We start from the raw sequence: 254,135 nt of genomic DNA, 5'->3' as shown, positions 1-254,135 counted from the left end.
GCTCCTTGTCCCTTGGTACAGACATCACAGCATAGAACGCCAAACTGGGGCACAAGCAGATGGAGCAGACTGTAAATCAGTCTCAGTAATACTGCAAATCGGTGTCAGTAATGCCTTACCCCTATACACCCCCCCCCCAAAACCTCCCACAGCCCCCTACATTTCCCCAGACCAGTGGTTCCCAACTCTTGGTCCTTTAGTCCCCTTGTCCTGCACATTTTAGTGTTTTTTCTGCTGAACATCAACTTCAACTCAGGATGAACTTCTTAGCTCTTGCCACCAGCGATAAGTAACTATATATAAATTTCTCACTCATAGCTTAATGCAACAAGTGAAATAGTTGGAAGTAATTCTAAACCTTCAATTGATACCACATTTGTGCTTGCAAGTAGTAAATCTAATAAAATAATAAATCTAATTCATTATGTTGCTAATACTAGAATTAATTATTTAGTAATTCTGTTATGTAATCATATAACACATAGTATAGTTTAACAAAACAGCAGTAATAACTCTAGACTTCTAAGGGTGGATCAGTTGTGCAAGAGCAGGGAAACCCCCCCCCAAAAAAAACAAAAAACACACATACGCCCCAGTTCATCTCTGGAGCAGCTGGCCAAAGAGAAAAGGGAGCCGTCACCTGGCTGGGGCTGAAATTAATTAGCACCTCCTCAACTCGACCTGCCCTTCTCCTCAGCCCTGTCCATCAGTGAGGGGGCATGAAAGGAGGCCTGCTCCAGCCAGACCGGGAAAGTTCCAATTCATCAACTACTTCTGCTGCTGCTTCTTCCTCTGCTGCAGGGTCAGAGAGCTGGAGGAGCTGCAGGAGGATGAGTGAAGCTATCTCAGCTGTCCTGTGATGATGGCAGATTTAATGACATGGGTAAGCTTTGCTCAACAAAACAACAAAAAGGAGTTTATGGTGTTCCAGTGCTCCCAACAAGAGACAAACCCAGCTGCCAAGCTACCTTAAAAGGAAATTTTTCTTTGACTTTTTCAAAATTTCTGCATAATTCAGTGGTTGAGGTAAACAAAGTCATTCAGAGTGGATTGATGTGAAATGGTTCGTTGTAGGGAAACTTACAGATTCAGATTTCTTTACAGTGGTGGTGTAGAAACCAAAGTTTGCAATGTCTGTGCAAATACTAACACAAATATAACCATTTTATTGGCTATACATAACGACTAGTGAACCTACACAAGTTTCTATATGTAATGTAGATAATGGCAAAATAGTGGAAAATATCAAAAAACATGTTTTTGGGGGAATATTTAGCCTCATAACGCCCAACATATACATCTCCACTGTGAATGTATATGAAGAATATGTTTTAGGCCAGAAGCTTGTTATAAAACTATCATAAAAAATGTCTCAGGCGTCAGGTAGTCTATTAATCAACACTTAATGTAATAACTTTCTTTGAGTTTGATTTTAGAGGCATTAAATGCTTCAGGCATCTGGTTCCTATCACCACCACTGTGAACAATTCTGACTCGGTAAGTTTCTCTAGAATAGTGCATTTCACATCAAGCCACTGTGTGTGAAACTGCCTTTTAATAATGCAAACATTTGCTGTAATTTGGTTCAGGGGACAAATTCAGCACATTGTCACTGTCCAAAAGATGTATCTCCATTTTTGTTGATTTTTACTTTTCGACATCATTAGGAAACAGCAGCCGTCCTTCATATCATGTGAAAATTTCATGATGAATAGATCAATAGAAATGTTCCAAAATCACTTTGAATTTAATGTTTTATATTAACTTACATTAAAAGGTAAGGAAGTTTTTGCCTTCTCCTAAAGCTTAATGTTTTTACATACTTTTTTTTGAACAGCAACAATATAACAGTATATGGTTGCTTGTACATTAATGTGCAAAATTTTTTTCCAAATCATTTTGTTCTGTTGTTTTTTTCTAATAAGCAAGGCCTTCATGAGTTGACACTACAGCACACATAACAGCTATTCAAAGTTGTTCAAGTGCTAATTGCCCAGGTGCAGAGTCAGTTTTGCATTGGTTTTAGTTGATTTGATTGAACTTGAACTACTAGTTGTATGCAAAATTTTACCAAATTACATATTTTGTTGATTTTTGACGTGAAATGAAGTAAATAAGATAACTCTCAGTCAAAACTGTTTGTATGCTGGCCAAAAAGGCAAAGCAAACCCCCTTATGACAGCAAAGGACCTCCAGGAAGATTTAACTGACAGAAGAGTATTAATACACTGTGATGCAGTGTTACTTGTACAAACATGATCTGCATGGAAAATTCATCAGAAGAAAACCTTACCTGTGACCTCATCACAAAAATTGTAGAAACAAATGGTGTGGACTGATGAAGCAAAAATTAAAGTCTTTTGCCACAATCACGAAAGATATGTTTAGAGAAAAAATGAGCAGCATTTGATGAAAAGAACTCCTTGCCAACTGTTAAGCATAAAGGTGGATCTATTATGCTTTGGTGTTGTGTGGCGGCCTGTGGCTCAGGAAACATTGCACAGGTAGATAGAAGACTGGATTCCAATATATATCAGAAAATTCAGAAAACATTGCGTGGGTAGATGGAAGACTGGATTCTACTAAATATCAAAAAAATCTGGAAGCAAATGTGACACAGTCAGACAAGGATCTGAATCTGAAAAGAGTTTGGCCTTACAACAGGACAATGATCCAAAACATACCTCAAAATCCACCATGAACCACTTAAAGAAATGCAAGCTTAAGCTTTTGGAATGCAAGCCAGCCCAAGAATATCACAGAACTAAAAACATGAGTGCAAGAAAGAGTGGGTGAAAATTCCTAAGACAAGAATAGAAACTCCTTTTGCAAGCTGTGATTTCTGCCAAAGATTTCTGATACTATGGAGTCCAAACTTTTGCACATGCCACAGTTACTATTTAATTTTTTTTTCTTCTTTTAGTTAGTCCAATATAAAGTAATTGTGCATTAGCGTTCATAGGAAAATGTTATTTTTTAAAATTATGTAATCTTTATGATTGGATATTTTATAGCTACAGGTTACATGATGAAGCAATACAGATTTACAAACAGTAAACTTTCACAGCCTGTGGGTACAAACATGCACTTATTTATACAAACACAGTTGCTGGGTCTAATAGTTTTCCAAACCTACTATTTTAGTATGTAAAGCTTAAGTGAAAGAAACAGAATAAAGCAGGCTTTCTTTGCTCTAACCAGTGTAGGAACATTATATTGGGTTTGGAAACTTGATATAATGATATGAATTTAACTTTTCAAAACGGTATTTAAAATTCGGCTACAATCACATGCAGTTGTCATGAATGCCCATTTTCTATGCCCACAGCCTATGTACTGAGAAAAATTGCACCTCATCTTTCTACTGACAAAAGGAAAGAAAGCCAAAATGACTGCGTCTGCAGGCCTGTAAGTTAGTGCGAGAGAGGTGCTTCACAGAATTGGCTGCACTACCTTAGCGCCTGTGCCTGTTGGCGTCTCATCTTCCAAACGACGGTCCACAATTCAAAGGTGCTGCTTTCTTTTTAAGCAACTGGATATCTTTGCGAATGCTTTCAAAAGGGAGATGGCTGACTTGGTGGCAGTAGGCAGGCGATGACTCCTTCTCTTTACTTTTACTTAGCTTCAAAGTCTAACGATTGGTGTTTTTCGGGAGAGCTTGTCTAAATCAGTTGTGAAGCTGGAGTGCTGCTAGTTCCCTTGCTTTGCTCAAAAGACCACTCAAAATGTAGCTGGGCAGCATCTTCAGTGACCCCACTATTCAACTGACATTCGTCTGGGGCTGAGGAGGCAAGAGAACATAAAAGAAAGATAGCACAGTAGAGCTTTTGGGCAGGCTGGGCCAAGTTTGGTAGTTAGCATTTAGCTTTTATTGCTAATAGAGTATGCTTTTAGGGAATTTGGGGGTTACTTATCTGTCCAACTGGTAAATGAGGCTCAATAATAATTGCTGTAATTTGAGCGGATCACTGAGGCTGCTTTTAAGCATGATTAGCTTTAACTTTAATAAGGAGCACAGCTCTGTTATTCCTTTCACATGGGCAACAACGTTAGCCGTATCATTAGCTGAGTCATTCCACAGAACTGCAAGTGGAAATACTAACAAGATCTGCTTTGAGATCAGAAAGTGAGAATCTTGTCCAGCCATGGACCACAAAACATACTTTTGATAGGTGGGCCGATAGTGATGCAGCACCCTTTTAAAAAACAACCCACTCCCTAAACAGTCTTTCAGTGGACGGCTCTTCATAGAAATGGAACCTTTAGTGCAAGTTGTAGGAGGACTCTAATATTACATGATTCATTTATTCATCATTCCTGACCAATTGCTGACCTACACCTGTCTTTAAAATGACTCACATACCTGTTCTGCTGTATTCAGGTGACATTTCGACGTTCCCTTCCTTCCTCCTCACCATCACCAGTTTGGTCCATCCTGTTGTTCAGGGGTTGGGCTCCACCCCTCCTGTCCTGATCCAGCAGGATTTGTGAGGGTCTCAACTCTCCAAGACCTGGACCAAGGACAGGGCCTACACCAAAGACTCTTTCATTTCAAAAGAACTGGAAAATCATTGAGGATTAAAAAAATCGTCTTCCTTCATTTCTGCCTCCTGAGTCTTACTGGTACAACTATTTTTCAGGGCTGCCAACTCTCACGGCTTTGGCGTCAGACTCTTGTCTTTCAGGAGTGAGAAAATGTAGGTTTGATCTTTTTTGGATATTTATTTGAGAAACTGAGGAAAGACAGATGAAAAAATCCAGCAAATATTCAATACAAACCCAATGTTACCACATTATCCCTAACACAAATGGATGCAACTTTTTTTGGCACAAAGATTTAAGAATTGGCCATATTGAAGCACATTTTAATATTTGAGGCTTCTTTGCTTTACTTGTTTTGAAGAACTGCTGTATAAAATCAATAGAACACTCAACATTGTGTGTTATCACAAATAACAAAAGGCCTCATTCACCAACCAATCCTAAGAAAAACTCTCTTCTTAAAACCCACCTTTGCAGTTTTTATGAAGATTCTGAAGTTCATCAATGTTTTCTATTTTTTATTTGGGATTCGTTCTTTGGTAAGAACAGAATTTACACTCAAGAGCACAAAAGTGCAAACAATTTTGCAGTTTAAGAACATCATGAATCTGACATAGACTTTTTCTTAAGACCTTTCTCAAGAACAAGCGTAGGAAGATATTGGTGAATGAGATCCAATTTTATTTATGATAGACTCTCTCTCATGTTCTGTTTCTTAAAGATAACACAAATGTAGACTGATGAAGCAGTATTCACATTATTGTGGGAAAAAAGGTTTTTGAACTTCTTGCCTGTACATTTTTTTTTCGAATTGCTATATAAAAATGTTGAATATATAAAAAAAGCAAATAGTATAAGTTATATTTGGTTAATCAGTCATAAATATTCTTTTTTAGAATATTGTTTCTTAATTCCTCTTAATTTGCTGCTTTGAGTGCTAAAGTAGTAGATGGCAGAATCCTACTACTGTACAAAATGGCTCACAATGCACATTTATAATGAGAATGCTGGTTTATGCTCTTCTACTGGTTTAAAACTGCTTTCAAAGCTAGCTATGTTTAAAGACTATGAGCTGGGGTTTCGAATGAATGACTCAAGCAGTGTAATATTTGATACGCATGTGTGCTTGCAAAATTTAAAATCTCCCTCTAGTCTCACTTCACCCTCTTGAAAATCTCACTCATCACCTCACTACAGTTGGCAACCCTGCATTTTTGGAAGAGAGATGTATGAGATGTACTGTACATGTAATCCTTCAAAAATGTAACTCTTACTGCACTCCTAAGGCTTATTATTCAGTGACTACATGGAAAGCAATGCAAGGCATTAGTGGAAGCATGGGTGTGTGTAATGAAAGCCTGGACCCCAGCAAATCCTGGGAATTCAAGAGGTTTGAAGAACCTTTATATAAGCTAAAGGTTCTATGTCAATTAAAGTTTTTCGTAGAACCATGTGGCCAAGCCAAGAATTATTCAGGAACCCTTATTTGTAAGCTTGGTAGGCCTTATGTTATGTTTAGTATCTCTGTTTTCATGCGACAGAATGGGTAGGACGATAAATTCATACCAAAAGTATATACAGCTGTTTGCAAAAATTTTTACACCCTGGTCAAATTACATTTTGCTGATTTACTAACTGAAAATAAGTGAACACATCCTTTACAGAGAACACACTTCTGCACATTTTAATGCTTTAATTACTGTTTATTTGCTGAATTTAACATACTGGGAAAAAAAACACAAAGGCCCAATCACATTCTTATTTTCACCCCTACGCTTTGTTTTTGAGTGTCACCTTGCCTCTTAGAACTGAGTTCCAGGGGGTAGAGGTTGAAATCTTCCCCTACGAAATGGGACCCACAAATAAAAAAGAACATTACTTCATTAACAGGCTACTAGCGCTGCTCTGTAGGTGACCCTGCCAGTCTGAGGTGATAGCAGAGGAGGGTAAAGTTTAGCAACCTCACTACTGGGCTTTAGTTACATTTAGGGCATCATGTTCCTGGGGGGGGTTATTTATTATCGCCCACCTCAATTCTTCAGTGACATGAAGCTGAAATCAGCTATTCGCCAGCTTCTTGTTCAAATTCGTAAGGCGTGAAATGGGACTGGGCCATAATGTGGCCTGTGCAAACATCATGGCATAAAATCGTCCAATAAACTGAGTAAATAACAAATTATTACATAAAAGTTTTGCACTAAAATCAAGTGCACAATTAAAGAGTTAAGCCGTTGCATAGAAGGTCCCCCGGGCTTCACGGTCCATGGTTACTCCTCATCTTCTTGAAGAGGCCAAGACTAAGGTGAATCTGCCCTAAAGTGATTAGGTGTCACTCATACAGTTAGCTGCTCTGAAAGGTTGAGGCTGTCATTAGGCAGGCCTGGAAGCTGACAGCCGCGCGATGGGCTATTGATTTTCCTGAAATCCACGGTCAGGGGCTTAAACCTCACGTCTGACGGATAATGTCAAATGCCAGAGTTCTTCAGGCTGATCGCGCTCAGCAATCAGCACAGAGGGGGACGCTTTAGCAGTCAGCGTGCATGCATCCAGAACAATAGCAATGAAGACCTTGTGCTTGGAGACAGGCTTTTTACAAAAATAGAGGATGTAGTGTGGGTAGAAGGGCTCAGGTGTGGAGGACATAAAAAATAGAGGTGGACAACAAGGTCAGTATTCTATCCACCTTTAGAGGACAAGATGTACAGAGACGTCCTTCTAAATGTGACAAACCAGATATATTACTTTTCCTGAATCAGCACTGTGTGTGTGTGTGTGTGTGTGTGTGTGTGTGTAGGGTCTACAGAAGCGTGCTTACGTTTCAGAATGTGAATCTGATTTACTGTGTAACAAAAAAAGATTTTTTAAATATAATAAAGGGCCCATATTTCATGTATTTCTCTTGTATTATTTCTCTCCCTGCAGCCCATGTATAATGCTTGAGTAGTTTTGTATACAGGGTTGCAAATTGGTTTGATGAGTCGGGGGAGGGTGTGTGTGCTGGGGGGGGAATGCACCTGCAGGTAGATTTGCTGTATAGTCATATATTAAATGGCTTAAATATCAATCTTAAAAACAAGGAAAATGTCATGTATCTTCTGAAACATATTCAGTATATCAGTTTACTGTCCTTGACAGTGGCAGGTTTTGTTCTATTGTTTGTCACTGAAACAAACTGAAATATGCTGTTTGTCTGATCTACATGTTGCAATACATCAGGGTTCCCAATCTCAGTCCTGGCAACTCCACACTCTGCACATTTAGGCTTTTTAACCCCTATGATACTCGGATTTGGAACCCCTGCGATTGACTCTGCTGAACAACATTATGCACTGCAGCTTCCAAACACACAGAAGAAAACAACATTGCTGACTATAATGAAACAACACTACAACTATCTTGCTTGGCCTTGTTTTAAACCCTTAAATGGCCCACCGGTGGGCACAAAGATTTATTACACACTTCTATAACCTAAGAATAGCTTAATGTGTTTGCATTGAAGTCCCTGTAATTACTGAATAATACGCTTAAATATTATTTATATATAATATATAAATTATTAAATAAATTATTATTAAAAATAATTGAGATAAACAAGTATTCCACCAATGTAATTTCTTTAAAGCAGGGTTGGGAACATGCAGCTCCAGAGCAGCATGCAGCTCTTTTACTACCCTGTTGTGGCTCCACATCAGAATTAGATTTTTAAGTAAAAAATAAAATAATCCTCCTTTGTAGGAAAATACAGCTCTGCTAATCATTTAAACACAGTTTGAACAAGGTCTTAAATGCTGAAATAGAAAACAATAAGACAATAATCTCACCTGCTGCACCATTTAAGGTGGAATGGAAAACTGTAAAGGGAAGCAAGTGAGTAAGAACTAAACCTCTAGCACAGGGGTGTCCAAACTATTTTTAAAGAGGACCAAATTGTACCATGTCAAAATACCCGAGGGCTGGAATATTATTTACAAATGATGCAAAACATAAGTTTTCAAATATGGAAAACTTGGTGGCGATCCATCCTGAGAATTTGGTGATGACCCCTTAAACACATATATATCTGCTGCCAGAGGAGTTACAGTATGCAAGTTCATGTTGGTCAAAGTCAAACATGTCAGCACATAGAATCTGAGCATTCTGTGAGTTACTGTGTTTTCTATCACTGTATAAACGATTCGTAAGGTTTTCTTTACTGTTGGATTGCGCATTTAAAGCAACTTGGATTGGTAAGCAATTACAACAAACTAGTGAACTGTTTAAGAGTAAACAATAAATTATAACTAATGTATCAAGTATTTTCCTGTTCAAGTGTTCACTTTTTCAAGAATAGAATTTGTGAGATCAACTAAACAAAAATGCGGTGCATTACACTGTAATTTTGTGGTGCTGCTGCCACTATCAGCTGAAAGCAAAACCTGCAAAGTATACTGGCTGGCTGGCCACTTATAGCACCCTCTGAAACAAAACAGCCGCCAGGGGCCAATTAAAATCTGCCATGGGGCTGCATTTGACCCTGAGTCCGAACTTTGGACACCCTTGGACTACCAGTACTGATAAAAAAACCCTAATGTTTTACCTTTCAAAATATACTGTTCCAGCTAAAATCTATGGAGTACAAGGTGAAGTAAATTAAGCTCTGACTGGGCTATCAATATTAGGTGTCTGATAAAAATCGAGTGAAACGCATCAGTAACTGAGGTAAATCAAAGATTGTTTGAATCCTTAGTGCCAGTGGCTGAGTGAAAAATGTTAAGTTCGCAGTGGCTGAGTGAAATACAGCAGTAACTGAGATAAATCTGCCAGTGGCTGTATGAAATCTGAGTGAGTAAGCTGAGTTAAATCTGCCAAAGGCTAAGGGAAAGAACCATTTATATTAATCATTTATAAACTGTACATGGGCTTCAAGTGACTGAAAAATGTTGACCTGCTTAAAGGAACAGGCACCTAAGCCTCACACCAGCTAGGAAAAAGTTTGTGAATGGAAGCGGAGGTGATGTTAGCATGTTCAGATTGTGACTCCACTGATTGATTGGAAGTTTGTGTTGATCCAGACCCTCAATAAGGCTAATTTTATCATTATAAAGTTGTTTGGACACTCCCATTCCATCTAATTCAATATGAAGCATGACAAGACTGAAAAACAATGAAACAGCTTTGTGCATGTAGTGTAGTGCATTTGCAGCATGTAAACAAAGAACGAACCCTGCCAATATGGTGGAACGATCCTATAACGCAGTCTGATGTGACGTACAATCCCAAGACCTCTGTTGCTGTTTTACAGTGAATCATACCGTAAGTTCTTTAATTGCAGCCCGTGACATTAATGGTGGAGATGTTTAGCGTTTTTGCTGTCTTTTAGCCTGTTAGCAAGCTGACAAGCCTATATTCTAATGAAGAAAATAAGTTGCCAGCCCCTCATTTTGAACAAAAGGGGATTCTTACTTCATCTGCACACTCAGTGGTCCATGCAAGCATTAGAATCAAAGACTATGCCATTAACAGCACAAGGCTTTTTCATGACATGGTGCAGTAATACAGAATTCAGTTGTTGTGAGGCGGTCATAGGTGTGTGTATATTGAGTGTTAACAAACTCAACTCAGCCAATCAGATTTTAGGACTGGAACTGTCTATTGCACAATATGCATTCTATTTGGGAGCATTTTTCTTTAAACCTCACCGCTGTTTCACATTGCCATACTTGAGGAAGCTGTGTGTTTGCTTTATGAACTGAGTAAAGGCAATAACAGGCAAAATACATTCCCATATAAAGTGGCAGACTTTTTTAGACAAAATAACATTCAGATATGGCCATAATCAGTAATCACGCTGACAGAAGTAAAATGTGGGTTTGGCTGGCAGCCATTGGTCACACATCCAGTGTTTGCACCGTAGAGCAACACAACAAGCAATTTCTACAGACATCCTTTCACTAAATGGATAAACAAGTGGAAATCAGTTACATTGTTCAGATCTACCGGAACATGTGCACGTAGCATAAAACATTTAACTAGTGCTTAAGTTTCCATTCAGTGTTCTGTTTCAGTTTCATTGATTTTGCAGTTTATTTCACTGTATTCTGCTACGTGTGAAACATTAAACTCCTCGCCTATTCTCTAGTTACGACGCCAAGCAGCCTGTGTGAAAGGTCTGGCCTGTTAACCCCTTTAAATAGCCAGGGCCCACCAGTTGGCCCAAAGCTTTGTTACACACTTCTATTACCTAAGAAGAGCTCAGTTAGTTTGCATCGAAGTCCCTGTAGTTACTAAATAATAAGCCTTAGTGTGTAATGATGGGATTTTAAGAGCTTAATTAGCGTCAAAATAAAATAGCAAATGTTCTAAGCTGCTCACACCATGAACACTCTGCCAGAGCCTTTTTCTACAGATCAGTGTGCATAATTTTTCATTCACACAGTCACTCTGTTCCAGCTTACAATGACAACACAGTGTCACTCGTGTCGAGACTTTATGGAAATGTCACTGTCAAAAACCCACTCTCTGGCTCCTTATTTTGTGCCAGTGTTAATATACCACAAATAATTATGTATTACAGTACTGTGTGAAATTCTGTGCAAAATCCATTTGCTTGAATTCCAGTCAAAACAGCCATCAAGGACAAGTTTTATTTTTCAGTATTAAGAAAAGCAGAAAACACAATAATTTACACAAAAGCCTCAACAATTAAATGTAATGTAACTTTTTTTAGTATTTAGTGTGTCTATCTTTTGCCTTTATTACAGCATTCATTCTTTTCAGGAGACTTGCTTTCAGTTTTTCAAAGAAACCTGCTGGGATATTTTTCCACACCTCCAAAGTTCAGTCTTAGGAGTTGGTTGCATTTTCTACTTCACATAATCCAAGTAATGCCAATTACAGTTTTTGACTCATTAGTTCATAGAACCTTACTATACATCTCAAATTTACCGTTTCAGTGTTCTAGTACAAAGTGTCTTCTTTATTGTCTATTTCCTTTTTTCCACGTCTTTCTCAGACTCATAGTGCTGAGTTGTCTTCTCACAGTGGAAGGATGGACAGAAACTCCTGTGGATTTTTCAGATCTGAAGGAAGAGTGGAGCTTGATTTTCTCTCAAAGATGAAAGCTTTAAGTGCTGTTTATCTGATGGGGACAGTGTTGAACTCTCTTTTGGAAACTCCTGTTTTTACACTTCTTTTCCTTTGACTTTTCTCTTCATTATATGGATTGTCTTCAGAAATATCTCCTTTATTCGTTTAAGATGCATACGAAAAGGAAATTGTGAGGCAGCTAAGGTGAGTTTGGGTAGCTGTTTGTGTGAACGTTAGTGTCTGTTTGAAGGGGAGCACATTGGGCCTCATTCACCAGTATCTTCCAACATTTGTTCTTAAATTCGTTCTTGAGAGGTCCTAAGAAAAAGTCAAATTCATGATGTGCTCTTAAACTGCAGAATTGTGCTCTCGAGTGTGTGTAGATTCTGTTCTTACCTAAGAACAAATCCCAAATAAGAAAACATTGGTGAATGTCTGAATCTTTGTGAAAACTGGGTTAGTGTGTTTTAAGAAGAAATCTCTTCTTAAGAACTGCTGGGGAACGTGGTCCAAAATCAGTGAGAGCTTTGGTTAGGAGGGCACAGCTGTAACTGGTTGAGTTTAAGATTAAAAGGATGGAAGAGTTGAAGTGGGAACAGAGTGCACAAAAGTAAAGTGTAGACAAACTAAATACTGATAGATCAGATACTGCATGATTTTTGCTTTTTTTGGTTAAATATATGTTTCTTGCTTTTTTCTGACACTGAAAAATGAACAATCTTTACTTAATGGCTGTTTCAACAGGAAATTAAAGAAATGAAAGTGTGGTTTCTGACTTCTCCACAGTAGTGAATGTACCAGTCATAATTCATTTTGACATGACCATTTTCCAACATTTATTTATCCCTTTGAATTAGTGTTTTAGTTACTGTATCTTTGGCTATGTGCATATTACCAGATTGTAGCACAAATCTGATTTCTTGCCTTAATGTGACATAGATCTGATTTTTTCTGAGTTGTGTGGGCACACAAATCTGATCTTTTCAAATCAGATCTGAACTACTTTCATATGAGGTCCTAAATCAGACACATATCTGATTCACGGCCATGTGACCACAATAAGTCATGTCACTGCATCATCATTCAACATTAAAATGGCGGCAGCTCCTGCCGTTAAGGCCACATTCACATTACCAGGCACAAATCTAAAGTTAGTGCCAGTAATTGATGCAGAGGCATCTGACCATTTTTGCCTTTGTCTTGCTCTAATAATGAACAGCTGAGAGCTGTTCAGAGCAAATTATGTTCACAATGAAGGCTTGTTCTGCTGATTTCTTTGTTTGTTGTTAATGATACACGTGGTTCATTCGTGTAATGTTATTAATTAGAATTTGCGCATGTGGATCATTTCAGGACACTCACCTACACAAATGTGAACTATCAAGTTAGAAAGATTGGACCTGACCATTGCGGCTTGTATTGTCAACGTGTCCTGTAAGACTGTTATATGTAAATGACCTCTGTTCTGATTGGCTGCCATATTGTGCCTTGTTCAAACAGCAGTCTTGATGAAAATACTTCAGCATGATTGGACGGGATAAACTGTTGCAGTCTGACTAGGCACTTTTTACAAGAAACTGAAGTATGTAAACATAGGGTAAAACATATTTCTAAGTGCCTCACAGACGATTATTGACCTCAGAAATATCGGCGCTTTTATCACTTTGGCTCACCATTGAAAGGTATGCCACTTTATCTTTGTCATTATTGCCAAGGATCTGTCCAGGATGGTTGAAGAACACCAAACACAGAACAATGTGGTGGAATAAAGATATACATTCCTCATCTAAGAATTCATTCACAGCTATCAGAGTACAATAATAACAGCTAACATCAGAATGATAGTGATAACATGATAACAATGAATATGTGAAAAGAGCTATGACCAAAAATCTGCATTAGCCATGTTAGCAGATGCTGAAACAGCTTGGTAACAAGAAAGTAGTTGGCAAAAAGATAAACACACACACTCATACCAGCAGTGGGGTGTGCCTCGATGTCATCGTCTGTAGCGCCACTCTAGACAGGTTGCTTTTGCTTCAAGCTCAAACACCTGGGTAAGATGTACAAGCAAGGCGGACCCCCTGAATGTCTCAAAATCAAAATTCTGGGTGAGGGGGGTGGGGGGGTCCCTGAAAATAAACTTATGAAGTTATGCTGTACGTTAAGGAAAAATAGACTCTCAAATTCAAATTCAGGGAAAGGTCATTATTTATTCTACTTCACAATTGATGAGCTTCTGTCTTTAATATTCTTAACTAACTATGCAGCACTGATCTGCCTCAGGGTGGCGCTGTAGCAAATAAGTTTTGTATTTTTGTATTTAATTTTTTTTTTTAACGGATGTTAAAACCTTCTTTGTTCATTTTGCTGTAGCATATTTGTAAATCTGAAAACATGTCTAATTTTGCAAGAGTTTGGTGAATTATTACTTATTTCCCAAGCCAAGGACAAAAGAGGAGATGTGTAAGATCTCAGTTATTGTGTGGAAGAGCTCATTACCAAACTAGAAAACCTTTCCAAAAGAAAAATTGTTAAACCAAAATTTTATGGTGCCATTGAAGCAAGCACAGCTAAGGAGAGTAAGTTAGCAATTAGCCAACAGTGGAGTAGCCAGCCAACATGGGACCCCCTAAATACCAAATACCAATTTCACACACTGTGAATGATGAACTTGAAACGCAATGTCTTGCAGCTTAGTTTCCGTGTGTGGACTATATCGACTGGGGTGTGAACAGGACCCTTTGAGACTGATCATCCGATCTTAAGTTGACAGTGCTAAGTTTCAGAGATATATTCCAGATCCATGGAAACGCCAAGCGTAAACAGCTAAATGTCTCACTTATGACCAGATGATTCGAGATGGATGTCATTTCCAGGTTTGCATAGGCCGGAGTACTTTAAACTAGTTATTTAAAAAGCAAGAAAATTCTGTTTCCATTTTAAGGGCCTTTTAAATGGTCTGACACAAATCCAGCTGAGTGAGGTTGACGTACACTTTGCACTTTTTGTGAGATGAAAACATTGGTGAAAAGCCACAAGCTGCAAAACATGCACTTCTAAGATGCTGTCATTTCCTTTATGCTTGCAGGAAACTCACTCCATCTCTCCAGCTACAAATCTCTGCCAGCGCTGGTGCCAGAAGTGAGCGCTAGAGCGCCATAAGCGCTGAGCTTTTTTGAAGCAGAGCCGCTCTGCAAACCTGCTGACACATTATAAAAGCTGCCCTAAATCACAGCCCAGCAGCAATCCATCAGAAACCTCAACCCCCGACCTGCACTACTAACCCAGCCCACTCTGCTCCTGGTGAATACTCCAGGCCTGCTAGGGCAGATCCGTCAGCTTAATGCCTGGCCAGCCTCCCCGCCAGAGCCCACGGGCGTCCAGCCGAAGGTTCTGGACCATTGATTTTCCAGCAAGATTTTCCTCTGCTTCTCTCCGTCAGCTAATAAGGGGGTCATGTCTCTTGGCTTTGGAGGACTATCAGCAAAGGCAGAGAGTCAACAGAGCACCACTGGAGATTGATGCCTGGAGGAGGCTTTAGATTCTCCCAGAGATAGCAACTCCTTTTTTTTTTTTTGTAAAAGTAGATGGAAGGCCTCACCACAAGACAGGCTCTTCTTTGCTAAGGCAGCCCATCAAGGCAGAGAACTCCTCAGGAACCGAAATGTGGCTCAGAAGAAAAAACTGTAAACCGCATTCATGAATTACTGCACTTTTTTTTTATGGCTCGTCATTTTCATGTCACAAGTATGACGCAGTGGAAAGACCCCGGACAGCTTAATTGAATGTTCCAAACTGTAATCATCTGTAATCAGCCTCAACCCTTGTCCCCATGGCGCTTGAACACATTTGCATTTATGCCAAAGAACAAAAGCATCTTTCATGAGCTGTTTGCCACACGCCAAATAAATACATAAACCACATTTGCATTTCCTGAAGGAGATACAGCGCTTGCAAAAACATTATCATAAAATAATGTTTCTGAGCAATGAGCTACAGAATTCAGACATAATAAAAAGTGCAAAGAAAGAAAGAATGAAAGAAAGAAGAGAAAAGTGGAAGGAGAGAGAAAGAAAGAAGGAAAAGAGAGACATGGACAGAGAGAGGGAGTGAGAGATAGGGAACAAAGAAAGAGAGAAAGAGATAAGAAAACATAAAAAGAGGGAGACAGATAGAAAGTGTGAGAGAAAAAGAAAGAACGAGAGACAGCAAGAAAAAGAGAAAGATAAAGAAGGAGATAGGAGGACAAAAAGAGAAAGAGAGATTAAAGAGTGTGTGGGAGAGAGAGATTTAGAGGGATATAGAGTTAGTGTGGTGGGGTGCTTTCAGGGTTGACATGGTCCAGCTTAAATTTCCCCTTACCTCTTATTTTATACTCTTGGCACTGAGGGTCCTCATGAGGGTCTGGTAATTGAGTGCTGGTAATTGAAAAAAGAAGGAAGGAAGATTGGAAGGAAGAAATGTAGGATGAAAAGAAGAAAGAGAGAAAGAAAGGAAGCAAGGTAGTAAGGAAAGAAGAGGAAAACAGAGAAGATGAAAGGAAGAACAATGAATGTGGGAAGTAAGGAATGATGGAAACAAGTAAGTAATGAAGAAACATACAGAAAAAAAGATGGCAGAAAAAGAAGGAAAAGAAAAAGGGAAGGAACAGAAAGAAAGGACAAAAAAGAAGAAAAAGAATGAGAAGAAAGAAAAAGAAAGAAAGTAAGTAGAAAAAAAACAGAAAAGAATCTTGAAACTTCAGAACTGCTTTAAGTGCAAAGATGGAGGAGGAAATATGTGGGATGGAAAAGTCAAAGTGAGCTTATCAGCAACGAGTGCATGATGACATCATCACTAGCAGCTGAAATTCAAACTGTGTCGAGATTGTTTGGTTAAAATTTTAAACTTTAAAATATTCAAAAAGAAAGAAGGAAAGAAGGAGAAAGGGTGAAGAAAGAAAAACAAAAAAGAAAAGAAAAATGAACAAACAAAGGACATTTCTAGAAAAGAAAGAAATTAGATAAAAAGAAATAGAAATAGCTTTTAGAGCAGGTGGGAAAAGGTTTAAATGTTTTAAAAAGTTAAAAGGTGGAAGTGTCTGAAAAAAAAGAAATAAAGGAGTGCTGAATGTGAAAAAGAAAAGAGAGGGGAAAAGAAAGAAAAAACAAAAGGAGGGATGATGTTTGAAAAAAGAAAAGAAGAGAAAAGAAAGAAAGGATTAAGGAGTTCTGAATGTGAAAAAGAAAGGAGGAGAAGAGAAAAAAGGTCACAAAAGGAGTGATGAAGTTTGCAAAAAAGAAAAAAGAAGAGGAGAAAAGATAGAAGAAATAAAGGACTTGAATGTGAAAAAGAGAAGAGAGAGGAGAAAAGTAAGAAGAAATAAAGGAGTATTGAACATGAAAAAGAGAAGAGAGGAGAAAAGAAAGAAGAAATAAAGGACTGTTGAACATGAAAAACAGAAGAGAGAGGAGAAAAGAAAGAAATAAAGGAGGGATGAAGTATGAAGAAACAGAAGAGAGATTCAAAGGCAGAGCAGTGTGCAGTAAAACTCACTTTAAATGATCTACAAAAAACTGAAATTATCTACAAACGGAGAGTCTGCAGTTTAAACAGTTCACGCTGTGTTATTTGCATTTGTAGAAGAAGAAAAAGACGAAGAAGGAGAAAAATACAAAAAGTGATAACAACACAGTGCTGGCCTTTTGAGCTCTGCAGTAACAATAATCCCAACACACATGATAAACATAAACATCAGCAAATGAAGGGCGGGGTCAGCTCATTGTGAAATGGTCACATTTAATGAACAACCTCTCGTTTTATATACATCTATAAAAAGAACCCAGATACAGGTTACAAGAATCTAAAGCTAATACATACATTATTAAATAATAAAGTATTTTTTTTTCCATGTTAAAGATACATATCGTAGTTTACAAAATATGATCGTGGAGAATTAAGCAATTGTGAATGTTTGAGAAAAAAGAAACTAAGATGCTATATGGATACGGTTTAATAAACAAATAAACAAAAAAGCGTAAAATCACAATATTCCTTGAATAAAGCAAAATTACTGTAACATTGGCTATTAAAGTCTGATAAACAGAAAAATAAAGCAGGTGCTGAAAGGCAAATGGATGTGGAGAGTGAGAAAAGTGGTTCTAGATAGAACTTAGAAACTTAGGTGTAAGAAACGGTCAAATACAATTCATGGTTTTTCGCTTGTTTTCCCATTTAAAAAGGCAGTCCAGTACATTACCATGGAGCAAAACCCTCTGTTTATGTGTATGTATGTGGGCGAGTGTCTGTATATGTCTTTTTGCCTCTCGATATCAAGGGTCAAATAGGAGAAAGAATAAAAAGAAAGATAAATGATGGGGGGAAAAAGCCCATAATTCAAAAGATGACCTTCATTCTAAGTTTGTTAGTCCTCAGTCTATGAAGCTCCTGTTTGCTGGATGGAGATTTCACACTTGCAGCTTCCAGTCGCCGTGCACAGACAACAGGCTGGGGGAAGCGAGGGATGGTGAGAAGAAAGAGTATTCTCCAAGTCTTTGGCATGATGAGTTAGCTGTATGTTGCTGAAATTAATGACACGCTCGTATGACCGTCTCCAGAGCATGTGTTTGTGTGAAACATCAAAAAAAAAAGGCTCCGATTTGTTCGTTAAAAAATTCAGACGGGGGGTAAGAAGGACGGATGCTTGGTGTGGGTGTTGTGCTGCTGTGAGACAGATGCTTGTTTTGAGTCTTTTGTCCCCATATCTTTTGCTTCCCTGGGGTTCACTGTCCCGTGCCTGTGCTCACTCCACCTTCAGCCACGCTGCCTCAGATGTTGATGCGCTGATTTTTGTTGATTTTTTTTTTCCCCCAAACTTTTCTTCCTTTCGCAAAACGTCATCATTTATTACTCTTCCTCTTTTTTTTCTTTTTGTGAGAAAAAAACTTGAATTAAATTATCAATGCACGATATCCATTAACATGTGCAAAATAGAACTAGAAGACTTTTCCACAGGAATGAATCATAAACATCTGCAAAAGAGAAAGCAAGAGGAGATAGACTTCAGAGGCAGTGCTGGAATTAGGAGCGAGACATCATTTATGAAAGAGTGCAGCTCAGTCTGAGGCTTCATTAGCAGCGTTAAGGCTCTCGCCTCTTTCAGAACAAGTCAGTGTGTCTGACTGAGTTTGACAAGCACATTTCATATTAAAAAACTGATTTAAAATGGCAAGACTACAACTAGTTTCTACAAAATATCTGTCTGGCTCTACTCTGCACTTCAAACTGTGCTGTGTCTAATCACCATTTGCTTGTGCATTTGTTGCTGCTCTTTTTTTATGCTAATCTGTGAAGTATCTACCTAACATTTTGCTGCTGTCGGTACAAAACCTCGTATCTCCATTTTATCATTTTTCAGTTTTTGGCATAATTTGAAAATGTCTGTTGCTCTTTACATTGTGTGTAAATTTCATGATGAATGAACCAAAATGACTTGGAAAAGTCTGGTTCCATTGACTTACATTCAAAATAAAGTAGTTTTTTTCCTTCTCCTGTAAAGTTCCCATTTTGGAGATATGAGGTTTTGATCTGACAGCAGCGATTTGTTGCTCTGGAACTCTTTTTGCAACTATGTGTTTAATTGTAACCACTTTCAAAGGGATAATTTTGCCTAAAATTGACATGTAATATGTTATTTGTCATGTTATCTAGTATTCTCTAGAGCAGCATTGCATCTCTCAGCGTCATCAGTTTCACAGAATTCATGATTTTGTAAACCTTTTGCATTTTCATCCATTAGTACAATACCCAGCATGCATTACATAAAAATGTCAAACCACTGTTGGGTATGTCTCCCTCAGCGATAAAGAAACATTAGCATCTGGCCCCAGGATTAGCCAGCTAGCAGGAAAAAAAACAACCTGCTCTCATGTATCCACCCCAAAGCACTTTGTAGTTCCTCCCACCTTCAAGACGCATCATCAGAGGGGGTTTTCCTAATCTTTGAACCTGATAATTTCACTCTCAGTCTATTGTAGTACCACTAGGAGGTGAGTAGGCAGGTTTACGATACATGTAGCAATGGTTCATTTTTTTGGCCAGAGTTCACCTTTAAGCATTTTATTTACACTCAAAAAAATAATGGTTCTTCAAGGGTTCTTTACTAAAGAAAATATAGAGCCATGAACACTCAAAGAACCCTTTTGCATCATGAAAGTGTTCTTCAAATTGTGCTGTAGATGGTTCTATATAGAACCTTTTTAAAAAGGGTTCTATATAGCACCAGAAAGGTTCTTCTATTGTTTCGATGTCAAGATTGTAACAATAAAAGAATCCTTTTCAAAAGGTTTGTATATAGAACCATCTACAGCACACTTTCCATCAATCGGAAGAACTTAATCATGAAAAGGGTTCTTTGAGTGTTCATGGTTCTATTTAGAACCATTTTCTTTACTAAAGAACCATCATTTTAAGTGTGTATGTTTAATTTAATGATCTCAACCACAAACTAGCCTTAAAGTCATGTGTAAAGCTAGCTTTGATTTCAAGATGATAGCAATAATTGCCACCTGATATCAAAGCTAACTGTACAATAGACCAATGCTATTGAATAAGCTTCGCTGTCTAGAGAAGTGAAACAAGCTCCAGGTACATTGGATTTTTCTGCTAGTGAATCAAACTGACAAAACAGGATTTACGTGGTGGGCACAACCAGTCAAGCTGCTCCTCAATATTTCCACTGGGAACTTGGGGAACTCAGTAAATCCAAGACTTGTGGAGATTGTAATAACATCAACAAATAGAATCCTCTCCATCTAACCTTAACATGAACCATGTGCTATATTACATCGTTTGAGTTTCACAATAGCTTTGCAATATACCAATGATGTGGAATCAGCCCTGCCATCTAGGGAAGGGAACCAGCTCCAAATGCACAGTTTTTCTTCTTGAAAATCAAACTTTCACCAAGAAGTGGTGAGGCAGGATTTACTTGGTGTACACAACAAGTCACTCTCCCAACATTTCTATAGAGAGTGAGTTGTGGAGAGTATAAACAAGGCAACAACTCAGAGATGAAATCATCTCCTTCTAACCTTAACATGAACCAAGAGTTGTATTATGAAATTTTATTCAGGCAGTTGGCAAAGTGTGAAAAGTAAATGTATAGTAGGCTTAACTCTGCTAAAGGCCCAATTTGGACAAAGTATTTTATAGAATGAACACTAAATTTGGGGAATAGATATGTTGGCAAAATTCTAAAAACTGGTGAACTTTAAAAGGGATTTCCACCATTTATTTAGCATAATTCAACGATTGAGATGTGAATGAAGTCACTCAGAGTGGTTTGATGTGAAATGTTTGTGAAGCTCACCAGCTCAGATTTCAGAATTTAGATTACTGTGGTAGTGATAGGAACCAGAGGTCCTGATATCTACAATGTAAATATATCCATTTTATTTACTATGCAAAATGACCAGTGAAGTTACATGTATCTATTGAGTTATAATAGGTAATGCTGATAATGGTGAAAAAGTGAAACATCTGCAAAAAATTTGCTTTTTTGGGTATCTTTTTGCCTTACAATGGCATGCATGTACCTCTCCACTTTATAAAATAATACATTTTACGTCAAGATTTTATCTCCAAACTATTTTAAAACCAAGATGGAAGCATCAGGCAAAGTATTCATGATCATTTCATGTAATAACTTTCTGTGAGGCAGCTTTTAGAGGCATTAAATGCTTCAGACGTCTGGTTCCTATCACCTCTATGAAAAAAGCTGGCTCAAACTTTCCCAAATAGTTCTCAATTCACATCAAACCACTCTGAATAACTTTGTTTATATCCTCACAATTTTATTATGCAGAAAGTCCCCCTTAAGCTGGCACATGGCAAGGGTCAGAAGGCCTGTTAGTTCTCAGTAGGAATACCTTAAATCTTAGACAAAGGTTTGACCCTGCACGACTTGATGACCCATATGCTAACACTGCTTTCACAGTCCAACACTTCCACAAAGGCGGTAATGCAGTGAACACAGCAGGAGTTACCTTGGCAAACTATGAGATGGAAACTAATAGATCCAGATCAAAATTCTATCTGACCGGCTCCCACTTTCTAGCAACAGGGAGCAGGAACCTGTGATGCAAACTCAGGCCTCCCCTCAGACCATTACTCATCGGCCAATTAAATTTCCCTCTTGCAGCTCAGTAAGAAAGTGTGAGACTGAGGTGTCTCTGCGTGTATGTGGTCTCCGGAGGGGGAAGACACTGTTTGCCCTGAAATACCACTGTGTACTGGCTCTGAGCCTGAAGAGAGCTAAGGGCCATTCCAGTCAATCAAGCTAGCGGTGTATCCTAGCTGTGCGGATGGTGCCACGTTTCTGAGCTAAGGGTCATCCCATTCAACCAAGCTCGCAGGTGTATGCTAGCTGCGAGTGTGCTGCCATGTTTGCTTCTTTCTGCAGACCTGCAGACTCCACACGAGCTAGCCTTAATTAGCGTTTGGCTCATTATGCCACTGTGCCGAGTTTCCAGGGGATCAGGCATGCTGCCCACATAATGAATCTTCTGCTCGTTACTTGGTTTGCCCTGTCGGCCAGCTGCTATTGAGGATCGATCAGGTTTGCTGGTCTTAAGGTTTGTGAGTTAGACCTCCCCCAGTGAATCTTGGACTCAGTGACTTGTAAAATGCTAATGAGGACTTGTAAAAAGTATCTAGTGAGGGGTAGTCTTAGTCTCTGATACCTTCTCTTTATGATCTTGGCAGTGTTTTCAGTTGGGAGACAAATCTACCTTAAGACAAGCTGTCTTACACTTAGTGTGGCAATTGTAAATGGCAAAAGAAATTGAATGGTACATTGGGTACAGCAAGGGTGATCTATTCTGGTCCAGCACAGTTTGGAGATTTCTCTGCTTCAACTCAGGAGTTAATTACCAAGTTTGTTAGGCATGTTTGACCAAGAAAATCATGAGACTGTGCTGGCCATCCTGAGTCTAGAATTGAGTACCCTTACGGTACAGGCTGCCTCAAGGTCTGTAGGTCATTTATGACTTGGAGATGCTCCATATTTTTGCTGTATCCAAGTTCCCAGCACATTTCTAACAGATGTTCCCCTCTTAATAGCTCAGTTCAGGTGTTGGAAGCTGATGCAAAACTGTGGACCTTCCTCTTATCCCCAAGGACTGGGCTGACCTAGGTAATGAAGTGCTGAAGTAGGACTTGCTACGTACCACATGATGGACAGCAGGATGCACACCAGAAGCAGATGGGACGAGCAGAGGAGGGCGGAGCAACCACTGCTGGCAACGCCAACCCTTGGCTTTGCTGAGGGCGGGGCAGAAGAGGGGGTAGTCTCTGCTGAAAAGAAAATATTTTTGAAAAGATTAATATTTTCATTACACTTGCGCAAACAGACTCTGGAGTTCAGTCCAAATAGTGTCAACTCTACGACTAATTAGTGTGTATTAAATGCAAGTATGCAATTAAAGAGAAAAGTAAACAGACTCCACGCGGATAATTGAAGTCAATAAAACTGCAGTCGGTCCTGAAAACAAGCAGAACGAAAAACAGAAAGCACAAAATTTGCTACGCCACATCGCATCAACTTTCCAGCTGGGAGATAATGCACAGCCGCATTATGAAAATAACAATAAAAACAAAATGGAAAATATTCATGGAGGTTATTTCAACAGTCCCTTCTTACATGTGACCAGGGTGCCAAACTGCTATAACAGGAAAATCCACTATCACTGGCGAACACAGTCCCTTCTGACTGTCATCCATCTCGAATACGAGCAGTGAGAATGAAGAAGCATGGAAACTTTGTTGATTATGGATTCAGGCGAGGCTCTAATGAAAACAAAGCCAAGCCAAAAAGCAACAGTGATTTTAGAAGATGCGTTTCCAAATGCCAGCAGAATGAAGACTGCTCTGCTGATGTTGCTAAGCTTATTTACGTTGCACGGCTGCAACACGGATTAATCGTTGCAGGTGCAAGCAGGAATTAGTTATTCTTTCAATTAATATCACTTGTTTATTGTGTTATTTGCGCAGGGTGGCGATGTGTGAAATGACTCGGGGGGGGGAATAACATTTCCTCTGATCAAATGCAAGACCCTCCCGCACACTGCAGCAAAGTCAAGTTCTTCATTAACCAAATTAAAATGTGCACAAACACAAACAGCATTGCATTGCGAGAGGCAGAACGCAGACGAAGCCCAGGAGAGAACAGCTGTGGTGCTTAGAGAGGGAGGATTTTGTCCAGGGATCTTAGCAAACCAGCGGCAAGCGAAAACCTCCGCGTTCTGCTGACTTTCTGATTCTCTCCCACGTTCTCTCCAAGTATAGCTTGAATTAAATACGCCGTCTGCTCGGAGGGGGGAGAAATCCAATACTGTCTAGTGGATCAAAATGAGCGGGGTAGTAGCCACCAGATATTACTTTTAATAACAGTCATCAAGTTGTCAATGCTATTTATAAAACGTGTGTAGTGGAGTCACCGAGGCTTTCAAGTCTTATAGAATTCTCCTGTCTGCTGGAAAAGGACACGTCCATCAATGCTCTGAACACTCGGGAGTGGGGTTTATGACCCAGATTTGAGCGTATCTGGATCCATTATTACAATTAATTTCCCAGAACAAATATTCTTAACAAGTGTACTGTCTAAAAATACATGCACCGAATGTCTTCACACTGTAGATGTTTTTAACAGACCTCTAGTCCACAGGACTAATCATTCTGTCAAGCTCTTAAACAGACAGCAGTTCACGGCTCAAACTACTGTTTACCTTAACAGAACCTTGAAGATTATGGCAGTGAAGGGCCCCATTTTCAGAAGCTGTATACACTGCATGGTTCTAGTATGTGAGTGTCAATTCCACACATACCACAGAAACAGATATAAATAGCTCAAAGGTTTTCGACACAGAGAGATTAGAGTACAGTTGGTGATGCACATATCATATCACTCATGATTAAAAGATTCTGTTAATGCTTAGACGTTGTAGTTATTCCTGGCGATAACAAAAGCATGGTGTAATTTGGGTGACACTTTATTTTGAGTGGTCCTTCTTAAATGAAACAAACATTCAACAGACTCTCAGTAACATGTCAAAAACATACGAGGGTTAGGATTAAGTTTTGGGTTGAGGTTAAGGTTAGGGTTAGAATTAAGACCAGGGTTAGGGTTAGGTTTTGGGTAAGGTTGGATAAGATTAGGTTTTGCATAATGTTAGCAACATATTAACTATACATCTACTTAATGTAAGTAATGTATCAACAGAACATCTGTTGACATCTCTAAGATATTTACTTCACTGTATTCAGATGCTTCTCTACTGCTACTTCACTGATATGTTGTTGATATGTTACAGATAATTTGTTAAGAGTTTATTAAGAGTTTATTAATCAACTATATGGAATACATGTTTTGGATGATATGTTTAATGATTGAGCACATTCCAAGACTTACCAGGTTTTTCATTTTTTCTCTATCTTCACCTTCGCTTCCCCATGAGGGCATGTGGTGTTCTTTGGGGTTACACTTTACACCCATTAAATAAACTATTTTTTGTTAGCACAGAAACTACAGGATCTGTATCCAAGATTTACCTTACTATACTATGTGCTATAAACCTTTAGGTCTACAAACTGTCTGGGAAAGAGAGCTAAAAAGTGCTCAGGATCAGATCGATTGGCAAACTATATGGAAGAACATCACATCAGCCTCTAAAACCCCAACCACCAGCTTCTTCACTGATACTTTATTCACAGATGCTTTAACTCCATATTTCTTTTACATTATCAGATATTCCAAATGAAACTATTCCAAATACAGCCCAAATTTTGCTTTCTAAACGATGACTGAATGTGCTGAGAAGTGAATCTGGTTGGCTAAAAAAATGTAGGTTTGCGCTAGTAACCTCCACACTGTCTATGCTGGTGGCAGTGGACCTTTAAGGGCCCAAGGTTCTAGATGGGGGACTTTGCACACTTTGGAAAGTGCAGCTAAGAGAATTGGTGACTTATTGTGAAGAACTGCTTTATCTGTAGCTCCATTATTGTATTATTACAGCTGGTATTAGATTCTTTTTGTGCACTGTACTAGTTTGTTTTGTATTACTTTACGTGTTTATCTGAGTTTTTTTTTCTTTCCTTGATCAATGGTAAGTTGATGGGTGCTATATGTATGGGGGATGGTGGGGGGTTGGTTGGTCCAAGGAGCTTCACTCCAATTACCTTTTGCATTGTGTTTCAAGATAGTTCTATTAACTTTCATTACAAGAAAAATGCTTTTCCTTCTCCTGTAATCTTGCCAATTTGAAGATCCGAGGTTTTGTTCCATCAGCCACGATAAGCATTTCTAAACACTTATTCTGAGGCATCATTTGTCTAAAAGGTTGCATTTGCCAAGTTGACATAACGTCTATTTCAAGTGAGATTGATTTTTTCTGACACTCTGACACTTTCTTGGGTGAAATAACATAAGACTTTTTAGCTCTGTGAATGTCACAGTGACATAATGCTGATAATATAATAGAACTTGTCAAGTTAGGCTGGTGATTTCTATGGCTTTTAAGTAAGCTTCATTTTACCATTTATAAGATTTAAGCGTTGTCACGTCTTCAGAATCATGTCACTGTGATATACATTACAAGCTACAAAGTCAGTTCTTATGATGTGTTGAGTCATTTTAGCCCAAAATGTGTCATAAACAACTCAGTGTCAGAAAAAAATCAGTGAGCTGTTTTGTCAAGTTGACATCAGAGTCAACAAAAGCATCCTTTATGACAAAGAGTGACTATTGAATCAAGCCATTATAAATGTCCATGTCAGGTTTATGTCAATTGTCAACCATCATGATGAGCTTATGTAGGTGTCATGTAATCTTATGAACACTGCTCTTCAGTAAAATGTTACCTATATTTAATTATAGTTTGAAACTGAAGAAAACGCATTTTGTTGTCTTGTTTTGCAGCAAGAAAAACCATCCTTTACATTTCTCTCATTTCTTGACATTGATACAAAGAGGTTAGAAGTGCAGGCTCAAATCTGGCAGTGTTCTTTGAGTGTTCATGTTTCTCTATAGAGCCATTGACTTTACTAAAGAACCCTTGAAGAACCACTGTTTTTAAGAGTGTACAGTTCATTCGGTGGGTTGACTCCCAACCCAGCACCATCAGCCTCACCATACATCAACTTTTGAGGTGTATTGACCCTGCTGTCCAGCAGGAGGCAGTCTGACTTTGCAATGCAACACCTCTCATTCTCTTCAGTGCAAGTGTTATCATTCTTTGATGAAGATGAGAAGGGGCATTGGATAGTTAGGGGCATTCTGAGGCCCTGTGATGGTGAAGTGGGGATAAAGGGAGGGGTCACCTATCAATATGGCTCTAATGATTAGTCAACAAAGTTGATTAGTTGTTGACGACATTGATTACTGAAAAAAACGTTGATAAGCTGTGAACTGTGTAAGTAGCAATATAAGGGAGAGGAAAGCATTGATTAACAGAATAAAAGCTGATGGACTCATGGACTATAGAGATAATCATTATTGGGATCATTACCTATTGGGTCATTTGAGTCAGTGGTGGAAGTGATGGGCTTGGGCTCCTCTGTCCAGGGGGTGGCGTGCACAGCCACGCTCCAGTCGCTCCACGTGCCGATCTCCATGTCCTTGGCAGCCAGCTGGATGATGTACTCCTTGCCCACATAAGCATCTGTGATGGTGTGGGAGGTGCTGTCCGAAAGCTCCACCTGTCAATCAAGAGGATAGAGCCAATCAGGGCTCAGTCTGTGGACTAGGCAGTGTGTAATGATGACCTAGTGCTCATTAGGAAATTGGAAGTGAGTTGGGCGACTGGACACCTGAATAACAGATGCATGAATGAGGGAGTGTAGATTTGCATGCAATAACAGCTCAAAACCTCAGTAACCTGTATTACATATTTGTCCACTCATTGGCCATTTTATTAGAAACCCTACTTTGTACTTCCACTGTATTGCACTCACTAGCCACATTTACATGCAGCCTAGTAATCCATTAGTAATCTGATTTATAGCTCAATCAGAATAGAATACCTCCATTTACACACCTTAATAGGAATAGACCAGTCCAATTCCGATTGAGGCCATTCAGAATACAACTCCTATCCAATTGACCGAGGTGGATTACTTGTAGTGTGCCTATAAACTGAGATTTTCCATCAGATTGTTGAGTAGAGTGAGATAAAAACGCCTCAGTCTTAATCTATAATCGGAATGTATTCAATTGAATTGACAAGAATCTTTGCATGTAAACAGTCAGTGACCACTTTATGAGCTCCACCTATTTTATATAGGTGTACAATTACAAACAGTAGTCCATCTGCTGTCATGCATATTTGTCATTTTGTTGCGCTGGAGTGTTTACCATCACCCAAAAATAGCCAGTCATGAGCAGCTGTGTGGTCAGACCCTGATGAAGACCAAAAGGATGGTTAACACAAATTGTGCATCAGCAGATGGGCTACAGTCTCTAACTGTCAGTTTTGGGTGTGCTTTGAACTGTGTTACAGTATTGTGACCACTTTTTCCTGTAATGAAGTAATGTAACACATTACAGTTTCATTTCTTGTAATCACATTACAGTTACTGACTTAATAAGTATTCTGTTACTTACGTTGCTTTATATCTTTACAGAGTAATATATTAGTTATGCACAATGTACTTAAAACATACATTTCCTCTATATAGATCATCCGTGCCTTATTTGCACTTAATCTGACCAATCAGAGCACACTGGGCTCACCAGGAGGGAGGGCTTCAAGACACAGAAGCTCTAATAGAGTGTTTCAGACAGAGGGTGAACAGAGATTTACAGTATGAGAAAAACAATGAAGACCTCAGAAATAAATTGTGGGTGATGAACAGAGCTGTAGATGACTGTATAATAACTGAGAAAGCTGTTCAGTGTTGAGAATAAACTTAAAATTAAGTTCCAGCATGCCTCATATCAGGAAACTGCACTGAAAAAAGGTTTTGTGCAGGTTCATCAAGATACAAACTTTGAAAATATAATTTTAATGAATTACGGTACAATTATGTTCCCTGACTAAAGGTACTGAGATGCACCCTTGAGGTACCACCCCAGTGCCAGTTTAGAACCTTTATTTCTGAGAAGGTGGTGAGCAAATAACCTGAAAAGTTTTTCTTATAAAATGACTTGAAGGGAAATAACTATAAATACATAATTACTTACTAACATTTACTATTTTAAAAAAAGTCTTAACTTGTAGTTGTTCCCAAAATACTCTACATTGTAAATAAATCATTGGTTTACATTGTAATATCTAATTTCTAACATTTCAATCTACACTATATCACTACGAATTACAAAAGTGATTTCAAACTTTTGGACTTGTATATGTAGTTGCATGCAAAAGTTTAGGCATCCCTGGCCTTTAAAGCTTATTCGCTGACTTTAACATATTGGAAAAATAAATAAAACAGAAAGTCAGGTGCGAAAGTTATAGCACAATTTTATTTGTTTTTCCCTGCTAATTTTTCATATTGAACTCAGCAAATTAATAGAAATTGTTTGCTAATATTTGCAAACCAAACTTATTTTCACTTTAAAAGGCAACACAATGAGTAATTTGCCCTGGGGTGTTCAAAGTTTTGCATATGACTGTATATACGAGGGGTCAGCAACACATGGCCTTGTTGTGGCACAACAGCAGAACTAGATTTTTAGGTAAAACCAAAATAATCCTCCTTTGTAGTAAAGTAAAGCTCTGCTAACTGTTCTAACACAGGTTTAACAATAAATGGTCTAAAACGCTGGAGTTAATGTATAACTGCTAGTTCACCCTGCTGGTCACCATAGCACTGCAGACAACAATCTTGCCTAGCTAGTTGCTAACGAAATGGCAAAAAGAAAGATTTAAGATGAACATTGATAATTCTGAGATGAATGGACTTATTTGCATTTATAAGCACTCAGCTCGTTTCCTGATAAATTTAATCTGCAATGAGAAACTGTCAAACACTAAAAAGTCACAAAGCTGAAGTCAGATTCTTGTTCGCCAGTGTCTTGTTCAATTTTCATGTTCCATCTTAAATGGTGCAACAGTTAGCTACATAGTTAGCTCCATTCTGGTGCCTCAGACACCATTTAAGGTGGAACGTGGAAATTTAAACAAGAAGCTGGCAAATAAGGAGCCGATTTCAGCTCATTGAGAACATTGAGAGACATTTTACAAGACACTATTCTAGCTAAAGCTTAAAGCAGAGCAAAGTAAGTCTATGTTTTCTGTTATTTTTTAGCCTGTACTACTTCATTAGCACATACTGAGACATATTTACAGCCAATATGGGGAAAACTTACTTCAATAAAATAGACATAAAATGTTGTGGGTCCCAAGGTGGTTAGATTTTTGTTGAAACTTGACAAAATGGTACTTCTTAACATTTGAGTTGCCGACTACTGGTATATACAAACAGACACAGGATGTGGTCTGTGTGGGTGAGTGTATGTACTGTGTTATTAATTGCTGATACGGTCACTCTCTCTCTCTCTCTCCCTCCCTCTTTCTCTCCTGCACATACAGAACCACAAACATAACGCAGCTGAAACTGCTGCTATAGGTAAGCAGTCAGCAGAAATAATTGGTGCCACAGAGCCAGATGCCAGCGCAGCTTCCAAAGGGCAGAAGACAAGGAGACCGCTCTACCTGCCCAGATCCACACGACAACCAGAGCCGAGCGAGGCTGTGTTTGTTTTATTCTGAGGGAACGCACACGTCTGTGTGGCACCTGAGCGCTTCACAACAACGAAAGAGCGAAAGCAGCCGTGCTCCTGATGTGAATTGGTGATAGCGTTTTCTGAATGGCTTTCCGTCACAGGCACACAGGAAAACAGCCACAAAACCCAGCGACGGTATCGTTTAGACTTCACATTTACATTTTAATTGAACATTTTTCTTTCATAATTGGAAGAGACTGTTGCTCATTTCCCTTGCGCTTCCTCAAAAACCCACTGAACAATGGCCAAATCCTCTTCATTTAGATTAAGCGGTGTTCAGAACTCTCGCTCGGCCTGGGTGAGCGCGAGCGCGTTGGCCGCTGAGTGCCGTTTCGATGATAATGCGACGCAGCGTCCATCTGTAACAGCATTTCACAGCAAGAATATGACACCGGGGCCCATAATGTCATCAAACTCGCAGCGTATGCTTTTGTCCTCCCCTTGACATTTAAACCCTTTACTCACGAGGACGCTATGAAACTATAAGCAGGCGGTGAACTTTGCCAGCTGAGAGTTGGCACTGTGCGCAGGCTGCAGCAGAGCAGAGGGCTGATAGAAGCCCAGAGTCACACCGGCGGCTCTGGAGCTGGAGCGGATGTTTCTCCTCCACGCTCTGTTCCCCTGCCTTAGCCACAAACCAGCGCCCAATTACCAGACCCTTATGAGGACCCTCAGTGCCAAGAGTGCAAAACAGGAGTTAAGGGGGAACTGAAGTTGAACCATGGCAACCCTGAGATGGGCACACCCACCCACACACACACACACACACACACACACACACACATAAAAACACCACACTATACTCTCACTCTCTCTCTCACCCTCACTTTCCCGCTCTCTCTCTCTCTCTCTTTCCCTCTCTTTTTCTCTATCTCTTTTTTACTCTCTCTGTCTCTCACTCTCCTTCTCTCTCACCCCTTTTTCTCTCTTCCTATCTTTTTTACTCTCTCTCTCTCCTTCTCTCTCTCCTTCTCTCTCTCTCTTTTCTCTCTCTTTTTCTTTCTTTCTTTTTTACTCTCTCTCTCTGTCTCTTACCCTTTTTTCTCTCTTCCTATCTTTTTTGCTCTCTCTCTCTCTCCCCCTCTCTTTCCCTATCTCTTTCTTTTGCTCACTCTCTCCCTCCCCTTATTTATCTGTCTTCCTATCTTTCTTTTACTCTCTCTCTCTCTCTCTCCTTTTCTGTCTTCCTATCTTTGTCTCCCTATCTCACTCTCCCTCTCTCTTTCCCTCTCCTTCTACTTTTCTTTTTCTTTCTCTCTCTCTCTCTCTCTCTCTCTCTCAGACTCAGACAGTAATTTATAATCACACTGTTGGTACTGAGGCCAGCAAACACTGGAAAACCTCAGTCAAGGTCACATCTGTCAGTCTACTGGACGGCATGTGGTCAGTCTGTGAGGATGTGGACATGGCGGTGAGGCTGGTACATAGCTGGGCAGGATCGATACGCGAGGAGGAAATGACTGGGTACGATTATGTAAACAGTGACAGCGTTCCTCTGTTTTTGCCCAGCGCAGCACAAATACAAATCTCTGACACGCCGTGTTCAGCCTTACTCAGTGTTACAGAAGTCATGGCATCACGATCTGAGTCACAGGCTCCAGGGTACATGTACAAACTAATGAATAGCTTGGATCACTTCTGAGCCTCTGAGTCAAAAGACTGAATTCATACAGAATCTGATAAAGAATCTATATATAGAGAGGCAGAGAGAGAGAAACAGAGAGAACATCCATCTCATTCCAAAGACAGGGCTATTTATATGGTCATATCATTACGGACTGCACTCACTTTGACCCTCACAAACAGCCGCACCCAACCCGTCCCAAACAGCTCCCATTGATGACACTAACCATACCACTGGCCAGTAAAGCAAAGCTCTCATAAAAAGTGATCTGATGAGCTTTAGAAATGAACCTGATAACATCTGTGTTTTAAAGATGGTTTCACATGTTAAAAGAACACCAAGCAAACCTCTGTCTGCTGCATCTGTACTTACTGAAATTATGTATGATCCTATGTACTTAATAAACTGATATGGCTTACATCACAATAGAAGCCAACGGGCAGCTGAGAAATTTAGGGGACTGTGCTGACTAAAGTGCTTTTTCCAATTGCTTTCAAAGGGAGAAATGCATTTAACTCACTGTTTTTGCCTCATGTATGCGGTGCACTCCAGAAAAATGAAAAATTAAATAATGCACAAAATTTGAAAAATTGGTGGAATATTGGTGGAATATTGGTGGAATATTACCCTTTAATACTGTGCTAGGATTCTTCAAGATTAGATTAGTATGGCATCAAAAATGAGCTCCTAGCAACTAATCTACACTCTTAAAAAAACATGAACACTCAAAGAACCATTTGCATGATTAAAAGGTTCTTTGAATCATGAACGGGTTCTTCAAAAAGTGCTGTAGATGGTTCTATATAGATAGAAACTTTTTGAAAAGGGTTCTATATAGCACCCAAAAATGTTGTTCTATTATTGAGCTTGTAACAATAGAAGAACCCTTCTGGATGCTGTATAGAACACTTTTTTTAAAAAAAAAAAGGTTCTATATAGAACCATCCACAGCACATTCTTCACCGATCTGAAGAACGCTTTCATGATGCAAAGAACCCTTTAGTCATTCAAAGCCTTCTTTGAGTGTTCATGATTCTTTATACATTTATTTTCTTTACTAAAGAACCCTTGAAGAACCATCTTTTTGAGTGTAGTGCAGCTTAGCACTTTGACCTTTAGTTACCCCAGTAGGGTCCGCCACATTCATACAAAATCAGCCCACACTCTTAAAAAAAGATGGTTCTTCAAGGGTTCTTTAGTCTTTAGGCAATGGCTCTACATAGAAACATGAACATTTAAACCATTTGCATGATTGAATCGTTCTTTGCATGGTGAAATAGTTCTTCAGATTGATGGAGAAAGTGCTGTATATGGTTCTATATCCCACCAAAAAGGGCTCTTCTATTGGTAAATAGAATAGTGTTCATGGTTTTATATAGAAGTTCCAAAGAACCCTTTAAGAGTGATGTAGTACAATGCGAGTGACCTGAAGAGTATTACAGATACTACTGTTTGTAATGGTGTTCTACTCCACAGCCCTAGAACACTAGATATGATAAAAATGTCAAGACAAGGCCAAGTGTATGTGCAAAACCAAGCTGTCAGACACTCATGCAGCAAACTGGAAGACTCGGCAGTCACTGTTGGCTGATTTCCACAGCGAGCCCACCTCCTATCTGTTGCGTCTCTAACCCAGCTGCGCTCACACCCGTCGGGACGGCGCTGCATGACCCTGTGCCAACAAGAGAGGGCACTACGCCTCGTTGAAGCTCGCAGCAAGAACAACTTGGACTTACAGAGCCGCTCGGTCCTGGCCGTGCTTGTGATAGTCCTGTGAATAATGTATAAGACACGCTACATTAGCTGAATGCCGCTGCTGCTCACATATGCATTTCTATGTAGTGAGTGGTCTTGACTCACACATGCTGTTGGCTGCCTTTTAAACAGGCTGCACTATGAGTGCCATTCCCTATGATAAGTGTGCAGTTTCGTGTAGCACCTGATGCACCATGTCAGGCTGTCATAGGGTGTTTCTCAACATCAGGAATGTGATGAACAGACATGTATTCATGAGAAGAATGAACTCACAAGAATGCAAGAATGGAAAAGTACCTAAGAATTTGACATGTGCTGTACTTATTGTTGCTGTATAGACTGGGCTCAATTCAATTCACCAGTGATAAGCTAATATTTCAGTAAGACAACCGGGTTACTGACTCAGTAAGACATAGCATATGCAGCTGTGGGCTGTAACAGAATACAAGCATTTGGGATATGTGTTCAGAATATAGAAATTAAGTAACTGTATTCAGTCCAAATAAAGGCATTATTCAGAAAACAGTTACTTTCTAACATTTTGAGGAGAATACTCTAAAGAGGATCTTAACGGCTTCTTTGCATACAAGTTCCTACTAGAGCCTGAGCAGACTGATAAATCAATGTGATGATTTCAGAATACAGTTACTTGTATACATTTTTATAAGAATACTCACTCATTAAATAAAAATAAATCTTCATAAGAAACACATTCAATGCTTGTGAATGAACTATTTTAAAATCAGCACATGGCTTATAGCAAACATGCTAGGACCTCAATTAACGGATTCTTTGCAAACAAGTTCCTACTAGAGCCTGAGCAGACTGATAAATCAATGTAATGATCAGTTATTAATCTCAGTGTTAATATACTCCTTTGAGGAATAATGAGACTAATAATCTCCTTGACAAGTTTGGACAAGTTTGTGAGTGAAGTTTTGCATCAATGTTGTATGGGACTCCTGCTTGGGGGATTGTGGGGGCAGCAGTGGACTGAAGCAGGTGATGAAAGAGAAAAAAGTGAGGAGTTTAATAATAATAATAATAATAATAATAATAATAACTGGTAACACTTTCTATGAATGTCACGTTTGTAAGCATCTATAAACACATTCATAACATGTTATAATGCATTCATAAGGCATCATAACCATGGCTATACATATTTATAAAAATGCATTACACGTTATGGCCATGCTTATTATGCATTATGAATTGTTAATGCGTTATAAGTACTGTTCATAACAAATTATAAGAGTTCATAAGTTGTATTTGTCCACTCTAAGTAAAGTGAGGCGACTGTACTAAAGCCTCCTCCAGTGTTAAGAGTGAGGCTTCAACTTGAAGTATTTACTGAAGAATTTACTGAAACACTAAAATATACACAATAAAGTACATTACATGCTTCAAATGTCAGATTTTAAACTAGTTTTGCCATCGGTATTGTTTTTGTACTTGGTTTACTGTGATGTAATGTAACATATAAGTGAGAGCACTGGTTAAGAAAGGTACATTGTAGCAATAATTCTAGGCTGGGCAGCCTGTTTGGAGTATCTGAATATTCAGGACTGAAGCCCCAAAGATGCAGCTCTAACAGCACCAGCCCTTAGAAATAAAATACTGGAAATCCCAGGTCGTAAAAAAACTTTGTATTTGTCTTTACTTTACTCTCCCCAAGTTGGGACTGACTTCTTTGGCACTGACAGTATAACATGTTATTAACACTATTTATAATACATTATATTAACAATTCATAATGTATAATAAACATGGCTAGAAAGTGTAATGCAGTGTAATTCATTTTTATAAAGATTTATAACCATGTTTATAATGCCTTATGAATGCATTATAACATGTTATAAATGTGTTTATAGATGCTTACAAATGTGACATTCATAGGAAGTGTTACCTAATAACTTTATGTAGCATAGCAACTTTCATATAAAACTGCAGCTCACAACATAATCTAATAAAAAAGAAGAAACAAAATGAACTAAAAGGAACATAATTAACATAACTATGAAATAAAATAGCATTAAAAAGCAGAAAATAAATAATACTAAAAAACTTTTTTTAAATAATAAAAATTAAATAGTTATTATAAACTATTACTATTACTATGTATTATTAATATAACAATATTTATCAGATGAAGTAGACATTTCTAATAAAATATATTTTAAGTTTTTGCTCACTCACTATAATAAAGAATACAATTTAGTTGCTCACTATAATAAAGTCAATGGCTAGAACACTATCTATTAAAAGCGTTCCTATTGCCTTTTCAACATAGCACAAGGCATGACAACGATGGTGCTGCAATGAATCATGCAACGTTCAAGACGTTTTTGTTGGCCAGTCACCAACCACTGCATCCTCGGTATTTGAGGCGGCTCATATCAAGCAAATTCATAAGTATGCAAGAACACCCAAGACTGCATATTGAGAAACACTCACGCAATCATCGTCCTGGATCAATCCTTGACTTCTTTTAATTAGTCTAACCTGGTTTTCATTCAGTCTTTGCATATATACTCAAGAGAGTTTCCAAATTCCTTTCTTAGTTCCCTGTTGTCCTTGTCAGTTTTCCTCATGCAATGGTTTCTCCGGGTGCCTGAATATATCTACTTGTATACAGTACAGATTTGCCTGGGTGGACAGTGCGAGGGGCATACGCTATACCTTTTGTGGCTATTAATGACTTTGAGTTTCGGAAAGATGCAAGTGGCAGGACAGCCATGACCCCCTCTGACCCTACCGACCACTGCTCAGCAGATCTAGTGAGGAGTTTCTTTGCTGCCCTCTGTAATTCAGTTCCTAATCTTCAAAGGAATGCATCCAACTCTAAGAGGAAACGCATGGCTTTATCTGTACACTCAAGCATTGTGTCTGCAGGGCTCATTTCAATAGTAGCTGCTGTGAGCCAACTGTTTATGTCTGGCTTCATAGACCATTGATGAATGACCCTCAGTTTTCCTGTCTTTTAGATATTTTTGGGTCTGTGACAAACATCCTCTGAAATTATTAGCGTAAGACGAGTAATAATTGCGAGTAATAAAGAGTTCGGATGGTCCCACTAAAATTTTACGAGTTTCTAAAGGAAGTTGCACTGGTTGGCAATGTCATAAAAACAGGTAGTAAACTCCAGCAAGTTCCATGTTTACAAGTTGGGGCCTATTACCAGCCAGGACATTCAGTACATACCATATGAACACAACCCGCCCCCCCACACACACACACACACACACACACAGATGAATGTATCTGCTGTGATAAATTTACTGCTTGCCAATAAACACCCAAACGTCAACAGTTAGTAGTCATGATGTAGTGACATGTCATGACGGACAGTCTGAATGTGCCATAAGAACCAGTGGGAGAGGAAGCTCTCAGAGGGTGAGGTGGAAACAACTACAGTAAGAACAATAGGAATCCCTGCTACATAACATTGACATGAACATGTCGTGTATGCGGACATGAGTTGTTATGTTACCATTACTGGTAATTGTCATGCCATATGTCATAATGTTTGATGTTACGATGGCTAACCAGAGTACATTTTGCAAAGTTAGTGTGTGATGTGTGCTGTCACGCCTTCAAACAGTTACCAGTAATGGTAACATGAATCTGTCATGACTTCTCATGACAGCAAATGTTTGTTGACACCTGCTGAACCAACGTTTCTTCTGAAATCAATGTTATTAATAGGAAGTTTGTCTCTCATTTGTTGTAGTAACAGCCTCTACTCTTCTGAGAAGGCTATACCCCATAAGTTGGAACACCACTCGTCCCAAAAGTATTGGATTGAGCTCCATCACTCCAGAGAATGCCGTTCCATTGCTTCACTGCCCTGTAGCCAACCCCCTAGCCAATGCCTAGTATTGGACATGGTGACCTTAGGTTCATGTGTGGCTGCTCCAGAGAGTCCCCCTCTATTGACAATGCTTTTTTATGGAGGTTGTTCAAGCTTCATGCCTCTATTAGCAACGTTACTCTTGGACATTTAGTGTAGCAGAGGTCATGGTCCCAGTTTTGGTCCAAAAATTCTAACACTGGTAGAATCCAAAAGCACTAAATCATTAAATCAGCTGCTAGTTAGCGCTCCCCATTAAGTGTTCTACTGCTCATGACCAAAGAAATCATTCACGATTCACAAATTTTTCTGCAACTGCATTATCCTGGCAAAAATCACAGAGCATACGTGACTACCTAATTCCAGCAGATCATGGCACAGTTGCCGTGCTCAACTCCTGCCATGGGCTGAACAAACAAACAACAAGCAAGCAACACAAAACCACAAAGAAACAGATTCCGAAGCAGAGGCTTGCCAAGCATGTGCATTAACCTGGACGACTTGGATGGCTCGTTGGGAATAAGTATCGAGGGAAGCATCTTCACTGCCAAAAATGCAAGCAGACGCATCTGAAAGCTAACAAGGACAGATGGGGGAGAGATGATCCAAATCATTCCACACAATACCGTAAAATAGCGCTCTGTTCAAAGCCCTTCGCTCAGCATGTAAAGTTTGGAAACAGGTTGCGAGGCGGCGTTCTGTTGATGAGGATGAAGAGAAAGAAAAGAAAAACAAGCTGGCCATGTTGCCCACTGACAAAATGTAGAGAAGCAGAGCAGAACAGAATGAGAAAAAGGCAAAAGCAAAAGCAGGCGGCCTCGACGGTTAAGACGAGCTCCACAATGGAGCAGCTAATGTGGGCAGGGTGTAAAGACCAATACTGTCTAATCCCTAAGCAAACACACGCTCTTCCCTGGAGGACCTTGTTCAGTGTTCTGAATGGCCCGGTCCCAGGCTATTCTCCCACTAACATCAGACGCTCACTGTACCTCTTTGCTTTCATTCACTAAGCTTGAGAGTGCTCATAAAATATGCACAATATCTGAATAGTGTCTCGATAAATAAATAATTCATACTCTGAATGGGCAGACGGAGAAAGAGAGCATCTAAATAGAAGCATGATTTCATTTAATAGCTTCTAATGCCAGTTTACTTTTTACTGTGTCCAGCGTTAGATTTTGTGCAGCCAAGGCCTTCATTAAGAGTTCAGTTAATGCAATTTCCTCTGAAATCAGGACATACACTGTGCAATGGGGAAATTACAAAGGAAAAAAACTGGATCGCTCTGTCAAATCTAAAATCCGTACAGTTGGCATAAAGGCAAGGAACGTTTACAGTCCGCAGCCAGTTTTGTCTGGACGTACATCCTGTGCAATAGCTCCAAAGAATCTGGCTGCGATTTGACAATGCTTGATTTTTTTTTTCATCTTTGAGCATAAAATCGGTCCCATCAATTGCGTGCAATGCCTTCGGCTTTAGAGAAACCCTTTAGAATTGAAAAAACTACACTAGAGCACCTTCTTCATCCATTCAGCAACATCAATAGGCCCATTATAAATTCATCCCATTTCTCTAAAGTGCAAGAGAGGGCTCGGAGCACACGGCTGTGTGATCAGCATCTCATTGTGTATTATCCACAGGCTGTATTTTAATCTGTATATCTGAGATGGCTGCTAAAAAAGAGGCTTAGCCCATACAGTGAGGGGATGGGGTGGGGGTTTCTACATTCTTTGGAGATTACATAAGGGAAAGGCCGGTGACCCCCCTCTCCCATCACTATCCTGTCCAATTTAACTCTAACACCCTGTCCTGACTCCAGGCTTTTGGTATGGAAATCAAGGCTTTGAGGGATCCGAATTCTTTTATCCGGGCCTGAAATTCTTGAGCGCCTTGCTTGCTATCGTGTATCCGGGCTGGCTCAATACGAGCCTCTATGCGGCAAATGCTGTTAGTGGCTTCTGTGGGACATATTTCGGCTTTTATCTCCTTCACTGGGCAAGCACACTGCACCCTGCAAAACCCTCGGATGGGCAAACACAGGCAGGAACTTGAAGGCTTTACCAGTTCTTGGAGAACCCAACTGATGGAGTTAACCTCAGCCTGCCCCCTTCACTTCCTGGGAAATAATTTTTGACACGCTGGCCATGCATGACAGTATTTAATTGGCTCAATTCCCCAAAAAAGGCATTGTAATATCTCATTCGAGAGCGCTGAGCTTTCTATAGCCCCCTCCCAGCCCCGCCCTCACACCAAAGAATGTAAATACGATTGGCGGCCGAGCCAGGAGAGGGTGTCTGTTGTCATGGAAATAAAAAGCAATTATGTGCCACTTCCAACACTCGCATCTGACTTTCCAGTGATGGGATGAAAGTGGTCAGGCAAAGCGGGGCCTGTCACTCAAGCTAATGAGAGCAATTCCCTCAGCCCCCATCCACTGGCTTACTGCAGCACGCCAACAGGTTTAATGGATAATTGTCCATCCTGCTTGCCTCCCTTTGATGCCAAGCTGGCCACTGCACAATTAATATCAAAGGAAAGTGGAAACACCTTTCCAATTATCACACAGGAATGACCACGCCACTTCCTGGAACTCCTTTATCAATGCCTGTTTGAGTTCGTTAAGCATTTTCTGCTATTTTAAGAGGACATCATGCAAAGTAAGCACTTGCTAATGAGACACATCTCGCCGTTAAACTGGAAGCAAACAAAGGAAGTGAGCCAGACTTAACTGTTTGCATGTTTAACTTCTACTGTTTGCACACTTTTGTAAGTCACTCTGGATAAGAGCAGCTGCCAAAATGGTGAAATGTAAATGTTAAACCCTAAACACGCATACAAACACACATACAAACACACATGCAAATACACATACATACATACATTAATGGCCATCAAAAGTTTGTAGACACCCAGATTTTCAATGTTTTTAATGCAAATGCTCATGTTTGCGATAGTTTAGCATGTTGATGGTATATTCAATTGTTTTTCAATCTTTTTCAGTCTTTACCAGCTGCATGTGTAGCACACCGTCATCTACTATGGATAACAATTCCTCATTCCTTTTGTTTTTACTCCTGTAAGGGAGGCATTAAAGTCATTTGTGACACATTTTCAAGAAGAAATGGATGAAATGCAATGCAAGAACATGGCTGCATGCAGATAAAAAGAAGGACAATCCTGACGGCTCTTCCTTTCTTTCTGTCAATCTGATGGAGCGCAAAGGTAGAGAGGACAACCACAGCCTTTTAAACAGCACAGACCGTCTCCATTTAACATCAGCTACAGCACAGCCCCAATTAACCCGTGTGCAAAAGACTGCTTTCCACAGAGATGAACACATCAGCCAGCAGATCAAAGGGCCAGCACAAATCCCACAGATATATGGATATTACAAGCTTAACAGAGGGTGTAAGAAGGTGATTTGGGAGCAAAAAATTAACGAAAGAAGAAATTCAATCAAAGAAAATTTCAGGTAACACATTCTGTAGCACGTTGCCAAGTACCATGGTCAGTAATTTAACTGTGCTTAAAGGAGCAGAAAACTCACTGACTTAAATTGCATAGTGCTTGTCAATATTTGAGTCATTACATGTGATAGTCCTACACACATCAGCATTCAAACATTTCAGGTGTTTGAACCACTTTAGACCAAAAGATTTTCTATATGTTTGGAAAGGTTTGGAAAACATCTGCAGGTATATTTTCTGTATTATTTGAAAAATTGCTGTACAATGTTAGAAATAAAGGTGCAGTGCAGGTACATTTTTTTGTTTATCAAGGTACAAACAATACAAATGTACCCTCAAATGTACAACAATGGGTTTAAGGTCCAATTGTGTACCTTACATAAGTTTTTCCCAGTAGAAAAGTACATACTAACCTAATGTTTTAGAACAGAACAGTACAATAAAAAGCCTAGAGATGAGACGGGGTGTGTGGAGTCAATACAACTTATAGCACAATTATGTTCCCTGACTAAAGATACTGAGTTGAACCCTTGATGGTACCACCCTAGTGACAAGAGGGGTACTGAGCCAGTGACAGTTTGTACCTTTTTTTCTGAAACAGCAGAGGCAGTACACCAAACATCAGATTCAGGTCCAAACTGAGTGTATTCTGCCTACGTGTTATGTACAGAACTGGTGTGCAAGCGTAAATGCGCAGTTTATGGGCTGTGTGTATGATAAAATGCAAAATGAGCTTCATGCATATGCATTTGAGGGAGGGCCGTGCAGAAAGTGAGTAGAGATATTACACAAGCAGTGTGTAACATATTCTCAAAGGACCACCAACCAAATACACCAAAATATCCAGCCCACAGCAGGGACATGAGAAGATGTTTTAAGTCCTGAAATTTTAAGGAGTATATACATGACGTGAACGGTGACGTCATGGCTTTTTTACATTCGAAATAACCAAAACATGCAATAATGGAGCGAGAAACTACAACATGTGTACATAACTGACAAATTAAACCACTGATGCACACCTGGATTTTGCTCTCAATCCTTCTGGACAAACTTGATGCAAATGAGTTGAGTGACAACTAATCAGATTGTTGATGTGTTGATGGCAACCCACAGTCACACACACACTGAGCAGGCAATATAACAGTTAATAAAAAAGGAATGTATTCAATGAGCAGGACTTTTTTTTTAATTCTTCAAACAATATTAGGCAGCTTTGGGGCTCAGAAATGGCCTACCGCTCTGTGCATGCTTTCCCTCTTTGCACCTCAACTTGTGTGTGTTATAGTGACACACCCCGAAAGTGACCAGCAGGGGGTAAAAGAAGTGATTCGACTCACTGTAATGAAAATACAATGTAACAGTGCAAGACTACTGCAGACTTTGAAAATACATGATTAAAACATAAAAACTCTACCCTGAAACACAGGGGCCGGGGGGGTAGGGGGGGGTGGGGGTTAGGTGCTGGAGCCTATCCCAGCAGTCATCAGGTTATGTTTAATTTATTTTATTTTCAACAGTAGCAGGCAATCAACCCTGAAATCTGGGACCCCAATTCCCGCATCCCTGGCCAACAGCTTCCTGTGGCCAGAAACTGACTAAAGGATGATTAAAACAAACTATGCAGCAACAGATGAGCTATCATTATCAACATTCACAGCACTGTGCAAACGTCAGAGACCACCCTTCATTTATTTAATTTCCAGTCAAAACAGCCATTAAGTGTAATTTATTTACATTTCAAGAGATAATCCTGAGGAGATTAAATATAGAACAATTCACTTGCATAATGAAGGGGAAGGTCAAAGGAAAATAAGTACAAAAACAAGAGTTTCCAAACCTGAAGTTCAAAAATGATTAAAGCTTTCGGGATTATTTGGATTGTGAGAAGCAGAAAATGCAACCGGCTTCTACGACTGAACTCAAGAGGTGTGTAAAACCATCCCTGCAGATTTCTTTGAAAAACTGAAAGTGAGTCTCCTGAATAAGAATGGAAGCTGTAATAAAGACAAAAAGTGGACACAGTAAATGCAAAATTCTGTTAGATTTTCTGTTAAATATATTTTAAATAAATATATCTTCAGCTTTTTTTCTGATGCTAAAAATGAATACCTTGTACTTAATAGCCATTTTGAAAATTATGATACATAAATAAAGGGTGACCTTTGGGCGAGTACTGCAGTACTGTACAACAGGGTAGGTGTGTCTAATAGAGCGGACCCTAAATGGACGCAGTGTCTAAAAACTTCAGCAGTGCTTCTGTGTAACAGTGCAACACATGCTAACATACCACTGTTGGGACAGACTCCCCGCAGTGCTGAGATTGATCCATCACCTATATAATATCTGCTCAGTGGCTGTCCTGTGGGGGTCCTGACCATTGACACACAGGGTAAAGACAGGCTTTAGCAGAGAGATGGAATAAATGTAATTGTAGAACTAAATAATGTACCGATTTATTAAGCAGACATAATAACATGGATATGAGTATAGATGAGTACAGATACGGCCTGTTGCCAGTGAGTGTATAACACAACATAAACCCTGATAGATGTGTAATGTCCAGTCTGAGTCTGCTGTGTGCTCAGCCACTGAATGACTACACAAAACTTTTATCTCAAAGATTTCCCATCTGCTGGAGACAACAGGCACCAAATTGTATTTTTCAGCCGCTCTATCAGGCCATCAGAAGCCTCTCACCAAGCACAGCCTGCAAAGTATCTATTCAGGCAAGCTGCTTAATCACACTGCAGGTGCGTGCTGTGTTAAATATTAATGCCCAGAGGAGTGAAGAACAAAAGCAACATTAAAGAGGTACAACTGTGCCACTTCCCCCGGATGCTCCTGTTGATTGGAAGTGTAAACACCATGAACATTTTGCTGGAGTCAAGTTCCAGTGCAGGTGAAGTTTCGAGAACCATACCTTTCATTTAGTGGTGTAAAGGATTTGCGCTAAGCTAAAAGATCGATCATCAAAGCTCCGATAAAACAAAAACAGATCACTGCTGTTTCATGCAAACCCTCACTGTGATCTTCAGCTGGTGTAATCTCTTGGTCCAAAGGGTGATAGATTATCTAAGACTCCACTAAGGAGTCTAATGTGTGCTGCATAGAAGACAGAATGATATCGGAATCTAAGGTGAGAGGGCGGAGCTTGAGGTCTGAGAATAAAACGGAGAAGTATAGTCATGTGCAAAAGTGTTGGCGCTCCGGGTCAATTAACATGTTTTTATTGATTTTCGAAGTAAAAAATAAGAACTTAGAACTTAGAACTTCATACGACTGTATGTCTTTTCATTTTATTTTCATAAGGATTCATAAAAGCTTTACCTTGGCGGCCTGGTCTTGAACTCCCTTATAACATTTTGTTTAACTATTTCTTACTCGTGGTTCATTGAAGCAAATATAGAAATTCTGTCAAATGTTTCAACTGATATCAGATTTTTTATCTTAGGTTTTATTATGATTTAAATTCATGAAAAGTTATTACTGTGTGTCTAGTCTTATTTTACAAACAGGAAAAACAGTAACACTTTATTTTAAAGATTTTAAAGGCTTTTTGGCAGCCAAAAGCAAACAAGCTGGGAATATTGTAAGGCAGTTTCAACAAATTTTAACAATATCTGTATGGAAGAGTTTTCAACATGTTTTACAATTAAAAAAAATATATTACATATAGTTACTGAATTTCTGATGCAAACTGACCTTTTAAAAACTTCTTTAGTACTTTTTAATTTCTTATTAGCTTTAAAAACCTCCAGAAGTAACTAGACTCCAACCAGAACTTATAGGAACAAAATGTTGCCAATTCCACACTAATAAGTGAACTTAGGTGATTTTTTTATGCTTAATAACTTGCAACTAATAATGCAATACATGTCTAAATGAATAAGATTTAATGAATAGTGAATAAATCAATGAGAAGTGTCTAATTTAGCCTTTACTGAACAAAGAAGAAGTATAATAACCTTCTTATTAACCTCTAATATGTGTTCCTTAACGTGTTTTCTGGAAAGAATTGGTCATGTTGTAATTTTTTGACACCAAAACAAACAAAAAGACACTAAAACACACTCAAATTTGTCCATACAGAATGTAATCTGAATGTAAAGTCCAGAGCACAGCTACTGGACAAGCATGAACAAATATGGACATTCTAATGTCCGCAGCTGTCCTTAAAATGTCCAGAAAAAAGAAAAAAAAACTGAAAAGTAAAATGAAGTAGAGTGAAGGGCAAGAGAACAATCTACATTCTTTTAACAATCAAACACAGGTACGACACACCAACCAAACATTTGTGTTCATGGTCGGTTGTGTTTTCTCGTCATGAATTCTGGCCTTAAATGTAATTTATGACATAACTAACTATATAACTTCAAATCTTTTACTTGCTATTATATATTACAGTGTATGGTTTAAATCAGGGTAGGTTTCCTTACAGGAGAATAAAGGTGCAAAATTTGCATTTTAAGTAGTCTTGGACAGGCATGAGTAAGAGAGAGAGAGAGAGAGACAGAAAGAAAGACAGAGGCAGAGAGCAGCCTTTAGTGTCTTGTAGCCATCTGCAGGCTGGACTGATCAGCCTGATGATGGATAATGACAATAATATCCACTTTCCTCGGCCAGTATTCAAAAGTGTAGCCCTGCTGATGGCAGCTGCACCACAGAGCAATTATATCTGTTAGAATGAACATCTAGAGGACAAAACAGTCAGTGTGAGTGTTTGAAAAATAGAGAGAGGAGGGGAGGGGTTGGGGTGAGCAAAGTTAGAGAGAGAAAAAGGTAGAGACAAGAGAGAGAAGCTAGAGAGAGAGAGCGAGAGAGAAAGAGAGAGAGAGAGAGAGAGAGAGAGAGAGAGAGAGAGAGTATATGTATGAATAGATAATAAATGCAGTTCAGGACAAACCAAACACCATTTTCACTCCTCATGTAGCAAATATGAAGATCTCAGATTAATTCAATGTAATTAAAACTTATATCCCATAATTTAAGGAGATAATGACTAAAACTGAAGATATAGTCTGCATGTGTTTAGGTGAGATACCAGAATATGTTAAACTATATGTACATATATTACATCTCTCTCTCTCTCTCTCTCTCTCTCTATATATATATATATATATATATATATATATATATATATATATATATATATATATACACATAAATATATATTTGGTCCACTTGTACCAGCGCAACACACTAACACGCCACCACACCAGTGGAGTGTATCTACACTCATTGTCCATTCTAACAGCTTCATGTACCATATAAGTGCACGTTGTAGTTTCAGAATAATCCACCACCCAAATAATATCTGCTCTGTGGTGGTCCTGTGGGGGTCCTGGCCATTGAAGAACAGGGTAAAAGGGGGCTAACTACAGTAGGGGGATGGACTACAGTATGAAGTTGTAGAACTACAAAGTGCACCAACATAGTAAGTGTAAGTGGACCTGATAAACTGGACAATAGACAATGAGTGTTGATACAAGGAGATGTATTATATATATATGAAGATGAAACATTGTGCTTTAAAGGCGGATGCTCTTTTATTGAACAGGCAGCAAGGGGGCATCACCAGCACTACCTGACACAGCTGGGAAGCAGGCAGGTCACTTCTAATCTAACCATACAGCTCTCCTTCATGGTAGACACTTACAGCTAGACTCTAACCCCATAGACCAGCACAGAGTAATACAACCAACACTGCTGCATGTGTTAAGCTAAAAACAGCAATTAATCTAGAATAAATGTGTCTTCTACTGCAGGCGGGGCTTCCCGAGAGCTTCTTCCCACAGTCGCTTTGCATGGTAATGCCTCCCGCTATATTTATATATACAAAGAGAGAGAGAGTGAGAGAACAGTGAGACAGAAAACAAAATCGAGGCAGAGTGATGGAGAGCTACACATCAGTAAGACCACATGGTAGAGAGGCCTAATGTTTTGTTTGTGTTTGCATTTGGGCGAGGGGGACATTCATGATCTTGATGTCAGAGTAGACAGGCCCCCCTTCCTTGCCTCTAATTTCCTTTGCCATGCTAATGGCACTGCAATGCTGGGGACTATTGATTAATCTAAGTGCTGGTTGGAGGATGAGAGTGACTTCTGGCAGGAGCACAAAAGCCCATTAAAGCCAGGGCAGCCGAGGCAGAAGAGGAGGCAACAGCAATGCAGCACGACTGGGCAGAAATAAATGCTGGGGAATAAAATCAGAGTGTGAATTATACAGTGGCGTTCAGGGAGGGGTCAACTTTTTTCGCAAGCTTTTTACAATTTTTATTTCATTTTATTTTCTTCAGTGAAGTTCTAGCCAGCTAGCACACAAATGGCGAAGTCAATGTCATTTTTAAGGACCACCAACTTTTTGTCTTTACTGACTTTAGGATTGTTGAAGTTCTAATTAGGGCAGCCAGATCGTCATTTTCGGCTCCCTGAATAAAATGAGTTGAGTTGAGAGTTGAGAAGAAGTACATGAAATGAAATGCAAGAAAACGGCCACCTGCAGATAAAAAGAAGCAGAGTCAGAGAGTTTCTTTCTTTCTGTCAAACTGATGAAGTGTAAAGGTAGAGAGGACAACCACAGTGTTTAAACAGCACACAGAGTCTTCACGTTACATCAGTCACTGTCCAGCTACAACACAGCCCCAATTAAACTGCACTTTCCACAGAGGTAGACACACCAGCCAGCAGATCAAATGGCCAGCTGATATCCCACTGGACATCATGAGTGTAAGAAGGTGGTTTGGTATCAAACCATACAACAAAGTGCAGAGCCCTGCTGGTGACATCCAGCATAAATAAAAATAATGCATGGCCCTGACTTATTAATACGTAGGAATATGATCCTAATGCATGGCCACAACTTAGTAAGGTGTGGGAATGACATAATTAAGTTGTGGCCACAACTTAGTAAGGCGTGGGAATGAGATCATGCCTTATAAAGCTGTGGTCAAAGCTTATCTATCTCTTTCCCACCCTTACTAAGTTTTGGTCATGCTTAAGGATCTTGTCCTCACACCTTATTAAGTTGTGGCCATGACTTAATTATCTAGTTCCCTCGGCTTATTAACTCGCGGCCCTGACTTAATTATCTCGTTCCCATGGCTTACTAAGTCGTGGCCATGACTTAACTATCTCATTCCCACAGCATACTAAGTCATGGCCATGGCTTAATTATCATGTTCCCACAGCTTACTAAGTTGTAGTCATGACTTAATTATCTTGCTCCCACATCTTACTTAGTCATGGCCATGATTTAATTATCTCGTCCCCATGGCTTACTAAGTCGTGGCCATGACTTAACTATCTCATTCCCACACCATACTAAGTCATGGCCATGGCTTACTTATCATGTTCCCACAGCTTACTAAGTTGTAGCCATGATTTAATTATCTTGTTCCCACATCTTACTAAGTCATGGCAATGATTTAATTATCTTGTCCCCATGGCTTACTCAGTTGTGGCCGTGACTTAATTATCTAGTTCCCACAGCTTACTAACTTGTGGCCAGGCCTTAATTATCATGTTCCCAAGGCTTACTAAGTTGTGGCCATGACTTAATTATCTTGTTCCCACGCCTTACTAAGTTGTGGCCATGACTTAATTATCACATTCCCAACGCTTACTTAGTTGTGGCCATGATTTAATTATCTCGTTCCCATGTCTTACTAAGTTGTGGCCATGACTTAATTATCTTGTTCCCACGCCTTACTAAGTTGTCGCCATGACTTAATTATCACATTCCCAACGCTTACTTAGTTGTGGCCATGACTTAATTATCTCGTTCCCACGTCTTACTAAGTTGTGGCCATGGCTTAATTATCTAGTTTCCACAGGTTACTAAGTCAGGGCCAGACATTAATTTTATTTATACAGGATTTATTTATCTTTAGCAAAGAGGAAATTTAGTCAAAGGACATTTCATATATCAGAATTCCATGAGCTCAGAGGAGCCCAAGAAAACTCTCTGTGTCTGAATATGAGAGTGAATGTGTGTGGAAGGGTCTACATGAAATACAACAGAGTTCAAAAATGATTCAAAGATATAGAGAAAATGGCTCTCCTAACAACAGTTCCCATCAGATAAACAGCACTTAAACTTTCATCTTTGAGAGAAAGGAGAAAATCAAGCTGCTTCAGATCTGAAAACACCCACAGGTGTTTCAGTCCATCCTTCCACTGTGAGAGGACAGCTCAGCACTATGAGTCTGAAAGGATGTGTAGCTGCCTAGAAGACATTACTGAGAAAAGGAAATCAATAAATCAAGCAAAGAAGCTGCTGATGTCCTCAGAACAATGGACTGTCAACCCCAGAGTCCAGACCTCAGCATCACTAAAGGTGTTTAGGATTAATTGGATGGTGAGAGGCAGTAAATGTAACCAACTTCTAAGACTGAACTTTGGAGGTATAGAAAAATATCCCTGCAGATTTCTTTAAAAAACTGAAAGTGAGTTTCCTGATAGGAGTAGGAGCTGTAATAAAGGAAAAGAGTGAAAACAATAAATACTAATAAATATTTTATACTATTTTTAATAGTTGTATTTTCTGTCTAATTTTCTGTGAAACATGCCTTCTGCTTTTTCCTGATGCTGAAAAATAAACTACTTTAACTTAATGGCTGTTTTGACAGGAAATGAAATAAATGAAGGGTGGTCTCTGACTTTTGAACATCACCGTTTGCATGTGTGCACTGTGTGTGTGTCAGGGCAGTGTAAACACTCTGCACTCCCAGTGCTGTACTGTGATTAGATCAGTAAGTAAGGTGGAGTGTACTGCAGTCTGTGCACTGAGGGACAGAGTTCAGTATCCCACCTGCTGTCTCTCTACACACACATACACACACATACACACACACACACACACAGCCTCTGGGCCTGGCTACTGCGTGACTGAGCATAGAATCAACACACTAACACCATCACTCCCTTCCTCCTCCACAGACACACACTCAGGAACATACCTATGCAATCTGCTTCCACAAACCCAGCAGAGGAAACACAAAGGAACACATGCACACATAATCAACCCTTATAGTATATTAAAATGTAATATAGTACAGAGAATTGATAACGTGTTAAATATGCAACCAGCTACTTAGAAGGTGATTAGAACAGATTTACTGTTGCTAAAAATGTAATCTTTTGCTTAATACAAAGAAACAGTGTAGTTTAATTATATGACATTAAAAAGGCAAGAAACCGAAAAAATAACTGAATGTAATCAGATCACATCATTTAAAATAATAATCCTTTGGATTATGTTACAGATTATGGATTACCTGTTAAAACATGAATTTAATTCAAAGCATTACTGTATTAAAATAATGTAATTTAATTACATGACTTTAAGAAGACAAGTACACAATATATATATATATATAATATATATATATATTTATATATATATATATATATATATATATATATATAATATATATATATATATATATATATGAGCACACACACACACAGAACAGAAGTGTGATTCTCAGTACTCATTGTATCATGACTCATTGACAGAATCCGTGCCAGAGATGGACGGTGAGTGTAAAGTGATATCACAGCTGCGCCAGGCTGACATCACACTCTAATGGCTAATGCTGCTCATGACACATGGTCAGATAGTCAATACATTTGTGTGTGCGCTGATATCTGACCCTGTGCATTCATATACTCCACACAAGAAAGGTAACTAGTGAGAGTAGGCACTGACATCACTATTTTTTTTTTATTTTGTGTGCACACACACACACACACAAACTCTCACACACACATACAAATGAACACACACAAACACTCTCACTCACACACACACACACACACACACACGTTCCTGCACCACAATATCTACCAAAGAAGGCATTTGTGGGTGAAGCATAGATAGAGTCAACTGGAGGATGCGGTGCTTGTTTTGTTGTCATCTTAAAGAATTATTTTGCTCATCCCATAGTTTGGGGGGTGGGGGCGAGTTTGTGCAGAGAGCTCAAGCAGCATCAAGCTAAGGAAAATATATGGCATGAAATCGAAGGCATTCTGTAAAAAACAGTATTTTCACCATCAAAGTACTGTAGAATGTAGTGATCAATTCCCGCTTTTTAAAAAGAAAGGTTAAATGCATATCAAATAACCACACGCATTGCATTTTTAACACTGCTGTTGTTAATGTACTGAAACAGAATATGAATTCACAAAAACAAAAGATCACCTTCATTTCATAGACATTAGCATTTATTTTAATGGTTATTACTGTTATCATTGTGCTAAAAAACTGTATGTCAGAATAAGTAGTTGAACTACTTAAACTGTTGAATTACAGTTAACTGCAATATTTTTAAGAAATCAGTTTTTTTGAAAATCAATGAAATCATCAATCTTAAAATCCCAGGCTTGTTACGTACTAAGACTATTGTGCAGTAACAAGAGGGACTTCAGCGCTATTCTTAGATAATATAAGTGTGTAATAAAACTTTGGGCCTCCTGGTGGCCTCCATGGCCATTTACGCCATTTAAGTGGTTAAAAAAATATGTTTTAGGCCAAACTTCTATTGCAAAACAATGTCTCAGGAAACATATTTGTAACTATTTTATGTAGTAGCTTTCTGTGAGGGAACTTTAAACTCTTTAGATGTCTGGTTCCTTTCACTACTACTGTGAACAATTCTGACTTGAAAGGTTTCTCCAGCACAAAGCATTTTACATTAAACATTTTTGAACAGTCACTGTAATTCCCTGTTAACACTGCTTTATCAGTATAAGGGAGAACCTCTAAAAAACTCCCACCTCCAAACAGATTGAGCTTGTTGAGCTGCAGGGACCGTAGACTATAAAGGTGAAACCAAACAGGTGCTGGAACTTCAAATCCACAAAAACACAACAATCCAATTGATTCAATGCTGTCATGTATTACATTACATAAAACCAAAAGCTGCTCATTTTCTTGCTAGCGTTTTGTTTGCAATGCTGGAAACACCACAATGATCAGGCTGAGCCTGGTTTAGACGGCTCCTCTGGATTCTTATTGCTTCATTTTCACAAATAAAATCCTACCATCTCATTCTGTTGTCCCTCCGTTCCATACAGAGCTCCTGTTTCTTTGCACCAACACTAGCAGCTCTGTGAGGAAAAAGCCTTGCACACCCGCATAGAGAGGGCTCATTATACACTACCATTCAAAATCACTGTTTTCAATATATATTAATGTAGTTACAAATGTATACAATGATCTTAATAGAATGCCAGTACCCTGCAGCTTCACTGCTGTAGAGCTGTGAAAGAATTTATTGACATAAGCTCATGCATGCTTCATGCAAAAAAGGTTGGGTGAACTGAAATATAAACTGACAGCACATTTGAGAAATTATATCGAAACCCGACCAAACCTGACCAAACCTGCGTAAGCAGTCATGTAAAGTTGAGTTTGGACAAATATTTCAATCTCTAGTTTGTAAGATTTCAATCTAAACTATAAAACTGGTGTTATTATTGATTAAAACAGCAAAAAATTAGTATGAGAAGTGATTCCAGTGAATTCAGTGAACTGCATGTGCACAAGCACATGTTAACTTTGGTGCAGTATAAAAAGTTAAAAGTGACTAAAAAATAGGTGCCAAGCACACTGCATGAAAGATGGCCACTGTGGAAAAACTGAGAAATCTCCGCTGTAAAAAGCATAGAAAAAAGCCTAAAAACATGAATATCCTAATATGTGCTGGCTGCAGCTTTAGCTGGAGGCATGCTAGAACCCAGAGAGAACCCGTGTTGATTATTATGGACAACCATGAAATATTCAAAATCCATGTGAATTCTCCGGCTCTCCTTGTGCTGTATCTCGCTACATTCTGGCATCGAGACTCATCCTTTGTGAACCATGGCTGTAATTTGTTTAAATAAAAAAGGAAAAACAGCGGAATAAATACTGATTAGTCACAAAACTCTGACCACCTGAAACAGGAGAGGCCCTTGAGAAAGCAGCTAAAGAATTTCAAGTTCATGTAGGCCAGATTTGCTTCGCTATCTGCATCCAATCCCAGGATCCTTTGCTGGCCTGGTCATTTCTCATTTGGGGCGATCAGCACTGTTGATGCTCGCTAAGAGCAGAGTTTGAGTGCATTATGTCTGAAAAGAAGGGAGAAAAATGGTGTGCTGCCCCAGTGCTCTGTCCATCCTCCGGCCTACTGCTTTTATTGGGCAAAAGCAAAGCATGAAACACATGCGCTCATTTCACAGCTGTCGCAGAGTTTTTTTTTAAAGGAAGAATAACTAATTCTTGGCTTGTTCCCCAAAAGAATTGGTGCAAATTTTACATTTCATTTGTCAGTGCTGCAGTGCACTCTTTGATAGCATTCATTTGTTGGTTTTGTACAAAGAAAAGCCAAAAAATGATCATTTGTCCACCTGAATTGCTAACAATACAAAAATACGAACCTAAACTGGTGCATGCCCTTTCTGAGAGGGCCAGTTATCCTTTAAAGGCCTCTGTAACATGCCAGAGCTTGTCAAGGCTCTCCCGTAGCTGATTTCTCCTCATTCCTGCCTCCAGACAATCAATGGCAATTGAGGCAGAACATGGATCTATTGAGCTTTTCACTCCAGTCATTCATCTGAACAATACTGCAAAAATAACATGTCTTCTCAATGATTATATGAATGCCAATGCAACAGAACGCATGAGGCAGTTATCCAGTACTGTGCAATATCTCACTGACGTTTGGAGTACTACAGTGGAGCCAACAGCAGCTCAGAGATGTGGAGCAAAACAGAGCACGTTCTCTCTGGAAGTAATGCATGACACATTTGCTTTGACATTTTAAAATTGGAGTTTAAATGCCATTTCACTGCATTATCCAGTATATTATATGCACAGCATTTTCTTTCATTTTTTCACTATAAGGTTCCAATGGACACCAAACTTGAGCTAGTGTTAAATATACAGTACCATTGAAAATACTATCAATAATAACATACCAATTTAGTTAGATAAATGGATAAAGTGATTCCAATATGCTGGTTTGGGCAAATTCAAAGGTTTCAAATAAATAGTAACGAACTTGAGAAAGAAATTTTAGATGTGTCCAGAATGTTGAACACAGCTGTTGATGGTCTGAAAATGACTATATTGAGAATAAAAGTACAATAAAAAACATTTAGTGTATTATTTATCATTTAAAAACTGTATTATATCTATATCTATCTATATATACAGTGCTTTGAAAAAGTATTCATACCCCTTGAACTTTTCCACATTTTTTCATGTTACACCCACAAACTTAAATGTATTTTATTGGGATTTTATGTGATAGACCAACACAAAGTAGGAAGTAATTGAGAAGTGAAAAGAAAATTATACATGGGTTTCAAAATTTTTTACAAACAAAAATCTTGAAAGTGTGGCGTGCATTTGTATTCAGCCCTCCTGAGTCAATACTTTGTAGGACCACCTTTTGCTGCAATTACAGCTGCAAGTCTTTTGGGATATGTCTCTACCAGCTTTGCACATCTAGAGGCTGAAATTTTTGCCCATTCTTCTTTGCAAAATAGCTCAAGCTCAGTCAGATTGGATGGAGAGCGTCTGTGAACAGCAATTTTCAAGTCTTGCCACAGATTCTCATGGGATTTAGGTCTGGACTTTGACTGGGCCATTCTAATACATGAATATGCTTTGATCTAAACCATTCCATTGTAGCTCTGGCTGTATGTTTAGGGTCGTTGTCCTGCTGGAAGGTGAACCTCCGTCCCAGTCTCAAGTCTTTTGCAGCCTCTAACAGGTTTTCCTCCAGGACTGCCCTGTATTTAGCTCCATTCATCTTCCCATCAACTCTGACCAGCTTCCCTGTCCCTGCTGAAGAGAAGCATCCCCATAGCATGATGCTGCCACCACCATGTTTCACAGTGGGGATGGTGTGTTCAGGGTGATGGCGGCGTTAGTTTTCCACCACACGTTTTGCATTTAGGCTAAAAAGTTCAACTTTGGTCTCATCTGACCAGAACACCTTCTTCCACATGTTTTTTGTGTCCCATACATGGCTTGTGGCAAACTGCAAACAGGACTTCTTATGGCTTGCTTTCAAAAATGGCTTTCTTCTTTCCACTCTTCCATAAAGGCCAGATTTGTGGAGTACACGACTAATAGTTGTCCTGTGGACAGATTCTCCCACCTGAGCTGTGGATCTCTGCAGCTCCTCCAGAGAGTTCCTCCTCTTGGCTGCTTCTCTAATTAGTGCTCTCCTTGCCTGGGTTGTCAGTTTAGGTGGATGGCCATGTCTTGGCAGGTTTGGCGTTGTGCCATACTCCTTCCATTTTCGGATGATGGATTGAACAATGCTCTGTGAGATGTTCATAGCTTGGGATAATTTTTTATAACCTAACCCTGCTTTACACTTCTCCACAACTTCATCCCTGACCTGTCTGGTGTGTTTCTTGGTTTTCATGATGCTGTTTGATCACTAATGTTCTCTAACAAACCTTTGAGGCCTTCACAGAACAGCTCTAGTTATACTGAGAATAAATTACACACAGGTGGACTCTATTTACTAATTAGGTGACTTCTGAAGGCAATTGGTCACACTGGATTTTATTCAGGGGTATCAGAGTACAGGGGGCTGAATACAAATGCACGCCACACTTTTCAGATTTTTATTTATTAAAAAATGTGAAAATTATGTATAATTCAAGGCACTGTACGTATATATATATATATATATATATATATATATATATATATATATATATATATATATATATATAAAACAAAACAATTAATGATTCAGACCTTAGATGTTTACAACAATTAAGAGATACTATTTAAATACAAGGTTACAAGGCACTAATTGAGATTAATAAGGAATTGTCTCCCAAACCCTAAGCCCTAAATTTCAACTTGTAAAAATTGTACTTAAAATACATTTTTTGCATTTTCAAAATGCGTTATTCAAGATCTTTTGATTTCTTTAAAGGGGAAATTAAATCATGAATTTAATGTTTAGATCCAAAAATCACTGTTCTATGTTTTCATGTCACTACCGAAACAGAGTCGAGCCTTATTTTAGCCACACATCTGCATTTTAGAGCAGGAAGTGAGACTGCATCCTTGTCCCTGATGACCACATGGTGAGCATTCAGATCCCATTGTTTTGAAATAAATGTCCAAATGTCTAAAAATCATTGTGGAACATTAAGAACTGTCACTTCCGAAACACATATTTTATATTAGATTAAACTGTTTTGTGTTTAAATGAAAAATTGTATGATTTTATGTGTGTACAACTTTTCAAGGCTGTGTTTGTAGCTTTTCACCTCACACCACCAATGATTCTCTTTCTTTCTTAATGATACTATTTTGAAGAAATTTTGAAAAAGTTGGTGGAATTCCCCTCTAAGCAGGTCAGCATGTTTAGCTCCTACATATTGCAATTCAGTCAATATATCAATGCATCCAAAACAGTAGACACAGCAGCAGACACTGTCGCACATGCTAACCATACACAGTCAACCAATCATTTACAGTGAAGTGTTCTCTACAGCATACATTCGCCTTTGAAACTGCACGCAAGCTCCAGCTGTCCATCCATCAGCGATGTCTGTGTCATTCCCTCATTCCTCAGCAGAATGGATGGCTTCCTACACTCCAGCCTGGCTCTTTCATCTCTCAAAAGCCCTCTTACAATGATACAGTGAGTGTTAGCACATGTGAGGCACGACTGAAACGAGGGCCCATGCAAAAGGGGTGAGATGCCCACTTTAAAGCCAAAGCAGCTGAACATCCTTCAGAAAGCTTCCTGATAGTTAATAAGCTCTTACGTGAGCTCTTTAGACTCTATGGCCCACAGTTCAATTCCTCACCTACATAACTGACATATTTTCACAGTACTTACTGAATAATTGATAGTAGTTAATAAGCATTAAGAAGTCTTGAGCTTCTTAAAGGGGAATTCCAAAATGATTTTTCAAAATGTATGCATAATTAAATGGTTGATGTATGATGTAAACAAAGTCATTCAGTGGGATTTGATGTGAAATGCTCCATTCTAGAGACGCTTACCAAGTACATAGTGGTGAATTGTGGTGGTGATAGGAATCAGATGTCTGAAGAGTTAATGCCTCTAAAAGCTCCCTCACAGAAAGTTATTACATGAAATGAATATGAATACATTGTCTGATGACCTATACATTGTTTTGTGATAGCTTAGAGATAAGATTATGGCTTAAAATGTATTTTTAAAGCCAGTCATGGTATGATGTACAGGCATGGAGTTGTACAGCAAAATAGTACTCAAAGAAAATATACTACAATTTTACCACCATAAACATTACATATAAAATGGTTATAAGACACATGTAGGTTCACTAGTGGTTTTGCATAGTAACTGACTTTGTTTACAATGATTGAATTGTGAAAAAATTAGTGGAATTCCCCTTTAAAAGCTGAATAATACACTTGCAGTTTAAAAGGTCAGGCTCAGAGCTGTAGGGGTGAATGTACACTTGAATAGGCCTTAGCTTTAGTATCATAAATCATTCCTTTTAAAATGAACTTGTGTCAAGAATGCTAGTGGCATCCCTACTCCACCAGCACTGTGCATTTACTTCAATGTCTCTGTGGCAGTGGTCGATTTTTGCGAATCGTTTTTGTTTAACTGATGCTAACGAATCTTTCCTCTCAGTAGGTTCCCATATTGATCCTAGCTGGTGGGGAAATCACTTGTTTTTGTGCACTGTATAGAATGCCTCGAGGCAATGCAGGCCTCACAGAAACAATCTGTCAAACAAAGTCAGCCAGTGTTTCATTTGTCAGATTAGGAGACGTCAAGAAAGCAATTACCAGTTAGTCGCACAGAGGAAACCTCAGAGATTATTGTGGAAGCAGGTGCAAGATCAAGATTGTATAACCCCTCATCACCCACGGGTGGTGGTGCATTTTCAAAAATCTCCACCGTAATCCTACCAATTTCAGTTTTGTTTACTGTCGAGTCCTAAACGCCACCTGTGTGATTTGCTGGGTGGAATAAAATTTGCAGAAAAGTCCAGATCTGCTATCTAACATACTTTTCCTACCATAAAAACCGATCAGATCTCATCAGAAACATCCTGCTCGCAGTGCTTTTGCTTCACTTTGGAAGCACACTGCACCAGCTGAGATTTCTACTGTAAATCCTTCAGGCTCTGATTGGTCTAAGGCCTTTGACTAACTTCTGGATGGGCCAACCGGATCTTAAAAGCTTTTGAAGGCCTCTTAAAGGAGGGATTATGGACTCAAGAAGTTTTCTCAAGGCATTTGGGAGGCGCATCTGCAGCAGTGACTGGAAAATGAGACCATGTGACCACTGTTTTCTGACCACTCTGTGAACCCGGCATGAATACTTAAGCAAAGATGACATCAAATTTGAGGGGAATGGTTGCAGAGATGTGTGAAAACAAGGAGTGATTGGAACTGTTCCCTTTAAACTCTCCTTCTTGCACTAGCTATGTTATTACATTACTGCTTCTTCTGGACTGTTTTATGAGTTACTCCAAAAAAGGAATAATTTACAAAGAACTTATTACTTCTTTCAAATTGTAATGGGATCACCTTGTTTATACCTTCTTGGAAAAATCACATAACCAAGATTACATACACACTAAAATGATGGTACTTCAAAGGTTCTTTAGTAAGAAAACAGTTCCATATAGAACCATAAACACTCAAAGAACCCTTTGCATGATTAAATGGATCTTTGCATGGTGAAAGCGTTCTTCAGATTGATGAAAAATGGGCTGTAAATGGTTCTATATAGAACATTTTGAAAGTGGTTCTATATAGCACCAAAAAGGGGTCGTCTATTATTACAAGCTTGACATCGTAACAATAGAAGAACCCTTTTCAGCTTGAAGAACCCTTTCACAGTGCAATCATGCTTTTTGAGTGTTCATGGCTCTTTACAGAACAATTTTCTTATTAAAGCACCTTTGAAGAACCATTTTTAAGAGTGTAGCAAAGTATAAATGCATCTGTTTCTTCAAGCTGCATATTGTTGTTTGGTTCAAATCCTTCATTTTTGTTGTTTTTTTTTTAATGTTTTTACATATTTTGAAAAAATACCAACTGCTCTTTACATTGCATGAAAACTTCATGATAAATGTACCTACAGAAATGGTCCAAAACAACTTGGAATAAAATCTTTTTATATTAAAAGTTATGAGCATATTTTTCTTCTCATGTAAAGTTGTCATTTTCCAGATAAAAGATTTTGTACCTCCAGTGACAACATGCAGCTCAAAGAAATAGAAACATTACTACTTGGCTCAGCTGTATTTCAAGTGCATCTCAATCCTCTTCCTGAAGTGTTTGAGCAATCACATAGCCATCCCAAGACGCATGAATTGGCTTAGTGTAGATATGCTTTTGGACACTCGTACTGTGTGGTCCAGTAAACACTGGCCTTTTCTTGTGTTTTGCAGTAAGGCCCTAGAGGAACGTTATTTGGTTCTGCTGTATGCTTGTATATGGATGGGATGACAGTAAAAGGCTTTGTGACTTCATTTTACAGTGTGTATACAATGAGACTCCAGTAATGACAGAACAGTGAAGGCATGGTAAACGCAGAGAAAACACAGAACACAGTTGCACTCACATGTTGCCACTGGTCTCTGATGAGCGGCCTGTAACGGAGGAAGTACTTCAGGGGGAAGGAGTCAATGTCCGGCCATGTGGACGGGCTGCTCCAGGTCACCTCCAGCCGCCGGATGTTGTTGGGTATGGGTCTGGCCACCACCTTCTCAGGGGGGTCTGGTTTCACTGTGAAAGGATCAGGATCATAATGAGTATCTTGGGCTACATAATGAGTATCTTCACATTACAGGGTTGAAGTAGCACTAACTGCGAAGCAGATGTGATTTTGTCAGGATTGCATAAACACAAATATGAGATTTTTTAAAATCTGATTTGATCTGTTCTCCTAGATCAGATACATATGCAATACATGGCCATGTGCATGTACTGATCACAGTCAGATTGGAACTGATATATATCTCTATTTACATCACATTTCACTTCTATGCACAGGCGTGAAAATGAAGCCTGAACCTGTGACTGGACAACAAAGCGTGACTGCCCTGAACCTGCTCACACCACGGCAGACTGGCTGAGAACTGGTGACTTACTGTGCTTTGTTTCTAGCGGCATTATTGTAATATTACATCTGATATTATATGTGTGTACTTGTGTACTGGACTTGTTTTGTATTACTTCATGTATTTATCTGAAGTTTTTTTTCTTCTTTTCCTTGATCAATGTTAAACTGACGGGTGCCATGTGGGTGGGGGATGGTGGGGGCTTGGTGCTCCATTTCGCTACTTGTTCTTTGCCCACCGTATGTGATAGTAATATTTTGGAGAGTCATCTTGAAAATAAAAACATTTGATCACAAAAATTACAAACAAATCTACTATATTAACTATATCAATCTACTATATCACTCATTAGAAAACTGCCTGCTAATAAAATTAACCCAAAATTGACCCAGAACTCATTTTTCGGTACTTGTGGGGCTCAGCTCAGTTAACAGACATCTAGAGCATACCTCAATGTGGTCATCATCCTGTATTACAGCACAAACTAACTTAAAAAAAAATAATAAATCAAGGACGATGGAATGACAGTGAGGTGAGGCTTGTGATGATTGTGAAACTGGCCGATGATTAATAACTACATAAATTATTGTGATTAACTGTTTAATTGCCTTTTATGTTTGCATCTATTCAAGTACAAGTGTAAAGTGGCCAAATTGAATATATGATATAAAAAAAAAGAGCAATAATGTTAAACATCCCATATCAACTGAAAAATAAATTTCCCTTTTTTTAATAAAAGACGTAGTATGTAAACACAAGCAGCGTTCCAAAGCCAACACTGCAGCCGAGGTATTTCTCGCCCGCTACGTCGTAGCAGGCCATTACAAAGTGAAGGATCCTTTGAATACAGCTTAGAAATACAGCCTACGTTCTAAGTGATTTCATAGACACATCTGATGTATCCTTCTAGTTCCCTCACAAGTTTTGCGCCGCTCATGGTGACGTCACCATGCACCCTCGTTAGGACTGTTCCATTTGTGTGACCAATAGACTACTAAGTAGGAGTCTTCATAGGACAGTCTACCGAGGATCCGCACTGATAACGAATATAACAATAATGTAGGATATGAAGGATCAAACAGGTGAAAGGCTCCGTAATGTAGTGTCAGCAGTCGCTCACAAAGACTTTCATGTCACGGCTCATTAACGTGATGTTCTTTCATGACTAAGGTCTGTTCTGTTAACGCTAATGACAGACAGGGGGCGCATACTAACATGAATGTGAAGCGTCAAGGCAGAAAGATCGCATCTGGGCAAAACATTGGATCTGAATGTAGCCTTGATGTTGCAGTGCTGATTGAAACGCTGTTACAGAATGGGCTACCACAGGGGATTAGCGCAAACAAATAGCAGTAGAAAGGCGCTCTATTAGAAAAAGGGGAAATATGCACGAGACAATGGTGACTAACGTCCCTCTTCCCCGCTGAGGGGAAAATGTGTTTGACATAATACGCACATCTTTGTGGGAAACCACATCGCGACACGTCTCGAGAAAGTCTTTAGAGAAAAAAAACATCTCTTGAATGTGGGGGGAGTCTTTCTGGGCCGCCCTGTTGAGCCGAGGGTTTATGGGAAATGGGCAGAGTGCAACAGAGTGGTCTTTCTCTTTCTCCCTCCCAGTGGTGGCTGAGGATCAGAGTGTTTGCTCTGTGGTTTAGCTTCACACATGCACCCACACACACGCACACACACACAAACACACACAAGGACAAAGAGATGCCCTGAGCTCTGGGGTGAGTTCCATCACTCCCTCCTCCCTCTCCTGCATCTTAACTATTCATAGTAGACACACAGTTGGCTTAGATTTATATGCCGAGTCCTGACCTGGCATGGCTCAAGCGCTCTTTACGACTCCAAAACACTACGCGGATGTTGTTTAAACCCACTCCGGGACAAATACATGACTAGCCTTCTCTCAGCCTCCTTTAAGCTTTAATGGAAAAGAGGGGAGGCACGGCTTGCCCCGCACACAAAAAAACTCAATGAATGCATCACTGACCGAAAGAGTAAATGACCTAACAGGGCAAACATGGCCGGGCAGGGCTGTGTAAAAGAATGCAACAAGTCAAAATAGCCTCTTTTTATACTCGCTAAAAGGGAGACTATATAGAAAGTGCTTGTTACGTTAACTGTGTGATCTTTACTTACTTAAAGCTACACTGTGTAGGTTTTGGGGATTCGGAGACCTCTCTGGTGGATATGTGTGATTGCACTCAATGTGCAGAAGAACATTTTATGAAGTCGTTTGTGCTTCAGACCCCTTCCCCAAGTGAACGAATCTAATGATTGCGAGTGCATTGACAGAGAATTCAAAGAGAACTCAGTCAAAACTTGGTGATGGACGTGTCGTCAGAGGATGCGAGTGAATTATCTACTACTGTCATCATATCAGTATAATGTAGATTTTGCATTTGAGACCTTAACATCGAGCCAGACCTTCTTTTTGAGCTTGTGTGTGTGACGTTAATTCATAAAGACATATGACGTATGACCTGCAAAATCTGACCCAATACTTTTAATTTTTAGATGATTATTTGAGGCTTTACAGGGTGACTTGCAGCAATGCAAGCACATCATATTTTAGAGTTTTCTTTTTTTTCCTCATGACTCAATAAAACTTCTTTTTTTAATTTTAACATAAAAATCTTCAAAAAGCTTTGAAACTGTCCCTCCAATATGCCCTTTGGTCTCTCCTAAGGGTCCTTCATTTCCATTTTTTTTGTGGAAATCACCGTCAAAACTTACATTCATCAGAGTGAAGTAGACGGGGAGGGGTGGAGCTTATGCTATGCATAAGCACAGATTTATAGTGCTAGACTGCCAGTGGCGGGTATTGAAAATTTATTAATTTATTTATTTTCTAGCTTATATTTGTCTAAGCCAAACAAATTTGTGTAGTATGCAGTGGTGAACTATGACTATCAGAGCTAGGCCTTCAGTTTTGGCCATGAAAGACAAAACTCAGCCAAAAAAATGGGGAAAAACTCATCTTTAAGACAATGCTAATTTCTGTTAGCGCCCCTATGGGATCCTAGTAATATATTAGCACTAAGCTAACAGGTCTTCATGTTCTTTGGCCATTCTAGATTAAACAGAGACATCTTATAAAAGGTACTCAATGTTTGATTTAAAGCATGTAACATGTATTAACATATATCTTACCTTGTATGTTGCAGTTTTACAGTAAAGTCATTCAGTGAAGAGCCCTGCCATAGAGCCGTGACTGTTTTCCATTTCTAACAACTGGCTGAAATGCATCTGTCAAGCTAACCCTCATATTTACAGTCAGTGATCTAGAGCTTCCAGAGTTAAATTTTTTTCTCATGAAATTAATCAGACCAATTGTAAATCAAAATGTGTTTGATTAATTCCGCTGTCACTTCCTAATTATGTTAGTGGCTGATCTGATTTGTTAGGCCTTCTGTTGAGCTCCTGAAGTCCTAGGCAGTGAGAGAGCTTACTTGGCTGTATCTACCTTGATAGCATGGAGAAAAAAATCCTGATTGGACAATTTTCTGTTATAAGAATTGTTTCTAATCAAGACTGAATAATGAAATAAGAGTACTAATACAATACTTACACAGTTTTAAGACAACAAGCACGATAATCCTATTAAGTGAATAAATGCTCTGTAGAATCAATACATTTTAACAATATATTTAACAAAAACTTAATTAGATCTTTCTCATAACCAAAAATCTCAAGTCTGTAAATATTTATTATTCCACTCCGGTTTACAAACATTAAATGTAAAATTTTTTTCCTCTATTATCATATTACCAGAGATTATGCTACAGCAGCAGTAACCTGTTGTATGTGGCAGTAGCTACTGTAGGAATATTTTATTCCATTGCACTCACTTTCTATTGCCAGACCATTTCAGTGCATGAGGACCGCACACGGTTTCATCAATATGTTACCTAATTGTCTCTGAAACGTACACTAATCATAACTCACTTTTGGAATCAAATCAAATTTGACTCCCAAAGCCGTGGCCCATTTAAAAAGGGAGCCTCCTTTCCCCCATAAATCATCCCTATCACTAGGAGGCAAATATTTCTACAGTTAATCCAGTAATCCAGATGGCATTAGCATTTTTATTACTATCAAGCATGCATGTAGCCATGCATGTAAACACTTCATTTAGTTGCCGGGAGCCTCGTTATTTTTCTCCCTTATTGGATTTTTTTCTTCTTCTTCGCCTCACAAAGAGCACACATTCACTTCCTTCTCACTGCAAAGGGTCTGGGTGGTGTCTCTCAGCTCGACAAGGAGAAAAATTCGGCCATTCACAGATGTCTGTGCAACTGACAATATGAGCCAGATGTTTCGGCCACTTCCATTCTCTCACTCCCCTCCAGTAAATGATTACAGGGCTATTCTCAGGCTGAGCATGAAATGCAGCCCGAGATGCCAAACATGATTTGAGTAATTCTCATGGCCTGCTGTAGATAGCGGCACTCTCTCGCCAGCTGCCCGGCCTGGGCGGGTTGTGTTTAAACATGAACTGTTTGTGTTGATGTTTACAGAAAGACTGCGTTCATTTGGTCAAACGCACACATCACTTCATACATCAAAACAGTTTTACAGTCAATAAAATATACTTTTAGCTATTTTGGTACTTCGCAAATCCTTTCCTTTGTGTTGTATATGTGAATGCAGGCTTAAGGGCTTTCTATTTTAGGGGTGCCCTTGCGAAGTGGGTGAATTTGAACTGTGTGAACTGTGGGACTGTAGGTCTGAAATAAATACATATGATAAAAAGGAAAGCAACTGAAATTTGTGTATAGGGCTCACATTTATAGGAATACTGTAATAACCTGGGTAGTTCACAATCCCAAAAAACCTACAAAGCAGAAGAGCAAATATCAGCACAATGACATCTATAGCTCCTCTTTGATGAATGTGTATATAAAACAAACAGTCAGAAAATTGACTATTTTGGGGTAAAATGATGGACTTAGGGTTCTGTCATTGCTTATATGATGAGGCTTAGTTGTAATACTGCCTTTAAACTAACCCTGTCATGTGGAGGCTATATTTTAGCCCGGCTTGCTCTTACTGGGAGTTATTTATATGTTTGAAAAGGTGCTAAATTCCACTGAGAGAAAGATTAAAATAATATCGGTGGGAATTCTGCATCTTATATACACATATGATGAAGAATATGAGGATATGAGAACATTACTAAAAGCACATTCTATTTGAACCTGTTTAACTACATCAAATATTCATGTTATGTTTTACCATGTGTTAGTTTATACCTCACTCTCCCCTAGACATGACTTTGAAGTGGAAGAAAACTGTTTTCCTTTTTAATAACACACGCCGTTGTGGTGTCTGCTCGTTTTCCATTGTTATTTTTCCTACATTGTGTTGTGTCTATGTTGTTGCTGGGAATGGGCCGTGGATTGCCTTCAGCAAAGCATAAGAAACAGTATTTCGTCATTGGTTTATGCTGGTCTGGTGCTGGTTTAGCTGGCCACCCAGTATGGTCATAGTAGTTGCCCAGCAAAACCAGCATATGTTGTGCTTTGGACGCTGGTTTGCTGGTCACCTACCATGACCTGGTCTCTGTTTTTTTTCTAGCAAGGGTAAATCACAGTATTTTAACTTTTGATACTTTCTGATACTTTTGCAACATGCTTAACAAGTTCAACGTGCTCAGAGAAGAATGCTAACTGCCAATTTTGTTACATCAGCTAACAGATGCCCATGCTGGCTAGCATTGCGCTAAGTGATGGGGAGAGGAACAGGACAAATCCTACCCACCTAGAGAAAGTGAAGCCAATCATGCAGTCCCTGGTCATGGATGGCTTTTGCTTTGCCAGGGATCAATCTCTTGACAATAGAGCCAAATGCATTGAAAGTTGATCTACATTACATACTTTTAAAACAGTACTTTTAAAAATGGCTAATTTTGTACTTTATATAAATTAATGAGTAAAAGTCTTCTAAGTTTACCTGATTCCTACTATACCAAGAGTATCTCTACATTCACTCAAGTACAAGAGTTTTGTGCTGTGTCCACCACTGGATAAAGTACACCTAATCCAACTAATCATCTCTTTACAAAGCCTTTCCTTGAGTTGAAGTGGGTGTGTTACAGCAGGAAAACACTAAAATGTGCAGGACAGTGAACACTACAGGAACATGGCTGGGAATTAACAACCTAACAAAGGAAAATGACATGGAGAGACAGAAACTCTCCAGAGAAAACATGAATAACGTTAGTACCCATGGATGACTCCTCGAAACTGGTGGCTGTGGACGCTTTTCCCAGTGCATTGACTGCTGTGACATTGACCCTGTAAGGAACACTTGAGAACAGTTCTGGAAACTTCACATGGCACCGGTTCTTATGGACTTCATCCCTCTTCACTTCTAGAGACCTCTGGTTGTGTCTGGACAGAGAACAGATGAAAAGGAAGAGCAAAGGTGATTTGGTCATCTTAACCATAGAAAATAGAGGTCAATGGTAAGTTGGTTATATTAACAGTTTAAAATAAATTCAAAGGACCTGTATGACCTGGTCATATTAACCAGTTTTAAAAAATATCAAGGGTGATTTGATCATCATCACTGTTGAGACAAAACATTTTATCTCCATTATTTGTTGTTTTTCACTTTTTTTTACATTCTTTGAAAACACCAACTGACCTGTACATTGGATCAAAATTTCATGCCAAATGGATCAATAGAAATGCTCCAAAATCACTTAAAATACTTAGATAACTATTAACTTACATTAACTTTCATTAAAAAATTTAAGTTTGCAAATTTTTGACTGCTTAAAATAGAGATCAAAGGTGATTTGGTCATATTGACCACATAAAATAAAGATCAAATATAATGTGGATCTATTAATCATTTATAGCCTGCATTTAGAGTTTTAGCTTCATAGTAGCTCATGAGTCATTCATAGTAATTACTAGACAATAAGTTTAAAGCTTAACAACTGTATAACAAGCCTAGAGTTTAAGTGGGTAAAGATATCAATTTCTAAAGTTAGATGATTGTAAAGTATGGCAACAACAAAAGCTTTCAATTTTTAACACCTCTATTAAAATGTACAACATACACACTCACCATACTATCTGATATAAAACTCTAATAGAAGTGTTGATTCTGCAGTGGCTGAGATGCTGTTTGGTCAGTTTTTGTTAAACATTCTATAATAAACTATTTTCAAATCATTTTGCGGGCGATCCCTTAACATTTTTCCACACTGTGGGGTGTTCAATTAAATCTCAGCTCATTTTGCACCAATGGGATGTTTTGCTGCAGCGCTGGAGACAGGAATAGATTTGCTGAGCTGGAGAGTGCCAGGAGCTCGCCCCCAGGGTGCCATCTGGCCACACGTCTGGGCGCCCAGAGTATCTTTACACTTCTTCTGATATCAGTTCCTAGCCCTACAGCAAGATGACTGGCAAAATGTTCAGTTCCCAAGAGTGAAGGATGATCCGGGCGTCAGAAGTTCTGACGGTGCAAACGTTCAGTTTCATACCATCGTTTATCTCAGCGTAAGGGGAACTGAGCTTCATCACATATACAGTATAATCTTTTAAAGATCCTTAATGAGCAAAACTATGTCCCACACCATAATACCTTAGTAATTACTTACTTATTTGTTAATATTAAAGGTTAATAAAGGCCATTTTTATCTAATTAACCATTTTTACACCGTGAGTTTAAAGTCACACCAGGAAATCTGTAAGGGAGCATAAGTAGGGAAATGATTATTCAAATGTGACATATTGGCCGTAGAAAATTAATGAGGAGCCGTCTGCTGCGAAATTGCCTACTGACATTTGTGATCTGGTTCAGCTTTTAAAAAATGATCCGAAAAGAGCTCCGGGCACGACGTGATTCCGTGACATCTAGGCCGTCTCTGTAAAGCCCTGTGTGAGCCCTGTGTGATGCACCAAATTTGAGTAATTAAGCACAAGTTATTTCTGTTGTGCACCTAGCACTTTCTCTGAGCTACATGGGCACAGAAAGAAAGTGAGCTAGAAAGAGTAAGTAAAAGAGAAAGAAAGTGCTCTTGTCCTTGTCTTTGAGAATTCTTTGGGGACTTTCGGTTGAGAGTCCATTCTCACTGCCCACACTTACTGCACAGCTAGACAGACCTAATCAGCTTTGGCCAGAGAAAGCCTGACTGCATAGATCATTGATTCAAGCAAGCTTTCCTTACAGGAGAGAGAGAGATGGAGGGAGAGTAAAATAGGAAGATGGAGATGGAGAGGGCAATAAGATAGGCAACAGGAAATAGAGACAGTAGAGAGAGAGAGAAATAAGGAAAGAAAAGGGAAGTTGAAGGTGGAGAGATAGGGACTCTATGCAGAGAGAGAAAGGGAGAGAAAGAGAGAAAGGAAGAGAGATGTAAGAAAAGAGAAAGAAAGGAGGAAAAGAGCAAGCATGAGGAGAGAGAAGTACTAAAAAGAAAGAAAGAAAGAAAGAAAGAAAGAAAGAAAGAAAAAGAAAGGTGAGAGAGGAAAAAGAGAGGGAGAACGAAAGAAAGAGATGGAAACAGATAGCAGAGAGACAAGAGCAAAAGATAAAGACAAATAGAGAGAAATGGAGAGTGAGAGAAAGATGGGGGAGATTAGGAGACAGATGTACATAGACAAATGACGAAACATCTTACTGGACGTTGACTTCGAACTCCGTGGGGATGTACGTGGGATGCTGAAGATGCCAACTGCAGTAGAAGCCCTTGGGGTAGGTGTTTGATCGGCACGTCACCTGCGGTTCCCTCGGAGGAACTACCAAAGAGAGATAGGGAGGGAGAGAGAGTGGAGTAAACAGAAAGAGAGAAAAGAAAATAAGCACTTTGTCAACCCCACTGCATGCCATCAAATAACCACCTATGATCCTAAACATCAGTCCCAGAGGCCTTGTAGCCTCTGGCTGAAGGCACTTTAGCAGCCATTTCACTGACAGAATAGAAATAGACTAAGACATTTTACTAAAAATGGAATCAAATATTTTCCCTGTAAACCTGTTATCACATTAACTAGGACACTGTTGACTCTCTGTGTGAAATATTGAACTCCGCGTTGAGCTGCTGGTGAGCAATTAGGGTTGAAAGCAGAGTTACCCAAGTTGTAGTTGATCAATCAAGACATGTCTGGCATCAGATGTTTTGCTTTGCTTTGAATTGCACTCTTATTTCAAATAAACTTGCTTCTGTGGTTTCTTACACTATATGACATATAACATGTTTTAGTCCATTTATTGCATACATTGACCTTTTATTTACACAGCCGTTACTGAGCCATAATATCAATAACTGAATATCAAGCCCCCTCCCATTGGCTTGCACGTAAACCCGCTTGTCCCCTTCCCCCAACCACAGTCGGAGAAAGATGATGTAGAAGAAGAGTGGAAAGAGTAGAGGAACGGAGGAGAGGAGGGTAAAGGGGGGATGTAATAACCGCCCCATTCCTCCTTCCAGATTAGGGCCTTTTCTTGCGCCACCACTGGACCGTGCCCTCCAACCGCCAAAATTGAAAGTGATGACTCGGACCAGTTGCCCTGGTGATGCATAATATTAGCCCTCAGTTTTCTTTCCACCCCAGACACGGGGCTGAAATGCAAGAGGGTGGCTTAAGCCGGGACGGCTGGCAGGTTCTTCCCTTCTCCTTCCCTTTAACACTGCCCCCCCCGCAGGGCCCCCACCAAAGCAGCGGCCGTAAGAAACAAAGCCGCTTTTAAAGCTCACCTCTCAGCTCCCCCTTTGAGCTTTGATTACACTAAACACAGCACTGAGCGGCCAGCCTCCATGGCCCTGCCCCGCCGTTTGATAACAGAACGGCTGCCTTTAAATGCGAGGCCAAAAGGAGAGGAAGTGAAGCCGGGCTTTGCCACAGCGCTTCCAAATGTTTGATGTGAATGTGTGCTTATCACGTCCGCCTGACCAAATAGGGCAGGTTCGTATTTGGATAATCCTGAAGGATATTTGGAAGATATTCGTGTGAGCCAATTGTTTATTACAACACATTATTTGGTGCCATTTGTCAATGTCAGATAAATCATTCATAACGATGATAGCCTAGAACCATGTCAGCTTTTCATAAAAAGGGCCTTCAACTGATTTTGGGTTTGTCGATGTTTGTTATTCAGTGAAAAAAAAGACCAATTGGATGGAAATCGGGGCGGCACGGTGGCGCAGTGGGTAGCGCTGTCGCCTCACAGCAAGAAGGGCCTGGGTTCGATGGGTGACCGGGGTCATTTCTGTGTGGATTTTGCATGTTCTCCCTGTGTCTGCGTGGGTTTCCTCCCACAGTCCAAAAACATGCAGTCAGGCCAATTGGACGTGCTACAATTGCCCCTAGGTGGGTGTGTGTGTGTGAATGTGTATGTATGTCTGTCTTTCTGCCCTGCGATGGACTGGCGACCTGTCCAGGGTGTATCCAGAAGGATAAGCGGTTTAGATGATGGATGGATGGATGGATGGAAATTGTTTGAGGTTAAATACGTTAATATATTTACTGATGTAAATACAGCAAAAGACAAACATATATTAATAAAAAGTATGATGACGAATATACTAACATGATGTATGGCGTACAGATGTAAATATGTATATACAGTATGTACTGGTGTAAACAGGCTAAAATACTAATAAAAAGTATGATGTACTGATGTGTGCTGCACCTACAGTAATATACAGCATGATGTTCTGATGTAAACAGGCAAATATACTAATATTCAATATGAAATTCTAATGTAAAAAGAATGAAATACTAATATTCAGTATGATGCAATTGTTTAAACAGATTAAAATACCAATGGACAGTATGACCTACTGATGTAAACAGACTAAGATACCAACATACAGTGTGATGTACTGATGCTAATAGACTTATAAGCTAATATACAGTGTGATATAATGCTGTAATTAGACATTTATTAATATACATTATGACATTCATGTAAATTGATCAGTGTACTAAAATATACTATAGATAATGTATGTATTATACTACATATAGAACATTATACAGTATGATATACTGGTGTAAACAGACCAATATACTAATTTAAAGTATGATGTACTGTTGCATACTATTCATATAAATATACATCACGATGTACTGATGCAAACAGACTTATATAGTAATGCACAATATAATGTACATATGTAAATATACTATTACACAGCATTATGTCCTGATGTAAGTAAACTAATATACTAATATACAGTAAAATGCACTGATATAAATAGATTATTATATGAAAATAAATAGAATAATATACTAATATGCAGTATGACATTCTGATGTGAATAGAATAAAATACTTATATACAGTATGCTGTACTGTGCAAACAGACTAATATACTAATGCACAATGTGATGTATTGATGTAAATAGACTAATATACTAATATATAGTGTGACATTCTGATAGAAATTGAATACAATACTAATATACAGTATGATGTATTGATGTAAATAGACTAATATGCAGTATGATTTACTGATGTAAATAGTCTAATATATCCTTTAAAAGATACTAATATGCAATATGTACTGATATATTGATTTTAACCAGACTTAACTTACTAGACTTTAAATAGACTAATTTACTTGTATATAGCATGATGCACTGATGTCAGTAGAATGATATACTCTTTGACCCCCATGCATCTGCCATAATAACAATAAACAATTTTGGTAACACTTTATTTGGATGGTCCACTATAGATGCTTTGTAAATGCTCAGTCTGTCTTTAAGTAACATTCAACTAAAGATCTATTAAATTCAACTGAACTTCAAGTTCAGTGTGAAAGAGTTTATTCAATCTATCCCTAACCCTAACACTAACTCTCACCTCAAGGCAAAATCTACACCTACTCCTAAACCTAACCCTAACCCTAACCGTTATGTTGTCGATGATCAACTGGGTATCACCAGAAAGTTTGTTAATGATTTAAGTATCTGTAGACCATCTATACGGGACCAACCAAATAAAGTGCGACCACAATTTTAGAAGTGCAACACAGCAAAAAATGAAAAGTAACCCTAATGCAGAACCCAAAGCAAAACACAAACAATTCTGTGAATCTCTGTGCTTTTGTTATGCCTTCCAGATGACCCCAACGGCTCAGTTCAATAGGCACTATTGGCGAAATCGATCATCAAATGAATTACAGGCTTTTGATGAGCCAACCGGGAATATCTGAACCGAAACCCAGAATGACATAATCTCAGTCCATGCAGCAAGGGACTGCAACTATATTGCAATATTTTCACACAGTAACAGTCAGTTAGTAGTAGTTTGGTGTCGCAGTGTGAGCATCCCTGGTGTGCAACCCCTTGTGCATATGTTCAAGAAGGGAATGATGGAGAAACAAACCATTTGGTGGGAGAAAGGGAGGGTGAAGGAGTGTGGAAGATGGCAGAACGGGAAGGGAGTCTTTCTGAGATGAGTCTGACCCCAGCATTCCTGCCGTGAGCTTGTCACTCTGTGGCTTTGGAGTTTCTCCTCAGGAGACGCATTCCGCTATAGAGTCCAAACCACAGGGGGCCTTCCTCACCCTGGGGGCAAACAGGCACACTGACAGCTCACGGACCCCAAGTCCCCAGCCGCTACACACACCGGAACACCCCAACCCCCCCCGCCCCCTACAACACTCACACACCCCGCTCCACCTCAAAAGAAAGCAGACAGACGTCCACACAGAGGAGCATCTCAAAGACACATTCTCTAAAGAGGCGAAAGCCGCAAAACAAAACAAGATTGCTTTTCTGGGAGCGTTTGCAGCCTAGCAACGCCACTATTGTTCCCTTTATGTTTCTTTTTTCACCCTCTTTTTTGGAGGGCAGAACGTTCTTGAAGTGACAACAAAGAAATATATTAGCATTCTTCCTTTTTGAGGTTGTGGCGATTTTATCTAAGGTTCTTCTGCTACAGCAGCAACATTAGCTAAACTAACTAGACAAAATTGTTATATATGCTAATTTTATTATGTTGGAAACTGCTGAGAAAGTTAAAATGCCAACAAGTTTGTGTTATAAAAGAATACATGCATTTAGCTTTTTGCTTTGTAGCAAGAATTGTAAACAATGTACGTATCTTAATCAATCCCTGATCACACCATCAAATGCATGAAGTGTTCTCAGGCAAAAATGACCTGCGGGAATAGTTCAAAAAGGAAAATTCCCTAATCACCATAGTGAAATACAAAAAGAAAAATTCAGCTGCTATTGTTCAGATGTGAATGTGGATGGATTGGCCAATTTGAATGAGAAGGTTAACTCTGTGCATGTCTACCCAGACTTTTGTCTGGCATTTCTCAGGCCTCGCCTTTGTGCTCTTTTCAATGCAGGAATGTGGATGAAGAAATCAGGGTAGGGCTTCTCGAGAGCTTTCCCATCCCCGGTGACCAAAGGAAAATCAGAGCAACTCTCGTTTGTGCTTTCATAAGACTCCAAAAATGGTGTCACGTCATATGCAGAGGAGGTAAAGGATACCCTCTGGTTGGAATCCACCAGAGAAAGCCCAAAAAGAGTTAAGTACTATTTGTAATAAAAGATGATAATTGCATGAGTCAACAGAGAGCGCCGATTTAGCTGTCAGGGAAAGTAATCATACCTATGAGAAAGTTCTTTGCAGCCTTTTCGCGAACATTGACTCAATTTAAATTAAACATGTGAAACCGTTTGTCTGTGACCCCGGCGGAATACTCCATAACCCCACTTTACCTTCAAACTCCAGCTGTCTCTCAAAGTGCTGACAACATCATTTCAGATTCAGCCCAGGTCCATGCCCTCTGGCACATCAGATAAGCTCGTCTACACTTTATGTATTATAGATTCCACTCGAACACCTAAACACAGCAGCAAACTCTTGAAATTTGAAGGTGGAACAAAGTGCTTGGCCCCCTGCATTGCCACTTGTCCACTCCCTAATCTGAGGTCATTAAAGAGTCAGCTCATTGAAAGACACAGTTTCAGGGGTCAGCTGACAAATGTCAAGCTGCCGGCCCACATGAAAGGCGTGCGAGTGGATCCCAGGCGACTCCCCCTATCATCGCTGACCGTGGATATGTCAGAGCCAGCAGTGAACCCCCTCCCTTCTGACAGGTTTGGAATGCTGGCTATGCACCCGGCAATTGGAAGCAGAGGCTGCAGGCTGGCGGGGAGAGGGGGGTCAAATGTTATAGAAGGCCAGTACCTGTGGTGGAGACGTGGGGGGCACACTGAGAAGTCGACTTAACCCAACAGCAAGCCCCTGTGGTCAACCGCAGGAGCAGCACCTGACTATTAACTGCAGTTGTAACCCTCACCATGCACTGACACAAACAGCTTGATATGGAGTCTATGTAATTTAAATTCACTTGTTGAGAGGTTCTTTTGACAGCTTATTGGTCTACCTCCATATGTGCACAGCCCAGTATTAATATGTTTTAGTACAAACAAACATGTTTCCTGTAACAGTTTACAATGACATACTTGAAAAAGCAAGGAGTAACAGTGTAAATTCAACTTTTAAAAGAAAGCAAGCTTTTGATAGGTAAAGTACTACATCACAGTGAATAACAACTTAAGATGAATGTACAAATTCAAGATCTTACAACAAAATGCCTGTGGAACACCAACATAGGACAATGCATACCAGGACAGTTAATGTATACTGGATAACACTAACATAAAGAGAACAGTATGCTAAAATCTATGGTTTACAGATGTCTTCACAGTGGTTTTACAAGCACATTATCAACCTAATGATATGTTTTGGCTTATTTGATTTACGGACATAAGCTCTCCACTAGTTTTACACGCCAATTTCCCACAACATTTACACTGAATGCATTCAGTCAATATGTTTAAACGTAAACGGCTCCCTCCTGGGTATATCTATGTAAAGATTCACAGCGGGAGAAAAGAGGACCAGTGAATTCAAATGGGAAAAACCATCATCATAAATTACTGACAGCACATGTCTATGGTGAAAGTGCCTGGCCGGCATCTCTCTTCGGGGAATGATCTGGCTCCGTTGACGCATGCATGTGAATTCATCTCATGCCTCAGATTCTAATCGAAAGTCCAATATAAAGAGAGCCTCATAAATCCTGGGCTGAGGTACCTACCCAGAGTGCGTACGGTCCTGGCCTATAGGAGAGTGCAGCTACACACCAAGCTAAATGAAATGTTCCCTCACAAGTGCCAATAAATCATCAATCCCCACTGAGTGGGTACTGAGTCAAGGGATTTAGAGAGAGAACCTCCAGTCTTTGATTATCCAGCCATGGTTCACTCCACACTTCTGCTTGTGTGGGGTTCCTAGTTTATTAGGTAGTGTTGAGTCTGAAATTTTCTGGAAAGTTTTCTGCCCAAGCCTGACCTGGCACTCATCATCATGTTTTGAGCACAAACCCAAGCTGAGCCCAGTAAAATTTTGTTCAAACTCAACCTGACTTGAACCACTTCATCATGTGCCCAAAACTGACATGAGCACAAAATTCTGTCACCCAAAATGTAAAATTAAACCTGACAGGGCAGCACCACAATTGTAGTGACATTAAAAGCAGTCATGGGGCCTCTTTCAAGTGAATCTCTTTGTATAATTAACATTATACTGATGAGGATATGATGACAATAGTAGAAAATTAATTTACATCCTTGGAAGACACGCCTTCACAGAGTTTTGGCTTAGTTCTCTTTGAATACTCTTTCAGTGCGCTCACAAACATCAGATTCATCCCCTCAGGGAAGGGGTCTGAAGTACAATCCATGCTACACATTGTTCTTCTGTACGTTGCATGCCATTACACATTTCCACCAGAGAGGTCTCCAAATCCCCACAATTTACATAGTCTAGCTTTAATAAATAATACTTTGAATGCTTTTTTCAAATGTTTTAGTCTGGAAAAACTTTCCATAATGCACACTGTGCGGTGGTGAGATGTTAGCTTTAGGGCCCACCAGTGGGCTCAAAGCTTTATTACACACATTCTTAACCTAAGAATAGCTCAGCCAGTTTGCATTGCAAGTCCCTGTAGTTACTAAATAATAAACCTTAGCATGTAATAAGCCTGGGATTTCAAAAGGCTAATCCTCAAACTCTAGATCTTTACATAGAATACATTACATAAACCATGAAAATAGTTTTGGGCAAATAAATATTCTTTTGGCTGCACTTAACTGATTTCTCTTGGATTTGCTGCTTACGTGCCTATTGCCTCAGGAGCATGGGCCTTGTGGACCTCAGTGCTGATTGGGTGACTCCAGCATGCCAGACTGAAAAATTATTTAAGGTAGTGAAAGTAGAGAGTAAGAAAAAAGTAAATAAAAAAAATAAAAAAAGGAGGGAAATAGGAGAGTTCTAGACAGCTTCTGCTTTCAGCTAAGACCCCCTTTTGATGAATAAAGATATAACTGGGAAATACGACTGAGAAGCTAGAGACAGACATTTGTAGGACGTTTTATTAGGAGGAGGAGCTTCAGGCATGGTCCTCCTCCCAAATTTCAGTTATGTCTTTATATATGTATTGTGAGCTGATTAGAAGAGGACAGGTTTGGTTCTTGGACCCCAGCCAAAGGGGTGATGTTACGAAAGCATTTTTGCTGCTAAAACATTTCCCCCTCTTTGCCATTTGTCTTTACGTAAAGGACAGACAGACAGAGCGAAAAGACAAAAGCAGGAGAAAAGAAAAAGGAGTCAGCAAGTCCCACTGAAAACAATGCCAGAGTGCCCTGTGGGCGAAAATCCACCGCACTACAGGTGCGATAAATCACCAGGCAATATACTGTGTGGTGTTAACAATCCATTTAACAGCAAATGCCCAAGCAAAAACACGATCAGCCTGGTATAAATAGCTTTGAAATAGTATGAGGGGCTATTGTTTTCACTCAATCTGCCTTTGGGTGGGGTGGTCTGGTTATACAAACCAGCTTTCAACAGCTTCGTCCATAAATCATTGGAAGCTGTGTCAGAGCCTCAGCCTATTTTCTGAACGTAGAAAGTAAAAGCTATTACAGCTTCAAATAGTTCAAATACCAAGTGTTATAGTAAAGCCTCTTTCCTAGTAATAGAGATGCCACAGTGTAATTGCATGAAATGAGAAAAAAGTGAATCTATAGCACTTCCTTCTGCATCCACATCCAGACACCCATCGTTAAGCCCTCTTGTTAAAAGCTTAGGACTTGACATTGTGGCAGCTAGTGTTTGATTGACACTGCTGAGACTGAAAAAAGACCAGCTTCCCCAGACCAATCAGCAGATTCACAGCAAGCCCTCAGACCTGTATAAGGCCTTTGTCCACATCACTGCTCGTCGGGCCTTTCAATCTGTCATGACCAAAGCTACGAGGCCGGAATCATGTTCCAGAGCAAGAAAAAACCCTCAAACCTCCGAGGAGCAATGTAAAGCTAGCTAAGCGCTACTATGATGCAGCAGCTCTGGCAAAGCCCATCTGCACAGGGACGGACTGCACAAATAAAACCTACAGATTTTTAATCTCCAGGCTGTAATCTTATGTCAAAGCCATTAGCAAGCTGTAGAAAAATAGCAGTTTTGTTCCTGCTGACCTCTCCTGTACTGTCCCTTCACCATCTCCCCATCACCATTAGCATAGAAACAAAGGGATGTTTCAGACGGTTTGAGGATGCAAAGAGTTCCTAGTGCTCTGCAGGGAATTTCCCTGGATAGGTTCTGGTTCCATGACCCAGCAAAGTGGTTCCTGTCTTGTTTTGGGAGCTCTTCAAAAGTCTCTGGATTTATTTAACGTAACCAAATACCCAGCAAGCCTCTTTCAAACTGTATACTTTATCAGATAATTATAAACGCAGTCAATTTTATGAGCCATAATTACAGAGCAAAAGGGAGACGTTCATAATTACAGTATTCACGTATTACCATATGTTCGGCAGGCTCTACCTTTTAAGTCGAATTCTATGAGTTGTTTAAGAGTAAACAGTGAGGAAATTTCCTTATTAGTCATTAGTCTGCAGGTGCTATATTTATCCACATACCAACAGTCTTCAGATTCAACAGAAGGACACAGTTTTCTGGAGAATTAGTGAAGTGGAGTTCAGATATCACCAAAATATAATCACTCATAAGCCTATTAAATTTGAATGGACAGAATGCGTGTTACAAACCTAGTAATCTGGTGCGCGCTGCTGATGCATGAAGCATCGTCACTGAGTTCATTCTTAATAGAGTCTAGGCTCATATTTATTCCCACAGCTTTGCAGAACAAAAAAAATTCTGAATGGCATCTTTGAGGCCATGTGACAGGCCTAATGCGCTATGTCAAAGCTCATGGCAAAAATCATCCAGGCAGCTCCTTCAATCAAGTCAACTTCAGCCACTCACTGTCTGGAGCACTGCTGGCCAGTAAAGCGGCCTGGCCTTCATTTCCCTCTGTGTTTCATTCATTCTCCATTGTGCACATTTTCGACCTATTCATGCTTGATGCTAAAGGACCAAACAACATCGGCTGACAAATATCTGATGGGGAGGGAGTGGGTGGGGAAAAATCCCCTCTGAAGCAAGGACATCACGAGGGACTAATTTGACAGAAATGCAGGAAAGAGATCGATGGTCTTGGGGCAAGCAGTGAAAAAAACAAAAGAAGAAGAGAGGGAGGGGCTGATGGATGAAAGAGAAGCGGGATGGCCTAGGCAGAGGATAAGGTGGCCTCAGGAGCTTCCTGGCCCGATTGACTCTGGGTGGTCCTAGTCCCAGAGTCACTGCCCTGCTTTCTCGAGATAAGCTTTTTTCTCTGAGAGCTTTGCTCCTCTCTCCACCATTGATAACGATGCTCTTAATTCTTAATGGCATGAAAATTGTCTCAGAATAGTCGCTGGAAGTTGAAGCAGGAGGAGGAGGAGTGGGCAAGAGACAACCTGAAAGGAAAAACCCATAAGCTGGTGAAATAACAGGAAATCCGCAGCTGAATTGGACGTGTAGTGTATGCAATACGCATGTTGTATCCTGACTTGAAAAGATCTAGGATTTGCATATGAACTATTAATGTAAAAATAAAGATTGCTATATTAAAGATTTAAGAATTAGCCCATGACTATGATTGTATGTGAAATTTTGATGAAGGAAGAAATGACAAATTAACACAGAACAGGAACTGAACTAAAACACTCATTCACTCATAATTTGATGTAAAAATGCTCTTTTCCTCTTTGCAGAAACAGAAAGAAAGTTAACCTCACCATTTTAACTGGCCTTAAACTGCCACATAATTAACAGTAATGGAAGGTTAAATAAAAGTACAGTGCTATGCAAAAGTCAGAGACCATCTTTCATTTATTTAATTTCCAGTAAGACTTTAAGTACAAGTTATTCATTTTTGGGAGAAATTAAATGAACAAGTGTCAAAAGCTTGAGTTTAAAAAAAAATATTAGAAGAGAAAATGCAACTCTTAGCAACCTGTCACCATCAGATAAACAGTATTTAAAACAACACTATGTCATTTTTTTGTTAAACCTAAAGAAGTAGTATGGATAAAACGAACACATAAATTATTGTGAGCGTGCACTGCTGTGAGTCTCCCAGTAAAGTCTGAAGTAATCATTTAACAGTCAGAGGTACTGGGACAGATTTAGCGGGAGTTGAATATGTCTTTACCTTTTAATATCACACAAGCACACTAAAAAAGAATATCTGACTTGATGTTTAGGTCTCAAATGCAAAATCAACATTATACTGATAAAGATGTGATGATAATAGTAAATAATTAACTCACATCCTCAAGAGACACGTCCTTCACCAAGTTTTGACTGAGTACTCTTTGAATACTCATTCAATGCACTCGCAAAAGTCAGATTCATCCGTTTGTGGGGTCTGAAGCACAACCGATGATAGAAAATGTCTACTCAGACCTGCATATGTATAGATCATCATATCTGCATATGTAAAGATATTCACAGTTCTTATTAGCTCCTCTTCACGGCTCTTTACGATCCTTTATTCTTTATTCTATTTACAGTATTTTTATTGTAACTTTGCCTTAGTTAAATACCTGTTAATTGTCTGTGTGCTTGTCTGGGCTGTTCAGTATGTTACATGTCATACATGTGTGCACCCACCAAGACAAATTCTTTGTATGTGTAACAAACTTGTCACACATAGAAGGAAGTGATTCTGATGCTAATCCTGAAAAACCTCCACTTTGTTTGCAGTTGCATAAGAAAAATCTTCCAATCCTGAAATCCTAGTGTTGCTATTAGGCTTGAAAAATCAAGAAATCAAGCTTCAGTTCTGAAAAAAAAACGGGTGTTTCTGTCCATCCTTCGACTGTGAGAAGACAATTTAACACCACGAGTCTGAAAGGATGTGTAGCTGTTAAGAAGCCCTCACTGAGAAAAGGACATATTCACAAATAAAGAAGCCGCTGGTGTTTTCAGAACAATCAACCTCAATATTATTGAATGTGTTTGGGATTACTTGGATCGTGAGAAGCAGAAAATGCAACCAGCTTCTGTGACTGAACTTTGGAAGTGTTGAAAATATCCCTGCAGATTTCTGCAAAACTGAAAGCAGTTGTCCCGAAAAGAAAAGAAGCTGTAATAAAACCAATGTGTGCACACACTCACTACTAAAGGACTGTTGTTACATTTAGTTGTTGAGGCTTCTCTGTAATTTCCTGTTAAATGTTTTCTGTTTTTTCCTTGATGCTGAAAAATACTTACTTTACTTCACAGCTGTTCTGACTGGAAATTAAATAAATGAAGGGTAGTCTCTGACTTTTGCACAGTACTGTACTTAACATTAGAGTCAAACTTAACGAAAAACATTGAGGATTATTAGTATGCATGTGCTAGCTAGGCTAGTTTGCTATCTCTGATTAGGTCAGCTAGTTATAACAAAGTTTCTTTCAGACTCCACTTCACCACTGCATGACACTGAACAACAAAAGCTGAAGTCCTTGGTAAATGTATCTTTCAGTGCATACAGCAAAAGTACTTGGTGATATTAATGCACAAGTGCTTTAAAATATTTCACCAGTGCGTTTTTTCCATGTTGGACCTCTTCTGAATGATTTCTTTGAACTGAAGCAACCACAGGATGGGAAGTGTCAGTCAGCCACAGCATCAGCAGTTTGGAGATTTATTAAGTCAGCCTGAGCAACAGAAGCAGATGTGTATGTAAGGGTCCATGTGTAAGGGTGTTTTGGAGTTCAAGCGGTCATTAAAATGCAAGCTTTAAACATGGAAACAAAAGTGCCTGTGTGTGGAGTGCTTGTGTCTGGACAGAGGTGTCATTAATCGAGGACACCAGACCAAGTGTCAGTACTTTTTATTGGGTTTTGTTTGAGTTGAGTCAAATGCCAGACTTTGATCCCTGCATGTCAGCATATAGCATATCATTCCATTTCCCAGAAATAAGTGTATCATTAGAAGGTATGAAAAAGAAAACCAACATCAATTGCACCTCTAATATTTTCCACCAGTGGAGCTTAGGGCCCCTTCAAATTAGTGTCAAGGTACAGTCGTAAAAAAAAAAAATATACCAGATGGGTTTAATAAATTCCCACTCAGCTCTTGAGGAAGGGCACACACACAAAATCGCAAGCATCAAATTGCAGCTCTCAGACCATGTCAGTTGCGACATCTCATAGCTTTTCGATTAATGTAAGATTACTGAGATGTAAGCAGGGAATTTTAAAGCATTAAGGAAAAACCAAAAAAGGTTTACTTTGCTTTTGATGCCTTAAACTCTTAAAAATACTAGCTGTGTCCCAATTCAGGGGCTACATCCTTCGGAGGCTGCATTTGCAGGCCGATTGTGTCACAGCAGCGTGACGGAATGTCGTTCATATGTAGCCGAGAAATGTGTTCTTCTTTACCATGGCAATGAAGGATCCAACGGGTGAATCCTTCGCCAGCCAACATATTCCTGGGTTCATTGGGTGCCAGCAAGGATTCGAGAACATGGCGGTGTCAGCAAAGGAGTGAATGGCAGCTGAGGATTGCACTTTAAATTCAAACATTGGTCGAATAGCTGATGATCCAAATGTTACAAAAATCCAATCTGGTCTGAAGCAAAACTCACGCTAACGTTTTGTTTTGTTTTAGGGAGCAGGGAGCAGACAGAGAGAAGCATCTCCAGCTCTAGCAAATGAAAAAATAAAAAAACTAACATCAAAGTTTTTGACTCCATCTTTAAAGAACTTTAAAGGAACTTGAAAAGAGCGGTGCTTCGTGACGCAGCAGTAAGGACGGGAACAGCAATGCTGTGGCACAAACAGGAAATCTGCCATAGAGCAGACCATCTCATTTCAGTTCAGCCTTCGCGGGTCTACACAGCCTTGGAAGGACACGTCTTTGTAGACCGTGTCCTTCGAAGGATGCAGCCCCTGAATTGGGACCCAGCTACTAATGCCAAAAAAGGATCTTTGTATGCCATAGAAGAATTACTTCAGGTTCCGTGAAGAACTTCAAAAGAAGATTCTACTGAACCACAGAAACTTCTAGGCCTTCAGAGAAGATCTACTGACTTCTAAGAAAAAAAATGTATTTTTTGAATTATTTTTATTTAAAACTATAATCATCCAAGTTGTGTTAAGTTTGGTTGGAAACATGAAATGCCCAGCGGATAATTGTCCAGTCAGATTTTTTTTAACATAATTAGAAACTGCCCAAAAAATGTTCATGTGAATTGCTGTTAGCTTAGTGCCAGCATACCAGAATTCCATAGGGAAGCTAGCAGAAATTAGCATTATTATAGAGTTTTGACAGGCTTCAACTGAAGGCCTAGCTCTAATAGTCACGGTTCTTCATTGGTGAGGAAACTTTTTAAAGTTGAAACTGCCTCCACATAATGTAAAGGTTCCATACATTTTTTGAGCCTAATATTCAAGCCCAGAACCATTTAGGAGCCTTTTTTCAGAGTGTAGTCCTCCAAAAGGTGCACAATAAAATCCAGATTTGTGCTCTGGTGTGTTAGTAGATCACACACCCTTTACCAGCAGTGTGAGCACTGGGAGGATTCCTTATCCAGTCTCCAGTGTTGTGGTGCTGGCGGTTCAGGCTCTAATATCACACAGAGTGGCAGGGGATAAATGGTGGCCATTGTGTTCAGCGGAGCTCCCTGTCATTCCACAGTCATGCTAATGGCTCTAATCTGACAGTGGACTCTGGCTGCCAGCTCTTTGCTCCTTGCACCCCCCCTTACCCCCCTTCTGCATTCCGGTCCCTCGTGTCATCCACAAGGAACGGCGGCATTACATGCCTGTTTGTTCCCTTTGTCATGTAGCCTTCCCAGCTATTAGAGCCCAAGAGAGAAGGGGTGGTGAAGAAGGGGGAGACCAAAAGACCAAGCAGGGAGCGTATTGTGGGGGGGTTCTGCTTTTGCTGACCGCTGAGCTTGAGCGTTGGTTCTCCCCCTGCTGACCAGCCCCCATTGTTTCCGATCAGCCTTCGCAAAGCCATGGCCACCTCGAAAAAAGCTAAAAGCTTGTGACTGACTGTGGCAGGCAGCACCAGCGGCGAACTCGGCTGGAGTTTTGGTCCAGAAAGTGACAGCAGAGAGCTAGGCTGCAGGTGGACCGATGGGGGTCCTGACTCTGCAGGTACGGGGCTCCGTAGATGATGTGTACAGTGGCGCTGCCACAGGCTTATTATGCTAGCGGCAGGAGTAATTGAGCTGAAAATTGAAAGGCCACTGCAGTCCCAAGCCATGCTGGTCCATCAGGGATGAAAGTGTGAAACAGTTTAAAATTCCAAGGTAATCCAGTCTGGCAGGCCTAAATGCAACTGCAATTAAATGCCACATGGGCGCTTCCAAGAGACGCTAAAATCCGAGATTGTTTCCGTCCTGATGCAACCCATCAGTGGAAGAGATAATGGAGGATGCTAGCAAGTGCTCTGAACCTGCCATTACCCAGGTGAATATGTAATAACGGCCTCTAATAAGCACGTCAGAAAAGATTTTGTGAAAGACGATCTCAAAGACGACAATTTGATATTCGCTCCTAATTCGAATTGCTGTCTGGGTAATGCATGCATGACGCTGAAACTAGACCATACCAGACAGCATTTAATTAGTGGCTGTTTAAAGTTTAGAGTTAAAACCGAGGATTAGAAGTTCTAGCGAAAGGATTAGTCCAAAATACCAGTCTGGATTTTGGCATTGAAGCAAAGGCATTAAATACATAGTGAAATTCCTTTAAAAGTAGAAACAGTAATGCAGGAAGATGTTGTTTTGGCAAATCAGCCATGGTTGATCAATTCTACCAAGTGAGCTCGCCAGAGAATCTCATGCTTACCGTGTGAACGGGGAGCTAAGCAAGTGGATTCCTGACCCATAATGCTTGACAGCTTCATTTATCATTCAGACTGATGGACATTTCTCCTTTGGGATGGAATGCTTCTATTTCAACCAGAATTTCAATTGGTCCGAGTGTGTTAGGTTATTTGACCTGTGGGATCCTGCCTCTGTTACTTCAGTAGGTTCCCATAGGCAGCCTCAAAGTTGAGGGCTGTCTAAAATGTCAGACTACTTCTCCCTCTCAAATGGAGTTACTAGATGGAAACTGATACAAGGGTGACTGAAGTGTGTGAATGGCAAATCAGAACACATTTGAAGCAAATGGGGGGAAATAGTTCTATTGCAGAAGAAGGGAGTACAAAGTGCTCTCTAATTTCAGCCTAATTTTCGCTGAGAGGAAAATGACAGGTTAAGTTGAGTGGTTCCCCCCGCAGTACGTACCATTTCACCAACATTTTCCTCCACAGCGTTCTTGTGAAAATATCAAGCAGATTAACATTTCTGATTGGTAAGCCAAGAATCCCGGCAGGAGACACACTCTGGCCTTGATTTCAAGCCTGCAGTGACTGCACAAATGATCCCACAGCACACATTTAGATATCATGGCTTTCCCCGAAGTTTGGAAGCCATTCAGACTGAGTGAAAATTAGTCACAGTTCAACAAATCTCTGTAATTTCTGCAGGAAGGACATTATGTTAAGCAAAGGTTTAAAAGCCCAAGTCATCCTGAACACAAACATCCCATTCATTAAAATCCCAGAAGGTGCAGATACTTAGCTGAGCCCAGTCGTCAGCACTGGGACAGTTTAGGGGCATTGTCCCAAATAACAAAACGCACTTAGCTGAGGGATGTAAGGCATTTGAGAGTGTGTCCTAGAGTCTCTCCCAGTGCCCCAGCTGAAATGATGAAGAAATTCTACTGATGCAGTTGCTCAAAAACAAGGGTTTTTCCCCAAATGACCTCTATCCAACTGCTTTCAGAGCACCCTGCATATCCTGCAGCTTCAAACACCTGAGCTAGAGAAGGCAAGAAACAGAATCTCATCCAAAGAACTCAATGCCTGGTTAATTTTGTGGGGATTATGGAGATGTTGGTTGATTCCATGGTGAGGTTTTTAACTTCACAGGTATCATCAACCATAACAATATACAACAAGGAGGCTGTGTAGTTTGGAAACCCGGATGGTTTATCCGATGATCCACTGTTGACCTAATATCAATGACCTCCATTTTCTGATAAAATAAACAAGAACTAGAAGATTTTTAGGGTAAAGAATAGGAACTACTAATTAAGGTCTGTATGGAATCCCTAATTAGGCATTGTCAATGAGTAGTTATGTCTGGCACAAAATTGGCCTGACTTTAATGATCTTAAGCACTGATTCTCTCTTTCAGTGCATGATTCGAACCAGCGAACGTCTCTCTGAATGTCGCTCCATGTGGGAGTGTTGTTACATAAATGTGATTACTTTCTCTTGCAATGAATGGTGTAACACATTACAGTTTAAATTCTTTAATCCCATTACAGTTATTGATGTAATATTTCATTTCTTGCCTAACGTATATGTCTCTCAGAGAACAACATTAATTACGTGTGATCAGGGGCATCTCTGGCACAGAAAGGCTGGTGGAGCACAAAAATAAAAACTGTAGGGGCAGCAGCCGACTCCTAAATGAAACTACACATACACCTGATCCAAACACAAACGCACTCTAATCTCTAAATCACAAATTCACAAATTAACGTAACGTGGTGCAGGAGATAATAGATGTGGAGAGAGGAATACGAGTGATATGATAATGACATTAGATCTTACAAAACCTTGTTATACAGCATTGCATTACAAATCCAAAGTGATCTATCAGTGTAAGATCACTGTGGTCTTCAAATACACAAAAAAGCAACATATCAGAGCAGGGAAACACACTGATTTCCAGGCATTAGGTATAACATGCTTTGTAATAATGCAAAATGACTCCCACTGCTTGATAAGAAAAGATGCACAACAATCTTTCATCTGGGCAAACTTGTCAAAAACTCTTACAGTCAACTAATCCATGAATGAATTCAAGTGATAGCAGAGCAAAGGCTGGTGAGGAAGGCAGAAGAGTGTCTTTAGCTACACTCAAAGTTAGCCATGTTTTTCTCTTGAACCTCTCTGGATTGAAGAAGCAGTTTTTGACCTTTCCAGACTGAATGATGTTGAAATCCTCTGGCTGGTGTGATGCCTAATGTTTAATCTTTAATTTCTGCTCTAATGACAGGGTACCAAATTTCACTTTTATTACATTTTTGACTTGACTCATTATATTGCCTTGCTATTATGAGTGGCTACCACAACTGAAGAGGAACAATGGCTAGCTGCGTAGCAATGCCCATACCGTAAATGACACTACTAAACGTCTGGGCGTATGTAAATGTATTCTTTCTTTTTGGCTGCTCTCAGCATGGGACCAACGTAATCGGGCCCCACAGCAGGTTATCGAAAGTGTGTTGAACATGCACAGAGTGTTTTTTAACTGCTCACTTGATTAGACGAACACTGACGGGCCCCACGCTCACCAAACGAAGACAGCTAGGAAAAACAGGTTGGCTACTGGCATTTACACAACAGGTACAGGAAGATATTTGGAATGTATCGGACAGCCCTACCACTGTCATATAAAATGAATGTGCAACAAATGTTAGTTATGAAGAAAAAAAATGTTATACTGAAAAGAATAAGAAAAACTTATGTTGAATTATTGATCATGTCGGCCCCTAATGTAGAGTCGCACCTGCATGCAATGAATTTAAGAAGTACGTATCCTCTGTGTAGATTATCCATGCTTATATGTGAGCTAACTAGGTCTGACTTTGTGAATATGAGCAGTGCAGCGTGAGCACAGAAAACTAGGCAAGGAGCCTTTGTTGACTTCTAATCGTGCTATTATGAAACTGAAGAATAAAGATCCCTGTGCTGAGCAGGAGAGATCCCCAACCTCAACTAAACAAACTAGACTTCATTTTCATTCAGAAACAGCTGGGGAAGCTTTATATTTTATTCGTAATGATTTTACTTCAGTGTTTATTTTAAAGGGGGTTCTTTCAGTTTCAGTTGGTACAGATGTGGATGTATTGGTGGATTTTAGGAAGTAATAAGTGAAGTAATCCCATTACAGTTTAAAAGAAGTAATTTGTTACAAATGACTTTTTTTGAGTAATTAGCCCAACACTGATGATGCAGCATATTATCTGAAATGTTGAGATGCTATCTTGCTGCATAACACAAGGATTCAGAAGTTCTCCATGGTAAGACCAGCTCTGGTGGCTGAGATAGACTCTCATTTATAAAAATGAGACATTATTTTCATGTATCATTTGATAAGAAATCATCTTATAGGCTATTGAGTATAACATACAAGTGAAGAGAGCAATTTGCTTCAAAACTCAAATGGATGCTTTACACTTTTCCCACAAACAACGGCAAACTGTCAGCGGAAATCAAATAAAAAAAAGCGAATCCTGAAGGGGCTGAATAAAAGTCAATTTGGACGCTAGAAGAGGGTGAAATGAGACAGCCTGCCTCCAGCACTATGACATCCAGCAGCTGTCACTGAATATTGAATTTAGGAAGTAGGGGAGTGCTAAGGAGGGGAGTGAGGAATTGATTATGGCACCTTGCAGCTGCGTTTGGGACATGTTCTCTCCACAAATACAGCAGTTCCGCGAGGACAAGATCGATGGCCTGGTCACATCCAGGACCATTTTGCCTCCATCTTTCAGGCCCACAGATTGGAGAAAAAGGAAGTTCTACACATGGCATACCAGCAGTCCTTCAAATTGATGCAATGTGGTGCAAGGAAACAGACAAATACATCCTTTGTGGTTAGAAAAGGCCTAGTCGTAGAGTTCTCAGTCACGCACAGTGTAGACTATCAAACCTCCCCAACATTCCTCGTAAACCACAATATCAATCAAGACCGCAATGGTGACACTATAAGTATATATGATAAGTTGTAATCCATCAAAAAGCCGCATGAGGTGTAATGCTGAATGTTTTTCAATGGGAAATCCTCTCGTTTGGTTTCGAACAAGCCATGGAAAAGTTTGCACACAGCATGGAATTTCAAGGACTAACCACGGCGCTCCAGATCGGCAGAGACAAACAGACGGACACAAGCACTGACCTCAGCGAACGTTTTGACCAGGGCACTTATTATCTCCACACATTCTCCGTGCCACTCTTCACCGCCCAAGCTGCGCCCTGCCACGCCTTGCACTCATACTCAGCAGTGACCAGGGCCTGCAGAGTGGCCAGCGATTTGGGCGAAATATGCAATTTCGCATTAGGCTCTGAGTTATGGGCTGGCCAGACACACAGCCCTCTGTCTCGATTAGTGCCAGTGACGTCCACAATGAGGACAAATCACCTGGCCCCCTCAGACAGTTCGCTTCCATCTCTGGAGAACCGGACAGATTCACTCCCAGACATCTGGTCCATTTACAAATTGGAAAATGCAATTTAAGGAAAAAAAAAGAGAGCGAGAGAGAGCGAGATAGAGAGAGAAAGAGAGCGAGAGAGAGAGAAATAAATAAATACATAGGGGGAACTCTGCACAGATGCAAGTTTCTGCAAAAATGAAACCAGATTCCCTCTCCAGCCTCTAATTAATATTGTTTACAAGCAGAGAAAGAGATTGAGAGAAAATCTGCGGTTTTAATACTGAGCTAGCTTGTTATTGTTTTTTTCTTCTACAGTAATTTCATTTTGATTGAATGTGGTACTTTTATTTAAATTACTTTCTCTCCATGTGCAGCTCCACTAAAAAATGCACCACAAAGAGCATCTGAAAAACAGTCTGCATGACGCAGGCAGTTCTAGCATTTGGTGCTGATTTTTATTTGTACAAGACTAAAAAATAAATAAATAAATAAACTCAATAAAATAAAATAAAATAAAGTGAGCAGTAGCTCATCGCCCATGTTTCCCTGATCTCCCCTCCGGTCGTCTTCCTAAAAGGATTGAGTCTTTCGGGAGGATTACGTCTCCCTCCATAATGACTGTATGTAATAATTAATGGGATTAGGAGATTACACAGTGGCTGTTCCAATCTGCGCCCAAGGCCAGACCTCCCCGCGCCATCTCCACACTTATCTGATGGCATGAGCTTTTCTCTACACGCTGCCAATGTATTAGCAGGACCTTCTGCAGAGTGGCCCAGCACAAACAGAATTGTGTATGCAGACAGAAAGGGCTGGGAACTGAACGGGAGAGTAGAAATCGTTATTTTTCCGTCACTTTGGACTGCGGTTGCTTGACCTGTCGACACCCACCAAGGCATGGCTTCTACTGACAAGCAGCGGCAATTAACATTCTTCACAGCAACGCCGGTTGTGCTAAGACAAATACTGGTATCTGACAAGGTTCTGGTAAACAAAAAAATCAGTCTCTTCAGTTGCTGATGCGAACCTTTCCTGAGTTATCTGATGAATCGATGAGTGTTTGAGTGACCTGACTGATTAATGGTTATGTTGCCAAGGCAACATAATAATTAATTGATTAGCTGACTGAACTTGGCCTTCACTGCTTTAAAGATGGCTGGATTTTGTCAAATCAGTAAACACGCACACACTCATACAGTCGTTTGAGTGCCACTGGTCAAATTTTATGTTTTGATCATTTGTGAAAATAAATTAATACATCCTCTACAAAGAACACCATTCTGAACACTTTAATGCACAAATACTGTTTATTTGCAGAATTTAATATATTGGGGGAAAAAAGAACATAAATTATGGCCTGTGCAACACTTTTGGCATATTCTCCAATACGTTAAACTGAGCAGAAATAAATAAATAGAAATTGTGCACTAAAACTTGCACAAAAATGACATATGTAAGTTCCCTGTAGAGGATGTGTCCTTCTTTTCACTTTAAACAACAACAAACTGGGGATGCTCAAAGTTTCGAATACAACTGCATGGGATGCAGGTCCCCTCTATGGCTTTGTGTCTTAGCAAAAATACTACTTTTTGGCTGTAATCTATGACATGAAAACACTTTTTAGTGTAGTGGGTGGCAATAAATTTACAATTATTCAGTTACATGTACAATATGTTTTTTTTATTTTATCTTTGTAAAATAAAAAATGTGAATAAAACTGTATTTGTAAAATTAGAAATATAAACTGTTGATAGATTTGTACTTTCCTGGGCTTTTTTTTTTAACTTATAATAATTCCACCAAGTACATTTTTGAAGAATCTACTTTTTTATTTATCAACATTTAATTACTAATTCCTTTTTTCGATGCAAAGCATGGACCTAACACACTCACTTAGTCACTCACTCACTCACTCACTCATTCATGTGTAGCAGGCTGAAGATATTCCACAAGGGGGCACCACCAGCACCATTTACAGTGTCATTACAGCAACTTAAAAAACAGTTGAAGCCAAAATGATGCAAAGTACTTGGAGACATTACATGAATCAAGATAAGAGCCACTATAGCTTGATCTAGTTAAATAAATAACTACAAGTGTAGACATTGAGGAGAATGAGTTAAGTGCAGTTTTTTTAAATGAAGTAATAAAACACAGAGGTAAAATACAGGGGACTGAAATGACAGAGCGATTCCAAAATTAAGTGCGTGAAATGAGTGAAGTGAAATTCACCTACATATTCCCTAAAGAAATGAGTCTTCAGACCACAAGTGTGGAGTTCAGGGGAAAGTTGATTCCACTAGTGAGGGGCAAGCAGTGAAATCTAGCCTCATGGGTATGATTAGCTTTTGGGGAAGGACACGTCAAGAGCCAAAAAGTAGTGGAACTTTTGTATGTCTCAAGTTGTTAATTTCAGAAAGGTACTTGTACTTGAGTCATTATTTCACCAACGTTACTACTTCTACTTAGTATGGGTTAAGGCTACTCTAGCTGCCTCTACTTTTTAGCATCTTGCAGCCTCTGCTGAGCCGAGAAACATGTTAAATCCCTAAACCTCGTGTTAAATATTCAATTTCTACCACCACCAAACCACCGTTACAGTGACTGACAACAGAGGCACTGCTTACAAGTGGTGCAGACAGAATAGCACAGTATATGCTACATGACGGCTTGGCGTGAGCAGAGTTTAAATGAGATTAAGCCCCCGTGTCCACAGAGAATGCTGCAGAGGTGCTTAGAATGGGCGGTCTGTACTTGTTTACTGTGACGGGTCTTAGGCCTATTAATCCAACCATTACTACCTTAGTCCCAATTGATATTTTTTTCAGAATTCAATGTAAAAAAAATCAATTTCTTAAGTTTAGTAATGATAGCCTCCAGTTCAGATCCTCTCCTGCTTCTGATTCCTTCCCTGCAGGAAAGGCAGATTATACACTGAACTAGTTTCAACTTTGAGTGACCCAGAAAAGTAAAAGATCAGTAAAAAGTAACAGATAAAAGACACTAACTGAAAAACAAGCCAGACATGGAGGCTAAACCAAGTTATGAAGATGTTCTTGCATCAGCTAAAGCCCTTCGATATAATACATTGGTGGCTCCTTTAACATGGTTCACATTAAAAGAGTATAATGGACTACCTGCTTCTATTGTGATCCTTTTCTTTCAATAAATGGTGAAAACAACCACCAAAACTGTGATGAAAAGAGTTAAAAAACAAAGAGGCATGAAAAATGTAAGCTAATAGAGATAAAAGTTTGTCTTAAACACAGAAAAATCTGGATATCCTTTAAAAGATGAAGCCAGAAATGGGATTAGCGCCCTCAAGGAGTGCAATTCTACACACATAGCAGCGAGTCCTCAGTGAATATAACCAGGCTATTCTAATTTGGCGGGCAGTGGGGGCAGGAGGACGGAGGGACATATCAAAGGAAGCTACGCTGGTTGGAGAACAGGCATGGAATGTGACAACACTAATTACTGCGTGCAAAGCTCCGCAACACAGAATTCCTCCTGATAATGGGATACTTTGTCCTTTCAAACATCTCCCACTCCCGCTTCTGAAATAAAAATAACTCTCACGCTCTTTTCACATATTAATGATATGGATATTTTGCCTCCCAGTGAGAAAATGTTCTGAAAGGACTGTCAGGACCCAACTGTGAGAGAAAAAATCACAGATGCAAAAGTGGGTTTTTTGCATACCACTGATACAGGAACTGTAAAATTCTGTTTATGTGAGAAGAGTGAAAACTATAAAAGGGGTCAATGTTGCATATCACTGCTTTCGTTTTTTCAGTTTTTGGCATAATCTGAGATGAAGAATGGACCAAATAAATGACCCAAAATAACTTGGAAAAAAGTCTGGTTCCATTGACTTACATTAAAAGTAATGCTTTTTTTCCTTCTCCAGTTACCATTTTGGAGATACAAGGTTTTCTTCCGACAACAGCAATATACATAATAAATGTTTTTGCTGATGTGTATATATATATATATATATATATATATATATATATATATACACGGACAACATTTCTTAATTTTTATTCATGGCTTTCTTGTGACCTACTAATCATTTAAAACCTGTGAAGCAGCACAGAACTAACATATTACATCATTTCATACATTTGTCTGCAATCGAATACGTCCAAACATTTGATCAGCAATTCCAAAATTTTGAACGATAGCGTTTTACAAATTAAAAGTGCTAAATTGGTTCTTCTTGGAAAAACCATTAATTGGTATAGAACCTTTACATCATGGGGATTAAGCCCCAGTCTGGTTATATGCCAGGTATTGTAGGTGTGCAAGGAAAACAACAACCTTTGCTGGACTCCAGCCATCTCCATCAGGGGTCAAATTAATGACCCCTTCTTTCCATTATGTGCTCTTTAACCCATTGAACTAAGCTTCTCGCCAGCAATCCAGTCTGAGAATTTGGCAACGGCCTCTTAAACCCATTTAAAGTTGATGCCGGTGCTTCTGTATTTTCTACAACTGTATAAAAGATTTCCAGTGCTTCATTTATTGTTAGATACACAGATTTTTTCCAAGGCAGCATGCAATCTTATTCAGAGCTCGGTTTGGATCAGAAAGCAATATTATCAGATTAAACAGCAGAAGTAGCCACTGTTTTGTGTCGCCTTTAAATGGTTGAACATTCAAAAGGTTCTTCACACTCATCCGTCTCTGTTGCTAAAATGGCACTGAAAAGTTCTTTAGGGAAGCAAAAGGACCCTTTTTCGCATTAAAAGTTGTAGAAGTTGATATTTTGTAGAAGTACAATCATTTGTCAAAGTTTGAACTTTGAAATTTACATGTTCTTTTTTTAGGTAAAGATAAGTTAACAATTCTTCTACAGGGAACTTTTTTTTTGCATTTTTCTGCAATTTCTTTGCATTTTTCTTCAAATTTTAGTGCACAATTACTATGTATTTGCTTAGCTTAACATATTGGAAAAAATAAAACATAAATGTGCAGAAGTTTCTTCTATGTACAGGACATGTTCTCTTATTTCCACCTAGAACATTAACAAAACATGTAATTTGACCAGGGGCATATGTGACCAGGGACAAGTGATCTGGAGACAAATTGAAACACTCTAAAGAGCCAGAGAAAGAGTGCTAACAGAGAAGCATATATCTGAAGACCCCATTAACCATGACCAGAGAGAGAGAGATGGAGAAGGGTAGAATAGTGCAAGGTGTATGTTTAGAGTGAACAGATTTCTTGTGCTGGGGTCATTAATGCCCCCCAGCTGAGGTGGATGTATTCACACATTGCTCCTCCATGCTGAGACCTCTGCGCTCGCCTGACAGCCAGTGATTTAGGCCTTTCATCCTGCAGCTCCAGGCCTTTACTGGGTGCCATTAAGGCCTCTGTATGTGTGTATAGTCACCATTCATGGTTTGTTTGACTATGATCTATAGTATGATCTATAGGACAGCAGGTCTCACCTAATGCATACATACAGTGACTCATGTTGTCACCAGAAAAAGACTGGAGACTTATGAAAAGACTACGTCTTCTCCTACACTTTGCAAAACCAATAAAACAAAAACTCTGCATCATTCTACAGAAAAACTGATCACGTCTCCCACATAATTGAACTTGTTCTTGCTCAGGAGAGAAAAGGCAAATTGTACAGGCTTACATAATTCATAAGGAAGATCTCCTCAAACGACTAACCGACACAATTCAAAAGTTAAACTCGCAATGCAAAAACCATCGGCTTCTCTCACATATGTTAAATAAACCAAATCCCATTGCCTGGTGCTTATTATGCCATTCTGGTTTCAAAGGCTCAGTTTAATCTTCAGTAAAGTGCGGTATAAGCCTTGAGGAACCGTCTTCTTGCTTCATGTTCTCCATATTTCTTATGGTGGCCATACATTCTTTATGAATGATAATCTTGCAGTGGGAAGCAGGCAACTTCTGCCTTTAGGAGCTATTAATGTGAGTGTGGGAGTGCGAGGAGCGAGATATAAATATACACTGCAACTGTCCTCTTGCATGAAATATGCATAGCTCTCTTTATTTCTGTGTGGGTTTTACATTCATACTATACTGTCCACAACAAAATGGGGTTCCACCGTATGCGTATATAGCTAGGCACAATGTCTTGACCCCTGGATAGGTGCAGAATGAGCACATAATGAAGTTAAAGTGATCAAGGCCTTATTGATATCAAATATTTATGGGTCAAAGCACCAGTGCTGAAACCCTACTGTTTTTACTAGAGGTTTTAAGATATATCACTATGAGTATTGAAGTGTAAAGAGGTAAAACTATGCACAGGAGGCTTCCGGTTGCATGAAATATGTATAAGTCTGATATTTTTGTGTGATTTCACATATACTGTACTGTCCACAAAAAAAACAGGTTCTACAGTATGTGTATATAGGTAGGTGCAATGCATTGACCCTTGGATGGAAATACTGTATGCGCAGAGTAAGTAATTAATGAAGCTGTAGGGGTCCAAGCACTAGTGCAGGAACCCTGCTGTTTTCAGCTTTTTTTTTATATAAATGTAAAGTGAAGGTAGAAAATATACACAGGTGGCATCTTGTTGCATGAAATGTATTTTAATAAGTTTGTTATATTTGTGATTTTATGTACATATTGTACTGCTCACAAAAAATGGGTTCTAGTATGTGCACATACCAAGGAAGAAGGCATTGACCCCTGGATTGATATCTGCAGATTGAGCAATTAATGGAGTTAAAGTGACCCTAAGTATATCAGATATATGGGAGTCCAAGCACTAGGGCTGGAAGCCTATTTTTGCTAGAGATTTTAGGGTAAATTACTCTGAGTACGGTAGTGTAAGGAGGTAAACACTGTCCTTTTACAAAAACGAGTTCGACCATATGTCTATATAGCCAGGTGCAATGCTTTGACCCATGAATGGAAATACTTTGTTTTAAGAGTGAATTATTAATGGAGCTGAAGTGGTCAAGGCTTTATATCAGATATTTAGGGGTCCAAGCACTAATTCTGAAACCCTGCTGTTCTTGCTAGAGTTTTTATTACTTGCCAGGGTTTTAAGATATACATTACTGTGAGTATTAAATGACAATAAGATAAGAAATATATACAAAAATCTTCTTCTTGCATGAAATATGCAAATGTCTGCTATTTCTGTAGAATTTTAGATCCATACTGTACTATACGGTTCTGCAGTGTGTGTATGTGCAGACTGAGTAAACAATGGAATTCAAATGAACAAGCCATTCACTACCATTCAAAAGTTTGGATAACTTGTATTAATTTTTGTTATTTTATATGCAAGAATAAATCTAAATGTGCAATACAATGGGAGTTTAAATTTTATAAACTAGCCATCAAAATGTATTTTTGGATGTTCATCTCTCTGAGATTTTATAAGATATTCATCTATCTGAAATTTTGAATCCAAGGCATTCTGGATATTCATTTTATTAACTAAATCTAAATTGTTCTTTCTAATTTTTCCTACTAATTATTTGAAATCTGAGAAGCAAAGTAGGATCAGTTCATACATTTATCTGTAATTCTCCTGGCTTCATATTATTGAAAAATATTGATTCCAATTTTGAACAATTTTGTTTCCAAACTTTTGTTTGGAAACAAGCGTATATTAAATATTTAGGGGTCCAAGCACAAGAGTGTGTTTGTCTTTAGAATTTGTAGGAGCTATTATAGTGAGTGTTGGAGCATGAGGAGATAAAATATATTTGGCAGCTAGGTGAAGTCCACTGACCTCTCAGCTGAAATACTGCAGGTATAGGGTAAATACTAGAATTATTACACCAGCTATCTGAATACAACTTGGAGGGCCATGAGTAAAGTGGACTGATAGGCTGGTAGTTTCACCTAGGGAGATTGACATGGCCTGTGGCCATGTTGAGGGGGTGTGTAAATAAACCTTACTCAAAATTCGATTTTGAAAGTTTCAGGATAGGGAAAGACACAAGGGAAAAGCTGATTACACTGCAGACAGCTGGGTATCTCAACACATTTTAATACCAGGTGTGAACATCAGAGAGATATCTGGGCAGCTGTTGGATAACGACTGCTCAGATATGGGTTTAATTTTTCATTTTTAACACCAGTCGTAAATGCCGCACAAGTGATTTCTACTAGATAAATGTAGAGCAGCCAACAGTCATCTTGTTTCGGGTATGCACTATGATTACTCGGCAAATGCCACTTCATGTCAATATTTGACAGGATTTAATACATTTTTCATGGATGTATGTGTATTTATTACCCTATCTCATGCGTAATGTACATATTGTCACTGTTTTTGTTCTCCTGTAAAGTTACTTTTTCAAAGATACAAGGATGGTTCAAAAATGCAACAATATGTAATCCATTTTAAGTATATTCCACAGACTGGGTAGCTCCTCCTCTTTACGCACTACACTGTGAGTTGGATGGTCATTGTCCTAATTGCTGGCAGCATGAGAGAAAACTTTCTGACCACAGTCTTCATCTTTAAAAGCACACGTTTGCCAAATAGCTAACTGGAAACTATATATTCCTAATAAAGAAATCAATTTAGATGAACATTAGGCATACTAATTAGCTGTGTAATTGGGTTAGAAATAAAAGATAATCAAATATGTAATAGACATTTGTTTTTCTATAAACTGGACTTCTGCAACTGGCAGCCCCCTTAGAGCATCCTAGCCTGGGAAACCATGACCAAGACACAAACTGTGTTTGTATCTCCAGCCTTCTTAATGACAATGAAGTATGCAGCGTCCACTAAAGCCTCTCCTAAACACAAACAGATGAGATCCAGAGTTAGCCAGTGGTGAAAAGAGCTCTCAGAGAAACACATGACTTCCTTCGGATTTCCTGTTTTTACACGCCGCATAGCCAATTAGCTCAAAGGCTCAGTGCTGCTTCGAGTCTTATGTAAGTCGCACCTCGCAACTTAAACCTTTACAAGTCTGACAAACTCACGCAATGCTATTTCAGAACGTACCATTTACGTAGTTAAAACCTCTGTTTAGACGTCCATGCTTGAACTTGTAAAGAGAGGCACAAGCCACAAACGCATCGCACCAACTTGCCAACATCAAATTGTCAGTTTATCAGCATACTTTGAAAAAAAAAAAGATCAGCTTCCCTATTTCCCAAAAGCATTGTAGTATTAAAGGGGCCTTAGCACGGAAACTGATATTTTCCTGTTATTTATTTATTTAATGCAGTACATAAATCTTGGTAAAGTACCATTTACTCCACAGTCCATATATGGAAACCAAGCTATAAAAACAGTTTTAATTCATTGTTTTTGCACTGCATCACAAAAACAATATATTTAAGTATATTCACTGGTTCAGCCTACAGCAATTTAGCCCTGCCCATTCACATTAAAATGAGTTTTTTTGGTCTGGACAGCTTTGTAAATGAGGCACAATTACATGGTAGCCAATCAGAACCAAGCTCATTGACAGTAAAGTGCAAGTCAGAGACCACCATTCGTTTATTTAATTTTCAGTTAAGATAGTCATTAAGATTCACCATAAACAGCACTTAAAGCTTTCTTTTTTGAGAGAGAGAAGAAAATCAAGCTGCTTCAGATCTGAAAACATCCACAGGTGTTTCTGTCCATCCTTCCACTGTCAGAAGACAATTCAGCACTATAAGTCTGAAAGCATGTGTAACTGTCAGGAAGCTCTTACTGAGAAAAGAAATAGACAAAAAAGAAGAAAATTTAGAAATCAAACAAAGAAGCTGCTGGCATTCCCAGAACAATAGACTGTCCACCCCAGAGTCCAGACCTCAACATCACTGAATGTGTTTGGGATTACTTGGATCGTGAGCAGCAGAAACCGCAACCAACTTCTAAGACTGAACTTTGGAGGTGTGGAAAAATATTCCAGCAGATTTCTTTTAAAAGTCTCCTGAAAAGAATGGAAGCTATAATAAAAGCAAATGTTGGACTAATTACTAAATAATATTAGATTTAGTTTGATTTACTTGTTACTAATATTTGTTAAATATTTTTTTTCCTGATGTTGAAAACTGAACAGGTTGTACACGATGGCTGACTGGATGTGAACGAATGAAGGGTGGTCTCTGACTTCTACACAGTACTGTACCTGTTTCAGTTGTAAAGACACAGTAACAAAGACAGCCTTTTTAATACTAATGAATAAAAATAAAAAAAAGTGGCTGGAAAATGGCCATAAAAAGAAATGAAATAAAAATTAATCAGGTGTTGGTAAACCCATGCAAATGTCATAGGGAAATTTTGACAGGTAAACAAAGCTAACATGTGGGAAATGGACTTTTTAAGAGCACACAGCTCTTTAAAAAGTGCCTTTAGTGTTAATATTTTGCAATTGGGTTTGTACCACAGTAGGGAAACTCAATCTAGGTATGTGCCAGTTCAACATGTTGAAACAGACAGGACATCTGGTGCCAAAGCTACCCTTAGGTCTTAGCGTCAAAGTTCAAATACAAGCCAGTACGTTCCTATTCCTGTGCCAAAAAAGAAATCACCATCATTATTAAGCAACAATCTGCATTAATAGATAAACAATGATCAACTAAATGACGAGTAAACCAACAGGTGCTTCTGGAGGCTGTGTTGAAAGCTTCCGAACAGTTACAGTCCAACTGAAGTCTTGGTCAACTCAGCAATGCTTAAATGTCTGGCTCCAATTGCAAAACATACCCCTTTCAAAAGTAAAAGAACGAAAGAATCCAGGACTAAAAACTACTGTGAGGTACACTGTAAAATACCCTTATCTGGAAGACACAAAAAGTTGAATAGCTCCAACATGATTCAGGGCTGTTGCTTTGAAGGATTCTACTAATTTTCTCACAGCAGACATATTGAATACTGAAGAATTTCCTCAGTATTTCTGCATTTTATAATAGACAGGCCAGTAATTGGCATCAGCCATCATTTGCTGACTGGCAAACTAATAAATGACAGCCACTTACCACTGTAAGCAATGGAGGCCCAATCTAAAGTGACAATTCTTTTATTTGACTGTGCACTACTAAGCCATGTTGAAGTGAATCCAGTCACTTCAGAAAAAAACGCATATTTTGAGGACTACAAGTAAACAAAGACTCTATTTGAGGGCCTGTGCTTCTTAATTATATTCATAACGAACTTTCACAGCATGAATATTCATTAAGTGTGACACTGTAGTCTTTGTCTGGCAGCTCCTGGGTCACTAATTGAATTGCTTGCGTGCATTAGTGCTGCAGTTTCCAGGAGACTGTAAGAGTCTGTATGAACGTACAGCGGTGAGGGGATAGTTCACAGAAAGGGCTGTACTTGGATGGAACTAGTAGGTGTCCATTACACACACATTCATATTTCACAAAAGCACACTTAGATGCACTCACACATTGGTAGAATGTCAGCCTTCACTGGTCAGATGATCTGAACTTTTACACTCATGCATATATTGATGAGTTTAATGACACTCATTAATCACAATCACTTAGCTCTGAACATTAGAACAGGGGGTAGGAAATCAATAGAGGCCTCGCAATGACCAAATGCACGAGAGAACGTGAGATGGCCTATTGGTTTCTCAAAGCATTCATCACCAAATATGGTACAAAAGCCTCCCATCACATGTTGTCCGAAGTCCTGAAATCACACTGACACTAAAGTGATTTGAATCAAAGGGCCCAAACTAACAGAGGATAAAAAGTAGCATGGATACTTGATTTCAGTCACGTTCTTGTGTTCCCATAGCAACAACATCTGTGAATTCTGATAGCAGTTGGACAGATATTGCTTAAGACTCACCTTGAAGATAAAAGTAACTATAGAAGTAACTATTTTCATCATAAGTTATTTGGTTACCGAGTTGTGTGTATAATTCACAGAATACACTTCTATATAATTTTAATCACCATGTTGGTGGCTGTAACATTTTATATTTTGAAGCATGTAAATAACTCACAGTGAGAGTCAGCCAGGCTGAAGTCCAGTCTCCACATGGTGGGATCAGCTTTAACGCAGTAAAACTAAAATATCCTAAAGTAAACAATTAGAGAAGTCCATATCCCCTCATGTAAGTTCAACAAAGAAACATTTTTGGAAGTTTTTCATATACAGATTCATCATTTTTATAAATGTTATGTATATCAAATATATTTATTATTACTTTGTGGTCAGAAATAAATCCCTGATTGCGAAGGAAAAATATTTCCATATACATTTCAAAATATGTGTTAAGTTTGTAATAGATTTTATCTACATATATGCATATATTTCAGTATTTTGACAAATATGTGCAAATATTGACAAGTATTTAAATATTCAAAATGACACAGTTAAACATTTGTAGAGCATATATTTTAAAACATCAGGTATATTGCACATACACTATATGGCCAAAAGTATGTAGACAAACTCTCAAGCATGCAATTTCTACAGAAAAACAGCAGTAGAATAAATCATACTGAAGAGCTCAGTGACTTTGAATGTGGCACTGTTACAGGATGCCACCTTGACCAAAAGCTCTGGTTATTATCGTGCAATGGAAGAATCTAGGAGCAACAACAGCTCATTCTAGAAGCTGTAGACACTGAGTGGGGCGCCAAATGCTAAACTGTGTAGCACGTAAAAATTACCTATCCTTTGTTGCATCACTCAATGCAGAGTTCCAAACTCTGGAAGCAACAAAAACTGTGCCTTGGGAACATCATGAAACAGATTTCCATGGCCGAGCAGCTGCACAGGAGCCTAAGATCACTTTGCACAATGCCAAGCATCAGCCGGAGTGGTGTAAATTACACCGCCACTGAACCCTGGAGCAGTGGAAATGTACCCTAGAGTGATGAATCATGCTTCACTATCTGGCGGTCTGATGGATGAATCTGGGTTTGGTGAAATGCCAGGAGAACATTACCTACCTGAATACATAGTGTCAACAGTAAAGTTTGGTGGAGGAGGGATAGTGATGTGGGGCTGTTTTTTCAGGATCTGGGCTCAGTTGCTTAGTTTCAGTGAAGGTTAATGTTAATGTTACAGCATACAAAGACATTTTAGACAACTTTGTGGCAACTGTTTTAGGAAGCCCCATTCCTGTTCCAGCATGATTGCGCCTCTGTACACAAAATACATAAAGTTTGGTGTGGAGGAACTTCAGTAGCCTGTACAGAGCCCTGACCACTCCTCTGAAAACGTTTGGGATAAACCATCGAGTGCGAGCCAGGCCTTCTCGTCCAACACCAGTGCCTGACCTCACAAAGGCTTTTTTGACTGAATGACCACAAATTCCTAGCAGCAAACACAGGGCCAATTCCATATGAATGCCCATGGTGGATGTCCAACAAGGTCATATAGGTATGACAGTCAGTTGTCCACATACTTTTGGCCATATAGTGTGTATCAAACACATTACATGTATATATTTTTCTTCCACATAGTAATATAGGATGTTTGCCACATTTGACATATATATTTTGATGCATATTTTTATGTAGTTATGGTTGGAAAGCTTGTCTGATTTTCCACTCAAAATCATATATTTAGGCAGAAGTAAAGAAACTAAAATTGATTTAACCAAATAATAAATGTTGGTTTTTAAAGTTTTGCTTTTTTCATTCAGTAACTACATGCTGTGCTGACTATTTCTACACTATTCTGATCAAAATCATCTCCCTGGGCAGATGCAGAGTATACTAATATTGATACATATAATATTAATATAATATTATGTAACAATATACATATAATATTGACAATAGAATTTTAATATAATATTGACAATACAATTCATGTTAAATTGTGTAATTTATGTAGTACTTTAGTTAGTTAGAAAAAAGTAATAATAACAGACTCAGACTACATGCTGAGCTCTGGGGTCTTAACATCAAAATGTCAAATCAAAATCAAGTATGTGGGCCAGATGCAGAGAAACTAACATAGATTTCACTACAGAATTAATATTATCATATATACAGTACTGTGCAAGATTGTCTGTTTATCTGTGCAGTAAGAGTGTATTTGCCAGTGAAAATTGTCACTGGCAAATACTTCATTGTCAGTCACTCTGGAAAAGATTAAGCCAAATGCATAACTGTATTGGATGATAACTCTAAATACTGGGCCTCTGCAAGGAGAGTGGTTTGGGAATTGTTAAGGTAACATAAAAAGTTAGCAAGCAAACAGTAAATAAAATATGCAGAATCACGTTTTGTAGATGAAGTGTTTACTTATTTTCAGTAAAACATGTCATTTGACCACAGGAGCCCAAACTTTTGCATTTGACAGTATAATTTTTTTTTTTAATTATAATGAAAAACTAAATAATGACAGTAATAGACTACCTAGTATACTCTTCATTCCTAAGATTTTGCGGTCACAGTGCCCTCCTTGGGCAGACACAGAGAGACTAAAATTGATTTAACCATGTTTTTGTCAAAAGTTTATAAAAACTTGTTTGATTGACAGAAGCATCTCCGCTGTCCACTGGTGCATGAGTTCAAACAGTGGCCTCACCATGGCCGCACACCGGGGATTTCCGAGTGGGCGCGATGAGATCTCAGAGAGATCGCTTACATATCGGCTTATTCATGCATCTTTCATCTCGTCTTTCAGCGAGCGCCGCGGATTTCACCTCCACGCTGGGCAAAAGATTGAGACAGTGGGACAGAATGATTTATTTTTCTGCATGATTAAGTCATATCATTTATCCACTTCAGGAAACTTCAGGTTTGTTAATGTGGATGATTGTTGTTTGTTTGCTCTGTACTGTTGCCTACACTCTTAGAAATGAAGGTGCAAAAAAGAGTGAGGAACCTGTTTTAAAGAACGTCCACACAATGCAAGGGTTCTATATCAGGGGTTGGCATTTTGTCCTTTTAACAAAAAATCAAACCACCATGGGAACCACATTTTATGTCCTTTTTAACATCTTGGCTGTAAATATGTCTCAGTATGTGCTGATGTACTAGTATAGGCTAAAATATAATATAAACAAAAATGCAGATTTACTTTGCCCTGCTTTAAGCTTTAGCTCAGCTATAGCTGCTTTTCTCGCATCTCCGACAGGAAACGTTTCCTCAAAAGTAGAATAGTTTCTCGACGTTTGACTTCTTACAAGGCTGAAGTCAGCTTCTCATTCACCAGCTTCTTGTTCAAATTCAAACAAGACGCTGCCCAACATGAAGCTGACTTCATCAGCGCGACCTTTTAGTGTTTCTTGTTGCAGATTAAATGTATCAGGAAACCAGCTGGAGTGATTATGAATGCAAATAAGTCCATTTGTCTCCACATTATCAATGTTACACTTAATGTTTCTCTTTGTCTTTTCCTTAGCCATAGCAATGCTGACAACAGTCGGCGTGCCAATCTTCAGGGTTAAAGGTTGATGAATTAGCAGTTACACATTAATTCCAGTATTTAAGACCATTTATTGTTAAAACTGTGTTCAAACAATCAGCAGAGCTTTATTTTACTGCAAAGGAGGATTATTTTATTTTTACCTAAAAGCCTAATTTTGCTGTGGAGCTGGAACAGGGCAGTAAAAGAGCTGCATGCAGCCGAGCCCTGTTCTTAACCAATGCCCGTTATTATTTTTAACCTTTATTTTTTCATTGGTTGAATCTCAGTTTTAAAAAATGTCAATGAAATATATAAAAATATTAAGAAAGAAAAACAAAAACAAATAAAGAAAGTTATAGTTAACCATGTCTGGATAATACAAAAAGTATTAAATGGCCTGTGTCACACAATATTGAATTTTCCTCACTATTGTGCAAATTAAAATAATTTTATTTACATTTTTTGTAAATGTACCTCTCCACAGTCCATACTGTTTATATACTGAAGGCAAGCTACAAAGCCAGTCTGTTTTGAATTCCCTGTTTTTGTGATGTCACAAAAACAATGCCTTTACATATATCTGCCCATTAAGCCTACAGCAGTTAAGTTTTCACACAGTCAGTTTTAAAGGCACAGTAACAAAATTAGCCTGTTTGATTCTAAAGGAATCAAGAAGTCATGTAATAATGAATTATGACATGAATAATGTGCACGTGATGTATTTTCACAGAAATGATTTGGGCTATGAGGACTGTTTTGGATATATGAACTAACATAAGCATTATAAAAGGACCTCAGAGGGAAAACTATAATACAATGGGCCCTTTAAAAAAAAAGAACTTGCATGAGAATCATTCGCTCACACTCCCAAAAACATATTACACAGGTCAAAGGTTTGGGATCAAAAGCATAAGCTTATTTACAACATCCAAATGTTTTTAAATGGGACAGATGAAAGGCTGTGAACTCTTTATTGAGGAGAAGGGACCTTGAAAGGGGTTTACTTAATAGCTGACGAAGGTGACTGTACTTTGATGAGTCTGGAGGGGACGCCTTGACTTTGATGGCTCATCCCAATCTCCTCCCTATACAAAATCAATAATGCCCTGTTAAAGTAATTGCCTCGTTCAGATCATGAAACACAGTGATGTAGTCATTCATTATGACCACTCTTACCATCCTATTGAAGTCCTATTCGTCAGTCCCTGGGTGTGTGTGTGTGTGTGTGCGCGTGTGTGTATGTGCGCATACATATGAGCACTTGTTCAGTAAAGCAAACATAATTTCCTTGGATACCTCTGTGTTATAGTGTAATAAGAGTCTCCAGACATTTCCATCTCTTATACTGTAACCGTCTTCTCCTGATGCTTCTCTGAGTTAAAGCAGCAATTGCTGCATCTCTAATGGATTTTTGACTACTCTTTCCACACCTGCTTAGCAGCGGCTGATTATGTGAAAAAAAAATGTAAAAAAGTCAGGTTTCCTCAAGAGCCAAACCTCGGTGAGCAGGGCAATGAAGTGATCTGAGCTAAATGGAAATATAGATATGAAAACTAGAGTAGTCTTTAGCATAGAACAGGTTCCACATTAAATCTGCAATATACTTTTAAAAAAATATTATTTTATTATACTTTTTTCACCAGCATTGCACCCGGAGGTAAATGGCAATGTTCCAAACCCAAAATGTTTCACCTTCTGTACATTTTCCTCAAATATTACTAGATCATCTAATTAGAGAACATCAAAGGGTTGAAATATTAATACAGCGCATTGCACTGACAGCTTAAGACTGGCAACTTCACTAAAATACAGCAATTCTTGTTCACTGTGGTGGTTAGTTGCGTTGGTATGAGTAGCCTACAGAGAGTACACTCTTAGAAAAGATGGTTCTTCAAGGGTTATTCAGTAAAGAAAATTGTTCTATACAGAACAATGAACGCTCAAAGAACCATTTGTCTGCTTAAAGGGTTCTTTGTATCATGAAAGAGTTCTTCAGATTGATGGAGAATGTGTTGCACTGCAAAAAATGGTATCTGGTCAAGTAAAATGATCTTAAATATAGTCAATAAATTTAATATTTCTCCTGTTGGTATTGTTGTAAGTTGAATATAAGATTATCTAGCTTATTTCTAGACATTTGTCACTTGTTTTAGGTAATTTTGCTAAGTAAAATTATCTCACTATACTGGTAGATGATTTTGCTTGTTATAAAAATTGTAGTTGAAACCAGCAAAATTATCTGCCAGTATAGTGAGATAATTTTACTTAACAAATATACCAAAAAACAGTAAAAAATGTCCAGAAATATACAGGACATTTTTAGGACACAATAGGACATTTTTGAAAATGGGTTCTGTATAGCACCAAAAAGCGCTCTTCTATTGCTACAGGCTTGAAATTGTAACAAAAGAAGAAAGCTTGTGGTGCTGTATAGAACCATTTTCAAAATGTTTCTACATAGAACCATCTGCAACATATTCTCCATCAATCTGAAGAATGCTTTCATGATGCAAAGAACCCATTAATCATGCAAAGTGTTCTTTGACTGTTCATGGTTCTATATAGAACCATTTTCTTTACTAAAGAACTCTTGAAAAAGCAACTTTTCATAAGAATATAGCTGGTGTTGAAATGTAATAGTGTTAAACAGTACACTTACTTCTGTGCAACATAATTTCAGTGCTACCTTGTTTGTAGCAGGTGCGTAGCATTTGCATTTCCACTTATGCCAGATGTAGTTGATCAGCCAAGACTTCTTTAGTTTGGCTTCTTTGGTTTAGAACTGGAGCAGTGAGGTTAAAATTGCTAACAAACACTACAACTCAACTGTCACCCAAATAGTCCACATTCTGTAAAAATGTTTCACCAAAACTTCCATAAACCTGTTCAGACTGCCTCCAGGTCTTCATTAAGGTCATGCAGACTTGTCGATGTGGTTTACGGAACAGTATGATTTACTGTGAGCTATAAAAAAGACCAGAACTGCGGGTAGCCACTTTAGACAGCAGGGTCTGTATTCACAAACCACATCAGGAGCAGAGTGCTGATCCAGAATAAGTATTTCTGACAATGGAATCTGATCCAAGATCAGTCCTGCTTTGTGATTTTTATAGCACACAGTAAGATATACTGTGCTCTAAACCACATATGCAAGTCTCGCGGCCTTAATGAAGACCTGAATGTGGTTCGAAGTGGTTGAGGGATGTTTTAATGATGTATTATTGCAGAAATTATTTGGGCTTTTTGGGTGACTATTGAGTTCTAGTGTTTGTTAGCAATGTTTGCCTCAACTCCAAACATGTTTTGGCTGCTCATCTACATCTGGGATAAGTGGAACATTGGATGAATTAGATTTTTTGCCAAATTATTCTTTAAAGCACATTTCACAGGATCCAGAGACATTTTGGGGGAAAATGTATGCAGGACAAAACACTTTGGGACTGGAACATTTTTGTTTCTCACATTGCAGGGTATTGCCGATGACACTGACTACAGAATGACGCAAGACTTCAGAGGCCATTAATCCTTGTGAATGGGCCAGGCTAATCTGTTGTATTAAGTTTGGGGGATATATGTAAATACTTTGGCTTTTATGACATCAAAAAAAAAAAAGTTTGGTTAGACTGTATGTAAGGACTGGACAGTGAACAGTATGCTATAAAACTGTTTACACTGTACATCAAACTTATATTTTTAAAAAATGTGAGGAAAATTAAGGGCCCTTTAAGCATTTCAGACTCCATTGGACCAGGCGGGCACTAATGCAACTTGTGTTAATAGCCTTTTCCGCTGCATGTAGTGTAATTTTTGTAATTGCGCTGCTTTTTAATAATTCACAGCGTGGACCCAACCTTGCCCTCATTACAGCTGAGGTGAAGGAACCCCCCTGGGGAAGGAGAGATAGGCTCTTCTAACATTAATTCTACATTATTTATACACTTGGCAGAGATCCTAATCATAATGAATGCCTCGTTTATTTTTCATCTCCAACCAAAGGCTCTCGCATTCAGTGGCTACCCAGGCAATATGGCCCACCCATCATCTTCTTTTGAAGGTGAATAATCGTGGGTTAATCCTGCCATGAACTTCATTAAGAATAAGTGGAATCCATGTGTTTGGTTTTCAAGTTTAGAGCTTCTAAGCATTCAGCTCCATCTTTAATTTCTTGCATGTGTATTTAAGGTGTCGAAAGGAAAAGCAGTGAAGCATGAGACCGGGCCCATTATTTTATTTCACCTATCTGTGATGAGCCAGCGAGGTGAAACCTGCTAGATTCTGAACAGGAGCTGGGCTGAAATTGTTTTTCCTTTTGAAAAAAGGTGATAACAGTAATCTCCACTCAGCCACACCTGTTAGCAATGGAGCTGAAGTTTCTTCTTCTTTTTTTTTCTTTTTTTGGCAGGTGTCAGCATTAGCTCCGGTAATTGAATTATTTATCGTTTAACCCAGCTGTTCTCCATATTCACTGGCAGGAAAAAAACAATTTCAGCGCTTCCTAGCAAACAGAGGGCCCATGACATAAACTTTAAACAAAAAAAGGGGGTAGAGAGTGCAGAGCGAATATAGGAATATAGCTTGTTATTTTATCACTGAGAACTTTCAAAAGATTTTTAGACACTTTTACAGGCTGGCTTTGGTCTGGGGCTCACTTAATATTCCATCCTACCAGCTTCATACAACTTTTTCTGAAGACTACACATGCTTAATTGCCAGTACAAAGAGAGAGCAGGACTGTTGGGAGCAGGAAGTGCTGCCACTCGCTTCTGCTCCATGAGGGCTTCCTCTGCAAAGAACCAACTCCACTGTCAGTTCACATAGAGGCAAGCCGGCACTTTGTTAAGATTTTAATTAGGACGACGAGTAATGGTGGCAGAGGCACAAGTGAAACAATGGCAGCTGTAAAATTCAGTAACTAGACGCATTCATGGGTGGTGTCAGCAATTTGCAGTCAAGTAATATGCGCCTATAAAACTACACAGATATAATATGACCTAATTGATCGAGCTATATAGTTTAGTTACTCAGATTAAAGACTGAAAAACATTTCAATTTATTGTCTGTTCACTCACCCACTTCATTAGAAATACCACTCATTGGCTACCCACCTTATAGGTCCACGATATGTGCAATTAGAGGCTGTAGCACATTCTGTCAGCCACCCTCTACACCATTCATAATTGGCCAATTTCTGACTGTCGACTATTTTTTTTTTTGGCTGGCCATTTTCAGGAAAGCAGTGACAATGACATGGTACTCTCACGGGGCTAAGCTTGTAATAAGAGCACACATCTGGAGATAACTTAAACTTTTAGTGCTTGATTGCATGCTAACTTACATTACATCCAACAAGCTTGTGGTCCATCAAACAGTATTGACAAGCACACCACTGCCTCCTACGTTAGGCTTCATGAGGTGTTGAATTGGATTCGAAATTTCATAATCAGTTTGTCTCCACACCAATAAGTCTTTGTTGCCGCCCACATTTAGCCCCAAAGTTCTCATGCATGTCCCCAGATGTTCTTGTTATGAGATCACAACAGGCCCCAGTAGACAATTTTCACACACTTTGGTGTAACTGTTTAGGTTGCGAGTGAACTACCACCCAAAAATATACAGCCAAGAGAGGCTCTGTGGCCAGAAACTGACCACTGATGAAGAGCATTGGTCCTGGAGCACCCCTCCCCTTCAAATTAGCTAAAGAACTCATTAACAAGCCAAGAAAAAGACTAAAATGTGCAGGGTCTCTAATGGTACAGAAAGATACAAGATCATGGCTTCAGAAGTGCATTTTCTACACTAAAATAACAGTCATGAACTGGTATTAACTAATAACTAAATAACTAATAATTCACTTTGGAAACCAATGGAAAGATCCACTGATTCTATTCTAGAAATGCCTTGACAGTATTCTGAGACCAGTGAGGAACCCCCAGAGCCTTTGAGGCCTTCAGACATTTCTGTGAAATTAAGAAGTCTGTCATTTTTAGTTATTTTTATTTAATAAAATAATCAAGCTTACTGTATTTAAACTCTGCAAGTACTGTAGCAATGCTCCTAGCTCGCTTTTAGGTTTTGATTGGGTTAAATCCTTGAAACAATCAACAGAAAATGATCCAATCAGGATTTTGTCCTCTGGGGTGTCTTGGTAGATACAGCCAAGCAAACTCTCCCACTAGTTAGGACAGGAGCTGGACTGAAGGCCTTGCACTTTAGATTAACTATCAGTATAGTTAGGAAATAAGAGTGGAAACAACCAATCATGTTATCATTTACAATGGGTGGGACCAATCATGTTAGAAAAAGATCACTCTAAGCCTTCTGGATGTCCTGAAACGTTCCTAAGTCTGTGATTATGAGGAGTAGCCTGACCAATGCATTTCGGTCAATTGTTAGTAGTTAGTAGTAGTTTTATTATTATTAGTGCTTCACAGTCAGACTAAATTCACTCACTAATTTACAAATTTAAAGGATCAATAAAACAGATTGTCATACATCTATACATCTAAAAGAATAATAACATTAACACCATAGCTGTATATAAATCACAAATCACAAACACATCACCTATACAAAACATGTCTAGCCAACTTTAAGAAGAAATATATATAATTATGAAATATCAAAATCTGTCTATAATGCATGCTTATTAATAAGTCTTGTAAGAATTATAATAACGGTCAGTCCTCACCAGTGGAAGATTAAGATAACTACTGCTGCGAGTTGTCTGATATCTCTTTTCTAGAGGGTGAAAGCCAGTCTGAAAATGTGGAAAGTTGCATAGATTGAGCAAACTACAGGCAAATCTGTTCTCACTTTTCCTCCAAGGAGATGATGCCCAGGGTGTTGAGGGCATGCTGGTTGTTGACATAAGCTGTTCCAAGAATGATGCGACATGCCCTCTTTTGCACACGTTCCAACTGTGTGGATAAGGATCGGGTAAGCCCAGCATGCCACACAGGGACTGCATACTATGACACCAGTCTAATCTAACCAGTATATATGGCTAATAAATCAGTTTGCACAACTAAGAAGCGCTTGATGAGCTTAAAAAGAAATCACGTTCTGCTGGCGTTTGCTGTCATAGCGTTTACTTGCTCATTCCACTGAAGATTGTGCTGGATGATGAACTCCAGTATTTTGACTTTAGGTATCACAGAAAGAGGAATCTTATTGATATGAAGAGGTGGTACAGGTGGTGGATTTTTTTGAAAGTTATGTGCATGGCCACACATTTCTTTGCATTAAGAAGCATTGAGTTGTTGGTGGGCCAAGTGTTTAGCTCATCAAGCACATTTTGTCTAGACTCCAGTACGCTAATATCAGAAATGGAAATGGAAAACGGCAGCTCTGTGCCTCTTTACTGAGTCATTGTAAAACTACTACAGGGTAAATAATAAGTTAATATGTCTATTACAAGTATCAAATATCTGTGCTTAATCTAAGCACCATTAGTTTAGCTCTAACATACTACTAGAATCTTATAAGGCCCATGTGTTAAACACAAGGCCCACAAGCCAAGTCAGGCCCATTGCACAATAATATTCGGCCTGCAAAATTATTTAAGTTTTCTATTAATATTAGCTCATTTCACCATGAGCTGCACTACAGTTCCCTGCATGTACTGCAACATAATGTGTGCTCCAATCCCCTACAATGATCTATGGGACAGCGCCACAAAAACAAAACAAAACAAACAAAAAAAAAGATGCCAGGTGTCTAGTTTAAACGAATGGGCAGTTTTTTTAAAAAACGTATTGTACATTGGGGACATTTAAAGAGGTTTAACAGTTATCTGCAGCTAATGTAGTCTATTGTTTTATATGTAAAACAATTTGTTTTTATTTAAAATATTTTTTTGAATCATTGAAGTATTCAGTATCTATTTTTTGCCATTGTAGCTTTGGCATATTTTGAACAAACAATGGCCAGCTGTGGTCATGGTAAAACGGCAAGTGAAAATAAAATAAAAACACAGCTGGCCCACATATTTGTTGAGATTTTTTAATATGGCCCTTTTAGTGGTTGAGTTTGACATCCCTGTCATAGGGCTAGCAGAAATTAGCATTATTATAGAGGTGATTTTCTTCCTCATTTTTTCACCATGTTTTGACATTAATGCTCCGAACCAAAGGCCTAGCACTAATGGTCATGGTTAGCCACTCAATAAGACCTATAACAAGTAGAGCCATTGTGAAAAGGCTCCTAGCATGTTTGACAGTGCTGGGGCTATGCAGAATTAATGTGCTGGTCCATCACACTAGTGAGGGTCAAGCACCAGGGAACTGATAGATGTATATGTGTGTGGGCTGTCTATCTTTTGAAGTTCTCCTCTGATAAACAGTTTCTTCAGGTTTTTTGAACTCTTGCATGTACGAAGGGACACACTTCATGTAGAAAGTGAGAAGAAGAGGAAAAAAAAAAAATAAGCCCACCACACAGAATTCCAATCAAGCCAAGATCAATAGCCGTGTGTTATTCCGTAATAAAACCGGCTCATCCCGAAGAACCTGCCCTTGTGTGTTTGTCATGTTTTGCTTCTTTTCATCTGCTCCAAGCACTTACATGTGGGATCTAGAGTCGGAATTCAACATTTTCCATTCTCATCCCACCCTTCGCATGTTTGTTTTCCCTGAAAATGCACCCTGTCGGGCCCTTCCGAATGGCCCTCGCTGCTTTTTGGTTAACGTTGCTCTAGAGATCAAGCGGACACTCGGAAAGCATTTGTTAATCTGGTACAGTTCATTTCGATGGCACACAACGAGCAAGTTACATAATATTTGAAGCTACTGTTTCCCCGCTGTACAGCTGAAACATTCAGATGGTCTGAGTTAATGCAGATGGTTTTGTGAGAGGAGGTGATGGCTGCAGATGTTTTGCTCGTTCCTTAAGTCGCATTACGGGCACAAGTGAGCAGCGTTGGTGTTTTCTCATTGTTCTCTGCAGTCACTGCAATTATCCACCACTGCTGTTCCAACGCAGAGTTCAACACGATGTCACCTGGAATCTAAATCCATTCCCCAGCCCTATCTCCCTTGTTAACATTTCATCGATCAAAAGTCTTATTTTGGATTGCTGATGTTGTTCTCATTTTCAGACAGGCATGTTTAGTCTAGTATCGCATTGTTGCCATCATCATCTATCCACAAATAACAATGCTGTTATGGCACGGTGGGAAAAGAACAGGTTACGCCTAGGGAAACCAGCCACACAAAATGTAAATTACTTATCGATCCCTTTGCCTTTCGGTATGACATCTATCTTAAAGATGGGGACACGTTTGACAATAACCATATTCATTTTGATTAGGATGTCAACACTTCATTTGAATTTACAGACACTGAGCCTGGTGGGTTTTAGAGAAATAAGCTACCCCCCCCCTTCATTTTCTCTCTTTCCTTTCTTTGCTCAACCCTTTGCTTCTGTCTGTCTCTTTCCCTCTTCTCGAGACCTCGCACACAGGATAGATGGAACGGGGAAAAATTTGATTAGAGAGAAAATCCTGAAGGAACAGACTTGTAAATTACAGCTAAAGTTCAGCATCGCCTCTTCCCAAAGGATGAGGCAAAGCAGCAAACCGCTATAAATCTGCAGCTGAAAAAAAAAAACACCAGTGCCACATCTCTATATCTCTCTTTCTTCGCTCCCAACAGGCCAAAAAAAAAAAGATAGAAAGAAAAAAAAGAAAAAGAAAAAATGATCACTGGAGGGGAAAAGTTGCCATATTGCTCCACATTCTGAATAAAATTTCCAGCTAAGCTGCATTCTATTCACCCATATTAGTGCATTGAGCAGTTAAACCATTTTTCTCCTAAAAAAGGACTTCATGATTTAATAGCATCAGTACAAAAGGTACATTTCTCTTAATTGCTGCAAGAGGAAGAGAGGCATTGTACACCATTATAGTCAATTTGGTACCTGTTTTTTTCTTTACACAGTTATGTTTGAGGCTATAGTTTCAAAAGTAGAAGAGTACGTACATTTACTTTCATTTTATTTAGCCTTCTTTGGAGCGAAATCATAGAAATTAGGGGTGCAGGAAAAACTCGATTCTTAGATGCATCGCGATGCGGACGTGAACGATTCTGAATCGATTCATTCAACGTCAAAAATCGATTTTCTAAATATTTAATTTATAACGTAATGTTGACGGAACGCAAAAGGCTGAACTGGAAGTGCGGAAGTGCAGCGCCCGGACAGTCTGTGGCGGCACATAACAAAAACACTGCTGGATGAGCGAGAAATCCGACCGGACCCACTGCATTAAAAGCCAGGTTAGGTCAGGAGTCACAACACAAATGATAAGAAGAGCCATTTTGCCTTTCAACGAAGTCAAACCACCTTGGGAGCCACAACATTTAACGCCCAGTATGTCTCAGTATGGGATAATGTCCTAGTATGGGCTAAAAATATAAATGAGAGCGCAGATTTACTTCGCTCTGCTTTAAGCTTTAGCTTTAGCCGCTTTCCTCCCATCTCCGCCAGAAAACCTTTCTTCAAAACTAGAAGAGTTTCTTGTAAAATGTCTCAGCGTCCGGCTGTTTTACGAGGCTGAAGTCGCTTCTCATTCGCCAGTTTCTCATTGTAATTTTCCTGTTCCACCTTAAATTCTGCCTTAGGCGCCGAATGTAACTGCTGCACCATTTAAGGTGGAACGGGAAAATACGAAAGAGAAGCGAGTTCATTTTCGCAACTTTTTAGAGAAAGACAGTCTCTCAGCAGATTTAACCAACCGCGCTGCTTATAAATGCGAATAAGTCCTCCAAATGTTCGTCTTAATCTGTTTTTTCGTTCGCTACTCGCGAGGCCAGACTTCGGGGCTATGTGACCTGCTGTCTGCTGTCTGTTCTCAGTCGTTGAGAACCAGGGCTTTCGCGCTATGCGGCACACTTTGGAGCCGAGATTCAGCGTCCAGTCTCGAAAACACCCCCCCCCCTCTACAACGAGACCAAAAGGGTGGCTGTAACGTGCTGCGTGGACACCCATTACCACTGGATCTTATTTCAGGGTAACAGCGCATTTTATCGCAGATGAGTGGCAGCAGCGTCTCTGAATGAGAGCCTTCTAGTTCACTTGCCACATCACTTCCATTTGATTGATTAATAAAAGATATTTTAGATAATTAAAGCAAAGTATTTGTAATGATCCGTAATGCATTTACATTATGGATCATTACAAATACTTTGCTTTAAAACTACCAAGTCCTCAGACAGTGGGAAGATAGAAATCATGCATAGAGAAAAAAGATGCATCGAGATGCATCGATAATCGTTTCATAATCGCATCGCAGCCCTCTGAATCGTAATCGAATCGTGAGGTGCCTAAAGATTCCCACCCCTAATAGAAATCAAGAATCACCTTTGGTTCCCCTTTCAAGCTTTCAGTGGATGGTTCCTTAAAGTAAGAGTTCTCAAACTGGTCCTCAGGGCCCCCCAGAAGGTCCATGTTTTTGCTCATTTTCAACTCACAACACATAGAGCAGCCTGGTTTGAGAACCTTGAGAATCTTGATACATCACAATTTTGATTTCTACATTAATTTGATTTTAGCTATATTAATATTGTTCTTGTGTTTTAATATTTCTTATGAAGTTTTACTTTTCTTTGTTAATGTATGTACCAAAAATGGCCATAATTCATTTTTACATGTCCATTTTCAACCTATGTTAGAGGTAAACAAGCTGTTTCTGTTATTATGCCTTAAAGATGGATGCTCTGTTTTGAGTGACTGCCCTGTATTTTGCCTCCCTCAAAGGGCACTGAAACACTCATTAGATATCCAGTATTAATGGGCGAATGAACTGCTGTAGGCTGAAGAGGTGAATATATGCAATATATAAAGTGTATTGGCTCTTCAAGCGTTCTTTAGTAAAGAAAATGCTTCTGTATAGAACCATAAACACTTCAAGAGCCCTTCGTATGATTAAAAGGTTTGTGGCAATGTGAATTTGTTCTTCAGATTGATGGAGAATGTGTTGGAGATGGTTCTATACAGAACCTTTTTGAAAAGGGTTCTAAAAAGCATACAAAGGGCTATAATATCAACCTTGTTACAATAGGTAACATTTTTGGTGCTATATAGAACCACCTTTAAAAAAGGTTCTATATAGAACCATCTACAACACATTCTTCATCAGTCTGAAGAACGATTTCACAATGCAAAGAACCCTTTAATTATGAAAAGGGTTCTGAGTGTTCATGGTGAGTTTAGAACCATTTACTAATAAACCCTTAAAAAACAACTTTTTTTGTGTAGACTTGGTTCTTGTGACATCACAGAAACAATGAATTCAAAACAAACAAACAAAACAAAACAAAAAAAGTCATCAGTAATAGTTATCTGGCTGTTTTCAATAATTAACCAGCACTGAAAAGCAAAGCAGACAGTCAAAACAAAACGTGTAGAAAGAGAGCAATATCAACGCTGCTCTTCCTTGAGGGGTGACTTTACCCTCTAGTCTCTGTGGGTTTTTATCCAGAGCTGATATAATTAGTGTATGCTACATTTGGCTGACCCATTCTCCACACTCCCACCAGACCCAAACAGTAAACAAAATATCAATCACGTTCAATGAAGATGGCCGTGCAGGGAGCCATGCCTTAACGAAATACAAACAAGAACCCAGCTCTTCCCTGAAAGTAATACAACACCAACCATATTTGGTGTAAAAAATAAACAAAAAGTCACTACAAAAACTCGACCCATAGGCCAGTTTGAACATATAAGGTAATAGTGGTTCACTGCAGTTGTTGTTTTCTGTCCTTTAGGGCAGTGTGGCAATGAACAACATTTTGTTTTCCTATCATAAGCAATGAGCTGCAGAGCAGGCTGGAATGTCTCTTAGAGTTTTGGAGGGAAGCAATTCCCAGTAGTGAAGAAGTTTCAAATGGACTTGAATCAAGCAGGCATTGAAGGGTTTTCAGCAATATTAGTCCAACATGATGCCTGCATTTCATGTTTTTGGGTCATGAGGGGAAGCAGAGAACAGAGAATGAAGGACTGCTATTTCAGTCATCATTTCAAAAATGCACTCATAGATTGACAAAACGAACAAACAAGACAAACAAAAGAGAAAACAATCCCCTTACAACCCCATACACCCCAACACCAAACTAACATGCTAACTCTAACTAGTTAATTCTAATGTACTGTTGTCATGCAGATGTACTATGTACATTTAGTGTAACAGTGTAGTGTGTTGTAGTCATTGTATGTAGATATACATGTAGCATAACGCTATAATGTATAGTAATGCTTTCTTTTACAGTCCTTTAAGGTATTAACCAGGTAAGTGCAGTGGGTAGCGCTGGCAAGAAAGAAGCTGACTTCAGCTTCATAGTGAGAGTTGAAAAGGGATGAGGAGGTTACTCAGTTTCTGCTTGATAGATGGGTTAACATTAACTTATTTTTGCTGTTTCACAGAGCCAGCAGGTCAGTAGCATTTTGTTCTGTTTGCTAATGTTTACGAGAGCAACTGGTTAGCTTTGCAGCAGCAGTTGTAATGACAGGTTGCTAACCCACAACCTAGCTAACTACAGCATCATTTACCTTGGCAATGCGCATCCATGAATTTGTGGGTCAGAGATTCTAAAGGAGCACTTAAGGGAGGGGTGTATTTGTATTGCTGTTGCTGTTGAGTTCAAATATCAACAATCTTGCTCCAGAATCATATACTGTGACTTTAAGAAGGAAATATGGCATAAAATAACAACACAAAACATAAAGTAAAATAAAAAATAAGCAAACTCATCACAATTTACAGCCCTTCAAAACATAAAATTGTTGTTTGATGGACTTTTTGGTCTGTACATTTTCTCCATCTTCCCATAATATAAGGTAATTAATACCCAAATAGTAAATTTCGTTTTTTAAATATTGGCACCTTGAACAGTTAAATAAGTATTCGAGTACCTGTATAATTCCCCAGTATAAAGATATACATGTAGTATCTCTAGACTGCCAGTCTTTGTCCTTTATATAGTTTTCATATATTTGTTCAAGGTAGTTCAACATTGCTGTTTTTTCTCGAGGAAAGCAACAACAGCAATAAAAGTTTGATGGTTCAGAACATTTACAAGCATTCCAGAGCGTAGCGGTGACGACCTCAACGTGTGTCCCCCTTCTGCCTCTTCCCGAGCCTCCTCCCTGACAACCACCACAGAAAAACCCAACACTAACACACACGCTAGCTCTGACAATGACACAACCAGCTTCCCCAGGCCTGTTCTGTGGTCCTCAGACCTCAGCTCTAACCGCAACGATGACTCTAGCCGTCCAGCCCGTCTGCTCGGAAAGCAGCTCTCTCCAGGGACAGCCAAAACATGCCATTTTAATGGGTTTCTCTTGTTCCTCATAGCTGAATGGAGATAGGCCGCAAGTAGAAAAAGCAAACAGGATGCAGCGAGACCGGTACTTTACAAGAGTAAACTTGCCTCTTTTTTTCTCTCTTTTCATGACCTTATCAACTTTTCAGAAAAGCTTTGCGTCCAGCCTAGGTACGTGCTATATGAAGGTTAGCTTGATACCTTACCTTGGTAACTGAATGAGAATTCAGCCCTGGTAACCGAATCTCTCTTTCAATCACACCTCTCAAAGTTAAGCTGCGGATAGAGCATTCTGGGTATGAAAAAGGCATAATAGAACCAGAGGATTATAGCTACCAGTGGGCAGAACAAAATTGCAATTTACAGAGAATATTGAGTTTTGTGAGATGTTTTGTGCTGTGGAGCTTGCACGGATGGATTGTCATTGAAAGGGTGAATGGCAAATTCAGAGTCCAAATGGAATGATCGCTGGGCCAAAGTAAAAAGAACAAGGGAATAAAGAGTAATAGAAAGAGCACAAGAAACCTCAAAGACGTTAGAAAACTTACATCTGAATCTCTAAGTTTGAAACGCTACCTTCACAGTCAGGCCTGCATTTGATAGCACACCAATTTAACAATACTTGTATGGACTTTTTGGCCTTTAACTCAACAGAAAACATATATATATATAAAAGTATGAGTTCAGTTGTTTCAGCCACACTCATTGCATCTGTACAGCTGTATTAAATCAAGCACACAGCCATGCAATCTCCCTAGACAAACACTGAAACATTGCCAGTTAAATGGGTTGTACCAAAGAGCTCAGAAACTTTACATGTGAAACTATCATAAAATGCCACAGGTCAATTTGTGAAATTTCAGCCCTGCTAGATCTGCCCCGGACAACTGTAAGTGCTATTATTGTAAAATGGAAGCTCTGCTGTGGAGTGGCAGACCACACAAACACACAGAGTGGGGAAGCCTGAACACATAAAATCTGCCTATCCTCTGCTGCATTACTCACTACACAGTTCCAACCAACCTATGGAAGCAACATCAGCACAAGAAGAGTGCGTTTGGTGCTAGATGAAATGGGATTCCAAGGCTGAGCAGCTGCACACAAGTTGAGATCACTATTTGCAGTGGTGTCATGCGTGCCGCCACTGCACTCTGAAACAGTGGAAATTGTGTTTTCTGCCATAATAAATCCCACTTTACAATCTGGCAGTCTAATAGACAAATCAGGGTTTGGCAGTTGCCAGAAGAATGCTAGCTACCAGAAGACATAATGTCAAAAGTAAAGTTTGGTAGAGGAGGGATAATGGTCTTGGGGTATTTGGCTCAGCCCCTTAGTTCCAGTGAAGGGTAATGTTAATGCTACAGCACACAAAGATATTTATGACAATTATAGACTTCCAAATTTGTGGCAACAGCTTGTGGCAACACTTTCCTGCTCCAGCATGACTATGCCGCTGTATCTGTCATAGATGCAAAGGGGGGCCAACTCCAATTAAGGCCCATCATGTTGGAATAGGATGTCCAACAAGCTCAAATAGGTGTGATGGCCAGATGTCCACATACTTTTGGCCACATAGTGTATATATAGAGCTCATTCAAATCTCGTGACATGTACTAGAGACATGATACCCACCCCAGTTCTCCCTTACTGCCAGCCCTGTCCTGGTGTACCCCTTCCCTGCAAATTCTGGTGAGGCAAAGTCTGTGTGTTACAGTGAGAAAATCTGTTAAATTTGCAGAGCATGGGTACTCCAAGACCAGGGTTTGGAACCATTGACCCAAAGCATCAGTGTCCTTAGCTGTCTTCAGTCTTAGGCAACATAATTACAGGATGACAAAGACGTCCTCTCTCCAGCCTTGCAGTGAAAGCTGAATTATGAGCTGTTGTGTTTATCACAAGCCACTGAAGAGGGCTATGGTTTTGAGGAGATGACATGTGAAACATGGGAATCCTGCTGGCCAGCCCACACTCGTTCATCTCCTTATGTCCCTGGCAGGCGTTCCTATGACAGGCCGAGCGTTTGACGCACATGTGGAGGGGCCTCTCCCCGGCTGCGGGATTGGGAACATGCCACTTTCATTCAAGCACTTAGCTCTAGCACTTATCTCGTTAGCTAGTCTGCGACCCAGGCAAAGCACGGGTAGCTGTTCGCCCTGTTATTCCACGTACAGGGCAGAGCTCTTTCGACCAACCAAGCATTAAAAAATGCAGCAGACTCTCACTGTCTCTCGATTGCAGTGGTTTTTGGGACAAGCTGAGGTTTGCTGGCAACTGTTGACTGGAAAATGTTTCTTAGCGAAAGTTGTAGACAAGAACCCTGACAGAGCAAAGGAAAAGGCTTGAGATGCTCAATGTGTAAATCTTTGCTGGCACAGCAGGAAAAAGTAAATAAACCATGCTCTCACATTATTAATGCATGTCCCATTCCAAAAAAGAAGCATGTCTTTAAAGGAATTAGTACCCATTAATCATGTGATTCCACCGATATTCCACACTGGCATTCCCAAAGGCCTGGTAAACACATAGCTACACAGCTGATGAAGCACATTCCTCATCGTGCAGTCATAAGCAGGGCTCATCTCCTCTTTTGGTTTTCTAATTTCTCTAATTTAATTAGCGAACTTAATTGCTGTCAGAGAGTGTTATGGGTAGCATCTAGTCACCATTATTGATTAGAGAGCTTGGCACAGCATAGCAGTCCATAATAATTTGCTTCTGGTTGTTCAAGGGTGAAGAAAAGCTTCTTCCTGTGAGACACACCAAACTTTTCCTTCAACCACCTGCATTCATGCCATTTGCAAGCCACGAGGCGTAAATGACCCTGGGTTGAGCGGTCATTAAACTGTGTACACATTCCAACATAGATCACTCCGTGTTTGCAATTTGGGATGGAGATGGCCGCTCCTCGTCTGTCAGGCTGGGGGAAATGGAGCGCAGAAACATCCTGCGGACTCCAGCACCGTCAGATGTCCCGCGGCCTGCCGATGACCCCTCTTTACGCTGCTAATCAAAGAAACAGCACATCTGGCCCCGGCTTAATGTCCAGTATGACATCACACCCTGTAGCCACTTAGAGAAGGCCTAAACACAGACCATAAATCGCCTGGGTTAACAGGCACTCGCATCCACTGTGACTCCCACACAGAGAGAGACGGCTGGACATGGAGGGGGGCTTACAGGTTTGGGAAAGGAGGGGTTTAGACGATGATGCTTTGGTAATTAAAGAGACTCTTTTAACTTGCAGCAAGTGTATCCAAACTAGTGCTTCTTGGCCTTTGTAACAGGACAGGCTGGCAGAAGGCGTAAGCAAGCTTGGGCTTGTTTAGAGGGGAAAGTACTGCAGTAAGTAGTGCACTGGGTCAAACTAAGGGCCAGGAATGGGACAAAAACGTAAAAATGGAGATTGTTAAATGATTGTTAAAGTGGCATTATGGCCTAAAACTACTTTCTAATGTTCTTTGTGGTGTTTTATAGCAAAGTGTTGCGATCCTCAGCCTTGTTGTGACAGAATTCAGTTTTATTTTGTGTTCATGTGTTCAGTCACTACAAAACCTGTAAATACGTAATACAACCATTGGGAACCCATGTGGTGTCAACCAGTCCTGACTGCTAGCCTAGCCACAGGTCCATTGTGTAATAAATACAACCAAGCTAACTCTTACCTCAGTCACTAAACAAAACAGAAAAAAATCTCACTCTAAACTTTACAAAAGCATGACTGTACATGACCTGACATACTGATAAGTATAGAAATTTATAAAAGCAAGTTGCATAACTAAAAACTGAGGCAGCCATCTTGAATTCTGACTTTCATCTGTACTTATTTTTACACTTCTGTTACTTGTCACAGCTACATTTGCCTCATAGCTCCAACGCAAAGCAGAAGAATCAAACTTTGGACACTAAACTATGTCTTGGCTGATCAACTACATTTGGGAAAAGCATGTAAATATTTGCTTTAAAAAGGTAAAAGGGTACAGAGCCTTAAGAAAACGACTGCACTCACGGCCAATGCGGAGCGTGATCTGGTCTCGGCGCTGGTCGTCAGAGTTCTGGAAGCAGCTGTACAGGCCGTTGCTGCTCATGTCCACCTCCATGAGGGTGAGCCACGGCCCCTCCTCCCGCCACCGTGCCTTCACGTCCGTCCCGTTCACCTTCCACGTAACGGAGGTGTCATTGTCCAGAGATCCGCACAGCATGGTCACGTCGCTGCCAATCCGTGCATACTGGATCCTGGCCCCTGTGGAGAGAGAAGACCACAGTCAGGACCGTATCTTCTTCATCATTCACCGCACTCACACCGTAGCACACTTGGACAGGGCCTGCAGAGTTCAGACCCAGATGCCTTGCTAGATGAGAAAGGCTGATTATTTGCAGCCTTTGTGGGTTGTATTAAACAGTCTGAGTAAAAAATATACTCTGCCCTGGTGCCTGACTGTGAACACTGAAAACAAGTCCTGTCCTTTTCTTTAATCTCATAATGCATTTGAATACCTCATTTGTTTTACAGTATTCATTATCATACTCTGTTTAGTCATTTCTCTCTCCAAATGAAGAGTCATGGTTGTTTTCCCTGAAGTCTAGGAATCTCATTTCATCTGCACCTCATACATAAAGTTATGAGACGTAGCACTGAACAGTGCAAACGTAGGACATTTGTTCGTGTCAGAAGTTAAAGAGAGTCATATACACCACAAGAGAGATTTTACATTATAATGTAAAATGTATGATGCAGAAGCAAAATAAGCCAAGGCTGTAGGAAAAAATTAAGACAACAACTTTATGTGACTTTGAGTATCAGAATCAGAAATAGAATCACTTCGTTGGCCAAGTACGCTTGCCAGGACAAAGAATTTATGTTGGTGAAATTGGTTCTTACGTAAATGGACAATACAAAAAACAAACAAATATTTACATTTTTTAAAAATTGCGATGCCAAAGTAACACAATGATCCTTTAATGCAACAAATTAATGATGACACTTTTGCATCAGGCATCACTGCTGCCTGAGCAAAACTCCATATGAAACCATATGAAACTTTACAAGAGAAAGAAAAAAATGATCAGCTTTTAATGTAAGTTAATCTTTTTTCTAAGTCATTTTGGACCATTTCTATTGGTCTGTTTGTCATGACATTTTGTCACCACAACATCATGGCAAAATAAATGGCAGCTGGCATTGTCAAATTATAAAAAAGAAGAAGAGACAAAAATTAAGAAAAAAGTTTTGTAGTACTTGAGTTGAGTAACAGCAGGTTAACCGCTTCTCCCTCCACACCTGACTGACCTGGCCTTATCCTCTGGGCAAACCACAGCTATGAATTTTACATTCACGCCCATTGCTTTGGAGTTTTACGATTCAATATTGTAGTACAAGATCAGAAGTGAAGGCACTGCACAAGGGAGACAGCGAACGCCTGTTATCTGCTACCAACCAAATTCTTCCATATGGATTCATCCAGTCAGGTTAGAAAGATATGCTTCTATGCAAATATGATAACTTTCCTAGTCTTGCTTGCTGTCTTCATGTCCAGCGAGAAAGAAAATGAACAACTGAAGCAACCCATGCCTTAAAGAGCAATATCTATAATTAAACTGTCAAAGATTCTTTCTTGATACTTCTCCTTCTTCTTGCTGGAATTAAACCTAATTCCCTCTTAACTGATGAAGCTGTGTTTGTATTCTGGGATGTGTGTCCATAGCGGCATGTCCTGCTAGTTCAAATGTGTTTTGGCTATAAAAGGGACAAGCATATGTGGCTGAGGGCCCAGTGCATGTCCTGCCAGTCCTTATCTCTGTCTGCCTTCTTTTCAGCAAATCTCCAAGCCTCTAAAGCTTCAATTACTTTCTAAAATAAAATGGTGGTGGAGGGTTTTCTTTCTTGGCTGTGTTGTGGAATCTAACAAACTGGTATTTGTTACTGATAAGAGAGAGCACAAAGTGGTGTCTCTTGTCAGTAACAACTTAATCTATTACATTTATTTACATGAGCCAAAACTGTTGATCCTCATATATTTACAAGAGCTGTAATGGTATTGACATTTTTATTAGTTACATTACAGAGTCATGTATTGTTTATGTTTAACTACCACTACACACTATAAAATGACACCGTTACACCTCATACATGTATGTCTTCTATTTTGGTTTTTTTTTTGTGCCATTGCTGATATCAGCAGCCAACAATTACAGCTAGACCTTCAGTTCAGTCTATAAATGTCATAAAATGAACAATAAAACCAAAATACCTACATGATAAAGCAACAATCTGCAGTATATACTACATTCTAGTAGTATGTGTGCTGTAGAAGTTAACACTAAGCTAAGCTAGCACCTACATATTTTGTAGCCATTCTAGATTAAACCTGGACATTTAAAGACATTTCATTTGTTTTGTCTGAGGCTTGTGTCCGATATTATCATACATTTTACCTTGTTTGTTGTAATTTTACAGTGATTCTTTTAGCAAAGTCCTTTGGAATAGAGGTGCCACTGCAGGTTCCATTTCTAATAACTGACTGAAACCTGCTAAGCCTACCATTTAAATTAGCATTCACTGACATGTGTAGGACTTCCAGACAAGCTAGAGTGGCATTTTTTTCTGACAAAATTGGTTTTAGCCATTGAAATTCAAAACCTGACCAGCTGGTTCCACTGTCACTTCCAAATTATGCTAGTTGTAACATTTAAAGCCTTCATTTCAGCTCCTTACTAATCAATAGGATAGCCTGCTTGACTGCATGTATTGCTAGTGGGGTTCTAATACAAAAAACATGATAAATCTGTTAAATAAAAATGACAAAAAATTACAACACATTTATTTTTAGTTTCCAGAAATCATTAGGCCCTCTTTGAAGACCTAGAAGGCCCTGAGCATTTCCTGCATGTTTAAAGCCATTTTAAAAATGATCTTGTATTCTACTGAATATATCTTATTATGCTTGTTTCCATGCAATGGTAGCTCCAGTACAACAGAACTACACTATATTACTCACACAAACTTCCCAGTTATACAAAGCTAATGATAATCCCCAAAAATATTTACCAGCCAAAACACATATCACCCAGAGGATAAAAGACTGCCTAAGAGCCCGAAGCTCTCTGAAGCCCATTTAATGGAGCTGATTTAATAGTACACCCTCAGACCCGTGCTCTCTAAGAGAATGGTTGAGTAAAACATGCCAGTGAAATGTCTCCTCTCCAAACATCTTCACCATGGGAGCCATTGCTTTGCCCTCTGTCTCGTTTCCTTTGAAGATTCTCATTAAGAGCTTGTCTTTCGTTTGCTCTCATTTGTCGGGCCGCTTTTGGCACCCTGCACGCTTGGCGGGGTGCGAATAAACCCATTTCCTGTTTCCTGCCCACTTATCTGCAGACACCCCCGAACAGGCAGAGATAGGGCACCTAATCGCTGGCCCCACGGCATGAGAAAACAAAGCCCAGGCACAATAAGTCATGTCTGCTGCTTTTCGATAGCCCAGAATGCTTAATTCTCATTATGCAGTTTAGCAGGTGCGTCTGTCACGGCCTTATCTGATGATGGGCCTGTTTTCCACATGTAGCCTCTGTAGGCATTTCCAGCCTGCTCCCCCTCCCCTCTGCCACCCCACCTCATGCATTTGTCACTGGAGTAATGCATATTATCTTCAAACACACAGAAGCACCCTCATACAAGCCAAAAAAACCCCCCACAGACTTCCTCTGAGGTTAGCCACTCCATGCTAATGTACTGTGAAACTAACACGTAGCGTCAAGGACAATGGCTGTGTGCCTTTTCTGAAGATGGAGGAAAAAAGACACGCACACACACACACACAAAATTGAGATTCAAAGCAGCAGCTAAATTGACACTTCACATTGCAGACATAAACCGGTCACTGAGCTTAGCAGAGGCTCCAGGGAGAGATGAGACAGAGGGGGACTCCACACCCACATGGAGGAGCTCTGACTTTTACGAGCCATGGATGTGCAGGCTGGGCCAGGAAGCTGCAGAAGGGATTCTGCCCCGCCTGGCCAAGGGGCCAACAGCTGGATCTCCTGTCGAGATGAGGAACAGCTGTGTCTGTGCTCGTGAAACATCGGCCAAGAAAACAAAGCAGCTAAGTGGCCATGCAAACAGGGCACTGTTGACAAGAAGCTATCTCTATAAATGGAATGCATTCTGTTGATGTTTTCATAACACAAGTCTTAACAGGTTGGATTCATTTCTAGCTAATCAGTTTTCGTTTCTGGGAAAAAGGAGCTCAATAAGACTAACATTGGGAGAAAAACAGAGAAAAAGAAGGAAACATTTGACTCACTGTAAGAATAAGGAGCCATTGCAAGATGTCACTTATGAGGTCACAAGACCCAACCACATGGTCTGCAGAGCTGCATTATCTTCTGTTGTGCTCCAAACTGCCATGATGCCTAAGGACCCCCTTGCACAATAGCTGTGACTGCGAGCTTAAGGATTCCTCTGTGGAATTTTTCCCTGCTCTATGATATTGCATTGTTACACGACTGGATTTTCGCACAAATGAAGGTCATGCAAAGCTACATGCTGCAGAAAGGTCAACAGGATTAGAAAGCATCAGATTGATACTGCATGGATCAGACGCCTCTGTCCTGCCCTCCCAGCTCCTGCGGCTTAACCGCTCTAGCCAGGGAATGTGGGCTTGGCTGCGTCATTTATTTTCTCACTCTGGCCCTCCGGGGGAAATGCTTGCTAACTCCTTGCCCCTGGCACTGTTCTGCACTCTCTCTTTCCTCCCAGACCTCCCATGATGCACCACATGCTTCTCTGGGATGGGATGGGATAGTTGGGGTTTTGCTTTCGGACCTCCCGCTCCACCCCACTCTTTTGTCTCTGAACTAGTAAAACAACTGAAAGCAAGTGCACTAAGCAGATGCAAGCCACCCAGGTTGGATACATCCTAAAGCTCCGCTGTGGTCTAAAGAGGGTTAGGACACATATATTACTGTGGGTGACATGGTTATGCTTTACCTGGCTCAACAGGGTCATGTACTACTTTGTGACGTTCCTCGCTTTGGACAGGAGCAGACTGGAATGCCATCATTAATATTATGCCAATTAGTTGACATGTTTGCCTAAAGCAAGTTACACTGGCCAGGTGCAGGGATCCTATCCCCAGAACAGATTGGGGTTAAGTACCTTGCTCAAGGCTACAAGTGCCGCAGCATGGTACTATCAGGTAGGATCACATCCATGACCTTTCAGTTTATGGATCATAACCAAGTTAAGCAATTATTTTGACATAATGAACCACATACTTTGTGTGTGGATTTGTGATCAGGTTTATATATACTCGCTTACACATTGTCTTGACAGAAACATGAGTGGAGTCAAAGCAGGATGTACAAATTCAACTAGTTTGGCTAATGGAAGGAAGCACGAAGGCACACACCAATGCAAATCAGCAGCAGAGCAGATTAAAGCATCTATCACATGCAAAACAAATGCTGTAATATGGAGACACAGCTCTTACTACACTGGGTCACAGCACCAGAACTGTGTTGCCAGCAAGATTAGCTTAACAACCTTCCCTATCTCTGCTAATTCACAGTACATGAGTCCTAGCTGCACTCCAGGGCCAACTAATGCTTGAGTACTAAGAATTGAAGGGGGCTGAGGGGGTCTAGGCTCTCCCACCTCCCAGGTCATCATGTGCAAAGGGAGTTCTTGCATCCTTGTGCTTTTTCTCTCACTTTAAGTCAGTAAAAGAGACAAAGTTCTCTTTTGACCATCCAAAAATTTTGGCAGATGCTACCACCATTGCAACATTTACACAATGTTGGTTGTGTAAATGATCTAGATCTACACCCAGTGCTGTAAAAACTGGACTATGATTAATTACCCTTTACTCTGCTGTTATAGCTACTCAGGCAGTTAAATGAGAGGTAAGCAATTGTGTGTTGAGTTTCATATGATACCCAGTGAGTCATTTTCTACTGTTTTAGCTAACATACATTTAAGCGATTGGTGCCATGTCATTATAGCGATGTCTCTGGGACATCATGCTTGCTGACTGCCCCTCCTGTAATCAACCTATAAACAAGTCCCCCTAAAAAGAAATTCTGGCTACACCACTGCAGCAACATGGGGCTCCTCTGACTCAGTGGTTCCCAATCCTGGTTCTGGAATACCCCCACCCTGGATATTTTGGTAAAAGCTGTCCTTGCTCTAGCACACCTAATCCATCTTATCAGCTAACAACCTCTTTTTGATGTGAAACGGTTGCAGGGAAAGCACTACAATATGCAGGATACGGGAATATAAGGGTATCCGAGGACCAGAGTTTTCAACCACTGCTGTAAGTAACCCAGTGCCGTTGGACTGGGACAAGGTCCGAATTTTTGAGGCTTGGGATGGCAATATCAGACACTTAATGAGGTGCATAGATCCAGTATCATGGGCTTCCTGCCAAAAGAGGCATGGCACTCTTCCTAGTGCACGACTTTCAACTGATCTGCTTGATGCTGGTGCTGGCAGTGTCCATCTAGTCCTGTCACTGGAGCATATGTTACCGTGGAGGCAGTAATGTTGTGAGGCAATTAGGTCGATTGTGAGATGTGGGCTGCAGGCCTGCTCTCATCTGCCCCTGTTTTTTTCCGTTTGATAAAAGAGACTCATAAGGAAGAGAATGCAGCGTTCTCAGAGACAGCTCTTGCAAAATGCACTCCTTGCCCTTAGCTGACTTGCTGAACTGTACACTGCACTGGTTTGTTTTTCAGTGTTATGAAGGAGTTCTCATGGAGAACCGAAAAACCAAAGTCAAACCTAATGTGTGTCCTTCCCAAAAAACAAAATTATGAGTTTTCACCCAGACACTTCATTCATATTTGAAGTGGCTACTTGAGCCAAGCGATTGTGGTGTGGACTGTGTTTATCTCACAAGGCAAAAGTACGTTTTCAGTCCATGAGCAAAGTTCAGGGCGCAGCGAGGTCAGCACGCCAGTTCAAGGATAACAAGCAAGTGCTACGGCCCCACGGATCCTATCAAGACCGGAATATTAGAACTGGCTTCAGCTGCTGAGAGGTATCGCACCCACGAGCGACTGCAAAACAGGAGCATCTTAACAAGAAAGCCAAAAATCATTCTGTGGGAGAGTTGGGGGAAAATCCTAATGGAACTAAGTTGCATGTCATACTGAGCCCTGCTTAGAGGCCTCCAGGCCTGGGCTATGCTAGCATTCATCCTCAGCACTAAGTTTGCAGCATGTACCTGCTTCATCACACACAGGTCTACGGAGAGCAGAGAAAACATGGCTCTATCCCCTGATTACTTGCACATTCATCCTTCACTTCACTCTGAAACAAGGAAAATGCATAGCCTGCTGGTGGAATGTAAACAGCCCCTGGCTGTTCTGTGTCTGCTGCCCCTCTTCCCTCTTCATCTGGGGGGAGAACCTACCTGCCTCGTGCCCCTCTACCCCCTATCTTCATCCACTTACACCAGCACACACATAGGCATCCTATACGTCTGAGTGTGATGAGCCATGCAAAATAAAGAGCAAACGTACTTGGAAGTCATTACAAAGCACTCCAATAGTTTACCACCAGCACACTGAGGCCAAAAGCACCACTTTTGGAAGAGGGGAGGAACACAGCAGCACTGGATGTGCCTTACTCTTTTGAACCATTGCCAAATGGCAAAAGACTAGTCTTTATTTATCACACCCCATTACTCGATTAATCAAAACAGAAGGGCTCATCTGGAATACCTGAGGTTTGGTCAAGATGCTCACAGCACACAACACAAAGAGTTGGTGGTTTGTTAACTGTGTTGTTTGCACATTATAGCAGTATCAGTTTAGCAATGGACAGTATTGTGATAGCAATTAACAAACGATACATCGTGCAGCCCTAGACCACGCTCCAGCAGAGGTCAGAAAGGAGCCCGGCTTTCGTTTATTATGCCTGTTTTGACAGGGACTCCGAGCAGCAGTGCGCGGCATAATTTGTCTCCATTCGTTCGGCCACTGTTATTGTTTCCACCAATCAATCCAGATGCAAAAAGGCCCTTTTGGGCTTTAGCTGGAGTTTACATCTGAGGGAAAACTCTTGCACAAGGTTTTTCTTTGACTCGATGCAATGCATGCTTTCAGCCGCATTCCCCAATTTAGAGATGCTGCTATGCGGAGAGAGGGTCTCAGTGACTTGAAGAACACAAAGCATTTTTGATAGCGTGCCAATGTTTGTAGCCTTCCCACTGCTCATAGATCATTTATCATGTCAGGCCTAGGCACATCTGAAAAAAAAGAATGAAAGAAATTGAAAACACTTGATGCTACTTTGGCCGGTTCTTATTTTGTCTCTGGAGAGAAAGGGAATGGACTGGACTTGCTGATTTTGATTCAAGAATTCTTTAGTATAACATGATCAAAATTGTTCCCATAAATCCTTGTCACAAATAACTTTTGTATTATGGCAGAGAAATTAAAGTGCTTCTTGTGGATGGTCTTGTTGCATGCTGAACCTAAGAGCAGGTACTCAAAGGTGAGTTTGGATGAACTGCATAATTTTGAATCAAGCCACTTGATAGGTATCCTTGATGGGTAAGATGTGCTTAATGTTCTAGGTGACATGAAGAGGCCACTTGAGGGTCAACTTTTTAGGTTGTTTCTTTTTTCTCGGTAAAGAACTGTTATTGCTGAAAGAGGCAGGTCAACAAGGTTTCCAAACATTTATACTTTGCTATTTGAGATCTAATTGAACACTAAGAGGATGTTCTCCATTGTCCACATATAATGCAAAGCCATTAGAAGTATTGATCCCCAAATGCTCCTCTGGCCTTTATCAACACTTTACCTTGAGCCTGCTGTAGCACCTCTATCAAGAACCTAGCACAATAGACTCACAGAAAGGCACTGAAACATTAGACATGAGAGACAGTGCTCAGAGGCTACTGCTAGTTGCTGTGATGTTTTTATTTTTGAAGGATAAAAGCTGTGGCAGGGCAACAAGCAAACAACTAACACGTCTGCTTTGAGTTGTTGTCCACCGTGCCCTGTGAAGCAGCCTTTATCACCCTACAGAACCTAATGTTACACCTTCGGCTTCCCCTAGGCTCTCTCCATATCTTATCCTAGTCCTCTTTGATTCTTTCTTCCTCTTTTCCATTCCTGCTCTCTCTCACTCACCTCATTAAGTCATCATTCTCTTTGCTCTCCTTTCATGTTCTTCTCCAAATTCTTTCTTCAACTCACACCTTCTTGTCCAAAGGTTGGTGCCCCAAATAGCAAGGCAACCAAAAGCTGTCGTGACTGCAGCTAAATTCCCCCATTACATTGAGGTTATCCCAGTGTGATTGGCCTGCCTAAGGCCTCATTCTGCAGTCTTGTGGGTGGCACGCTACCTACAGGGATCTGTCACATTCCGCCCGTAGCAGCGTGCAGGCCTTGTTTTCCTTGCGCTCAATGCTAATCTGACTTTGGTCAGGAAATGGGCGGACCTCGTTGTGACTGTCACTGCAATAACAGATCCCCAGGAGAAAACAATCACAGTCAAGAGGGGCTGAGCTCAAATCCAAGACCCAGTTGGGCTACTCTGTAGGCGGAGAGTGTTTTCCACTGATGGAGGGTCTAATGTTACATGGAGCCAAAGATGAGATGGATTGTGCAGAGCTGTCTCTTTTCTAATGGATGTTGCTGCGCAGCACCTTGCTGCCACCCAGGCGCCCAATCCCATCCATATGACATAAACCAATGGTTCCCAACACTTGTTCCGCAAATGTTAGAGCTTTTTCTTGCTCTAATACACCTAGTCAGGAACTCAGGAGGGACATGGTAATAAGCTGATTAGTTGGATCAGGCAGGGGTTCTTCAGAACCAGGACTGAGAACCATTAGTGTGAATTAACACCGCAGTGGTCTTCCCTATTACATTCTTACAGGGTTCCAGAAGAATTGTCTCTAAAGTTCTCAAAACATTCTCTATACCAAGTCCCAGGAGGTCACGGAGGTACAAAATACCATCATATCCATTTGCATTGCAATCTGGTTCTATACCCATTACAAGTGCTTTATTTCTGCTGCTGGGGTGACACAGTGAGTTTGTAGTGGGGGAGATGGATACAGACAAGAGCAGGAAAAGCTTCTGCTGATGCGCACATCCATCTAATTGTGATCTTTCTTTCGCTGATGGAGTTATTTCTACAGCTTTTGTATGGGTGTGTGGGTGTACACTGGCTTCAAGTGAGTAATCTTCTCTAATGGGCGACTACATGGGGAACAGAGGCGCAAGCAGAGTGGAACTATTATTAACTCTCCAGTGTCCCCCGTTAGGATGACTCCCGGCATTCGTCTCGCACTGTGAACACTCCTCCACTCCCTTAGCTGCAGCTGAATGAAGCGCAGAGCCACAGCTCCTAGAGCGGACAGCAAAAATCGCCCTTTCTCTGCTTGAGGAATTGAAAGACAACATTACGGATAATGGACAGGAATAACCAGCAAGGAAACAAGGCCTCAGATGACACCTGAAGTTTAGACTCCACAAACCCACAAATGCACAGCTTTTGAATAATGTAAGTCAAAGTGAATGTCCTAGAAGGTTCTGTAGTATGAAAAGAACCATGTTCACCATATAGTGCAGAGACAAACAATCCATTAGACATCTATCTTGATATCCTGTCATGATTTGTAATGAGCTTGACGGCTAGGGACTCCTGCATGAACTGCTAACCTGGTTTGACTAACCTGTTGTACTGAGCTTGTATTAGTCAGACAATCTGTAATCCGTCAAATCGCTGACAAAGTTTTGATGTTGGTCATTAGTTTATCTCATTGATCTGGTGCCTCTGTATAACATAATCACACCTAACGTCTTGCTAGCAACACTTTCAGAGACTTTAGCTCTGTCCACTTTAACTTATTAAAAGTTATCATAATAAAAGGTTCTTACAAATAATGCATGTCCATGTTGGTCACAGTAAAATCTATCATGTAGAATTAGAGCTTTGGACTTGCATGTTTTCGATCACTAAATAAAAGAAGCATGATACTGCTAAATGTTTGATGCACTGCTATAGTCTCAGAGTGAACATGTGGCATATTCAGAATGGAATTATCAAAGTTAAGGGCTTATCATTGCTTTGTTTCATCAAAGTAACAAAAAAGCAACAATTGTACAAACAAGTGTATTTGCATTCATATGTTTGCTTGTTCAAAATGGTAGTTCTATGAAAATCTATGCTGTTTTTGGCTTTGTCTTTTTATATCTTTATTTATCTTTAAAAGGTAGCAATATCCATTTTTGGCTTGGGTTTTCTAAGTTTTTCCCAAAGCTTCCCTACTTATATGACAACTGCATTATCCAGTGCAGTTAAGAAAAGGATGGGCTCCCTTTATGGGTCTAGGTACTTATCAGTTATTCCTCATGGTTTCAAGGATTTTCATTCAGTTCCTGCTTTAGCTTGCTTAGGTTGGTGTGCACCCACACTTCTGGAAAGCTGCTTTACAGCAATTAATTGAGTTGAATTAAATTAATATGATGTACAGCTGTTGTCGTGCTAGTTCATGCTAACTGATTACATGTCTTTTTTGTCTAGATTCAATGCAAACTGAGGAACACCAAGCCTAATTACTGAACAGGAAAGAAAACTGGTGAGCTCCTGTTTTGGAGGTTACGAGTAGACTGCTAGCCCACACAGGAAATTAAAACTAAGTACAGGCATTAGCTGTTAGAGACAAGCTTGCAGTTCATTGTTTGCTCCTCCGTGCATAGCCTGAGCCCACACATCATCCCCCAGTCGAAGAAGAAACTCCTTCAGTGGATATATTGGCACTGCCAAACATGCAAAAAGAAGTGTTAGATCACCTACAGTAATTGCTCTGATCTTATGACTCCATATATATCCGTGGCATTTATGGTGATATTAAAGCATAATTATCTTTGCCTAATGTATCTGGAGATATGCTTTATTTCCTTAGTAAATTACATTTCAAGTGTGGGCTCACTATAAAACTGTGGATTTAATTCCACAAGGTCACCGTTTATGCACCAGCAAAATCTCCACGAGGGCCCAACTTAAGCTGCTTTCAGAAAAGTATGATAATATTCATAAATACAACATAAAAGGTATTAATAAGCCCTTGACTTGAAATGTGACCTCCAGAGCTCATTTTGTGGCTGCTAATTGTGTGTACTGATTTCTCATTCTGATGGATGAGCCCACATTTGCTTTACTATCAGCTAGCAGAATAGCGAGTGACCTCTGAAGTGCTGCTGCTTGCCCCTAGTCACAGGCGAAGCTGTAAATGGAAGGTAACAGTATCATAATAGCTTTGTTACAGCTCTCGGTGCCATAGTGCTCAGTTTTTGTCATAGGAAAAAAAGCTAACAGAGCTCGCAAGGTGAGCATTTGAGAGGTGAAAGTGCTATTGTGGAAGGTTAATGCTAACAACGGTGGATTTTTTGACCTGTAGTCTCACACGCCTCTCTTTGAGCATGTGTGTGTGTATATGCGTTTTTGTGTGTTTGTGTGTGAATACAGAAGAAGGTGTGAAGATTAATGTATTGCGTTTGCTGTCTGATGGGTGTGGACTCTCTGTGCTGTCACAAGTGTGTAGACTTTGAAAGAGAGGTTATGGGGACCAGCCAAACATCCATATTTTCATTTTTTCTCTCATCCTAACAATGTTTGGTCCCCAAAATGGCCTAAATGCATGGTTACACACCAGGGGCAGCATGTCCATTTAGGCAACCTAAAAGTGAATTCCACAGATTGTTGTTTGATTTCTGTATAATTAAAGCACTAAAATGTAAACAAAGTCTTTCACTCTGACTAAGTCTGAGATTTTCATTGTGGTGGTGATAACCAGACATCTGAAGAGTTTAATGCCTCTAAAAGCTCCCTCATAGAAAGTTATTACACAAAATAGTTATAAATCTGCCTGATGTCTGAGACACTGTTATATGTTAGTTTTGAGGTACATCTTTGGCTTAAAAGGTACTTTAATATACACCTTCATGAGGATATAAAGCAAAATAGTCCTCAAAGAAAACATATATTTTTAGATTTACCTTTTTTTTTTTACCAATATCCACGTTACAAACAAAACTCAGAAGACACATATAGGTTTACTGGTGGTTTTGGGCAGTAATTAAAATAAAATTTTCACATGCAGACATTAAGACCCCTATGTTCCTATCAACACCACTGTAAAGAAACTAGTGTGTTTCTTTACAATGAAAAATTTCACATTAAACCACTCAATGAATTTGTTTGCATCTCAGTGATTAAATTATGTAGAGATTTTGTCAAATTCCACCTTTAGAAATAAAAAGTCCAGAGAGATTCACTCAAAAGAGGCCCCGAATATTCTGTAATATCTCTCGCTAGGACGAAGCAATCTGAACAAAACAACGTGCAATGTGCTCTTCAGTATATGGAGCTTTGAACAAGCTGGGATGCCCCTGCGTCAGAGCAATGAGGCAGGCATCACACAGCCTTCACAATGTTTAATCTCTGTTTGCAACTTCCGGGTGCAGACCCCCGTACCCCTTCATGTATCTGGCATAAAACGGAGATCACTTCCACCATCACATGTAATGCAACCAATTACACATATGTCACGGTATGTAGTGTATTTTTTGGTTCAGATTGCTTCATCCTAACAGGAGTTACAGCAGAATATTCGAGGCCTCTTTTGAGTGAATCTCCCTGTATAATATTGTATCTAAAATACATCTATATGTATTACCTAAATAAGATTGTTCAAATCAGTGCACCCTACTATTAAAAAGTTTTAATGCATTAAAGTTTTGGACTGACCTTTGTTGAAGACCGAACTCTCAGATCTAGAACAGGCACCTCCAAGGTAAGCAAAACTATATCTAGTATATTGTATTTGTTAACACATTTTAATGTGATGTATAATTATAAATATCTTCATAGAACTATGTTAAGATCATTAGTTAGCTAAAGTTTTTAAGCTGTTAGTAGCATAATAAATAAACTTGGTCAAATTAAACTGGACTTTTCAATTAAAAAACATGCAAAGATAAATTCTAATGTACTTGTATGCATAACATCTGTTGCATTGCTATTATTAAGGTTTGATAAAAAGCCTCTTGTTTAAAATGTGCATAATGTTGCACCGAATAGCTCTAGTGTTAGCTTTAGCTTATCTGAAGAAGCAGCCTCAAAGCCTTCTCATCCAACATGAAAAACTGCTGTCCAGTGGCTAAAAGGCTTCCCTGGTTTCAATAACGTTAATATGGTTTCCGCAGTTCTTTTTGCTTTAAACAGGCTTTAAACAGGCTTACATTCATTCATTACATTCATTTTTTTTTCAATTCCAGTTTCAATTTTGTAAATCCAGTTTATTTTTGTAAAATAAATGTTTTAAAATGTTTTAAATTCTCTTTGCACTACTGGTCTTTAGTCTGTTCGCACAACTGCCACAAATGTTACAGGCATGCATGCACACACACACATGCACACATGCACACACACATACGCTCCAGGCCAGGCTTCACGGGCACACACAATGCTAGCGTCACTTTGATGAATTAGCATGGCTGAGCCGGGAATGAAAAACATGGCATTCATCAAAGTGAGGCGCGAGATTGCTCTTTAGTGCTTCCACAGCTGCTGGAGTCTGGGAATGTGTGTGAGGGTGCATTATCTAACTATCAACACACACTCTATAGAGTTACTCAGCACGGCCATGCTTGTGACCATAAGGCACAGAGCGTGACACATCAAATGGAGTTTGAGACAGACTGGGGCTGTGTAGTTAGAGCAGGGGGTCAGACGGTTCACTCCAAGTGCCACAGAGACTCGTACTAGCGTGAGCTTTTATTATGCTGAACAAGTGGCTACACAGGCATGAATGACAGGAGAATGTTTTTACTGCATGTATAGATTCTGATGTCTCACAGCACGCGCTCATAGATTTCAGCACACCTGCACACAGATTTACAACATCATTTAGCAGCACCAACACACACATACACTTGTTTTTATACCTTCTCAGGACATTTTGTTGAGTTTCAAGGTGAAAGTAAATTAACACATCCTCAACAGAGACCATGCTTTAAAATGCCATTTGCCGGCAAATTCTATTTATTTGCGTTTAGTATATTTAAGTATATTTATAGTATATTTATATTTGAGTTTAATATATTAGAAGAAATAAAGATAAAACATAAAATGTGCCATAGCTTTTACAGAGGTCTTCAAGTTCTAGTTGATGTTAAATTCAGCATGCATAAGTTACCATTTTGGAGATACGAGGTTTTCTTCTGACAACAGATATATATATATATATATATATATATATATAAAAATTACTACTATCTATCTATATATCTATCTATCTATCTCATTACAGTCAGGATCATTTTGTTGGTGTTCCACACAGTCAGGATAATTTTGTCCTCAAAATGTACAAAAACATTCACAGATGCATACACACGTCTTTCATTGCCAAATACGCTGCACTTAAATTTAGACTCATTGCCAACTTCCTCCACTCCCAGTGAACCTTGAGTGTCATTTTCCTCCATAATGCATCAAAAAAAAGACAATAAAGTCTAGCGCTTTCAACACACTCTGCATCAGGTTACATCTGTCACGCACAACTAATTCAGCGACGTGCTCAGGGACTAAGGAGCAGCGCTCAAAGCCATTCAGGAGCTGTTTTTGTCACCATCTCTGTCCCGCCCCAGATTAATGAAGCTCCGAAATGGAAACCATCACTTGCCAAATCACAACCTGCTCTGCTTAATGTGTTTAGCTTAATGAGCTCGGGGAGAGACAACAAACAGCCAGCGAGCACAAGACAGAGAGAGAGAGAGAGCGAGAGAGAGACAATGGAAGTGAAAAGAAAACAGACATGCCTATTTTTTTAACTACTAATGCTAATGGTGGCTTTCTGTGTTACCTTCAGGGGCAGCAGCTATGGAGGTGTTTATGGAATATTGAGAGCATAACTGCATTAGGTCCTCTTGCTGCTACTGCTCTTATACTGAAAATATACAGCCAAAGGTTTGGAGACACCTGAAGGGTTTTCCTTATTCATATTTATTTTTGCTTTTAAATAACACACATGGAACAATGGAGTGACCAATACACATAAGATTTTACTATTGAAAGTAAATTTGAACGGTCATTTTGGGTGGTCTAAGGCCCACTGGGCCCATTCACACCATTGCAGCTGATGGTAGCATCTGCAGCAAAATGAAGAAACAGATCGTTAGCCTGTTCTCTAGGAAAACAGAAAAACAAGGAAGAGATATAGCAGAGAACGAGAGATGGAAGGCGACAAGAGACATAGACAAAGACAGAGAGTGAGAGAGAGTGAGAAAGAGACAGTCAGAGAGTGTGAGAGAGAGAGAGAGAGAAAGAGGGAGAGAGAGAGGGAGAGAGAGAGAGAGAGAGAGAGAGAGAGAGAGGGTGTGTTATAAACGCATCAGTAAGTCTAGAATGTTCCCGGCCTTTGGCGTCTCTCTGAAAGCCGAGCAGATCGATACACTTCAGGAGATAAGCAGCAGGCTTGCCTGCACTGTTTCAGATAATAAGTCCCTATCACCTGAAATCAAAGCCTGAGCTGGAGCAAACGCAGCCAGGCCAGGCTGGCCTTCCATCGGACAGCACAGCTCAGCTACTGCTTTATTTGGATGATGTCAAATGACAGGTGTTATCAGTTTGTTATGAGCTCTTAGCGTGTATGTGTGCATGTGAGAAACTTATATGGCCAATGTAATGATCAAAAACATGAGTAATATTGTTTTCCATCAGCATAGTCACTGTCATAAAAGCCTATCTGTGAAATGATAGCTTTAGGAAGCATTCTTATCTTTAATGTATGTTAATGTAACGAGTTTTTTTTTCTAATTACAGCACTGTGACAAAGTCAAAAACATCCCATTTGTTTAATTTCCATTTAAAATGGTTAGATATTTTTCATCAATGTCAGGGAAAAAAGCAGAAAATATATATTTAACAGAAAATTACACAGAAGCTATGTTAACCAATTTTTAGTGACACTTCATTTTGAGTGGTTCATTTTAAATGAAACAAACATTTAACAGACTCTCAGTAACATGTCAAAAACATATGAGGGTTAGGATTAGGTTCTGGGTTGAGGTTAAGGTTAGGGTTAGGATTAGGGTCAGGTTTAGGGTTAGGTTTTGGATAATGGAAGATATAAACAATGCATCTGCTTAATGTAAGTAATGTATCAATAGAACACCTACAAGATGTTTACTTTAATGTAATCAGATACTTCACTACTGCTACTTCACTGATATGTTGTTGATGTGTTACTGATAATCTGTTAAGAGTTTATTATTCATCTACAAAGGACCCCTCCAAATAAAGTGTTACCATTTTATCCAGTATTGAATGTCCCCACTTTTTGCCTTTTTTACAGCTTCCATTCTTTTCGGGAGACTTGCTTCAGTTTTTCAAAGAAGTCTGCAGGGATATTTTTCCACTACTCCAAAGTTCAGTCTTAGAAGTTGGTTACATTTTCTGATGATTCAAATAATCCCAAACACATTCAAAGATGTTGAGGTCTGGACACTGGGGACGGCCAGTCTGTTGTTCATCAGCTTCTTTATTTGATTTGCAAATTTTCTTTTTTGTCTGTTTGCTTTTCTGAGTAATGGCTTATTGACAGCTATACATCCTTTCAGAGCCATAGCACTGATCTGTCGTCTCACATGGGAAGATTTTTTCACTTTTTACCACTTTGAATTATCCTATATCTAATCTCCTCTGAAATATCTCCTGAATAACTTGAACCTAATAGTCATTTTGACTGGAAAGTACCATAATTTTGGACTGTTTCTACTGAATGATTCTTCATGGAATGTGTGTACAATGTAAAGAGCAGCTGGCATATCAAACTGTGTAAATTAGGCAAAAAGTTGCAGTTGATACGGCTCTGACGATTTACAGCAAAATGGCGTGAAATAGTAACTTGCTGTAAAAATGGCCCCAAAAATTGTGTAAAAGTAATCTAAACACATTTTTATTTTCTCTCATCCAAGACCCCCCCTTACCCCAACACAATCCCCCCACTCCAGCAGCATCCATGAGCTCACGCTATTTCTCGAGACACAATATCCGCCACTTCCTCTATCTGCTTCTGTCCAAGCTACTCTGGATTCTTTCCAGCCACAAGCTCCGTTTTCAAGGTAGCAAAATCCATCTAGGCCCGTGCCGTGCTTAGGCAATCCAATTCCCCCGCCCTTTAAACCAATTTCCAGCCTGGAATCACTTATGTCGGCTTGGCTGAAAAGGTCACAGGGAAAACAAAGCTGTGTATTTCTCCCCTCCCGCTCTGGCTATCACACAGCCAAAAGAAATAGCACAGCAAACCAGTGATATCAAAGTCAAACTGATCTGTTCTGTTCATCACCCAGAGAAGTACAGGCTTATAAACAGTATGTTTGTGAATGACCTTGTGCTGACATGATAAAGTTGCACTCAAAAAAGTCACATGATTCTACATTAATAAAATATTGATACAATTTTGTGTTTCAGTTTACTTGCACTCTTAAAAAAGATGGTTCTTCAAGGGTTCTTTAGTAGAGAAAATGGTTTTACATAGAACCTTGAACACTCAATAAACCCTTTGCATGATTCAAGGCTCTTTGCATCATGAAACGGTTCTTAAGATTGATGGAGAATGTGCTGTAGATGTTTTTATATTGAACCCTTTTGAAAAGGATCCTATATAGCATCAAAAAGGGTCCTTATGTTGTTACAGGCTTGACATTGTGACATTAGAAGAACCGACTGGAGATAGCTGTAAACTATATAGGAACCTTTTCGAAAAGGGTTCTATGTAGCACCAAAAACGCTTCTAATAATAGAAGAACCTTTTTGGTGCTATATAGAATCCTTTTGAAAAGGGTTCTATGTAGAACCATCTACTGCATATTCTCTATTAATCTGAAGAACTCATGATGCAAAGAATCCTTTAAGCATGCAAAGGGTTCTTTGAGTGTTCATGGCTCTATAAAGAACCATTTTCTTAACTAAAGAACCCTTGAAGGACCATCTTTTTAAGTGTAAACAGTTGAAAATAATTGTTGTTGTCAATTTCATAGTATGTTAAATTAAAATAAAAATGTGCAAATCCAAAATGTTTTTAAATGAAAACAGTACAAAGACAAAATCTGAAATATTTTACCTTACTACCTTTGTTTTTTCAAAAATATATATGCTCATTGTAATTTTAGCTGCAACATATCCCAAAAAAAATCTGGAATGCGGCAATTTGAAACTAGGAATGTTGTCAAAGGCACATCCAGGAAAGGCCTAGTCTTTAATGAGCAAGGATGTCAGCAAATAATCCAACAGTTTAAGAACAACGTTCCTCAATAAGAGATTGCATTTCACACTGACGTGCTTCTGTGATGGATAGTTGCTACATCCCCAATGCAAGTTACTATGCATGTGTACTCTGCACAGGGGAAGTCATATGTCTGGGACTTCTCTAGGCTTGAGCTCATTTGAAATAAACTGATGCACTGTGGTCTGATGAGTCAAGCTTTGAAAGTGTTTATGGAAATACTGAACGTTGTTTTTCCAGATTGTTACCAGCTCAAAGTTCAAACGCAGAGTCTGTCATGGGTAACTTGATAGCACTATTAATGCTGAAAGATATATACACATATTGTGGAGCATCACAGGCATAGATGAAGTTTTTTTCTAGGACATCCATGCTTATTTCAACACTAAGCTACGATCTGCATGCATTACAACAGCATGGCTACATAATCAGAGAGTGTGGATGCTAGACTGGCCTGTCTGCACTCCAGACCTGTGTCCCAATGAAAACATTGCATTATGAAGCACAAAATCCAAAAGCAAAGGCCCACATGGTTGAGCTGCTGAAGACTTGGATAATGGAAGAACGAAAATATATTCTGCTTCAATCCCCAAATTATTATTATGTGCTATTAAAAGTAAAGGTGATGTAACACAGTAATAAACATGCTACTGTCCTAACTTTTTTGGAACATTGTGCAGGCATCAAATTATGAGTGTACATTTAGCGCATACTTCCAAAAAATGAATTAATAGTAGTGAAGTTCATAAGATAAGAAAGATGAAATGATGTACATGAGTGCATCTTTTTTCATGTGGTTAACCTTTTCAAAATAGCATTATTTACCACTGTGATTTACAGTTAATTACAGCAAATGTTGGCTATTTTTATCTGCGCTATAAAATAAGTTTACAGTGCATCTAATGCGTCTTGACGTTTGACAGCCAATTAATTCACAAACTTCACAAAAGCACAGAGTGAATGTGGGAAGGCCCAGCTGAGCTGGAGCACACTCTCATTAGACACACAGCGGGACAGTGGAAAGTTAATCATGTAATTAAAAAAAAAAAGCCCAAATAAAGGTCAGTGCAGCCAGAGGTTGAAAAATTCCATATGAGATTATCCCAGACACAAGGGATTAAGTTAAAAAAATCCCCCTTAAATCCCAAATCACCATCTTGGTGTGTGCTGGCGTGCTTGGGCCCCTAACTTTCTTTTGCCTTGCTGCCTTGGGATTTGTGTGTGTGTGTGTGTGTGTGTGTGTGTGTGTGTGTGTGTGTGTGTGTGTGTGTGCTTTCTGGTGGTTGATCAATAGCAGTACAACTTTCACAATAAGTAAAGGGAAGGCCTGCTGCGAGCACATGGCACATATTAAAAAAATGTTAATTTACACTTCAGCCACTTCTCATTAGACCTGTCCTGGCCTTCCCCTTGGCTTACTGCATGTTAATTAAATTTCACGTCTTCAGGCTAAATGTAAAATTATGTTTACTACACCTATAATGGAGCAAAATGTGTCAAAATTATATATATATATATATATATATATATATATATATTTACCACTGTGATTATATATATGTGATATATATATATAACATTATGACCACCTTGTTTCTACGCTCATTGTCCATTTTATCAGCTCCCCTTACTATATAGGTGCACTTTGTAGTTCTACAGTTACAGACTGTAGTCCATCAGTTTCTCTGCATACTTTGTTACCCCCTTTTACCCTGTTCTTCAGTGGTAAGGACCCCCATGGACCCTCATAGAGCAGGTACTATTTGGGTGGTGGATCATTCTCAGCACTGCAGTAACACTGACGTGGTGGTGGTGTGTTAGTGTGTGTTGCGCTGGTCTGAGTGGATCAGACACAGCAGTGCTGCTGGAGTTTTTAAACACCTCAGTGTCACTGCTGGACTGAGAATAGTCCACCAACCAAAAATATCCAGCCAACAGCGTCCGAACGAAATCACAGTTTTTGTTGAAGGAGAATTGGAGCTTCTTTCCTAATGTGGCTCTTGGCTTTTGATATTCATTTATATTCCTATTTTCTATTTCCATGATTAAAATAGTGGCAATCCATGCTGGATGAGGGTTAGCAGTCCGTTCACCAAGGTTACAGGGGGTATAAAAAGCTGTGCTAAGCAGTGTTCTGACTTCTCATACGGGACGTGGAACGATTTGTCTCTTGCCATGCGAAAAGCCCTTAAGCCTTACCCTAAACCTAAAATTAACCTTAACCTCAGTAACTATAAAGAAATTATTTTGCCATTTAATTTTTTAAAAACCAAACATTGAGCTTTTGTAAAAAAGCACTTTACAGAGTCAGGATTTTTTGTTTATCCTGACATTGTAGGTTTCCACGGTCTTCCTGCAAAGTCAGGACATTTGTGTCTTGAAAATGTATGAAAACAAACACACACATGCACATAAACACACATACACACATACACAGACATACACCTGCTTCGAGCCACCTCTTCTATCCATAGAAGTCTGCTTTGCAGCAATGCCTATTTGCAATATAATGAAGAGGAACTGTTTTATTATCCTTGGAACACATATGTTTGACCATACACACACCCACATATTCATAAACACACACACACACACACACACACACACACACACACAGACACGCCACAATGTGAAAACAATAAACAGCAGTCTCCCTCGATCCCACAAACACTTAAGCCAAGGCCACATTCAGCTTGTATTTACAAACAAGCGTGAGAGAGAGACTGAGAGGGGGGTACACAGTGTGTGTGTGTGTATGAGTGTGTGTGTGTGTGCGCGATCAAACAGATGTCTGTGGATGTCTGGATGCTGTGAAGTTGCCCAGGGCCATACACTGATGTGTTGATATAAAGCTTGGTTAAGGCAAGACAGCGTAAGAAGAACATTCACACACAGTATATCGGTTTAAAGCACAATAGAGAAGCAGCCCGAGGCCTAAAGCTCCTCAGCTGACCATGGCCGAAAGTCAGCGGGCGGTCACCATCCTCTCAGTACAGCGTATTAATTACAATTTAGTCCAGCAATTGCAGTTCATGCCTGGTAATCATGTTAAGCCATATACTGAAGTAGCCTGGTTTCATCAGAACTGGACAAATTCATGACTCATACACCTTTACTGAGCTTAAAGCATTTTAACCTGAAGGTTTTACATTTATCAGCTGGCAATAACATTCATATTTTATTTATTGTCACACATTTAATTGAAATAGGCAGAGAAATTCTGTCACAGAATTAGAATTGATGAAGTTATCACATTTTACTTGAACACTGCTACACAGCATTGACATTACCATAGCATAAACATGTCATGGCAGATATCATATGAGTTTATTAAGTAACATCTACCTTGATTTTCACATCACCGTTGTATTTTCAGATTATGGCTGAAATATCCAGTTGGGGAATGGAAACGTCATTCATTGCTGTTTTGGCTAAGTCAAGGAACGTGTGGGTCATTTTATGAACCTTTAAAAGTCTTGTGGCATTTCTGGGACAGCGTGCAGTTTGCAGCGGTCACTATAGCATTGTGAAACTGAAAGTACAGCCAGAACAGCAATCTTATGAGAATAAACCTCTCAACAAAGTGCAGTGTTTTAAAGCACATACGAATATGGCTTCATAATCACAAGCCCAGTTGTTATTGTTGAAGTCCATGTACAATAAACATTGCTATGTAATGCTATTGCTTTATAGTTTTATGCCTGACAGTGTAAACAAAATTGAAAGTTAAAATGAAAAGACTTTATTACCATAAGTAATTAGTGTAGGCTATAAATAGAAGTCCAGATTCAAGTTGCTGTTGATAAATTACAAACATCAGTTACAAATAACAGCATTAAAGCATCCCAACAATAAAGATTCATATTTTTATTTATTCCCACATTTCTATCATGTGACGGTTTAAAATATTTACAATTTGCCAGACATTTTGTCCATAATTACTCAAAACATCATAAGGTGTAGGAATAAGGCGGATTATAGAGTCATGTTACCATTACCAGCAATTTTCATGGCAGATTTTATAATGTTTGATGTCATAACAGCTTAAGTCACTAGATGCTAGATTTTGCTGTGTAGCTGTTATGACATCAAACATTATGACGCATGTCAAAACAGTTAATGATACTGTTTTATTACTTAACAAAATCTGTCACGACAACTGATGACCGCATATAACATCTGCCATAACGTGATTATAGCATCATTATGTAAGTCATATGACAGGGTTCAAGTAAAGTGTTACTAACCATCCTTACCAACATTTCTGCCATGTCTCTGACTAAAAAGAGTTGAAAGTGCAGACTTGAGAATGTAAATCAAAGGCAAATGTAATTCATGAAGTAGCTATAATTAATTATGCAATTGTATGATTAAACAACGCAAATGGAATCCAAATCACAACAACAATAACTCTTCTTCCAGGGGTTAAGGGGCGTTTGTTTAGCCCCTCTATAGAAAACTTTATGCTTTTTGCAAATTTCTATGATGGATGTCAGCATTGGTGATTTCATCAGGTTAAGCACAATGGATGTTATGCCAGAACCAATATCATTTAGCATTATGCTAGCTGCCCATCATTAAGGCCTACATAAAGCATATCACATGACTGCTGCCATACACCGGTTCATTTGACATGCACTGCTTTTTAACATCAGATCTTTGATCTTCCCATCAGTCTCCTGGCCAGAGTGACACAGAGAATTCTAAATGGTCCATGGGTTTAGAGTACGACCTCATCAAATTACATAATTTATCTTATATGAGAGCCGTTTGATCTCGCTGTTGTGGAACTTGGTATGAATTTTAAACAAATGTTAGTCAATAAAAACCTTTTTCCTGGACAGTCTCTAAAAAATCCACCCTCATACTGCAATTAAATGCCATGCCTATTCCCAAGAACTCACAACAAACACAGCAAAGAGCAGCCAAAAGAAAGAAAAACTCACTGTAGATCAGTCATCTTACTGACACATCTGACCCCCTGATCCTTTTTACATACAAGCCTTGATTCCTATTTGACCTTCGCTGCTTACACATATGACCTTTGACTTTCCCACTAAAGCCCACCATTTGCAAGACTCCCTATCAAACTATCCACCCACTGCAGCTTACAAGAATAGCCTGCGCGAACAAAGACGCAAACTCATCCAACAGAGTGCACCCAAGTTCAGAGCTGCCTTCACCCGTTAGATGAATTAGTACACCAACCAAACATAATTCAACTGCAGCGCATTGCACAATATAGTGAAGAAGAGCCTGGAGTGCACACAAGTCTGACATCAGTTGCTTTGCTGACCTCTAGGCGTAAACATTATCTCGCCTGTTTGAGACTGACTTGGCCAGGTTATTTGGCCCATCAGCAGGAATGGAGCAGATGTACTTCGCAGTAAAGCTTTTTGCGAAGGACTCCATCTTCTTGCTAAATTTATTGGACTTGTTAGAGGCTCAGAGGAAGATCCAGGGCAGGTGAACCCTTTGAAAGAGCAACATAATGTCCTGCACAGTTCAACACAATAGAATCTATCAATACAGCAGCCCCGGAACATGCCCCCCCGACACCGCCCCCCACCACCCCCTTTACAGAGAAAGCACAGTGGAGACAGCCAGATCAGAATCGCAGCGCAAGAGTATCTGTCGTTTGTAAAAGAGGCTCCAGAGGTCCATTTGCCGAGTGATGCTATCAGAGTGAGACAGGAAGCAGGATCCATGCGTCCAATTAAGAATCAATCACGTTTCGGACAATAAAGGGATTTGGGCCATCATTCTCTGCTCCGTTTTCCTCGGCCCCCTCCCTCCTCCTTCATCCTTCATCACTTTTCATTCTCCTCGGCTCAATCAAGAGCAGAAGGAGACATCTGAGGCTGGCTCTGATCAGTACAGTACCAAAAAACCAAGAGACTGTGTGCATCCGTAGCCTGGCCTGAGTCAATAAACACGATTTCGAACAGACGAAGAAAAGATGTGCTCGGTAATGAACGAGGCAAGCGTGTTTGTTTGGGATGCCGAGCTACGGGTGACGAGAACGTTTAGAATGTTGATTCGTCCCAGGAAAAGGAAACATATCGACAGACGTGAGGTTGAATGATTCATACACTGTTTGTGAATTGTTTGTTTTCAGACATCTACGGAGGTAAACAGACCTTCGGAGGTTCGGCAAGCAGGGTGGTGAGGACGAGGCGCATTCTTTTGGCTCAATGTGGTTTTTTGTAGTTTGATACACAGCAGTAGTCCATGTGGTATGCTGTATGTGCACTGGAAAATCATTAGGATTTTGTGAATACTACCTTGAAAATTCCCACGGGATACATGAAATTCATGCATTTGGCCATTACTACCATAAGAAACTTTTAAAGAAACTAAAAACAAAAAGTAACATAACTGGAAAGCCATGGAAATAAAACTCATTACCAACCTGGCTAACAGTGCAGACAAAAAGAAACATGTAACCATCTCTATATCTGTTGTAAACAAGCCTTCTTGAATTCTACAGCAGTGCTGCAGTAGTCTCTACAGTGAGAATTTCCAGGTGAAAGAATAATGCCTGACCCACACAACAGGATTTTGAAAATCCTACTTGATGTTGAAAATGCAAGACTCCACACATAATGACATTCTTACCGATTTTTCTGTCCTTGGTCATTCTTAGTCGTCAAAGTCCCCACACTACACAATCTGGCCTGAATGAAACACCACACACTTTCAGATTATGTACACTAACTAGAGTCCCGATCAATGGTTCCAATTCAAAAACGTCCTGGTAGTTTCTCTCAAACAGCTACATAACCTGTTGCTGTGCTGGTGATGTGTGCTTTCTGAAAAAGCCATTTGGAAGAAAGAAATGTGGATAAAGCCATGGCTGAAAAGAAGAGGTCAGCAGGGCTGCAACGAGAGCTTAAGGTGAACACATATATGCATTTATATACACATATGAGGTGACTAGTTCTCAATTTAGCCACCGTGCTTAGAACTTCCGTACACACTGACAAGTTCAACTCAGGTCAACTCTCATTGGTTGATGGTCCTTCAGACATGACGTCAACATCACGTTTCACACCAGAGACCTGGCGTCCACCCCACATTACAGAATACTGAGTCATAAATACTGAACATGTTTAATATTTACAATTCACAATTGGGACAGCCCTGACTGGACTGGGAGTAGATCGGAAGAGTAAAGATTGGATTCGAGACACCCCACTCCACAGGATAATCTGGGAAGATCATCATTTAAGATTACCCTGATATCGGGAGACCCTTTGCAACTGTCAGGAGGAGCAAATTCTGCCTCAAAATCAGCCTGATTATCTTGTAGTGTGGGATAAGAAAACATCCTTCTGATGTATCTCGAAAGTGGAAGGAGCTTTTAAAAACTGCTTTGGGGTAGATTTTTGAGGGTGGGCTGTTTTGAAATGTTGGTGTGTTTGGTGTGAACGCGGATAGAATCCAGAGAGCTAATGTTACTGCTAGGAAGTCAAACACCAGACAAACAAACTAGGATGTCTTAAACAACAGAACTGACTTGCCAGATGATGAGAAGATCAAGCCAAAAACTAAATTTAGAAATGTAGCTGCCTCTCTAGACACTTTACCTCAGTGTAGTTTCTTATCTCTAGTGGAAAGGCTTAAAAACAATCAGTGTTTTCTTTGTTTAAAGGCAAGGTAAGACTTACACTAATGCTAGCTCAGTTGCATTAATTAGCCAGTTGAGTGGCTAGGTTAGCAGTCAGGACTGATTGACACCACAAGAATTCCCAAAGGTTGAATAATGTACTTGAGCAATGCATGCTGAGTACTGTAGTGAGAAACATTTATGAACAGAAAAATGAAAATAATACACAACTGTGAAATCAAAGCAATAAGCCTGAGGATGTAATGTTGCGGTACAGAATATTACACAATATGGCAAATTACATATTAAACTCTAGTGTTGGGCCAGAATGCCCACTTTAAGATCTGCTACAAATGCTAATCAACATGTATTATAGGTCTTTGTGTGAAAAGATAAATGTTTTACATTACCATATGCTAGTTAGTCTAGTCTTGCTAACCAGGGGCAATGCATGGCAGTTGCTGCTTGTACTTGTGGTTATGTATTCATTTGGTTTTAGGTGAGTGGAGTGGTGCGGGCAAGTTAGCTCATCACAGCGCACACATTACTTCTGACCGACTACACCAATGACACAGAGCGTATGAAGTTTTTAGTATAAATCTTTGAAGTTGTACAACAGCAGCTTCAAAGCTGGAATGAAAATGATCCATGCACGTGCTGCTTCAGAGCCTGCTGACAGCACCATTCATGCACCTGACTCCTTTCTCGAGCTGTTTTAGCACCGGCCGTGCTGCGAACCATACAGTCAGAATGCCACCTCACTCCCCCTCATTTTCTCCTCTTCTCTCTCCTTCTCCCGCTGATGAGAGCTCTAAAGATATATGACAGCTCACGCCTCTTTCTTTTCACGCCATCAGCTCCCGACAGCATCCGTCCTTAGAATAAAGTGTTAGAACATTTAGGCCGGGACGCCAGCACACCTTGAGCTCGTGGCTTGCTGTGACAGAATTCACACCGGCAACCCATTTTAGATAAGCATGTGTCCTTTGCAGGGACAAGTGACATCTAGCTACAGTCCCAGGCTTCGGTGAAACCTCAAATCAAGCCGATAAAGCCCCGGCATGGGCAGAGGTTAGTCATGAAACTAGCTAAAGTGTTGGTGTGGAAGCTAACATTAGCATCAGGTCAAACTTTGGCAGAAGTAAACTGTTTAGAATATGGAATGATGTATCATAAAGAATCTATTTATTAATTTATTTGCAATTCAAAACAATCAGCAAACTCACATATGTCTCATATGTCTCTGTGATGTCAATGTAATATGCAATGTTGATAATGGTACAATAGTGGTAAATCAGAAAAAAATACATTTTCTTTGGGGGATATTTTGCCTAAGAACACCTACATGTATATTAGACCAAAACTTTGTCTCATAACTATCATAAATCAATGTCTCAGCATCAGGCAGCATATTTGTAATCATTTTATGTAATAACTTTCAGTGAAGAACCTTTTTAAGAGGCATTAAATGCTTTAGATACCTGGTTCCTTTCACCACCAATGCGAACAGTTCTAACCAGGTAAGCAGCATTTCACATTAAACCACTCTGAATGACTTTGTTTACATCTTAATCATTCGGTTATGCAGAAAATCAGTGGAATTTCCCCTCAAAAGACATTCTTTTGGTGAGTACTTGGTAGTTAACGAGCTAATGTGGCTAAAGTGGTAGCAGTTTATATTTAAGCCTAAATAGGGGTTTCTTCTGCCCATCTTGAAATCAGCAGCCTGCAGCTAAACACTACTGGAAGGGTGGATATGGTAACCAAAACATAAAGCATTTTGCAGCCTATATAGTCTAATTTTATGCTGCGACTGTGCTTTGAATTAGAATTTTATTTACAGTAGATAACAACACTATCCATTCAGCGAACTGAGAGTGCTTTTTTAAAGACACTGGCTAAGCTATCATATCAATCATAATGTTGCAATAGACGACATCAGTATAGTATCTACTGGGAGGGTGGGGCAATCGTGCAGGGGGCCAGCAGCAACCAGGACCACAGTGACTGTGCCCTCTAAAATATTTACTGGGCCCCTTTTATAGATACTGACAGAATGGTACACCCACACTCGCAGAAAGATCCATGTTCATAATAACATACCTCACCAGTTAGCTTCCATCAACACTACACAGACAGCCCTGATGTCTATTTGTCTTCCTCTTATTTATAATGCATCTCATCCATGGTAACCAATTCAATCCAAAACAGATCCTTCAAAACCTGAAACATAATATACTTAACACTTATCATTTAAAATGTCAAGTAGGTAGTTAGGCAGGAGACTGAATTTGCATTTATTTGGATCATCAACTTCTTACTAACAAGTAAAAAACAACTTGTGTTTTCAATTATTCATTTTTTGCATTGGGGCCCATAAGATCCTAGTTGCACCACTGGATGACAGTAGTGCAAAGTGATCACAATAAGTCAAGTTTGAAATCCTCTTGACTTAGCTAAGCACAATGATCAGCTTGGCTTTAAGCCTCTGTCCCTTTGCCCTCAGACAGTACAAGTGCAATTGGTCACTGTGTATAATAATTGCCTTTAATATTTCTTCCGAAGATTTTCAAGATTCTTCAACAGTTCATGGTTTGACTTGAGTTCTATGAGGTTTGTTGCTCTTCAGCACCCCCTCTGGTGCACTACCATGTACCTGTGGCTCTCCTCAGAAACTCCGACCTCTAATGCACCTCACCTCATCACCTCAGGGCTATAAATCTCACCAATAAACACTGATAATCTCTTTAAGTGTTACATTCCATAATACGATTATTTTGAACAACAACCAAATATAATGTCAGCAATAAAGGTGTTAACAGTGACAAGTTTTCATTATTGTGAAAAACAGTTTTTGGAGCTCTGAAATAGTTATACCTAAATTTTCCAACGTGATTACAAAGTGTGGTGAGTAATATCATGGCTTTGCACGCTGGAAGCTGGGATGCCAATGGGTGACTTAGGAACAACTCAACACTATGTTTGGTTTATCTGAAAAATAATTAATGTCTAAGCATGATTGGCATATACTGTTTGAACATTTTAATACCTTTTAAGTCATGTTTACATTGCACTTAACTTCTTTGAGCACTAAATTGCCTCTGCACAGGCCTGATGACGATGTTCGAATCATATTGGCATTGACAGATAATTGATTAAAACACTTAACGACGTTGGATATATAATTAGATTTGGCTAATATTTCAAATGCTATTTAATAATGTATTAATTGTACTCCAAAGAGAGGGTTGCTAAAATGCTAAAATAACTGTATTTTATTGAATGTACTGAACTCATAACCTTTCAGAAAAAACTGTCGCTGTCAAAAAAAAAAGTATGTCAGTTTTTTTCCCAATTTTTATTTTTCTACCATATCTGAGCCCAGCAGCTGTTCTTTAAGTTGTGCATTTTATATTGAAATTATAAAAAATATAATAATTGGACCAATAGAAATGCTCCAAAATTGCTTAGAAAAAAATCTCTTTATATTTACTTACGTTTAAAGTAAAGAACATTTTTACTCTCTCCTGTGAAATTAGAATTTTGGAAATACTCATTTTTCTTTGGACAGCAACAAAATGGTATATTTCTAATGCTAATCCAGGCAATGGAGTCCCAATTTCTACATTATATTAATGTTTATGTATCACCGTCAGCATGATATAAGCATGAAAAACATCAGCACCGGCCAACAATTCTCACATTGGTGCATCCCTGTCTTGAAATGTCTGTTAGTTTATAGCACTTCATTCATTCATTTTTTCTTATTTGTTTTCTCTATTCTCTATTATTACTCTATTCCACTATTGAGCAAGGCTTCTTACTTAATGACTTTGCACACATATGGCATTAATGCAGATATATTTCCAGTCACTGCAGCCATCCCTAGAGCCATCAATGCCTCTAGTTCCAACAGATCCTATTTAGGGAAGACGTGAAAAAGTTCCTGCTTTCAATCAAGCTGAGAAGTGGCTGGGCAGTAATCAGGGATTTACCACCCAGGCCGAAAGATTTGCCCTAATCCCATATGTACATTCAGACATGCTGTCCATTTGCTTGCAGTCCTGTAAGTCAGAAAGCCAGCATGAGGCATATGTAGCCTTTAGCATGTAAAGAAGGGTTAATCCCCATCGCTCCTCTCATTCTGCACTTAGCGTTGATACTGCAAGGGAGTCACCAACCGGATACTGGAGAAGTACGGACCCTATAGATACTGTGGGCTAAAATAAGCGATAGATTAAAGGCAGCAGTACTGGCCCACTCAGCAGAACGGGAGGTGGACGGGACAGTGGGTGCACAGATACATTCCGTCTCATTTGCACTTAGGAGCTCATGAATAATTAAAGAGTCAGTGATGGGCTTGTCTGGACTTCCAGCTCTGTGATTGATGGAATGAAAAGAGGCTTTGTCTGCTCGTTCCTGGTGGAGAAAGAGGGTGAGATCTTGAAAGAGAGAGACACATGCAAAGAGAGAGAGAGAGAGACAGAGTGGGAGAGTCTTAAAGAAAAAGAATTAACACTGGAATCTAACCAGTTTCTTAATGACAAAATTGTCATCATCAGCCAATAATATTTATTAAAATATCCCAGCTCTAATTTTTGTGCTTAATTAGAAGTTGAGCTTTTAAAGTAACATGACTGTAGCTGTAAACAACATCTGGATAGCTTCTCCTCAAACTACAGGACTGCGCAAAACTCAGATATCACCCTTCGTTTATTTCATTTCTAGTCAAACAGCCATTAAGTACAAGTCACAATTTTAATTCTTTTTAGAAGTCTTGCTTTCAGTTTTTGTAAAGAAATCTGCAGGGATACTTTTCCACATCTCCAAAGTTCAGTCTTAGAAGTTGGTTGCTTTTTCTGCTACTCACCATCCAAGTAATCTAAGCTCCAACTTTACAAATCTACACACAGTGGAAGGATGGACAGAAACTCCTGTGGATTTTTTCAGATGTGAAACAATAGTGGAGCTTGATTTTCTCCTCTCTCTCAAAGATGAAAAGCCTTAAGTGCTGTTTATCTGACGGGGACAGTTTTGGTGGTCTAATAGGTCTTGCATGCTTTCTTGAAGTCCCATTTTCTATGTCTTTTTATAATATTTAACTAAAGTTTTGTAAACTTTTACATCCTCCTTAGAAATATCTCCTAAAAATGAGTAAGTTGTACTTAATGGCTGTTTTGACTGGAAAATAAAATAAATGAAGTGTTATTTGATAAAGACGGATGCTAAAATATTGGTGTACAAAGTAAAGAAAAGCAGCTGTTACATTATTTCTACCCTGTAATGGTTGTCAGAGGGCTTTGTGCTTGTTGATTCTAGGTGGAGTATTTATCAAACTATTAACTATAAAAAAATACAGTATACAATCATTGTCCACTTTATTGGAAACACTTTGCATACTGGTACATTTACAGGCCATAGCCCATCTGTTGCCATGCACAGTTTATCTTAGCTATCCTCAGCTCTCCAACAGTAGACAAATAACATCTGATCAACAGTGGTCATAAACTGACCAATGAAGAATGCGGAAGAGAGCTGCTGTTAAACTGTGCAGGGAAACAAATGGGCTACAGTGTGTAACTGTACACCTATATGGCAGACCAATAAGGTATGCGAAGCTTATAAAGTGGCCAGTGAGTGGAAGTACAAGGTAATGGTGCTCATAAAGTGGACAGTGTATGTAGCATGTGCATTTATGAGAACTTTAAAATATATGAACCTTGCCATTTAACAGAGGTTGTACTTTTATCCCATAAGCTGATATGTAATTGTTAAAGGGGAATTCCACCTAAATATCTGCATAGTTTTGTCATTTAGATTTAAACATAGTCATTCTGAGTGGTTTGATGTGAATAGTTGTTTAAAAAGACACTTACTGAGTCAGATTTTATCATTTCTTTACAAGCTTTCTCTGCAGATTATTATGCACCTCTTGCACATGAATGGATTTTAATATGTTTTAGGCCAAAACCTGAGCAATTCTGACTCGGTAAATTTCTCTAGAATGGAACATTTTCAGTGCCTGAGTGAAAATAGAGATGCTCTCTGTAAATGACAAGTGCTGTATTTATATTCTTGAGTTAAAGTGCAAAAATTGTTTTTATATATACTAAGGAATCAAAATTGAAAGCATTGTGAGATATTCTAACAATCTTGTGTCTTCAGTTTAGGAACTGTATAACGTTTTACTCCCCATCCAACCTCTGGGATACTGGATATCAAATTTAAAAATACCCACATAATGTAATGGCATTATCTTTAAGGGTCTACATTGTGGAAAACCAAATTTTTCCCCTCCTTTTTTGGAATAAAAACGTTTGATATATGAATGTATATACGTAAACATTACTAAAGTTTTTAAATTGTTCACTCACCAGCCAATATGGTCCATAAATGGAAACTAAGCTGCAAAAACAGCCCATTTTAAATTTTTGTTCTGTGATGTCATGCAAAACTAATCCTATTCAGCCCACAACAGTTCACCACCGCCCATTCACACTGATGGTACACTATATGGCCGAAAGTATGTGAACACCTCACCATCACTCCTTTCATGAACTTTTTGGGCATCCCATTCCAAAACTATAGGCATTATTGTGGAGTGGGCCCTACTTTGCAGCTATAGCAACCTCCACTCTCCTGGAAAGGCTCTGTACAAGATTTTGGAGTGTGTCTGTGGGAATTTGTGCCCACTCATACAATAAAGCCCTGCTCCGTGAGTTTGCATGGCCTACTGTTTTGTGGCTGAGCTGCCGTTGTTCCTAGGTGCTTTCATTTCACAATAATAGTACTTACAGCTGACCAGGGCAGATTTAGAAAGACAGGAATTTCACAAACTGACTTGTGACTTGTGGCAAAGGTGGCATCCTGTGATAGTGTCACATTTAAAGTCACTGAGCTCTTCAGTACAGCCCATTATACTGCCAGTGTTTAATAAAGGAGGTTGCTTGTCAATGTGCTTTTATACAATTGTCTTTTATACACCTGCTTGCAATGAGCGTGGCTGAAACATCTGAATTCAATAAATAAGAAGGTTGTCCGCATATTTTTGGCCATATAAGGAGAGTTTCAGTCCAGACTACTTTTTGAATGGGACATAATACAGGGCAGCCAATCAGAACAATGCTCATTTACATCTGTCAGTCTTAAAGGCACAGTGATTAAAACAGCCTGTTTAATTCTAAAGGATAAAGAGAGGTTGAAAAACTGTTGTGTAAAAATGAATTATGACTGTTTTTGGTACATAAAACCTCACAAACATCATAAGTGGACAGAAAAATAAAATGCAAAAAAAGTAAGACATTGGTCCCCAATTTAATTTCATGGGTCCTCTCAAATCTTGTCCAGGCCTAGCTACAGTTGCTAAGCTATAATTGGGCAATTATTACGGAAGGGATCTAATGAAAGGTGCACTATGATTGGTTTGCTTTATATGTAAAATAAAAGAGTCATATTCTTTCATATGTTGTGGAATTAAAATAAAAGTCTCAAAAACTGGAAATAGATAATAAAATTAAAGATACTTGGAAAAAAAAGAAAATAGTGTTTAAACGCAGTCATGAAGTACACTGTTACTTCATTACTGTCCACCACTGAGCATTTCACATTAAACCACCCTGAATGACTGTTTACATCTTGATGACTGAAAAATACATTAAAAAAAAACCCTGACGTTATTCCCCATATCTCTTTCTCTACTCAAAAGGAATCAGTTTACTAATGCGTATTGGCCAATGAACTGGACAGCTAGTGCCAATCAAACTTCAACCCCGACCAAGCTCCTGGCTATTCTGCATGAACACAAATCTAGTTGTGTACACAATCACAGACATATGAGAGCAAAGCAATCACTCCACACTCAAAGCAGAACGATGAGTGTTTTGATACTCTGTTATTGGAACAATAGAAGCAGACAGCTGCTGTAAGCATGCAAGCATGTTGAAATTTTAAAAATGAACAAACACTCATGTCTCAGTTCTGCTTCCATAACCGAGACGTCTGTGAAATGGAAACAGCGAGCGAATTGTTTGTGTATACGTTATTTGGTGTATTTATCTCCTTAGTGAACTGATGAGCAGTGCTGAAAGTTTAATGATGATGTCCCGTGCTGTCAGAGTGTTCACATAATTACTGCGCAAGAAGGATTTTCCATTAATTTACATCAGTGTTTGCATTTGCCTTGCCTCCTTTCGGGATGTATTTGACACTAATTATAACGATCAAATCATACCTCAGTCAGATATACAAACATAAGACTTTCCCTGTGAGGCTGATGAGCATCCCAATCATCAGCACACTTCGCGTTTGTGTGTGAGGGTTTGTTTTTGTGTATTTTCAGGAAAAAATGTTCCAAAGACGTAGAAAACACAGGTGGGGCTAACCTACAGACTCTTTGAAAAGTACTTTTACAAAACCTAAAACTTTCATTTTTAACCTTCTGGGGCCCACAAACTCACTGGTGCACCAAATTCAATGTTTCTATATATATTTCTCTAGCTTAGTGCTAATACAGCACAGAAATACAGTTTAAACATTTCCTGAGTCTGTAGAGTCGCCCTTTTGATTCCATGTTATCGTGAGGTCGTATGTGACTTCCATCGTATGCCACAGGTCGTATGTGGCATCCAGAGTGAAGAGGCTATGACTAGAGGTTGAGAGACACACCTGCCTCTCACTCAGTGTAATTGGTGGATTCATGTGACCAACTACATTTAATGCGAAACTGACCAATGAACACTCAGGAAAAATCACTAAGGGCTGACCTATCATGTCAGATACCCTTTATACTTCATTCGGTCAACATCAGAGATGCACGTGAAATGGCGCACAAAGAGCTGCTGCAGCAGTTTTAGAAAGTAGCGATGAAGATACTGGAGCATTTTGTTATGAAACATAAAGATATAATATTTTATGCAAATGCATTTAAAGACAAATTTAAGCAGAAATATAAAAAATTGAGAGAATGCCCTTAGACCACAGAGTGAGGTCAGGTATTGATGTTGGATGATCAGTTCTTGATGACTACAACTCATCCCAGAGGTAGTGGATGAAGCTCGATCACTCCAAAGAACGCAGTATCACTGCTCTACAGTAAAATGCTGATAGGCTCTATACCCTCTTGCTAACACTTGGCATTAGGCATGGTGACCTTTAGTGTGTGTGGCTGCTTTGTAGCATCTCATTTTATCCCTATTAGCAGTGCTTTTCTTTGGGGTTTACACAAACTGTTTATGTGTAGTTTAAGTCCTGTGTTAGTAAAGTTAGGTGACTTTGAAGTAGAAGCGGTGTCTGGATACCTTTGGACAAAAAGTGTGTAATATGCGTTGTGCATATTATTACCTACAGGTACTTATGTACATGTAATACTTCTGGGATGTATTACATAGAGGCACTTACTAATACATATGTACTTAGAGTACTGTCTAAAAGTCAGAGACCACATTTCAGTTCCAGTCAACAGGACCATTAAATACAAAATATTCATTTTTCAGTGTCAGAAAAAAAAAAATCAGAAAACATACACTTAACAGGAAATTATACAAAAGGCCCTAATTTAGCTTCAATAAGCTGTTATTGTGTAAGAAGAAATTTTGCACTAGAACATCAAAACTGGACAGCTCATCTAAGATGTGGAGTGCGGTTTTATGGACTAATGAGCCTAAATGTGTAATTGGAATTGTTTTGGGTTTCATTCTTATAATTCAAGGGTTCTTCAATGGTTATTTAATAAAGAAAATGGCTTCATAAAGAACCATGAATACTCAAAGAGCCCTTTGCATGATTAAAAGGTTCTTTGCATCGCTAAATGGCTCTTCAGATTGATAGACAATGCTGTAGATGGTTCTATATAGAATCTTTTCAAAAAGGGCTGTATATAGCACCAAAAAGGGTTCTTCTGCTGTTACAGTGTCAAGCTAGTAACAATAGAGGAACTCTTTTTGGTGCTTCATACCTTTTCAAAAAAGGTTCTACATAGAACCATATAAAGCACAGACTCCATCAATCTGAAAAACACTTTCATGAGGCAAAAAACTCTTTAATCATGCAAAGGGTTCTTTGTGTGTTCATGATTCCATATAGAACTATTTTCTTTACTAAAGAACCTTTAAAGAACCATCTTTTGTGAGTGTAAGAAGCAGTAAATGTCTTAGGCTGAATTTTAGTAGAGTGGAAAAATGTCCCTGCAGATTCCTTTGTAAAGCTGAAAGCGAGTCCACAAAAATGAATAGATGCTGTAATAATGGCTTCCATTCAAAAGATTTTACATTTAGTATATATCACTGCTGTCAGAACAAAACCTTGTATCTCCATTTTTGTTGTTTTTCAGTTTTTGGCATAATTTGAAAACGCCTGTTGCCTTTTATATTGTGTGTAAATTTCATGATGGATGAACCAAAAGAAACAGCCCAAAAGTAGTTGGAACAAAGTCTGGTTCCATTGACTTACATTAAAAGTAAGGTAAGTTTTTTCCTTCTCCTGTAAAGTTACCACTTTGGAGATACAAAGTTTTGTTCTGACAGCAGTCATATGTTCTGTATATGTGGAACATATCACATATGTATGAACCCAAGTCCTGACACTGTATAAAAACAAACAAGAGTGTGCGTGAGAGCAAAGCACATTAAAGTGACGTGCAAGATTGCAGCTCGCAACAGCACATCGAGTTTACAGCTTGGTCAGCTGAGAACAGTGCTGACCAGATTACTGGACAAAGCCGAAGCATCATCACACAGTGACATAACCACACCAGTCGGGCTGCCACGGAAACCAAGAGCAAGAGCCCAGGGCACGGCGATGATGTAATTAGGACCGAAGGAGATGATGACCACAGCAGTAGTTTGGTCATGATGATGATGACGACAGTATGAGAGCATCATTGGAAAAGAAACTGCAGGCACAAAGCCTAGAGCTCTATGACAGGCTGAGTCCACTCTGTGATCTGAAGGAAACTGACTGCCCTGGAATATTCAAGCTGTTCTAATTGATTTCTTTGTGTATCTTGAACTAATTAGTCTGAGACACACAAAGAAACTAAGATCGAGCAACTCAGACGCCCAGCGGCAATCTATTGCCTCAACACTGGGATAAATCTCTTTAATTCTGTTAGGAAAGTTCTGGTAAGGAAAATAACTAGTTACATTTTATCTCTGTCTGGAAACGCTTTGTAGAAAACAAAATCTATTGATCTATCCAGACAACACACACACGTGCATTCTTTCGTGGCATTTTGTGAGGTTTAAATGATGTTAGAAACAGCATAATGAAAAAATTCTACCTGCTGTAGTTAATCAAAACTAGGTCGCCACCATGAAAAATTCATGTAACCCCTCCACTGAACAGTGTGACCTTTTACATGTGAAATATATATAATTTGACATTAAATATGCACCAGAGTGGTTTGAATAAGAATTTTGTCAACATCGTGCAAAGCTAAATGTATTTGTATGTGGAACACAGATGGGTAAGTTGCCTCAACACTGAGATAAAGTCTCTAAGGGGGTGTTCAGATAACACTTCAAACTCTCTCAAGCATACTTCTTTTTATTGTTGTCAATGGAGCAATGCACACAAAAAGCACTCTTTGCATGTGCAGCTTGTGTACATGAATAAACCATGTGTTTAAGCTGAAAAACGTCCACCATTCTACTGACCACCCACAAAAAAGCATCAAATGTCAGCCACCGCAATATTTAGGAAGACTTCTCTGTAGTCATTCACCCAACATGGAAGACAAACTAGAGTTTGAACAACCAGAGCTGTACATCATTCCACACAAACATCTGAATATACTTTCTGAAAAAGTTTTCTATTTATTGTTTTACAAGTTATTTATATTATTAGAAGTAAAATGCTTCATTACTTTCAAAGTCATTTTTTTTTAATTTTTACCCGATTTTTCTCCCCAATTTAGTCATCTCCAATTACACCCGCTAGTTAGGACTCCCCCAATCACACACGACGCTATCAACCCTAGGAGGGTGAAGGCTAACACAGACTTCCTCCGAGAACTGTGAAACAGCCGAACACGCTCGGAGGAAAGCACCACCCGCCAGATCTGTTAGTCAGCTAACAGACGCCTGCGCTGACTAGCATTGCGCTGAGTGATGGGGGGGAGAAGGAGGGGCCATCCTACCCACCCAGAGAGAGCGAGGCCAATTGTGCTCTCTCGGACTCCCGGCTACGGATGGCTGTAGCATCACCAGGGATCGAACTCGCGATCTCCTGATGATAGGGTCAACGCTTAGACGGTTGCGCCACTCGGGAGCCCACTTTCAAAGTCATTTTGAGCCATTTCTAAATTGAGACACTAAATGCATCAATAAATGAAAAATGTCTAAACAGTCACAATATGTCACTTTCATATCTTTCACATTCCCTCATGTTCCTGTCTTGCATTTACATACTTGATAATTAACCCTGTATTGCACAATGTTGCCTCAGGGCAACAAACTCATTTTCCACACTTTACAATAACATTATACATATTTAAAGAAATAATAGGGATAACAGTCATAGGAATAGTTTAAGTAAGTCAATAAAAAGCATGTACTTGGTCATACTATCTCTTAGGGCACATTTAAACCTCTTTTTTAACATTCAGTATCAAGTTTTTTTTTTTTGTTATGAGAATTTGCAGAAATAGGTTTGTTGCCTAGAAGCAACACTGTGCGACAGTGGAACGGATTTAGCCAGTCACTCAGCCAGGTCTCACCACTTCAGCGAACATGGCTCTATGTCATTTCTTTCCATAGTCTCACAATGTTGCCTCAAGGCAACATACTGCAAAAGGACCCCTGCACACATTATTTTATTTTTTTGTTTTTGAATTGCAAGAAAAGTCAATGCAAGAAAGTGAAGTTTTTAAATGGCTCTCATAATGTGTGTAACAGAGGGTTAAATGTGATAACCCACCTCTAAGAAGTGCGTCCTACTTTTGGGACGCACAGCGCATCGCATTTACAAAGAAGACGTCTGAATGACCCCTAATTCTGTTAAGAAAGCTTCAGTAAACTAGTTACATAACTTTTTTGCCTCAACACTGAGATAAATCTCTCGAATTCTGTTTAAAAACTTTTAGTTAAGAACATAGTTAGATCTTATCTCTGTCTGGTAACTTACTGCAGAGTGGGAGCACATTTAAGACTATCATAAATCATGTCTGGATCATGAATGAATTACTACCTCACTGCAACTTCATAACAACAGATAAATGTTCTACACAACATGTGTGCTGGGCTGATAAGCTGGTATCTGTGCGTATGTGATGTCACTGCAGTGTGTAAAGCCTCAGTCATTTCTATACATCAGTTGAAGTCATCTGAAGTGTCATCAGCTTCTCAGTGAAACAGCAGCTCAATGGATATTCACACAAGCATATGAGAGACGATCACCGACAACATGATCTCTCTCTACATACACACACACACACACACACACACACACACACACACACACACTGCCCTTCCTTTTGATTCTCTGCTTAATCTTTCAGGGCTTTGTTGCTGAGCTCTGTGTTTGACCCTGTGACAGGGCAGTCTCTCTACAGACAACTAGGCCATGTCTAACACACCCCACCCTGCAGTCAGGTGATATCAGTCTGCCCCTGTACTCACACTGTGACTCCTCTGTTTCACCCAGACACAGAACCCAGAGAGAGAGAGAGAGAGAGAGAGAGAGAGAGAGAGAGAGTGGGAGAGAGTTTGAGATGGTGTGAAACAGAAGGAGGACATAGAGTGAGATGGAGTCAAAGAAACATATATGAGAGGGAGACTAAGAGAGAGACAAAGAGAGAGAAAGAAAGTGAGAGAGAAAGATTTATAACATGACAGAAAAAGAGAGAAAAAGAAAGTCAGATGCACGAAAGAGAAAACAGAGAGGTGGGGGGGGGAGAGAAATACAATATCATATCTTGTTACACTCATGCCAATAAAGCACCACTGAAGTGAATTGAGACAGAGAGAGAGAGAGAGAGAGAGAGAGAGACAGACAGAGAGAGACAGAGAGATACAGAGAGAGAGAGAGACAGAGAGACAGAGAGACAGAGAGAGAGAGAGAGAGAGAGAGAGAGAGAGAGACAGAGAGAGGGCTGTGGGTGAAGGAGAGGACATAAGATTATAAGATTTGTAAAAAGCAAAACAGAGTTCCAAAGATAAACGCTTTAAACTCTATTGCCCTTCCTCACTCTCATAAACTTCCCAGAGAATTCACAGTAGTTACTGGATAATTAATCTGCAGATAATAAGATTTATATAATAACTGCATAATAATCCCAGCTTTGGTTCCTTGAATATGGATTAGTCATAGTCTTGGACTAAACTGCAATGCCAGTGGTGTCTCACCATTAAAAATCCTATAGGCGTAATCTTGTGAGGATGTGGTAAACTGACTTTTAGAGTTTAACTGGTTAAAAGACGCAGCCCCCATGTCAAAGCCTGGACCCACCCACCGAGAGAAAGAGGAAGTAATCGCAGGGAGAACGTACAGTGTGCTGTACAAGGGTGGACAAGAGAAGAAGAGGAAGGTCTTACCTTGCTGGCTGCGTCTCTGGGCATAGACCACCACCACCGCCGCGAGCACCACACAGCACACCGACGTCACAATGTTGGCCATCTGCAAACACACACACACAGGGGCGACGGTCAGCTTCCGGCCAGAAACACCCACCCAGCAGCACTGATGACCAGCCAACATCAGGAGATTCCTCTCTCTCCCTCTCTCTCTCTCTCTCCCTCTCTCTGTATCTCCTCATCCCCCGCCCTCTCCACTCTCCTCTCTCTCTCACTCTTCCTTACTCGCTTACTCACTCTCTGTGACTGGCTCCTCACCCCCCCACCCCCTCCTCTCTCCTCTCATCTCTCCTGTCTTTCTCTTTTCTCCTCTCAACCTTCCTTCTCTCTCTATCTCTCTCTCTATCTCTCTCCTTGTCCAACACATCCTCTCACTCCTGTCACCCTATCTCTGTCTCTTGCTTTCGTATTACCTTTTTCTCATTCCCCCTTTTCTCAGTCTCTCTCGCTCTTCTCTTTTTCTCTCTCTCAACCCTTCACCCTTCCATTCTCTCTTTATCTCTCTCTCTCTCCCTTTCTCTCTTCATCCTTCCCCTCTCTCTTTATCTCTCTCTCACTCTTTCTCGTTTCTATCTCTCTTAACCCCCCTCTATCTATCTATCTATCTATCTATCTATCTACTGTAACTCCTCATCCCCCACCCTCTCCACTTTTCTCTCTCTCTCTCTCTCTCTCTCTCTCTCTCTCAGTCTCATCTTACAGTGGTCAGGAGAACGAGCATCTACAGAGAAGGCTAACTCCTCACACAGACACATGTGCGCGCAGCTTTAAAGGGCCAGTGGAGTCAGAGAGGCCTGACCTCAGCCTTCTCACTCTGGCCCCAGGGTACTGAGTAAAAGAGAGGGTACTGAGAGAGAGAGAAAGACATAGAGACAGAGAGAAGTAGACAATGCCAGGCTCTGTATGTCTGCGGATGTTTTCGGGCTTTTCTGCCAAGTACACTACTGCTCACTGGTCTCTCGCTCCTCCTCAGACAACATCATGCCCCCCCCCCAAACTCGGCCAAAATCCTCACTCACACAGCCTAATCCCCTCTTCCTCTCCTTCCCTTCGCTTGCCAACTCTCTCTGTCCACTTCCGCCTCCTTTCCGCTCTCTACTCACCCACTGTGAAAAGTTTGAGTTCACCTCAAATCCTTTTTAAACTTTATTTCCTCACTCTTAGGGGGACCTTTCAATTTGAGAGATGTATATTGAGCACCTCACATTTTATGTGTTCATTTGTGCACTCCAGTCTCACTGACTTGAAAAAAGTTCAATTTGAAATGGCCAAGTTTCAACATCATGAGCATCATTTCTGTGATGAACAATCAGATGAAAAGGAAGGACTCTGAACTCTGCGATTCGACAGATCAAAATTAGCAAGGGAGTTGTTTTTATATCTTAGCATTTTTTTGATCGCAACACTTACTAGTTAATAGTAGGTCACTTTCTAAAAGGGCAAGCAACAACGTTTTGCCTAAACATTACCCCAACAATAGACACACAGCCAGAAGGAGTGTTCAAAAGCAGTGTAAACCCCGCCACCCCTTATTTTCATCTGACCTGTTCATGCTCCACCCACAAATGCATTCGGTCATAGCAACTGTCATTAGTTAGCTTTACAGAATATTGGCAAAAATCTCTTACAGCCTAATAAATTTAGAAGCTTAGAGTTTAGAGATTAAACTTTAGATTTAATGTTTAGATTTGCTATATGACTTTGGGCCTCAGTCACCAATATCGTCCTAAGTTTTTCCTAATCTTGTTCTTGGGAAAGGTCCTAAGAAAATGCCTATGTCAGATTCCAGACATGTTCTTAAACTGCGGAATTGTTTGCACTTTTCTGGTCTTGAGTGTGTGTCAATGCTGTTCTTATCTAAGAACAAATCCCAATTAATAAAACAAAGGCGAATGTCAGAATTGTTGAGAAAACTGGGGTTTTAAGAAGAAATTTCGGTAACACTTTCTATGAATGTCACCTTTGTAAGCATCTATACACACATTTATAACATGTTATAATGCATTCATACAACATTATAACCATGGTTATACATATTTATAAAAATGAATTGCACTGAATTACACTTTATAGCCATGTTTATTATACAGTATGTATTGTTAGTATAATGCATTATAAATAGTGTTAATAACATGTCATACCATCAGTGCCAAATAAATCAGTCCCAGCTTGGAGAGTGTAAAATAAAGACAAATACAAAGTTTATTTAAGAAGAGATAATATGCTACACTACAGTAATGCCAATTTCTGCTAGCATTCTATTGGATGTACAATGTTAAGTTAGTGCCAGACTAACGGTGGTTTTATCTGTTGAAGCTAATCAGATCTATAGTGGTAGGAAGTGATCATTTGGCACCATATTATTGTAGCACAACAAAAAATGACTCCTCATCTATCATAACAGTGTGACCTTTCACACATACATTAAAAATCACACTCTAAATTTCCATATTGTGACTAACACTGAGTATGTTACAGTTTTGTATTAGATCCAATGAGATTTTCACTAATAAGACTGGCCAACCTCACAACAGTTGCAATGAAAGGACATATTTCTGGATATTTTGGATAGATATAGCTTGAACACTTAGTTTAATGGTAATCAAAGAGTGTTCCTTTGCAGATTTTGCCTGTATAATGATTTAAATAGGGCTAGGTATGAAATTCAATACTTTCACAATATCAATTAAATTACTTCAATCATAGCACATATCAAATAATTATCTTATTCAATATCAAATTTTAAGATCTAAGTTATTAGTATTAGCATTTGTGAGCCCATAGACAGGTGTGTTCTAAAATCTAGACTGATGATTGGCTGCCTAACTGTTCTGTAAGTTAGAGGCCACACCCACTTGCAGTTTGTAAATGAAAAGCATGTATCATGCTAAGGGTATTTATCTTAGTATGTATCACACTAAGGGTCTTTATCTTAGTATGTATCACACTAAGGGTCTTTATCTTTGTATGTATCATGCTAAGGGTATTTAGTTATGAATCTTATCCCACCGCTTCCTTGCTAACATGAAAGTACTTAGCCCTATTCCAGCGCTTCCATTTGTCTTTGGCTCCAGCGTCAAAGAGATAAGTGTGCAATGCAAACATAATATTTGTGCGGTACTGTTGTCTGTCCACACAGTTAAGATGGAGGATGTTTAGGTTTTGCTCAGCCACTCATTAGAGCTGCGTATATGTGTTGGACTGTTAAGCTAGACTTTTATCACAAGGTTGAGTTCACACCAGATTCATTGCTCATTAAACACAGAATGTACATTTGCTGAAGTCAAAACAAGACAGAAAACTATTTTCTTAGCTTGAAATATAAGACATTTAAGGTAATAAAGAATGTATGTCATCACCGTGGAACCTCTTAGAAAGCTTTCGACAAAAACCAGACTACCTTGGGAGCCACAACATTTTATTTCTATTTGACCACCTATCAACTAAATTACTTCAATCATTGTATATATCGAAACATTCTCTTATTCAGTACACAATATCAAGACCTAAGTAATCAGTGTTAGCATCTGTGAGGCAGACTTGTTCCAAAATCTAGACTGCTGGTTGGCTGCCTAACTGCATTTGGTAAGTAAACAGGCCACACCTACTTGTGGTTTGTAACGGAAAAGTACGTGTCAAAAAAGCATTACATTGAAATCAAGGTATTGGTGTCAATATCAAAAACAATATCCAGTCCTAGTTTTGACAGGTTTCTTTTCCAAACTAAAAGCACGGACTGAAACCCTTGTGGCCTAAAGGTGGTTCAAACAGCAGAAAGGTTTGAGTGCGGACGAGTGCTGACATCACAGCAAGGGGATAAAATGTGGCATTATTCTAATATAGCACTTTCACAAATATTGCCAAGCATGATATAGTTATGCTCAAACTGAGCCTGCTTAGTCTTTAATATATCAAGTTATTGCAAACCAACAAAGGGGGCATGCACTTTCATATTAAAAACATTATGATAAGCTAGGTGTCCCCAAACTTTTGATGTGCAGCACATCTCTCTCTCCCTTGCTCCGTTCCTCTGTTCCTCAGAAGACTCCCTGAGTCAAGCATCTGAAACTCAGACCAAGAACAACACTCCTCAGGGTTGGGGTCTCAATCCATCCCTCTAAGCATATCCCAGATTTCAAACATTAAAAGGACCCTACAGTTAGAACAACACAAAGACGAGCATTTTTCAGAAGCAGACGCTCTATACAAACGTTTGAGGCAAGAGAAAAACATTTTTTCCCAGTTAAGAACACAAAGTAAGCCGTGGGAGGGCACTCAAGCAGAAGACTAATACACTTTTTGCACCAGTTAATTGTTTCCCAAGATCCCAATGGTAGTTATTTATTGGAGTTAGACAGGAAATCATCATGTAGCAGCACAGGGGAGGCTAACACGCTAAGGGTATTTAGCTATGAATCTTATCACAACACTAGCTTGCTAACATGAAAGTGCTTAGCCCTATTCCAGCGCTGTTCATTCGTTTTTGGCTCCGGCGTCAAAGAGATAAGTGTGCAATGCAAACATAATATTTGTGGGGTACTGTTGTCTGTCCACACAGTTAAGATGGAGGATGTTTTGCTCAGCCACATATTAGAGCTCTGTTTATGTGTTGGACTGTTAAGCTAGACTTTTATCACAAGATTGAGTTCACACCAGATTCACTGCTCATTAAACACAGAATGTACATTTACTGAAGTCAAAATAAGACAGGAAACTATTTTCTTAGTTTGAAATATAAGGCATTTAGGGCTCTTGGAATGCTCTGGAAAAGAATAGACCACATTGTAAATATGTCAAATTTTGCAGTAGTTATTGTGTCCGCTCTTTACATTTAGTACAGCTTTCATTCTTTTTGAGAGACCTGCACTCAGTTTTTCACAGAATTCTGCAAGGATATTTTCCACAGCTTCAAAGTTCAGTCTTAGAAGTTGGCTGGATTTTCCAGTTTTGGAAACTTCTATTGTTTTCACTTATTTAAATTTTTTCATAGACTTTCCTCTTTCCTTTTGACTGGAAATTGAAAATATTTATTTTTAAGATGTTTTAATCCTATTTGTTGCCATATGAAGGCTAGAGCAGAGAGCTGATAGCAGGTTTTATGGTGGATCTGGCCATGTTTTTGTGCTGTATTTCTGGGTTGTGTGATAAAGCTGGTTTCTCTCACTCTGGCTAGTGATGGCAGGTTCCTCTGAGTGTTCTGGTGTGTGAATCATGTTGCTATTTTTAACCATTTGTTTACAATATGAAAGCTAAAAGTAGAGATGTAATATAGCAGTAGCAAGTGGGTTGTAGGTGATTTTGGAGCTGGATTGCTGGCTGATGGATAGTCACAAGTGGATAAAATCACTGGATTGTGAGGGCAGAGTCTGCTGAGTGATCTGATGTGTGAATCACATCACAAGTCACATTCTTGGCTTTGAAGGCTAAAACTAAGCAATAAATTTTAGGATTTTCCAAGCCAAACTGCTCACTGATGCTGATGTCACAGCTCGATGGCAATCTAGTTAGGGTCAGGTCTGCTGTATGGTCTGATAAGTGGATCATATCTGTAGCTTAAACCGTTCTGAAGTTATGAAGTCTAGAACTCAATTACTTTGCAGGCAAAATGCAGGCTTCAGCTTCTAACGTTAATCAACATTTGAAGAATTTTGCAAAAAAAAATTAAATGATAAATAATATGGTGCAGTTATCTTTCTACATTCTTTTTTTTGTCAAGACTTGAAATTTGATTACCACCTATCGAGACCCTCAGAAAACCTTATCGATGCAGTTTCAAACTGTGACTCAGTTTTGAGTGTTCACTGTTTTTTTGATACTGAATTGAAATTGTATACTAATTTATAAACAAGATCTATGGCGGAGTTCATCACTGACCAATTTGCTAGTGCAAGTGTTTTTAAATGAATTCTGTGACTGAAATATCAAACCATTACAACTGTGCTATTTTGATATTTTCAATTACCATCACTGCTCAAAACCACAGTTTGTCTTTTATTTTGGTTTCTGGAAAGTTTTAAGTCAGCCATCCAGTGAAGTACTGGAGGATATCTGTTGATTGACACTCCATATTTATTCCAGCATTACAGAAATAAAGCGTACTGACAGCAGTGAAATTAAAATTGCATCTCCCTGTCACCGCTTTAGAATTCCACTCTTTCTCTCTTGCCCGTAAGTAGCATTTAGCCTATCAAACTCTGGAACAATAAGTTTGATATCTGACAGCTCAGGATCTTTTTTTCTTAATGACACCCTGTGGCACTGAGGATTTTATAATAATACCAGCCAATAGAGAATCATTTCTCTTCCCTTCATCTACTTCCATATTTATTTATTCATTTTTTATTTATGGCTTTTTGGTGCTGAATAGGCATTTCGCTCAGTGCTTAATTAAAATATATAATTCATTGGGGCTACTGAATGATTTTCTCTCTCTCGTTTCAGGTTCTTTGTGATGTCCTGTACAATTTGCATTTAAATTGGAAATTCCAGGCTGAATACGGGTGAGAGAGGGTATGAAGTATCACAAAATAGAATCCCAGGCCCAGCCAGAGAAGTCCCAACATACCGCTGACTGACATACCAACAATAATCATAAAAGCCCCCCCCAACCCCTTTTATTGTCTGTTTTATTTTCCACCTTCCACCCATCTCTCCTTGGGAAAACCTCTGAATGTGTGAAAGTGTTTCCCATTATGAATCTATCTGCTTTAAAGGGATGTGAAGATTAGGCTAGACGTTTAATGCAAATGGCACTAACGGCAGCTGGGCATGGTGGAAAATAAATTAATATACGTATAAAAAAGAAGAAGAACCTTAGGTGGACCTGTAAGGTTAGTCATAGAGCTGAGTGCAGAGAGGATGCTGCCTTGCAGGAGTTACAAGTGAGAGGCTTTGATTAGAAATTCTTCTGAAGAGTTTTCACAGCTTCTCACCTGATGTGCTGTAAAGTTCGCAGCTTAAACTGGAACTTCACACGGTGTAAAAAACAGATTGTGAGTTCTAGGGGTTTTGAATCGAGTCAATTAATCTCATTTACATAGAGCCATATGCAAAAATTTGAATAGCCCTGGACAAATTACACATTTTGTTGATTTTCTAAGTGAAAATAAGCAAAAATTAGCACTTCCTCTACAGAAAAACACCTAAAAATGTCATTTTTCTGCAAAATTTGAGTTTAACATATTGGAAAAATGAGCAAATATATCCCATACTTTTTACACAGAACACATTTTCTATTTATGTATTTGTTTGTTTGTAATATGTTGACTTCACAAAATAAACAGCAGTTTTTCATTAAAATTCTCTGTAAATTACACATGCTTTTTTAAAAAAATTACAACAAAACATAGTTCAAACATAATTTGACCAGGGGTGCCAAAACTTTTTTACAGTGATCCTGAGTAGTAAGCCTGGAGAAAAAGGGCCACTACTGATGACTTGTTAGGCTTAACTTTGTTCAGGAAACTGACAGTTATCGCCAACAATAATAAAGCATGTTGTAAGATGTTATTGATTATTTTTCACTCATTAAATTAAGCAGAAAAATCTTCAACTAAAACTTTTAATCTGTATCACGTTTGCATTTTTAAGAACACAAAGAGAAATTTATTACAGTCGTGTATAACAGAAAGAATGTGTCAGTTTTTGAGGTCAAAACAAAACAGAAAAACTATGAGAGAACTTAAACCTCTCAAAACAGAATGTAAATCAAATGAAAATATACTTTATTAAATAACTAGGAGTAGTCATATTTCTGTAACTACTGTGTAATGAGTATGTAATTGCATGGTAATTACATTGGAATAGCTCCTAACATCTAACATGCCATGCTGTTGCATAGTGCTATTTTAACAACACTTTTATCCATTTACAGAGTTAGATTTAGTACTGAACTATGCAGATATATTAGGTTGGAAGCTGGGCAGACAAAGCTATTTCCTACTGTTTTGAGGAACAAGGCAAGGATGTGTATTTACACACGCTGAAACGGCCTAAAATTCTAATTCCCACATAATCAGGTTTTGTATGTGCCTTAATCAGAGATCCATAACTATAATCTCAATTTCAGCCAGAGCTCAAATCCTCCACAACACATGCACTCCTACAGAAGCCCATCTCCTGTAATTACAGCCTTGCTTCCTGGGCCCCTCCTGACACTAATTCCACCATCAATCTGATGCTATCAGAAATCACTCAGATTAGCATTTGTGCTACAGAGGTGCATGGCGAGTGGCCTGTACATGCATGCATTCAATAAGCTTGACCTCTAGGCCTGGGCTTCGTCTTTAATAGTATGCTAAAGACAGCATCAATCCTGTCAAGGCCTGCCTGATGAGGCGACTGCAACCTCCAGGCTGCTGGGATGGTTCGTGCATTTGAACAAAGAAATCGATACAGCATCAGCAAGCACAGGACGTCTCTTTTAGCACCTGTCTACATTCAGTATGTGTGTGTGTGTGTTGAGTAAATGTGTGTTTAGGTGCGTGTGTGGGCTTGTGTGCGTGAGCATGCATGCATAGCTGTGTTTGAGCTAGGCTAGTGGAGGTTAGCCATCTGGATTGCGTCTACAGGACTGGACTTGTTCTACACCCCGAAAAGCTCCCTAACCAAACACAGGTCACTAACCTCCTGACCCTCCTGAGTGTATCAAACCAAAGCAAACAGGGCAGGACTGTGGGCGGCCGAGGCCCATTTAGCATTGATAGGCTTCATTCCCCTAGAGCATGCTGGGAAGATTTCTGTCAGCCATATCTGGATAGCTCAAGCCTCTGGTTTAAATTAACACCATTGGTGCCATAAGCTACAGGAGCATATATGACTAGCTTGCAAGTCATTCAGAGTAGTATGATGTGAATTGTGCTTTTCTAGAGTTTTTACAGTGAATTATTCGCAGTGGTGGTGACAGAAACCAGACCAGTTTGAAGAGTTTAATGGCTCAAAAATCTCCCTCACAGAAAGCTCTTACATGAAATGATCATAAAGACACTATCCAATGCCTGAGATGCAGTTTCACAATAGTTTTGAGACATGCTTTTGGGTTAAAATGTACATTTTTAATCCATTAATGGCAGAGAGTTCATGCAGAGCATTATATGGCAAAACTGTACTTAAAGAATACTTTAAGTAAAACCTTTTTGGATTTGCTACTACTTTGATATTCAAAATTGCATATGCAACTCAGTGTAGGTTCACTGTTGGTTTTGGATAGTAAATAAAATGGCTGTATTTGGGTTGTAGACATCGCAACCCATGGTTACTATTATCATTACTGCAAAGAAATCTGAGTTGGTAAGTTTCTCTACAATGATGTATTTATCATTAAACTACTCTGAATGACTTTGTCATTCATCTTAACAGTTGAATTATACAGAAATTTAAAAAAATTCTCTTTAATACCACAATTTTTTGCAATCACTTAAGCTTTGAATGGGGACTCTTTTGATGAATTCATGAAACATTTGTGTGGCTGAAATACTGATATCAATAAATGCTTATGGTGTCAGTGGCAGGCTGAGCCATGAATTTTTCTCAGCGATAATGACCACAGTAGAAATAGACAATGAACGCTTTATGATTATTTTCAGATAAAATGCCTGAAGACTGTTTTACAAATTAATGACTTTGGTCTCAAACTGCTGCCCATCACTTTACCCTGTATAATCCCTAGAAGACACAGTGATAACATGCCCAATTATTTTCTTTCACAGCTCACTTAAACAAGAGCAGAAATTGTGGGAAGACTGTAAACGTCCAGTCAGTAACATAATGTGAATGTGAATGATGAAAACATAACTGTCAACATAACTCTAACAAAACAGAAAGATGGGTGATGGAAAACCTGTAGACAAACATTTATCACAAACAATCATAATTCTGCTCAAGCGCGTGTGTTTAGTTTATCTCGAGCACTAAACTGTCTGGTGTGTTAGTGTGCTGCCTGCTTTACAGTCTGATCAGCTTCTTATTATAGAACACCTGGCATGATGTGATAATTAGACACTCCTACACACTTTGCAAAACCTTTTATTTCCATTTTTGTCAGTTTTTGTAACAGAATTTTAAAATGCCACCTGTCATTTATAATGTGTGAACATTTCAGGATAAATGGAGCAAAAGAAATACCCCAAAATGACTTGGAAATAAAAGATTATTCCTTTAATTTCCATTCAAAGTTAAGAATGTGTTTCCTCCTGAAATGTTACCATTTTGAAAGTTTTTACAACGTTTTTTCTTCTCAATTAGCCTGATTTTTAATGTTAGCACACAAAATCAATGCATGAAGCAAATTAAACTGGGAGAAGCAATCTAAATAAGCAAATAAGCAGAAGACTCCAGTATTGATTGTTTCTGTGATTGTGCAGATTTACATTCAAAGCTAGAAGACTACACAAAAAAAACACTTGACAGATAAAAGTATAGTCATTTTTTGGCAAATAGAAAAAAAAACATTTTACATTTCTCCAATGTCTTTTATTAAGACAAACATAAATGTCTGAAATGCAGTTGATTTGCAGATATGATATGAGTTGATATGATTCACTGTTGTTGGAAAACAAAACCTTGTTCTCCAAAATGATAACTTTACAGGAGAAGTAAAAAACATACTCTACTTTCAGTGTAAGTCAATGGAACCAGAATTTATTTACTACATATAAACTACATATGCAATAAATTACGTAATTAGGAGGTGCAGACTCAACTCCGTTGACTGTAAATGAATTGCAAGTGCAATACATTACATAACAACATAAATAATAAAGTATTCATGTAACCTTTAAAAAAATAATGTGTCGCAAAATGACTAGATAGAATGATAGATTTCTAAGGGCTAACCTTACTAATGAACCTACTCCATTTACCTCATACAATACAGTTCGTTTTTCCCCATTAATCTCATCAAACCTGGGGACACTAATAGCTCTGAGCCAAACTCAGATAACCCCAATGCCACTCACATTTACCTCCCACTCTGTGTGTCCACTAGAAATGAGTAACTGAGTTGAAAACGTGTCCGGCCATGAACCAGCCTCTGTATGCTAGTTCAGAAACACTCTGTTTACTCGGCTTCCACAAGGACCCTTAAAATACAGCCTCCATGAATAGTGCTTTCCTGCTCCGGCAGCGAGCGCAACCCTGACCACCCGGCATGCTGACCACACCACGCAGCCTGGCCCATTACCGGGAGGCTAAATAAGCAGACACCCCACAGCGAGATGCACACAGGATGCTTTTTCCTCCATGAGGAGCCTGTGTGAGGGTGGTTGTGTATAATCATGGTGCTGTTTACGGCCGCTACGAGCACATAATAAAATGACTATGAGGCTGTGAATAGCAGCTTCAAATGCATGATTTTTCAGGGGTGGGTGGGGTTTGGCGAATCAGGCTGTCTGTTGATAAACACAACACAGACAGCACAGCTTGCCTGCTCTTCTGGATGCAGGCCCAGATTTCTGCCTCCGCCGCTGCGAGACGTGGGGAAAATATGTCCAAACGGCATCGCGGTTACGGCAATGTTGTCTAATGTTTATGAATTCTGTCCTTCTGCTCATACGCTATGATCGTACATGGCGAGGCATATGGAACAGTTGCCAAACGAAGGGCTTGAACAGGTTGCCAGACGAAAGGATTTGAAGGATGACAGTGATGATGATGATCAACTTGCTGGGTTTTTTTCTACTTTGGGGTCATTTCTGCAGATCATGGACTTGCTTGAACTCCTCTACGCTGAGCAGAAGCAGAGAGGAGCCATTTGACACTCAGTGATCTATGACTCGTAATATAATTATCTATTTCTTCATCAGTTCCCTAGCCCTGGGCGGACATCTGTCACGAAGAGATGGGGCTAGGACTGTCTCTCTTTGTCTCTCTCTTACTCCGCCTGTATCTCTATCTCTATACTCTGCGTTGACAACAGCATGCTAAAGTGATTGTTTTGTGAAAAATCAAATGTACAAAAGTTCAATTTTCCTTTTAATCCATAGTCGATTAGCCATAGCCTCATTCTCTACCCAGAGAGGTCTGGTCTCTATTGCATATTAATCCTTTAAAATCAAAGGCTTATTATATACTAAAGCTTATTATTCAGTAACTTCAGGACTTCAATGGAAACTGGTTAAGCTATTCTTAGGTTATGAAAGTGTGTAATGAAATTCTGGCCGTGTAAGGTGTTGAGCTGGCCATATACTGTCAGCTGCATTCTGAATGGCTATATGCACCATTATATGCACAGTTCTGCACTCTACAGGTTGTAAAGCATGTCTATTTGACTTAACATCTCCATATGGTTTGAGGCATGTACACCATAATTTAATCGTGCAGTTTTTACACTGCTAATTGTTAGGGTATAAGCTTCTATTACTTGTTAGCTACATTATCCTGACTTTTTCCTGGCCGATCAACTACACTGTGTGAAATTTGATTTTTTACAAAGCTAATGCATTCAAATCTTCAAACGCTCTGCTGCAGGAGAAGCTATGCCTCATACATATTTGTTATTTGCTTAGTCTTCCAATGACAGAGCAGAATAGGTCCCAAAGCCCTGCCCTGACTAACCATCTCAATGTTGTGTTGGGATCACGTCCTCTTCGTCTACCAAACCATATCAACCAAATGGCCCTGACCTGCGGGAGTGGTTAATCTTGTTTATAGGTTGATTTGTCAGTAGAACGTCATCTATAAATAAAGTGAGGGAAACAGCCGGGTGGCGGTGCCAGGCGGTGGGCTCTGTTGAGCTCCAGCGTCGCAACTGGCGCGGGGCAGCCTCCATGCCCTGTGGCATGCACGCTAAATGTGCCTGAGCCTGCCACCTCTGCAGGAAGACAACATCTGTTCTTCTGACAAACCAGCGAGCAGGAGCCAATAAATTACTGCGCCGTATGGAGGCGGCAGGGCGCACAGGAAGCGCTCGGAAACATAAGAAAAAAAAACAACACTTTGTGAAGAGCAGAATTAGGAGAAATGTGAGGAAGGATACAGAGAGACATAGGATGAGAGAGAAAGAGAGAGAAAGCAACACAGCCTTGAAAGTCAAAAGGTGCTTTTGACTTTTCACATGCAAAGAAAGCTTTTTACCTCAGAGGTTTCTCTGAAGCAAGGTGATGCTGGCACTTTGTCAATCACCGAGCTCTTTCTGCGCATGGTTCTAAGTGTAGGAGTCTGCCGGGTGTCAAGAACACAGCCCTGTCTTCAGCCCACGATGCAGCTGAGATCAGGCAATGCCTCCGAGACCCGACGTGTGGGGCACAGAGCGTATAGTCTTTGCTTGTCTGAGCCAAAAGCAGAGGCAACAGGTGGCCAGGGGTTATAACCCCAGTTATGCAGAGCAAGACAGTCAGTCATGCACAGTGAAGCAAAGCAAATGCACTGTGCAAATTACTGGGTTAGATTTTACAACAAGAACCAGAAAGGTGAAAAAAGGTTGAAAAAGTTTCATGGATACTAAGTAGCTGCTGCTTCAAATTGAGGACTGCTTATTGTAATGACTTCTGTAAAAGTGAGTGAGCTCAACGCCAAACTACATGTTTCAAAATCAAGCGATGTCTGACAAGCTAATTTGTAACCAGGCAGTCAGAAATGGTAAAAGGTTAAGATCATGGAAGCAGGTAATCAAAGACAATCTAGGCTGGATTTCCTGGTAGCGTCTTAGCAGAAAGATGATTCTCAAATGGTAGAGTGAGCATCACACTGAACACTCTCTCGTTTTCACACAACAGCTTTTTTCCAGACTCAGGTCTGGTTCCTCTGCGAGTTCAGTACATTTGCTCAGGTGTTAAAGTTGTTTTTAAGCCTAGGAGAGGTCCAAAGAACCGATCTCTGGTCCTCCTGAAATCAGTGGTCTGGGTTCGCTTTCAGTAAACTCTGGTGCAGTCCGCTTCACGTGTGGAAACTATCCTCTCCTGGTGCTGCGTGTGGTGTTTCGTGATTGGTTCATTTTGTAACGTGACTACTTTCACTGATTGTGTCACTTCCCTTTTCAAGTTCCATGATGGTGGGGAGAAGATTGTTGTGGACAAAAAGCGCTACTCTTCACTGTTTTTTTTTTCCTGAGGAAAATAATAAAAAGCTGCAAATTGACGAAGGTAGTGCCTACCATTGTGCAAACCTGGATGCAGAAAAGTGAAATACAGAACTGTTCAACTGATCCACAGTTCAGATGGAATCATTCTCTACATGGACATTTGAAACTTGTAGCAGATATTGACATATTTTGCCTTGTATGTTGCTGTTCTATAAAGCACCCTGGTATGAAGATGCAAATTCTAGTCCAACACTTGTAGCCATAATCAGTGACTTCCAGAAGGCCTAGAGTGATGTTTTTTTTTCTCACACAAAATGGTATCACCCATTGAAAATCAAAACTTTAGTTGATTCTAATGTCACTTCTGATTATTTTGGTATGTAATCTAATGTATAAGAACAGTTAAGTTCTGAAGGTCTAACCAACGGAAGACACACAGGGAAAATAAAAATCATGATTTAACAATTTTTCATAGGATGATTCAAGATATTAACCCTATGTTTCTGAATACAACAATAAAATGACTAGTACCTGTAATAGTAATAGTACAGGCCTATTACATACTAAGGCTTATTATTTAGTAAAAACAGGGACTTCAATGCAAACTGGCTGAGCTATTCTTAGATTATAGTGTGTAATAAAACTTTGAGCCCATCAGTGTGACCTGGCCATTTAAGGGGTTAAATACCACAAGCTCAATAATTCTATTAAATAAAATTTAGCCAAAACTTGTATTTTTTTTAGTGCCCAGAAATCATTAGGCCTCTTGTGAAGAGCTTAAAAGCTCTGAGGGTCTCCTACTGGTATTAATGATGAAACAATTATTAACATTTATTAATGTTAGCAACATGTCAGCTTCATTTTCAGGTAACCAAATAAACATTTCATGGACCTCAGTAGATTCCTTAAAGAAGCAAATCATTTCTTATCATTACTAAAACAATCATATTATTATTTTTCTAATATAAAAGCAGCAAAAACAAACAAATTACTTTATATTCCTCTTAGAGGTAATTTTTTACATGTTTACCATCTCTACATTATAGAAGTTCTAGCAACACCCTGTGCTCTGTGCACATACCATATGCAGAGCTATCACTGCGCACATTGTGTGGACCATCAGTATGCATTGAACTTATGTGGGTGGCCTGGTGTATATACACAACAGCGTGGGCAGCTCAGTGCGCATGGTGTGCTGTGTAACTAGTGTGGTAGGTGGTAACTAACCTCATTCAGTGCAGTGTGGACAGGTAGCTCATTGTGTGGGTAAACTGTTCTGAGTTATGGTTGGAGCCCAATATGTGGCCCCAGGGACTGGAGTGCAGCATCGGTGTTGTCAGAAGCAGCCTGCAGCATTGTGGAGAAGCCCAGGGGCATCCCGGGCTGTGGAGGGCAGGCTTCCGCAGCCCTTGTCACAGCACTGACAGAGTCATTAGGATTCTATTCCCAACTCCCTGCTCCTTTCATTGCTTATTAGCCATACAATCCATTACAGGCAGGCCATGCTTGCGGCCTCCTCCCCGCCAGCTACCCAAATTACACACGGGGGGAAATATTCCATCAGCATGGGCAGATCCAGCATTGATACAAGGAGGAAGCAGGAACTTTGAAGAAAAGCAACAGGAGATAACAAGGCCAACACACCAACGGTGATACCAAAGACACCAAAGGGCATTTGGTTATGAAGGGACTGGTATGAGGTTTGAGAGTTGATAGTTTTTGTCTGCAGGGACTGGCAAAGCAACTTCCACTCAACATACAGATGCAATGGCTTCAAATCTGCCATAAGGAAACATGCTTTTAGATTTAAGGCACTTTATACAAAACAACAGGACTATTAAAGGCATCATTATAAAAGCTGTTTGTCACAAACACGGCCCACGAAGCATGAAGTAAATCAAGCAAGCCGTATGTATTCTGTGCTTTTCAAACCATTGCAGAGCTAATCAAACAGCGTCTCTTTCCATAGGAACCATTTGGAGTTCAATTTCAGATTCCATTTCACAGAACTGCGGGATAAGCAGCAGTATCCCGGGCCCGGTGATTCGGCGCAATTACAATTGTGGGGCTGGAAATCGTCGAGTCTGCACCCCTCTCCCTGACAGAGTACATTGATTTGCACTGCTGGAAAGTGAGAGAAAGAGAAAGAGACACAGCTCTCTCGCATGGTGGAGTGGAACCTCCACACAGCCCACCTAAACGAACAACGCTAAGATTATCTGCAGCTGGCCTACACTCTCTGCTCTGGTGGGCTGCAGGCTTGAGTGACACGGGCAGCTAGCCAGTCACAGCTGAAGGCCGAGGAGTGAACGGAATACACAGGAGATAGTGGAGCTTTCTGTTTTGATAAGAATGATAAAAAATAAAGAAAGAAATGAAAGCTGCACAGTAGACTCTTAAAAATCAAGGGTTCTTTGGACTGATGCCATAGAAGAACAACGTTCGATTCCCTAAAGAATCTTTCACAGAAAATTCAATTGAAACCACTCAATGGAAACGTTGCTTCAGGGAAACCAATTGCGCCAAAGAAACTTTTCTAGCATCTTGATTTAGAAGATGTAGAAGGACACTGACTGTGGCCTAAAGCATTTGTACTGAAGGAGCTAGACTTCACCATGAACTGAATTCAATTGAAGCCCTAACTATAGTGGCCTGAACCTTGCCTGACCACTCAAAAATCCCTGCTCACCAACTCCCAACAAGGCCAGTCTGCATTTTGCAAAGTGTAACCTCTGTCTGCTGACCCTGAAGGCTTCTCCTTATGGCCTGAGCTTGTCCACTCCGCAGTGCACAAGAGTGCAATTGACAACTACATTTGCACCAGCTAGAGAATGCCTGTCTCAAGAATGCCTGTCTTAGAATTAGATTATCTCATCGTCATTGCCCTCAAAAGACAATGGCACCTTTTTCTATCTTATCTACATCAACTATTCCACAGAATGGAAACTCCGAACGTCTGGATCTTTCAAAGAGCATGTGATGGGCTACAGTGTATCCACTGCAAACTTTCAGTTGCAAAAGCAATATCTGTTCACAGAATTAGCAGCACAATAATGGTAAAGTGGAATAGTTGCTAATTCTAAAAGATTGAAACCAAATGTTTGGGAATTTGCAAGCACTTCTATTTGCAATGCCTTTCTGCTTCATGCTTTTTGTTTGCGCCCAGCAAAAGCACCTACCGTGTTTGCTCTCCCCTCTTATGAATGCAACTCAGCAAAAAGTGCAAGTGCTAATGTCATGCTAATAGGGACAGCTAATGGAGTTTATTTTCGGGCGCCTCCTTTGTGCATCTATCGACAAGCGTCCAAGAGGGATATAAGGGCATGCTATTCTTTACACCTTCTCATCTCGATTGCCTTCAGCTTGTAAGCTAATATATTTTGAGCTTCACTGATCTATTGATCCTCTCTGCAAGTCAAAAAAAGGTCTTTTTTGCAGAAGAAAATGAGATGGGAGAAAAAAAACATCTAGGCCTTTCAAGGAGAGAGGATATTAGCATTTTGATGGTCTGAGGAGAAGATTAGGCCGTGTTTAAGGAGAAAACAAACAGGCGGAGACGTGGCAATATGATTCCTTGCAAAAAGATCGGGTATTGTTTTATTGCTGGATATTGTTGGTTACAGACCCACCGGGTCATAGGCCTGAGTCTTTTATTGCTGCAAATAAATGATTCCCCACCGTCATTTACCTCATGTATATCAGCAAGAGAGCTAAAGCTAATATGTATGGCTCCTGCTGGTACACAAAGCAGTGGCCTCAGGTTGTTTATCCCCCCGCTGCTGACGCTCTTGCCCATCTTAACTGCTACTGACACGTGGTAATGCACATTTGACTGGCTCTCTCTCTTTCCTCTGGTTGCGGATGGTCTGTAATAAACACTCCATGCAGGGCTTGTCTGCCACTGTCATGCTGAGCAGAATCAGCGGCGAGTGCATTAGCTGCTCTATCGGAGAGCGTATTGATCTGCTCTGAACATGGTTTACAGCTACAGAAAAAGCCAGGGAGAGTCAGCCTACAGGAGAGGGAGCGTGCATTTTATTCCACAGCCTGGCTCCCAGCCAATGTTTCATAGCTACATTACATAATTACAAATGCTTCTTAGCGAATGCTGAGAATTGAGGGCTAGTAGATATAAGAATGAGAGGAATGAAAATGAAATGAAAATGCAGCGGGAGAGATGTTTGGTACCTGTTTTGAGCTATTTTTGTTTTTATCAAATGGAATTGAACAGATCTCAACATTTCAGACTACTTTTGCCACCTAGTAAGACAATCCTCATGCACAAAGAAGGTGAAAGTCAAAGGAAAATAAGTGAAAAAACAGGAATTTCCAAAAATTGGAGTATAAAAGATGTGAAGATCCAGAGAAAATGGACTCCTTACAAACATGCAGGACCTGGCAGATAACCAAAACTGTCCCCATCAGATAAACAGCACTTAAAGCTTTCATATTTAAGAGAGAGGAGAAAATCAAGCTCCACTCTTACTGCAGATCTGAAAAAATCCACAGATGTTTTGTCCATCCTGTCTAATGCTATGGGTCTGACAGAAAGTGGAGCTGTCAAGAAGCTGTCACGAACTCAGTAAAGGAAACATAAAAAATTAAGAATATTTACAAACAAAGAAACTACTGTTTCACCACCAGCATCTAGACCTCAACATCAGTGACTGTATTTTGGGACTACTTGGGTCAGGGAACAGGTTCTTCTTTTGTGACAAGCTTGACATTGTAACAATGACAGAACCCTTTTTGGTCATATAGAGATACATTTTCAAAAAAGCTTATATATTTATAAGGTGATTCAAAAAGATTCATCTGATTTCAAAATGATTTATTTCACTTGTAAATCATTACAGAACAATGCAGTAAATTGCAAATGGTTTAAGTGAGCATAAAGTTTATTATGTAAATTTACTAGTAAAAACGTAACAAGTGCAATGACACAAGTTACTGCTGAGTTTCAAGCTTACGTAACATCAGGTCCAAAAACTTCTGTGCTGAGTTCTTAGCTCAGTTAACGTCTATTAGCATATGAAATGAAGTTTGTTATAAGCTATTCTTCTCTTTTTGAGATCTTTTTGGTCAAAAATACAATGCTGAAGCTCAAAAGTCAATTGTGAGCAACACCAAAACAGTCCAGCAATCAAAAGAACAAAATGAGACTAGAAAAGTGAATTCCCTGAAGAAAATGCAGAGTGATTGCAGCTTAAAGCTAGCTGAGATGTCACTATGCAGTTGCTGTGGTATCCCATGTGGTTGTTAGGGTGTTGCTAGGTGGTTACTATCATATCCCAAATGGGTGATAGGCTGTGGTTATGCAGTTGCAACCCTAGAGTGTTGCTAGGTATTTGCTATGGTATTCCAGGTGGTCGCTAGGTGGTTGCTGGTGGTTGCTATGACATCCCACATGGTTAATAGGATGTTGCTAATGGACTTGTATCAACATGACATAAGTTGGGTGCACAAACTTTGGTAACACTTTACTGTAGGGTACGGTTCATAAGGCTACATGACACCTACATAAGCTTGTCATGACAACTGATATAACCCTACACAAATGTTTATAAATGCTGTTCCAATAGGCATCATTTGCTATAAAGGTTACATTTGCGAATTTTGATCAAAGTTAGCTAAAGTAGCTTTTATGACAGATGACGCCTATTGGAATAAGCATTAATAAACATTTATGTAGGTCTATGTCAGTTGTCACGACAAGCTTATGTGGGTGTTATGTATCCTTATGAACTGTACCCTACAGTAAAGTGTTACCCAAACTTTTGCACCTTATTCATTCCTATAGGGAAAAAAAAACATGTCATTAACGATAGTTGTATGAAAACCATATGTCTGATGAAAAAGCTATATACAAGCACACCATTCCCAATCAGGCCAAACATTCTGGAGTTGGAACAGTGGCTGTGGTATGAGGTAGCGGAGAAAAACACATGAACCAAGAAGAAACCAATATGCTGTTGGATAAGAACAGTGCAATGTACAATCGCTAATTAAGCCTTATAAAAGTAATAAATACAGATATAAGGCTAAATGGTAGTTTCCTCTACTCACATTTACATTTCAGTATAAGTGGAAGTATTGAGAGTATTCCATCACAATTATACTTAAGCACGTCAAACATTCCCTGCGTGCATCATGTTTTGTTTTTCTTTCTTATTTAACTTGGCAGCATGCATCCTTTGCCTCAACGATTAAGGTGTAGGAGCTAAAATTGTTATTTCTCAAATGAGCTATGGAAGCTGAAGAAGCTGTAGCGGGTCTGTGATGTACGAGGAGAAAAAAAAAATCATTACACCTTAGTTCAAATCAGTCTCCTGAGTTTCAGTAGTACTTACACCCTTGGCTTTCTTTGTTTAAACAAGCAGCCCGGTCGATAAGAAAGTAATCGTAATTGTCAGGCAAAGGGGGTCTGCAATCTCATCAGGGGAGCTTTTTTTTTTTTTTAATTCTTGCTCAGGTTTGTTTCCTCAGCTCCAGCTGTGATGCAGATCGAAGCATCAGCCGGGTAGAGCAGGAGGCCCAAGGCCAGCCAGAGATGCACCCTGCCATGCCCTTCAAAAGCTTCTCAACCAGAGAGAGCTTGTGTAACATCAGCATATTGAGTTCAGGCTAGGAGACCACTTCCATTCCTCTGCTGTGGCTTTTGATCGATGGTGAAATGGAGGGAACATTATTGTGCATGAATTGAACAAAGCAAATCTGGGGAGTTATATTTTTTTCCCTGCCCATCTTGTTTCCTCCTCTAGCTCTCAAGGGGAGGTTGCACCGAATGAATCATTACAGTTCTGCGTGCCTTTTTAACGAAAACAGAGTTAACGCTGGTGATTCCCAGCATCCTCAGACTCATTTCTGTTCCCTCGGTTACTTCTGATTAGTGTTGTCGCTTCTGCGGTGAGACTGATTTGATGAAGTTGGGGAGTGAAGTGGCTCAGTGACCCCTGTGATCTATATAATCAGTCTCTGTGCATGCAGACACAGTCAACTCCCCAAGTGAGGTCAAGGCACTCATGGATCACTCATTGAAGGAAGATTGTTGTGGGAGAAACAACAGCATTGCTAAGAATAATTGTCAACAAAGATAGTTTCTTTAGGAAAAAAGCAAACATTCATGCATTTATACTTGCTGAAAAAAAAACATTTAAAAGGCAAATATACTCAGAACAATAAAGGTTCCTAAGTGGTTCTAGAAAAATCTTTTAGTTGACCCAAACGATCATGGTCTGCACATGTATTCTTGCATATGAACTGTTGCCAGGTGGAACAAGCTTCCCAGAGTGCAAAAAAGCAAGTTTAAACAATGAGAAATTGTAGCTTTGAAGACTCACTAATACTTGCATCAAGTTATAAGCTGGATTATGTTGCTGTAGCTAATCAAAACTAGGTGTGCTACAAATGACAGCAGCAGATTCGTCACCATGCTAACATTACACTGATTAACTGGACATACAATACACAATTTTAAACCTGATTGCCAAATTTTCACAACCAGAGGGAAATTTCCAGATCTAGAGCTCGATCAGAAGAGATGTGGTAGAGTCAAACTTTAGCTTTCCTATGTAACTCCAGAGCGATCGGAGGCCTTCCAATACTTTAAAATGTCTGATTTTCACAAATGAAAACCTTCACGAGTCCTGTGGTGTGAGATGCTGAGCAGCACAACTGAAAGAATGAATGAGGTAATAGCCAATAAAAGTGCTAGGAGAGAGAAAAAGGCAAAGGAACGTGTTTGTGGGTGATGGAGAAGCTGTTTGTTGACCTCATGTTTCGTCCACAGTTTGCACAAAGCACAAACTGATGAGTGTCACATGATAATGGTGAGATTTGAGATGTCAACAGCTTATTAGTAGCCAGACTCATCATGTGTGATACTCTATCTTTGCATCACGTGAAGTGTGAGTACATAACTGTGACAAGTCATTTAGTGTATGCCCAAATTAACAGAGTGATCTTTCATAAATAAAGAAAGGAAAAAGGTAAATTTGTAACTGAAATTGAAATTAATAACAGCCTCTAAATTTAGGCCTTTTGACAACAGTGTGTTAAAAGTGTGATCACTACAATTTCTCTTTAGGCTGAATATGACAACATTCTGGAAACCTTGGACAAAACCAAAGGCCTAAAAGTGCTTCTATGGCAGTGGTTCCCAGCCCGGTCCTTATGGCCCCCCAGACAGTCCAAATTTTTCCTTCATCTCTATGTGTTGCAAGTTGGATTGAAGCAAAAATGCAGATCATCTGGGGGGGCTTGAGGACCGGGTGGGGAACCACTGTTCTATGTTCCATATTTTAATGGACTCTTTAAATGTACATTTTTATAAATTATTTGACCTTGTGTATGCATGTATGACTACATATGTATAATTCAAATCAAATCAAATCAAATTTATTTGTATAGCGCTTTTTACAACTGATGTTGTCACAAAGCAGCTTCACAGAAATCCGTTTAGAACAAAGTTTCAACATGAAATGTAAATCCTCCAGGTGAGCAAGCCAGGGGCGACAGTGGCAAGGAAAAACTCCCTCAGAGCTGAGGAAGAAACCTTGGGAGGAACCAAGGCTCACATGGGGGGACCCATCCTCCTCTGGTCAAACTACGTACGTAATTGTATAGAAGCACATTCCATACATACCGTATGCATTTTTGGCATCTGACAAAATGTAATTTATAAGGTACTTATCTGGATAGAAATCATTTATTTGCTCAGAAATAACAATAATATTAGAATAAATACAAGCAGCATTAATGCAATAAGTAGAGATTTCTTTTCACTTAACCATTCCCAAAAACCTAATTTCAGCATCCTGATATTAATTGTAACTAGCATCTAATATCTGATTTAGCAAATCAGTGATTCCTTAAATTAAATCAGGTGTGCTGCCGATGGAATTTGGAACCCTTTCGATGGATTTTGGCATCCAAGAGAAATCTAGAACCAAACCTGTGTTGTTCAGACTTGCTCATAAGATATCAACAGCTTTTGTCTAAAAACCAGTAATTCTTTTTATTTTTCACTCTATCAGTGTTTGTATTTAGTCCAACGTTGACAAGGAAAACACATTTACTGTGCCGTAAGTGCCGTAGACCTTTGCACAGTGCTGCAAGTCTGTTTAAATGCATTTACTTTTGAAGATGGCCAACCGCGAGTCCAAGATAAATTTTCTGTCAATGACAATAAAGTATATTCAATGTATTTCAATTAGACTGAAATGACAAGTGCTGTTTCTCACCCGTGCAAAATCAAAGCAAATCTTTTGCAAGTCATTTGGCTTTTGAAGTCAGTGCAACTTCTAATTAGAACTGTGATGTACTTTGCTGTAGACTAATGGCGGAGCTTTGATGTAACGACACAAATGACCACGAGGACAATTATAACACAGGTGGGCACAAGTCACAAAGTAATCACACATCAGTACGTACTGTCGATTAAATCACTGCGGATCAAGATAATGAGATGCTGCATGATGAATAATTTAAATTAGATTTTAATCAAGACGAGATTAATCTTCCCTCGTCCTATTTACAGATTGAAATTCTAAAACACTTGAGCGAGCATTTGCATGCCTCTTATTAACACGGAGGGGGGAAAAAACAGCTGAACGAGTCATCCCAAACCGGCTGTCTTTACAAACCACCAATGTCTTGTTAACCTTCTTTTTTCCAAACACGGTGTAGGAGTGGCTGCATCATTGGTTGTTAGCCTTAGAATAATATGATTTGATGAATGACAGGAGGGAAAAAGTGAGAAATCCCTGCTCGTGGGATCAGAGAGTGGATTAAAAGATGGAGCGCTCAACTTTCTTCCCCACTTTCACAATCGAGACAGGCACGGCGAGCCGAGCCGCAGATTTCATGGCAGCTTTTAAGGGATTAGGAGGCAAGCCTCTGCCTTTTGCACCCCCCAGCACCACCACCACCCACCACCACCACCACCGCCACACTTCAACACCTACCCCCACCTCAGTCTTTGTCTTTCTAGAATCATCACCCAGAAGCATTCATCACTCTGACGAGTTTGAAAGAGAAGTCACGAGTGCTCTTCTCTTCAGAGCTGCTTTTTGTTAAGAGGAAAATGAGAAGAAAGAGGAATGAAGATGGCCTCTGCTGTGCACACTCAAATAAACTCTGTCTCTCTAGGAATTACATGATTTTTTCACTTATTTGCCACTTAAAGGTTATCAAATAGTTCTTGGCTTGAACATATTGTTCTAAAAACTTGTAAGAGGCAGCATTAAAAAAGGCAGCATTGGCAACCTATATAAACCTTTCATGACAACTGACATAAGGCTATATAAAATGTTATAGTCTTTTCCCAACAACTGTCATAAAGTTGTCATAAAGTTGTCATAAAGGTTGCTTTTTTTCTATTTTGCTTTATAAATGTATATATAACTTAATTTCAGTTGGCATGAAAGGCTTATGTAGATGTCGTATAGACTTAAGAATGCTGCCATTCAGTAATGTTTTACTGAAAAACCTTTAATTGATATAAAAAGTTTATATTCCACTCTTAAAAACATTCCAAAAAGGCTTCCTGGCACAATGCCACAGGAGAACTACTGTCAGTTCCCTGAAGAATCTTTCAAAGGTTGGTTCTTTAGACAACCATTTCTATGAATGAGATAAGTGAGTGTGAAGAACCTTTTTCAGTTTAAAAGAGCCTCCATACTACCAGAGGTTTCTAGAAAGAACCCTTAAATTGGTGTAGAACTTTGACGTTATGTTAAGAGTCTTTTAAGAGGTTCCTCACAAATCTCATGCTTTCAAAACTTGATTCTTTAGGGAACCAGAAGTGGTGCCACAAAGAACCCTTAAGCATGTGTGTGGTAGGTTCTTCACAGCTGTAAATCTAAACTCAAAAAACACATCCACTGAGAGGTTCAGTGGAGAACGAAAAGTGGCTCTTCTATGGCTCCTTTTGCACCTTTATTTTTAAGCGTTTACATCAGATTAATTATTTTCTTTACCCAAATGAGCCACTTAAATGCGTTACAATAGCAAACATCTCAGCCCTAATGATACTTGCCTTCAAAACATCTTGGGGTTTATAAACAACCTTTTGTTTAGGCTTGAACCTTTTTGATTTATTGACTGGTCCTTTCTGAGCATCGGACGATGATAAAATATTACAAACATGGCTCCAAACTGAACCTCAGAATCTAAATCATGCACGCACATGCCTACACATGCGCACACACACACAAACTGTGTGAATTTGACCCAGGCTCTCTCCTTACAGCTGCTCTTTGGTAAAAATGCATATTGGCCTTTTTGCTGCATTATTAAAGCACTCTTTGAATGATGACCTTTAGTGCATGGGGGGGTGGAGTTGGGAGGGGGAGTTAGCTTGGTTTACATGCGAGTGTATCAGAGGGCCGGCCGCGGGCCATGCGAAACCCTGCGAGCGTGTCCACTGCCATCAATAAAAGCAGAGAGGGACTGCCAGTGCTGCACTCAGAGTGGCCCAGGCCAAATCCGGTTTCATATTCGCACGGATGAAAGGGAACCCTCCCTTTAAATGGGAACGAGATGGATCCTCCGGCTCAAAGGACCACTCGGGAGCAGAGACAAGAAAGCAGCTCCAGGTTTACGGCGCCGATGTTTTGCAAGTCATCCCAGGCTGGGGCAGTGCGGCGGGGAAATGGGGGAGATGAGAGGTTAGCAAGGCTGTCCTGCTCCTGCTTTCATGACTAAAGCACTATTCGAGCAGGATTAGTTTTACCAGAGGACGTTCTGTAATGTAATTTGTCAGAATTTAACTAGTAACTTTGCCAAGAGCATCACAGTCCGAATGTGCATGATGGCCACCACATTCAATAACAATAACAACACGGCACATGTTTTGTTATTCCGTTAAGTAAGGGGATTGGAACAAGGAGCTCCAGGTTCAGCCTGGTACAGCAGATCATTCACTACACATTTTTAGTCAGACTATAAAAACTACATGCATTGTAGATTCATACTAGATTAAAGTCACTCCACATTTATTACTGTCATACTGTCAAAACTACATGCACTGCAGATTCATACTAGATTAAAATCAAAATCGTTCCAGTTTTTACTGTCAGACTGTAAAAACTACATGCATTGCAGATTCATACTGGATTAAAGACACTCCACATTTATTACTGTCATACTGTCAAAACTACATGCATTGCACATTCATACTGGATTAAAGTCACTCCACAGTTATTACTGTAAGACTGTAAAAACTATGTGCATTGCAGATTCATACTGGATTAAAGTTGAAATCGTTCCACAATTATTACTGTCAGACTGTAAAGACTATGTGTACTGCAGATTCACACTGGATTGAAGTCACTCCACAATTATATCTATTGAACAGTAGAAACTTCAATGATAGTGTTTTCTTATTGATATTGATGACAATTTTAAGTATGTAAAATGTCCAGTTACCAACAACAGCAGCATGTATAATTTGGTTTAAAATTAAACAGTTTAATAAAATGGTAAAAAAAATTAAACGGGCATCAACAATTTTAGTTAAACGGTGCTCCACTGAGTGATCAGTTATTATATGTTAATACCTCAAATTTCTTGCACTCAAATAAATAACAAAAATCCACTAGGTCTTAAATAATGTACATATAAAACAAGCCGTTTTTGATTTACATAATGACCTTAAAACTTAACCTTAAAACAAATGGATGACATTGACTTTCACAATATTAACCTTTTACAGCTTTAATATATGTTGTTTGGAGCACTTAACAAAAGCCTAACAAATGAAAACATCTTGTATTCAAGAAAAAAATTAATAGCAGCCCTCAGCATCTAGCTGTCGCCAAAATTGATCAGTTCTTTATTTTTGGGACGTCCAAAACATCCATGGAACCTTACAATGCACTGATGATATAGTGGTGGAGCCCTAGCATGAACACTCTGAAATGAGAAGGAGAAAGTCCTGAGTAGGAAAACTGTCATGAATGCAGCATGAGCTTCAGGGATGGAGGAGGAACTGCATCAGTGACACACACAGCAGTTCTATGAGTGTCCAAGCTCTAGATTTACAACTCTCACCCAACAGGCACTGCAAGGCACCGTCGCAAGTGAAAGGACCAGCATTAAATAGATTTATGCAGCAAAGCGGTATGAGACGCGGCGGATTAAGGAGATGGAGGAGTTTCATTAATTTAAAAAGCGAGCAGCCTGCAAACCTCAGCCAGGTCTACTGGTCTGGAACAGTAACAGTGCAGGATTAGCAGGGGAAAGGCCTGGGAAGGAAGCTATTTGGCCAAACTAATTAACGGAACCACGGAAGAAAAAATATACTCGGTGGAGCAGAATGGGCATGCCTCGTATTGAGTCAGGAAGAGAACAGAGTGACGCAAAAAGCTCCATCAAAAGTGGCTCAGGAGGCAGCTGGAGGAGGGCAAAGAGATACGCGAGCAGCAGAGGTAAAATCAGAGCTTTGAAAATGACATTGCGGTGAGGCAGACGGAGCGATAGTGGAGGTGGAGATGGATGCTGCGTGTTAATTCTTTGAAGATGGATCCCTATTGTAGTGGAGAGGTAAAAGTTATCAGGGGGAAAGTGAAAGGTTTGTAACCTGCCAGACATGAGCAGACCATTGTTAAAGAATAAGTGACAACCTATACTTGACCACTTCTGGGGTCTGTAAATCAATACCCTGAATCAAAAGTACTAGGCAGTACCTGCAACAGTACAAGTAGTATCAAATGTTAAAGGCTGCTATTATGCTTATAGAAAAATTAAAAGGCCTATATCCTACATTTTCTCTTGTAATTTATTTAGTTTCCTGAAGTCCACTTTCAACGTTAGAGCAGAGCCGGTTTATGAGGAGGCTCGCCACTTCCTATTCCTTCCATTATGTCAAAAACAGGACTGCTAAACAGCAGAGGGCGCTCGCGAGTGAATCCTCAATGAATGGGAGTGAATGGCGCTTAACGGCTAAAAACGAAAAGTTAAAATAGTTTCTAATCTCTTGCCCAGAACGTTTCTTTAATTTTGGAAAGTAGAAGGATGTATTTCACTAAAAAAAACAAAGAAATCTTACCTATATGTTTCCTTTTTTCTTCAGCAAACGGGTTTTGGGCAGGAGGTGGGCATTAGTGCTAGAGCGTGATGACTGATTGGTGAGCGGAGCAGCTCATTGGCTGTTCACGCTCACAGACGTCATGGACATACATGAGGCGCCATTTTAAACTCCTATAACTCGAGTTTAAAAGCTCTTAAAAATATAACAGCGGTGTTAAAATGTTGTATGCTGCTCTATGTTCAGGAAATGATTATTTTACATTAAAAATGTTTAAGCATTTATAAACTATGATTTTGCTCAAATGCTCCATATCAACCGATTAATTCTGGACTCACTCGGGAGCTCCCTCTAGCGTTTGAGAAAACCAGAAGACATTGCAGAGTGGTAATTCTCCTCTCTACAAGTTCTCTGGTTTGAGCTCATTGGTCCTGATTGGCTGCTCTGTACAGTACCTGATTGAAAAAGCAGAGCAGGCTGCAACACTTCTTATAACTTCAACACGAATAGGCAGGTCAACCTGGTGTAGGCCAAAAATGTGGAGATATAACAAAACCTTATATCTCCATTTTTGTCATTTTTCAGTTTATGACATAATTTGAAAATGTCTGCTGAATTTCATGATAAATGGACCAACAGAAATGACCCAAAATGACTAAAAGTCTAGTTCCATTGACTTACATTAAAAGTAAAGTATATTTTTTCCTTCTGTAAAATATTTTGGAGAAAAAAAAATATATATATTATATTTATATATATATATATATATATATATATATATATAGTTGAAACTTGACAGTATTTACACACCACATCAAATGTTTTAGAAAAAGAATAGTGCACCACGATATGGGTTCTTAAAAGACACATCAGTGGTGCTTTATAGGTAGAATTTCTGATCCATGGAACATTTTAATTTTAGGTCATATTCTCTGATAGCACCAGAAAGTGGATCCTTTTCTAAAAGGCATTTTTAGAAACGTTGCACTCACACACTTGCCCTCTTGGCATCTTTTGGACATGTTCACAAATACTCTAAAGACGAAGACTGGAACCCATTCAATCTAAAAAAGCATGTCTTCTGAATGTCACGAACATTGGAGACATCTGTTCATCGAATGCTATTTGTGCTTCTTGTAGGATCCTTTTTTATTCTATGTATAGCACTATATATCAGTTCCATTCAAGTGCCATTTCAGCAGAAGGTTAAATTCAGCTTAGTCTTTCAGTGGAAATTGGAGCAAGTTCTGGAGTGGATTCCTTTCCATTATGTATCACCCCCCACAGGGGCTTATAGTGTGAGTCACACCAGTTCAAACTTTCATAACACAATCACTGCTAAAATAACATTACAAAAGTCACATACTATGTTTAGATCCTGATCTCTGCGGCAGTCCAAAAGCTGACTGCATTTAAGTGAAGTAATGAGGAACTGTACAATACCAGGAGTGCGCGTTCGTCTCTCTTTCCCAAAGCAACTTCTGTATTTGCACTTTCGTGCCATTTTCTCTCTTCCTTCTGTGCTAAAAGCTATGGAAAATTACACTGATGTTTAGCACACTCTGAACCCAGATGTTGTCTAAAGTATTATTTCTGGTGACCGGAGGACATGATCTCCATTTTCAGTGGAGGTCATTGGAGAAATCATCGCAGAAGAGGAGGAATTAAACGCTCTCAGCTTTGTCAAATTAGAGCGAGCAGTCGGCAGTATAAATGACATTTTCCTAGAGCACTGTCATTAGATTGGGAGGCAGGAAGGCAAAGCAGAGCCTCGGACGATACTCACTCGAGCATGCTCACTGATGGCTGTTTGAGGCCTACTTAGATAATTAGTTGAGTTACTACAGATGTACAAAATTGTACTGGGGAACACAGCACACAAAGTAAAATTCCCTGTGTTGTTTTGTCTGCTCCGCTACCGAAGGCTTCCTTCATTATTTTAAACTGTGTAAATTTCCCTCGGAGCCTGCTGGCGCTGAGGAAAGTTTTAATTTGCATCATATTTATAATATCTTTTGCAAGGTACACTAATGATTTTTTAAATCACATTGACTCCATTCCCATTTATACTCATAAAAAGCACATTCCCAAAAACATTTATTAACTTTAAAATAAATGATCAAACCAGGCTTAAAAGGGGAGCTCAACATCCTTAAGGTGAAAGTGGTTCAGAATCATCTTTGGGAATTCTAAATACACTGTATGTTCATTGATTTGTAGACACCATCAAGGGTTTTAATAGGGATTTTGTCCACTCTTTGCTGCAGTAACAGCCTCTACTCTTCTGAAAGGGCTTTACACTAGATGTTGGAACATCGCTGTGAGGATTTGATTGCATTTAGCCACAATAGCATTAGTGAGGTCAGGTACCGATGTTGGATGATCAATTATGGATCACCCCAACTTATCCCCAAGGTATTGGATTGAGCTTCATCACTCCAGAGAACACAGTTACACTGCTCCACAGACCAATGCTGGTGGGTTTATACCACTCTAGCTGATGCTTGACATTGGGCACGGTCACTTTAGGGTTATGTCCAGCTGCTCCAGAGTTCCCCATTCTATTGGCAATGCTTTTCTATGGAGATTATACAAGCATGTTTCAGCTAGAGGTTCACCTCAAAGTAACTGAATCGACCAATTAGTGTCTAGATACTTTTGGACATGTAGTACATTTGTGTCTGTATATAGTTCATATTAACCTTTAGTGTAGATATTATGGTCTTTTTGCTATGCCATTGAAATACAATGCTAAAGCATGCTATTAAAATGTAATTACATGACTATTATGAATTAGGTACATTCTCAGCTATGCAATGACTTACATTTCCATTAAGTTTACATTCTGACTTACAAAGAAAACTGTACACAAAACACTACACTCCAATCTAATTCAAGTAATAATGAAATACTGTCCACTTACAAATCCAAATATGATATTTGTACAAAATTACACCAAGCCTTTCTCATCATTGACCATAACAGTGACTTTCTAAGGTGAACGATTTGAATTTATGCCTTTAAACCTCAAAAAAGCCAGAATATCATTGCTTCAGATAAATTTAGAAATAATGACACCACTTTACACTTGCCTCATCTCTGATACCCACAAGTACGTGTTCATGCATCTGGCTCAGCCATCATATCAATTGGCAGACACGTCCTTGCCATACAGCGGCCATCTGGTGCTCTCGCCTGATTTAAACTGACATGCACGTTAGGAAATAATGTCACAGAGAAGGATCTGGAAAAGGGAACCAATGGCAGTGGCACGGGCAGGAAGCAGGCAAGTTCCAACCCTGCCTGTCCATGCCAGAAGGGTCCATAAACTGCCCATCTGGCCCCAGATATCCTCACATCCTCACAATGATCAATCCTCCAAAAGCACATGCACAAGTCAGGATGCTCCACATGCAGACCCGTATTTAAACACAGCATGTGGACGGATGGAGTTGGCAGCATTAACTGCAGCACAATGATTATGGAGGTCATCCCTCTGCAAGCGCTGGAGATGAATTGCAAATTTGGAGGGCGCTCATAACACGCACAGTTCGATCATCTGCATATTAACCCTGAATTTTGTACACGGATGCAGCAGAGCTGTCAGAAAGCCTTCTAAAAGCAACCAGCGGATAAACACATCATAAAAAATGTACACTCTTACAAATAAAGGTGCCTAAAAGGATTCTTGGGAGCCACAGAATAAATTGGTGCAAGTGTGAAGGACCTTGTTAAAGAACCTCCATAATGTAGAGGGTGTAAACAGTACAGTAGTCAAAGTCCACCCTTAATTTATTTAATTTCTTGTCAAAAAAAACTATTAAGTGCAAGTTTGTTGTTTTTCTGAGGAGATCAGATATAAGATATAAGATCTACTTGCATTTCAAAAAGGGCAGCCAAAGTAATTTTTGCACATAACCGGGTAACACTTTATTTGGAGTGGTCCTTGATTAATGGCTACAGTGAAGTAGCAGTAGTGAAGCACCTGAATACATTGAAGTAAATATCTTGTAGATGTTCTGTTGATACATTATTTACATTAAGTAGATGTTTTGTTAATATGTTACTTTAATTACACAAAACTTAACTGTACCCAACCTTACCCAAAACCTAACCCTAACCCTGGCCTTAATCCTAACCCTAAGCTTAACCTCAACCCAAAACCTAATCTTAACCCTCAGATGTTTTTGACATTTCACTGAGATTCTGTTAAGGGTTTGTTTCATCTAAAAGGACCACTCAAAATAAAGTGTCACCCAGAACTATATGTCCAAGCCAAGACCTTTAATTTTTCATTTTAAGAGTGTACTGCACTTCAGAGTAGGGCTGGTAATGATATACAAGTTGTAACAAGCCAACATCACTTTTCCTTGATAAATCAGAGCGACTGATAGTGGTATCTTTCCTTGGCTCTCTTCCCTTTGAACTTAATGACACCAAACTACACCACTTATGTTCAAAACAAGCTAAAACACTGTCTCACGTCTGTCTTGTCTCGCCATACCTTTGAAGAAAGAGTGACACAAAAGCAAATGCAATATTCATTTTCTTCAGAGATCCATGTATGAAAAGAACCAAATGCCTCACCTACACCTAAAACATTGTCTTCATAGGATAAAAAAGACATTTTTCTGGTTGCCATGGTGGAGTCAAAGTGAGTGGGGAGCCAGCAGCATTGGGCAGCAGCAGCATTCCAGATGTTTTGTTTGAGATAATGTGATTTTAATTACCATCCCTAAAGTGTGATGGCTTAAACTGAGAGTTAAGCACTCACCCTTTTTTTTCCTCTAATTTTACAGTTGAGTAAGCAAGTTGTAAATCTCAGCTTAAGTACCTTGTCACAAACTACACTCATCAAGAATGAAAAAAATACTTATCTGCCAATTTAAAGCAACGTTCTTTAAAATAAAGGTTCCTAAATGGTTCTTTGTTTGGACATACAGTACTAACTTTTAACTGATGAGCTTTTCCATTATGTCAAGGTACCTAAAACTATAAAAGTACCTCTACACAAAGTTATTCATACTGAATAACTGAATAATACACACTTAAAAAATATAGTTCCAGCATCCATTGAAATGTTCTTTAGGAAACCAAAAGTGGTTCTTCTATGGCATCACTTCACATTACATTACTGTCTGTATACCAAAATATCAGCCTTTCTTACTGGGGCATAAGGAAGCACGCTCAGGCTTCCAAGATACCCCTATCAAGACAACCCTGATCTATGCCACCTTCACATTTGTCTTTTTTTTATTTTTTTTTATTTTACCCTCTGTGCGCCTGTTCTTGATGATGTTCACTTCAAGAGGTCAACATGCACTAGCTATCATTCATTTTACATTCACATTAATGTTTAGTTACTAGTGGACCTTTATCCAAACCAACTTACTTAACATTAATACAAGCAGTTTAAGGTGATATAAAAGGGATTCAGAACCTAAATGTTGAGTGCAGGTTTAACCTATGATAAAGAAATTGCAGCTACAATGCAACATGTTGTCGTTTCTAATCAGCACTAAAAAGGTTTTCTCAAAGGCGCAGCTAATATATTTTACTATCTGACAATTACACACTGACTGTGTTTGCAACCATAACAAACTTTCTGCTTGGCGGAACCATACAAGCATCAAAAGCTATTTGACTGCTAATGGTGCCCCTTGTGGAGAATTTCCAGCCTGCTACACATGAGTGAGTGAGTGAGTGAGTGAGTGAGTAAGTGAGTGAGTTACAAGCCAGTTCCATCAGTTCTACTTCTCATCCAAACTAGTAATAAGCCACTTAAGGCCATGTGGCCACACTAATTTTAACACAGTTTAACACAGTAAGTTTAATCTCTTTTAATTTTGCCTAACAACATCCCTTAACCGTGGAAATCACTGCAATGCATGGCCTCTCATGGCTTACTTTAACGACTCTCCTCAAGGCTCATCAAGAGTCTTCTTTTAACTGAAAAAAGAAAGCTGACCCTAGATCAGCATGCTTTGTACAGATGTACAGATCCAGTGACTTTCTGGAACTAGAAAATAGTGTAGCTATTTGTCTATGGAAGAAAGCATCTTGCTCCGCATTATATCGGATCTCTGTAATCTGGGGCTCTTCCGTCAGTAGCAGCACTCCTGCTGGAGGAAAAGGTTGAGGATATGTCACTCTGTTTTGCCTCTGTGGTCCACTGGACCCTCGCCAAAGACCTTTCTCATAAATGAATTCCGCTGAAGGGCCTGATGACCTTTTGCACAGGAGCGATCTGCGAGACATCCAGCTAGGCAGCTGGTGCAAAACGCCACGGCTGGCCAATGCCGAGCGCGTGTGATTACACACATACACGCTGCATTATGATGACTCCGTGGGCTGACATTTCATGGATGAAACCGATGCTAAGCTGCCAGGAGTCTCAAACTACACAGCGCAATGTCGAGATACATCCCTCGAAAGGTTATTAGATCTGTCTTGCATTTCATTTGGAGCATGAGGCCTTTTCTTGTGCCTTTCTCACAAGAGAAGAATGTTAACTGCAACAGTGATTTGTTGTTGTAACTAAAGTCTAACTGTTGGCCCTATTAGCGGGAGATCACAAGTCCTATCCTCAGTGATGACATAACTATATGCAGTCCAGAGAATCTGTGTGAACATAAGTGTTCTCACTTTCTCTGCGTGGGTAGGATGCCCTTCCCTCTCCCACCATCACACAGCTAAATGCTAGTCAACACAGACATGCTAACGCAACAGAATCAGCAGTTAGCAGTCTTCTCTAAGCATGTTCAATGATGCTGCATTATGGAGAGCCCTATCTAGAAGGTAGAACTGGCCACAACTCACTGAGCTTAGCATCAGTCAGCCAAAGAAATAGCAAGACCAAAATGACCACTTATACTTAAGTCCCAGACGATGATGTACAGACTCTATGATGTCATTTGAACAGCACTAGTCAGTCTAAGTGAATCTTAGACTTGATGCAAAAGGAAAATTTAAGCGAGCCATAGGTTTTGGTAGCAAAAAGTAAGGCAAGGATTTTTTTACAGTGCTGCTCCATTCGTCATTGCTTTCAGTTTTCAGAACAGATTAGTTCTTTGAAACTAGTCTGAGCAAACTCTCAAGGACAATTCGCCTGGTGCGTACAATGGAAAGTGGTGCGCAGAGTTAATTGAGAGCGGCAGAATTATTCTAAAGGCTATTTAATTGATTTCACATTTTGCTATTTGCTTTGGGCCGACCGGAGATTTAGCAGTTCTAAAACGGGGCCTGGTGGATGAAGCGCAATAATTATCACACTTTTAAACCATCAGAGATGCCTCATTTCCCTTATCTCCACACTTCCTCATTGGATGGCATATATGCACAGTTGGGCTTGAGCATAGCCGCTGCAGTGAAAACCCTGGCTTAACCTTAACACTCTGATTAACTCTCAGCTAATAATCCATACTGTTCTACATACAAATCCATTAAATCAGACAGGAGGAGACGGAGGCTGTGTGGTGTGGAGTGGACAGTGTGTAGTGAGAAGCATTTTTCACGAGCTAGCTGGGGTGGTCTGGGCACGCAGGAGCTGTCGTCCTCGGTTGGTTTGATGGACATGTGTGGCAGACTTGTTTACGGGTGCGATAGCAGAGCCGTCCTTGCAGCTGATGATTCTGCACCCAGACAGGCGGCTGGTGTCTGCAGTCCACAGCAGGAGAGACAGCTTAATCGAGCAGGCATGGACAGCATGCAGAAAATTGGAGAGTCATCTACATTGGGACAGTTAAGCTGTGGGTTTCACTGCCATGAACTGAAGCACTCCTGTTTGGACCTCATGATCAGTAAGATTGTACACTAAACATTATGGTGGATGCCTTAAAGAGCAAGGGCTCTTTACTAAAAGACTGTAAAACTGCAACATGCATGGTAAAATATATGGTGCATGTATCTTCAACACACCTGGCTTTATGTTGCTACAAGCAATGATTCCAAACTTTTCAGTGGAGTGATTAATGAAGAGGTTCTTTCATGTATTTGTCAATTAAAGTGATATTAATTTAATTGAGGCAAAGCCAACAGCAAGTGCTTGGGGTCCATAGGTGAATTTAGCAGGAATCTTTCATTCAAATGCACAGCTGGTCATATGAGATTTGGACTTGCTATTTTTAAGAGCTTTTAAAGTGGAACGCTTCTGCAGCATCACTTGACACGCGAGAGCAGCGTCGGGGGAAAAGTGGAGATAAAGGAAGCGGTCACTGTTTTTTCTCTCCCAAGCAAATCAGAGACATCCCGTATCTAATCGGCTCAGAGTAAAATGATTCCACAACGAATCAAAGCCTAACATCTCACTCTGTTCTCTTACAGATAGAGGTGTGAAGAGCATGCATAACTGACAGCAAGTCAATCCCTCCAAAACAGAGGAAAAGCGAGGTAGAGAGAGAGAGTCAGCAGAGTTATACTCGTTTTCTGCTCCTGTGGTGCTGCGTTAGCATGGAGGCAGATGGAGGAGCAGACCAAGGGAGGCAGGCTCAGATGGAGGGTTTCAGCTTTGGTTGGATTACTTCTTGGAGGTGTGTGCGTGCTGCAGAGGGTGCGGTGAGCCAAGACTGGTGGGGGGGTGGAAGGGGGTCATGTTGTGAGCTATGGGTGGGCAGAGCACAATAAGACTGGCATAGAGAGAGGAGCTGGCATGTCACTACTACCGCTATAGTGCAGAATGCAAGACATTACGGAGAAAGAGCATGCGAGGCGCATAAGAAGGTCATTAAAGCGATAATTTGGCAAAAAAATTTTATTTACCTAATTTTCCTCTTTCTCCAAATCTGCCAAGACATGTTTGGTGTTTGAAGTTTGCATTTTTCTGGCTTGCACTGGAAACTAATGTAGGCTAGCTAACAAATAATAGCAGCTTAGCATTTAGTATCATGCAAGCCATATTCCTGTATTCCAGAATCATTGTTAAGTACTTTCAAATAGACTTGCTTATGGAGTTTCTGACACTGTACGACACAGTTATCTACAAAATGGACAAAAGTATGAATAAAATTCAAGTAATTCCTGCTACTACCCTTACTTCCACTTTTAGAGATAAGGTTATTTGAGATTACTCAACAATCTGACATGACTTTAAGGAAAGTGTGTGATGATTGAGGTGTGTGGTTAGTAAAATGCTAACTGATACAGTACAAGCTTCCATTACTTGTTAGCTACATCAAAACTAAAGAAGAGTATTGCATTGAAATTTCAGCCACCAAACATTTTTATCTGAAAATGGTCAAAAATGACACCTAGTTTTTGGACAGAAATTGAATAAATTTGCCTGCAATTAAGTGTAAAAATCTAAGACTTTAAATAATTTTACCTGTAATGAAAACAGGAAACAGTGATTTTTTTTTTTGCTCTCCTGTGCAGGTCAGTGTAGATGTGTTCTAACAGTTGTAGCAGTTGCAGATCAACAGTGAAAATGTTGGCTCTTGGATCGATTACCCTGTTTCTATGAGGGAGTTTAGAGACACAAATTATAATTGTTATTCATACTGAGTATCACTACAGTTTTGACATTGATACACAGAACGAAACAGTTCTACAGAAACAGAAAGTAGAAAGGAAAGCCATCACTTAAACAGCAACACATCTGTAGCTTCAGCCTTTGAAGTGAAAAAAGAAAATCACAAATAATTGTGTCTTATAACTAAAATTAAAACTGGACAACTAACCATTCTCTCAATTTTCATATGTTTATTTCACTTAAGCTGTTTTTAGTTTAAAGTTTGGCAACGTTTGAGCTGAGAACGTAAGTGCACTGCTCTCCATACTGACCAAACTTTATAATCTTTATAATTACAACTGGAAAAAATAAAATGTGAAATAAACAAAATATTCAGCTGTTTTAAGAAGGTAGAATGATGTAATTGTTTAGTGTGATTATTTTCCGAAAATAACATATTTAAATGTTGTATTATTGCAGTGTATATTATTGCACTAGCTGTGTTATTTATTTATTTATTTATTTATTGGCAATGTCAGTGGTTTAAAACAAAAGCACAGTGTAATAAAATGAAACATGGACTTGTTGGAGCACTTATTCATTCCAGTGTATTAGTATTATTATTAGTATTATTTTCTCACATTATTCTTAATATTGATATTATAGATGATAGTGTTAATAGCTTTGGTTAAATCCATTAACTTTTTTTTTCAGGTTGTTCTACTATTACGCTCAAATGTACACACAGTCCTACCAGATGTGAGTTTGCCCTCATTTCATGACCAGATTTGACCGTACACAACTTTGATAAATAAGAGCCAATGCGATTCTAAGAACAGGACCAACTGATTTTCCGAGGCAAAACGTATACTTGTTTACAACCATCAAATGTACTCTGGCCTTGCCATTGGGGTGCTATTAGCCTCGATTCCCAGGCAGCTTTGCAGAATCACAGCTTTACCGAGGCAGCGAGAGGGTATTTTACATCCTAGTCTGTCATTTTGTTGTTGTGGGAGGAAAGTTGATGGATGAATGCTGAGCAGAATGCCTTATGGCAGAATCCTAAATGGATGGAATTAAATCTCGGGTGCTGTTGGACCAGTCCACACCTGCTTAACCGCACACCCAGCCCTCAGCCCTATCTGTCACTCTACCTCACATGCCTAAGAGGGCAATAGGTCTTCAGAGGCATCCTACACATTAATGGTGCCAAAAAAAGGTTCTTTGATTCTCTAAATATAATCAATTGGCCAGGCAGCGGATGCTTCTCTTGCCCAGCTTGTCTCACACAAATAACAAATCCTGAAATGGCACAGTTTAAGGTGGTTGTTTTTCTTGAACCCTTTGGACTATAACCATAATCATGAAATCTTTTGAAAGCTAACACTCTGAGGTTTGTGATCCACAGTAAAAACATTACTTTCGGTATTGCTGAAGTAAAGCAGTAGAAGTTTTTTTTTTTGTTTGTTTTTTTTTAAAGCTGTCTACAGTAAACTGTGAGTGCAGTATGTGAACCTAAAATGATGATAGAGACACAGAAACAACTCTAATGAGCTTCTGAGTAAAATTAAAAGGTGCCAAGACTAGAAATGAGCTTTCTGCATTTTTGTCTGTCTATATGTGCTTTACCCTTGATAATAGGCTGATGACAGCATTAAGATTATTACAAATGCAATTTTAAACAACACCACATGAAAACATACAGTGACAGACAGGCAGTGAATGGTCTGAAATGGTAAACTGACAGAAGAACAGAGGAACACTTATGCAAGAAAATTATTTTTTTTGTTTACTATAATTCGATCATAAAACGGTGTCCAGAGATAGAAAGTCACGTGGTATATTGCGAGACCACATACAGTCGTTTTTGTACCCCTGGATGATTGGTTGATTTTTGACACGAAAGTAAGTTTACACATCCTCAGAACACACCATCCGATCAAATGTGTACACTTTAATGTACGATTGCTGTTTATTTCCTTAATTTATTATACTATGGGTTATAATCAGTTATACTAAAAACACTTCAGTTATACTAAAAGCGCTTCAATCAAAATCTTAAAGCAACACTATGTAAGTTCTGGAGATTTGGAGACCCCTCTGGTGAAAATGTGTAATTGCACATAACATGTGGAAAAATACTTCATGACATTTGTTTTGGACAAATCTGATGACTGTGAGTGCATTCAAAAAGAACTCAGTCAAAATTTGATGAAGGATTTGTCTTTCGAGAATGTAGGTAAATGAGCAACTACTGTCATCATATTTTAATCAGTATAATGTTGATTTTGAAGTTAACACCTGACTTTCAGCTTATTTCAGTCTTTACAGGGTGACTTACAGCAGCGCACAGACAACATATTGTAATGTTTTTCCTCTAACTCTTGTGCTACTTCTTTAAATTTTAACAGAAAAAAACGTACATCATGCTGCAGCTTAAATGAATAAGATTTAATTTCATATACATGCATAATATGTATGAGTAATAATATGAATTCATATTCATTATGTCTTTGCTATTGGCCAGATTTATGTAAGGGCTGTATTGTGTAGAGCCTCGGGCAGCAAAGCCATTACTTTGACTCCACAATGACCATTTATTGAAACTGTACCTAAACTCTATCTTTTGGAAAAGTGTAGGGATATATTTTAATATATACATGTCATGCTGTATATGAACTATATAACTATATAATAATGTTTTTTTCACATTTACTCTGTTTGTTATTATTTCTGGCATAAGTTGAACCTTTCTGTAATATCACTAGCTTCCCATCCATAAAAAAAAATGATAATCACTTAATTTTTGCAGCTGTTTGACAGCGAAAACTTTGGATGACTGTTGCACCCTTTGAAATGTCAGTGCCAGAGAGAATTTACGAATGCACCACACGACTCTCTGCGATGCAGTTACTTTTCTAGCAACTGAGACGCGCTGAATTGATGAGAATGAACCTCGACCGAATGCGAGCCAGTCAAAACAATCCATGCTCAATTATCAGCGCACACCCGTTCATCTGCATAACAAGCGCCTTGATTTGTTAATGGGACAAAACGTGTGATTATTTGGCCGTCTCCTGTCTCTGTGCTCACCCAGAGGAAACAGCAGGTTTTAATGTTGTTCATTAAGCCCCTTTCATCACAGCAGCATTACAGAGGTCCTTAACGGAGCTCCTCTAATTCTGCCGGTTTCAGCATGATTATGAGCTCATGAGCAGAATAGCTAAAGCTGAGTGATGAGTGACGGCCACACATTCACAATGTCCTCACTTTGTCCTGCTGAAAGTTGCGTGACTATGAGCTATAACAGATGTGATTATAGTCAATGAATCAGTCAATACATCAAATGATCCTCTTTAATGCATTTGCAGCACGTGCTAAAACAAACATGCCACATGCACACAGGCTGTGAGCTTCATCCAGCGCTTTCTCCATGAACGCATATTCTGATGAGTGGAAATTGAGCGCAAATATTATAAACAGCAGAGAATGAGCGAGCGAGAGAGGTAGGGCGATAAAGAGAGAGAGAAAACAGGGACAGAGAACAGAAGTGAAAATAAACAGGGCGAGAGCTTTGCCCCCTGCAGAGCAGCATTTAAGTAATTAATGTTTGAAATATTTGGTGTTTCAGCTGGCAGCCCAAACACACCCCCTCAGTCTCTCTACAACGCACACAGACACACACACACACAGTACAGAACTTTCTTCAAAATATTTCTGTACCTGTTCTCATTTCTTACACAAAAGAAATTATGGATTTAAAATCAAAAGTAAAATTATGATATGAAAATTGAATACTTTAATAAAATAATGAAATGTAGGCATGTATGAATAGGATAAATGTTCTATACCACCCTTTACACTTCAACTTTAGAGTAACTATGTTCAATTCTGCCTGTCTATCTATCTGTATGTGTCTGCCTGTCTGTCTATCTATCTATGTATCTATCTGTCTTTCTGTCTGTCTATCTATCTGTTTGTGCCTGTCTGTCTGTCTATCTATCTATCTATCTATCTATCTACCTGTCTATCTGTCTGTCTGTCTGTCTATCTATCTGTTTGTTTGTCTATCTATCTATCTATCTATCTATCTATCTATCTATCTGTCTATCTATCTATCTATCTATCCATCTATCTAATTTATTCTTCTTCAGTTATGTTGTTTTTTTATTGTTTATTATTTTATTATTGATTTGTTTATTATTTACCATTAAGGTGTGTAATGGGCACTTTCTTAAAGTAATTTCTCAGTGGTAGGAGGAGGAATATTTATTCATGTATTTATTTGTTTGTTTAGTTTCACTCATAGGGTAACCTACATGGCCTGAGATCACGCAGGGGATTATTTCTTTGCAGTTTTTTTGTTATCAATCTACCTAAAACACTCTACCAGAGCCTGGTGTGTATGTTCTACACATTTAGTTGACCTCCTGTCAGTCTGCGCCGCTTGTTTAAAGAGGCACTGAGGGGGCACTTCAAACTGTCATCCATAAAAGCCAGCTTTGCTGCTGCATCTCACCATTACTTAACTTTAGCCTAATAGATCACTTTCACCTCTTTGGCTTAAGCACTTCACACTTAGGCTGAGACTACAGGCAGCCGGCGGCGAGCAGCTTTCACTAAAGGCCTGAAAGCTGATCCGTCTGACGTATCATCCAGAGATCTGCCAAGGTGGAACGTCCATCAGCGGGGGATCAGCCGGGCCTGCCAGTCTGTTTATCAGCTATCCAGCAGGCAGAGACGACCAAAATGACTGACCGCACTGATACACATTGGTATTTAGGCATAAAGAGACCTGCTACAATACACAGAGGGAAGGAAAGAGCCTGCCTTTTAACAGTTTGGAATTGCCTTACAAAAATTTGGTTAAATAATACACAACCAATAAATGAATGTTTTAATTAAAAAATGCCTCATATTTTCAAAACATCAATCAAACGTTGAGGAAAAACTATTGTGAACAAACACTTTAAAGCATTTTTGATCTCTGTCTAATAGCTAAATCTATACAGCATAATCTATTATTGTAGATAAAAAAACAAATATTATTATGTCAAGTAATTCTAAACTTCTGATGTGTTCTGTAGGATGAGAAATTATTGCATCAAATTATATCAAACTATTCTACCCTCATTATGTAGGTCATACACATTTCTCCCCATGAAAATAGAACGTATTTTGTTTTATTCCAAATGTACTTTATTTATTCCATCACTGAACATTTCCAGAAAAATATTTAGCCTAGTCTTGGACAGAATGGCAGTCAGTGGGAGCCGTCCACCGAATATCCTTTCTAGCCTAGAGCTAAGCTTAGCTTTGTGCTTATTGTGCTCAGCAGCATGAGAATATCCACTTAGATGTCTTAGAGTTAATACGGCAATATTAAAACTTATCATGGCAGCTCATTTGTTCAAGTGGCCAGCCTTTTCCCACACACACACAAAGCCCAGCGGTCCAGTGAGATTTCCCAGCACTTGGCCTCCTGCTTCTTATTAAATCAAAGTGGCGGAGGTGAGCAGAGCGGGGAGGCTTTGGGTTACTGTCTCACTGTGTAATGCATGGAAGTGTCACAGCAGAGAGAGAGAGTGGGAGAGAGGGAGGAGGGGTAAAACGTGAGGAAATGAACCACTGGAGATGTCCATCAGACATGGGCAAGGCACAGAAGGTTGGGCTCGGACCTGTGGAGTCAATGACTTCCTTGTGCTTTCTGCTCTATGGAATGTGCTTTTTAAAAATAATACAGAGGATCATATTGCTGGAGAGGAGAGGAGAGGAGAGGAGAGGGAAGGAGAGGAGAGGAGAGGAGAGGAGAGGAGAGGAGAGGAGAGGAAAGGAGAGGAGAGGAAAGGAGAGGAGATGACAGGAGATGACAGGAGACAACAGGAGAGGATGGGAGAAGAAATGAATCAATAGGAGAGGAAAGAATGAGAATAGAGGAAAGAAAAGGAATCGATTGAGGAGGAGAGGAGAGGAGAGGAGAAGAAAAGAAAGGAATAGGAAAAGAAAGGAATCAATAGGAAAGGAAAGGAATCAAAATGAGAAGAGAGGAAAGGAATCGAGAGGAGAGGAGAGGAGAGGAAAAGAAAGGAATCAATAGGAAAGGGAAGGAATCAAAAGGAGAGGAGAGGGAAGGAATCGAGAGGAGAGGAGAGGAGAGGAGAGCAGAGGAGAGGAGAGGAAAAGAAAGGAATCAATAGGAAAGGAAAGGAATCGAGAGGAGAGGAGAGGAGAGGAGAGGAGAGGAAAAAAAGGAATCAATAGGAAAGGAAAGGAAAGGAAAGGAATCAAGAGGAGAGAAGAGGAGAAGAGATAAGAGGAGAGAAGGAGAAAGAAAAGGAAAGTAAAAGAGAGGAGAGGAAGGAAATGGCATTTCCTCCAACACACAACGAAGTTTCTCACCAAGAGAAAGAGAGAGAGAGAGAGAAAGAGAGAGAGAGAGAGAGGGAAGGGAGGGAGAGAGAGAATGTGGAAAATGAGAGGGCATCTGGGTGGGGGGAATGAATCCGCTTGCCTTTGTCAGAATGATTACATGATTGTGTGTCTGTACATGTTCTCTGTTGTCATATTCAAATGCATTCATAAGCAGACAGTACATTTTGACAAAACAACCATTATGCATGCTCTCTGAACTTAAAGCAAAATATGATTTTTTTTCTTGCGTATTCTCATGCTTTGATCAGCAGCTTTCACTGCTGTCGATTTTTTTCAGCGGATTCAATTCTGCCTTTAAATTATTCCCCTAAATTTGAATACACAGGGAGACATATCTCTTTGTTCTCGTCTACGCTCCATTAGACTCGAGGGAAAACAGAACAAGCACTGGCTGGGGCCTTGCTGTGGGAGCAACATCCGATCAATAAAAGTGAGAATGTACAATCACTGGACGCTGGAAGACAATGGCAGGCAGGGTGTTTGAAAGTGCGCTAGCAGAAATCAGATGGATGTCTGAGACACAGAGGTCAGACTTGCGCCCTGGAGCTCAACCCCAGATAATGACCCTTCGTTTTAGAGCATTTACTTTGACATAGAAAGCACAGCGAGGCAGAAAAGATGTGTACAGTTTTAGATCTTAGAAATAAAAAGTACCACACATTGTATATTACTAGCTACATTGATTGGCCATTTTATTAGAAACAGCTTTCCACTTCCTTTCACTGGCTGCTTTATTAGAAACAGCTATCTTACACTTCCTCTTACTGTCTGATTTACTAGAAACACCTGCCTTCTACTTCCTGTCACTGGCTACTTTATTAGAAACACCTACCTTTCATTTCCTCACACGGGCCACTTTTTTAGAAACAACTACCTTTCACTTCCTCACACTGGCCACTTTTTTAGAAACAACTACCTTTCACTTCCTCACACTGGTCACTTTTTTAGAAACACCTTCCTTCCATTTCCTTTTGCTGCCCATTTCTATTAGTAACACCTACCTTTTTCATTCACTCACTGGCCACTTTATTAGAAACACCTAGCAACCACTTCCTCTCACTGGCCACTTTATTAGAAACACCTACCTTCTTCTTTCACTCACTGGCCACTTTATTAGAAACGCTTACTTTAACAGTTCACTATTTAGTTGAACAACTACAGATTGTATCTGTAGAACAATCCCTATAACCCATTAGTCAGTTTCTGCCCACAAGACTGCTGTCAACCAGATATTATTTGGGTGGTGGACCACTCTCAACATGGGAGTGTCCCTGCTAGGTTGAGAGTGGCCCACCACTCAAAAAATCCAACCAAGAGTGGCTCTGTGGTCAAAAACAGACCAATGATAAAGGGCTGGAAGACTGCTAGCAGATATTGTGCTTTAACAGATGGAGAGTCTCTAAAAACAGATTAAGTGGATAATAAAGTAGATGGATGATAGAGTGCGTATTTATAGTATGAATTGACCTTGCATATGCAATTATGCAATTAACCTTATATAAATGACTAAATGGTATCAAATGACAGACATTAGTGGAGGATAGGAACATTAGTTAACATCTCATCTGATCATTTACATGCATTTCCTTTGTTCTTGGTGTCATTCTATAGATAATAATAACACATTCTATAAATGTAATAAATAATTCAACCTTTTCAAACAGGCACAATAACTCTAAGCATTAAACGAACTCCTCCAGTGTAAACACCTGCAGTGATGACTCTAAATCACTGAGCTGGTTCACATGAGGCGCTCTGGAGGCGTGTAAAGGAGAACACTGTAGCTCTTACAGTGGAATACAATAGGTTCAAAACTATTTGTTTGTATCACTTGTGTTCAGTCTTTAGAGCTTTTATACTGTCATACTGAGAACAACTTCTCTGGTTTTAATCATGGCGATGCAGAGATGAAAAGCACCACAGCGGAAGTTTACAGAACCAAGGCACTGCTTTAAAATGCATAATCAATTATTCATAAAAGCCACAACAGCAGTAACTTATCTGCATTTAAATATTTATTCAGGGGCGTCAGGTTGAGTTTGTAAGATACACATGATTGCCTTCTACTCTTTATTATTGTTTTTTTTTTTGTTGCTTTTTTTTTTGTTATCTACGCTCCACAGTGTAGTTAGATTTTTTAGTTTCCTTTAAAAAAGAAATGCATACTGAGAGCTATCAGCAAAGCAGATTAAAAAAGGAGAGAAAGGAAAGTGAGCTGATGTGTTGGAGATAATATAACCCATTTACTCAGCATGAAAATGCATTCAAATCCATAATTCTGCATCTTTAAACTGTCTCAATTCAGGTTCTAAATAGCCTACACAGAACAGGCCTAGCTCCTCAAAACCGGTGGATCTGTATTGAGCGGTGACTCAGACAGCTGAGGGAGAATAAACAGTGCACTCCTGGCTGAACAGAGCCGTTTAATATCAACTTCACGTCTGGGTTGCATAAGCACTTCGGGTCCACATAAGTGTTTCGGGTCCACTTATAAACCTGACGTAGCTTTCGACAGCCAGAAGAAGACTCTTCTCTTCTTTTTGGTGGAGTGAAAAACAGTTGTGCCATGAAAGCAAGCAGTACAGAGAGAATACCTTCAGCCCCTTTCAGCTCTAAGAGTCGTATGTAGGCCTATATTTCAATTCATCACTCTCATAACTACAGAGCTTATATGTAAAGTGTATATTAGGACCACATCAATGAAATATATTACATCAGTACAATTACTGTCATTCATTTTACATACTTATGGTGAGAATTGTGTTAATGTAAGGTGTTTTGGTCATGTGGAACTACAAAAATTTGATTTAAATCAATACTTTTTCAGTATAATCAGTACAATTATAATTAATAATTGAGTAATAACAATTAGTCTGCAACTCAAGTCACACTGTATTCATTTATAGTAGTTTGCAAAAATTATAGCATTTTTTTTACACATAAAGTTTGGTTTCCTGGACATAAATTGCTGTGTCTACAGTGAGTCACCACAGGAAATGCACTTTAGTATAGGCTTAAGCTAATCTGGGAATCTGGGAAACTAATCCTTTGTGTTATTCTTCCCATTATCTCATCTGGAACAATATACAGGCCTACATTTAATATCCACTTGCACACAAAATCTCATTAATGAAATGACTGTAAATATTAATTTGTATTGAAACATATCTGAAAACCCATAGTGTCATTTAAGTCCTTTGCCAGCATCTTCTCCTAATCTACAGTGCAGAGACCACCCTTCATTTATTTATATGGCAACATGTGTTTCAGATTACTCGGATCGTGTGAAGTAGAAATTGCAACCAACTTCTAAGACTGAACTTTGGAGGTGTGGAAAAATATCCCTGCAGATTTTTTTGAAAACCTGGAATGAAAAAAGGATGAAAGCTGCAAGAAAGGCAATGGATCGACATGAAATACTGAAAAATGTACATTGGATTTAGTTCTTGAGGTTCCTGTGTAATTTTCTGTTGAATACAGAGTATATGATCAATTACCACAGTAATGTTTCCTTGTAATAGAACATAAAACCTGTTGACTCAAAATATATGTGTAAAAGAAGGCAACAGGCAGTTGCTTTAGCTGTATGCTACAGATGCAACAAACACTGGACTATTGTTTTAATAACATTTACCTATATATCAATATGTCTGAACATCTATATGAAATCTAAAACAAAAGAATTCTAAATGGTTCTTGGCTTGAATCTACAGTTGGTATAGAACCATTACATTATGTGGAAGTTCTTCACTCTTGCATATCTCATTTACAGGAACAATTCCTGAAATAACCAGCCATTAAGCCAGTTTCTTAGGGAAAGAAAATGTGGTTCCTCTCCAAAGAATTACATTCGATGCCTTTATTTCTAAGAGTATAGCTCTTGACATCCAAAGAGAAAGCCTCTTCTCAAGCTGAAACCATGCAGGCAAGCAGCAGCTGGCCAAATACACAGGCAGAGAGTGGCTCCAGCTAAGCTTGCTAGCCATGTAATTATTAATATTGTGAAGGAGCTGCTGGAGCAGTAAGGTTCTGCTCCTCACTAAGACCTCCCTAGGGAAGAGAAGGCACAGTCACTATGGGAGCAGCATCTGCATGGCTAAGAGTAGAAGGGAGCAGCATGAGCTGATGCAGAACAGACTTCGTTCTCTTTCTCTTAAACTCATTCTCATTCTATCTCTCATTATGTTCCTCCTAATGTCTTTCTCCTCTCGCTCTGTCTCTGGTGGCTGATTCTGTTTCTTCTTTGATGAGCAGACCCATTGGCATCACCCACATTGATCACAGAGGCATTGGTGACAAAATAAAGAAGCCATTGGGTCAGGGCTGGGGAGGGAGATGGAGCCAAAATCCAATCGCTGTCTGCCATTACTGAGCCGCGAGAGTGGAAAACACTTCATCTGAGACGATTTCAATCAAAGCGTATTCATTAAGCTCTCTGCTCACCTGGGAGGAGCTAAACTACTAACTACAATTGAAAAGTTCACCATTTAAATTTTAAATACTTTTATTACAAATACATGTATAAAATTATTCTAATAAGATGCTAGTAACATGATAGCATTAATATGATTCTAGTAGGGCTGTAGTCAAGACCAGTCCAAGCTCAAGACCCCAAAAAAAAGCCTCTGCTTCAAGATCAAACCTTAACTAGTCTTTAACTGCTTTTAAAACAAATTAGTCTTAGTCTTTTTTAAATTGTTAGAAGTCTTTCAAATTGTTAGAGTCAGTTGAGATAAAAGACTTATTCTTTAGCAATTTAACTTTCATTTATACTGTTTCTTTATGAACTTAAGTTATGTAATTACATAGTTATTTACAAAGTCAACACATATTATTACACTTTGTATTAAAGTCAGTATACACACACACACACACACACACACACACACACACACACACACACACATTCACGTCACTGAGAAACACTGGAAAGTTATAATAAAATTAACAATCGGAATGCTTCATGTTTCAAGTGAGCCTCAGGCAGATAACTTGGCAAAAACACATTACATTAAAATCTTTCTGATAACTTTGTTGTTCCTCAAATTATATTGAATCCTAGTGTTGTAGTCCAGACTGCTATACCCGAGCCTGAGTCAAGACCGAGACCGGGACACATGGAGTCCGAGTCAAGACCAAGACTTTTAGTAGGTAAATCCGAGTCAAGACTGAAACCAGGAGGGGCCGAGACCGAGACCAGATTACAATTTTTTTTTAATCATTTAAATATATTTTTTAATTTAAATAATATATAGCCTAAAACATTATTCATGATTATTAAATTATAGTCTTAGTCAAACTTTGCACTGTAACTGGAAGCAGTGGTGAGTTTAATTTCTGTTCCTTTTTTCTCTAAAACGTTTTTTCTCTAAAACTTTAACTTCAACAATTACCACCTAAAGTCAAATGAATATAAATTACATCCATTTTTATTATTAAATGAAAACATAGTAATAATAATATTCTGTAACTATGACTGTTGTAGGGAGCAGTTAGTGCATTACACAGACAAATAAAATCATGAAATAGCTAAAAATACAGCAGAAAACAGCCAAAGATTACTTACAATTAATGATGTTCTATGAACAGATTTGTAAAGAATGTAATAAGCAGTAAGTTTAGCATTTATTAACATTATTCTTCTTTTAATGCTTGTAAGATTTTCTGATGAGGAGTTCCACCTTAAATGGTGCCTGAATGCCTCAGTGGCCCGAGGCACCAAAACGTAACTGCTGCACAATTTATGGTGAAACGTTTAAAAACTGTGGAAAATTTGAAGAAGCTGGAGAAGAAAAAGCTTTGTGTGATTTAAGCTACCAGAATATCCTACCTACGGGCATCGGACTCAGCTGGTCCACCTTACCCCGAGATCAAGACTGAGTCCCAATGAGGTCGAGACAGAGACAAGACTGAGTACCAACAAGGTCGAGACCGCTAAGTTTATGGTCTTGGGAGCACTACAACACTATTGAATCCAAACATCTAAAATAGCCTTGCATATAAGCACGTCTCTTTCTTTTTCTCTCCTTCTCTCTCTTCTCTTTAAGATGAGTCATGAGGAGCAGGGACACATGAGCACCATCTCCTGTGGGTTCTAATTGCAATCAATTAAGGAGCTTGAGAGGTGTGGAATACGAGCCGTGAGACGGGACGTCCGCTGAGGAGAGCAGAGCTGGACGAAGGTGAGGAGGCGGCACAGCATTGATTAAAATCAATATCCAACTGCTTAAGCGGCTGCATATAAACAGGCCTGACCTTGGTCCCATAATTTCAACTCACAAAACAGAAAATGGGGGAGCGTCTGGGCTATACAGTAACAGATAAACAGTACATCCAGGAGGGAGGATGAAGAGACAGAATGTACCTATTTTACACCCAAACAACGCTGCAGTGTGTATTTTATTATTTAAATTCTGCTCCTATTGTTATTCGCCTCCAGTCCCCTGGCTAGCTGTCGCGCGCTAGTCTTCTCCTGACAGCTTGGCAATCAGAGTGTAAAAATTGGTACCATTTTCTTGCCTATTCCCAGTGTGACCGTACCTGGCATAAACATAGGTCATAGAATAATAAACAGGCTGTCACTCCAAATGGGCTGCGATGTCTGGCTAACTGAGGCACTTCTTTCCTTTATCTGCTGAAGAAAAAGGAAAAAAAACAAGACTCTCTGCGAAGAGCATAACTTCCATGTTTTATTTTATTATTATGTGGAGATGAGTTCACCACACAGCAGGGCTAGGTTATCACTGCACCACTGCATCTTATACACCATAATAAAAGTGCCAAAAAGGGATCTTTGAAGCAATGACATAGAAAAAGCATGGCTCTCTCAAGCAGTCGTTCTCAAATTGGTCCTCAGGGGTCCAGGCAATCTACATTTTTGCTCCAACCTACGTTATGATGCATATGGATAGAGCAAAAATGTGGACATTCTGGAGGCTTTGATGACAAATTTGAGAACCAGTGCCCTAAAGAACCTTTCAATATATGGTTCTTTAGAGAAACACTTTTGTAGATTACATATATATGTCTGAGGAAACTCAAAATAATGTAATTATTCTAAAATAATAGTTTTTCTAGAATGGGGCTCCCGAGTGGCGCACCCATATCATCAGGAGACCAAAAGTTTGATCATCAGTGATGCCACACCCAGGCGTCCAAGATAGCATAACTGGTCTCACTCTCTCTAGGTGGGTAGGATGGACCTCCCTCTCCACATATCATTTAGGCTGGACATACACTACACGACTTTTAAAACCTTAACAGATTTCTAAAATGGAGAGCATCACAAACTTAGCATCAGTTTGTCACAGAATTCCTTGTCTTTTTGTCATGAGGGAGCTCACTCTAGACAACAAGGCAAAAAGGGTGTATAACACGCATAATGAGCAGTGGTGTCTCTACATTAGGGGCCGGTGGGGCCTGACCCCACCAGATGTTGCTGTGCATGATGATTAATAATTCTGTACATATATTTTTTTTCTTCGTAACTACCATTGTTGAGCGTTTATTACATATGACAGTGGTAAGGCTGTCTGATACATTCCAAGTATCTTCCTGTACCTGTTGTGGAAATGCCAGTAGCTGACTTATTTCTCCTAGCAGTCTTTGTTTGGTGAGCATGGGGCCCGTCAGTGTTCGTCTAACCAAATGAGCAGTTAAAAAAAAACACTTTGCACATGTTCATCATGCTTTCAATAACCAGTTGTGGGGCCCAATCATGTTGGCCCCATGCTAAGTGCAGCCAATAAAAAATAATACATTTACATACATCCAGACATTTAGTAAACATCATTTATGGTGTGGGCGTTCCTACGCAGCTAGCTACTGTTCCTTATCGGTTGCTCTTATAGCAAGGCAATATGATGAGTCAAGTAGAAAATGTAATAAACGTTAAATTTGGTACCAGCCATTAGAGCAGAAATGAGAGATTAAGCATTAGGGACAACACCAGCCAGAGGATTTCAACATTATTTAGTTTGGAAAGGACAAAAACTGCTTCTTCAATCCAGAGAGGTTCAAGAGAAAAACATGGCTAACTGTGAGTGTAGCTAAAGACACTCTTCTGCTTTCCTCACCTGGCCTTTTATGCACTTGCTATGCTATCACTTGAATTCATTCATGGATTGGTGGACTTTGAGAGAAAAGTTTGCACAGATGAAAGATCGTCACTAGTGAGTCACTTTGCTTTATTACAAGTGTAATTCCTAATGTCCAGAAAGCAGTGTGTTTCCCTGCTCTGATGTGTATATGTAGACCACAAGTTCATTGTGCCCCATCAGGCTTTCTGTGGCAGAGATGCCACTGAAGCTAAGTAAAATATATGTCCAGGAAGAACCATTTAGAAACCTTTATCACATGCTACCTGTATCTCAAACTTGACAGTATGCAAAAATGTACAGAATTACATTAAGGCAGATGATATCTGGAAATAGAAACAGAGCCTGCATCCTGTCATATTATGTGACATTTTATAAACATGCTTTTTGTTCTCTAAAAATCTTTTCAAGTGTATTATTGTGATATTATAGTATTTTACAGTGAGACTGCTAGACTCAGCATTTAGACCTACCTCTGTGAATATTTTGCGACGTGTAACAGTTTGCAAAGCAGACCCAAAGCCACAGCAATTAAGGAGGGAGGTCTTTTAAATGGAGGTTAATGACACGGGTCTCGAGGCTCGGCCCACACAATGGAGAATTAGGCCACCATTGTGGTAATTTTTGTCAGCGTTGTGAATAGAGAGCTCCTCCTTTCAACTGAAAGGATCAAATCCTTTTTGTGTGTTTCATTTGCTGGATTGGTGCACAGTCGGGGGTCCCTTTAACTTCATTAAGCTCTTCACACCTGTGTATTCAGCACTGATGCCAGCTTCCCGTGGGCTAGCCTCATCAGCTCCTTCAAAACTAAAACGTACAAAACTAAAAATTTCGTGGCTAATTTGCCGACAAGGGACATGATAGCACCCAAAGCAATAGCTCTACTGAAATGATTTAGCAGGAAATAAAAAAGCAGATATATTTTCCGAGCATTGCTAGCATTTCTTAGTATGTATGTATTTGAAGTGATGCAAATGTGCATAGACTACTTAAAGTTCAGTCCAGCCAAGCTAAGTCAGTTATCTGAGACAAACAGCTTTGATTGACATTTAATAAAATACCATGAATTTAAAACCAGAGACCATTTTTTGCTGGGCTTTTTGTGTGAAAGAGGCTATAAAGCTAGGAGGTTGTTATCATGAGGATAGTATGAAACGCGAGGTCAGAGTCAGAGTATTGTACTACAACAGCTCTGAAATACAAGACACCCTTGAAATACAATTATTTGCCTGCTGTCGGTCCAGATGGTGCGGAATACACTTTAAACAGTCGACACAGGATGAATATAAAAATACTAATAATGATTGGTAATGAAGTGCTTATTTATACTTTACATGGGTGATTTATTTAGTGCTGTATATATGTTATTTATATGTGTGTCAATGTAAGTAATAAGTAAAACTGTAGTGAAGGAAAGTCAACAGTACAGATTCCTTCAGATTCAGTGTGTTTTGTGTCTATTAACAGGTCCTTGATATGTATTTATTAAGAGCCATAAGAAGGGAGAAGTTCATCTGCATGTTAATAGTACTATAATAATACATCTGGCTCTCTTTATCCATCTCTCTCTCTTTCTCACTAGCTCTCCTCTCTCTTTGCTCTTTCTTGCTCTCCCTCTCTTTCTATCTCCTCTCTCTTTCTCACACTCCCCCTCCTACTCTATTTCCCTCTCTTTCACTCTCTCTTTACCCCTTATCTTTTCTCTTTCACTCCATCCCTCTTTGTTTCTTTCTCTCTTTCTCACTTTCCCTCCCTTTCACTTTCATGCTCTTTTTCTCTTTTGCTTTTCCTGCATCTTTCTCTCTTTCCTCTCTCTCTCTCTCTCTCTCTTCTCTCTCTCTCGATATCCCTCTCCTTCTCTTTCTCCTTTCTCTCTCTTTCGGCCTTCCCTTCTCTTTCTGTCTCTTTCTTACTCTCCCCCTCCTTCTCTGTTTCCCTTTCTCTCTCTTGCGCTCTTTCTCTCTTTACCACTTATCTCTTTGTCTTTCTCTCCTTCCCTCTCTTTCTCTCTTTACCACTTATCTTTTCTCTTTCTCTCCCTCTCTGTCACTCTCTCTCTCACACACACACACACACACACACTCACTCACTATCTCTCTTCTGTTTCCTCTTTCTCTCTCACTTTTTTTGCTTTCCCTCTCTTTTTATCTCTCATCTCTCTCTTTCTCACACTCCCCCTCCTTCTCTACCCCATCTCTCTCTCTCTCTCTCTCTCTCTCTTTCTCTCTCTCATGTGCCTATGAGAATCCTAACATGGTGGGGGTGATCAGTTTTGGCTAGATGGTGACAAAGAAGCCAAAAGAATAAAAACAAACAAGCTTGGTTTACCCAAAGTGTATCAGATAAACAGTTGTCTGAGAACAGTCTTCTGAGTCTTAGACTTTCCTCTATGAGAAAAATGAATGACGTTTTCAAAAACAAATCATCTTTATCACACTCAGTGCTTAATCATCTAATTACAAGACCTACAAGTTTTGTCTTATATATATTTTTCCACAAATGTGATCACATCAATTAAATTATGAGGTCATTATGTAGTCAAAATATGAATATTGCTACATGTACACTATCCTTTAAAAATGTGAAATCAAAATTCAAAGGTTTGGAATCCATGATTTTTATATAAAAAACATAAATTTGGTTACAGATAAATGTATAAAATGATTCTAATGTACTGGTCCTGTTCAACCTCCTAAATAATTACAAATAATTAAAAGGCAGCTGTAAAATAAAATAATTAATTAAGAACTTTTATTTTTACATAACTTAGTGATGCTTACAGCACTTATGTAGCAATATTTGCATTTTGACTATGACCTCAGAGGACGCTGTGGCATTGGGGTACATAGTGTATTGGGTTTGAAACATCCAATGCCATCCATTTTTCCCAACAGACAGAAATGTCTTAGACCCATCATTCTTATTTAGGCATGCTGCCGGCTACAAAATAACACGCAACCTCAGAGGTCTGTAGTGGAGCAGTATGTCTCCCATTCCTCCACTACACATGTTGACATGACACTCAGGCATCTAGAGATGCTTCAAGTGCACCCTACTGCCATTCAGGACAATTAGTCATGCCAGAGCAGGAGGCGCCCTTACTCAGCTCGGCTAATGCAGCCGGGATGGATTAGACCGTCCATCACTGCTCAGGAGCCCAGATCAACATGGTATGGAGTACATGATAGCCAGCTGTCAGCCAGCTGAGACTGATATAGTTACAGACACAAAGCATGCAGACACAGGGCCCGATTTGTAAATGTCTCAAATATGTGTACACATATATATATATATATATATATATATATATATATATACACACACAAACACACATTTGAGACATTTACATGTATCTACGTATGTATACACCTAAGATGCCTAAGATACATTGAGGTACAAGAAGTAGATAGAAATTAACAGCTTGTTTTATTACATGTCAGCTTTTATTTCATCTCTCTATGTTTAATGCTCAGAAGTCTCAGTTATTGAGAGTGAAAACAAGCACATATTGTAATTCAATATCAATTACTTCTTGTTTTTGGCACATTGAATCAGGCAGAGAAATTCTGTCAAAAGTGTGGATTCTAAACATTCAATCCATAAAAGATTTGTGTCTGTGGGTAAAAGAGGAGATATTGTGTTATGATTTGAGTTTGATTTAAGTTTGGTCTTCTTTTGTCAAAAGCAGAGCTATCTTTTACACTTGAGCTACATTTTATTCTTAATAATTTAGAACACATGTAAATTCAATGTAAATGTAAGTCGTCACTCACTATGTAATTACATATATATATATAAAATTACATTATTACATTTAAATATTACCACACAGGGCTTGTCAGTGTTGGCCTGTGATGATGTTTGATTTGCCCCAATAGAAACCCTATACTTTTATTGCATTTATAACTTACTACATATTTTTTTTGCATATTTATAACTCATTACCTATTCTCCTTTTAAAGTAGTTCAGTAAGATAGTGTAGTTTTAAGTACCTTTTTAAAACATCTTAAGACATCTACCTACCCTCTTTATTTATATGCTGGTTTGTTTTTTTGGCCTTTGGCCCACTAGAAACATTGCACTTTGGCCCCCCAGGACAAAATGTATGGTCACCTTGCTATAGCCTAATAAAAAATAACTGTCACCTTCTAAAGATTAATTGTTCCTCAGGAAATTCAATCAGAGTTTAAAGTGAGAATGAAGATGAATGGTGGTTGAGTGTTCTGTCTCTCATGAAAATTTTAAATGGACATGTGTCCAGCACTTTTGTCTACACGTAATCTGCTGTGGTCATAGAATGAACACGCCACGCTGTCCTTCACATGAGCCCTTCTTCAGCTCTGTTTCTAGTCAAATGTCAGGAAACGTAATCCTCTCCTTAAGCACTTTCATCGCCCGCCGCAGTAACAGACATAGCAACACGACCAAACCAATGCCAGCGTGACATCATATGCCACTGACTTGCTGACAGCCGTATAACAGCAATCTTCCTCTCACCACCTTCCTCAAGAGTCACGGCGGTCTGGCGACTCTAGGGGGGCTCTGGGAGCTCAGCTTGCCACTCAGACTGTGTGTGTCCGAATAGGCTGTTCCAAGCACAGCGTATCAGTCAAAGATATAAAAAGCTCATCTGAGGTTTCCTTTAGCTAGCTTCTGTGCGACTAGCAAGTGGACATTAGCTTCTAAAGCATGCCTGCTCAAAACTGAGGCATGGAGAACACATTTTCTCAGCTGGCTGAGAGCAGGTAGGGTGATTACATGCTTCTCAGTGCCTTTTACAGCTCACAGGCATGAAATGCTGATTAGCAGCATTAGAGCAGTCATATAACGCTAGTTATGCTAAGTCTTGCTGTTTGAATGAAGCCTTATTAAGAAATCAAGGGATAAATCCTCTTTATCAGCTCATAATCAAAAAGCCTTTGAGGCTGTTCGTGAGGCCCTGATTTCTAGAAAGATCATTTGAAAAGAGCTAATTTGGTCAGCATCAAATGTCAAAGAAGGTAAGCTAAATTATATAGACGTCTACATATATGTTTCTCTGTTTTCACTCAGTAGCCATTGTTCAACATTTAAATGAAAGTCATCCCCCGCGTTCTGTATCAATACGTCACCTGGGCTCAAATAACAGTGAGGCAGGTGAAAAGTGCTTAGTGCGGAGGGGAAGCTAGGCGAGAGAAACGCTGAGGCGGCCAGCTTTCCGGAACACTCAGCTCTCCGGCACTCACCTCGCCTTTGTCACCAGCTGCAGTTTTCTGCCTGATCGCTCTTGCAAATATTTCAAGCCTGTATTTTCTTTTTTTCTTTCTAAACGGCAAGGCCACAAGCACAGAAGCAAAAAAGCAAAAAACAAAAAAAAAAGAAAAGAAAAAACAGACAGACGAGCTCTCACCTGACCCGAAACAGATGGAGCGGCTGGACGACACTTGCGCTGCCTTTTTTTTCTACAAAGCTGAATTGAGTTACACCAAGCAGGAACATCTTGATACATGTGAAACTACAATATGTTCATGTGTCTGGAACGCAGAGATGCGCTGAATGTTCTAGATCATTTCCACATGAATAAAATGTATTGTGTCAACATCATTGCGTCTCGCAGTTCACTTACTTTCAGCAGTGACATAGTTTATTCGTGTGGAAATGACATTTAAATCAGGTACATTCGAAGCGGAATTTCAATGTTTTTAATGAAGACCTGTCAGCCAGCGAAATAAACAGGTAAACAAACAATGACAATTCTTCACAGAGTGGTGACACAGGCGACTGGCTAATAAACAAAGCCAATTCTATTCAGTTTCTATGTTCCCCTGTGTTCATCAGCACTGTCTATAGGACCAGCTGGCAAAGACTCCACATAGGTCAGGCCACATAGGCCCATAAAACCCTCTGGCATCTTGGATAATGTATGCATCTCTATTCAAGGCCATGGCAGCGATAATGGGAGTCCACTGCCCTCAATTGTCTTCTCCCCTGCCTGACATATGCAAGGGTCATCTCGGGCAGCTCCATAAATTCTCCATTCACTTAAACAGGGAGCTCTCTCGGAGAAAGGAGGAAGAAGCGGCAAGCAGCGAGGGCGGATCTTATTAAGACCCTTGTAAGTGACCAGCTGGCTGGTAGTCTATCTGCCACAGGGGTTACAAAGGGTCATCCGGAACCACATAATTGATAGCCCAGCCCGAGTTGGCACGGCCAGCCTAGCCAAGTTTATGAGAGTTCCCGATTTACTAGGGTCGTTTGCACACCGGCGCAATGTCACCCAGGTCAGAACGGCTACGGAGAGCAGCAGTGGGAATCAATTAATGGTTGATTCCAAGCCCATGATCCATGGAGCTTCCTCAACAGCAGTGGGTAAGGCGGCGCACAACATCTGTGCAGCGAGCAGCTCAAGGACAGCTGACCTCTGGCATCTGGGTCAATTTATTTTTCACTCAAGACCATTTGAGAGCCCGCCTGACTCCAGCTGTAAGATCTCGAGAGAAGCGGGCTGATTTTCGGTTAGCTGATTGCTAAGCGGGATTGCTTTTGATGCTGGGTGATGGAAGCTGATTGAAGGTTTATTTGATCTTGTGCACAATGTGAGTCTCTGATGTCTCACATCAAATAATAGTTGCTTTGATGATTGTTGCAAACAAGAGAGACCTTTCGTACGTGGCAATTTATTTTGACATTTCAGTCAGACCCTGAAAATCATGTCATGGAGACCCAGACGTCAGTGAACGCGCAAGTATGATTCTGACTATATTAGAGAACAATGCAGCCTATGTGCAGTTCATTTGTTGCCGTGTACGTATTAAGTGTTTTATGGCATGTGTTTGCACGTAAGCCTGTCATCTATCTCAGTGGAGGTATAACTCTAAACCTATTTGTGTTGTAAAGCTTTACTCTAAATGTCACTGCTTATAATGTCAAATACTACAATAAGCTATAGCTAAGCAGTCTTCTACAACCAGGCCTTCCATTTATCACTAAGAGCTATTAGTCACTGCATTATGTATACTGATTAAGGTACCTTGTCCGCTAGACATTTATGATGCATTTATTTTGCTTGTGCTTCCTTTAACTCCGTGCATTTTAATGGCTTTAAGAAAGTAATGAGCTGTTGCTGTGTCAATCAGCCGCCCCTTTAGTGTCGCACTATTTAGCGGTTTTGTTTTCTCTCCATTTCTCTTGGTCATTAACTTTCTGTCCTTCTCATCGGAAACTAAATAATCTTTCTCCTCTTCTACCTCAACTCGGTGGCTCCAGCTTAAAATTTAATTGCTCTCCACGAAATAGGGGTGAAATGTGAATGTCAAAGACTTAATTGGATAGAGAGAGAAAACTCTCAAAAATAGCCAAAAAACTGGAGACATTGCTCACATTTTTTTAGTCACTGTAACTCATCACACTCGTATTTAAAATGCTAATTAGACAGCGAACGCAAGTTTATATTATGGCGGCTGCCACTTGGCCTCCTCTAACTCTTCTTCTGCATGATGCCACAATATATAACCTCTTACTCATGAGTACTTTGGAATGCAAAAGATGGTCTTATTAAGTTTTTAACTTTCTCTCTAGCACAGGACTCTCACAGGAATAGGCAGCACTATAAGTCCAGAATTTTTTAAATCCTGGTCTGTCTGCTGTATCTGTATTGTACCACCAATTACCACAGACAGTGATTTCAGTGTGTTTCCTTGGACTTGAAACTGACTCTCAATAAAAGACAACAGGCAGCTGCAAAATTGGATCAATAAACCTTTGAAATATGGGGACATATGAAGTGAATTCAAAATAAATTTTGTACAACATGATTTACTTACTTACATACTTTCTTACTTACTAATTTAGTTTTTTATTTACTTATTTATTTATTTTTGGTGCTGCTGTGACCCTGCAATTGCCTTTGAGATTTATAAGGTCTATCTATCTATCTATCTATCTATCTATCTATTTGTCTGTCTGTCTATCTGTCTATCTACTACTACTACTACAACTACAATAATAATAATAATAATAATAATATAATAATAATAATAATAATAATAATAATAATAATAATGATAGCAGTAATACTGATCATTTGAGATGGCACAATACCTTTGTTTCTTTTCCAATACTGAAACTTCAAGTATTTTTTGTTTAAAAACTACTTTAAAATGAGCTATTTTTAATTGAAAAACTTCATTTAAGCTTCTAAAAGTAGGCTTGTGATCAAACTACTCAATCACTCTACAACCCCACAGGAATAACTACACAGCTAACAACATCACATCACATAGTGTGAGCGAGGGCTGTTTCAGGACAGATTTGTTACAGGATTTAATCACTTTAATTCTGTTATCCCATCCAGCACTTTTTCTGATAACGGCCCTGTACTGATACCTATCTGTATAGAAATGCCATCTCTAACAATAATAATAAACTTCTAATCAAAACATTTTTTTTTCCTGGCTGAAAGGCAATAAACAGTGCAGCAGTAAATACGTCTTTGCTCTAATGTACTCCAACATCGTATCAGTGTTTACAAGGACAGAACAAATAACAGGCTGTCAGCAGTGTCCTTCACAAGCAGAGATGCAAAGTGCTCTGAGCGCAGGAGTGAAGCTCTTTTGCAGTCAGCACACAGTTAAGCACAAGAGACAGCAGAATACTCTATCTGGCTCAAGGACCATCCTCCAGGTACCCTGAGTGGACGCATGATGTCATCCTGATATGCTGGCCAGTGGATCGGATTGTGCTGAACTTCCTCTGGCTTCGAAAGGGGCAGAAATCTCTGTGTGAAAGTGTGACTGGACTGGCCTCTCTGGCCTCTGTGGTTGCTGGGCATTAAAAAATGTGCTTGGGCTGCACTGATAATAAAGACTAGAATGATTCAGCACTCATGGTGTGAATATAAAGCATTAAGTGGCTGGGCTGCAACCTATTAGTTAATATTTGCACTGAAATTTACTGATAGCGCATGAATTTTCCAGCAACAGTGAGGAAGAGATTCACTAAGTAATGATAACCACACATTTTTCACAATTTCTGCACAGATAATAGGGTTACAATGAAAACAGTCATTCAGAGTGGTCTAATGTGAAACGCTACATTCTAGAGAAACATAAAGAGTCAGAAGTGTTTGCAGTGGGGGGTGATAGGAACCAGACGTCTGAAGAGTTTAATGCCTCTAAAAGCTCCCTCATAAAAAGTTTCACATGGAATTGTTATGAATGCACTGCATAAGATCTGAGACATTGTTTTATAGTTTTGGGCATTTTAAGACAAAATAAAAGTTCTTTTTTTTTAGATTTACCACAGTTTTGCCATTGTTACCATTACATTTTAAACACATATAGGCTCACGGGTCATTTTGCATAGTAAATAAAACATGGCTATGTTTGTGTTGTAGACATTGTGACCTCTAATCTCTATCACCACCACTGTAAAGGAGTAAGTAAGCTTCTCCACAATGACACATCAGACCACTCTGAAAGAGTTCGTTTACATCTCAACCAGTGAATATATCTAAAATATCTAATCTCTATCTCCTTTATTTAGACTCTAAACTCACTCTTAATAGAAGCCAATGGGCAGCTGAAAATTCCATGAATAAACATTTGAATTATGGGAATTATGAGAATTTTGGGAAAGACGGGAATTATACAGTGAATTCAAAACGGCAAATATTACATTTTACCAAGACGGGTCTTAGGATGAGGCTTGGCACCTGAGGCTTGGCATTGTCTCACCAAAGCTGGTCTTATGGTGGTTTTATCCAACCTCTGAATGGTGGAGCAACACAGTAAAAAGGCAGTTTTGGTTACTTTTGTTTTCCGTAAGATTTTCTGGTTTGATGCATAATCAAAGCTGTGAAAACTCCACCTACACCACTACACTGGTAACCAATTACAAAAAAAATCTACCCCCCCAGGAAACTAGTCTCATCTCAGAAAGAATGATTATACAGTGTGGAGCACTTTTTGTAAATTTACTGCCAAAAATATGTGCATGTACTTTTACTTTTAATAGCCCTTTGGATTCTGAGATTCGAGTCAATATTTTTTACATATCTTCTGTCAAATACAGGTTACACAATGCCCTGAAATTACTGTCCATGGTAATCGACTGTACAGCACAGAACAGGCAGACAGAGATCAAACTGAAAAACACTGTATCCCTTTAAGAGCAGGGGCATTGACAGATAATGACATAGAGAACATGTACTTTTCTATTTATCTAGAATTAAACATCTGGTGGTACCTTATCAGGGGGTGATCAAACAGTGTAGTGAGCCTGTATCTGTTTTATCTTTCATTTCGTTCATATGTATGAGCACTCAGCCTCTTAAACCCGCTGCAAATACCACTCTGCTCAAATTCACATGTCCTTCATTAAGCCACTAGAATCACTGATGTACGCTGCGTTGGTTATGCGGTTGTCCGGCAGTGATTACAGCACGTAAAGCCTGAAATCCTAGGATGACACAGAATCCAAATGACCGTGATGTCATCAGCCTGGCAAAGTCCTTCAGTGATCCTTATGCAATCCTTATTGATGTGTTCAGCATGCCCTTAAGGTGAAGCACAACAAGCTTAAGTGCAAAATAATCTGCAAACCCCACCAACCCCTCAGCCCTGAGAACAGCCATTTGAACAGAGCTTTATCTGAATGCTTTAGTATGAACTTGGTTGAACTAGGTTTTTATAGGCTCGTAAATGTATTTTATAGAAAACTTTACCTTTCAAATAAAACATTTTGGAAGTGCAGCTGTTGAATTACTCTTTCAGAGAGGAAGAAGCAGTCCCTTTCTCAAGGGAGGAATGGACAGAGCTTAAAAACATGGTTTGTCAAGATAGTGAATGCATAAGAAGAAAGCATATCACCTAGTAGAGCTGCAGGAAATGCACAAAATACTCAGATTGCAATTATATTGCTACATAGTGCAATTGTGATACCGTTCAATATAGTAACACATGGGCACAGTAAGGGGAGTTAGAACCATTCCTAGAGCCCATAAGACACAGGGGCTTGTTTTTTCTTTTTTTTTCTGCATGTGATTTTAAAACGTCATGAAAGATCCTTAATTTAAACTCTCTATTAATGAAAAAAAGTTAAAGTCTGGTTTTAGTTGGCAACAGCAAAGCACCCTGCATTCTGTCACCCCTCCAGTGACCCTCAATATAAATAGTCAATGGTCTAGCATGGTCACAGCTTGTAAGGGGAGAGTCAAAAACTATACTGGTCAAAACCGTTCAGTAAAGAGTTTGGCTTCAACAGCCAAACTGCAATGCTTATTAAAAGCAACATTCATTACAATTACATTCTGGCCAGTTGTGTACAGTATATTCACATGCATGTTGTTTATATTCATTTACAAAATGACAAAACAAAGTGTAGCAGCATGTTTTAATGCTTTAATAAGAGAAAAGGGGGTCAGTGCATGATTTGCAGGTGGCCCTGAATTCGTAATGCATTTGTGAATCAGTAATCAAGTAATAAAGGGTTATATATTACAAGGATTTTATTTTGCTATGATCTAGTTAGAGATAGTCATAAGCTATATATATATACACATTATATATATATATATATGTATATATATATACATATATATATATACACACATTATATATATATATTTGTATGTATACATATATACATATATATATATATATTTGTATGTATGTATATATATATATATATATATATATATATATATATATATATATATATATTTGTTGTCGGAAGAAAACCTTGTGTCTCCATTTTTGACGTTTTTCAGTTTTTGACATAATTTGAACAAAAATACCTGTTACCCTTTACATTGTGTGCTAAGTTCATGATGAACGGACTAAAAGAAATGAGCCAAAATGACTTGGAAAAAAGTCTGGTTCCATTGACTTACATTAAGAATAGAGTGTGTTTTTTCCTTCTCCTGTAAAGTTACCATTTTGGAGATATGAGGTTTTCTTCAGACAACAGCGCTATTTACAAAATTATCATTTATGGGGTACTTTCTATTAAGAGGTGTCTTCTGTTTTTTACCTTTTCAATATATTTGTATATATTTAAAAAAAAATTAAGTTGTATTGAGTTGTATTCCATTCCACAAGGTCCCTGAGCAGTATTGGTATATTCCCTACACACTTGAGCGCTGGATGTTGGTTACGGGAACTGCAGTAAATAAATACCTTCATTCGGAATGTCCTACAGTGTCACAATCAAACACGCATCTTCAAGAGATATGCAATGACTGATGGGTAAATTTTCCTGCAGCTTCCTGCGAAATGATGAACCACTATTCATTACTCCCAGTGCAGTTTAAAGCCTGCTTAAAATTCACTCTCTATGGTTTGTAATCACCCTTAAAATGTCTGAATACCCTGTGCAGTACACTTTGCACAAAACTATGAGGGTGATTGGAATGCACCTAAAGAGTTTCAGTCTGCAGGCAGAGCCTTATTTTAGCCACACCCCTGCATTTTGGAGCAGGAAATGAGACTGCATCCCTACCCTTCATGGCCACATTGCGCGCAGTTATTGTTTGAAAGTAAATGTGTCCCGAAGTCTGAAAATCAGTGAGTAACATTAAGAACTGTCACTGTTGAAACGCATACTTTCTGTTGAGTCTGTTGACTGTTTGTTTTATCTAAAAAGACCACTCAGAATAAAGTGTCACCAACAAATGGAATCTTTAATCATTTATTTAAATAAAATAAACATAATTAATGAATGGGGAAGTTTTTCAGTCTAAAGTCGGTTTGAATCCAAAATGTGTTCTGAAGTCTGACTTTGAACCAATACAGTTCAAAGTCAGAGTTAAATAGCTACATTTCATAGTACAATGTTTGTAACTGACAGCATTTGAAAGATAGTCTGCATGTTCTGGTGGAATATTTTCTCTCAGACTTATATCCTTTCTATAAATTCTGCCCTCAGTTCCAGCAAAGCTCTCTCGCCCTCTATCAGGTAAATTATGTGACACTATATTTCCCATAGCAGTGGCCCGTCAGTGCACTTAAATTACACGCTGTTTAATGCACTCTTGTCAAATGTAATATTTTCAGCCACCATTAGCACATTCGCTCACCGCTATCCATTCCACTTGCGACTTCGTCAATTAATCAGGGCGCCTCGTTATTTTAGGAGACATCAAAAGAAATGAGAGCAGTTTTTTGAGGGGGGGGCGGCTATAAATTTGCTCCCACTGCAGCAAGCGCTGGCACATTTGTCAAAACCTTCTCCTTTTAGCAACAGGAAATTAGCGGGAGAAAGTGGGGGAAACTATTTACAATTTGAAAGCTAACATTTGTACAGTAATTAATGAAGGTCTTATGAAAAGCACTCCCCTGGGAGGTAGCCGAGGAATATTTATGACACAGCAGGCCAGGAATGGGTGGAGATCGGCTCGTTTATCTAGCTGTACAGGGTAACGACTTCCAATCATATGTTGCTGCTTAATAAGGTAAGTAAAATCACTGCAAATAGTTATTTATTTATTTGTTTGTTTACCTACTTACTTACTAACCAAGCTTGATGAGCCTGACATTTGTAGGCAGCAAAAACATCAGTTTCAGTGACAGATCATTACGAATTTGAACGCGAGCATCTCCTTTATAATCCATGCACACAGACTATGGCAGTTTTGAAAACAGTCTGATGAAATTCATCATCATTTCTCCTGCATTTTCCTCTACTTACTCACCAATAAACGATTTCCTCACTCCGGGTTTATTTACAGAGCATTGCAGCACTACGATCTGCAAAGTTGAGTGCCTTTTCAATGAGCTAAATATTTAATGAAGCCCTAAAATATGTGGCTTTTGGCTTTTCATTTGAGTCAGTTGAGCTGGCTTGTGTAGATTAGCGCAAGTACTGCTGAGGGACAAGTTCCAGAGAGGAGGGGGGAGTTCTTGTCCTGATCATCCGTGTCCTGTCTGACTTATTTGACTTATTTGCTTGCAGGCACACCGTACATAATCACTTTACAGTTAAGTGCATCTACAGTGCACCTAAGGTATATAGAGAACACTAAAAGTATGTTTTTATTTCATGCATTTTATGGGAATACCCCTAAAACGAGGTCCACAGCAAGCGGCTCCTGGGTGTTGCTGGTCGGGGCTCTTTTACTGTCCTGTTGCGGCTCAAACGCAGAATTAGATTTTTTTTTAGAATAAAATCCTCCTCCTTTGCAGTAAAGCTCTGTTGATCGTTCTCACACAGTTTTAACAATAAATAGCCTGAAACGCTGGAGTTAATGTATAACTGCTAACCCCCCTTCACCCTAAAAATCACCCAGACTGCTGGTCACCATACCAACACAGACGACAACTGTTTCCTGATACGTTTAATCTGCAACAAGAAACTGACAAACAGATTAAAGATTAAAGCAAAGCAAAGTAAGTCTGTGTTTTTGTTTATATAATATTTTTAGCCTATACTAGTACATTAGTACATACTGAGACATATTTACAGCCAAGATGGTAAATTGGAAGAAATGTTGTGGCTCCTGAGGTGGTTTGATTTTTGTTGAAAGGACAAAATGGCTCTTCTTAAAGTCCACCAGAGAACCAGAAGCATTTCAACCAATTTACAGTAACAGTAACACAGGCATGCTCCAACGCCACAATGTTCTCTATTTCCACAGCAAAACATTTTAAAGAATACTTTATTATGCTGTAAGGAAAAAGCACTCAGAACTGTATGAATGTAATTCTTAACATATTGAAACACACTTAAATAAAGGCATTTTTAACTTCCTAAACTTAAGTGTGTTATTCAGAAGTATATTTTAAAGCAATGACTTTTAAAGTAAGCTTTAGTGCATTTTAGTGGCAATATAACCCAAACTAACAACGAAATAAGATTACCAGTACAACTAAGAGGAGTACACATTTAAAATATGTTTCATGTGTAGCAAATATTGTGTTTTTAACTGCTCAGTTAAAATTTCAGTCATTCCAGTTATTTCTAATCAGATATTTAAAAGAATGCTGATGTCTTATAAAAGTACACTTAAATACATGGTTAAAATGCATTTAAGTGCATTTTAGTTGCAGTATAACTCAATAAGTAGAATATTTGTAAAATGTTCCAAATTGTAACAACAGTTATGGCTGAAAATAACATACTTAAATCTACTTAAATTGTCCACAAAAGACCTCAATGCAGAACTAAACGTATTTCATATATATTTAATCATGGCTTAATTATATTTATTTAATTTAATTGAAATACACAAAGTTGTCATAAGCTGTTCCAAAACATATCAAATATATTCCTAAACACATTTACTATGCAATAATGCATGTTTAGACAAGTTTAAACATTAAAAAATGCACTTTCACACTGCAAAAAATGGTATATTGACTAGTAATATTATATTAAATACAGTCAATAAATCTAATGTTTCTCCCATTGAGATTGTTATAGGCTGAATTTAAGATTATGTAACTTATTTCCGAATGTTTTTACTTGTTTTAAACGATTTTATTAAGTAAAATGATTTCACTATACTGGCAGATAATTTTGGTTGTTTTAAGAAATACGCTTGAAACCAGCAAAATTATATGCCAGTGTAGTAAGATCATTTTACTTGATATTAAAATTACCTAAAATAAGTAAATAATGTCTATAAATAAGCTAGATAATCTTATAAAAAGTGCACAATCATCTCAAAGTAAATATTGGATAAATTGACTAGATTTAAAATCATTTCACTTGACAAGATCCTATTTTTTGCAGTGCATAATAAATGCACTTTTAAAAAGTACATAGAAATGCATTTTTCTTTCACAAGAGAAAGAATGCCTGGTAAAATAAAATAAGAAAAGCCTCTGTGTTGTACAGAAAATGTCCTATAACTTGGCTATTTAAGAATCAAAAGGTTCTTTAAAGAATTGCATACAACACGTTCTCTACCATGAAGACTACAGAGAAGAAGAAGGAGAAGAAGAAGGAGAAGAAGAAGAAGAAGAAGTGGAAAAGAAGACCTCTGTCTTGACCACTACAGCCACTACTAACATTATTATCATTGTTGTTGTTGTAAATGAGTTACTATTGATGCAATGGGGAATAAAGTTAACCAGCCTTAATAACCTCATTGAAGCTTTATCATAATTAGGATGTAGATCACAAGTTCTATTAAAAGAACCATTTCTGGAACTGCAAAGAACCATTTAAGCTTTAAAATGCTTTTTTCAACTGCTATGGTTCTATACATGACCATTGTCTTTCCTAAAGAACCCTCTTTTTCATAGATGGACTGAATGCAGTCACTACAATCTAAGAAAAGAAAAAAAGCTGTTAAATGTACAAGCTAACCTCAAAACTCCAAACTTTATTTAACAAAGTTGCATCCCAAAGGCAGTGGGGATTCACAGGCTTAATGGAATCACCTGCCAACTAAAACAAGGCAACTCAGTCCTCCCACCACTTACATAATACTTCAAAGCGGCGGAGAAGGGCACGCGGCTATGCATGTCAAGTAGAGAACACAGCTTAAGTGCAGTTCAGTGTCAGACAAGCTTTAGGAGTGTTCACTGTAGCTTAATCTGCAGTGTCATTACATGAGAGTGGAGAAGGATCCTAAGCCTCATGTGAGCACATGCATAAGCTATTCATGCTCACTGATGTGGCGTTTCTTACAGTTTGAAGTGGGAGAAGTGGAGCCTCTCACATCAGATTTGAGTTATGCTCTAACTATAGAGCTGTCACAACAAGTCAACTGAATTTGAGTATTAAAAATTTAGATTAAAATAACCAAATAAAGTGTGCTTTCTTGATGTATCTGCAGTGACTGGTTGCATTGTGCATGATAATAAGACATATCTTATTCTCCTACTTCTCTTACCCTTACTAACAAAGAATATGTACATATATACACAGTACTGTGCCCAAGTCAGAGACTATCCGTCATTTATGTCATTTCCAGTCGAAACAGCCATTAAGTGGAGCTCTAAGTCAATTTACTTTTCAGGAATTAGATATCAGATAATCCACTTTCATAAGGAAGGGGAAAAAAGTGACTTTTCAAAACTGTGGTTCAAAAAAAGGATTAAAAGAGACGGAGGAAAGTTCCTAACAACCATGCAAGACCTGATCGACCACCAAAACTGTCCCCATCAGATACTAAAGCTTTTGTCTTTAAGAGAGAGGAGAAAATCAAGCACCAATCTTGCTATAGATCTAAAAAAAATCCACAGGTGTTTCTGTCCATCCTTCCACTGTGAGATGAACTCAACGCTACAGTCTGAAAGGATGTGTCCCAGCCAAGAAGCCCTTACTGAGAAAAGGAGACAGACAAAAATAAGTACATTTGCAAATCAAACAAAGAAGCTGCTGGTGTTCTCAGAACAATGGACTGACCACCCCAGAGTCCAGACTTCAACATCACTGAATGTGTTTGAGATTACTTAGAAGCAGAAAATGCAACCAACTTCTAAGACTGAACTTGGGAGGTATGGAAAAATGTCGCTGAAAAGAAAATGGAAACTGTAATAAAGGCAAAAGATGAACACACTTAATAGTGAAAATGATATTATATTTAGTTTTCAAGGCTTCTGTGTCATTTTCTGTTAAATGAGTAACATATTGTTACTTTTGTTATTGTTTTCTTTTTACTTTTTTCCAGACACTGATAGTGAATAACTGCCTGTTTTGACTGGAAATCAAATGAATCAAATCAAAGGTGGTCTTTGACTTATGCACAGTAATATATATATATATATATATATAGATATATATATATATATATAGATAGATAGATAGATAGATAGATATGATTTGCGTGAAGTATGGTTTTATGATGTTAATTTTTCTGTCCTTTTTAAAATACTCTGAACACTTGAGTAATCAAGAATATAATCAGTAGATCACTTGCCCACTAATATAATTAGTGACCATCCTAGGTAATTATCAAGCCATTCATTTTATAGGAGTGAATAACCCAAACTATATAGTACAAACCCCTGGCCTCTGATTAAAAAACTGCTTTTCAAATCAAGACTCTGCTGCTCCTTGTCCATTTTCTCTACACGTACGTTTCATCATTCTTCACTGACAACATCAGACTTAAGCGTACAGCTGAGCTTTGAAGAAATTTCGTATTCATCTAAGAAACAGTATACCCTTGATTCTTTTGCTGCAGCGAGTCTAAAACGCAGCTTAGATAACATATTTGATTAAAGTTATCAGTACAGGTAATCCCTGCAGTGGTCACATTAAACAGTAATCAAGGCATTCGTGTCTTTGAGCAAAGCCGATCCAGTCAAACATGGACCTTAATAAGCCTGTTACAGACTGTCTGCTAGGGGAGACGTCCTGAGGCTGGCAGCATTAGCCTGCTCAGCAGGACATTTCAATATAATCACAGTCCAATTATTATTAAAACCTGCCATTCGTGAGCTCAAACGCAGCGGCGCATCCAGAAATTTCCAATTGAGTTCAACGTAATTTCTCATTCAGCGCTCCCCATTAGTTAATGAAATATAGTCATTTGGAGCTTATTATGTTAAGTAGGCAATCTGGCCAATTGGACTCCAAGCAAGCTGACATATGTCTGCCCTTGATAACTAACATATGTTTGTCAGTGCATTGGTAAGACTTGGTGAGTCTCATTGTGTTGGTAAGGCTGGCTAAGCAATTTCAAATACGGCCACTCTTAAAGAGACACTCCAGTCAAAATAAAAAGATGTATTAATCACTGTGTCTGTTGTAAACATGCCTACTCACCTACAGCGGTACTGTGGTAGTGTCTAAAGTAAAGTTTTCCTGCTATAAAGTCTAGGAAAACCCCTTTCTGATGATGTATCTTGAAGGTGTAAGTACATTTTGAAAGACTAGAAATCCTTTGGCAGTGAATACATGAAGGTGTATGGAAGTCTGTAGAGGCCAAGAGTTGTTATCTTGAAATAATGAGTTGATTATCTTGCTACCTTAAGATAACAAAGTGGTTACCTTGAGATACGAGTTATTTATCTTGTTATCTCGAGATAACAAGGTTGTTACCTTGAGATACGAGTTAATTATCTTATCTCAAGATAACAAATGAGTTAACTTGAAATAAGTTGATTATCTTGTTATCTTGTGAGAACAACGTTGTTGTAACGAGATAATGAGTTCATTATCTTGTGATTTTAAGACAACAAAGTTGTTACAACAAAGTAAGATAACAATCCAGAAAATTATAGCAACAGCTCATGGCCTACAGATGTATTTATTAGCCTGTACATAGATAGCGAGTAGTCATATGCTTTCCTAATGGCCGTGTGATGTGTGCAAGGCATGCTGGGTATTGTAGTGAGATAGCACTGACAGACAAAAATTTTAAAACAATATAAAATTGTAAATTTTATTAAACCAATAAGCCTGAAGGACACAGTGCTGCATTACTGAATATTACATAACATTCAGAATAACATACAATGATAGTTCTAGGCTGGAATGCCTTCCTCAAAGGTCCTAACAGGGTTCCTTGAAGCAAAAATTTTCAAATAAATTCTTTAAAATAATCATCCACATAAAAGTTTTTAGGTGAACCGAAAGTGGTTCTTCTATGGTGTCGCTTTAAAGAACGCTATTTGACTCCCTTACTTTGTGAAAGGCTCTTCACGTGAATTAAATCACTCGGTTGTATACCGATGGAATAAAACCTTTAGTGGTTTTCTGGTACAGATGAAGCCTAATGTTGGGCTAAATTACTCTCTTCATGGTGATTCTCCACTGACAATCGCACGCAGCTCTGAAGTAAGCTTAATTTGTGTCCAGAAAAACCAGCCCCCTCCACAAATTTGTTACGTTTAATGCATTTCCATGTCTTTTGCATCCCAAATGCTCCCCCTAATCGGGGCCATTCATTGAATCCATGCAAATCGTCAAAGCACGCTCGACTATTAAGCCATGTTAATGAGCTGAAGGTTTCTCGCTTAAAGGATTCTGCTGGCAGTCAGAGACAATAGTGGCAGTAGGCTGCAGAGAATGGGGCTAATGCTGTGTGCTTAGAGAAAACAATCTTATCACACTGACACTGTCAGGATTACGGGACAGATTGAACCCACCTCGAGAGCTTTACTGTGCTGTTAATAAAGGCAGAGTCTTTCAATTAGGGACCCTTTTAAGCAGGCAAGTGAGAGAATGAGCTGTGGGTCAGCACTAGAGAATGAGACAGCTCACTCTGATGAGATTCCCAAACATCTGACCACTCCGGCATGAAGATGGAATTAGATGTGACAACGGCGACAGGGCGTCGGTGCAGACTCACGGCGCTGTCATGCAAACAAACACACGTGAACGCTTTCAAACAAAGCTAATGCCGTCTGTGGCCCAGGGCTCAGGCTTTCTTTTCACGGTGCCTTGTTGCTGGAGAGCAATTGAACAGCATTGTTCGCTGCTAAGAAACATCAGTTTCTTTGCGCTTCATTTAAAGAACACGGTCAGTGGCCAGGTCTCTTTGATGAAACAATATATAATGTACATTAGGCTGCCACTTTTCTTTGCTCTGCTCCTCCCCTGGGGCAATGAAAGCCATTACATCAAGGACCCTATTACAAAAATCCTTAGTATTTATGTGAGTGTGACATCAATACAGTGTTATTAAGGCTGTAGAGCAGGGGTGTCCAATTTTTCTCTTAGAAGGCCTTGGTCTTTGAAAATTTGGTCATTTCCTTGCTCAAAGCCACCTACTGAACCTGGTAACTAACTGCCTAGTTGAATCAGGGAAGTCTAACAACTATGCTGGACTAACCTGTTTTCACAGCAGCAATAAAATGTAATTTCTGCCTGTTTTGTAGGACCCTCAGCTGAGCTATACATTACAAGCAATATATTTGTATGATAGAAAGTCAACATTTCAAAAAGTTTTTGTTTTTTTTAATTTTCCCCAATTTTCTTCCCAATTTAGTCATATCCACTTCCACCCACTAGTTAGGACTCCCCAATCACACAATACCAAGAGTGCTAGGAGGGCGAAGGCTACCACAGGCTTCCAGTAAGACCCGTGGAGCCAGCCACTGGAGGAAAGCGCCAACTGCCAGATCTGTTACACCAGATCAAGAAACCTGCAGTTGTGCTGTCCATTGTCCTGAGTACTATCTTTGTGGAAAGGTTTGAATTGTTTTCACAGCAGGGTGTTCTGACTCCACCCCTTTTGCCCCTCATTGCTCGCTAGCAGCTCAATATAGAGTCACAACATTTTTACACACAGAGAGCCAAACGTGTCCTGGTTAATCTAGCCTAGTTTACTCTTTTATATTAACTAAAAATATCCAATATAATTTCCATTTTTAGAGTGGAATGGCCACTGCAGAAAAACGCTAAGGACCTCCAGGACTGGATCTGGACACCTTTCTATTGAGCGTAGAATGCCTATATGCTTGTGAGAGTACAGTTCTAAAAATTAAGGTTCCTAAATGGTTCTTGGTTTGGAACCTTTAATTGGTATAGAACCTTGTGGAGGCTCACACCCATTCTCATTTACATCCCATTCATCAAAACCTTCTTCAGGCAACTGAAAGTGGTTCTTCTACGGCATCACTCCAAAGAACCCATTTGGCACCTTTATTTCTAAGAGTGTAGCTCTCAACATCCAAAGAGAAAGACTCTTATCGGGTTGAAACCATGCAGGCAAGCAGCAGCTGGCCAAGACGCAGGCAGAGAGCGGCTCCAACCAAGCTTGCTAGCCATGTAATTATTAATATCGTGGAGTAGCTGCTGGAGCAGTAGGGCTCCTCTCCTCACTATGGCCTCCCTGGGGTAGAGAAAGTATTCTTTATTTCTTATTTCTCTCTTTCTTTTTTTTCTTTATTACTTATTTTAGTATGAGCAAAAGCTGGACGTACACAGTGGCCTTCCATTCTACACTCAGACCACTGAAATAAACTCTGGCCCAGTAGATCAACACTAGCTAGTGGCCTGTTGCTTTCCAAATAGGGCTTAACATAATCTCCTTCTCTAAAACACTCCCAACCCTTTCAATAATAAGAGTGTGCTCACTATCAAACACTTGCTAATGTGTTCGCTCCATCGAAAGTGAAGGGAGGGAGAAAAATCAGGCAAATAAAGGGCATCCTAGCACGCTAACGCGATTTGCCACGCACACGCTATGGAGCATGGGACTATATTGAAAAGGCTTTCAGAGGAGAGGAAGCTGTCCACTCTGACAGCATGCTTTATTTATTCATTTACCTCTCTCGTTTAATGGAAATATAAAAGGCCACATTGATTAGTGTTTAAGGATCAGCAGTTAATAGATTAAAAGCCCATGCGAGAGCTAGAGAGGAGAGTCAGTATTTTCTAGGGATAGCATCTATTTAAAAGGGGTGCAGTTACTAGTTTGTTATGTTTTGATGTAGTTGGTCCTACAATGAAAAGTTACCAAAAAAAAGATGCTGTAGCACAATGATCTAAAAATTTATGCATATGAACATTGCAGCAGCAAAAATATATTTTTGCCTGCTCACCATGTGCACAAGATGTGGTTAAAAATGTATTAATTAATTTTAAAAATGAATAAAAAATAATTTATGGCATTCTGTGATGTTTTATTGCTCTACTACAACAGTTCCAACAAGTAAACAAGTCAAGCAAAGAATAAAGAAATAGAGAAGCCAAGCACAGAAGCTCCAAACTTTGTATAAAAAGCATTAATATTAGCAATTCATTCTGCATTAAAATGTTCTCACCTAGTACAGAGGAAACACAATATCACAATATAAGGTTCAGCTCAGCTTTTTCAATACTTCCCAGATTAAACCTGAATGTTGTTTTCTTGCCATCAGTCTGTAAAGCATTAAACAGCCTATCTCCACCAGTATAGCTTCCAATGGAAAAGCTTGATTAGTGGCAATGACAAGTTCAGAATGTGATATAGTCCTGCTGTCATGCTCTTCTTCAGAATCTGAACAAACAGGATGCAGGTTAAAAATGATCTTTTAGATATTATCTAGTGTTTTCACTTCCTGTTTTACTATATGCTAAACTAGAAACGTGGTAACACTTAGCAGCAACATAAAAGAGAGTCATTACTTAGTGAGTATGCTGAATGATACAGTTATTGTGAAAAATGTGTTGATCGCAGATAACAATCTGGATAGAACATTCCTTGACCAATTAGATTGTGTCTCTGAGCTAACTGTTATATAAAACAAATTATGGAGCCCAAAACTCTGCAATAGCAAGATAATATTCCCAAATCAGCTTTGAACTAAAGCCACTTTTCCACTGCATGGTACCGGCTTGACTCGACTCGACTCTACTTGCCTTTTTTGGTCTTTTATTAGGCAAACCTGTTACCTAGTGCTATTTTGTTATCACCTCCATCAAGATTCCAAGCGAGCTGAGCCTACACCAAAATGTGATGTGGAAAAATGGGAGAATCGTCACTATCACCCTAAACACACATGCTAATGTTAGCTACCAGGTTAGCATGCCCTCTTGTATTGAGGGGGGTTACTGTATCTACAGTAGAAAACGAAGTAGCTGGTTCTAAACTCGAGTAGAGGCGAGTCGAGTTGAGCAGGTACCATGCAATGGAAAAGTGGTTTAAAAGCAACACACCTTTAGGCCAGCCTCAATATTGCATTGTAACTTTCTGTACCAAATGATAATGTGGGTTCATAAAAACGCTATGTTCAATAATTATGTCTGACAGTAGGCCCTTACAAGCAATCAAAAATACTGGATAAAGCTAACTATATTAAAAGTAAGGCTATTAAAGTCAATATTGATAAATATTAAAGTCTTTTGCTTGCCAGAAGAAGCAAAAGCTTCAGACCACTGTTCCAGCACCAGTTTTGAACTGGCGGTCAAAATTACAGGAACCTCAAACCTAATATGGGATCACAATAAAAGACCAATCCCACCATCAGCCTGTTGCACATACACACAAATTAGTGCGCCATTGAGGCACAACTTATTTAGGGGTTGCCTTTTCAAAGACATCCAGCAAGCACCCAGGTTGAACGAATCTGTATGCCTGCACTCAGTGTGAGCCTTTGTGCCTGCCAGACAGGGCTTCCCTGGACCACTCAGTCACTTTAAAGAGGAGTACAAAGTACTAGTTTCCATTCAAGAGAGCGACTGCAGGGGAACTGGGACGGATGTCATAACACAGCCCTGCAATCTCTTTGCTGTCAAATGCTGAGGAAATGCACCACTGACATGCAGGCGCAGGTTCAGCCCCATGCTTGGGCTAAATGGGCTCGTTGTAATTCAGGTCTTGGAGTGATGTGACTCGGCTAACAGACAGGGCTTTGTGGAGGCGTTTAAAAGGCAGAATAATAGATTTTATGCAGCCTGGGGATTAATTAGCTTGGAGGAGGAGGCAAATCTGTAGATCTCTTTCCAGTGGGGGGGGTTTAAGGGTTTGCATATTCATAAAAGCAGCACAGCTTTGATCACCCACTGGCTGAATGGTGTCCATGGCAGGCGGAGCTGAAGAAGAGTGTAAACGGATGTGGAAATGACAGCGAGGGCCACCTTGTGAAAGGTCTGAGCTTGGAGGACTCTATGAACATGAAAGTTTGAGACGACTCAGCCCAGAGTTTAGCCAAAAGACTGATTTTAAACCAAACCTAAACTACAGCTGCATTTCCATGGCAATAATATGCAAACAATAAGCCTATATGTATGTTGTGATAAAGCATCTGTGCTGTCATGTACTGTGTATTTTATAGCAACAGAGGACTAAAACATAACAAGGCATTTCACTGACTTGTGATTAAAGTAATTGTTGAAATGAAGCAACAATGCATTATGTAGCTCAGTGAAGGGCTAAATTGGAAAAGGCAGAAGAACAAAAGGTCTTATTTACTTCATGTGGTGGAAAAATCGCTAGTTAAAATGACTATCAAATGGATAAAATGTGACAAAGGATGCTGTATGTCGCCTTTGCCTGTGTATATGAAATACCAAAATCTAACACCTGAGCCCAGTGGATCTAAATGCTGGACCTGAAACCAGAAGCCTGAGGTGAGAGCTATGAAGCTTGGCGGATTCTTCCAGCACCAGCTTCTAATTTGTAGAATTTGTGTATGTTAGAGAGAGAGACGCATCGCTAACCCCCACTGCCTGTGATCGCCCTCCCTTCTGACATCTGTTTAAGGATGTTTATCCAAGGGGTAAGTATGTTAAGGGAAATATTATGCTAGTGTTATTTTACTTTTCTTCTGTTTGAATCATAAACATGGCTGCGAGGCGGGACCAGGAGATTAGAGCGCAGAGGGCGAGCGAGGGGCCTGTGCTTTCACCCCCGTGAGTGAAAACAGCAAGAGAAATGCATCGGCCTGTGGTGCCATTCGAAAGTGAAAAAGGAGAAAAATGAACTTTTATGCATTGGTTTTTGTACACGGACATTAACAGCTTCTCAAGACTTCTACTACAGTATTATCTGGTGATTAACCCCTTAAGTCCTTGGCTTATTGCTCAAATAATAACCTTAAGATTTTCTGTATCTACTATGAAAGTGCATTCTTTAATCATAAAGTTGCAAAAAAAAAAAGGGTTCTTTGGAGTGATGCAATGGAAGAACCACTTTCTGAAAGAACGTTTCAGTGAATGGTCCTTTATAGACCCATTTTGGAAATGAGTTGTGTAATTGTGAAGAACCTTTTCAAAGTTTTAAGAACCTTCTAATAATGTAAAGATTATAATTCCACTTAAATTTTTCCGAGAACAGGAACCTGTATACATTCAAAGCACTTTTACATACTTATTTATACTTTACTTGCTTATACTATGTACACTCTTAGCAAAAAGGGTTCTATATAGTACTAAAAAAGGTTCTATGACTTTGAGCAAAAAGTCTGTGACAAAAGCAGAACCCTTTTTGGTGCTATTTTTAAAAGAACTCAAACAACAGGCTTTATGTCATAGAGAAGAACCATTTAATCATGCAAATAACCATTGGTTCTTTGGGTTCTTATAGTTCTGTACATAACCATTGCTCTTACTAAAGAATCTGTGAAGAACCACTTTTAAGGGTGTAAAGTAAGCAGTCACAGGAGTGAGTATGAAAGTAAGTATGAAAGTTTAGACCTACTGATGGAGTCTGAGCAAAGCCTCCTTCGGTACCCTCACTTCTTTTATTGACTCCTCTATTTTATTTACCTCCTAAAATCACAGGTTGTGCAAGTTGTGGCACAACAAGCACTGACCTCTTATCTTGTTATTTGCTCAGACAATGTTAACAGAGCACCACAGCACCGGACAGCACCTTAACAGATCTAAGCGGCCAGCCTGTTAAGTGTCCCTGAGTGGGGGGATTTACGAAGGGATCTGTGGCCCTGAGAAAGAGGAGCGCCTCATTTAGGGAAAAAGTAGCTGTCCTGCATCCTTTTCAAGCATTACCTTCAACAAGGCATGAAACAGGGACTCATTAAAGCACTGTCAACTTAGCCCAATGCTCCCTGCCCCCCTTCGAGGGGCTTATGCATGGAAGGCAGAGCATTTAAAAGCTGAAAGAAAAAAGGGGGGGGGGAGAGCGAGAGAGAGAGAGAGAGAAAGAGTTTACCTCTGTGGTGTCAATGAATAACCAATATGCAGGGATGACCCCACTTTTACAGCCAAAGGCTTAAGCCCACCAAGGAATAACAGCATGTCCCAGAGTAAAGGAGAAACAAGAGAGAGCAAGACAGATGGAAGAGAGAGAAAAGAGGGAAGAAGAGTAAGGAGAAAAACAAGTAGGGATGATTTTACCCCCAGAGCAGTCAATGTACATGCATCACATAGAGGGATGTCCCCACTGTTACAGCCAAAGACTTAAGACTACCAAGTGAATAACGGCATGTCCCAGAGAGACGGTAAAGACAGAGTCAAGGAGAGACAAGCAAGAAGGAGAGAGAGAGGTGGAGACAAAGAAAGATAGAAGTAAGAGAAGAAAAAGAAACAGAGGTGATTTTATCCTCGAGCGGTCAATGTATAAGCAGCACATACAGGCATGTCCTCACTTTTACAGCCAAGGAGCTAAGACCTCCAAAGGAATAATGCTAAATCCCATCCTTAGACAAAGTAAAGAAAAGTAGAGAGAGAAGAAAAACAAATGGAGAAGATTTCACTCCCAGAGCTGTCGATGTGTAAGCAGCACACACAGCGACGTCCCCGCTTTTATGGGAACGTCCCCAATTTTACAGCTATTGATTTGAATAATGACTTTTCTCAAAGAGAACATAAGGAGAAAATAGAGAGAGAGAGGTACTGAGAGAGTGTGGAGAGAGAGAGAGAGAGAGAGACAGACAGAGATGGAGAGAGAGAGAGAGAGAGAGACAGAGATTAGAAACAGAGCAGATTCTGTCTGGGCTATCTATAAACTTAGGACGGACAGGTCCAGCAGCTATAAAGAACAAACCCAGGCCGGCCCGGGCAGCAGAAGGCGGAGGAGGGGGTGCAGTGAAGAAGGGATTTCCGCTAAAACTAATCAATCAGGGCTTGATAATGGCTCCCATGCAGGAGTGTTGACACAGGGTCAGCTCATCCCCTGACCCGCGCCTTTGGGGCAGCGGCAGCAGAAAAGCCACAGATAACAGAAGCCAGGGCTAATTGTCTGCCCAGTGTCAGGGCTTTTGAATGCCCCTGCCACTTTCACTCTAATTCTTTCTTTCCTCTCTTTCTCTCTCTCTCTCCATTCTAATTCTCTTTTTCTCTTTTATTTTCTCTCTCTCTCTCTTCATTTTCTCTCTGTCTCTCTCTCTCTCACACTTTTCATTCTCTCTCTCCTTTCATTCTCATACTTTCACTCTCTGTCTTCATTCTAACTCTCTTTTCAATTTCTCTCTGTCTCTCTCCTACACACTTTTCATTCTCTCTCTCTCTCTCCTTTTATTCTAATTCTTTCTCTCTCTCTCTTCATTCTCTCTCTTTCTTTTCATTCTCTCTCTCTCTCTCTCTCTCTCTCTCTCTCTCTCTCTCTCTCTCTCTCAGTTAGCCGGTCACTTTCTTCTGGCCCTCTATTCTCCAGGGGCGCGAAAGGCAACAGTTGTGTTTCTTTCCCCTTTGCTTGGACGGCGCGAGCCGATCGCATCGCTTTCGCACGTGCGTTATTGCTCGCATCCCTTTTCACACGTGCATGCATTGCGAGCGCTTGAGCTCTCATAACCACAGGCTGCGCGCGCTCGAGCCGAGGCTTCAATTAGGACCGCTGACAGGTGGGTCGAAACTGCGCGCTTGGTGAAATAATCCATTCGGTGAGGGGAGAGCTTCTGCAAATCACTTGTCAGGCGCGCGCCAACCTCTACCATCCTTTCTTTCAATCACAAGCACGAGCACAAGCAAAAGCCGAAGGAGGCTCTGTCCACCTCCCCTCGTCCTCCAACATACGTCCACAAACGTCCAGCTTCAACAGCCAAGAATGAAAGACAACGGAAAGAAAAGTAAGAGCTCAGGTTACTCACTTAGATGCTCTCTCGCGCGCCCCTCTCCTCCTCTTCCACAGCGTGTGTCCTGTCTTCTGCAACAACAAGGTGGGTATCTGTGTGTGTGTATGTGTGTGTTTGTGTGTCAGAGAAGCTCCAGCGGAGAAAGTTGCTCTGTTGCAGGCACGAGCGTCCTGTCCGTGTTTATAGCCGTGCGTGTGCGCGCGCGCGTGCGTGTCTGTATGTGTGTCTTAACCAGCGGCTCACACTGCTCTGTCTGAAGGGGAGCTAAAGCACTTTTAAACTCGCTCAGCCCCCCCATGTGACCAGCTCTCAGCAAGCCAGGCTCGAATACATTAGCGCGCCTTCATCCGGCCGCAGCGCGCCCCCTAGCCACTGTTTTAGGAAGTGCAGCGCTGAGAGAAAGCCACACGCAGGCGCGTGCACACATTCCCTCACATACTCCAAACACAGCGTTTGGCACTCACTTAAAGGGCCCATATCCTATTTTTCTTTCTTGAGATTCACAAAAAGTCATGATTCATATTTTCATGGCCATTTTCAACCCCTCTCAATCCCTCAGAATGAAAGAGACTGCCCCTTTAAGACTGATGGGATCTCTGTTCTGATTGGCTGGCCTGTATTGCATCTCAAAAAGCAGTCCGGGTTGAAACACTCCTTATAACTTCAGTGTAAATGGGAAGTGCTAAAGCATTATGTTTACATATCTCTATCTACAGGGCTGTAGGCTGAGTAGATGAATAGATGTAAACATATTGCTTTTTGTGATTTCACAGGAATTCAAAAAAAGCTGTTTGTGCAGCTTAGCTTCCATATACAGACTGGATGGGATGGGGAGTGAATGGCATGTTTACATACTACATCAGGTGCTTTTATTTCTAAAGGGAACAAAAGAACAAAACAGTCACTCTAATGCATTGTAGGGACCCACCTGTTCACCCACCTCATGCTCTCAGGTCATTTAAGGGGTGCATATCATGGTAAACTGATTTTTAATAAATAAAAGTGAAATGCACTGTTTAAGGGACCGGAGAATGTAAGGCAGACTAAACAGGTGGGTTCCTACAATGCATTAGAGTCACTGTTCTGTTCTTTTGTTCCCTTTAGAACCTAAATGAACTATAATCCAGGAGAGGAGCTATATGCTACTATATTGCACTATGAATGAACACTCAAATATAGAACCATGAACACTCCAAGAAAAGAGTTCTACAAAGCACCCAAAAAGGTTCTGCTATTGTTACGATGTCAAGCTTGTATCAGTAGAAGAACCTTTTGGGTGCTATAAAGAGCTGTTTTCTGGGTTCTATACCATAGCACCAGAAAGGGTTTTTCCATTGTTATGATATTAATGATATTACAGTAGAAGAACCCTTTTCGTGCCACATAGAACCCTTTTTTTTAAAAAAAAAGGTTCTGTATAGAACCATATACAACACATTCTCCATCAATCTGAAGAGCCATTTCAAGATGCAAATCATGCAAAGGGTTCTTGGAGTGTTCATGGTTCTATATAGAACCATTTTCTTTACCAAAGAGCCCTTACAGAACCATATATACACTACTGAATTTGTTCAGTACTTAGAATATGAGTTTTTGATCTCATGCCTGGACTCCAATCAAATTCTACACACGTAAACATATATAATAAATAACCGTTACAGTAATGTTTTCCTCTCTCTCTCTTCGCGAAATATGATTGGACGACAGAAATCTCCAGCATAGCATCACTAAAGTGCCCTCACTTCCTCCACCTCTCCGTCCATCACGCCGTCCTCCTCCTGCTGCCCTCCCTTTCCCTCTCTCTGTCTCTCTCTCCCTCCTTGTTCTTCCGCGTCTTTCAGCAGAGGAGGAGGCTAAAGCCACATCTAAGCGTCGCCCCGTCGCCCCCCCAGCCGCTCGCCCTATGCTAATGGCGCGGCTGAAACAAGGGCAGGAATGTGGCCCGGATAAACACACATGGTGTGCATTTACAAATCAATACCGCGCGCCCAGCACGGCCGCGCATTAAAGATGAGCAACGAGAGTGGAGGACGGCGCGCGCGCGCGCACACACACACACACACACACACACACACGCACACACACACACAGGAGGGCTTACAAGTACCACACAGCAGCTACACAAGACTCTGCACACAACACACACACACATCTAAACTTCATTTGCTGCGGTGTGACGTCATTTTCTTTTCTTTTTTTTAACAATATCATTAACAGGCAATATATGAATATTCAAAAGTTTGGAATCACATATCATTAGTGTTTACTATTATTTTATTTAATAATAACTTACACGACTAGACAGCAACCAGATGTTTTTTTTCAATATTTCAGTACTAGGCAGTCTGGATGTTAATCTTATTTTATTTTCCCAGGATCTTAATTACTTGAAATCCTGCATCACAACACAGTTATTTCATACATATTGAAAATAGTGATTACAAACTTTTGAACGACAGCATATACGCTTCATTGGAATATAATTATTCATGTATTTAATAACATTGTTGTTCATAGTGTGCACCCTGGGTTCATGTGAAACTCCAATGAATGCAGAATGAACGTGAAAATGGGGTGAGCAGACTTTCCAGTTTTCCCACAAATGTCCAGATACAGCAACAGTGTCTGTTCACATGATGTTTTGAATGTGAACTTTTAAACTCTTCAAAGATTGTGGCCTCTTGCTCTCATACCTCAAGGTTAAGTCTTGTTTCGAGGGGAACTGGAGCTTTCCACTTTGTTGATGGTTCTATTAGTCTGTCTCCCACAAACACTGTCCAGTGCACTCTGCCCAATCATAGCATATTTGTGAATGATACTTTAGACTTGATGTATTATGGTGGAAGTTGATGTTTTCTCAAGAAAGCCATTAATGAAACTTTCCATTTGTTATTAATATGTGGGTTGGAAGAATACAGTCAATAAAACCCAGGTTTGGTTCCTGACAGCTCGGTACACTCCAGCCACTGTTTGGACTTGTTAAATTCTATCAGCAGCATACCTGATTTAATTCAATGAAAGACTGATTAGATAAACAAGGTGCTGGATGGTAGTTAAATTCTGAGCTTTCTCAAAGAGAGCTTTGGACATGGCTATGCTAACACACACAGCCTTCTCATACATTCATTATAAACCTTTTAAAGGTGAAATCATGTTTATGCAATGTCTTTCTTACCTTCTGTTACTTGGCACCTCTTTTTAGGAGTCACTTTCTCTTCTGTGCCAAAGGTGTGTGTGTAGCATCTCACTTTAAAGCTCTTAACCCACCATGAATGCCTGCATCTGAATATTCTCTTTACTACTCAATATTCTCTGAGCAATATTTGAGCAGCAGACCTGCTTTCTAGCTCACTGAGGCATTGCTCACCACAGCATATTCACAGGCAATATGAAAATGCTAAAAAGAGTGTGGAGTCTCAGAGACTGTAAACTAAGAATTTAAAAGGCATTTAATGTTATACGAAGCTGCTTTTGTCCACTATTAGTTGAGCTAGTTTTTTTGGTGTTATGAGAAGGATTAGGCAGCAGACAGTGTTCATCTTACAGGTTTTCATTCACAAACAATACACATTATCTATGCACTGTCAAGGTTAATGCATACCCAAACCCATAAAAGCAGTAAGCCCACAGGAATCAGCATTAATATGTGTGGATAAAAGCTTCAATGTGATCTTTCTCTATATGCTGGTGGCTTCAGAGAGCACTAAAATGTAGCTTTGATTAGGAAAAAAGGCCAAATATCTGCTTTTGGTTCCTGAGGTTAACAGAATGTGCCAGCTCTTTTTAATCTAATCTTATGCTGCATCTGTATTGTATCATATATTACTATACACAGTCATTTTGACTTGTTCTGTGTATTTGCCAATCTAACCTGCTAACGTAAAACTCCTTTTTTACATGACCAATGGGCAGTTGCTGAATTTTGTGAATACATGTTAGAAATGGCTACATAGCATGAATTTGGACCTATAGCTACTGAATTAAAATAATGCAGGTCTTAGGATGAGGCCTGCATGAGGGTTTAACATAGGTGCCAACTACAGGAGGGCAATAGGTCAACCCCACCCCACAAAACATTTGGAAAACAGGAATTTTAAGCATGCATGGACACTACAGCAACCAGAAAACCTGTGCAGTTTCCAAGAACTCAGCGGTTCTTTCCCATGTTCGGCCATAGTCGGCAGGCAAAAACACAGCTACAGCATGAAGTTTATTTTGCGTTTACGTACTTTTGTGTTTTTATTGTGATTTATATGATAACGACACATGGATTCAGAGCATATTTTTAAGAAGGCATGTCTGATATGATTTCTCCAATGTGCACTATATGATCTGTGAACAATATTACAAGAGATGACTGTAGTGCAAACTGATCACATTCCTATCGCTTGGTTTTTCTGCTAGTTTGTAAGCACTTCATTAGTAATGTATAGAAACTAATTAAAGTAACTAAAGTTTATTTTGAATCACTCCATTTGCTGCTGGAGTGGATTCCCACAAGTTTTTCCTGGTTGCTGTAGCCAAGCTTAACACTGTTGAAGCCCTCTTGGTAGCCAAGATGAAGAATAACAAGAAAGATGAAGTTGCAGCTGAATTACAAGTTGTTAATTAAAGTTAAAGAGCATGGCTGGTAGGCTGGTGAAAGCAGGCTATCTGCCACAGTTGAACCTGCACTGATGGGCAGTCCCAGCCACTTTTGCTTGTGCTGAGATTTTCTGCTATCCATTGGCAATTAGAAAAGTCCACCTAGACCATTACATTAGTCATTCAAATTACCAGCAGATTCTTCCATCTGGAAAACTTGTCCCATCTCTGAAAGAATGAATTCCACTTAATTTAGAAACAGTTTTGACTGATGAATTTGTAAAAGTGTTTATCAAAAATACATGCATAAATGTTTACTAATGGAATTCAGCAAATGCCCAGTGGCTTCTATTAGACGTGTTTTACAAATCAATAAGTGTTCTGCTTTAATTACAATGAAACACATGAAAATTGTGGTCTGTGGTAATCGACTGTGTACAGATGCATCAAAAAAAGATTAAGGTAACACTTCATTTAAATGGTCCACTGTAGATGCTCAATATCTGCTAAATGCAACTGAACTTGAAGTTATGTGTGATTCTATTAAATCTATCCCTAACCCTAACTCTTACCTCAACCTCAGTATCACCAGAAAGTTTGTTAATGATTTAAGCAGCTGTAGATATATATGAGACCATCTATTAAAGTGTGACCAAGCTTAGCTTGATAAAGGGATATTTTTAAAGGATATCAATAGAAATACCTTACAAATATATTTTAATGTCTGTCAACCTTCGCTTACAGAGCCAAGCAAACCACAGCATTTAAAATCTCTCCACCAAGCCTGTTTTCATTCTTTTGTCATTGATACCCATTCCATGTTTTTCTCAAGTCTTGCTCTCACATGTCCACAATGGCATTTGAAATCTCAAGCAACACTTCAAACATGTACCTTAGCCCTTCAGTGAATTGGGGGGAGAAAGCAGCAAGCCAGAGTGCACGATGAAACTGTCATCTTGACAGAAGTCACTCCTATTGCATTAATGTCTGTCAGACTTTGGGTCTGGGCCATGATGAATGCTTTGAACTTTTCTCCTTCAAGGCCCGTGTAATCGCAGCAGACACATCGCTCCCTGTTTTGGCTCGTGTCATCAGTTTGTTATGACAAGAACATCATTTGGGAAACACACTTTTGGCAGATAGCTACACACAAGTTTCATAGCACCCCTTAATACCCAGAAATCCACACTGGGTTTCAGCCACGTTGCATCATGATAAACTTTCACCACAAGGGAGAACTCAGCTGTTGCGTGTTGAGGGGGTAAATTTCTCTGTGGACATGGCCTGGCCTGGATCATACAGAGTACTCTATACCAATAACAGCACAGCATACAGTCTATTCCGCAAATTTGAATAATGAGGAACTGCTTTGAAACTCAGTTCTGTTTCAGAGCTTGGAAGCGCATGATAGACAACCTTAAACAGTCAGGAAGGTCTGGAATCTGGAAGGAGTGAGAACAAAGATAAACATCTCTCCAAATAGTGATATTTTGCTAATAATCTATGAACAAGATGCTGAATTGACACTTAATGACAGATGCAGCAAAGAGCCAATACATGACAGCATGACAGGACAAGTCTAGACATGTATGGACATGGGACCACATTGCCTGACCTTTCACTACAGCACATATACAATAATTATTGCTGTCTATTGATGGTCAAGAGACTAATTCGAGACTAATAATTGTTTTATAAGGTGTTGGGCTGCCATTAAGCCAAAATCTCTTATAGGTTTTCAATTGGGTTGAAATATGGTGCAAAGGCCATAGCATATGATCAACATGATTTTCATATTCATCACACCACTTAGTGACCCCTCGTGCCCTGTGAAGGGGGCATTGCCATCCTGGATCAGGGTGGAAATGTTTCATCACAGGATAAATGTCATCATCATCATCATTAACCGCTTAATCCAGATAGGGTCACGGTCGGGGGGCTGTCATCCCAGCTGTCATTGAGCGGAAGGCAGGATACACCCTGGACAGGTCGCCAGTCCATCGCAGTCAAAACAACTTTGCATTGATTTGTACTGATGCTTTCTTCTAAAACAAAAGGACCCAAAACATGTCAGCAAAATGCCCACCAAGCACTATAGAGCCACCAGAGCCCCTTAATGTACACTCTTAAAAAAGATGGTTTTCCAAAGGCTCTTTAGTAAAGAAAATGGTTCTATGTAGAACCATGAACACTCAAAGAACCCTTTGTATGATAAAAGGTTTTTTGCATTATGAAAGGGTTCTTCAGTTTCATGGAGAATGTTCTATAGTTTTTAAAAGTGATCTATATAGCACCCAAAGGGTTCTTCTATTGATACAAGCTTGACATCATAACAATAGCAGAACCCTTTTGGGTGCTTTATTTTACCATCTACAGCACATTCTCCACCCGTTTGTGATGCAAAGAACCCTTTATTCCTTCCTTATGTAATGTTCAGGGTTTTATACAGAACCATTTTTTTCTTTACTAAAAAAACCTTTGAAGAGCCATCTTTTTTAAGAGTGTAGGGGTTATTCAGACCTCTACCATTCTATTGGTGTATACCACACATGCACTCTCCCACTTAAGGAGAACATGTTGAAGGATGACCGGTCTGACCAGATCACTTTTTCCACAGATCTATTAATCAGCGCCTGTTGTTTTTATACCCCTGAACTCTTAGATGTGCATTTGTCTTTGGGGTTCTTGCACTATAGCCATTCAATAAATTCTCTCTCTACGTAGTTGTGAACAAATAATTCTTGCTGACAGTCTGATCATATCCTGCATTGACATTTTCAGTCACTTGAGGAATAGTTTCTCATCTGTTTTCCCTTAATGTACGAGCATCACGGTTATTGAATGTGTACTATTCCAATTTCCAATCCTATTTACTAATGTCTTTCCCATAGATCTAAATTCAGTGTTACTTCAGTCAGCCAGCCCAAGCTCGTGCCATCCGTACCCCAATAAGAAACTCTCTTTCAAAGTTTCTTAGATTTTTTCCTCTCACCATGTTGATCCACAATTGAGGTTAACTGGGCCTGCTCAACATTTTCATACATGCCACAGAGCATGGCAGGATGTTAAATCATTCAGTACACCTGTCTGTATCAGCATCTGCTCCTGTTATGTTTCCCCACTTGTTCAAGCTTTTTAGTTTATCACTGTTTATATATTTACACCACTATACATGTTTATCCTTGTAGGATAACATAATCTCTTATTTTTTGAATCCTAAAAGAACATTTAATTAAATTTAGATGCAACTTCTTCATTAAAGAAGCATATTCATTAAAGAAGATGCCTTACTCACAGCCTGCCTAATGCACAATTAGTCATTCTCAGCAGGCTAATGTTTCATTGCGTGCTTTGTGTGATGAGACATGGTGTTTGTTGAATTAATAATTTGGGACTGAGGAGAGTACAAGATCTGAGGGAACATCAGGATGAGTCTCAGTGAAATCATGAAACATGGCATTGTTAGCTCTGCTTACAGATAAAAGGCAAGTCATCGGAGAGCGTGCTTCCGTAGACAAAAGTTGCATGTATGGCATTGTTCTTGTTAATCCCAAGGAGAGAGGAGGAACAATTTCATGAATAAAAAAGGCAAGAAAATCTTTTGTTAGACAGTGATGAGGCTGATGATTCACCCTTCAGAAATCAAAGTGATGTTTATGTATTTTGTCCTTGGATGATAATGGAGAGGAATTAATTATGTAAAAGTCTCCAACAACTCTATTGACTTGTTTGCTGCCATATAATTGTGTTTACAGTGCGATGGCATTGGCACGGCTCAAAGTGTGTGACCTTTGTCTTCGGACAAGCAGTATGAGAATGCAAATGGAAGGAAAACAAGATGATAGGCCACAGTTATTACAGTATTAGCCCCTTAGCACCTCTACAAGTATGTTTAGATCTGAAGCAATTTCTCAAAGTAAGCTAAAGCTGACATCATATTGATAGTGCTTTGAGTCAGTGTGATAAAGTTTCCTATAATCATCAGATTTGATTTACCTATGGTGGGGGAGAGCGGGGCACAACCTAACACCGCTTTTTCTGTGCAGATGAATAGGTTTAAATAATGTGTTTCTCATTATCTTCTTGTATTTCCATAGCTTTGTAACCTGTCTGTCTGAGACATTTCATAAGATTCACCTTGAAGATTGTTTTTTGTAGTATTAAAGACACTTTTTCCAAGCGTTTGTTGATGCATAAGTCACAAAATTTATACCTACATTATTTGAATCAGCCTCTTGGTGGATGTACTACAGCACCATTTTGAGGCATATAAACAACTCAGTGAGAGCTAGCCAGGCTAACATACAGCCTGTACTTTTATCCCCTATGAAAATTCCAAACAGTTAATTGTTTTATACTATTCACTCTACATTACAAAACTACTGTGGCATCAGCATAGAGTAAGACACTGAGGAGGCCATGATTCCATAATGAGAAGTGTTTTTCATTAAACACCAGGGCAGAAAGGCAAATGCAAAGCACTGATCTTTCAGGGGAAGTCACCCCTTGCCAAGGTGTCGCCCTCAAGGTGACCAACCCCCATGACAAAACTCCCACACTCCCAGACACAATAAACCACAAATGACACACTATAAATCTTTACACTAACAAACACTCACTCAGTCATCATCCAAACCCCTTATCCCCCTGGAACGCAGGGCATGCTGGAGCCTATCGCAGTGCTCATTGGGCGGAAGGCAGGAAACACTCTGGACAGATCACCAGTCTATCGCAGCACATACAAACAACGACATTTGAACAAAATTAAAGTCCCCAGTAGCAGGTCGCTACATAGCCAGGACACCAGTTCTCACCCGGGGCCACATCCTTGCCACTATGGCATCTCTAGCACATGGTGGAACTCTCCACAGCATGCCAGTAAATCCCAAATAGTTGGGAGCAATGGTAGCAACCAGCCGCCTTATGCTTGCTCAGCCATCCACCACACTATTAAAGCTGTCATGAGTGCTGCTTGCATGCACTGGGGCCCAACCTCTGCCACTGGTGATGGACCTGAGCTGGACAATGGTCATCTCCCAGCCTCTTGGTGTGCCCCTCGCGGTGTTCGTGAGCATGCCTGATCACAGTAGGGATATTGGCGAGCCCTTGATGGTGAACGTGATGAGCCATCTGCCAACCACACTGCACTCGACCCTCAGCCCACAACCAAACTCCTGGCCTACCTCTGCTTACTTGCCAGGCCCAGCCTCACTGCGCCACATGGAGTGGTGTCCGCTCTCTCTGCAACACC

At 39.5% G+C, this 254,135-nt stretch overlaps 1 protein-coding gene across 2 annotated transcripts; it reads right to left on the bottom strand.

Moving 5' to 3' along the window:
• Window positions 1-17,368: 17,368 nt before the first annotated feature.
• Window positions 17,369-244,575, bottom strand: cntfr (ciliary neurotrophic factor receptor). Of its 2 annotated transcripts, none has more exons than XM_036595220.1 (9): window positions 244,316-244,575; window positions 163,911-163,992; window positions 122,468-122,701; window positions 68,821-68,938; window positions 66,411-66,577; window positions 59,675-59,838; window positions 27,153-27,342; window positions 22,818-22,944; window positions 17,369-18,620 (listed from the first exon to the last, which is right to left on the bottom strand). In XM_036595220.1, coding segments are annotated over exons 2-9 (1,083 nt in total). In that variant the 5' UTR covers window positions 244,316-244,575; the 3' UTR covers window positions 17,369-18,619. The 2 variants fall into 2 exon arrangements, with proteins under 2 accessions (XP_036451113.1, XP_036451114.1); XM_036595221.1 differs by having other exon boundaries at window positions 22,818-22,941.
• Window positions 244,576-254,135: the final 9,560 nt, after the last annotated feature.

This window comes from Colossoma macropomum, unplaced genomic scaffold (genome assembly GCF_904425465.1).
Source record: "Colossoma macropomum unplaced genomic scaffold, Colossoma_macropomum, whole genome shotgun sequence".
Classification (NCBI taxonomy): domain Eukaryota; kingdom Metazoa; phylum Chordata; class Actinopteri; order Characiformes; family Serrasalmidae; genus Colossoma; species Colossoma macropomum.
Note: the sequence above shows the minus strand (reverse complement) of the source record. Positions and strands in the feature narration are given on the sequence as shown.

Bases quoted from the DNA above. Each gene is read 5' to 3' on its own strand.
- cntfr (XM_036595220.1), bottom strand. From the start codon at position 163,992: ATGGCCAACATTGTGACGTCGGTGTGCTGTGTGGTGCTCGCGGCGGTG. The intron at 122,702-163,910 runs GTAAGACCTTCC...CTCTCTCCACAG, and splicing joins CCAGAGACGCAGCCAGCAAG to GGGCCAGGATCCAGTATGCA. The intron at 22,945-27,152 runs GTAATGATCCCA...TTTTCTTTTCAG, and splicing joins TGACTCAAATGACCCAATAG to CAGAGACTACCCCCTCTTCT.